Source organism: Anguilla anguilla, chromosome 5, assembly GCF_013347855.1.
Source record: "Anguilla anguilla isolate fAngAng1 chromosome 5, fAngAng1.pri, whole genome shotgun sequence".
In the NCBI taxonomy this organism is placed as follows: Eukaryota; Metazoa; Chordata; class Actinopteri; order Anguilliformes; family Anguillidae; genus Anguilla; species Anguilla anguilla.
In genome coordinates, this window is record NC_049205.1 from 54340730 (window position 1) to 54629087 (window position 288358).

Consider the following 288358-nt stretch of genomic DNA (forward strand, 5'->3'; position numbering starts at 1 on the left):
TGTGGCACAGTGGGTAAGGAACTGCGCTCGTAACCGAAAGGTCGCAGGTTCGAATCCCGGGTAAGGACACTGCCGTTGTACCCTTGAGCAAGGTACTTAACCTGCGTTGCTTCAGTATATATCCAGCTGTATAAATGGATACAATGTAAAGTGCTATGTAAAAAGTTGTGTAAGTCGCTCTGGATAAGAGCGTCTGCTAAATGCCTATAATGTAATGTAATGTAATGTATTGATGCAATACAGAGCTGAAATGACATAAACCTGACTTGAACCCTATCTTTCCATCCCCTTGGCTTTGAGGTGAGGTCCTAAGCATCAGTGACGCACGTGAGGAGCCCCCATTCTCCTGCCATCAGCTTGTGACCCCTCCAGTTAATTAGGCTGGACCTAAGGTTTCATGATCACACAATAGCTAACCATAGCATCTACTCAGGTCCAATGGGAGACAGAAATGAAAAAGATAGAGAATGTAGCCCAGAGATTCATATGGAGCTGACACAAATTCCTTTGGACTTAAGTCAGAGTAAAACATTGATCTATATTGACTGAGCGATTGAATATAGTGTTATTTAGAGTTACTGAATATGTTACTTATACATTTACTGAGTGACAAAATATGATATTTACCTATACTGAGTAATTTAATATATACTGAATCGATGTGGTTCTCAATATGGAGTTAGTGCTTAAATTTGATAATGATCTATATTAACCCTTTGAATAGTAGGTTTTTTGGTTGTTGCTTTTTCTAGAACATTGCTTTCAATTACTAGTAGTGATAGTTACATGGGCATAAGAATGTTCAGTTAAGAACATTCTAAACTCATATTTGTGATCTTACACCTGAACGAGTTAGTTGATGCAGGACATCAGAACTACTGAACCTATTCATAAAAATGACACAGTACAGACAATACACACACAGTGCAGATAAAATATTGTGAAAATGTATCTTCTATTGGATGATTTAACCCACCTGTTGTGTTCTGGTCAAATTTGACCCATTTCCAAAATATTTGTGGCAGAAATGTTTCTTTCATCTAATTACCACAAGGCTTCATAAATTTTTCCATCTGAACAAAGACCAGTAATTATCACCACTTTTATAAAATTCTAGAGATTTTATTAAAATTTTATACATCTGTTGTGTTTTTGCTCAAATATGGCCGGCTGTAGAAAATGAATAGGTGAGACTCACCCACACATACACACACAAACATCCACACACCCACCCAAAGACATGCATGTGCACACACATACATACACACTCTGACACAAGCACCCTCATACAAAAACACACACACAGAAACAAACACACAGAAACCATCACACACAACAACAGTTTTTAGACATTTAAGCTCCCATCAGGTAATCTCAGGTCAAACACAGGATTAACACCATGTAGAAAACAACAGTCGTGTCCATCGTCACTTCAGGCCATGAGTCCCAGCTCAGTTAAATCTGCACGCTTAAGGAGGAAGAGAGGGTCTGCGGGGCTCCGCCCCCTCTCCTAATCCAATTACTGCTCTGTGACTGTGCAGGAGGCTGAGGTGTCACTGAGATGATAACTAATCTCATTAGAAACTGAGGAATGCAAGGCTCACTCTCTGTGTTCAGTTTAAGAAGAAAACCGACTCAGAGAGTTCACAGGAAAAAGCGCAAAGCATGTGTCTGAGCTGAGGTAGATTTTGTGTTTGAAGGTATCAAGGTAAACAGGAGCATGAGTGGTAATTTAGCAATTTCAGCAATAAGACCTGAGGTCAGGAAAAACCGGTTGGGATACATGGTCATTGTGCCGGAGGAACAGACTTTATTCGGAGCTGGAGTAGGCAGACTGTAGGTACCTGATTACCCAAAGGAGCTGCTCTGATGCACTGAGACAATTAAAATTCCACCAGCTGAAGCCTTCCATCTCTGCGTGACATCATGACCAATTATGAACTGTCATGTGCAGCTTCTGGGCTGTCCACATTGGTGCCCATAATGTTTTTAAAAACATGAAATACATTTTTCTCCTATTGAAGCAATCTCAGTTTATGAAGAATTGCCTTATTTTTGCAGGATTTCTTTGTGATCTTACTCACTCTTTGTTACTGTATAATAATATTGTAATATTTATATATGTAAGTATTTATCGGCTTTCCAATAAAGCTGGTTAGAATGCATATTAAATATTTTCTCATCTGTGGCATAGAGTCTAATATTCAGTTGTACCTATTCCAGAGATTCTTGCACCTGCAGGTTTGTTTGAAGTTTGAAATTTGAAGCTGCAACACAGTGGAGTAAACCCATGCAGGAACTTAGAATTGCAGCAGTGTTCAATTTTATGAAGAATTTTAATGAAATATGTATATCAACAGTGCAGGTTCATCTTTATTTTTGAGAGAATGTATCCCATTGGAAGGGGTCTTACCTGGAAGAGCTTAGAATAGAGAGATAGCATCAGGCTGTGACTGAAGAGGTGATAAGGAAGGAACACTCTAAACAGGTCTCTGTGGCCTTACAAGGTTTCAGACATCTTACCGAAGCTGTGCTTTGGGCAAGATTAGCAGCAAACTCAGTAAATAAGGATGTCAGTTACTTTAAATTCTTTAAGTAAAAAGAGTTGTGAAGCCAGACTCTTTGGCCTCTACTCAGTCAGGAAGTGCAGTTCTACAGTGGCATGTCACATAGAGTCAGAGGCCTGCAAGTTCACAAGTGTTTTTTTCCTGCTTTGTTTGTCTGAGACACCTGAATAATACAGATGGATACTTTTTTGGTATGTCTAGTGTGAATGTGAATGATCGATTTTCTGTAGGAATGCTGAGATCAAGATGTTGAATCAAGAAAAATGAGAATACTGTCCTGTGCAGACACATACATGCAATTCAGAATAGATCTGCTAATTGTACCCTCGTCTGAATACATGGAAGGGATTGTATATAAAAGAATGTTAGCTATGCATGGATAAAAGCATCTGCTCAATCTATACATGTACTGAGGTATGACGTCTATTCAATATTCATATTTTTTCCCTCAGTGTTAATGTTAGCGCTGCTTCCGTGCAGACCCTGCTCCTGTGTTCTGGGGTCCTTTAGCGCAATGCTAACATCTTGCCCGTGGCCTGGCAGATGGCGAGAGACAGCAGGGAGACAGCCGCCCGTTGTGTGCCTGCATTCAGACGGGGCTCTGGAGTGCAGGCATGCACTCGGCTCTAAATGAACTTGTGTGAGCATGTGGGAAGGAGGGCAAAGGGCTGGGGGGCCCCACACAGCCCCAAATGAACTTGGGGGGGATAACAGGATAGTCTGGGGCCCAGGAAGAGGGGACAGATTCAAAGGTTCCCCAAGCGTGGGCCTGCACACGTTCAACGCCTTTAGCTCCCCCTCCCCCGCTTTGCATCTTCCTCTGCTCCATCGCTCCACCCCCCCCCCCCCCCCCGCCCCCCATAGCTCCCTTTCACAGTTGTTTTCAACGTGTACCCCATCCACCTGGGCCTCTGCTTCTCCTGAATTTACCCTGCACACAAGAATCATATCTTGCACACACCGCAGGACAATCATGCGGTGCACAGGGAAGTCAAATATGTTGAGAGCGGTAAGAACAGAGAGCCATCTGGCAGAAAGCACTGTGCTGTCCTCTCCTGCAGAGAGGGGAGGGTGGGGGGGAGGATAACTTTCAGTTCAATTAAAAGTTCAAGTTTAATATTGCCATTTCTATGCGCTACATTCATCGGTGTGGAGTTTTGAGAGCTTATTGAGGGGGGGAAAAAAATACATGCCCATATATTTTTTTAAAACCCAACAATTAAGAATATGATGGAGATATAAATGAATACACATACAGCTAAGTACACTGCAATTGACCCCCAGAGTTCTGGAGTAGGCATTGTTGTTATAAAGGGCCACCACTGTGGAGAAATGGACACCAATTATTTTTTGCCCAGCATGAAGAACTCTTTCCAGTGGCCTTACAAGCGCAGTCAGGTTGCCAAACCACACAGTCATAAAGCTCTCAGTGCTTTCAGTGATGCAATGGTAAAATGAATGAAAACATTGACACTAAACCTCTTTAAACTTTAATCTTAGAAAATACAAACATACACATACAAACTTCATGTTAAACGTTTTTGTATTTGCAGATCAGCCCAAGAGATGTTCAGGATCCTCACAAAGAATGTCTATTTTTATCAACTGCAGTCTGCCGGTTAAAAAATAATCTAAAATCCAGTTGTAGACAGAAGTTCAACAGCCACAGTTCAAGAGGAAGCAAGGTTTTGCCAATAGTGTAATCTCACCTAAATGTTGCATCTACCAGAATGCGCAGAAATACAAACAAAGCAGAATGATCTGACTTGTATGCAAAGGTTTGAGGCAATTGATAAAATGGTAATTGTGGCGGTGTTTGGGTGTGCGGTGTCACGGTAATAGTGGCGAGTTTGGTGTTTGGTATGATTGGTAGCTGTGATGTTGGGGTACTTGCTATAATGATGATGGCAGCGGTACGTTCTGAAAAACAGGGATGAGACACACTGTCCTTTAAATCAACCTGTTGCAGAACACCAGAGGACCTGTGTGTGTGTGTGTGTGTGTGTGTGTGTGTGTGTGTGCATGTGTGTGTATATGCATATGTGTGTGTGTGTGTGCGTGTGTGTGTGCGTGTGTGTTTACACAGGCTTCGGCTGTGTGATCAGGCAAGCACAGCCGCAGTGATGAAAATGGCTTCCCTAGAACACAGGCGCTGTCGCTCCCTGAAAGGGGGGCCGCTTTGCATTTCTGCGCCTCTCCCAGTGTGGCCCAGACACCATGCAGTCTGGAAGCTGTCCACCCCGCCTCAAATCTAAAGCCCCCCAAAGGCCCTCTGGGTAAAGGCCTTTGTGTTTCCTCACTGATCCCTGACGGGCCATATTGTGCCCCCACAGGACACAGAAGGGACAAAGACGGCAGGCGGCATTGTCTCACACTCCAAATGAAGAAGTCTGTCCTCCAGTGGAGAACAGATTCTGGAAGTGTCGGAGAGAGGAGGAGGAGGCTATTGGGGCTTTTGCAGGGGGTGCTGTTACTCATTAATACACTGGCACTCCACGCAGAGATGGTCCGAAAGCGCCCCCCTAGCCCACAAGAAGCTTTCAAAAACTTTCCGGAGCATTCCGGTTAGTTTTGCACTTGGTTGTGAGAAAACCACTCGTGTTGTGTGGATGAAGCATTGTCATTTTTTTTAACAGCCCACATTTCAGGACAGAAATGCATTGGAGTAAATATGATCACTCAGTAATATTACACAATAACTGCCATTCCTCACTGCCTGTATGTGTCAGTGGCCTTTGAAGAATGTTTAAATTTCAGATTATCAGACTTGAACAGTCATCCAAAATAAAATACTAAAAGAAATGGAGTAACAGAAGTAGTCCTTCTGAGCCCATTGCCTGCAGTGTTCCTTGTGGCATTAAAAATTATGTTTAAGGGGTACCCAGGAAACCAGACAATGTTGGAATGTTTACCTTAACTTACATTTAACCCTAAACCCCAACCCTATCACTCTACTACAGGGCTTCCAAGCATAGGTTTGAACAGTAAGACTAGCTCAACAGCATTAGTTCATAGCTTCAGAGAAGAAAAAAAAATGTATTTACATATTTCCTTTGCAGTCACCTTTATTCGATCAGTTTAGTAAATGTGTGTCTTACATTTATAAAGCTGGATGTATTCGGAAACAATTGAGGTTAAACTGGTTTGCTCAAGAGTTCAACTGAGCACTGCCACACCTGGGATTTTAATCTACAATCTCTGAGTGGCAGACCCAGGTCCCAGAACATGACCCTATATGCCATCCGCGTGCACCCAGTGAAATCACATCCCAACAGACTCCACACTTGTGTCAAGCAGCAGCTGTGAGGACAGCGTTGCTTTGCATATTTATCACGAATGCCGCATATCTCTTCCCGCTGAAACAAAGGGCTCCAGGCCTGATAAATTCAAACCTCTGTAATCCTCTAGTCATTTAGCAGCTGAGCTGGATAAATCCACGCTTCTCAATGAACACAGAAGAACTGACACAAACAGCGTTGTCCAAAATAGGGCTGCTTTTTTTTTGTTGCCATCCACAATAGAAGGGAGCCCCTTTTTTTCCTGTTGTGGAATGTCCTTATCTTGCCTTGCCAGCAACGTTTTGGCAAAAAGACACAGCTTCTTTTTTTGTTGTGTGGCCCATAGACTGCTGGTGCTATTTGACAGTGTTTGCTGTGGGTCACTTGATTTCCCCTGCATTGTTTGCCTGCCTATTATTCCCTAAACAGATTCAGCGTGTTTGTTTTGTCGGGGGGGGGGGGGGGGGGCACTTTGCAATGGTAATAGTAAAATGCCCATGATCTGGTAATGGTGGTGCTGGTGCTGGGTTGACCGGACAGGTCTGGTACCATATGGGGCTGACTCACAATTGAATTACCTTTTGCTGCCCTCCTTTCTTCCCTTAAAGAAATTAACACACCCGTTTGAATCTGTGTCTTTGGGGAGGTCAGGAAGGCCAGAAACGGGGCCAAATTCCATAGGTTCTAATTAGCAAATGAAATAATGGGATCATCGTTTGCTCATCTATCAAAGGGCTCCGGGGAGCTCTTTTCAATGCCTGAGACAGCGATGTGGCAAAGGACTCTCAGTCCATTTTCTAGCTAAATTCCCCCTTTTTAAGGAAAAAGAACGTTTAAAACGCACATTGGTTCAAGATTGCTTCCTGACCACGGTTGCTGAAATACTAATTTAAACTAAAACATTGATTTGTCTATTACACATATGTTTACAAAATCTAATGGTTGAAAATAATTGCTGCAATTAAAAATTTAAAAATCGTAATCATGTAAGGTATTTAAGGCAATAATATTAATGAATAATCAGTTATGGACTGCTGCAGTTCATATTGTGAAGTTACAAAGCACAATAGTGTCATAATGATTAATTATAATTTATATGGAATATGGCTAAAGGGATGCTCTGTCCGTAACTACAGAATAAACCCTGGGACACTACGTTTTAAAAATGCAGGCTGGCAAATCAGATTTTGAGAAGCTATACCAAGCCTTCAGATCAGAATAGGAAAGGTGGCTGGGCATTGTCATAGACACAGCGGCACAAAGAGAGGAGAGCATACTTGTGTGAGAAGGAGGAATCCACTGAACAATCAATACTTGGGTGGTCGATTAGCAAATGGAATTAAGGTTCTATGTCATCTACTAATTAAAGAAGAAAAAGTTTCTTTGTCTGTTTTCTTTTACCTCAGTCTCTGAACAGTAGAAATCCCATTGGCTTGCTTCATAATCCTAATCTTGTATTCTAATTGAGTTTTAAGTTCATCAGGTTGATGGATAGAAGGTTAAAAAGAAAAAGAGGGATAATTTCTTTGTTTGTGGCACAGACTCTTGTTTCTTCCTACATTGTCCAAGTACCCTTTTGGCTCATATCCACCTGCCTGTATGGATAAAAACATTATCTTCTAATACACAATATAAAAATTTCTTTTCATTTTTTGGCCCATTCTTTTGTGTTTGTGCTAGACATGGGCCAGTATAAGATTCCGATGGTATGACAACCTTAGCCAAAATATCATGGTTTCCCAGTATCACGATATTGGGTACCTCTAAAATGTGTCATTGTAAAATTATCAGTCAAAAAAAACTTTTTTTTGCCATTGAAGAAAATATATTTTATATTCAGATAACATATAGAACATTACATTCAAATAACAGATAGCACATTAAGAACATTAGTGAACATTATACTGTATATTAACATGTGGACCATAATTGAATTATTTTCTGCAAATAAAACGCTTCCAAATAAAATTCAAATGGAGACATGCCCCAAAAAGCTTACTTTCAGTCTAGGTTGTGATGTTGGAAATTTACAAATTCTTTATTTCACAAAAGGGATTATGTGTGCTACCCAAGAACACCTAATGATGCAAAAAATCCTTAAATATTCTATTTTCGCAAATGCTGTAGATAATATTAATATAATCAATCAAACCAAAATTCTGTTGACAAATTCATTAACTTGAAATGTTCAATATAGCCTTTGCGAAACCCATAGTACTGAGCCTTTCCTATGAAGAGCTAATGACATTCTGTTGTACATGGACTCCTGTTAAAGTTCTACCAGCCGCCTGGTCATTTGTCCTGATAAAACACTGGGCTTTAATGTAGAAATGCGCCCAATGGTGTGGCATTGGATTGCAATCCTGCCAGTACTGATTCTTGCAGGTAGCTTCAGAGATGGAGGGGCTTTTGTTTGTTTGGTTTGTTCCTGTTTCATTGGTCACTTTTTGGGTCAATCAGTCTCCTTTGGCATGATGACTACCCAGACTGTAAATAAACAGGGGGTGTCTGCCACTGCTCTGGAGGAGAACTTCAGGGTCATGCTACCGCTTATTATACTGGATATTACCATTTAGCTGGACATTTACTGAAACCATTCACCAGTAACCAATCACAGCAATGTGCCACTTTGGGACTGAACCTGCTTCCTCTGAGTGACAAGCCTAGTCCACTAAATATTACGCTTGTTGGGACCAGAACGGGAACATAACACAAAAAATGGCATGCTATGCCAACGACATAGCTGGAGCTTCCAAGAGGTTTCCATTTTTAAGGAGCGCTCATGACCTGAACATAAGATGGCGGTTTTTTGTCATTTGGAGTTGGACCACAGCGGCTGTTTGGCCAGGTTGCTGCTGAAATGGGACTTTAGTTTCAGAGAAATGAACCCAGTGACGGCCATTATCAGGGTGGAGATCGTTCTGTGTACTCCTGGCTTACAACAGTTGGTTCGGCCACGGCTTGCATGACGATGCGGGGTGGGCGGGCGCAGTCAGGTTTGATGAGAGCTGCGTGGTCTCTTGCTCTACACGGAGGCGTTAGGGAGTGACAAATTTGTATGGAGGGAGTGCTCCTAAATCCTGTACACCCCAAGTGGGTCAAGGGGCTTTTTTGTCTCATTTGCCACGGTGGGGCCTGACCTTGCGGGGCTCCGCTTTGGGGATAGAAACAAAAGCCGAGGCGGGATTATCTCACCAGGAACAAAGCGTCTGATTAGCATGAGAGAGCAGCCTGCTTGTGGAACCTCTGGTACGGAGCAGCGATGGCAGCAGTGGCCCGCCGGCCTATTAGGGACCTGAATCACACAGACACTCATGCAGCACACTACACGCATGCACATTTGCACATTTGCGCTGTACGACATGCCCACAATGTACAGGAACACTCCCGCAGCACATAAATAACTAAACGACACTTGAGACAAATATCACTCACCCAGTTTGAGGACCAGACGTGTCTTCTTTATAAATTTGTCTGCTACAGTCTTCTATTATCTGTATTCTGCTTTCCACATAATACCTGATTCAATCTAGACATGGCCGAAGCAGTGATGTGAAGATTGAATCAGGTATTACACCCTGAACCAAAGTAAACACTTTGGTTCGGGGTATAATACCTGATTAAATAATTATATACTTTGCATTCCGCGGATGATATGGCATCCAAGGAGGCTGGGAGACCACATGTTAGTCTTCTGCATCAGGCACTTTAATTCCAGAACCACTTTAGCCACAGCCTGGTCCTGGTTGCCTAGGTACAGAGAGCACATTGGATGTGATGCGTGTACACCATTTGGTAAGTTCGGCTGTGATGATGAAACTGAGGGCTTCTTCTGTATTCAGGGAATATTCTGTTAACGTCCCAGAAATAAGCATTTGGTTCTTCTTTAGCAAACCTGGACTACGTCTCAGGGATTAAGGAGATTGTCCTGCCTCTTCCTCCTTCTCTTGGCCAGAGTGTCTCGTTGTCTCCTGTTGGCCACAAAAAAAAGGATTTTGGAGAAGAGCCTGTAATCTGTATTAAGGCTGTGAGATGGAGCAAAGCATCTAAAAGAGATTCTGAGAATTTCAGTGAATAACCCCACAGATTGTTGAGCTTCTGCAGTGTCCCAGCATAGGTAATTGCACTGCGATTGAGACACAGGCTGCAACTCAAGTTGCCCCAGGGGTCAGAAGTTCACAGCTTGACCCTGGCATGCAGCCACACTGACCTCTGACAGTACAGGAGCTGTCCACTTTGCTGTTGTTTTATTGCTGTCGTATTTTTTATCCACAACTGTGGATTCCCAGAGAGGAATGGAAACCACTACTGGGGTTGGACAGAGACAGGCAGAGATCTATCATCCTGAACACTGCCCTGATCCCTGTGGAAACCCTTTTAGTGGAAATATGGACAAGAAAAAACATCCAAACTGCATGTATCACGTAACATTAAATAAACACTCAAACTTCTGTTGCAAAAAAACCATAAGCATTGGCTCATAGTATAGAGCTTCTATTGTTTGGATCTGTGCTTGATATGTGTTAATATCAAATTAACATTAATTAATTAATTAATTAATTAATTAATTAATTAATTTATTTATTTATTTATTTAAACGTTCATCTCATTCTCGGTCTTGGACCCTCCCTGTGCATGCTGGTTTACACTGCAACCAGTCACTTGATCAATTAAGACTGCCAAAAATGTGTTTAAATTCATCCATAATTCAGTCTTAGCACATATTTTATTGATGAATAAAATAAAGGCTGCAGGTTTGGCTCGTTGTCAATGACTTTTTCGACAAATGATTTAGTTTCAGTGACCGTGCTGCTTTCACCTGTCAGACTATCGATTAATCACTATATATGGTACCTCCTTCTGAACAAAGAGCTCACCATATAGAACATGGCAGGAAATTAAAGTGTTAGTTGGCTGAGAACTGATTTGAGTTTTTAAAAAATTTGAAAAATAATACAGGGTATTTTGTTCTCTGTAGCATGTACATCAACTCCTCAAACGACGTGGCGTTAAGAGGGTATATCATCCTTCAAGTGTCTCATTAATACGTTGGATGTCTACTACCAGCAAGCTTATTAACAGCTTAGCTTCACGAAAGGAACTGAAATTGCAGCTGGAGGGGAAAGCGGAATATGCGGGGAGGCCCCAGGACTGAGTCTGGGAACCGCTGGTCCAGGGCCATGCGGTGAGAGCGCTGTGGAAACCAGGGCCTGTGAGGATCACAGATGGCCGGGGCTTGCGGTGACAGTTCTGCTCATTTATTACTATCAGGAGCGATGGACCCTGCTGCATTGTCTCCCCCACCCCCAACTGTGTCCTCGCACTCTGCCTAGCAACATACGGCCTGCCGGGCATTCCAGTTCACTGAGCTCCCGCACCAATCTGTGACCCCTTCAAACGGGGACACCTCAACCTGAAACCTCACACCCACACACACACACACATACAAACTCCCAAAGTTTTGTATTATACCAGTCTTATGGAGACTTATAACATATACACCAACTCCAGACCTCTCTCTAATGCTTAAAATACACCTTGTGCTATTTCCCATACACACATACACATGCACACACATGCACACATATGTGCACAGACACATGCACGCATGCCTACACGCACACACACACAGACACACGCACACACACACAGTCTGGTGCTCTATTGAAGAACACACAGTCCATTCCTTAACCTCCTCCATTCTTACTGCAGTGTCCCCTGGGAAAAATTCTCCCAGAAGGACAGCAAGCGGCCTTTGTGCTAACGCTGGTTTTCGGCCAACAGATGCTCTTATGGACAGCAATTTATAGGACATAACTCGTGTTGTGCGGTGTAATTATGTGGGGGTGCACTTTTTGTTTGACGTTAATACAGAAAATAGTCAACGTTTTCATTCATCACCAGCTAGGCTGCAGACCTGTGGAGTATCGCTATTTTCCAACCCCTGTGACATGCAAACTTAACACAGGTTATAGTTTACCTCGCTCTGTTTGGACAGGATCTGTGCCCTAATCTGCGAATATTGTGACAGTACTTTTTTCAAGCGTTTCATGCCCAATTATAATAAAAACTGAAATACATAACAGGGCATTGGGAAAAAAAGTCATACAAAAATACTTATCAGATGTGACTTATTTTGACTTCTTGTTGAAGTCCTTGTAAGAACAGGATAAAAGACTATATGTTACCCCAGGGACATGTAGAAGGCAAGATGGAATGTGAAATACCAATTGGACTTTGATAGGAAAGTAAATGTATTGATTTCAGACATTTTACAGAGCTCTAAGGTGGCATCTGTTCAAACAATGCTAACAATCTCTATTTCTTTGCACATCTGTGAATTATGCACTTGTGTACATGCGTCGCTTGCTAACAAAAATCGAGTATACGTCTTCTAAAAAAGTGTATTTTTCATTTACTTTTTAAAATGTCCATCCCACATTCTCTCCAGTACCTGCACCTCTTGACCCCTTACCACTCACCCCAACTTGAACCCCTTCCACAAACCCATAGATGTCATGAGGATTTTTTCATCCTTGCGGTTGAGTCCACTGCAGCACTTCCGTTCATGCAGGATGGTTGTTTTTGACTTGACAGGCTAGTTATTTCCCTCATGCTACTATGGCTGATACTGCTCCCAGAAATTCTGAAACACTGCATAACATTTTCCCGTTCTGAGCTACTGCCCCCTAGTGCACTGAGTGGATATGTGTCCAATTATCCTGGAGCATTTAGAGAAATTATTGCAGCAGATCAAGAACGAGGAGGTTAAGTTAATAGTTTTTCGGGAGCTAAAAACATTCAATTTCAGCTTCTTGGATGTGCACTGACAGAGCACAACTGAGAAAGTATAGAATAGATCATACATAAAGTCACTTTGTTCCAGTTGCAGCTTGGACATTCTGAGGAAGGTGATGATTAAATACTTTAAATAGAACTATGAATATGAAGACATGGCAAAATATGGGTTAACCTCTAAGCTTCCAGTCTTCACTTATAACAGAATTGATCTATAATTATTTAAAATTGGCTTATACCTCATGGACTGAAGACATAGACTTCATGCAAGACTTATTAAGTTGTGGCATGTGAAATTTACAACCTGTAATCAGATAATTAGAATTGTACCCCCACCCCCCGCCCCCCACCCTTCCTTTTACGTGTCTCTGCAGCTGCTAATGCTCAACATAGTCACAGTTTCTACCAGGAGAGGCTCCACCCACTTCATTTACCATCTAATCTTAATGGAATGGCCTCGGGTCTGAGCTGGAGTTATAAGCGGCACACATCTGAATTGGAGGGGGGGGGGGTGTGGGGGGGCCGAGATAGGAAAATGGGAAATGGCATAGTGGGAAAGAACTAAAGAAAATAAATGAGGGGAGAAAAAGAAACACAGCAATAACCACCGCTGTCCTCCCTCTAATAATGTTAGTTAATGAGCAGCGTCATGCTCAGCCCTGGAGAATAATGCAAGCCTCTCATTACCTTCCCCCTCTCTTTCTGCCTTGCCCTGGGCTTTAATGTGGAACAGGCCTCTGGGCGATGCTCACAGGCCAGCTGCCGCAGAACGAGACGTCCATGGCGAATCCTGAAGAAAGCTCAATCAGTGAGGCCGTGAAAGGGACCAAATGGGATTTCCCCACCAGCCAATCAAAGCCCACCACTCCCTGACTCTGGTCAGCCACACAATGAAAGATCAGCCATTGTTACCCGCCACTGTGAGTGGGGATATTTTTTTTTCTCTCTTGTTTCGGTCTCTGCAGCTCAGAGCTCTTGTAATAGGGCAAGGAGGGCTCTTGTGGGGCGGGTGCTATGAAAAGCCTTCTCTCAAAAGGGCCTGAGTCACCCTGAGTGGAGAGGGCAGCGGAGGTCTGATCAAAGTATCAGGAGAATGACTACAACCTGTACACGGTAGACCCTAATGACCTGTGTGCAACGTCATAATGGCAATTATGGATAGCTCTTCTAAATGAATGCTCCTGTCAATAATTCAATACCTCTATTATTGGAACATAGAGAGCTGACATTAGAGAGAATTCTGTGAAAGATTCCAGAGACAAATACTTTGGGGGGTGACTCCATTTTCTGATATGACATCACACATTGAAGTGGTGAAAATTAAGAGTGCACAGTATTACCTGTAAATAGTAATTACATTTATTTGATTGGCTTGTGATAATGAAGGAATATTTCATGGGTCACCTGCCTCAAAAGATGTCATACGTTATTATAGTTTACATAGTTGGGCTAATATTCAGTTCAATTCAGTTTTATTTGTATACCATTTTTTTCCAGAGACACTGGCACAAAGATGCTTTACAGAAACAGAAAATAGGCCGCACCTAAATCCTCAAAAAATTCTACAAGTGACAAAAAATCAATAGATGTCAATAGTTAAAGATAAGCTAAATATTAATATACAATTATCATTTTATCAAATCAAATAGAGTGATTGGGGAGATTATAGCCTGTAGAATTAAAGTAGTTGGTAAAATAACAAGTCCAACAATAAACATAGTTGTAGACATTAAAGGAATTAAGTGTGGAATTCTAAAGGAATTCGTCAAATAGACAAGTAGACAAGAACATGCTCCCATACTCCACATACAAGCAATGCTGCCTTCTTGTCAGGTTGCTCTTTACAAGTAATAATCATCTTACGGAGACTCACCTGGTTAAATAAAAATAGTTATAAATACTGGAGGTTGATACCCCTGGTTTTGAGGGGCAGAGTAGAGTGGCCCCCTACAATAGGTGAACACAGACAGGTTGCCGGTGGCCAGTACACTGGGGAGGCTGAGGAGGGCTGACCCCGTGTTTTACTGCTCCACTCCCACATCTCAATACTCCCAGTGTCCCCCCATTGTTCACTGGGGGTGTGTGTGTGTGTGTGGGGGGGGGGGGGGGGGGGGGGGGTGCTTGTTTTGGGCTAGCAGGGCTCTGGTCTGAAGTTAGATCACTCCCTTCATCATCGTGCTGAGAGCGTGTGATGGGTAGAGGGGGGTAAAGGAGGGTGCTAGTATGATAAATAGCCTGTGGGGCTGCAACAGCATTGTGGGCTGCTGTGTGCTGGGTCTGCGGCTGGCGTGCGTTCCACCACAACGTACACCCCCCCCCCCCCCCCCCAACCCCGTCCCCGTCCCCCAGCAAACCCCAGCCTAGTGAGAAGAGAGGGGGACTCCACGCGCAGTTAAGACACAATGGCTCAGCCCACCCCCCAGTCAGGCCCTACTGCACTACATGGCTTCCTGGGCTGTTACACAAACACTCAGGCACCTGGAATTTATTCCCCCAACACTCCACCTGACCTCACTGGTCTACAGTAATCAACCGAAAGAGGACAGAGAGGCTGAATAACAGGAAGGCTTAGTACACTAACTAGGCTTAGTACACTGCTTGTCTGGCTTTTGGACATTTCAGCTATCAGGCTGAATCCAAAAAAATGCAACATGAAAACAAAAATGGTTTTTGCCAGACACTGAGGTCACATGCTGGTTTTGCATACTGTTTGTAAATACATATCTAACAGCATTTCTTCACAAACCCACTATAACAATAATAATAATAACAACAACAACAACAACAAAAGAGATGCAACATAAGCACTTTTTTTTGGCCACCCTGAAAAAATGGATTTAATAAATACATTTGACTAAAACAGGCAATGAGATATGTCATTGCCCATTCAAAAAACAGACATCAAAAGCATAGATTGCAAAAGTATAACTGAGTATCTTTAAATGTAACTTCAATTGTAATATGTATGTAATCCCCCAAAATATGCTTGAACACAGCTACTAACAATGTGGAATGACTGCCCTCCAGTGGAGAGAATGATGGTGGTAGTGGTAGTGCGGGGTGGGTGGTACTCAATCTCCGTTGTTTTACATATCAGTTTTAGCAGTTTATTGCTTTCCATTTTCCCTTCTACAGACTATCAGACAATATCCGTGGGATAGTTTTTTTTTTTTTTACAGCAAAGCCAATTCTTTCCTGCGTGCACACATTTTTTACGGAAAAGGCGTTACCAGATAAAAGTGAAAGTAAGATTATAATGTATAGGAACAACAGGTGCGGTCGCCTTTCATTGTATAGGCTACTTGTGTCAGAATGTAGAGGACTGTTCTGCAGTTTTATCCGATGCAAAGTGATTGTTCTCGTTATTTTACCCTGACTTCGGTTGAAGGTAAGCTTAATTTCCTCTGCTTTTAATCGGGTAAATGTAAAGTAATCAAAATCAAGTAAATCAGGTAAAGTATAATAAAGTAGGGTATAGCTGTTTTGCACACGAAACCGAAACGTGCCTGTTGCGTATTTTTGTCGTAGGCCTAGGTCGTATTGATCAAAAACGTCGTCTTACAGAAAAATATATAGTTACAGTGCAGTACGCCACTTGTCTTTTTTCACATTATAATCAGATTTACAGCAATTAAAATTATATAAGTTATGTAATTATTCAAATCAACCTTTTTTATTAATCAGAAGTCTCCGTGGACTTTATGTGAGTTACTCACTATGGCTGGTTTAAAGTGGCCACATTATAAAATCCGCATCGGAATTAAATTTACATATGGGTTAGCGTTGGACATTCAGATACTTTCATGTCAGTGACTCCCGTGACATTCGATTCACTATAAAGATTAGTTCACTGATTCGTTAAGGAGTGGGTTTACTTTCTTTTAGGCTGCGCTACTTCCTTTTAAATGCTACACAGTTTTATGACAAAAAATAATAAAATAAAATGACAAAGAAAAATACTAGCATACAAAACTCACAATATTTATTGATGTTTGTTATCCAGTTAAGACATTTCTTGATTGATAATCCAGAAATCTAAGTGGAAGCAGGTTGACAGTATAAGCAAATCATTTAAAGGTACGATTATAGCATTGCAGAAATAAGGTAATCTCCCATGGCACCTCCGACATACAAATGAGATTAGGCCTACTCGTTGGATGCATGCATACTCGATCTTTTTTCTGTTATCATAAAGGCTGTGTATGTACAACTAGGCCTATGTGTTGGAACTTGGCTCCATTTATTAATTTATCGTACAGTAGCCTATGTGAAAAAAGAAGAAACTTTAAATTTGAGGTTATTTAATCTAATTTGAACAGAATAAAGCAGGTATATATATTTTGAAACGCATGTTTTGATTGCAATTTTTGCTTTTTGTTGGCGAGCGAGCCATTGTATAACCGGGATAATATTCGAGTATAAATAATAAATTTATGCTTTGAGAGACATGTATACTCATAAACATGCAAACACACATACATTCTATATGACAGAAACACATAGGCATGGATTCAGTCATTTTCCATGAATGAAAAATAAATTAAACGGTTTGTCATATTTTTAAATGGAAATAAAATAAAGTTTTTAATGGGGCATTGTGTAGCCTACACGACAGACCTATTCATTCTCTGTAGGCTATGTATAGAGGTAGGCTACTGTAGGGAAGGCTAACATTCATTTAGAAATGTGCTGTTGCAGGGTAGAGTAGCCTAGTTAAAAAATAGTTAATGTAGAAATGGCACTGTGAGCATTCTCACTAAGAAAATTGATATACCTGCTGTGAAGAAGTCATTATCTTTTGCCAGTTTCCATACTACCGGTAATGTTATCTACTAGACCAAATCGCAACACAAGATTTTGGTGATTCATTTCCAAGCTTTCTGTACTAATGTTATACACTTGGTCTGTCGACTCTTTAGCAAGGTAGCTAACGTTAAACTCGGTTAAAATGGCAAAAGCAAAACTGTCTAAAGTGTGGGTGTATGTGATTTGGATTTAAGAAATATAAATGATTATGCAGTTGCAAATGCAATAGTTAAAATTTTTTAGGCAATTATTAGTAAGCAAGCAAGCAAGCAAGCCAGACTTACAAGTTAAATACGTGCCTGAGTCTAACAGGGATTTGAACCAGCACCTGCCACTCGTTCAGACATCCCATTGGCAAGTGAGCTACCCAGTGAGCTACTAGTGAAGTAGCTGCTGGAGCTGCAAACCTTTTTTTTTTGTTAAACATGTGTACTTCTATACAGTATATGTCAATTTTGCGTGTGTATCCAATGTTTTTATTGTCTGATGTAGCTAAATGTCCAATTAGGGAGACGTATTCTTTGTAGGCCTGACGCAATTGTGATGATGTAATTGGCAGGAATAAGAAGAAGGGAAAACACAAAATTCCCTTAAAGGAGTCACGTTCAACCACCATGTTACTCCTTTAAGTCTGGGGCTTTTTACCCCTCGTACACCTTTGGGTCAGGTCTCAGCTGCTTTATTGCCTTTTTCTGACCTATTTATCACGATGTGGAGGTAACTGTACATTGAGTGCAAAGTTCACTTTAGGGTGTGTTTTACAGTTTCTGCAAATGTGGTCTTTGAACTATGGCTATATCAATGGTAATATATTTGAAATGTACCACTATACGCTTTAGAGGTGCATTATAAAATAAACATTGAACGTTGAAAGCAGGCACAATGTTAGGCTTTAGCTGGGTTTGTTAACCTTGGACTTTCTATTTTTTCAGGTATTTTCCCCTTAGTGCAGTTTGACGGTTTATGATAGTTCTGTAACGGTTTCTGTGCAGGGTAGATCATTTTTCTGTGCCTGCACCGGCTCAGTGGTTAGCATTCCGATTAGCCACTCGGCTAATCGTTATTTTGGTGTGTGGGGACGATTAGTTCGAGCTTGCAGGTTAGCCACTCAGCTAATCGTTATTTTTGGTTCCTGTGGGAGGATTGTTCCTGCTTGAACATTCCGTGCATTCCTGCAGGGTTACCTCTGATCTGTTTCACCTGTGGGTTGCTCACATCTTCCGCTGATTACCAGCCACACCTGTGGCTGGGTATTTAAAGCGTCAGTAGGCAGTGGAACGGTGCTTGAGTGTAACGTGTTTTGCTCTAGCCAGTTCCCTATCATATTTCTGAGCAAGGTGTAAGGAATTTAAGAACAAAGAAATTTAAAAAGAATTCTGACTTCAGTTTGTTTATTTTTTGGGAAAAAGGTATTAGGACAGTATATGTCCAGATTCTGAGGCTGGCGGTTTTAAGGGGTTATTGTGTCACCGTTGGGGCACAAACCTTTCTGCCCCTTACTAACCAGTTTCCCCCCTGGTTTTAGTTGGCCTCAGAACGTCTTCTGTTTGTTTTTGAAAAGACATTTTCTTTTTCTCTGCTTCGGGTCGAAGTCGTTTTTTCTTCTTTTCTTTTCCCTGTTCCTTTATTTTCTTTATATGCTACTTCTTCCTCAGTTACCCGTTTAGGGGTTTATTCATTTTTTGGGATACGTCCCTTAGGAGTATAGCACCCCCTTCTCATTTCGTCTCTCACGAGACTCAGTGGTTACTGGAGTGCCCCTTTGGTAACTTATAGATCCCCTGTTTGGTCGCGTCTGGTCTTCACACTTCCCCTCCCTCACAAGTTCCCATCATTTTTCAGTTTCTTTCTGTGAAAATATCTGCAATTTATGCCTTTTTAAAAAATTTTTTTTACAAGTTTTACATTTTCCCATTTACAGGGCCTGTTTTATGTATAATACTTTAATTCATTCAGCATTGTCTAAGTTACGCATTGTCGTATATTTTCAATTGTTTCAGTAATATTTTAATTGTAGCAATATTTTTCCCCCACAGAGCACGGACATCTGGACATGATCCTTGGTAAGAATGTCATTTAAGTAACAAGTGTATGTTGCTGTATATTTTCAGTAGTTCTTAAATGTATGCAATATATGAAAAGCTTCTTTGTGACTAATGTAGTTCTTTTGTTATGTAACTGTCTATTTCACATGAATTCTTGCCCAGAAAAACTGAGAACTCCACAATGGATGCTGAAGAATGCAGTCCTTCACCAGAGTCTGAAAAAGTTGCCGCCTTGCTGAAAGACATCAGTGAACTTAGACGAAGGGGCAAGAAAAGGGAAGCCACTGAAGTGCAGGATAAAGAGAAAGAGATTCAAAGCCTCTTGAGAGTGCCTGAAAACAAGTGGCCCCCTTTAGAAAGAACAATTTGCGAACTGGAAGACTTTGTTCAGAAATTTGTGATGGAGAACGAAGCTTCTGCACCATTCAGAGTGGCAAATCAGAGTGGCTCCGATGTAATCCGGAATGCATCAGGGGGATTGGCCCTAAGAGGGATTTTCTTAAGCAAGGACACTCAGGTGCTGTCTAAAGAACGAAAAAAGGTTCTGGAAGTACCCGAGAATGTGGAACTCACCAGCGCAAGCAAGCCTCCGCAGGACTTGATAGTTAACTTTGAGAGTCTCGAGGAGGAGCAAAATTTCCAGCAGTGCGTACACAGAACGGGACTCAACATTTCTGGAGGAATCTCAGCCAATGTGTGGGGCCATGCGGTTAAAATCAAAGCAGGACATGACTCATCACAGCACTCAGATGAAAGTATGTCATCAAGAGGAGAAACAGAATATGCCTCCGTCACAAAGTACTCATCAGTCCCGATGGCGAGCTGTGATTTACACCCCAGGTGTCTCAGATTATCTCCGTTGGCACTGGACAGTCTCAAGCAGCTTCAGAATACCCTGAGGTATGAATGTTCCGATGAAAGCAAACACCGCCGATGTGCAGACTTTCTTTATTCCTATGGGTCACATGTAAACTGCGGTACTATTGTCTTTGGGGGTATTTTTGAAATGAAAGCAGAGACATCCAAGTACAAAAGGAGTGAGAAGAGCAACATCTTTCAAATGTTGAGCGATGTGTTGCGAATGTCTGCGAGTGTGACTGGAATAGTGACATTCAAAACGGACTTTACAGCAATGTCTTCATCTTGTACTCAAGGTAACAGCTATGCTTCAGAGCAACAGAAAAAGACCACAGTGTCAATTCAAAAATTGGGTGGTCTTTCGACAGCATCAGACCAAACTGAGTGGAAGAAAAGTTTGCTATCACAACCAGAAACATGGCATGTGATTGACAGGGGTTCCCTTGATGAATTACTACCAGTTTGGGAAATATTGCAAAATCATGTAAATGACCTTGAGGACAGTGAACTGCTTGCTCAGAACTTGAGGAAGTGCTGGGAAAAGGAGACAAATCTTTTAAACCAGTATCCAGATGACAACCTGGTATATCCCTTAAAGGAAATTGAGAAGAAAATAGCAAGTATCCAAATCTGGAACAGCCAATCACAGGACACATTTCTCAAAAACTGTGAGAAATATGTGAGTGAATGCCAACATCTGAAATTATCCCTCATGTGCCCAAAATTAATGTGGTATGAAAAATTTCTCTGTAACACAGAGGTACAGCGCTTTATCGTAAGTGCTACACAATGCATTGATCAGTGTGAAAATAAAACATATCTCACAGTGATGACATCCAGCTTACTTGAACCTGTTAACCTTATTCAAGTCAATAAATTCCCAACCATTGCTCAAATTCTTTGCAAACTCGATGCCTGTGAAGAAGAGGTGAAACTTGCGTGCATCACATTGGAAGGTGCAATGGAAAGTGTGAGGAAGACAAAGATTGACTTTCTGAAGCTTGGACCTGAGGACACTGAAAGAACTTGGCAACTATGCTTACATCTGTACAGGACAATTGGTGCACTACAGCGAAACCTCAAAGAAAAAGAGAAGTATGCTGATGCTTTGGTGACTGGGATTCTCATTCTACCATTTAATGGACCGCAAGAGAACTCAAAATATTCGCTGACTAAAAAAGACCTGGAGTCTCTCCTCTGTCAAATGGAAAAGATTGAGAATATCTTGGAAATCCTGTACAATTTGAATGACACACAACGTCAAGCCTTTCTGATTTATGAGACTTTGAAAGGTTTCAGGGAAACCGGTTGGGCAGAGAAAGACTGCACCACTGGAGTCAAAATCATATGCAATAAGTTAGGAAAAGAGATCTCTCCAAAAATTAAGAGGGTGGGTCTTACTGAACATGGCAATGTCAAACATGACCTTGAATCCCTTGAAGAAGAACTGTTTTTCTTGTACAAAAATGAGCTTCCTATTGGTACCAGAAAAGCAACTGAACAAAAACAAGAACTTGTACAGTTCTTAAATTCCTTGGATCAGGCAAAGTGTACAGGTGCTGAATGTCAGTCCAGTAAAGGGAACAGTGACCCTGCAAAACCAGAACTACTGCAACAGCTTGGAATGAATAAATACTACCCTGGAAAACTTTCACTTTGTGACGTATTGGATCTCAGAACAGATTCTCTTACGGATCAATTAGGAACTGAAACTAACAGTATCATCTGGAGCTTTGTTCAAAAACTGCTAATGGCTAATTCAATGGCACGAAAAGCAGAAATGCCCCCAGGAAAAGATGTTAATACAGAGACTGAGCTGAGACAGGCTGAAGAATCAGAGCTTCTGGATGTTGATCAATTATTTAAGAATGAAGAACAGTGCACAGACATCTCCTTTCACCCTCTTGACATCACTGTCATTACACTTCTCTGCTCAGACCAATTGTTGCAGCAAGAGATTATGTCTAAAATGGCAATGTGCCAGTTTGCGGTCCCACTTCTGTTGCCAAAAACCTTTAGACAAGAAGTTTCTTTCCTTCTGTGGGCACTGCGAAGCATTGTAAAAAAATGGACACCACAATCACTAATTCCAAGAAAAGGATTCATTGAGGATAATATGGTTGTCATCAAAATGCCAACAGTGTCATTTGTACGTCTTGGGAACTGTAAAGAATCAAAGTCAAAGATCCTCAATGAGGTTCTGAGCGATGGTCATCTTAGTTTCTTTGTTAATCGACATATGGAGCAAGGTGACATAAAAAGAAAAATGTCAGATGGAGTGGCAGAAATTTGCTGGTACCTTCCCAGTGGCAATACTACATTGGATGCATTCTCTGAGGCATTTTCTGTGATCAACCTTCGTGGCGATGCTTTCCAGTATAGTACCCAACTATGCGTTTTAGCAGAAGTATCTTCAGCCATATTCATATTTGTTGACAAAATTGGTGAAGAGGAAAAAGAATTCATCACATCACACTCAAGCTCTTCAAGATCCAAGCTTTTTCTTGTAATGAACATCTCAAAGAGTGATAGACCCGAAACATCAAAGAATCTGAAAAGTCTGATTGAACTGTTACAACTGAAGAAGGATCAATTTGTTCAGTTTGGAAAATCAAGCACAGACATCTTAAAGCAGCTCCGTGAAAGAATTACTAATGAAGTAATGCAGTCAATGAAAACACAGGAAATGCTTTTTAGCTTAGAAGAAATGGCTGATGTTGCTAGAAAGCATGGAATTTTTGTAGATGAAGATGAAGACCACTTAAAGAAGGTCAAAGCAACTGTGAAAGAAATGATGGAAATATTGGATGAGCAAAGTGTAACAGATTTCAAGAAAGATAATCTGCATTATCAGGGACAGCAGTGGAAAACATGGTCTAAGGTTGACAAGGAACAGTCTCGCTTGAAACATCGTGGAGCAGAACCTTTTGGCCAATACATTGATGACTTAGAAGTAAAAAAGAAAAGACTTAGAGAAAAACAACTTGGATCTAAAGTCTCACCATTTATGACTAAGTTCATTGAGCAGATACACAGCCAAGACGATTCCAAAATGTTCTTCATACAGTGGCTGAAACTTGAAATTGACTCCAGGTCAAGGAAAAATCTGAAAAAGTTGCACAGTGATTATATGAATCTCTGTGACAATGCTAAACTATCCAGCAAGGACGACACACTGAAAAACATTGACAAGAAGATCTCAGAAAGCTCATTAGGGCTAGAGCACTTGCTGCGTGAAGTCGGCCAAATTTATGAAGCAACAACAAGTTACAGCACACCGCAAGAGAGAAGCCACTATCAACAATTGCCACGGCACGCAGCTCAGCTGTTGTTGGGTGGAGTGCCTTTGGAATTGATTGATGGCGATGCCTCTAACATTCCTCTGCAGTGGATCGCAAATGTCCTTGAGGAAATTGTCAGCATTGTTGGCAGAGAAAGCCGAATGTTGGTTGTGACGGTTTTGGGTATACAAAGTACTGGAAAATCCACCCTTTTAAACACCATGTTTGGCCTGCAATTTGCAGTAAGCAGTGGCCGCTGCACACGTGGGGCATTCATGCAGCTCCTTGGGGTCAAAGGTGACTTAAAGAAAAAACTGAGGTGTGACTTTGTGATGGTGATTGACACAGAAGGCCTAAAAGCACAAGAACTGGCCCAGCTGGATTGCAGCTATGAGCATGATAACGAACTGGCAACTTTGGTAACTGGCCTGAGCGACCTGACCTTGGTGAACGTGCCCACAGAAAACTCCACAGATATGAAAGATGTGTTGCAAATTGTTGTTCATGCCTTCATTCGCATGAAAGAAGTTGGGAAACGACCGAATTGTCAGTTCATTCATCAGAATTCGGGAGATATTGCAGCTCATGAGAAGAATGTCAGGGACAGGATGTACTTCCTTGATCAACTCAATGAAATGACAAAAGTTGCAGCAAGGATGGAGGAAAGAGAAAGGGACTACTCTTCGTTTGGGGATGTGTTGGAATATGACTCGTCGAAAAGTAATTGGTACATTGGTAGCCTTTGGCATGGGAATCCACCCATGGCAGCAGTGAGCACTGGCTACTCCAAGAACATCCTTGACCTAAAAAAGCACATCTTTGACTGCCTTGAACAGCGCCAGCAAAAACCTGGCACCATCCACGACTTTGGTGAGTGGCTGAAAAACATCTGGACAGCAGTGAAAAAGGAGAACTTCATATTCAGTTTCAAGAATTCTTTGGTTGCTGAGGCCTACAATCAGCTTTCTCTCCAGTACTGTGACTGGGAATGGGAGCTAAGGGAATTCGCAATGTCATGGACTCAGGAGTCTGAGAACAAAATAAAAAACTCACAAACCGACCTCTGTAACTTGGTTTCAGATCTTGAATGTGACTTAAATGCAAAGGTCAATGAAAAGATTGCTTCCTGCATAGAGAAACTCAATGGTTATTTCAGTAGTGGAAAAGATAATGTTCACTTGGTTGAGGGATACAAGGCAGAGTTTCATCTTGGCTTACAGGCATTGAGCAAGGAGCTAAGGAATAGCCCAATAAGCAAATGTACTGATACTGTTTCAAGACAGAAAGGGTTGCAAAAATTGACCCAAATTCAAAGAGGTTATCAACAGCAGATTGAGACTGAAGTGAATAGCCTCTTAATGTCCTGTAAAAAACAGAAAAGGGCATTGGAAGAAAATGAGCTGGAACATGCATTTGAAGACATGTGGCGTAAGGTCATATCCACATTTCCAAATTCATTCTCTGAGAGGAGAAATATTGCTTGTGACATGCAGAATGCACTCTTCAAGACCTTGCAGGCACACTCACACTTAATTCCAGAAAACCTGAACCTGATCAAGGAGGACCATCTAAGTACATTCAGTCTGAAACACATCCACATGCACTTCAAATCATACTGGAAGGGAAAAGCACCAGAAAAAGTTAAAAACTATTTAAATGTCATGGACTTGCCAGAACAAACACAGAAAATATTTGTCTACAACATCCAAAAGATTATTGGAGACAAAGTAAAAGAAAACATAAATTATGACCAAAACTTCTGCCTGGAAATACTGAGAGAAATCGATTTACTTTTAAAAAATCATGAAAATGATTCTTTCAAATTCACAGACAATTTCAGGACAGATTTCAAACTGCATGTCAGTGGGCATGCAGTGAAACAATTTGAGGAAATGCAGGACAGGTTTTACAAAGAGAATGACCTTGTGGAAAAACTAGGAAGACAGAAAGGGACATATCTTGAAATTTTCATAGACACCTACTGCACACGGGACCAGACCCACAAAAAAGCAGAAATGTTTTGTGAAGGTTCTTTGAAGCCAGCAATCGTGGAGTGTGTTAAATCAAAGCTTGGGGCAGCATTGCTGGAAGACCTGAGGTGCAACAGGAAATCCCTTGCACTTTCCACAAGTAAGTTCTTCCATGCCTCTCTTTTAGTGAATCTAATGAAAGCTGATGATTTCACTGAGTACTACCGTTACATCAATCATTACGAAGACTACGCAACTGAATGGGTGAAAAAATGTGTTTTAAAACATTGTGTGGATCAGACAGATGAGGGGGAAACAAGAATAGTGGGACTTGCCTGTCACATTTTGAAACAATTATCATACACAGCTAAGGAAGTGATCAAAGATGCAGCGACTTGCACCAATTCAAATAAGATTTCTGACTTTATCAAAGCATTTGTGAATAAAATGGACAGGGACCTTGTGATCCCCGCTGACAATCTGGATCTAATTGCTTTCCAAAGTGGGAACCTGAAAGATTTTGCAGATGCAGTTCTCACCGGTGTTGATGATCTTGAGAAGGCCATTGAAGAGGAAATTGGCAAATGGGATGTGGAAAAATCCATCAGTGAACTTCCCACCAAACCCACAGAGGAGCTCATCAAGTCTTTGCTCAACTGCAAGAAGCAGTGCCCTTTTTGTGGAGTACCATGTGAACGAGCGGGCCTGAACCACTCAGATCATTTCTCTGAATATCACATCCCTGATGGCTTCTCTGGCTATAAGGACATTACATCAGGGAAGCTGTCCGCGGACATTTGCACTGTTTCTGTGTCATCCGGGGAGACCTTCAGGAATGAAGACACAGACTACAAGTATGTGGCATACAAAAACTACAAATCTGTGAACAGCTTCTACAAGTCCTGGCAGATTCAGCTTGATTCCAGCTACAAAGCAACATCCTATTGGAAGTCTGTGTTTTACAGATTTAACAAGGACTTCGCAAAGAAATATGGTGCAGAGCCAGCTGATATTCCTGAAGGATGGAATATCAGCAAGGGGCAAGTGAGGAAAGATTTGGAGGAAACTTACCAAGTCAGTCTGAATTCCATTTTATAACAGGAAGAATGGTTGCAAGTCAAGTGTTTTTTTCCTTCATGTTACATGTATGTATGTACACATGCATATGCACAGATGATCAAAGAGGTTTCATGATTGAGTAATTACATTTTAATAATGAGTATATTAACAAACTGTATTGTTTTCTGACACTTAGTATTTACCTACAGCCAATCAAGCTGTAATCACAATTTTTTTTAAATGTGTATTTGTGTCTTACATGCTCTATTTTATTTCTCTATTTTATGATTAATATTTCAGTATTTTGAATCTTGACATGAACGTAATGTAATATGATTATGTACTCAAAGCAATCAACACAACACCAGTGTATGGTAATGCACTTTGAAACTGTAATTGAAATACAGAAACTGTGCTAATATTATGCACTGTTTGCACTGCAGGGACCTTGAGAGAATCACATGGGGAAAACCAAATTTGATACAAATCTCTTTGACTTCACTGCCATTTTGCAGATGTTCTTCCCCATAACAATTTAAAATACAAACAAAAGTGCAAAGATTAGGAAATGCAGTGATACAAAGAGCAGTAATTCTCTATAGGGGAAAAAATTCAGTTCCAAAGAATACAGCAAATGCAACAAGTGCACTCTGTAGCATGCCATATTAAACATGAAACTGAAGTTACTGTGAAGTGGAAAACTACCCTAATGCGCATAAAGCTGTATTAAATATACAGTACTGGTGTTTAACTGTGTATCAGGATTAGGGGAACTTTATTGCAGTGCTAAATTGGAGTTGGGTATCAGCTGATTCATAGCAGATCTGCTAATCCAGAATGATGTTTTAGTGGTTGGTAACTGCAACTACAACTGCGCTCTCTTATTAAAATGTATTGTGGATATCAATGCGATATCAAAAACAACACAGGGAATGATGCTGTGAGCAGCTGTGGGCTCTATAGCACTCAAGATAAAATCCACAATAATGACATCACAAGTCACTCTCTGTGCTAAATGTTCCAGCTACCAAGGTACCAAACTTTCTCGATTTACCCAAGTACAATTGTGATTCAGAAACAACATGAAGCAGTTGTTTGTATGGCCATTTAATGATCATTTTCATTAGATGGGGGCAGGGGTTGGGAATTAGCTTTTGACAATGAACACTTAATACAACGTATCTGATACTTGGTTTTAACATTGCAACAATGTTTTTCATCAAGTCTTTGCTCAACTGCAAGAAGCAGTGCCCTTTTTGTGGAGTACCATGTGAATGAGCGGGCCTGAACCACTCAGATCATTTCTCTGAATATCACATCCCTGATGGCTTCTCTGGCTATAGGGAAGTTACATCAGGGAAGCTGTCCGCGAACATTTGCACTGTTTCTGTGTCATCCGGGGAGACCTTCAAGAATGAAGACACAGACTACAAGTATGTGGCATACAAAAACTACAAATCTGTGAACAGCTTCTACAAGTCCTGGCAGATTCAGCTTGATTCCAGCTACAAAGCAACATCCTATTGGAAGTCTGTGTTTTACAGATTTAACAAGGACTTCGCAAAGAAATATGGTGCAGAGCCAGCTGATATTCCTGAAGGATGGAATATCAGCAAGGGGCAAGTGAGGAAAGATTTGGAGGAAACTTACCAAGTCAGTCTGAATTCCATTGTATAACAGGGAGAATGGTTGCAAGTCAAGTGTTTTTTTCCTTCATGTTACATGTATGTATGTACACATGCATATGCACAGATGATCAAAGAGGTTTCATGATTGAGTAATTACATTTTAATAATGAGTATATTAACAAACTGTATTGTTTTCTGACACTTAGCATTTACCTACAGCCAATCAAGCTGTAATCACAATTTTTTTTAAATGTGTATTTGTGTCTTACATGCTCCATTTTATTTCTCTATTTTATGATTAATATTTCAGTATTTTGAATCTTGACATGAACGTAATGTAATATGATTATGTACTCAAAGCAATCAACACAACACCAGTGTATGGTAATGCACTTTGAAACTGTAATTGAAATACAGAAACTGTGCTAATATTATGCACTGTTTGCACTGCAGGGATCTTGAGAGAATCACATGGGGAAAACCAAATTTGATACAAATCTCTTTGACTTCACTGCCATTTTGCAGATGTTCTTCCTCGTAGCAATTTAAAACACAAACAAAAGTGCAAAGATTAGGAAATGCAGTGATACAAAGAGCAGTAATTCTCTATAGGGGAAAAAATTCAGTTCCAAAGAATACAGCAAATGCAACAAGTGCACTCTGTAGCATGCCATATTAAACATGAAACTGAAGTTACTGTTAAGTATAAAACTACCCTAATGTGCATAAAGCTGTATTAAATATACAGTACTGGTGTTTAACTGTGTATCAGGATTAGGGGAACTTTATTGCAGTGCAAAATTGGAGTTGGGTATCAGCTGATTCGTAGCAGGTCTGCTAATCTAGAATGATGTTTTAGTGGTTGGTAACTGCAACTACAACTGCACTCTCTTATTAAAATGATGCTGTGAGCAGCTGTGGGTTCTATAGCACTCAAGATAAAATCCACAATAATGACATCACAAGTCACTCTATGTGCTAAATGTTCCAGCTACCAAGGTACCAAACTTTCTCGATCTACCCAAGTACAATTGTGATTCAGAAACAACATGAAGAAGTTGTTTGTATGGCCATTTAATGATCATTTTCATTAGATGGGGGCAGGGGTTGGGAATTAGCTTTTGACAATGAACACTTAATACAGCGTATCTGATACTTGGTTTTAACATTGCAACAATGTTTTTCAATGTTCTTAACTAATAAACACTGGCTTACCAGTGTAACCACAATCAGCTTGGATTTTTTCTTTGAGAAACAAAAGTGTTACTCCCAAAACTTACACAACCTCATTCATTAAAATTTAGTGACAATGGAAACTGTAAAACTCCTGATTGTGACAACTGCTTTGGCAATCTTGCAGCTTTGAAAAAAGTGTAATTTAATTTACAGCATTTCGATAAAAAATAAAAATGTAAGCAACATTGGTGAAGAACAGCTGCCCATATATGGAGCCAATATGGTCACAGGTGGGAGAAATGACTTGAGAGATAGAGGGAGTTAAATGCCACAGGGTTAAGCCAAGCTGCACACAGAACAGAGGAGGGGAACTTATTTAATAAAATCACAACAAATTAAATATATGAAAGTATTGAAATTTCCAATGAAATGTACCAAATTCCACGGTGAGGAATTATATTCAATTTTGGATTTTACACTATTGTAGTGTGCTTATCAATGTGATTCAAGCCATTACAATGTATCACTTAACCCTCCTGTTATGTTGCGGGTCAAATTGACCCTTTTTAAAGTTTGAAAATCTAGGAAAAATAATTAAAAGTATTTTTTCAGTATGAAACGTCTTCTACTGGCCTTAATTAGTGTAATCAACATTTGAAATGAAAATGGTTCATTTCATGTATTTGCAAACCCCCCCGCATGTTTATATCACAGAGATACTGTTCGGGTCCATTTGACCCGACAGTGAAAGTGGAGGCTAAAAGGGGTCAGAAGTGTCAAATTTAGACCATTTCTTTCTTTGCAGATGTGAGACATAAGGTATTTCCTACTCCCTCCCACCATATTTCACCCCAATCACACACACACACACACCCGCATGAACACACGCACACACAGACACACACATACATGTTTGTATTGCTATACTTGTGAGGACTTCCCATTGACTTACATTCATTCCGTAACCTCTAACCCTAACCCTAACCCCAACCAATACATGCCTAACCCTAAGTCCTAACCCTAAAACAGCCTCTTGAACTTGTGGGGACCAGCAAAAGGTCCCCACCTTGCGTAATTTTCCTCATCCTTCTATCCTTTTGGGGACATTTGGTTCTCACAAAGATAGTAATACATGCCAATACACACACACACACACACACACACATTTCACCCCAATCTAACACACACAAATACACACATACATACAAACACTCTTTCTCCTTATTATCCATTATCCCTACCTCACCTGTAAAGTGCGAGAAAGTGCAGATATGCCGAACTGTTGGTGATCAAGTATAGGGCCCTTCAATTGTCCAAGTTCGTCTTCACAGACACCACAGCCCTAGTGTCTCATGAGCACTCTCCATAAAAATGCCGAAATCAGCACCAGAGAGGACCAGAAACCAAGCATGATCCTAGATTTACAATGCCACTGAAGGGGGGGTGGAACAACTTGGACGAAGTAATGGGGTCCTACAGCACCAAGCGAATGACTGCGCGCTGGCCTTTAGGCATTTTTTATAACATAATTGATGTATCGGCCTACAATGCGTTCATCATCTGGACAGAGATTTTTCCTGAGTGGAATGTGTCAAAGCTGTACAAGAGGCGCATCTTCCATGAGAAGCTGGGGAAGGCACTCGTGGTACCGCATATACAACAGAGGCAGCACAAGGACCCCAGCCACTGCAGCCACAGTGAGGGAGATCCAGGAGAGGGCTGCACCTAGTACACCAGTGCCTGAGGTAAGTAAGTGTGTGTGTGTGTGTGTGTCAGGGGATCGGGATCAGCAAAAAGACATAGTAATCATCTCCCTCATCTTTCTAGGTTGCTGCTGGGGGAAGAAGGAAGTTGAAAAGGTGCCAGGTCTGCATGACGTCAAGATGAGCACGACATGTGCGACGTGCAAAATTCATTTGCACTAAGCATACCGTGACGACTTGTCCCTCATGTGCTGTGTAGATACACAGATACACACGCACACACACACACACGCCTCGTTCATATTGCTCATCTCTTGTTCATTTTTGTTCATTTCTGGTTCTAAACATTCTAAACATTGCATAAATAAAGATTACTTTCAATAAAAATCCTTATGACTCATTTGGCTTGATTTTAAGTGAACGGGTCAATTTGACCCTGAACAGAAGAGGTGTCTGATCTCTATTTAGCAACATCACCCCATGAAAAAAAAATGTTTAAAAATGTAAAACAAATTTAAAATTAAATGTTATATAAAACTAGTGCATTTTATATCTAGGTTTTTCCAATATACAGAAAAAAGAGTTTGAACATGTATTTTTTATGAAAAACGAGTGAATTATCCTAATGAAACCATGATCTGTGAGAGGTGAATAACACCATTGCACTGTTTTCCTTTCATAAAGGGAATTAATGATGAGTAGAACCATGCATTAAGACAGCATGGTTCTACTCATCAAGGTCTAGATTGAAGCATGATAAATAAATCAGTTGAATCAAGTGTTGTAGGGTTGGGCTAAAACAGAAACCTACACCGAGACTGGCACTTTTCTGATAAGATTGGACATCCCTGATGTCCCATATATTCAAAACAGAGATGCCCATGTAAGTCCTGAATGATACTGTATCAGCCTGCTGTTGTTTTTCTATTTTGGCAGCAATTTTATATCAGATTAGCTGTGTTCCTTAGTAAAAGGCCATGAGGGTGAATGGAATCTGAAATCTGTGTGCCTTTATTGGCAGACGTGATCTCAGGAACTGGTACCAACCGGTTGCTGACAAACTGGCTTTTAATCTCATATCTGAAGATCTCTGTCTGTGTTGTCGATGTTGCTCTGTTTCATTGAGATCCCCACGCCCCAGAAACCACTGTCACATATTTTTATTTACATCTCTTGTAATGTCAAGACATACCACTGTAAACATTAGTTTATTTTAATAGGAGTGCTTTTTAGTTATTTTGTGCCCTGTCTCATGCAAGTTGGTTTGCTGACTTTATTTTAGCGTTACTTGACTTTGACTTTCTAGTTTTCCTGTGCAAAATGGCCAAATAGACATAAACCCCAAATCTCAATTCTCTGAAGTACTGCTTTGTACATGAAACAGCCATTCTTTCCACCGATGAAAACACGTTGATAATGATGTACAGCTCTGGTCAATAGCACTTTTTTGGTGAATTCCGGAGGAGAGAGGCATCGGTAAGTCTGCAGCCGTTCTTCATATGACCGTGTAAATTACAGACAAATCATATTCCCTTTTGTGTTTACAATGGCATGTCATGTACACAAACCGCAGTTGGAGCCGACTGATCCATCACCTGTTCTTTCTTCTCCTTTGCTGTCGCCCTTTCATAAAGTAATGGCCATGTGTCGCAGGTCAATGCAGAGGGTTTTCACACAAATGTTTAACAAGCGAAAATAAGATTAATGATATGCTTGTAATTTTAGATGCGTTTTTTCACATGAGACAAAAACTCTTACTCCAGGAGAAATCAAACAGATACATGGCATGAATTTGTTTTGGCATTGGTTATTTTGTATTTAATATTGGCAATATTATTGTACTTCGTATTACTAGAGATGTAAATAAAAGATATACCATTACAGTTTTCAGTATTTTAAAAGTAATTTTTTACTGTATGATACACAATACTCCTGTAATCCATTTGTAATTGTACTTGATTTGAACCCTTTTGGGTTCCTAGTATTTTTCTGTTTCAGCTTTGCTTTTATTTGTTGTAACTGCCTAGTCATGTCCAGGTATGTACCCTAGCAAATGTTTTGACAGATATAATCATCCCCTAGTGCCCCTTGTCCGCTAGGAGGATATAGGTGCTAGTTCTAAGTTGTAAGTTATAGTCCATGGCAGACCAGGTTTCTGTAATTCATGTGCAATTCTACTTGTATTGAATCCTATCATGTGAGTTAGATTTCCGGTTTTCTTCTGTTTCAGTCTTGCTTTACTATTTTGGGCTTTATTTAATGGGGGGGGGGGGGGGGGGGTAGGACTCGTGTAACTGTCATCATTTCTCTATTTGTTTCTGTGAAAAAATGCAGTAAACACCTTCCTCTAAAAGGTCAGTTGATGGGTGTGTTTCTTCTCACTTATGTCAGTTGGATTTTTCAATGGGGAGGTACCAAGTTAATAAGAGATCGCTATGTTAAATGTGTGATGACGCACTGTATCTGGTTTGTCAAAAGGCCAAATAGTTTTGTGGTTCCTGTGAACCACAAAACTGCACAAACCACAGTGACGCTTTCAGCTGCTGACTCCTCCCTTTCAGCTGATCCATCACCTGTTTTTCTTCTCCTTTGCTGTTTCCTTTCATTAAGTAATGGCCATGTGTTGCAGGTCAACAGAGAGGGTTTTAACACAAATGTTTAATATTGTTTAAGATAAAATAAGACTAATATACCTGTAATTATGAATACATTTGTTTTCACATGACAAAAACTTACTCCAGGAGAAATCAAACAGAAATATGGCACAAATTTGTTTTGGCATTGGTTATTTTGTGATTAATATTGGCAATATTATTGTACTTAGAGATGTAAATAAAAGATATACCATTACAGTTTTCTAAAAGTAATTGTTTACTGTATGATACACAATGTTTCTGTAATCCATTTGTAATTGTACTTGATTTGAACCCTTTTGGGTTCCTAGTATTTTTCTGTTTCAGCTTTGCTTTTATTTGTTGTAACAGTCCAGTCATGCCCAGTTATTTCCCCTAACAAATGTTTTGCCAGATACAATCATTCCCCTAGTGTTGCCTGTGCACTAGGAGGATACAGGTGCTGAAAATATATATTACGGGGGCATGGTGGGGAAAAGGAGAGGGACGGTTGGGGAGGTTAGGACTCCTTGTCTAACTCTCATCAGTTCACTACGTGCCTCTGTGAAATAATGTGGTTCTTGTCAGAATATTCTAAGTTATCCTTTATGGCAGACCAGGTTTCTGTAAATCATGTGTAATTCTACTTGTGTTGAATCTTGTCATGCGAGTTGGATTCCCAATTCACTTCTGTTTCAGTTTTGCTTTCGCTATTTTTGCCTTTTAAAAAAAAAGGGGTGAGGGTGGTTAGGACTCATCTATATCTCATCATTTCATTATTTGTTCCTGTGGAAAAAATGCAGTAAACACATTCCTGTCAAAGATCAGTTGGGTGTGTTTTATCTCACTTATGTCAGTTGGATTTTTCAATGGGGAGGTACCAAGTTAATAACAGATAGCAATGTTAAATGTGTGATGAAAAAAAAATGTTTAAAAATGTTTAACAAATTTAAAATTAAATGCTATATAAAACTAGTGTATTTTATATCTAGGTTTTTCCAATATACAGAAAAAAGAGTTTGAACATGTATTTTTTATGAAAAACGAGTGAATTATCCCATAATGAAACCATGATCTGTGAGAGGTGAATAACACCATTGCACTAAATTTTGATGGAATTGTTAGTAATTAGGTACCCAAACAATGTTTATTAGGATTTTTTGGTTTCTGACAACTTTTGGATGTTTAAACATGCACCGGGTCACATTGACCCGCGAACATTTTTGCTGTACCTGAAAAATGAACAGAACAGGAGGGTTAAAATAATGTATTGTCCAGGAAAATAAATAATATTTTCTGTGTGAACATAAAGAGAAAACGAATCTCTACTGCTTATGTCAGCTGCATTTGCACACCAGAAGTGCTCAGTGTGCACCGGTATTGACCACACTCATGTGTGCCAGTGCCTGTTTTATACCACAGATACTAAAAATGTGGTTGATTGTCCCAATGACAAAAAGGAAGTTTTCTACTGACGTCACATCTCTGTACCTTGTCCAATGTCTCCAGAGTTTCTGCGTCAATTTTTCGGATAGAGTTGGTTTCAGAGGTGGCATAGTAATCCTTCCCATATCTTATTATATTATTTCCACAGTTGTCTGTGAAGTCTGGGATGGTATATGAGAGAAAGGTGATCACTCTAGAATAGCAAGATAACAAACATACAATGTAATTCAGTGAGCATTTTGCATATGTATCTGTCAGAGTAGTTGATCCTAATCTATTCTCCACTTCCTTGTACGCTTGTTTACATTGACATTTCATGTGACTGTGAGATATATGTAAAATATGACCCCTCTTACATGTACGTAGCAGCAAATTAGACAAACACATAAAAAGGCCAAACAGACCACTTACTTGGTGAATATACTTTTGCTAGGATCTGGGTAGGCCATTGTCCCCATTTCAGACACCACAATTCTTTTGGCTTCTGTGTTTGATTTATAGGTGTCACCACAAAGGTATCTGCTTCTGTAGATCACATCACCTGGGAGAAATATTAACTCCAAATCAAACTGTACAATCCAGCTGATGAGGACAGAAAAAAACTGGCAACTGCATTCACTGGGCCAAGGATTTAAAAAAAAAAAGGAATGCATGACCATTCATTTAAAACATGAATTACCAGTGTGTTTATTCGCAACAGCAGAGTCAGTGATAGGGACCCCACTCAGAGGCCGGTCACTGGTCCCTATCTAGACTGAGGAGGAGACAAGTTTGCTGATCATTTCTCTGAATATCACATCCCTGATGGCTTGTCTGGCTATTGGGACATTACATCAGGGAAGCTGTCCGCGAACGCTTGCACTGTTTCTGTGTCATCCGGGGACACCTTCAAGAATGAAGACACAGACTACAAGTATGTGACATACAAAAACTACAAATCTGTGAACAGTTTCTACAAGTCCTGGCAGATTCAGCTTGATTCCAGCTACAAAGCAACATCCTATTGGAAGTCTGTGTTTTACAGATTTAACAAGGACTTCGCAAAGAAATATGGTGCAGAGCCAGCTGATATTCCTGAAGGATGGAATATCAGCAAGGGGCAAGTGAGGAAAGATTTGGAGGAAACTTACCAAGTCAGTCTGAATTCCATTGTATAACAGGAAGAATGGTTGCAAGTCAAGTGTTTTTTTCCTTCATGTTACATGTATGTATGTACACATGCATATGCACAGATGATCAAAGAGGTTTCATGATTGAGTAATTACATTTTAATAATGAGTATATTAACAAACTGTTTTGTTTTCTGACACTTAGTATTTACCTACAGCCAATCAAGCTGTAATCACAATTTTTTTTAAATGTGTATTTGTGTCTTACATGCTCTATTTTATTTCTCTATTTTATGATTAATATTTCAGTATTTTGAATCTTGACATGAACATAATGTAATATGATTATGTACTCGAAGCAATCAACACAACACCAGTGTATGGTAATGCACTTTGAAACTGTAATTGAAATACAGAAACTGTGCTAATATTATGCACTGTTTGCACTGCAGGGATCTTGAGAGAATCACATGGGGAAAACCAAATTTGATACAAATCTCTTTGACTTCACTGCCATTTTGCAGATGGTCTTCCCCATAGCAATTTAAAATACAAAAAAAAGTGCAAAGATTAGGAAATGCAGTGATACAAAGAGCAGTAATTCTCTATAGGGGAAAAAATTCAGTTCCAAAGAATACAGCAAATGCAACAAGTGCACTCTGTAGCCTGCCATATTAAACATGAAACTGAAGTTACTGTGAAGTGGAAAACTACCCTAATGCGCATAAAGCTGTATTAAATATACAGTACTGGTGTTTAACTGTGTATCAGGATTAGGGGAACTTTATTGCAGTGCAAAATTGGAGTTGGGTATCAGCTGATTCATAGCAGATCTGCTAATCCAGAATGATGTTTTAGTGGTTGGTAACTGCAACTACAACTGCGCTCTCTTATTAAAATGTATTGTGGATATCAATGCGATATCAAAAACAACACAGGGAATGATGCTGTGAGCAGCTGTGGGTTCTATAGCACTCAAGATAAAATCCACAATAATGACATCACAAGTCACTCTCTGTGCTAAATGTTCCAGCTACCAAGGTACCAAACTTTCTCGATCTACCCAAGTACAATTGTGATTCAGAAACAACATGAAGCAGTTGTTTGTATGCCATTTAATGATCATTTTCATTAGATGGGGGCAGGGGTTGGGAATTAGCTTTTGACAATGAACACTTAATACAGCGTATCTGATACTTGGTTTTAACATTGCAACAATGTTTTTCAATGTTCTTAACTAATAAACACTGGCTTACCAGTGTAACCACAATCAGCTTGGATTTTTTCTTTGAGAAACAAAAGTGTTACTCCCAAAACCTACACAACCTCATTCATTAAAACTTAGTGACAATGGAAACTGTAAAACTCATGATTGTGACAACTGCTTTGGCAATCTTGCAGCTTTGAAAAAATTGTAATTTAATTTACAGCATTTCAATAAAAAAATTAAAAAAGTAACATTGGTGAAGAACAGCTGCCCATATATGGGGCCAATATGGTCACAGGTGGGAGAAATGACTTGAGAGATAGAGGGAGTTAAATGCCACAGGGTATACCAAATTCCACGGCGAGGAATTATATTCAATTTTGGATTTTACACTATTGTAGTGTGCTTATCAATGTGGTGCAAGCCATTAGAAGGTATCACTTAAAATAATGTATTGTCCAGGAAATAAATAATATTTTCTGTGTGAAAATAAAGAGAAAACTATTTCCAGAGTTTTGAAAGTCTTTGAACCTCGATAAATATGCAGTGTCCATGCATGGCTTGTATCTCATCTGTGGAAAAAATGGAAGAATTTCCAGGATCTAATATGCAAGGGAAGGAACAATGAATTCTGATCCACTACCAAAATGTCTATAGTGATGATACTATAATGAGTTTGATTCTATGGGAACGGCTGAGTGCATTTATCATTAAAGCATCACTAAAAGTTCTAGTTTTGGGCAGTATGCAGCCAACAAATAAACAGCTCCCCTCTCTGCAATTAACTATTACCATAAGGCCGTCAAGATCAAACTCAATGTTTTTGCGATCAGACTAGTCTTAAAAATCAACATTTTTATGTGACACACAACTCTTATATCGCTAGACCAAAGCAGAATGTGTGTATAAAGGACTTTGTTTCATTCAAGTCATGTTTAATCCCTTAAAATTTCTGGAGCAGAGTTAAAGTGCAGAGGTGTTGAGACAGTGTCTACACCCTAATTATACTGAGGGATGAAGTGTCCATGCATGTCTATGTGGAGGTCCGCGTCCACGTATGCCCGGGCGATCTCCGTAAATGACCTGCCATCCAGAACCAGCAGGAAGTTGGATTTCTCTGGGTCTGTACAGATGACTGAAGCCAAAACCACACCTGGGAATTTAGAAGAATTGCATTCCATTGCAGTTAACAATGTCTTCTGCACCACGCCTGCTGAACCCATGTGATGGTTTCCATCCTGTACAACTGCCCAGCTGGGTGTGATTTCGGTCATGTTCAAGGGCAGATGAACAGATAAGCCCTAGGAATCCACCTAAAAATTGTGTGAGCTACTGCTATGAAGACAACATGAAATTCATCACTGTTAGAAATGAATTACTGTCGCCAGCCTCATAAGCAAGGAAATACTGAATACGAGTTATAATCGCCAAATGACATGCCAGCCAGCCCAACCCCCCCACCAATAACTACAAGGTCTGACCAGTATTTGCCCCACCTGCCCCCTCCATAACTGTACCAACCTGCATTTGTGGCAAGAACTTCCAATTACTCTTCTAATGTACGCAACTGTGTTGAAAACATTGGCGTCACCACATATGGCTTCAAACACCAAGCAGGTGGCTTTATGGTACAGATTATAGACTGGCTTACCATCATCCTCTTCAATAGCCATGGGATTGCCAATGAACACAGGTTCACAGACTAAACAGTTTTCTTCTGTCCATTCCACCGACTTCCTTGTTTCCACCTCAAACTTCATTATCTAGCAAAAAAAAGAAAAGAAAAAAAGAATTTAAGCACAATATCTTTCACAGATTAATAAAATTCAAATAAACGCATATGATGTGCATTCATTTAGGGATGGATTTGCTAATTATTACGGCAACTGGAATTCCCTTGCAGTAAATAACCACAAACCAATTTGTGCTTTAGTATTGGATATACCAACTACACTTCCTGTGGTTTGAAACACTGTCTCCATTTGACTTTGTCTTAAACCATGTTTAAACAGTCATTCAAATGAGCAGGGATAAGTTAAGCAACCTGGATCTAAAGTCAAAATTCTTGTCTGAAGTGTCTCCAACCTTTGAAGAAACTGGGGACATTTCTGCACTGGTCCAGTAGACATATCCATGCTTCTTGCCATTGAAGTTGTAGTTAATTCTGGGAAGCTCCACACCTGTTTTGTTACAATTATCAGAGTAAATGCAAAGAGTTTATTTGAATGTATTATCTTGTCTGGTAACATATTTACAACATATGATATTTCATGATTTTTATACCAATTGTAAACAGATGTCCAGTTGTACTCTTTGTCTCATCTTATTGCTGCAATCTCCACCATCATTTCGGGGGACATGCTACGCTATGCTTCACTGAAAAAGCCTCAAATCCTGTTGATTTGACTATGAATTCTGTGATTAATTGCCTAATTTCAGTATGTCCTTTCAATTAGCTTTCAGGTATTAGACCATGCTATTGTCAGCAGTTTAACCATTAACGATCAATTGTTATTAATGAAAACGATATCAGATTGGGTTGCGAAAAGCATGGATTGATATCTTTGGGTCATCGCGAAAAATCACTCAAAGTTCTCAACAATAAAGTATTTCCGGCAGACCAGGTCTGCTCGGAAAACCGCCATGCTTCGGAATTTCCTGGAAACTCAAACACATCACTTGCGCTAATGGAGGGGCAGTTCCGTCTAGGCTATTACTCCAATTATTCGTGGAATATAAAGCTCCATGTATATGCAGCTACTGTAAGGCTGGCCACAGTTGGCACTGGCATGGACTGGACTCAATACCAATATCACTGCACTCACAGGGATGACCCACCCAGCAAAGTAACGTCATTTAACGCTGACATAGAAATACTGAACCAAATGAAACAGGGCAAGAAAGTTGAGTTCATCAGGAATAATTTTCAGACACGGCAATACTTTCTCTGGTACCTGAAGAAAATACAGTATGTATTTAATTTCAAAATGAAAGATGGGATTCGTGCTTGCTTTTTCCTGAGATTGACACATGAGCCCATCCACGTCTTTGTAGGCACTCTTAACTGCAACCAAATTACCAGTGTGTCATTCACTGCAACCAAATTATCTTTGATGATTTCATTACTAAACCATTACTGTCATCTGAGTGAATGGAAGAACTGTCATCTCCACAGAGTTTTGCTGTGAGCAAAGCGTAGACTTTACCTTCACAAAGGATCTCAGGCTGGCAGTGTATTTTACCCTCCTTCTCTTTCACAGCACTGGCTGTTGTGAACTTGAGCTTCACTAGATCCTCTCCAATCGGAGCCTGCTATGGAAGCACACACAATCAGTTATGGGGTGATATGGGGTCAATGTTTAAATGCTGGCTGATACACTAATAATGACAGATAATACCTGTGTCTGTACAGGCAGGACGAATCTCTTGCACTTTGGTCTGGAGTAAGCTTTTCTGTTTTCTTCTGAATCCTCTTTTATTTTGCTCAGGTAGAACATATCATATAGGCTGTTGTCATTGTAGGCAATGACGTCGAACACCACGTGGCCATCCTCCTCAAATGCATTGACATGATGGTACACCACCATGGAATCTGTGAAGAATTTAGTCTCCACCTGCTTCCCAGTCTTTCTGTCGATGAGGTGAATCAGTGTCTGGATTTAACACACACACACACGCACAAAGAGTGTTCAAGTCAGTGATGAAAGGAAGTCATTATATAATTGGTTAACTGGTAACGTTTTTATCAATTCTGGGAAGTAACCTTCTAAATTACATCTCTAACGTGAAAGGATGCGTCTTTTTACATTGTCTTCAGGATGGAATTTGAGACAGCTGGCCCAGTTGACCCCTCTCATATATGCAGTGGCCATCTTCAGGATGTCGAGTTTGAACGGCTGCTCTATGAAGATGAAGTAGTTGTCTGTCATGCCAAAGCTGTGGTAATAGCTTGGAGTAAGCAGGGAGCGACACGGAATAGTGCTTATAACCTCCAGGTTCTTCAGAGCTGGGGTTTCCTGAGCGCTACCTGCAGAAACAGCACAAATGGTGGATAATATTTAATATATAGTAATAGTTTATTAGTATATACGGATATATTCACATAATACAATGCCAGGGCATCTCTCACAATATAAGGAAGTGTTTTTTTACACAAATATTTTCATATGTTTAAAACAGCTTGCCAGGACCCTTGGATTCTCAGTTCCACGACTGACACAGTCTCTCTAGACTCTAGACAAATAATGGGTCTAAATAGGCCTAATGACCTGTTCTTTTCCTGGTAAATTCTTAAGTACTCTCGATGTTCATGCACCCAACCATGTTTATGAATATATGGGGACGCTAAGAGTGTTAGTACCAGCTGGTGCAGGTAATCTGCATGTTTCCCACTGACCAGTGCACATGCTATTGTGAGAGGAGGTGGGGAATACCGTCCCGTCCTATTTGACATGATGGCCAACTTTGCTGGATGACACGGGATTCCCTGACACAGTTGGCACTTTCGCATGGTGAGGATGCAATGCTGGGCCATGGGACCCCTCAACAGACTGAGAACCAGTGCTTTTGATGGATTTACCACTTGAGTACAAAAACATATTCCAGTTCACTTTGTGCATTGCGTAATGATACCAAACAGAGTCAGGGTCAATAACAGTCAAAGCTATGCAAACTCTCTTACCCTCTGCAGCTGACGGGACCTTGAATATAGTATATTTTGTCTTGCCCTTCTCTGCTATTGTGGTGCCCATGTTAAACGTATTGCCCTCTTTATCATAATGTGGGTGTGATGTCACCAGGTTCACAGCCAAATACTTCAAGTAATCCACCTTAGAAGAGAATATGTATATCCTGTCAGCATTACTTTTTAAATAGAAGTAGATTAGCCTTTTTCAGACCAACTTAAAACAGTCAAAATAATTGCACTAACTACTAAAACACACATATGCACCCCCCCTCCCCCTACACACACACGCACTCACTCAATGTAAATCAAACAAATTGTTGTACTGCCTTTTTCAATTACACAATTTTACATTCTGCTTATAATATGTATGTACACAGTATAAAGTAATGATCTTTCAGAGCATTACATTTTTAAAAGTAATTTCTCTCTTACCTCAGCTTTAATTAAGGTACCATAAAATATCTGCGCACAACATTTTGAAAACATCAGTTGAAAAGAGGAACATGTTTCAAATACTTCAGCATACAGACTGAATCAGTAAAATTCTACTGGCATATTTTTTCTTACCTTAAACTCAAAACCGGCATTGCTCAAATGTTTTCATTTTTATCAGAGGAAACACCCCCTTTCAGTACTCTACTGCTTATGTCAGCTGCGTTTGCACACCAGAAGTGCTCAGTGTGCGCCGGGTTTGACACACTCATGTGTGCCAGTGCCTGTTTTATAGCACTGATGCTAAAAATGTGGTTGATTGACCCAATGACAAAAAGGAAGTTTTCTACTGATGTCACATCTCTGTACCTTGTCCAATGTCTCCAGAGTTTCTGGGTCAATTTTTCGGATATAGTTGGTTTCAGAGGTGGCATAGTAATCCTTCCCATATCTTATTATATTATTTCCACAGTTGTCTGTGAAGTCTGGGATGGTATGTGAAAGAAAGGTGATCACTCTAGAATAGCAAAATAACAAACATAAAATGTAATTCAGTAAGCATTTCACATATGTAACAATGTAACAGACAGAGTAGTTAATCCTAATCTATTCTCCACTTCCTTGTACACTGGTTTAAATTGACATTTCATGTGAATGTGAGACATACTATGTAAAATATGACAGCAAATTAGACAAACACACAAAAAGGCCAAACAGATCACTTACTTGGTGAATATACTTTTGCTAGGATCTGGGTAGGCCATTGTCCCCATTTCAGACACCACAATTCTTTTGGCTTCTGTGTTTGATTTATAGGTGTCACCACAAAGGTATCTGCTTCTGTAGATCACATCACCTGGGAGAAATATTAACTACAAATCACATTGTACAATCCAGCTGATGAGGACAGAAAAAAAACTGTCAACTGCATTCACAAGGCCAGGGATTTTTTTTAAAATGAATGCATGACCATTCATTTAAATCATGAATTACCAGTGTGTTTATTAGCAACCGCAGAGTCAGTGATAGGGACCCCATTCAGAAGCCGGTCACTGTAGTGGTCCCTATCTAGACTGAGGAGGAGACAAGTTCGCAACTTTCCCTCACCGTTTTTGATCGTGAAGCTGTGCATCAACGCCATACCATCAAACCAGTGTTTGTAGCTAGTGTCTCCCACGGAGAACATCCCGGGGCCATTACGCAACAGCGTTCCCTGCAGCCACGAAGGTAGAGTGCCTGCATCCGCACACGAAAACAAATGCAAAATACCTTACTGAAGTCTTCCATGTTATTATTATTTTTTAATTAATGTTTGGTGGAAGTAATTCGCGGGTTTTCAGGTTTCTTCCGAGAGAATAATCTAGGCCTGCCGTTTTACGACTATACTCCAAATATCTTAAGATACCGTCGAAAGCATTCACGCGCCGTGACCGCGCGTGCCTAAATGAAAACCACCCATTCCGTTGCTGTGGTTTGCAATTTGGTTGAACCGCAAGTAGAGATATGGCATTTCCATATGATTAAGAAATGCATGCATTCAAAATAAAGCACTCACGCGTCTACACTGTAGCCTACTTCGCTGGTCAACAAGTTTGCTACTCTACCTTTGACTTCTGCCTTTATAGGATCGGGGTGTTCCACTCTGTTTTTGCTGTGATCGTACTGCATCGTATTTTTTCCGTTGGACAAGTCCTTGGTTGCCGACTTTCAGTCTGTTGAACTGAGAGAAGCCGGCGTTTTATATTCAGCGACTCGCTCTCCTCCCCTTCAAGACATTGTAAGTGAGTTCGAATGATAAGAGGGGTCAAAGATTGATAATGTACCCAAATCACAACACAACGGTGAATGTATGGAATATTCGGAAGAATATTGGTTGAAGTTTTGTGGAAGCTACCCTTTGGCAGCTGCACATCTAATAGTGACTCCATCAGTAACAATATTGCTACCCTAACTGCAGTAACCGAGCAGAGAAAAGGGGTTTTTGTTTAATTATATTAATGCTAAACAGTAACATCGCTGATTTGTATCAAGTATTGGAAAGATGAAACAAAAGAGTATAGGCCTACTCTTCAAAAGTTTTTCTTTTCTTAATTTCCCAGAACTAAGAAACTCACCAAGGGTTGTCCAATACGAGGGACGAACATTTTTGAATTCATGTTTTATTGCTCTCTGTGTGTCAAAGTTTTCACACAGGTTTCATGTACACAATAGATATGTGTTAAGTGTGTTGTCTTCTTACCAGGAAAGCTCTAATTAGGCAAAGAGATAAACTGCTGCTTATCATTTTTTATGTATTACTTTGCCTGTCTAATCAAGTGACACCAACAATGTCATTATGTTGTAAATGGCAATCTTACTGTTGTATAAAATGGCAAGAAGGACATTTTTGTGGGTTTGGAAAATATATTTTATGTAGTGCTGATTTAATTACTGCTCTTCCTTTGTGCCTTAACTGAATCAGCTTGTGGAATATTTTCCCTCTCACATACAAAAAATAGCTGTTTGTGCCATTTACACTGCTTTTAGTCTAGTTCACAACATTATCAGGTGCGTAACACTTAATCTGTGTTTTACTAGTTAAAAACTAAAGCTAGGCTGTTTGGAGGTTAAGGGGGGATGTGGGTCCCTCATAACCCCCTTTTTACGGAGTTATCCATCGGTACTCGCAAGTCAGCCATTGGCCAGTTGACGGCTGCTTCTATCCCCTGCCAGGTCACAGTACTTCAGCAAGGGATAGATCAGCATATGGTAACATATGAAAGAAATTGTTATCTAATCTTAGATATGAAGCATAGTTGGATGGATTTGAAGCTGCATTTGGACCAAAATATTAAAATATGTACAGAAAACAAAACTCAATCGTTAGTTTTTTCACATATCGTAAGGGTTCCTTACATTAAATCCCAGGTATTTTGGAAGCCTCTTTATGTGTACATATCACTTTCAGTTTTATTGTTGCATTATAGTAATTGAGTAAACACAGATTATATTTAACTGGCCTGTTTACAATCCTGACGGTATCTTGAGCAATTTCTTATCTGCTGGACTCTAGAACCTCTGTCTCTATTCACAAAGATGAATTCCTTATGAAATGTGAAATAGGAGAATAAAGGTTCTTGTATGTCATGTTGACTAGTGCAAAGCAGACAGACGGGCAGTTCACTGAAGATGAATCAGCATTTAGCTATCATTCAGGAACAGACAAATAACATCCATCTCTACTGAATCATTTTAAGAACAAAATGGCTAAAGCTCCTGAACAGTATGATTTATTTATTTATTTTTATTTTTTGCCATTCTTTCCCATTTTCTCCCCAATTTAGTCGTTATACCAATTCTTGGTGTGTATCACAGTCCTGGTCGATGTGCTATCCTCTGTCAGTCTGGGGAGGGTGTAGACTACCACATGCCAGCCTTCGATACATGTCACCAGCCGCTACTTTTCACCTGGCAGCGAAGAGTTTCACTGGGAGAGCGTAACGTGTGTGAAGGTTCACGCTATCTCCCCAAGATCCCCTCCCTGCTGAACAGGTGCCCCGATCAACCAGTAGGAGTCGCTAATGCAACGATCAGGACTCATACCCTCACCGGCTTCCCACCCGCGAACACTGCTAATTGTGTTCGTAGGAACGTCTGACCAAGCCGGAAAAATACCGCTGCCGGGGATTGAACCTGGGTCTGATTAATTTTTTTAATTAGATAATTTCATCTGTTTTATAAGACAAATATCGCCTCAGCCTGGTTTGCCAACTTCCTTTTGCTCATTATCTGTCCTAAGGATATAAAATGTTTTTTTTTTTTTTCCACAAACCATCACAGCTAAGGTTAGTGTAGCCAACACATAACTTCAGCTCTTCGGTATTCTGTGTTCTGCCATTTTAATGTGTGCAGCTACTTGGAACTATACCAACCAAAAATATACAGGTCATGGGTGCTTCACAAGAATGATATACTGGTTTTTACATGTAAAACCATCATCTTTTGTTAGCCTCCATACAAACTATTGCATTGTACATTGAGTGGGTTAGGATTGGTCGATTTTATACGAAATTGTAATGCAGTACAAAAATGCAGAGTAGGAATCCTAATATGCACCAGCCTCAATTCCAAAACATTGATCATTGAAGACTTTCAGTTGTCTGCAATGTCCTTGTAGCTAGGGAAGTCAAATTACAATAAAAAAGTTCCAAGTTAAGTGCAGCTACAAATAATATAGGGATATTGCAGTGCACTTCTCCTATTGGTGATCAGGTCCTTATACAAACTGACTGAAGACTGCTCAGAATCTTGCATAACTGACTTTCACAAGACAAAAAATGGGTCGGTTAGAGTGACTGGGGGTTATCACTCTAATTAAGATAAAAGCACCCAAGGTCAGCCTGTCATACTTGGGCTTACTGTTGTAAAAGCATGTCAAGTTCATCTGCTTTGATCTGGTTAGCTGTACCAGCTGTTTTAATGCCACAAGAATAGAAATAAGACTCACAACTGTTGTTTATCAAGGGTGTGAATGAATTTTCTGGGCATTGTATATTGTATTGTACATATTTTTTATATAAGTTATATATCGGCAATATTGAATTTCATATAGTAGCTACAAACATGACACTGTGCACCTTTCTAGTGCAAACAGGATAAATTGCTATTTTTCCATAATTATGTAGGTTTGAGTTTGAGCAAAATATTATCATTCCCTATGCCTGCTAGAGGTGGAATGAGTTATCTGCAGTCAGTTGAACTGCAGAGTCACTCATTGAACCACTCACTCACCTTGGATTACAGGACATAGAAATGTCCATCATCACCAACAGTAATACCCAGAATTGGATCAGTCAGTAATCTGTCAAGTTACTGAAGAATAGACATGCATTATACATGTGTCAAAATATACCCTATGGATAATCTAACTCACTGTCATTGATCTCAAGTGTTATTGATCTGAAGCACCATGAGTGCTAATAGCTGCCCTTTGTAGAGAATCTTCAGCCTGAGTGTGTGAGTTACAAGCCAGGTCCACGAGGTGCTTCACATCTAAAACAATTAATTAATTAAATGTTAAAAACATTAGCTGGGTTCCATTTGTTTTGTGAAGTGGGGGATAAATGGATTACATTTTTTGTTGAATAAAAATGAGCCACAATAAAGTTAATTGAATTGCCAGCTTTTTTCCATCTAGTTGTTATGAATAATATCTTTATCTTAGAGGGTGGTACCTTATTGGCAAGCTCACTAGATAAGATATTGCATTTGTTTCTGAGAGTAACATATATATTTAGCCAAGTGCAATTTTATAAATGTGCAATTTTTAAAATATCAATTTGTTCGTTCCCAACAACATTGTTCTAAAAACTCCTTGTATGCTAAAATGACTGGGATGCCAGTAGATATGACAGGGCTAGTAATGTGGGTAAGGTTTTAAAGTTTATTATTATCTACAGCAGTCATGTGAATAATGGAGGTGGTCAGGACAGTATTTAAATGACACAGTGACAGACCTGAATATATTCAAAAGTATATTCAAAGCGCAAGCAAATGTATTTTAGTTTTAACCAATCTGCATAAATTATGGGTGTTGTGTTAGATACTGTATGTCTATCCCGTGTTTTGCAAGGCATACTGTTTTGTGAGATGTTTTTTCATGAGTTATGATGAAAGCTGAATAATGATATTCCTTATCTTCCTGATTAAACATTCATATATCTATTCAGTTATACATTACATTATATGCAGTTGGTTGTCCAAAAGTCACTTTATATGACTGCCTAAGATGTGGCTGTTCTAAGGGTGGTATCAAACTCCAATAACTGCTTTTTACTGCCTTCTGTGAAAGGCTACAAGAATCAAGTTCATGCAAGGTGAATTAATTTCAATTGCTTGCAATTTATGTGAACTGCTATCACTGGAATCTTGACCGCACATTCTAAGGACAAAGCATAATTATCCAATCTTGTGCCATGTGAAACAGTCTTCAGAAATGTCCTTATGTACTGGTGATGTGATATTTATTTATAGGTAGCCGTGGTGTTGCCTTTCCAGGTATAGGGTTCATTCCTGATTATAAAAGTATGAGAGTGAGCCTTGATGAATGGAGAGAATGAACCTTGGCCCAGGGGAACTTTTGGCTGCTGGGCTACGAAGATATCACCTGCAGTAATTAATCCGTGGGTCATTACTTCTTTTCAAGGACATTGTGTTGGTGCCAGTGTGTAATCGTTTTGGCTCAGTCAGCCATCATTACCTGTAAAGGGTCAGACTAAAATAGAGGATTTGCAGTCTTCTGAATGATCTCCGATGTTGTTTGTTTAGAGTGTCATAGCGGAATACTCAAGAATGCTGGGAATTGTCCCCAGCTCCTATCTGGTCGCCGGAATCAATGTTGACTCTAACTTGACTCTGACTCCATTAAGAAACATTATAAAACTGTTAGATGCCATTTGGAATGACTTTCTGAAAGGCAGGTAAGTCAATGCCCTATGGTACTGGACAGTTTACTTTTAATCAGTAACTAGATGTAAAGACTACTGAGGAACAGATGACTACATATAGCTATATTTATATACTAATTGTTCTGATTTCTTAAAATAACTTGGAGAGAAGTTTAAAAGTGTTGTGCTTCATGTGTCTGAAAGTTTTGCATGCAAATATATTTACATCAATATGCACTGATGCAAATGCATGACATTTCATTCATTAAAATTAAAAACGGCAAAAGCAGTGTAAGAAAAGCAATGTGGTGATAAAGGCATACTCAATATGAAGGCATGACATCTCAACTGGTTAAGGTTTTTTTATTTTCATTGTATTTATTATACTGTTTCAGTAGTACTATTATTTTAAACATAAGTGAATCTGTCTTTTATGACCTTACACAATAATATACAATTGGAAGCATGCCACTTCTAGGTGATTACCTAGTAGTGGTAAAACAACTTACAGAAAAAAAAACCCAATGGTAAATACGTAGAGTCAAAATCAAATGATATAACTTGAGAATATAATTTGAAGTAATATGCATTTTAAATGTTTACTGAAGAGAATTACGATTGTAGTGTATCAAGGTGTAATTACAAAATTTCTGTCAGTATTAGCAGCAACCTTATTGTGGGTTGAAAATGAAAAAAAAAAATATTCCTTGTGTTCACAAGCAGACCTGCAACAAAAAAGAGTTGTATTTGAAGTTTTATTTGTCAATAGTAATTCTGACAAACAGTTTAAAATATACTGTGACCACTTTATTAGGTAAACCTACCTAGTAATGGGTAGAACCCGCCATTTTTCTTCAGAACAGCCTGAATTCATTGTGGCATGGATTGAACAAGGAGCTAAAATCATTCCTTAGGGATTTTGGTCCATACTGACTCAATAGCACCACGCAGCTCCAGCAGAATTTTATAGCCTCACATCATGCTGTGAACCTTGCTTTCCATCTAATTCCAAGATAAGATGGTCTATTAGATTCAGCTTTGGGGACTGTGTAGGCCATTGGACTAAACTGAAGTCACTGTCATGTTTGTGGATCCAGCTCGAGATCATGTATGCTTTTTGACAGGGCACATTATCCTGTTGGAAGTATCCTTTTGAAAAATGGTAGACTGCGGCCATAAAGGGACGCCATGATCAGAAACAATGCTCAGGTATGCTGTGGCATTCAAATGATGCTCAGATGGTATTAAAGAGCCTAAAATACGTAAAGAAAACTTTCCCCCCACCATCACACCACCACCAGCCTGCACCGTTGACACAAGGCAGGATGGATCCATGGATTCATGTTGCTTTGCACTAAATTCTGACCCTGTATCTACATGTTGCAGCAGGAATCACGATTCGTCAGACCAGGCGACATTTTCCAGTCTTCAGTCGTCTGGCTTTGGAGATGAAGTGTCCACTGTAGCCCCAGCTTCCTGTTCTAAGCTGACAGGAGTGGAGCCCAGCTTGGTCTTCTGTCTCTGTAGCCCATCCGCTTCAAGGTTTGGCGCATTGTGTGTTCACAGATACCCTTCTGCACATCGGTGTTGTAAACAGTCATTTGAGCATTCCTGGCCTTTATGTTAGCTTGAACTAGACTGTTCTGATGAACTCCCTCTCGATAACAAGGTGTTTTTGTCCACATAACTGAAGCTCACTTTATATTTTTTGTTTATTGAACCATTGTCTGTAAAATTGTACATTGACTGTACTGTCAGGAGGACAGCTGTTTTCCAAGATGCTGGAACCACCACATCAGGTACCAACAATCATTCCACGGTCTAAGTCAGTTATATCACGCATCTTGCTCATTCTAATGTTTGTTTGAGGACATAGTCAGTTGCTGCCACGTTATTCGCAATTTGGAGTATCTGGCTATTCATGTTAATGATCAGGTGTATCTAATAAAGAGGCCACTAAGTGCAAATATGATCAACTAAAGCAAATATTTGTTATAACACTGTCAGCAAGGTGAGGATTAATAGAAATGTTTAATTTCCTGAACCCAACAGTTTTAACTGTTAACACCTTCGTTTGACGTCCAGCACTCTGAATACCGAACACAAGTGCATCAACAGTTAAAAAACCTCACTTATCCAACATGTAAAATATATTTATTTGATTTAATTTGGTTATTATTATCAAAGATATCAATTATCAATTAAATCACCAAATCCATTGATAGGCAGAGCAAACTGTTGATTCAAACATCAAAATGTACAACTCACAACCAGATGAAAATTAAGAAATTTATAAAGTTACGACAAATATTCACGTCTAATCTAAAGACGAGGTTCAACTACCTTAAAACAATTCATAAAGGTTACAGACATGGATAGTCACATAAGAAATGAATGAAAGAAGACCACAGCTTATTTGTCCCAAAGAAATCCAAAATTCAAAAACTAAAAGACAGCAGAATATTACAAAATAACCGGAGGTCAAATGCAGAAAGCCAGTCCTAGATGCAGGACTCAGATGCCCACTTCCGACTAACAGTTACAAACTTCTTTACAGGTTGCCCTGCTAACTAAAGGAAAGCCACATATTTTATCTAGTGAAAGAAAAGAGGGGGATAGACACCTCCTCTGACACACACACACACACACACACACTCTACACACAGACACACATACACAGACACAGACACAGACACAGACATACACACCTGAAATTGCAACTCCCCCCCCACCCCCCCAGTTCCTGCTTCTTCTCTTCTGGCTATGCTGGCTGAGCACTTTGAAGCTTCCTATAGCTGAGAATGGCCAAATGGTGAATCACATGTCTGACACTACTCAAATATTCATCCCACTAAACAAATATATTTTTAAAGTATTTTAAAGAAATCTCACAAAAAACGTATTATTGAAAGTATGAATATTGATAAGTTAAAATAAGTTTGAATGTTTTAAACTACATTTATATTCAATATAAACATAACTAGAAGATCCAAAACAGTTAAATTAATATATGATGACTGGGGAAGATCACAAATGAGGAGCAGAAACATAAAAAAGATGGTTAAACCTCCTTTGACTTCAGGTTAATTATTCACCTGCTGTATGCTAAAATTCCGTTTACAGTAGTCTAATGTATTGCAACTTGTTAAACACACAGCTGCTTTCTGGAATGTGTTTTCAAAATAGTTTCGCAACAATTGCGTCCTGGGATCCGAAGGTATTCAAGTACTTTTGAACAGTTACTTTGCACAAACAATGTTTAATACTTGTTTTAAACAAAATGGTCACAACATTTCAGCAGGTAACAACAACCACTGCTGAAATGTTGTGACCATGTTCTTTGAAGCAAAATGGTCACAACATCTCAGCAGGTGACATCGACCGCCACCTTATTGAGGGTCTTGTCGAGGAACAAAGAGCCCGTGTAGGTCCATGTGTACGGTGGAGCTGATCTTAGCTCGCGCCAACTCTGTGAAACTCTTCGCATCGAGCACCAGCATGAAGGGCGGTTTCTCGGGATTGAGTGAGACGACGGAGGACAGAATGACCCCTGAAACAAATAATGTACATAAGACTGCTCAAGGATGAAAACTGTATTGGCATATCCTGCAACTTTTGAATTGGTCGCTATGCTGGTCTGGTTGACAGCTGTAGTAGTCAGCAGAATTACCTAGTAGTGTTTCTGAAACCATTAAAGATCAGGTACTGAACTACTGAAATCATACACATGAATTTCCTCTCTATATTGTCAGAAAAGCAGATGGAAAAAAAAATCAGTCTACCAAAGATGGTGATAATGATAGAGTCAGGCAATGGGTTTGAACAGGCTAGAACAAAGTTCAAGGGTGGGGGTGTCCCTCACCATCATCTTCCTCCACAGCACCTGGTGAAGCCACAAAGACAGGCTCGGAGGGATAGCACTCCTCCTCAGTCCACTCCACACACTGTCTTGTCACAATGTCCAATTTTCCAATCTGTCGGATGAAGTAATGCTTGGTGAAAAGATCCGGTTTTGGACTCTCAATGTTTTTTATAATATGACCTGCCAATCTGCCAGTATGCTGTCTGTCCAGTGGTGAATGTATTGTCCTGTCATATCCATCTGTATTGCATTAACTGTATTGTATTGGATGTTTTTTTCATGTCTATGTTCAAAGGTTAGAGGAGCACAATGGAAATAAGCCTGTTGGTTTTCTTGTGTTTCTATCCTCGACAGTTTTTAAAGAATTGCTGTCTGCTATGCAGTCTTATGAAATCCTGTTTTTAAATTGTTAAATGAATGAATTAATTCATTCACTCATACACTATATGGGATTTCAGAAGTGGGGTGGGGATTATCTGACTGAATGTGCAGGAAGAGGACAGCATTTCCAAGAAAAGAAACTGTAGCCCCCGGGAATCTTTCTGATATTCATGAAATGCAACAGGAGAGTGAGCTAACAAATATGCATTTATTGAGTTTGCACATGCAATAGAGTACAGTCATTTTGCCAGTAGTTGACAGGCTGTCACAAGTGACATCACTCCCTGAGACACGGAAAGCAATTATCCTCTTTAGCTGGGTGCAAATGGGCTAACATGCTTTTCAGGTGTGTGGTTTAGTGTGCTGTGGTTTGATCCCCCTTGATCTTGCATAAACAGCATAGAATTCTACCTAATGACCCAAATCCCAATCCTGGACATCCAGCTGAAGAACAAAAAACAATTATTCATCTACTTCATAGCAGGTCCATCTGCCATTGAAGACGTAGATGTGAAATTGGAATTCTTCAAGGGTGTAGTGTGCAAAAGTCTGCCTAATGTTGAGTCACTTTGCAGGGCTGGTCTGATAAACCTGATAAAATATAAAATAAACATACTTACCAATGACTGAGTATAATAGCACAAAGGCTAATCTGCAATCAGATGAAATTCCCACTTCTCTCTAGGCCAGTGGCCACAATGACTGTTACCATAACAACCACAAACATCCTCTCATACACGTTTCAGTCACACCCCACCCACTGTAAACGTAGGTAATTCAGGCCTTTCAGCCATCCAAAGGAAACGATTACCTTATTTGGGTGTGGTGACCACTCCACCCTCGAGCCATAAAAGTAGCGGTACTTTCTGCTGTTGAATTTGTAATTAATCCCAGGTAACTCCAGTCCTAAAGGGAGACACAAGGGGGCGCACTTGCTTCACCTGGCTGTCATTTCACATGATCACATTATTGTCAAGCCATCCTGCATTCATTTAAAGAAAATGATCTAAACTGTGTTAGTATTCCAAATGTCCTGCAGGTAGCATGGAAATGAAAACAGTGCCTCCTCAGATCTGATTTGAACCCAGCAAACCACCGACATTTACATTTGACATTATAGCCATTCACAGCTGATGCTCTTATCCAGGGTGAATTAGAATTAGTGGCCAACATCACCTGTAGCTGTGGACTGAAAATAAATGGCAGCTGCCAGCTTACACTTTGATACAGCTGCAGCTGCAGTAGGATTGCAGGCACCAACCTGATCACAGGGGGCAGGCACTGTTGCTTGATGATAATGGGATAAACCTGCCCACTGTGACCTTCCATCCCTGGGTAACAGCACAGTCATTTGTACGTTCATTCCTTTCTTTACTTATGACCCAAATTCGACTATTACAATGCCTTACAACTGCATGCCGAATAGCATTCCTCACCGACTAATAACGTGTCAGGCTGGCAGTAGACAGATTTGTCCTTCTGCAACACTGCTGTGGCTGTTGTGTCATTGAGTTTCACCAAATTAGAGCCCACTGGTGCGTCCTGTGATCAACAAGAGCACATCAGGCTTTCCAGCAAAACTAAACAGGAAATTCCTCAGGGTTAGTTCAAATTCAAAAGGATTGAATGTGGTGAATCTGAGTAAAGTCCGCTCTGTCATAGCTGATTTGACACTTAGGATGTTCTCGTTACCTTTTCAATGTCGAGGGGAAGGACGAATCTCTGGCACACGGGCGGAGACCATTTCTCATTGGTTTCGGTGAAATCCTCAGCTTCACGCCCCATGTTTTGCAGGTAGAACATGTCATACAGGTTGCTGTCCTTGTACGTGATCATGTCGAAGACCACGTGGCCTTCGTCCTCGTAAGCATTGATGTGGTGGAACACTACCAGTGCGTCCGTATAGAACTTGGTGGAGAAGGCCTTACCGGTAGTTCTGTTGATCAGGTGGATCAGCGTCTGAGAAAAAGCCAAATAAGACAGCAGTGAGATTGTTGCAGTCTGCGTCACTCAAACTGAGGTTTACATTTTGCATTAAAGCTTTGACGGCATTTTAAGGATAAAGAAGTTCAGTTGTGTTTTTTGGCATACACTATAAACCAGCAAGCTAGCCACATTCATCTGTGATAATTCATTGGACATCATTGGGAATTACTTCAACCTAGTTATTAAAAAAGATTGAAGCAGTAATAGCAAATACCAAAAAATCAACTATTTTTACTGACGCTCAAATTATTTTTCTTTTCCTTTCCTGGAAGAATTTTAATGACCATGGATGAGAGGGAGACCTCAAATATGGAAAACAAAAACCGTTTTGGGGCGGTGCCTCTTACCTCATCGTCTTGGTCATACTTGAGGCAGGTGCCCCAGTTGATCCCTCGGAAGTAGGCGGTGGCCAGTTTGAGCATGTCTAGTTTAAAAGGCTGCTCGATGAAGATGATGTAGTTCTCTGTCATGCCGAAGCTGTGGAAGTAACTGGGGAACAGGCTGGACCGGCAGGGTACAGAGCACACTTGCTTAACGTTCTTCAAGGCCAAATTCCCCTTCTGACCTGAAAGGTAAGTGTGCATACGGTCAAGTGAATTGCTGAAAGAGTGTTTATAAGAACAAGTTCTTATACGGTTCTTTGACCGAGTCTCACTGAGGTGACACTCTTATCGTGTCAAGGTTCCCAGGCAACCACACAGAGGTTGACTCGTATTTTGGATCAGTACCCTGCAGAGGCACTCAAACCAAATGATTATTGATTTCAAAATGAATAGATATTTGGCGTTATTTTTTCAGCATTTGCCTGGCAGGCCACTAGGTCTGTACAGAGCCACTCATACCCAACCAATGGATCCTGACCCACAGTTTAGAAACTAATACATTTCAGTCCGCATTACAAAAACTTTGAAAGCCCACATACCTGAGGCATTAGCGGGGACCTTGAAGATAACATACTTGGGACCTCCGAAACTCATGATAGACGTGCCCATGTTGTAGGTGTTTCCATGCTCATCATAGTGAGGGTGGGCAGTTGCAAGGTTCAACGCAATGTAGTTTCTGTAATTAGCCTACAGCAAAAACTGGCCAGTAAGCCATGGCAAAAGGAAAAGGCATCAAACTGGCAACTATTCAGACTGTTAACTGGTCTGAACTCACCCTTCCCACAGTGTCCAGGGTCTCAGGGTCAATCTGATTGATGTAATTTACTTCAGCTGAGGCATAGTAGTCCTCACCATACCTTATGATGTTTATAAGGTTATTGTCTGTGAAGTCAGGAATTGCATTGCACAAATGTGTGAACATTCTGTAAAAAAGAAAACAGAAAAAAATAATCATATTTAAAGCAAAAACAAAAAAAGATAAAGAAACATATTTGTTTATCTAAGTCATTTAAGGGACAAAGTCTTGTTGATTTCATCCAAGGTGGATAATTTTGCAGTGCACAAGTAATCTGCTTCATTCTACTACTTGGTTTAAAGAGTATGATTTAAAGTTTTCTTTTTTTTTTTACTTTGAGAAGATGTTTTTGCAGGGGTCTGGGTAGATCATGGTCCCAAATTCAGACACAACAATCCTGTTGGCTGCAGTATTCTTTTTGTATGTCTTACTGCGGAGGAACTTACTCCGATAGAAGACTTCGCCTAGAAAACAGAAGCAGGTTGACACTGTAAGACTTGCATTAGTGTTCGGCGACGGCCCACAGTGACTCACTCCTTTCTCTTCTCATACCGTCTTTGAAGGTGTAACTGTGGATCAGCGCCATCCCATCAAACCAGTGGTTGTAGGTTTTGTCTCCGATAGAGAAAAGGCCAGGGCCATTGCGCAACAGGGTCCCTTGTAGCCAGTCAGGGACAGAGCCTGAGAAAACAATAACACACACATGAACACACACATGCACTAATACACCCGTGAACACACATACACACACATACGCTAACACACCCATGAATACACACATACACTTACATACCCATGAACACACACATGAACACATACATACACAAACACACCCATGAACACATACATACACTAACACACACATACAAAAACACACCCATGAACACACACATACACAAACGCACCCATGAACACACACATACACAAACACACCCATGAACACACACATACACTAAAACACATGAACACACACATACACAAGCACACCCAAAAAAAATTCAGACTAGAGCCTTTATTCACTTATCGGGTCATCAAGTCAGCTTTCTACGAAGACGTAGTTAATAAAAAAATGCACTGCATGGATCTGTCCTTTTCAGAAGCAAAGGGTATGACAATGGTACTCTAACTTGGCCCAGGGGACCCCTGTGTATGCTGGTTTTCACTCCAAACACAACTGCTCTCAGAATTTTAACAAGCTGTTACTTTTTTTGTAATTAGAAGCTGTTTATGTTTGGAAGACTGTTTTTGTACCCTCTTAAACCACATTCTGTGAGAAATAGCTATACATGCCATGATGAATAAAAGTATCATATTCACATTGTGTTCATTTTAAATGATTATATAAAGAGAGGTAAAACATTTAAACAATTCAAATTAAAGACTGGGGTGAATCAATAGGCTCGGAGTCCTGATTTGAGAAGGTGTGGAATGGATGTCTGGCCACTGAAAATATCCATTTGGTTGATAATGAAGAATTCAAAGACAAAGCCGTTGATAACATGCCAAAACTACTTTATGTTCATATGCATATATTTCATTTGAACTTTGGGGGAGACCCACTGCTAGACTTCCTATCAAAACTCAAAAGCATACCAGCTAGTCTAGCAATTATTATGGAAATATTGGGGGTGACACATTTGCATGTCTCTTCCCAAACCTACACATGAATGCGTAAAGGAAAAATTATGAAAACTTAAAGTACATATGTTCAACAACATTGAGCAAGAGACTGGCTGTGACAAAATCACCACACTAGGTGTCCCCATGACCAAGGTTTAGAACCACTGGGCGGTGAAACACTCACACTCGATTCATATTGTAACGGCAGCTGGCTAACTACCTAGCCTCCACCTATTGTATATAGTATAAATTACTTCCATGTGTTGATGTAGCTAGTCCAGGATTGGCTTGTAATAGCCAGTTAGACTCTGTGCTCTTTGTGTCAGATTCACATTATGGGCCACAATTTGGCTATAAAATGAGCGTATAGTATAGTGAGCTGCTTTTTGTGAGAGCAATGGCTCATAAAAGTGATCCGCCAGGCATGTCCTTCACTGAGACTCACTAAGTGAGGCTTCAGAAGTGAGTCTTCAAATTGAGGAAGAACCTTCACGCCTTCGAGAGAGACAGCCAGAGGGTATGAGTGAACGGAAGAAGACGACAGTGCAGATAGCCACCCCTCGGCGAGAAAGGGCTAGCGGCAAGGCGGGACTAATGGTTTTGCAGCTGGGCGAGACTAAGCAAGAATTCCACGAGCAAAAAGAGAGCAGAGTCGCTCTGTCACGCCCTGTAGCATGGTAATAGCATTATGCCGGCTGCAGACTGCGAGAACCCACCGCTTAGCCTACCGAACCCTACCAGCGAGTCGGTGGCACGTTGTTCATCATCTCTCAAAGAACGGCTGCCCCCGAAAGACAGGAGGCCCGGGGAGAAACTGGGCCGGAACGTTGTTGACATGCAGCGGCTAATCCAGCGGGCCTACCCACAACTCAGTGGCTCCGTAAGAGCCAGCTTGGCCCTCCACACGTTCCTAAGGGGACTCCGTCCGGTTCACACGAGGCAGCCGGTCTGCCTCGCCCATCCAGCAACCTCAGCGAGATGCCGGCTCAGGCTTAGGACTTAGAGGTGATCCTGCGCGACCAGCAAAGCAACAGCGCTCTTCTGACAGTTCGCCGGGCGGTCAGCTCAGAAGAAGTTCCGGCTTGGGCAGTGACGAGACCCCGGCGTGACCCCAGTGCTGGTGTTGCATCAAGGAAGGCCACCTGATGAGAACGTATGTCCGGAGACTGTGGGATGATGAAGAAGGGCAGCGGTAGCTGGGAAACGGGGGCAGACTGATGTAGGCGGGGCACATTCCGTCTGTGGGCAGGAGCGCCCCACAGAAGAAAAGGGTGGGCCACCTGGGCTGCAGCGAGAATAGCATTCATGTGTGTTGTGAGGTAGCTGCACTAATCAACACAGGTTCTACTGTTTAATTCAGCCGGGACTATTACTTTGACTAGTCATTGGCATACCAACATGTTTTAAAAGAACATTTATCATACCAGTGCCTAAAAAAACACCAGTGACATGTCTAAATGATTATAGACCAGTCGCCCGAACTTCTGTAGTAATGAAGTGTTTTGAGAAACTAGTTAAAACCTATGGAATATAATGTAATAATATACCAGCCACCCTAGATCCATTAGTTTGCCCTCCAGTCAAATAGGTCTGTTGAAGATGCTGTTGTTCATAGATTATAGCTTTGCGTTCAACACCATTATGCCAGCAAAGCTGGTGGCCTAACTCGGAGGGCTAGGTCTAGGTAAGTCCATCTGCTTGGGTGTATGATGGTAGACCACAAACGGTGAGGCAGGGAACAAACTACCCATCTACTCAGATACTTAACACAGGAGAACCACAAGGTTGCAGCCTCAGCCCTCTGTTATATAACTTGTTTACATATGACTATGTTGTCAATTGCGATAATAACCACATTGTGAAGTATGCAGATTATACCACAGTGATTGGACTGATCCATAGTGACAACAAAGACACTAATTGAACAGAGGTATGGGAGCTGCTCCAATGGTGTACAGATAATAACTTATTGATTAACGTGGGCAAAACCTAAGAAATGATCATAGCCTTCAGGAAGAATAAAGCCAGCCACATTCCATTAATTATGAATGAGAAGGCTGATGAGATTTAACTCCTTTAAGTTGTTAGGAATACAGGTCTGTGACTCTCTTACCTGGCCTGTTGACACCATGGGAATACTAAAGAAAGCTCAACAAAAGCTTTGCTTCTTTAGACTTATGTCTTCAGAAATTTGCCATGTCAACCAATACTGGTGAAATCCTATACAGTAGATGCACCATCGAAAGCATTCTTATTGGTGGCCTTCTAGTGTGGTACAAGCAGCTTCAAAGAGTTATTAAACAGGCCTCTATGATAACAGGTAGCAACCTTGCACAACTGACAGAGAGCTATACCTTCTACTGCAGGAAGAGAGCACAGGGCATCATTAAAGATAGCACTTATCCTGGGCATCATCTGTGTACCTTATTATCATCATCAGGGCTATGTTACTGCAGTACAAATACACACACCACTCGTTTTTATAACAACAGGCTGTAAGGATTATTAACGGACAGGAATAAGTCCTACATACTTCCTCGCTTAGTTGCGGTGGTCGTGAAATGTATGTATACTGCTGTGCATATAAGTGTGTGTATTTGGAGCGCACAGATGAATTACGTATAATGTGTATGCATGTGCACATATATGAAAACACACATGAATATGTATGTGTGTTTATATCTGTGGTATATACTGTATGTGTATGGTGACAGTGTAATGTGTTTATTTATCCAGAGAGCAGCCCAGATGGGGTCATTCCTATGTTTCCAGGGTCCTATGTTCCCCAGCTCTACATGAAATCTTATCTGTGTTTAGTAGATAGAGACAGAGACAGTAAATCAATGATTTTCTGTCTTACTCCAGAAAACAATGTCAGCTAGGTCTATCAGCAAACAAATGGCTTAGCTATGCTCAGAAGTCCTCAATAATAATAGTATTTTCCAAGAAATTATGAAAAATTGTTCACAACGTTTTGTCAGGTTCAGTGTCTTTTACCGCTACCACAGAGTGGTAAGTGAATGCAATGATGAGAAAACTTTTGGTTACGCTGAGATATAAAACAGTATTCCAAAAGCAAAATTAGACATGTTATATATCGTTATAAAGCCTATACTCTCACCTACTGAATAAATGAATTGTCAATAAAGACAGACTGTACTAAAAAGGGCGACAACATTGTTAACAATACGTGTGGTATTACACACGGGGTCATTAGAACTTACGACCCTGGGAACATAGATACGCTCCTGCGCAGAGCAGGGCACAAGTTGTTCTTTGTATTGGAATGCACTTGCTTTTAATGCACATGACAATAAATGACTTTACATAACTTGACAAGCTCACAGAACAGGACAGTCTAAAAGCTAAAATGGTAAAAGTGTGTAGTGCGTAAAAATCGTCTGTCCTCGGTTGCAAAACTCGCTACCGAGTTCCAGACAGCCTATGGAGGCAACGTCAGCACAAGAGCTGTTCATCGATAGCTTCATGAAAAGAGTTAACATGGCCAAGCAACTGTGCACAAGCCTAAGATCACCATACGCAATGCCAAGCGCCGGCTGGAGTAGTGTATAGCACACTGCCATTAGAGTCTGGGAGTCTCTCAGCAGTGGAAATGCATTCTCTGCAGTGTAATTAGAGGTATCTTCAATTAGCGTTTTGACTAGTCATAAATGAAATACAGATATCAGGCTAATAAATGATAAAAGGGGCTGCCATATGGCTTCAGAAAGCCAATTTACTGCTCTCATTATTTCTTCTTATCCTTATTCCATAGCTATCATATGTCTGTACGCTAACCCCACAGCTTTAAAGACAGACCTACCAATTTTATATCGGAAAAATTCCTATTGGTTAACACTGATGGAACAATCTGAATACACTTGCAGCTGACGTCACAGCCGGCCGCTGCAGCTGCCACAGCATGTCTCTTGCAAAGCTTCTAATCTGGCAAGATAACGTTATTGCAACATAAATGCGAGTTCATTTCACACAAATATTAATTAGTTTTTTGTTATAACTCATGTGTATGCGTATTTGAAAATTAAACAAAATGTTTAGTCTTGCAAAACATTTACAGTAGTCGGTTCATATTTAGGCTATAAAACAAGCTACTTTGCTCACATTTAAAAAACTTTATTCTATTATATATTTCTACTAGTACAACTACCATGCTTTTCCCAGCCAACTTAAAACTTGTCCTTAAACTTTCCTTTATAGTTTTACAATATGGACGTACCTTCAATGTCAGCTCTGACTGGCTCTGGAGTCTCAGTCCCATTCTTGCCGAATATCGTCTTCAACATATCCGTGCAACGTTCTGAACTATGATAGCTTCTCCCGAGAGGATCGATTACAGGGGTACCTCCGGTTTTTCACCGTCTGTTACTGTGCTCCGGGTAAGGTCATAAAAGCTACGGTTTTCTTGTTAATTGTATTTATTCTCCCAGTTATCTACCAATACGATGGTAGTGATTAACTTCGGCATCCAATGATAAGCCGAAATAGGCGGAACTAGCCATGAGCACAATATTTCTTAAACGAATGAGCCGTCTTCTGTCATTACAGTAAGAACATGTTCACATTTAATACTGTTGGGAAGTTCAATTCTTTAACATGAATCAGTACATTCGACTCCGTTGCCTACATCAGAAGGAATCGAACTTTAGATTCGTCCGAGTTATTTTCTCATACTTGGCCACTAATAAAACGCTAACTGTCGAATACACTAGTTACTTTTTAATCCTGCCTCTCCTGCTCTAGTTCTAAGTATTCACTCGCAGCCGCAAGCAAAACGTTGCTGGTCATGACAATGTGTCAAAATCATTAAAGAGAGACCATATTTTTTCTACCGCTTAAACACATCTAGGCTGAGCTCCATCTTTAAAAGACGTGTACGGCAGTCAGTGCAAAGACGTGTTTCGTACACACAGCCAACTCTCGCATGGCGTGAATTCACCCTTCGTCAATAACTATCTAAACAAAGGGTACTGCTAAGCACACTTTACGACTACAAAACTTGAACATTTTAGCAATAACAACATTTGTTCTGCAATAAGAATCTTCATCTTGCTGCGCCGCCTATGACTGGGGAAGTGGGCGGTGCTAACTAGTGGCTACAGGATGAAGCTTGAATGAAAAGCTATCGGTGGTGATGACGTCCCGGCTGTGCATAGGTGTATCAAAAAAATAAAATAAAATAAATAATAATAATGTTTTAAACGTGAAATGCCAAGTTAGTTACGCACGTAAAACACAGTCTATACGACGGCAATTAAAACACTAAATGTAAGCCTGCCATTAAAAGTACTGACATCGAAATGAGGCCAAGTTACAACAAACGATATCGGCTGTCTTAGCTCACAATGACTACACTATAGGTTTGAACGTCTGCATCCATTGCTTTGGGTGTATGAAAAGCACATCGCGAATAAAAGATTATTATTATTATTATTATTATTATTATTATTATTATTATTATTATAATAATAATAATAATAATACATTACAGGCATTTGGCAGACGCTCTTATCCAGAGCGACGTACAACAAAGTGTATAACCATAACCAGGAACAAGTATGACGAAAACCCTAGAGAGAAGTACCGGTCCAAGTGCAGGGAACAACCGCATAGTTCAACTTGGACCCTGAAGGTTAAACTGATTAACACTAACACAACGAGAACGGCAACAACGCAGTCTATGGAAAAAATACAAGCAGTAGTTAAGACAGACAATGCACCTAAGTTACATACGAAACAGCTGCCTAGTTACAACCCTAAGCTTACAGTCATTTACAGGGAGGTAGGGAGGGATGGGGAGAGGTGCAGGTGTTCTGAATGTGCAGGTGCGAAGAGGGGGAGTTGCCAGGCGTCCTGAGGTAGCAGAATGGAGGGATCTGACTGGCATGTAGGGTTTGAATAATAATATTATTATTTTGTTGAGAATTGTGTTCACAAACAAGATTGTTTTATTTTACCTTGTAAAAGAAACAATACTATTGCACTTATTTGTCTAAACTTTATATGACCCATCAGATGAAAAACACAGGGCCAAGTTACTTGAAATAATTTAGAAAGTATCAGGTAGCAGTGCTTTGGAATGTGACATTTTTGTGTTCAGTTGTGTGAGCTAAGATAGCCAATATTGTTTGTTGTAACTTGGCCTCATTTTGATATAAATACTTTTAACGACAGGCATAGATTTTGCAAGTTTTACACAAGGCACCAAAGGCAGACCTGGAATATCTGTTGGTGTTAAAGGTGCCATCTGATTACCTGTCATATCAAGATAGGACTACCTTGTCTTGTCAATAGCAGTGCGTTTGTTTGTGTTTTTATTGAGTAGATAATAATAGTTTAATTCATTATTACTGTTGCACACTGTAGTACACCCTTCCTGGACCAAGGCCTTGTTGTGGCGGAAGGGCTTGCAAGATTTTATGATCCCCAGAGCTATGTCGTTGGGGGCTTATTTGTCCCCCCGGTAGGGTCTCCAAAGGTGAACAGGTTTGGTGTGAGGACCCATATGAACATGATCCAAATTGACCCCTACTAAGGGTAAAAATAAATAAATAAAAAAACAAAAAAAACAAAAAAACAAAAAAAAAAAAAAAAACCCACAGAGCTCAGTTTACCCGAATAACAAATGTGCTACTATTTTTATGTCCAAATTCTGATTTTTCACTCTTGCTGCTCTGGTTTTCAACCCTGCAGTGTTGTCACCGATTATATAATTTCGAAGCGTAACTAACTTGGCTGTATCTCTTACGTCATTTTACGAATAGTTGAGTCCAGTGTCTTTCTAAGAATAACCAGGTGACCATCAGATTAGAAATGTTACACAACTTCAGACTGATTTGCTAGAAAATAGTGAACTGATTTGAAAACTGTTAACTAGCCCAATCAGCCTGAAACCTGCCCGATCTTAAAAATGTATATCTTAAATAATTTGAATAAAGTCCACAACCCATTGACATCACCCAATGTTTGGTATCATTTGAAATGCTTTTCCAGGCGTTCACTACAGCCGCTTTCAGTTGGTCCTATTTTTGAGGGTTTCTGTTTTCAGTCTCCTCTTCAGCAAGTAAAATTCATGCTTGATCGGATTTGAATCAGGTGATTCAAAACTTGTCCAGTCCAAAACTTTCCTCTTTTTCTCATTGATGAAGGCAGTGTGTTTGTGGTCATTGTCTTGCTGAAAGATGAAGCTGTCGAGGTTGATGGAATTTCTTTGTGCATAACCAGACCAAAGTTTGTCTAATGTCTTCGAAATGTATCACACTACTGCTGTCCATTTAATCATCAATGAAGATGAGTGAGCCTGTTCCAGAAGCAGCCATAAATGCCCAGGCCATGTGACTACCTCTGTCATATTTCACAAATTCGTTGATATGCTTTGGATTATGGGCTGTTCCTTTCTTTCTGCACACTTTTGGCTTTCCATTGCGTTCCTAAAGGTTCATTTTGGTCACACCTTGTTCATAAAACTTGGCTCCTTCTGGCTTATCTTTGTATTTTATTTTATTTTGATCTGATCTGGCCTTTTGATTCTTGCTGCTATCAAGAGGTTTGCATTGTGCAGCGTAGCCTCTATAATTCTGCTCTCAAATTCATCTGCGTACAGTTGAAGTGATATTTTCACTGTTGCCCTCCAGAGACTGCTAGTGATGTCACAGACTTTTGTTTTATGTTTTTCACAGTTCTTAGGATTTGTTTCCCATCAACTGCAGTTTTCTTGATTAATTGAAATATTTCTGACTTTCGTGTAAAATAGTGTCACAGCAGTATGCACTATCATGTTTTAACACCATACTTTGGACTTGCAGTTGAAAGTGGGACTCTACGACATAGAAAGTAATTTTATTCTTTGAACTATGAACTGTCCTTTGTTGTGTCAGACACTTTATCGTGGGGTGTTCTCTATGTGTTAGTGCTTGTGGGTTTACTTTAATACAACTTAAGCCAGTCCTTTGTAATAACAGATAAATTGGGCAAGTTTTTTGGTTTCAGTGATTCACTGTTAATGACCTGGGCTGGAGAATCCTGAATCCCGAATCCCAGCCTGGGCCTATCTGTGTGAGGTTTGCATGTTCTCCCTGTGTTTATGTGGGTACTTCGGTTTCCAAAGATGAGCAGCTAGGCTAGTCAGAGACCCATAGGTGTGAGTGCGTGAGTGAATGGTGAGTGTGCTCTGTGATAGATTGGCGACCCTATGCAAGCTGGGAAAGGCCCCAGCACCCCCGCGACCCTGACCAGGAAAAGCGGGTATAGACAATAGATGGATGGATTACTATTCCCCATTTTCTCTGTTGTTAGCCTCGTTTTGCAAAAGCTAAAAAGTACCTTTTATGCAAAAGTTAAAAGGTATCTCTTAGTCTTTTGTAAATGGGAGTTGAATTTGTCAAGCACTACATCCCGTAGACTCTGCCCACAGCTAGCCCAAACCACTAAGCCTCACAGATTCTGCCCATATCTGGCCCAAAGCACTAATCCCCACAGGCTCTGCCCACAGCTAGGCCAAAACACTAACCCCCACAAACTCTGCCAACATCTGGCCCAAAGCACTAATCCCCATAGGCTCTGCCCACAGCTTGCCCAAAGAAGTAAACCCCACAGATTCCACCTACACTCCGCTGTTGTCATAGACACTGCACCACTAGCAGTGCATTATACTACATTCATCTCACAATGTGCACTTGATGTGGGACTGCAGATCTCATGTGGCTAGAAGTGTGGTAGTTAATGAAGAAATTTAGGCAAATGTTTCTATATAAGACTCCGTTGAATCACTTGTTGGTTGAACAGAAGTCAAATCTTTTAAGGCATTGCATTGTTTATAGAAGTAGCATAAGATATTGGAAAGAGGTGAGAAATACAGGTTTTATTGTGAGTGGTAAGTCCTTTTCCTGCCATGAAAAGTCTCCGCTTTGGATTCCTTTGATGTGGCTTTTACTTTTTCGGCCGAAAAAAAAACCTGGCTGACTGCTTAGATGTCACTGGTGGTACTGAACTGGAGCCCCTTTTTTTGTGAGCATGACATGGGCTTATCTCTCCCCACAGTTGGTCAGGAGCACGTTAATGGCTGCTTGTTGTGGCAGGGGCAAAACATAGGGATATTTACACAGGGTCCATGAGCCCTTATTGCACATCTCATTATTGCTCTCACAATGGGCTGCCACTCTGTCTGTTTGCTGTCAGGGATAATGTGTCCCATTGGAACCTCACAAAGAAGGGCAATCAGGCGGCCAACCCATTGTTGGCAGACGAAGCGGGTCGTTCTGTGGAGGCCAAAAGTGGTGTCGAGTGGACTGGCTGTGACGTCATCCCCCTTTAAAAGGGCGGTTTGAAGCGAGGGCGCTACCAGTAGTCCTATGTGTGTTCAGACTGTGGTGCAGCGATGGGCGTCACTCTTCTTCTGAGTTTCCTCTCTGTCGTGGTGTTGTCCGCTAGCCTGTCCAATGCCACAGACGACCCCATGACCACTGCCAACCACGAGGCCCCCGTTGACCCTGTGGCCCCGTCTTGCCCAGAGCGCCAGGAGGCCTTTGACGGTTCCTGCTATGAGTTTGTGAGGCTGAAGCGCACCTTTTTGAGTGCCCAGAGCTGGTGTGAGAGGGGTGGCGGGCACCTGCCGTTCGTCCTCAATGACGAGACTCAGCAGTTTCTGCAGAAGCACCTGGATCCGGGGCTCGACTGGTGGCTGGGCCTGGCGCCCGCCTCCCAGAACCTCACCCTGGACCCCGCGGCTCCTGAAGGTAGGTTTCCGGCTACCAATTTTGGGGTTAACAGAACAGTTCCTGGGAGTTTGTGTAGGTGTTCCCTGCATGTATATGTGCCAGGGTCCCTGTATGTCTCATCTACACAACTTTTAAATTAGATATTAAATTTCAGGGCTTTTTAGAGCATTATGCAGTTGTATTTTTCTAGTTAAAAATAGTAATTACAGGTTATACTGGAAGGTTTGCAGTGTTCAGAAAATTTTCTATTTTAATACTTACTGTTCTGAATGTTCGTAAAATTTAATTAACACTTATACTCCATCATGTTTTTTATAACTAAATTATAACCCTCAGAGAATGCTATGCAGATTTATATACAACATGCCTGGAATGTTTTTTTGTTTTTTAGTAGAACTTGTTGGAAGCTGTACATTTGTGCTTAGAATGTTTGTGGAACATTCTGACCAGAACAGCATCTCAGTGAAATTGTAATCAATCAGGACTGTACCCCAGTGTTCTTGAATTTTAAAAAAGGTTTTGTGTTAACTGGGGATATGTTTTATGAAGAGACCCTGTTTTAACTGACTGCGTTGGGGCGTGGGTCACACCCCTGAAATTTCCAGATCCCGCTTAAAATGTGATTCAAGGCAATGTATGCACCCAAAGAAAATTTTAATCGTGTAACAACAATGGCCCTCTTTACAAAGTTGAACTTGCTGGATTAAGTTGTTTTCTGCTTTATGATCTGCCAATATGCAGCGGTAGGGTCATATTAGACCCGAACAAACAGTGTGACCACATTGGTGAGACCGTGACGTTCCGCAGTCTTGGAACAATATTGGTGCCTCTTTCATGGTCATTTATGCACTTATTATGAACTTAGCTGTTGTTGTACATTTTGGTAACACTTTCTGTAAGTGATACAGTACTTCATACAAGCCATGTGACCAAGTGCATCATAAGCAATACATAAAACCTTCACAAGCACAACTCATTCATAAATGCCTGTCAATAACCATTGATAGGCATTTACTGTGTGTCATTTGGTATTGTCATGCTAATATAATTTTCTGCATCATGCTGCATTTTTTTACATCATATGTCTATTTGCAGTATTATCAAAATGTCCAAAGTGTTTAAAATGTCCCTATGGAAAACTGCTCGAGCTACTTTAAAATCAAAACAAAAAAAAAAAAAATTAATGTTGAATGATTTTTCTAAAAAAAAAAATAATGTTTTGAGAACGGACATTTTTGGGTGTGACTAACAGGCTAGCAAACAAGATTAATAATCTTTTAAAACAACGTACAATTGGCCTCTGTGGACTTGAGACCATGAGATATGCTTTCAGAATAGAAGGGCTGGACTGGTTGTTGTTTGCGAGGGCATTTTGTGCATGGTGACTATCTCCAGTTGCAGCTGGCCATCCCATTATAGCTTTATCTACCTAACTCACCGGGTCATCAATAGACCCTCTTGTCTCATTCCTTATGGTTTATCTCCCTTTTTATCCATCAAACAAAGAATACGGACCCTTCCTTGTTTGTTACCATGACCACCAGTGCATCACAGCCATGACTCTGCCTTTGCGGAGTTATCTCGTAGCAGTACAGCTGTCATTTCCGGCGGAGGTTGATCTTTTTTTTGCCGTGTTTTGTGGAACCACTTTCACTGATATCTGCTTGCCCGGCCAAGGAACAAAAGCTTGTTTTTTTCCAATACCTATGGAACAGCCCTTAGAGCTGAGTGAAGGTTTTAAATCACGTAACTTAAAAGATGGTTTATGGACTGACTCCACCCAACGATGCCGCTGGCATGGAGTTAATACACATGGTTTTCTACACTGGTATTAAAGAGCCTCTTTAAAGAAAGAACCAGACATGGAGCAACACAGACAGACTACAGCCCTATGTGGCCATTTTGTATGTACTCTGTTGCTCCAGAGGATTCTGGGTATATTGACACACAGCTTGATGTTGGTATGTGTCGGCAGGTCCCCTCTCCTGGCTTGATGGCTCCGACGTGAGCTATGCCAACTGGGTTAGGGACCCCCTGGATGGGGCTGGGTGTGGCCTCATCCTGAGGGACTCTGGGTTCCAGTGGGAGGCAACTGACAACTGCAGCCAAGAACTCGACTTCATCTGCGAGTTTGGTGAGGGCTGCTGTTAGTGTGTGTGTGTGTGTGTGTGTGTGTGTGTGCACGTGTGTGTTTGTGTGTATGCGTGTGTGCATAGCCTGTATGTGACACTGAGAAGACTGTGTTTGCATGTTAAAGAGAGATTACTTGTGTATGTGTGTGCATGATTTGGTGTGAGAGGGACAGAGAGTGCATATGTGTGCTTAACTGTATGTGCTTGTGTGTGTGTGTGTGTGTGTGGTGTGTGAGGAAGGAGGGACTGTGTGTGTGTGTGTGTGTGTGTGTGTCTCATGCCTGCTCACTCTGTGTGGACTGACATGTTCATCTCTGCCGTGTCCCAGAGTCTGGCCACGCCCTGGCCTGTGCGGATTACAACGCGACGCTCCAGTGCGGGTCCGGGCAGGTGGTTCAGATTGACGACGGCTTCTACGGCCGGAAGACCGTGCATTACTGCCAGGCGAGCCGGGGGACCTCGCCGTCAGCCGCCCAGGAGGAGTGCAGCTGGGTGGACGTGGTGGACTTGGTGAAAGGTGCTGTGCGAATCCAGCCGCCTCAGCAGCATGGTCCTACGCTGTGAAAATAAAGCGCTTCAGCCACCAGCTCTCTGGCTCTAAAAGTCTCAGAAATGTTGCAGGTCATGGCGGTGTTCTCGAGCTTTAAATGCTTGTGAAACACCAGCGTATGTAGTTGTACATAACAGTGCGCAAGTCCCGGCAATTATCAATTGTACGCAAATGAACTGAAATGTCAGATATTTAAATGACAATTATTTACTCACAATTTATTATTTATTATTGACACGTATGCATTATTATATAACTTATCTAATTTTTTGGTTCATCAAATGTATATTTGGATTATTTAATATTTGATATTCTCATCAATCCCAACATTAGAAACTGTCACGTTGCTTCAGCCTATTGAGAAAAATAGGTTGTTGATAACGTGGTGCTGAAGCAGGCCACTTATGAGAAACTCACCCACACCTCTGAAAGTTTCAGCAGTTGGTCATTGGTCAGTGAAGCAGGATACCACCTTGTGTTTTTTTTTTTTTGAGGACCTTCTACACTGGGCAATCAGAGGGGAAAAAAACAAACATAATGGGTTGCAGAAGGTCATTATGATTGGCTGATACCTTGATGCATTGTTGCCTGCTCCATTTCTGAAACACACAACAGAGCTGTTACTGATGCATAGTAAACATCACTTAACATACCTAACAGAGAGCTAAATGCAGCAGTAAAGAGCAACGAAACCCCTCTTTCAAATATAATTCCACTCATACAGAAGCCTTACAGTGCTGATACAAAGATGACTTTGTATGTGACAAAGCCACAATGGCTGTACCATGCGCTTTGAAGGGACGGACTGCATCTGAAATCCAAATGCATTTCGATAAATATTGACTGAGGGATTTCTGACAAAGGCCTGCTTGTGTTTCCAGATCGTGTTGCTTGGGGTGGAGCAGATATTACTCATAACTATTACTCTGTGATTGATTGGGCTACATTTAGAATATTTGAATGATGATCCTCCACTTAATTCTGAATTTGTGTTCTTCACACGTGTACATTGTTGAAGTACCTTTGTGTTTTTGAAGCATGGACACCCATTTTGTTGTGCTGGTTAAAGGCAAGAGCACCCTCCTGACCCCTCCCTGACCGCTCTGTGTACCCAGGACACTGCCATGGGCTGCAGGCGTGTCAGGTGGCCCTGGATGTAGCATCGCTTGGGGAGCCCTGTCCAGGACTGGGAAGCTATCTGTCTGTGGAGTACCACTGCAAAGACGGTCAGACCCCGCCAACCCCCACCCCCCGCACCACGCACCCCACGCTGCATACAGTGTTCTACTCAAAACACTCGATACTCTCATTGAAACTTCTGGAACGTTCTGTGTACTGCATGTCTCATGACTCACAACCCAAAACACTATCACAGAATATTCTGGGACATTCTTAACAGCCAGGGACTTAAAGTGCTTGCTGATTGGAGGTAATCTGTTCAAAGAATTTGATCGGCTGATAAAAAGGTAACGTACATAAAGTAATCAAATTATCTTTTTTATTACTTATGGTAGAATTGCTTGATTTACCTGGTAGCCTGATTTGTTTATTATCCCACATAGGTATGGTAAATGAATAAAGGAATGTAGAAAGTGCACCAATACTGTATGCGGGCATATGCTGTACAGTTAGCTGACTTCCATCAAGAGTGTTAATTTAGGTGCTAGATGGCTACTGGGATAAAGTGTTGTTATAGTAATGTATGTCTTACAATTAATGGTGCTGTTGATTAACTATGAAATATGAGGCACTGGAAAAGTAATAATAATAAACTTTATATATGCAGTGATAATCGGTGATAACCTTTGCCACAGCAGGGAAAGCTAATATGAGTTATGTAATGACAAATAGCATGGTGGAAATAATATTACAGTAATCATATTCCATCACAGAAAGGCAAAATTAGCCTTTCGGTATTTACATTACATTAATTTAAGCAGATGGCCTTATCCAGTGTGACTTACGATATAGGAGAAACAGAAGTGCACCTGATGAATATGATCAATTGGGCCCGACCTGACTAACAAAATTCCCCCGACCAATAACCAATAAGATGTGACATTACTAGAGCACAAGTAGTGTGAACCAATAACTAAAATCCATCCATTACAAGCCTTCAGAAGAGAAACTTAAAGCCACAAAAATATAACCTTAAACCATAAAATACCTAAACTTGATGGGAGTCGAGCCAAGATGCTGTCTGAAAAGATATTCCATGCTATGTGTTCTTGTTGCTCTTATCACTCCTGTGTCACTTATTTAATGTATCCTGTTATGATAAGCTTGTTAAGGTGCTCTTTGGGGCAATAAAAGTATATTTGACACAAGGCTGTAAAAAAATTAACAGCGTACACCATAAACTTGCTAAACACTCTAGGTTTAGCATGCCTGTAGTTCCAGTTGGCCAGAGCTGAGGGTAGGGCCGTGGTCACTGTGCGTACTTTAGACCGACTATCTGTGCGTGCGCTACGTGTCTGTTCTGTGAGTCCGAGCACATACTCACCCCCCCCTTCCCCCCCCCCCCCTCACCCACACACCTCACTGTAGGCTTATCTGCTGCTGAACTGAACATAGCAAATTAGATTAAATTTTCTTGTGTCATTGTAAGCTGAAATGATTAAAAGTCCTCCAGAGGAGTTCAGTCAGTAAAGGTGCTCATCACAGGTGTGGGGTGGGCTGCATAGTTATTGCTTTGAGCTTTGCTCCCAGGTACTTCCTCTGTCCACTCTGACTGTGAGTGTTTCAGACAAACAAACAAAAAAGATCTGGGTTTATGGTTATTTTGGCCTAGGTTCAGCTCTTATGTGTTTTTTCCTTTACAAACACAGTTTGGTGAGTTTAGCAATCTCACTAAAATAAACTTGCCAATCTTTTTTTCAAGTACAAAAAAAGGATTTCATTATGATTTAAAAGGTAAGGTCAAATGCTGATTTTATCCTGGCCTTTCTGGTACATTGTTGTGAAAAACTACTTCCTACACAAATAAAGCTGGCACCATCTGGCAATTTGTGGATGATGCAGTTATGCTATATCGAGGCTCAGCTGCATTGCCATGTTTAAACTGTTGTAAAGATAACGCTGAAATTTAATTGAAATTGATTTTATAATTAAGTGAAATAAAAACCATCTAATGTCACTGTGACATCTGTTGCTGGCAGGTCTCCGACTGTTAATGAGCAAGCTGGCTGCCGTTTTTGACAATGTCACAATCACAGTCAAGTGGCTACTCCACCCATTCCAGGGAAATCTCACCTGCACCCTCAGCGCTGGCGATGGGCACACTGTCGACCCCTACAGTCCAGAGAAGTGAGTTGCACCATTTTGTCTTACGTCACTGGCAGCCTTGCTGAGAGCGCAACCATGGTGGCATGTTAAATGGGAGCTCTGCAATGTTGCCCATGGGGTGGGTTTCAGCATGTGGGTTTGTTCATGTCTCCTCACACACCAGTGGCCTCCTCTGGTCAGTCAGGTACCTGCAGTCTGCCTGTGGCAGCCACACATGAAGTGTTCTCCTCTGAAACGATGAATGTTCAGCTGAGACGGTAGACTGCAACCCAGAAAGAAAGGGCAGCACATGCTCTGAAGGAGTGTGCGTGCATTTCTGCACTCTCCTGTTCTGATTAAATGATTTGCAGCAATAAGAATGAAAAAGATATGAAAGTACACCTTCCAATTTGGGAGAAAAAAAACCTTTCAACAGTTTAAAATTCATGAGTATTAAGTAGAACTTTATTTAACGTGGGCATGTTGTGACAGCAGTCGCTGATACATAATGTTTTTTTGTCACACATGGTGAGTTCCTGGGTCTCATGTATGATGTCCATCTTGTCTTATGTTTAGGTCAGAAAGCAGCATGGTTCACAAGTATACCCGGCCTGGCATTTTCACGGTTGGGGTGGAGTGCACCACCAGCGAGTGGCATGTGACTGCACAGAAAACCATTACCATTCAAGAGCCAATCGGCGAGTTTGGTGTCATTCGGTGCTATGGTTTGAACCAATCAGGGGACAGCACAAACTGCAAGGCCCTTTATGGCAGCACTTTGAACATCCAGGTGGAGGTGAATGCAGGTAGATGGCTTGAATACTGTCAACATTTCTGACTTGTCCTAAAATGAATAAATGGATGTTTAATTGGCTTGTCGGTTGGTGAAGGTGAAAAAATAGGCATATTTTAACCATTCTAAAAATTAAGAGATTCTTGCTGTAACAGGTTATGAAGCTCTTGTAGTTCTGATAACTGGCAACAAAAAGTAATATATTGCCATAAACAGTACCTTTGTTCAAAGGCTTCAATCAGACTGTACAAGTACCTCTTACCTAGGAAACGGTATAGGAAATAGGAAGTTGCATAATCACACCAGTCATAGGAAAGCAAGGCTGGCAAAGGAAGCATAAACCTGTATACAACTTCCATATAAAGCAGATAATAAAGATACATAGATTCATGTACTAAAAGAGAACCCCTTTAATAATACACCTTAATTTAAAAAAGCTAAATGCGGTTCTAGGGACCAACATCACATACAAAGTCCAGAGCGGTCAGACCGTCCTGGCCACGGCGACCGCGGTGCGAGGGATCCACCCTGAGAACATCACAGTGGACCAGGACGCCCAGCTGCAGCTGGGACCGGGCTGCCACCAGCTCACCCTGCTGGCCTCCAATGAGGTGACCGCCGTGGATGTCTCTACGGAGATTCTGGCCTGCTTCCTGGAGCCGGTGGGGGGCCTGGAGGCCTGGCTGCTGTCGTCGGGGGACGAGCTGTGCACGGGGTCCGAGCTCCGGGTCAACGTCTCGCTGGCCCGTGGGTCTCCTGCGCGGCTGCTCTTCCGCATATCCAACGGCAACAGCAGCGTCTACGAGACGAGGGAGATGATGAACAGCAGCCTCCAGGAGTTTGGGGTCGCAGCTGATGCACAAGGTGTCTGTCTGTCTGTCTGTCTGGCATTTGCAATCATTTTAAATATATAAGCGTAGGTATCCACTAGCAGATTTTATGGCAGTGCCTATCCCAGTATATCACTCCGAGATTAAAAACAATGATTCATATTTTACGATTTGTCACCTTGGTGATGGCAGGATTAATTTTTGACAAGGAGTAAGCGTTCATGATCGATTAGAATGAAAAAATTATACGTTCTCTTTTTCAATTGCAGCAGACAGACTGGTGGATATTTACATGAAATATTTTCCAACTGCAACATTCCAAGTGAGTGTCAGAGCAGCAAATGACCTATCAGAGATGGACTTGGATGTGGGAAGCATAACTATGGTTTGCAACAGTTCTCAAACCAATGAGGTAAGATGAACATGCTATGGTTGATACAATTAAATTGTGCTGCGGGTCTGCTGGTTCACAAAGGATGATTTCATACTTCATATCATCTCCCTGCCAAACCCCTGCTTCCAAAACATGTTTCAAATCATGGTGTGCTATGGGCATTCACAAATGCAAGCCTCCCATAGCACACCATGCATGCCATGAAGTTCAGCAATGACATCATGCATGGACCATTGGTAGTGCGTTATTTAACTGAAAAGGGAATCACTGTCATCTACAGTACAGCTTTGCCGTCCATACCCCCTGATGTTCACAATCCCTTAAAATTGGTGATTTCCCATAATTATTATGGAATCATTTCTATCCTACAGTACAGTTCACAGAAGCTATTTAGTTTTTGCACTTTTCATTATGGACTACTTAAATTGAAAATAAGCATGCATCTCATATGGTAGTGTTTTGTTACACTTCCAATGTCTGTTGGAATTCCAAAAAAATGATTTTCATAATTTTTTGATAAACCTTGCAGAAACATGAAGCCTTTTTGATCTTATAGCACACAGTGGACTACAATTATTATAAAGAAATAGCTGAATGTGTAGGTGTGGTGGCCACACTAATGGTAATATTTGCCACAGTGAATTTTTATTTTTGCACACTCTGCTTGATCCATTTATCTTCAAACTACGCAAAGAGACTCAGTGTCACCATCTTTTGATATTTCCAGAGTCCCAACAAATACTTACGCCATGCTAATGCCATGCTAATGATAAACTAAGTGTAAACCTTTGATTCTGAGGCATTTTCTGTTGTCGACAGACCAACGAACATTCCAGAGTCCCCCGGGGCGATTCCAACGTTAATATCGAAATGTCACCAAAGAATCCAGTCATCGGTGACTCTGTTACACTCCAGGTGAAAGACCTGCCAAAAAGCAGTAGTGATTACAATTTTGCCTGGAACTGCAGTAAGTTAGGGTTTTTTTTAATTTTTTTAATTGAAATAAATTTGGGGAAATTGTGACCTCTAGAGGGTAATAACCTCACAAGCTAAACCTAAATAGACAGGTTTCATGGGAGAGTTATTATGATATTCACGCAGTATATCACGCAGTCTAACTATGATAGAAGTGTGTGTTTTTTATTTTCTCAACTGATCAGAAAGGACCTTATCCTGATCTACTGTAATTGGTTGGTTCATTCAAGACTGAACCAAAAAAGTATAGATAGTAGTGAGCATCACAGTTAGATGGTTGATGACATCATGATTCATATTAGACCTGTCATGCTTAGGTATTTGTGTTTAATTGAGTATTATGGTAATGTGATAAAAACAATTATGTCATGGGCATTGTTGGTTTGATTTTGATGAGTTCTAAAAACTTCTGAACAATGCTTATAATAATGCTGGTCTTACCACTGTTCCATCTCTTACCATAGGTGGCGGGTGTAAAGATGGCTGCCCAACAGGCAATTTAGAAAATCTGGAAATTCCCAGTAAATGCATGCCAGACACATTTGACGTTGCTAAGTACACTGTCAAAGCATCCCTAAAAAATGGTGATTCAGGCCCCGAGAGAGCATCCCAATGTATAATTGTAAAGCCAAAGGAGGATTTGAAAATAAGTATAAGGTAAGGACTGCATGGCAATTGTAGCCTTGTATAGCTGCTGGTTTGGCAGTATAATATAATGATTATAGCACAGGGCTTATATAGATAGAGTTCCATGGAACCACTCCTTACATTTCCATGCTCTAGTTCAGGGGTGGCCAACCCTGGTCCTGGAGAACTTCAGGTTGTCATTTTTTACCCAGCCCTTAATTGATTGATGAAAGCAATTAGTCACACAGTTGACTTACCTCACCTGGTATCTTAGGTCTGAAATGGAGTAAAAGCAAAAACCTTTCAGATCTTGTAGGTTTCCAGGACCAAGGTTGTTCCCCAAGGTATTGGCACTTTCTTTGAAAACATGGGTCAATGGGTCAAAATAGTTATTATAATGTATTTTGCAGAGATTACACCTCTCTGCAACTTTCCTTTTTTAACTACTGTTAGTTTTACTAGACCTAATTATTTTTTATATGTGATGTCAATTTTGTGTCCTACCCGTTGGTGTTGTAAGCTATTCCTATGCTGTAATATGACATTGTGAAGCCGTAGGCCGACTTCCTTGACCATTACCTGTATTTCCTGATCTGTAAATTTAAGTTTTCTTGTTTGTGGTTCCCTCGTTACCCGCTACTTGTGCCTCAGTGCTCCATATCCATTTCTTAGCGCCTAGTAATCTGAACATGTAAGCATGCCATATTGTTTCTGAACCTTTTAATGGGTGCCTCCTACCCCAAAATTGCAAATGAGGGTGTGTATTTATTTTATTAGTTTTGGTAAATCAGTCAATAATATGCCAGTATTTCAACCGCAACGGAGACACAATATTGCGAATATTTTTGAGCTGTGTCTATTTCCTTAGTAAATCTGGTCATTAGGGTCAGATGTACTAAGCTCTTTGTGACTAGTTTCAGACACGGATATGATGCATTCTGCTCCAGAGACATGCATGTTAAGTACCAAACAGGTGCATGGAGCTGGAAGTGCAGTTTGCATGTCTGAGTTATGGCAATGGCCGCTTCTATCATTAATGCAGTGCATTTAAGGGAGGGTTGTGCATAAAACAGGCAGAGATATTATAAGTCTGGCTGATTATGTATTCCATTGAGTTTACTAAATGTACGCAATTAACGAGGGTTGATGTTTTGCATGAAATTTCTCCACCTCTAAAGAGCAGGTGTAAATGAAGACGAAAGCAAGAAGGAGACAAAGGCATAGGCCTAGAAATCTTTGCAACAAGAATCACACTGTTTCAACTCCCTGAACAATAAATCATCAAACGGTACAGATTAAGTAGTCACACAACTAACTACTCTTCTGGAAGAAATAAAAGATAGCCTAGAACCTCCCACAAAATGTTCCCATTCCATCCCGGCAATAGCCAAGCAACATTACTTTGTCTCTCCTCTGGATCATTTCAATCGACAACTGCCACCACAGAGGGAGCGTTTTGTTGTGTGCTGTCCGTAGTGCTAGATACACTCTCACTTGCAAATACATCAATTTCCTCACATCCAATGAAAATATTCAACGGAATAAGCAGGAGTTTAACTGTGCCTTCTGATCTCCACTTCATATGCAAAACTGTTTGCATGTATGCACTGTGCATACATGCAAACATTCCCTTATCAGGCTACAATTTGTGCTGCGAGTTTTGTGTATGTGCATCTGGTCTATATGACTTGTTCAAGATGGTAAACATTATTCTCTGAATATGAATGTGTAGATGTGGGTAATTGTTACAGTAAATGGTCTTCTAATCATTTACAGGTTTGTTAATGTTTTTTACATTTATATACGCAGCTGTGATTTGACTCCTTGAGGTTCAAAGTGTGAATATCTGATGATAACACTTGTGGTAGGTGCTGTCTAGGTCTGTTTACCATTTTCAGGCACATGTCTTGGGAAGTTTATTTTATAATGTCTTTTTGGAAGCTGACCTCCACAATATATCATGTGTAATCACACACGGGTCCCCAGAAAAGCTACTCTCATTTGGATAAGATCAACTCTTCAACCCGAAATCAATCTCAAAGTGACGTTTGGTCATGCCGTATTCTTGATGTTATATATCCAGTATACAAGTGATGCACAGTGAGAGTGACTGTACACTGAACAGTCTCTGCCCCTTAAGTGAAAACAAACATCCTTCACTCTGCAGCTGTTCTGCCTGCAACCCAGTGAACGCCAATCAAAACATTAACCTGCAACTGACCTGCGAGGGCTGCCAGACTATTAAATGGTACACAGTGGACATCAATGATGTGGAAGTAAGTAACCCTGCCTGCTGTACCTATTTATCTCACCATCAGACGTAATGCTTCTTGAACTAATATTAATAATATTATGCATGCTATTGTTTGTGTTCTTCATATTATGTATAAGCTTAATTGAATAAGATCATTCCGGCAAAATGATTTTAAACACATGGTCATGTTATAGTGTAAACACACAAATAATAGCAGGGAATTCATTTTTAGGGGACTGTGTAATGTAATGTATTCAGTGTAAGTGCAAAATATGATTGAATAAACAGTAAAACATTTTTTATCTCAAATCTCTAAATACCTTAAATAATCTAAGTATATAGAAAAAATAACAAATGTCACTCTACTGTTTCTATACTTTTGGAGGGCACTGTAACCGTCTGTGGTTGAACATGTTTTAATTTTTCAGGACGGCCTGAAGCGGTGTTATGACTCCAAGATGCCAGGGAAACTAATACTCAAGGATACGGGCCCCAGCAGTCTGCAACTGTCAAGTTCCGAGCTAAAAGCTGCCAAGCTGAATATCAAAGTTGTGGTCCTAGGTGGGGTTATGCACACGTACATTTGTCTAGTCTAGTTGCAGGTCAATTTAAAACACTTTTTTTTAAAGAAGTTGAAATTTAATACTTATCTACATTTTCTTAATGTATTAATGACCAAAAATGACCATTGTTAGGTCAGGTCAGAACTGTTACAGGCTTGACACTTATGGTCCCAACTTTAGTTAACACCTTCCAGAATGATAACAAATAAAGGGACATACACTAAGTAGCTAAAGCCAATAATTATGAACAGGATTGTAGGAGAAACTGTCACCGTCTCTCCCTGACAACTGATGGTCCGTGGGTGCCTGCCATGTTGTTTCGGGGGGGATTAATGCTAATGGAAACCAAAATAGCCCCGCCTTTACCAACTGAGTTCCTCAAAATTCTCTTTAAAAAACAAGGAAAATGTATACAAGGCATATTGTTTCCCGCTATTTGAATAGAGATAATTCATGTGAAATAACAATAATAATAGGAACTTAAATTTTTGGGGGGTTTTCTTCATGTCAGTACTCTTTGCTCTCATCCAGGCATAGCTAACGGGAAGTCTGGATCTGACACCTATACCATTGACCTGAATCGACCCACCCCCAGTCCCCCCCGTCCTGGCTTCACGTGTAGCATCGACCCTTTGAAGGGGACAATTCTGACACCTTTTACTGTGACCTGCTCCATGCCCATGCCATCCTGTTCAAGCCCCTGTACTTTCTGCCTCAGTGCTGGGAAAGGTGAGGGCCTGTGTCCTTGGACCCTTCTTTTGTCTGCATTCGTTCAGCAAAGACTTTATCCATGTTTTACAGTGAGAAAATGATGTGTGCAATTGAAAATAGGCATTAAAATGAATGGATAATATAAGAGCAGCAAAACCTCAAGAAATTGAGCGGTAAAACTCTTAAGGTAAGAAATCCTAGCCGAAATAAGATGGATTCAACTTTATAAACAACTCGACTGATAACTTTATTTAAATCAACAGACAACACACTCAGCTATTTGAAACTGATGAACAAGTAGTATGTTGGTAGTAACCACATTCCAACTTGAAGTTTTACCGAAAAGTTATTTTAATGCAGGGGTCTGCAAACATAGTCCTGAGAGCAGCAGGGTCAGTTGGTTTCTGTTGTTACTCAGCACTTATTCGATCAATTAATGTAGTTAGTCATAGTTATTATTATTATTATTATTATTATTATTATTATTATTATTAATAATAATTACATTTATATAGCATTTTTCCAAATGCTCAAAGTGCTTTACAGTGAAGGGGAACTCACGTCACCCACCCCCAATGTGTAGCACCCACCTGGGTGATGCACGGCAGCCAATTTGCGCCAGAACGCTCACCACACATTAGCGAAGGTGGAAGTTAACTCACTTTTCCTGGTGCCTGTATCACAAAACAGGATGACTGAGTTAGCTAACTCTGTAACCTTGCCTTGCGATACAGGCCCATGATCTCCTGGGTCTAAACTAGTTACTGAATTTAAGGTAAAAACAAATATCAACATACTCTGTGCCCCTCCAGGACCAGAGTTGAGAATCCCTATACTAATGTGTTCTATTGTGCTCCTGTCTTTGCTTTCAGGTAAACATCTAGACTGTGGAAATGTTCCTGCCATGACGTCGCTCTTCCTCCCTCTCGGGGATAAGAAGAAGGACTACAGTCTGACTCTGTCTGCCACTGTGGAAAACAAGGCAGGGTTCAGTGAGAGCTACTCATTGACTACCCAGGTGCGTTATCAGGACATGGGTCTCAATTCAAGGTTCTACCACGATGATTTTAAGGAGAACCATCTCTGAATACTTGGACAGATTGTGTTTTGTGTGACCAATCTGAAAAAGATCTTGCGCGTGAGGCTTCTCTGAAGATGCATGCATGTGTGGTTCCCGTCGCCTTCAATGTATTTCTCAGTGCACACAAGCTGATAGCGGATGGGTGCTTTGTAGGCGACGCCCAATTGGCCACAGCGTCGCCCAGGATGGGAGGGTCTCGGTGGGCAAACCCTCATCTTATTGTTCACGAGCGACTTCTCTGGTCAGGCAGGCACCTACAGTCCGCCTGTGCCAACTCTGTGTGAAGTGGCCTTCTCCGACGCGTTGAGTGCTGGTGGTCTGCCGAGTGAAAGGGAGGGGTAACCGGTAGACTGCCCGGAGGCAAAGGCCCTACTGTACTGGCAACCAGGGCAGGGCCTAGTTTCATTTCAATTCAGCCAGTTCAGGAAATTCATTTAAATTCAGTCCATTAATTTGAAAAAACTTATTGGGATTTTTCTGAAATAATCTTATGGGGATTACTCAATTAAGTAACTGAACTGGAATAAATTTCCTGAATTTACTGCATTTAAATTCTATTTGCCCCAATGCTGCTGGCTGCTACTACTGACTGCAATTCTGATGTCATGAGATACCATGTTCTTTGCCTAAACCTTAATGGACACAATTTATCCTTGTTTCTGTGGATAAGGAATAAATGCCTGAGTGTATGTGTTGGTGCTTGGTGCAGGTGACGGACACCAGTTCAGGCTCCAATGTGCAGGACCTGCAGACCCAGGTTTCAGAGCAGGTGTCAAAGCTGCAGCAGCAGGGCAAGCTCTCTGGGACAGTCCTGGCAAATATGTACCAATCTGTGTCCGCCAAGCTGAACGAGGGCACTGGAGGGGAAAAGGAAAAGAGCACCAGGATGGAGGTATGACAAGCAGTGTGTGCATGCGTGTGTGTGTGTTTTGTAGGAATTTCTTCACAAAAATGATGGTGTTGAAGATAAAGATAACAAACGACAGAGTCAGGTCCTTTAAGTACAGTCTTCAAAAATATAAAGTCAAATACATGAGTTTATATAGTTTTCAGAGACAAAGAACTGTTGTTCCAACCTATGAGATTCATTTAATCACCATATGCAGAGATTCCAGACATATGTGGAGGAGAAGACTGTTATATCGATTACTAGATTATATAAATCCAACTAGTGTTGGACACAGCTGAGCTAAATAAACAGGGTGCAACTGGCGCAAACCAAAGAGAAAAGCAAAAAACTGAAGGCAGAGACTGGTATTCACTCTCCAGGTGGGAATGGACAACCTCACCCTCTCTCCTCACTGGGACTTGAAAGATGTCCCATTGGAGGAAGTTCACCTGGAAGCTGTGGGAGGAAAGGAACAGAGTCAAATTGAAGTTACCCTGAACTGCTGCCCATCCCTTTCTTTAAAAAAAAAAATTTTAACACAAAAATTTCTTCTCTCTCTCTCTTTCTCATGCTTTTGAAAACGCTTGACTCAATCTCCCGCTTGTTCACTTAAAAGTAAAGTTCCCTGGGCAAGGCCATTGACTAGCAGACCTCTGATGAGCTGACAGTGGTACGTGCACCAGGAGGTCTGCGATACCTGACATGCTTTCAAGACAGAGGCCGTTCGCAAACATATTTAAACATATTCAGACTTTTTTCTGTTCGCCACAAACGTTAGGTAACGTTACCTAACAGTCTGAAAAGGCAGTGTGCCGCAAACAAAAATGGCTGCTGACAGGAAAGACACCAAGAGAACAAATAAGTTGACAATCATTTGGCTGTTATAATTCACTTTGATAAATGTAATATTTGTTCATGTAAACAAAAAATCAGCTGGCTAGCATTATTAGACTTAATCTAGCTAGGTATTTTCCACTTTTATTAATGTTGGCCAAGCTGATTTTTTCCATTTAGTCACATCCAACTAAATGGAATGTTCATTTAAAATCGTTCAACTGTTAACTGCAAACTTGCCACGAACATTCGTCATCTTAAATGCACGTCTGTACAGTTGATGCAGACAGAACCCAAAATGTCTTTACTGAGTGCTATAAAATGATACCAATGAGTTGATAACCTGATGGAGATGACCTGTTTAAAATGCATACTGTCCCAGCTAATCACTGGACTACTATATAAACCCAGTAGTTAAATCCAGACCAGTGCTACTTCCTACATCCAACACTATACCTTAGTATTAACTGTTATTATTGTTATACATTTCAACATAGTATCCACTTATACAGCTAGATGATGCAATTTAGGTTAAGTACCTTAAGGGTATATATTGAACCTGCAACCTTTTGGTTACCAACCCAGTCCCCCAACCATCCCCCAACCATCACACCACAGTGCTGTCCCCTGTACTGCTGTGCGTATTCTCCATGATGGCTTGGGCTTTATAGACCCACTAGCCACTCTGGATAGGAGCGCCTGCTAAAGGCCTAAATGTTAATGTAAAGAAAGGGACCATACCATGTCAGTGAACTGATTAACCCCCATGGAGTAACTTTCTCTTCCTTCCAGATACTCCTTGTTGTGCTCTGTTATTAAGGCCCGTGTGTCGAGCCATGCTTTCTTACGACGCTCCTCTTCTTCAGGGGTCCCGTAGGACTTCTCTGGTTGTGCAAAGAGAGGCAGAAAACAAGGGCAGGAAATATGACCTTGATAAGGACTAGATGGGTAAATTGTACTGGAGTTTAACATGCATGCATTACAGCCCCCCAAATCTGGAGTTTCACCACCATATTCTGTAATAGGGAGCCAGGGTCTATTGAATATTGCACACCAGTGCTTAAAAGGCCAGCAAAGTCCTTTCAAAGTTCTCCCGGATTTTTTTTTGATGCAGTTTAGTACCAATGTAAAAGGTGAATTTCAGTGGCGCTAAAATGCTACCATCTTTCCTGAATATACCACCAAGTTCTTATGAAGAAAAAAAAATCTGAACTGAATAACACACAACATTCTATTTACATAATCATGAAAACTTATTACAAGTTTTATTCTATACATCTTTGATCAGATATTTGCCAAGTGAAGTTGTTGTTGGATTTCAGTTGCTTTGACAGAGTGAATAGTAAGTTAATTTTGTGTTTGAGTTAAATGAAACCCCAATGCTCCAGTCTTACCAAATGTCTGCTTCCACTCCTTCCAGGCTTTTTCTACTTCTTCTTCGTTGTCATTATCGTAAAGTTCTATGAAGACAGTGAGGTCACACACAAATTAGACCATCCAAAATATAAGTAGCTATAAGTGGGCACTAAGTGTAAATTCTCAAAGTTAACAAGCAATTAACATCAGCATGGTCCAATTGGAACACAATCCTTTAAATAAATAAATAAATAAATAAATATAACTTAACTATTCCATCAATCACTCCAGAATTTACAACCATAAATGATCACACCATAGTATTACATGAAAGTACATACAATATGCAGTGAAAACATTTTCTTTAAAAAATTATTATTATTTTTTTTAAGATAAATGGATGTTAACTTGACAGGGGGGTTTGAATCTTGCACACCCTCAAAGCCAGTTCAGATCTGAAATGCATCAGCCTATAAAATGTTTGGTAATGTTTATCAAATAAATTGTGAATTAATATTACCAGGTGATATTTTGTTCTGTGTGAGTTGCCCTAATTTAGGATGACTGTCCACGCCTGCTGTGGTCTGTGAGATTTAACACATGAAATTTGGAGTTCAGAGTTCAAACAAATCCACTAAACTAACTCAAAACTGGAAACAGTTATCTAATTTGTTGACTGTTATTTTGACTGAAGACTGTGTAGCTTTTCCTACATTTTTTTCTTATGAAATTTTGAGGTTGGCAGAGGGGTAAAGTCCAGAGGCCAGAAAGTTAAAGTACAAGCATATATTTCTTCCACCCATAAACTCAGCCAGTGGATTTCATTAACTAGTTCTACCCCATGGCTGAAGAATTGTGCTAATTAGCAAATCCAGGTGAACAGAATACTGCAGTGTGCTTTCACTTTCTGAACCTGGATTTTCCACTGTTGCTTGTTGGCTGTTGTAGTTTTGATCTGAATTGCTCTGTACACTCTCATCTTACCAGCTGTCCGTTCCAAATCATTGTCCATTGCTGTAAAAACAGAGAGGTCACACACTTTGCAACACAGACTACAATAAGAAGTTTGCAAAGAGACATTGTTCATTAAACAACATCAGTAATTTACTAATCCACTGTTGTTAATGTCCAGCCTTTGTTTTTTTCCAATCTGGCGCGAAATGTGGGGCTGACTATATACAATTCTGACCCAAATTTGTAATAGCCAATAGCTATTTTCAACTGCATTCTTGCGCAATCCTTCACCACCGATTCGGGAGAGACGTCTGCAGTTCTCCTCTAGAACACTCGGTGTCCCCAGCCTGCTTCTTTTGACACCCGAGACTACTGCTACGCTTACAAATGTTACAGTTATCACGTCTTTTTGTAAGCCAACTCGGGAGTTACTTCCCCCATGGGTTGCCTCGGCAAATTTCCAATTCATGTTCCCATAGGGATTTCGTTTTCAGTCGAAAATAAGGTCTGTGGTTAACGTATGTCGACGAGAGTTACACGTTGTTCTACAAGATAAATTACACAATTAATATCCCAACCGTAAATTTAGAAGACGTTATGTGCTTTAAAAAAGTACGTTGCTAACAAGTTGCTCTATTGAAACTACAACGGTTGTCAGGTGCAGGCGGGCTAGTAGGGAAACTTGAGTGGCGATTGCTAGAAAGCGGCCATTGTTGTAGTTTCAATATAGGAACTTGTTAGCAACTTTTTTAAAAGCACATAGCTTAGAAATCCACGGTGGTGATAATAGTGGGTGTAATTTATCTCGTAGAGCAAAACGTGGAGTTCTCTAAGGCTTACGTTCACGTTCAAGGTCTGTGACCTTATTTTCGCCAAAAAACGAAAACCCAATGGTAAAAATGTATTGGAAATCTGACGAGGGAACCCATGGCTCAAAAAAGCGAACTTAATTGCGGATTTTAGGACTGGGTGATTCTTCAGTTAACGGAGTTTTTCTGTATCCCGGGTAGATTTTCAAGAAAAAAAATATTTTATAGAAAAAACAATTATTGTATTTGTTAGGGTTAGGTTGTAGTAGCTATGAAAAAAAGAACTGTGTCTCAATGATAACATTTTAATACTTTTTCAGTATGTTGAAAATTCAAATGTGCCAGAATTTCACTGTTTGGGCTTGTCCCCAACCCATACTTTTTAACGTCGTTTCTATAATAAAGTAATAAAAATGGTTAAATTCATTAAAACTTTACTTTGCATTTTCTCATAATAACTTTAAAAGACATATTTCAAATTCATATGGTTTATGTATGTGCAATTTGCACATTTTTTAGTCCTTACAAACACTATGCATGCATGCTTACAAACAAAATGTACACTATGCATGCATTTTTCAGTGGCTGTTAAATCTCACCGAACAAAACGCCAATGCCGTCCGCAGTTTCATTGCATTATTCTTTTAATAGTTCCAGTGGTAATCACCCATGTTTCGTTCTCTTTCCTGGAACTTTGTCGGAGTCTTTTTTTTTAAACCACTGACTCATTACTTCCTTTAAAAGCGGATCAAATTTTGCTGACCGGACCTTTCAAATTAATAAATAATATACATTTCTATCTTGGGTCTCACAAGATAAGAGATTTTACTACAGATTAAGGCAAATCTAGAATGAATATAGTTCCGAGGGATTTATGCAGACTCTTGTTCCACTGCATTTGATAAGATGCTGTGCGACATATCTTTGGAAAAACGTTTCAGATATAGGCTATATTTCCGCACACAAAACAAAACAGCATAGGCTATCTTTGCTTAAACAACACGCAATATGTTAACATTCCGCTGTTTACAGTCTCTCTTCTATATACACAGAAAACAGGTAACGTTTTGTTGTGTAAATTTGTCGTTTATGTTGTAAACTATTTTAATGCCTGTAAGTGAAAAGTGAATCTTACCAGCGATGCCTTGTCACTCGAGCGGAGGCTAAGTCTGGAGGCGCGAGGATATGTATGGCGTCAATTCACTGCGAGAGCACAGAACTCACGCGTGTAAATTCCTACACCGCGAGTAAAACCAAGCGGCCAAACCCAGACTTCGTTTTTGAAGCTCATTTCCTGGTCTTGTTGTTCCTGGTTGCTCACTAGCGCCACTACGGTTGGCTCCAGTATAGGTGTTTTCATGTCCGGTTTCCATGTAAGTCTACGGTACAAATGCGGTCAAAATACAAAGTCAATGATTTTTTCTCATGAGAACAATGTCACAATATGTGTATTTTATTCGTCTTATGACTGTCCATGGGTCGATTTCATGATTTATTGTGTCATTTGGGCACTGTTATAATATTTGTTGTGGACCAATGAGGTACAGTTTGCGTCACTTCCTGACTACTGCAGAGGACTAAGCTACAGTAGGGGCTACAGTCTATGGTCACTGGGTGGGCGATGGCGCCTCTTGGCCTTGACATTGCGGCTCCGACCACGGTCCACCTGTGCGATGTCAGAAAATGCAGGCATCCCATTTCGTAGTGATTTCATTATGGCGTCTGCTACTTACAGCTGCACTAGACGACCATAAAATAATCCTCCTCTGAAGTTTTTCGGTAGCCGAGTCATTTTTGCTATTTCCTTTAGCCTATTTAACCAAATAATTAGTTGGCAGAAAGCATAGTCAGCTTGCTATATTTGGTAGTCCAGTAGCCTATGCTAAAACAGTTCGCAACTTCGGCTACCAAGCCATTTGACTAGCTAGCTAACCCTAAGCTGCAAATATTCAATCTGTCAAACGTGTTTGACGGCTTGTCAGTCGTGTACATTCCGTAAATGTCTACCTGAGCCATGCTTCACGCATGTGACAAAGCTACTATAATCGCGATTTTGGGATAAACACTGCAAAATTTTCAGTTTCACGAAGCGAATTAAGAGTCTAAGGTTTATTTGCTGGATAACATACAACACACGATGAAATCACACACACAGAATTTAACGAAATTGACCATCTTTGTAAGATTGGCATTTAGAAAGGAACATGTTTTAGCATTTAAGAGACCGACAAGAGCATTTAAAACAGTGGTTCTCAGAATCGGTCCTGGGGGCTCCTTGCGTATATTGGCTTTTCTCCTTTGGTTTTGGTGATCTACAAGAAAAATAAAATAAAAAAATAGCCTAATAATAATTAGAAATTCAATGTACATTATTTTTGTCTTCATGCACCAGGTGGAAAACTTGCTGTACAAAGTGCGTTGTCATATTTACACGCCTGTAGATCCGTTATTAAAATACTTGGTAGATTTGTTAATCACCGCTGACAGTGTTAATTTTTATTCGGTAAAAAGTGACTTGCGAACGATCGGTCAGCTAGCGTCACACAGCAAGTGAACACCACAAACAGCGATGGAGTAGTAGCAGTTACTGGCTCATTAACTGACTGTGGCGAAAACCTATGACGATAACTTGCTCGGTTAACACTGGTCTACCAGACAGTTATATGAAAATTAGCCTACTCAAATCACCAGTAGCCTGATTGACTGACCATCAGTGTAGTCGATGTTCTTCCCCTGTGGTTCATATTGCTAATGCGTGAGCTAACCACGGATAGCCTACCTAGCTCACTGGCAAGCTGATATGCTAGCTAAGCATATTCGTTTTGCTGAGAAACATAAATTGAAGATGACTGAACATAATTGTATTATTAATGTCATACATATAACGTGATTACATGACACAGTACAGTAACAAATGGAAATTAAACTCCGTAAACATTTGATAAATATATTTTAAAACATAACGGCAGACAGTCAGCTAGCCTCAAGTTAGTTCTGCAATCGTTCGTTCAGGTTGTGTCAATCACAATTGTAAAAATCACAGAACCGCTTAACTCTGGTTTTGGCTCCAAATCGACAACATGGCCGCGCCCGGACACAATGCAGTGTCTCTTGAAACCCAGCGTTTGGGTGGGTATTTAGTGGGTCGGCTGTAACGTCTTGACAGTTAGCTAACGTTATTAGCTAGCTAGCAAGTTAGCAACCGCTAACGTTTTAGCTAGCTTGCAATCGTTTGCAATAGACCTGGCTGGTAGTTGTAAGTAACGTTATCTGAGCTGGCTACGCTAGCTAACGTTGTTAACGTCGCTAACAACGTTAGCTAGCTAACTAGCGATTGCTAGGCAGTTACTACGGCTAGTTAGAAACAGGTCTAACAACGTTAAAAGAATAATAATCTGCGGTCTGTAACAGCCGTTGCCCTAGCAATGACGATAGAATCGTAAACAACCCAGCTCCAGTGTGTGAATGGTACCGACCCACTAAATACCCACCTAAATGCTGGGTTTCAAGAGGACAATGGGCATTCCATTAACCCAGGTATTACCCACTAAATCTGATCTGAATGGGGCTTTAATGACATATATTAATAAACACTGCATTGTGTCCGGTAGGCTACTCACAATTTGTGTCTCCATATCGTCCCTTAGCTAACAAGAACATTGCCGTTAGAAGACATACAAAATGTATGGGCTTCGTATTTAGAGTGACCAATCATACCAGTGAATACATTAGCATAAGTCCCCTCCCCATCCCCGCCCCCACACTGACAAAAATGAATTCTACTCCGCGCGAGGAGAAAGTGGCTCTTCGCGAGCGAGAAGTATTTTGCGAGCGAGTAGAACTAGCTCGCGTGCGGCTCATTGTTTTACTCGCGGTGTTGAAATTTGCGCGTGAAAGTGGTTTTGTGCTCGCGCAGTGAATATCTGCGCGCGCGGCTGCTTTTTTTACTCGCGCAGTGAATATCTGCTCGCGCTGATTTTTGGCATTAAATTGACGCCATATGAGGAGCGGTTATGGGTTGCTCAAATTTACAGGACTGAGGGAAGGGCCGGAGCTTCCCGTTATTCCCCGTATCCTCCCATTATTCCCGTATCTGCTTACTCAGTGGGTGTTTCTCATTAAGAACGCGAGCCCTTATCGACCCTGTCTTTTGTAGTTGTTTAATGGCCATCACTTTTGTACTTCGCTTTGGTTAAAAGCGTCTGCTAAATAAATGTAATGTAATGGAAAACTCCGGACTAGCATTCTTGTGAAGTCTGTTATTGTGGGAGACCGCTCTTGCAAGCTCACAAGGACAGAGGCGCTGTTATATGTAGCCTATTTGAAATACCATGCGTGCTCGTGACGGGTGGTTACGCTACCTGACAGCCTAGTATTTTAGTTTCTTTCAAAGGCTACTTTACATTGGTTTGGTGTAGTTTTATTTCAGTTGTAAACTAACATTAATTGTAGGCTACTTAAAATATGAAAATGAACAAAACGTCTATTTCATCCGCTGATATTATTGTTACCGCCTCGTCTCGCTAATTTCACTTTTTCCTTTCCTTTTCCTTTCCTTTCCTTCAACTTGGTACAAAAACACCAAGTTGCATACTAACCACTCTCTATATGTCATGAATTAAATGTCTATGTTTTTAAGACATGAGAGTCTATAGTCATTGTGGTTATTTTTGTGTGAAACCCTGTAAAGTGCTAAACTCTTGGTCCCCCGACTGGCCGTAACTTGGCGGATGGCAAACCAGTCATACAAAAAATGTGTGTGTGTGTTTGTGCGTGCGTGCGTACATGTGTGTGAGGGAGAGTGGAGGTTGGAGATCTGTCTATGTATGTGATGGTGCAGGTATGAAGGTTTTTATGGGTATAGGTGGAGGCTGGAGGCATGTGTGTGAAAAATAACTAAACCTAAAATATTAATAAAATAATCCTTCAATGATTAATCATGTGACCAGCAGCTGCTCACATAGGATGTTCTAAATGGAATTATGGCCGTTAAATGCTTAAGTATGTGAGTATGGGTGGATATGTGCAGTACTCCTGAGTGTCTTTATAAAGACTTCATTACAGTGATGTGTGATGATCGGAATTTCTTCCTCTGAAGATGCGGGAGGAGATGCTGGCCAACATGTCTGCAGTGCTGCAGAGTGACCCCAGCGGTGATGGCCTGGACGTGCTGGCTACTGCTGTGGCCTTGGAAGGACTCACTCACCTGAGTGATGAGCTGACAGCCTCTGCTCAGGTACAGTGTCCTGAGGAGTAAGCTCAGCACTGAAAGGGTAGACCAGGGGTCCTCAATCTTATCCAGAAAGGGCCGGTGTGGGTGCAGGCTTTTGTTCCAGCCAAGCAGTAACACACCTGATTCTACTAATCAACCCCTTGGAATCTTTGCTAAGCACCTTGATTAGTAGAATCAGGTGTGTAACTGCCCAGTTGGAACAAAAGCCTGCACCCACACTGGCCCTTTCTGGATCAGATTGAGGACCCCTGGGGTAGACCGTGGTGGGAGGGATGAGGGATGGTTTGGGATTGTGGGATATGTAGTCCCCTGTAGTAATTTGAAGTAATGTGGCAAGAAATTAATAGATAGCTAGGGAAAAATCCTAGTTGGGACATCAGGCAGTAATGCAAAGCATTTAACATTTAATTGCAAATGTCTACAGAGGTTATACATAATAATAATAATAATAATAATAATAATAATAATAATAATAATAATCATCATCATCATCATCATCATCAGAATCAGAATCAGAATCAGGTTTTATTGCCAAGTAGGTTTACACATACGAGGAATTTGTTTTGGTCAACACACCGAGGCAGCCATCATCATCATCATCATAAATAGAGCAGTTCTCCAGCCCAGTGACTGCACAGCTCAGCTGGCAGACTACAGAATGAAAAAAATCAGTGGTAGTGATGGGACTGGCCTTCCAAATTGGGACAAAGATTCTAAAACAGGGGGATGAAGTATGTTCAAAGAGATTATGATTATTGCTGCTGTGGCCTTGCGGTCAGTTTTGTGGTTCTCCTCCAGATTCAGGCGAGCACACTGCTGTGCAACCTCAGCCTCATCCTGATGTCCGTTAACAGTTCCAACACGGAGGAGGCCGATCTAGTGAAAGAGGCGGCGGGGCCCATCATCATGACTGCCAGCAACATCTTAACGTCATCCTCCAATTCAAGCAATAAGGTGCTTTACCGCTCTGGGGCCTGGGTCACAACAAGCAGCGCTCTTTGACACGGTGCTTCTCCGAGTTCCATTAGATTTTTTTTTGCATTTTAAGTAAAGCTTAAAAAACGAAAGGGAAAAGGTTCCTCTCTCTTTCTGTCACAGCGCGAGATCTCTGGTGTCCTGCTGAACACCATAGACCATGTGCAGTCCGCTCTACTGGATGGGACGAGCACCGGTGAAGAGCCTATCGTCTACAGCTCCCCAGAGATCACCGTTTACGTCAACAGGTCAGAAATCCACCTCTTCCCCAAATTATGGGCTACAACAAAAGGTGTAGCAGGGTTTATGATTATACTTTTTAAAACTACCTGATAAACAAATGCACTGTACAGGACAGCATAACGCCTGTGACAGTTTTACTATTTGACTAAGGGCTAGAGCTTACTGAAGGCAGGCTATGTATAGATTTGCACATCATGTCTCTGAAAATGAAACCGTTCTAATTTATTTGTCATTTCTGTGATTTCTTTAGTAGTAGTAAGAATAAGGCATTATCACTGGGAAAGTTATTTGGAGTATGATGCTCTTATATCGACCATACTGTATGTACAGTGAAAGCTAAGTTGACTGGCACCCAGAGCAGGGTTTCCCCCAGAAAAGGTGTTAGGCCCGGTGGCAAGTATCTTTTGACGGGGGCCGGCGGCCCGGCGGCCAAGTGTCTTTTTTGACGGGGGCCTGGCGCGGGCTAGTGACAGACTGATGGCAGGATTAAGGTAGGGCCCTATAGTTTCTGTGATAACAGAATTACGGGCGGAATCGTGGAATTGAGAATTTTAAAAAGCTATAACACAGAATCCATAAGGCCCTTCATTGAGTCAGTGCTAAAAGCTGACTGGAGATTTGAAAATATGACTACGTAATGTGAATGTTGTTATAAATAAGTCATTTATTCAACACGCATTTAAAAAAATCAACAACTATTTACAGCATAGCAGAATCTTACAAAGAATCTGACAACAATGTACAGTCTCGCTGTGTTTAACAACAACAAAATTAATTAAATTAAATTAAATTAAAATAAATAATATCAAAATTTTTGCACTCTACAAAAAACTTGAAAAAAGTCCTGATTGGCTACTGAGTCTTACAACAAGCCTTGGAATGCTGGACACATTTAAATAGGCATGGGAATCGAGAACCGGTTCCAAGTTGTCCTATTCATTGGAATCGTATGCCTCCGAGCTTATTGATTCCGCTTATCGAAGCCAGCATGTTTTTACGACAGCTGCGCATTGCAAAACAATGACGTAACGCGTTGGGGAAGGCACGCACGCAGGCAGCCTCTCTCAGGTGTTTGTTTTGGACGGCAGCTGTCACAACAAATTTGATTCGGGCTGCCAGCCTTGATACATTCTGTTGCGATAAAGATTCTAAACCAACTCAGCAATTTCTCTGGATTAACGGATTATTTTCTAGCCTGAAATACGTATATATTTGTATTACTAAATAGCTACACACGTCATGTAACATGCAAGTAGTTGGCTATCTCTCTGGATATGAAGTAAATGTTTTTACCAATAAATAATTATAATAAATGCGATTTTATCCATGGAAATAGCTAAAAGTTTGCTCTCTTTGCAGTGGTTTGGGCTGGAAACGAGCTGGCGGGATATGCACAACACTGCCTATTGACTGGATACTGAATCTTACAACAATGTACAGCCTTGGAATGCAGGGCATATTTCAACAACAACAAAATATCTATGTATCTGTGCTACTGACTGTTTGGTTAGCTAGCTAGCTAAATGACCACGTTGTTGTGCACATCAATGTCATCAAGTTAATAAACAAGTGAAGTCGTTATTTCGATGGCTATTAATAAGTCATGTAATGTTACAATGTATCGAACGTTACATTCATGCTATTCGTTTAAGGTTACCTACACACTGTTAATATAAAAAGAATGTACTTACTGACGAGATGAAGTGATAACGCAGTTTCTAACGAGGTTAGCCTACTAAATAAGAAATATTGGCTTGCTAGGTAACGTTAGCTTGTGATAGTTGGAAGCGTGCTGAACGTCACTCTACGCCTATTTTTATGCGGTCTATGCTCTATGCACAATGAGGGTAAAGAACACTGATCACAGACCTGCTGTTGTCCTATAGTGCGTTCACGTTTTAACCAACAGATGTCACTGGGGAGCTTTCCAACCGAGCCGCCCCACTGTATCTAGTTTTAAAAACATATTAAAAATACATTTAAAAAAATAATAAATTCCCCGATACTTAGGCCCGGTAGGGGGTCAACTTAGGCCCGGGCCGCTGAGATGCTACAGGACTGTATACAGCAGTGTGGCATAACGTGGACCGAGGTGCGGGAGGGCGCGTTGGTGCCACGGCCCGGCCTCCTCCTGCTCACCTTCCTCACCGCCACGTACATGCCCCACTTCTCCATGCTCACAGGTCTGACTGGCGGCATGACAGGGACAGCCAAACCTACCTTCTAGCCTCGCTTTTCCACCTGCAACTCAAGTGGAGATCAAGCTCAAGACCCTTGACTTCCTGATCTTAGTTCTGTGGTCCTTATGTATTTGCTGATGCTGCCTTTCAGGATGGAGCCAGATCAGCTCCAGAGTCAGGCCGTCAAAGTTCAGAACAGCACCACAGCCAGTTTCACCTTCCCTCCCATGCAGGAAGATCTGGTGTCTGGTGAACCTGTGGATGTGCGGGTGGGTTTGGCTTCACTGTGTGTGTGTGTGTGTGTGTGTGTGTGCATCTGAGTTTATGTGCTTGTTTGAAGGATCCTGAGAATAATGTCCATCCATTGATGACACTGAGTTTATTTCACGTGTCCTAATTCCCTGCTTGTTTCTGAGTCACCTGTCTCTCCTGTTACTGATCCTCAGATGATGAGCTTTGCGACAAACCCCTTCTCCTGGCATGAGGAGGAGCCAATCAGTGGGACAGTGGGATCCCTGTCCCTCACCAGAAATGACGGCTCTGTCATTCCTGTGGCGAATCTGACCAAAGAAATCGAGGTCAGAGCAATGTATCCCCTGGCAACAGTCCTACAGTCATATAAATGTGCATTGTGTAAGGTTTACTCATTTGAAAAAAGTAATAAGTAACAGAATAAATAAAAAAATATATGGGGCTTAGTACTTTCTTTTACAATGTAGTCAGTCTTGAATAATGATAAGAGGGGAAAATCCCTTTGGAGGAACATAAGTATTTGAACATACAAATACTTTGAGGGACAGCAAGGAGAGAGCTGAGCCTTGAGTGTCATGCTACAAATACAGTACACAAAGAAACATGCTTTACTTCACATTTCACATTGTACCTCACTCACTTGTTTGACTTGCGACTCGTGCTCCTTCCCCAGATCTTCTTGCCAAGGCCCGATGGACAGCAGGTGAACAGCACAGTCCTGGACCTGAGAAACTTCAGCACGGTGGCCATTAACATGACCACGCCCAACATCTCCCTCGTGGTCCGGCTGGACCCCTCAGAAGACATCACCCTGCGCCTGCTCTTAGGGTTCCAGTACTACCCAAAGGACGCCCACTACGAGGCACAGACACAGCTGCCCCACCCAGATGTCCCGCCAGGTGATGTCCCCCCTATGCAGAGCAAAGGAATGGGGGAGGAGGTTTAGCAAGCAAGGCCCTCTGTTGATGATTGAGCTTTATCCTATTATAAGTGTCCTTGGGCGTCAGCTTAGTTATATATCAACAACTTATTTCATGATGATGATGCTGATTCCTTATTTTGATGATGGTGATGATGCTGATTGCTTATGATGATGATGATGATAATGATATTGATTATTACTATTATTTGAATTATTATTAGTAGTAGTATTAGTAGTTAGTAGTAGTAGTAGTTATTATTATTATTTGTAGTAGTAGTAGTAGTAGTAGTTGTAGTAGTGGTGTTAGCCTAATATGAGGAAGAAGACAAGAATTATAATTATATCAATAGGTGATATCAGCAATACGGTAATATTTTTATTATTATGAATGCACATGTCATTGATTGTGGGATGTCTTGTCTGTGCAGAGGAGCAGTACACATGGGTACTGGGTCCACAGGAACTGGCAGCGGGTGTTGGAGAGTACTTTATTTTGGTGAGACCCGTAGTGAGTGCGGGGGTTAACTCCACCAATGCCAGAGTGTCCGTCACCTCCATTGCCGCTCAGTGCAAGTACTGGGACGAGGCTGAAGCCGGCTGGAACAACCACGGATGCAGAGTAAGCAGTACACATGAACACATATGTCTCTGTTCTTCCTTATCTTTACTCTAGGTTCCCTCAGGACATAGGTGTAAGTGTCTGTGTACCTGTGCCATTTGTCATAAAAATACGAAAAAGGAAATGCAGCTAAGCCCATCCCCATGTTTTGCAGCCCCTGTGCTTGTCAATGTGCTACTTCTTGTAAATGAAATCATGTAATTTATATATCTTAGAAATGCATGAAAAAGTCATCAATGTCTAACTGTATCTATTATGCTATTCATGCTAAGATTAGAACTTGAATACAAGCAGTCGGGTCCATGACTTCATTCACTTTGTGCCATTAAATGGCAAGGGCCACCTGCTGCGCAATGCTCGCGTTCCATTGGATGGCTTTCCCCCCTCAGGTCGGCCCCCTCACCAATGCATCGGCCACTCAGTGCCTGTGCAACCACCTGACCTTCTTTGGGAGCTCCTTCTTTGTCATGCCCAACAAGGTGGACGTCTCGCGCACGGCCGAGCTCTTCGCCACCTTCGCCAACAACCCTGTGGTGGTCTGCTTCGTGGGCTCCCTCTTCCTGGCCTACCTGATAGTGGTGGTGTGGGCTCGCAGGAAGGACATTGCCGACACTGCCAAGGTCTCTGTTCAGTCACCTCCCGACCAATCACAATGCCAGTTGTGTACACATATTTGTGGTGTGTGTGTAGGTGTATGTCTGTATGATTTACATCACTTTTAATGTTGCTGAAGGACAGTATTGTACCGATGTTTTGTTTCTCGTGATTAGATCATCCACTCATTATTGAAGATTATTTAGTTCTGGTTTGTCAGTGTGTTTGGTTTTTGGTGAACTCTGCCCTCTGTGCCCCTCTGCAGTTGAAGGTGACCATGCTTCAGGATAACGACCCCCTGGCTCAGTACCGCTACATGTTGCACGTCAGCACAGGGCACCGGCGGGGGGCATCCACTTCCGCACAGGTCAGCTGACATCGCACCTCATTCAGAGCGCCCAAAATTCACCTCTGAAGTATGAACCAAGGGGTTCGCTGGGTGGTTTGTCCTTGTAAAGCAGTGGTCCAGTAAGCTGATAACCCCCATAGGCTACTATTGAATCCCAACAGTCGTGATGGTTTATTGGTTTGTCTCCTTGGTTTATTGTACATCAGTGACTCCCTTGCTCTCCCTCTCTGCCGTTGCTCTCTGTGCCTCCCTCTCTATTACTCACTGGCGCCGCTCTGCAGGTCACTGTCACTCTGCTTGGATCGGAAGGGGAGAGCGAGCCGCACCACCTCACTGACACAGACAAGCCGGTGTTTGGGAGGGGAGACACGGACATGTTCCTGCTGACCACGCCCTTCTCCCTGGGGGAGCTGCAGAGCATCAGGCTGTGGCATGACAACTCGGGGAGCCACCCCGCCTGGTGAGGGGGGCTGGGAGGGAGGCGGTACCGCCCTTCTCATCAGTGACCGTATTTTTAAACGCTCTTCATGAAATGAGTATTTTTATCCAGTAAAAAAGTAAATGGATGTTATAAGAATGTCAAACTGAAGAGTTACTTGTGGGTCAGAACTTGAAAAGCATTTCTCCAACAGGTATGTGGACAAGGTGATGGTGCACGACCTTGAGACCGGACAGAAGTGGTTCTTCCTGTGTAGCTCCTGGCTGGCCATAGATATGGGTGATTTCCTCCTGGACAAAGTCTTCCCTGTCGCCACAGAGATGGATATGAAGAGGTTCAGGTGGGTTATCTTGGTTGCTGTTTTTTGTGCTCCTCGTTGTTGATATGATTGTGACACACGTCTGTCCTCTCGCAGCAATCTGTTCTTCATGAAGACAGCCAAGGACTTCCGCGACGGCCACATTTGGTTCTCTGTGGTCAGCCGGCCCCCGAACAGCAACTTCACCCGCGTGCAGCGAGTCTCCTGCTGCTTCTCCCTGCTGCTCTGTACCATGCTCACCAGCATCATGTTCTACGGCGTCCCCACCGACCCGTCTGAGCAGAAGATGGACCTGGGTATGTCTGTGACCATTTGACGGAAGCACTTGATTTTCTCTTTTATTGGCACTAATTATTATTATTATTATTATTATTATTATTATTATTATTATTATTGTTATTATTATATTATATTATTATAATAATAATAACAATAATAATAATAATAATAATAACAACAACAATAATAATAATAATAACAACAATAACAATAATGGTAATAATCATAGTAATGATACTATTTATTCATGGAGCACCTCTCTCTCCTTCCCCCAGGTCAGATTGAGTTCACCTGGCAGCAGGTGATGATTGGCATCCAGAGCTCCATAATAATGTTTCCCATAAACCTCTTCATCGTGAGCATCTTCCGGAACACCAGGCCGCGAGAGAGGAAGCCGAAGCAGCCCAAATCAGAGTCTGGCAAGCAGGGAAAGACGGGTCGGGTCTCCCCTTCCCAGCCTCCCTCTCCACAGACCGGCCACAGGGACATCACCCCCGATGCCATCATCAAGGTAAACCATGCCTCTGCTCAGGCTTTGGGTTCCAGTGTAATGATGCGCTCCATGGCTCCATATGAAATCCTGGCCGTACCAGTGCAGAACATGCCCAGTAGAACCGCCCGGGGCGGTGCATCATCAGTTGGCGGGATTGTGTTTGAGTTCTCTGTTGTTCTGCCTCCAACTCCCATAGTTGAGTAATAGCACAGTCCAGTCTCAAACCCACAATATGAAAACTGTAGGGCCTTGCCTGCACTCACCTTGATTGCTTTTATCAGCCATCTCCTGAAAAGATATACTTATGGAATTCTCTCAGGACATCAAGAGGATAGCGCAGTCACTCTCCAAGACCATGAAGAGCCCCATCCCAAAGCTGGAGACAGAATTCAGCAGGACGGCCGACATCAATGACCTGCTGTCGCTGGTGGAGGGTATCATCAGGCAGCATAACCGGGCGGGCGAAGAGTTCTACAGCGACAGCAGCAAGAAAGATGGAGCTCTGGTGCTCACCCTGGGAGCAGTCAACCTGCAAGGTACAACACCTCCACTCCGCTGTCACTCAAACCGGGGCAGGAATTTTATCGTTCTGCCCAGCAACACTGCAGGAAAATTTCAGCTGTGTAATATTTGAGTATGGGAAATTTGTGTGGCTGATTTGCAGTTGCCATGTTGCCATCAATTATCTAACAATAATAATGGTAATGGTATGCATAAAGCTTCTTGTAAGGGAGGATTTTGAAGCTGTTATGTATGTAATGTATAATGTATACATTACCTGGCTGGTATGCTAAAATCATATTGCTGATGTGAGGTTAAAAATCAGCTTGACTGTGACTCATGTTCTGGCAGAAAGCAGCCCCGGCGAGCGGCCGGACTCGGCGACGGGAAACGGCCAGCGGCGGAGCGACTACAGCCAGTACCTGCACCGGCAGCTGCTGCATGTGGAGAAGGAGCTTGAGCTGCTGGGCCCCGCCCGCTTCCCAGAGCCCCACAGCCACGCCCGGGCGGTGCAGCAGGTCCAGCACATGAAGGGCCTGCTGAAGTCTCACCTCTCCTCCTCCGGCTCCTCCTCCGAGGACCAGCCTGAAGGCGGAGGCACCAGCGGCGGCAAGTGCTGCAAAGGGGGCCTGCCCTGGTGGTTCGTGTTCGTGGGCTGGCTGCTGGTGGCGGCGACCAGCGTTGTTTCGGCCTACTTCACCATGATCTACGGGCTGACCTATGGGCTGCAGCGCTCGATCAGCTGGCTCATCTCCATGGTCGTGTCCTTCTTCGAGAGCATCTTCATCACCCAGCCGCTCAAGGTGCCACCCCAGTTCCACCCATAACCTACTCCCGATGTACCCGGAGCTGAGGCAGGGTCCAGTGCAAATTATTGAAGAGCGTAAATGATTATCATGATGCACATGAGTACAGTGGGTACAGCAAGGCAGGACATACCTTCATGCTTTGCAGGACCATACATGGTGATCATAGTTAAAAAAAGAGAAAACATTTTAATTGCTGTAGTCCCTCTCCTGACACAGAAATGGTGATCACCACTGTGCTGGTGCGTATACCCAGTGATAAGCCTTAACCCCATATGTACTTCAGGCATGTAATTTGACTTTTGAGGCTTTTGGCTTTATTGCCTGCAAACCAGGTCAACTTTCTGGGATACTACAGGAGTCTCTGCGAATCACATTGTCAGTATTCTTTACAGTAGGCAGGACCACCACATGTTGTTATGCGGAGTTTAGTTATGCATCGGTATCGTATCAGTGTGAGGTTGGTGCTGATGTATTTATTGGATTTTACTCTGCAGGTCTTGGGTTTTGCTGTTTTCTTTGCCCTGGTTCTGAAAAAAGTTGATCAGGAGGAATATGGAGATGCTCCCGTCGAAGGAGCGCTTGTAAACTCAGGTAACTCACTGTCCAGATATTTTTTTAAAGAAGCGCTTGAGGATCGTGTGATTCTTGAAAGGGGAACAGAAGCAGTCGGCAATGTGGTTTCTTTGCTTTTTACCTTGGATAAGATATGGCCCCGCATTCAAATCTGAAATTGGCCCATATTTGCTAGAAAACTAAAGTTAGCTTTTTTTATTGCATAAGGAAGGGTGCAGCCATCTTGGAACTAGCTAGGTTGTGATGTCACTGGCAGAATTTGTCTTGGCTGCTCAATGTATTCCTATTGCTAGATGGCCGACAGGTGGGCAGTGATGGAAGCGAATGATTTGTTCTTCAGGCCACAAACCGAATTAAGCCAGACGCTCTGATTTTGTGGCAGGGCAAAACTACTATCTTACGGTTGACTGGCTGGTTGCTGCCGTCTATCTGGCATAAGGAACCGACGACGCAGTAGTTGCGGTCTCGCCAGGGGCGACTACTTCAAATCACAAGTCTTAAAGAGGTCACTGTATTTTAGTATTGCTGCTGTAAAAATAGACAAATGTCTCTCACCCCTCCCCCAACCCCCAGATGACCCAGATGCAGTGCTGAGTGCTCGGCGGGACAGTACCTGCAGCTTCTACCAGCCCCCTCCCCCCACTGACATCGAGAAGATGAGGAGCAACATGATCAAGGAGCAGAAAGTGTTCGCACTCTTCAGGGAGATCATCAGTAAGACTGTCTTCTCTGCCACATTTAAAACTGCTCCCCATTTAAAGCTGCTTTTATTACAGCTGGGATAGCGGATAAAAGTCGAACTGTGCCAAAATGCTGACACAATGGCCTGAGCACAACTACAGTAGCACAAAGCGAATCGGTACAAGACTGTTTTCTTAGTATAGTGTCTCATTTTCTTTCCACTTTAATTTTGTACAATTACAATTACAATAGTTTAAAGCAGATTTATCCACAGCTCATTCTTTGTTGGATCCCTCCTTTATTGTGGCCTCTTTGTTCGTTATAGCCTACTTGGGGTTCCTGTGGATGCTGCTCCTCATAGCGTACGGTCAGCGGGACCCCAATGCCTACTTCCTCACCCAACACATACAGCAGAGCTTCAGCAACGGGATCCCTGACACAATGAGCCAAAAAGACGTCTTCACTTGGGCAAACACCACCCTGCTCAGCAACCTCTTTGGAGAGTACCCAGGTAACAGCCTTTCCATTTAAACTGGCCTGTCAGTGAAAATAAATCTGTGGACACAAATGCAGCATGCAGCCTGCGGACATTTTACAAAATGCTGGAAATCGACTGTACTCCTCATATACAGGCCTCACCCTTGCAAAGGAGATTTCACTCTCTGGGAGACTCTCTAGCCAAGCTAAGGTTGAACAAAAATACAGTAAAATAAAAGAGAATCCATCATTGATGAGTTTCAAGAAGAGGTGGAGCAACTCTGTCGTGTTTTTCCAAAGTATGTCAGATTGAGCTGATTACAATTCCAGGATCATTTAGATATTACATTGGATGTTACAGGACAGTGCTATGTTGTGACAAGCCTTTTTTCTGGTGTAAATGTGCACCAAGCAGAGGTCACAGGACTCATTTAACCTTTATTGCACTCTTTGACAGGATTCATCACGGACGGGAACAGCAAGCTGGTGGGCAGTGCACGTATTCGGCAAGTGAGGGTGCAGAGCAAGTCCTGCCCTATTGCCCGCTCCATGCGCCACTCCGTCCTGGACTGCCAGGCCCCGTACTCCTGGGATGTGGAGGACATGGGCTCGTATGGGCCAGGCTGGAACAGCTCGGCCCACACCAACGTCTCGCTCCCCCCCAGCCCCTGGCAGTACCAGAGCCAGGGCAAGCTCCGGGCACCCCCCACATGGGGCAGCGTGGTTCTGTACAGAGGTGGGGGCTTTGTGGCTGACCTGGGGCCGGACCTTGAGACCGCCATGAGGTGAGCCAGCCATGGGCCAACAGTGACTGAAAATATTGATGGTAAATCCAAAATAGGGATGGAAAAAATAACCTCTGTATCAATTGTGAGACGGTCACTGATGTTTGTAACAGAGGGCAGGAAAAGGTTTTTTGTGAAACGATGATGTCACAAAACAGGGGTGGAGTCCTTTTTTATATAGCTATGACACATCTATGAATTATTCCTGGGTTGTGAGACACTTTGTGCTGACTGATCCAGTGGACAGCTGCAATGCTATTGAGATGCCTCTGGATTCGGCCAGACACCGAAGAAAAAAGACACACCTTCTAAATACAAAATAATATGGCATTCATTATAAAATTTATAAAATAGGCCTTTAAGCTGCTACAGACCAAATGGGCTAGAGGGAAAAATAATACAACAATGCATATAGAAGTGGCAACTAAACATTGTATAATTCCCTCATGTATTAGTGCAAGGATTAGCATGCAACCCTCAAAACAGATGGGATACTGAGCAGACAGACAATAGCTACAATCTTGCACCCATGACAATGACTTCACTTGATTTACACAATTAAAATATTTTGCTTTATGCTCAGTAACAGACTTACAAGCCCCTGGTGCACTATGTGCTCGAATTCTCAGTATACTGAGCAGTCGTTTGTCTTTATCTGGAACATTAACTCCCCCCTGTTTGGCAGTGTCCTTCAGTACCTGTTTGACAACACTTGGTTGGATGTGTACACACGGGCGGTCTTTGTGGAGTTCACGGTCTACAACGCCAACATCAATCTCTTCTGCATCGTCACCATAATGATGGAAACCGCGGCTGTGGGTGAGGAGCACCTCTGGCTGCATACTTTATAGAAATTCATATTTTTCCTCCTGAGTGACAGGTGTAGTTGAGGTATCACAGAGTACAATTGGTCATAGTATTACCCAGGGAGGGAGGGTTTCAGACAGCAGGATATCTCCCTGCCTCATTGCTCATTAGCAACCAAATGTTAGTTCTACAGCCTTCCAGCATTGCAACTGGACAGCTGAGCTAGTGGGTTTTAGAGTGAAAATTGTCTGACTGCATGCATATCAGAACATATGGTTTACTTGCTTCTGTGTGCCCTACTGTATTGGCAGAGGACAATGCTGTGATGGGGCCTACAATTACAACTAGAGATTGTGCACATTGAGGAGAAAAATGAGGAATAATAACCATTGAATACAAAAAAAAACAGTATGAAGGGATCTTTACATATTAATTGCCAGACATGATGACTAAACTATTGTCTCATACCAGGGGCTTTCCAGTTCTACTCTAAGCTGCAGGCTGTACGTCTCTACCAGTCAACTGGTGGCCTAAGCGCCTTCGTCATGGCCTCGGAGGCCATATACTTCCTCTTCATCCTCTACTATATGTTTGTTCAGGTCAGTCTCTGTCTAGGCACTTCCTCTCTCACCTGGTTCCTGGTTCTCAACTTTCAGCTATTTCACATTACAATACTGAAAATGGTTTCCTCCTGGCTGATGTCACAGGGGAAGCTGATGAAGCAGCAAAAGTGGGAATACTTCCGGTGCAAGTGGAACCTTCTTGAGCTGGCCATTATAATCCTGAGCTGGAGTGCACTGTCAGTCTTCATCAAGAGGACACTGCTGGGGAACCGTGACATGGAGTTCTACCATGACCACAAGGACGAGTGAGTGGGCCATTACTGCTGTTCCTCACCAGCACTGATCTGTGCTTACGTTTGGAGAATCTCCTAGAAGTTATGTGGGATGATGAAATGCTCTGGGAGAATGAGGTTCAATCAGTACTATATTCCAATATTAATCACACAATTATTACCCCTCTGGTCAGTTGGATGCCCTTGGTTCCAAAAATTAATTTTGCTATTACTGTTGCACTATACCTGGTATACCAATCTCTCAGGATATTTGACTTCATAAATCACTCCCTCTTCATGCAAGAGGGCTGCAGGTCTTATCAGGTGTTTTCCCAACCCCTTCCCAAAGCACTTGAGATCTTGAGATGTCAACTTCTATACAAAATACCGCCCAACTTATTATGAATTAGTACTACATCTGCCATAGCAGTGGAGTTGCTGTGGCATGCCTTACCCTTTGCTCTGTGTGATCCGGCTCTGGCAGGTTTGCCAGTTTCTACGACACGGCGGCGGCAGACTCTGTCCTGGGTTACCTCATTGCCTTCCTGGTGCTTCTGGCCACCGTGAAGATGTGGCACCTGCTGAGACTCAACCCAAAGCTGCACATGATCACTGCCACGCTCCAGCGGGCGTGGACCGACATCTCCGGCTTCATCATCGTCATGATCATCATGTTCCTGGCTTACTCCGTCGCTGTGAGAACCCCACAGACCTGCCCATATCAGCAGATGTTTCCATTAGGCATGGCCTTCTGAACCACAGCTGTAGGAACCCTGGCTGTTTCTGTATCAGGAGCTGTTGTAGTTAGGCCTGGGCCACTCTATTGCTTGGTTTAAATTAGGCCTGGCCTGGTCCTTAGCTGTAAGGGCCCTGGTTGTTTGTACATAAGTAGCTTTTTCCATTAGATCTGTCGGCTCTATTGCTACACTGCCGTTGGGCCTGGTCTACTCCATCCTTTTGAGAGCTCTGGGTGAATACCTCTAGCTGTTACCCATTTTATGTGCACAAAATTGTGATTTGACCTTCTAAAGTAGCATGAATTCACACAAAATAATTCACACAATTCAGTTACTGCCAACAGTGCATAGGAAACAAATAGTGTTCAAAGGCTGTCAAACGTTTGAAGGAAGCAGGAGGTAGGCATGAGTCTGATATTATCTGTTTCCCACCTGTCCCTGTTGCAGTCAAATCTGATGTTTGGCTGGAAGCTGTATTCGTACAGGACCCTTATGGACGCAGTAGTGACAATGGTCAGCTTGCAGTTGGGCATCTTCAACTACGAAGAGGTGAGTGAGACTAGGATGTATTAAACTCTATTGAGAGTAATTGTTATCTGTAACTGTTTAGCCAGTGAAAAGAGCTTTATGATTGGTGATGCTTCATTTTTGTGATTGGTTGGTTGCTTCTCCCCCAAGGTTCTGGACTATAACCCTATGTTAGGTGCTTTCCTCATTGGCACCTGCATTGTCTTCATGACCTTTGTGGTGGTCAACCTCTTCATCTCTGTCATCCTGGTGGCATTCAGTGAAGAACAACAGTACCACAAGGTAGAAGTGGCAACCCCACTCTGATTTTAGAATTGCCGTGTGGCTTATCTGGCAATAACTAAATCTACTGTTCATGTTCTCTGTATCAAGAGTTTGTGAATATTCAGAATTTTTTTGCTGCGACTCTTTAGCAATACACAAGTTAAGCAAAAATATTTATGCACAGCTGAAATATTAGTTATGAAGGGAAAAAATGAAACGAGACAACTATGAAGAGATTATTCATAACTGACAAGTATAATTATATAATGCGTATTAATATCAATGCAGTTTTCACCATAATGTACCCAATCAACCTCTCAAAGTACTCCTAAGTCATAAGTCTACCCAGCTAAAACAAAAATTGCTGCCATGCAAAGGCAATGTTATAATATTCGCAAAACATTCCAGTAACATTATGAGAACATTTTGTGTTAGCTGGTAAGAGTTGTTGCTATGGCCATTATTAAAAGTGACACAACTTTGTTTTTCATGCAGTCAATTATAAATATTTTATTTGTAATATTTAGAAATACAGGCCCTGAAAAAACTGTGTATATTACCCAGCATTCCCTGTATTTCCCCCCCATAGCCCTCTGAAGAGGAGGAGATTGTGGACCTTATGCTCATGAAGATCTGCAGCCTCCTCGGAATCAAGTGTAAAAAACAAGAGAAAGATGAAGGGAAAGAAAACAACTGCACGGCCTCCGTGGGCAAAAAAGCCCCAGTGGATTAGCATTATAGATCTATCTTCACAAATAGTGTTGTACAACCTGAGAGATCATTTTCATGAGCTGTGAACTTTCTGCCTCTCAGATTCTCAAGTGTTTCTCTTTTAGGCTACGATATGATTAAAGATTTGAATGCATATTAGACACTCTGTTTGAAATGTTGGAAATTTGTTTTCTCTTGTAATTCAGAATATAGCTGTTTTACAGCTTTTATGTAACAGACGAAAAAACAACTCACCCATAAAATGGGCCAGAAAAGAATGCTTGAAAAACCATGTTTCATGCATTACAAATATATTGATGGAAACTGTACTGTTAAGACATGACAGAAATGTGACTAAACAGCAGAATGTAATAAAGTGATCCTGCATTGTGCAAGGGGAAAGTGCACATAATTTAGAGGCTCAGAATCCATGGCAGACTTTATGTTGAACTTTGCTGTATTGGTAACAAGCAGTTTTTGTTAATCTTATATCAGATCATTGCTTTGGGCATAATGGTATCATGTTGAAAATGTAAAGACTGTAATTCAAGTTTTAAGTAATCATGAACATGAAAAATATCTTGAGGTCCTACTTTTCACCAAGTTGACGTGGATTTATTTTCCTGTTCAAACCAACTCCCTTCTAACAAATCAAAATCCCTCATGCATATATGTCAGTGCTAAAATTCTGAAATGAGAATTTCAATCCTCAACTGCAACTGTGCACTGCCCTTTCACTTGCATTGTGACTAAAATACTCTGATTTACCCAGTTATGCACTTGTCCTTTTGCTCTTTGTCAAATGTGATTTGCAGTTCATAAATTTGCACTCTATTACTGTAGTAACTATTAAATAATGTGTACATGTAATTGGGTCACATATTATGTCTTTATTTTATGCCCTAAAAGATTAAATGCTATTTTCTGGAGAAGGGAAAAAACAAAACAAACAAAAACAAAAAAATCACAAAAGAAATCCATTTATTCCCTTCCGTCTTTTAATGAATACAGAAAACATGGAGTCCTTATCAAAAATGATAAATACAGTGCCCATCCAACTCTGCACAAGCTGGCGGGACCTTACAAATTCCAGCTACAAAAATGGAAAAAAAACAGACAAACAGAAAAGTTAATCCTCCAACACTGCCGAAGTTGTGTCAGGAATGGCTGGCTGCACGAGTTCATTTCTTGTCCTTCTTGTCATCTTTCTTGGCTGCGGCATCTCCCTTCTCCTTCTCTTTCTCCTTCTCCTTTTCGTCCTTCTTCTCCTTCTTGCTGTCGTCCTTCTCCTGGCCCTCTTTCTTCTCAGCGTCGCGGTTGGCGATCTTGTTGTTGATGAGGTTGTGCAGGGCCACCACCGAGCGGATGAGGGAGGCCAGGTACACCACCAGCATCTGGTCGTTGGTCTTGAGGTAGAAGGCCTTGATGAACTCCTGCAGATTGACGTCGGGCAGCAGGTTGAAGACGTCCTGCAGCTGGTAGATTATCTGGTGGTTGATGGGCAGCTTGCCGGTGGCCACCTTCTCCAGGTAGCTCTTGATGTCCAGCAGCTTGGAGTTGAGCCCCTTCAGGCCGTGCACCTGGTTGGTGATGCGCTGGGACAGGGTGCCCACCGTCGTGTCCTTGATGTCTCTGCAGAAGTGCAGATGGGTCACAGTGAGAAAAAATAAAACACAAAAATGAATTGATGTTTGTAAATATGCATGCTTATGTTATAGAATTTTGCCAGCTGAAACCCACTGGTGCTGTGCCAGCAATAGCTAGCATAGGTCCGTAACCACAACCACCAAGCTAAAGCTACCCTGTAAGTTAGCTGCATATGGAAGCAAAGTGGGCGCTTTTGCCATCGCATCGCATGTCGGTTGAGCATTTACATACTTGTGACTGCATGACTGTGAATGCAGCTATTGCTATATTTTTGAAAGAGACGTGATTCCAACATTGTGCAACATGATGCTATAAAGCTACCAATATAGCCAGCCAGAGCTACATCTAGTTGTTTCGTTGGTGTGTGAGCTTCGCCATCTTGGGTTGTAGGTGGGGCGGAGAACGAGGGAGACATTTTAAATTGTAAACACAGGAGCAAAGCAAGGAAAGAACTTCTGCATAGTATGTATTTACTCAGATGGGTCAATTAAGAAAAAAAATATTGTTTATTCTTTTGACATCCTGTAATTTGATTAAAACCCATTACATAAATTCTAACTGTTTTTAGAACGGTTATCATAATTGCGCATAGCAAACTCAATAAATGACCAGCAAACGAAGCACAGAACTGTTACCTGAGTAAGTGCTCCACACCAACTTCCTCTGCCTCCTCGGCCCCGATCTCGCTGGTCACATGTTCAAACGTCTTAGATGTGGGGGTGCCATCCTAGAGAAGAGCATCATTACTGTCAGGCGTTCTACTCATTGGCTACTTGATTAACTTGCTATAAATGAATATGTACATTGCATTGTATGTTGTGATATTTTCGATACTGAACAGCCTTTGGGGTAGCCTGTTCACAATGGTTCGACAATCATATTTCCTTGCAAAATTTTGTAGTATGCAATACTGGGAAACATTCATTTGAGGTCCACTGAATTAAAAGTTAATTACATATCATTTCCCTATATTCATACAATCTCTGATGTCAAGCAGAGGTTACTTACATCATGAACTTCCTCTACAGAGATATAGGCTTCAGTGGGTAGACCAAGGTCCTTTGGCTTTACATCAATAATAACTAAAACCTGAAAAACAGAAGTGCATAGAATATTTAATCTTCCCAATGTAGCAGAAATAACCTCAGGTTTGATTAAATCTATGCAAGCATGATTATTGCGTTAGCTAGAGAGCTGCACTGAGTAAAACCCTGAACCCTCCCAGATCTGGAACATGGTTTGAAGTAAAAGAGTAAAAGAGTTATCCAGCTAACTCACTAATTCTGTTTCATGAAACAGGAGCCTGGCCAAAAATCAGCAGTAAATGTATCATAACATTTGCACATAGAACACAACTGAGAAACCACATATATTTATGTCCAAGATATATAAACTCAGCATATTTTATTTTTGGCGTTAAGATATCATTTGTAGCATCTAATAAAATATGCAAGGGTCACAGTCGAAGGGATTTTGTAGTGTAAAAGAGCATGACAGATTTTGTATTTTTTGATTTTGAGGAAATAGCTGAGATGTTAGGAACTGACTTACTGAATTCGAGCAGTACTGCTTCATGAGTTCATTGATGGCAATGTCATTCTTGTGTAGTTTTGGTCCAGTATGGTACCAACCAACTATCCTTTCTCGGGCTAGTTTAAAAAAATAAATAAAATAAAATTTAAAAAAAAGTTCATTCACCAAAATATGTCACAACTGATGAAACTGACATTATAAGACAGGTGAGGAGAAACAAGGATTGAAAGGTGCTCATATGCACATATCCATCAATGCTCTTACCATTGACCTTTTTAAACATGCCATACATATTCTCCAAGTAGTCATGATCAAGGAACCAAACTGAATCATCCTTGTCGTCCTCATCAAAAGGCACTGCAAAGACAATCACAGTTAGCTACATTCATCAAACCCAATGCTACCAGTCAACACATATTTCAGCTCCCAGATTTCACTGGTTTTTTGGCAATATTGCATAATTATTAGAATACTTTATCTGCTTACTACGGAGACACCCTTATACAAAATTAAGTTCATTTATTTTTCTTTTTATACAAGGTTACTATAATTTACACAAGATGGTATTTGTTCTGAAGTCATTAAGTAAAGAAACGTGTTCATTGGGCACAAGGGCAGTTCCCACTGTGGGATCTGGACTAGTTTTTGGTCGTCATGCTGTTCAGATGCAAGTATCTTTCTGCTATGACCAGGCAGTGGGACACCTCGAAAAAGGTCAGCCCTCCAAGTGATTTTATGAGCATTATTCAGCGTGCCAAGACTGCATCTGCGCAGTATAACATAACGGATTAAAACAAAACCTGGTTGTCACAAGGACTCGTGCTGCTGCTGCAAGTCATGGTGAAACTCACCTGCAAAACTGTTGGACACATCGAGGATTTTCTTATGCCAGGAACCCAGTAGAACACCCACAACTCGCTTCTGGTTGCCAACTTTTCCTATTCTACACGAAATAATAAGACGATTACATTTTATTTCACACTAACAAACAAAACATATGATGATATGTGCTTGTTGGTAGTTCTGGGAGCGCGAGTATAAAATCGAGATTAAATCAGACAGCAGCTAGATAGTGACTGAACTGACATTCCTTGCTACTTGGTAACTTACTAACATCTTCACTGAAAACTGAGACCACTAGCTAGCTTAAATGGATAGCTAGCAATTTAACGAAGCTATCCACGTAACTTTGCTTCTTGGTTTTAGCTAGTTACTTCATAATGTTACCCAGCTACTAAATTATCCGCATTTAACGTTACATACTGTGAGCCCGCACGTCGGGTTTATGACGAGTGACTAACTCTGAAAAGCATAGACCATTCACACCAATTAACCAAAGTGATAACAGTGCAAGCTGGCTGGCTAAATATCTCCCTATACAATTATAGACAGATAAAAAAAACTACGCTAACACGCCAGCTAACGTTAACTATCAACATGAAACGAACACAATTTAGTGTCAAATTATATTTGTAGAATACGCTAAATGCACTGTTATCAGATACAAAGTCGTCATAAGCACCAAACTAGCTAGCTAGATTCCGTACGTTAGCTTTTTGATTCCACTTTCTGTCAGCTAGCTAGCATGGCACAAGCTTGAAGACTGACTGGGCCTGCAGTCCACAACAATGAGTTCACAGTTTCATACAAATTCACAACTATCGCATTGTATCGAATCAGGTCACCTGTTAAAATGATCCACCACACTCAGCAACACCAACGGATGAACAACAACCCTCTCCACGGCTAATTCCGGCATTTTTATTCTGTAAAATGAATTCTAAATGAATGAAACTAGCCGCTGAAATCCTCACTGCGGACTGTCACGATTCCGCAATCCCATAATTCCCAGAGACACCGACACAAAGGTCACGTGCACAAAATACTTCGATGCAACCAATGAACTAGGATGCAACTACGTAGGTTGTATGAACTTCTTTTTCAGCGACTGCTGGGTTCGTCATATTAATGCCATATTCGTTATTTGAGATAGGTGCTATTTAGTAAACATTGTCACACGTATTTATTAAAAAAGGTCAATTTATCGCTATAGCGTTTTACAGTTTGTAGTCCTAAAACCCGGAAGTAAGTTCGCTTTTTGAGGCATGGGTTCCCTCGGGAGATTTCCAACGCATTTTTTCCCGTAGGGACTTCGTTTTTTGCCGAAAATAAGGTCTGTGGTGAACGTAAGCCTAAGAGAGTTCCACGTTTTGTTTTACGGGATGAATTATACCCATTAATATCACCACTGTGGATTTCGAAGCTGTTTTGTGCTTTTAAGAAGTAAGTTGCTAACGAGTTCATTGGCTTGGCTGTGTATGTACTACCTTGGTGAAGTCAGCAAAACTAGTGTGGCTAGTTTTCAGCCAGTGCAGATCCACTGCAATTTTCCACTCCCAGTAAGAAGGAGAAAACTGCAACAGACCATGTCCACGGCCTGGTGAGGCACTAAGCACACAGATGTCGTCGCATTGCCCTGCCCGTGCGCTACATGCTTTTCAAAATACAGTAAATTGCATTTGTTGACGGAAAGCATATGTGAAATGTTCTGAATTGTATTTGTGTTCACTATGCATGTCTGAGCAAGCAAATAATGTATGAAAAATATACAATTGTAATGATGTTAAATGCACTTTTGTATTACACATGCACTTTTTAAGGTGTCCACTAGAGGACAATCTAAGCAGCTACTGTGACTGTTCAGTTATAGTCTTGACAATTGAGTGCATATTTATTTGACAATACGCACTGGAAAATACATTTTGAAAATGCATTTTATTTATCCAGTGCAATTCATTAAATTAATTTGTCATGCTTTTAGACTATGCAAAAAAGTTTTGAGGAGATTTTTATAAACCAAACTAAGTTCATGTTTAAAAATAAATAAATAAATAAAGAAATTCCAGCAAGATACAGACTCCCCAGAGTGCAGATCCAGCCTGCTGGAAGATGTAATGATAATTACAGAAAGGGAGCTGTCAAAGTCCATTTGGAAGCTTTAATCCATCTTCTTTAACCTTTTAAAAATGTATAAATCAAAGTATGTGTTCCATGCAATAGTAACAAAGATACAAAACAGGTCATTCACATCAAAACTGGGCTGCAATAGTCACAACAACTTGAATACATTGCTAAATATGCACTGCACAAACTGTCTCACATCATTTTCTGTTTTATCTTTGCTTCCATTCATGTGCAAAGGTGCTCATGACCTTGTGCTGTGCCACGAGCATAGTTGAACGGAAATTCCATACATCGTGTCATCTGGGCTATTCATGAACAGCAGCCGTCTTTTCATTCTCTCTTGCTTCATGACAGATACCTCTGGGAGGTAAGATGAGGCCTTGCATCGTTTATCTATGGTTCCATTCACTGGAGTGGAGCTCTCTGGCAGTTCAGGGGTTAGTACAGCGTTGCCCTTGCTTGCTTTTTCCATGCCCTTCAGGCCGTGGGCCCCCTGCTCTGGTGGCATTGCCACATGCAGCACATGACCAGCCTCACTTGTGGTTTTTAGTTCTTCAATTTCAAATGTGTTAATTTTATGTTGCCAAATGTGTTGTGCCCAGGTTTTGCCTTTGGAGGTAGTATGTAATGGTTTTGAGCTCAAGAGAACTTATAGAAGGGTGTGAGTCTTGAGGATGGATTTTCCATTAGGATAAAACTATTTCTCAATCAGTGCCAGTGTGTCTCAATCAGATTTTTACAGCAGAGATTAGAAATGTGTTACTGCTCTTTAAACTTTAGTGTATTAGTTCAGGGGTCCTCAATCTTATTCAGAAAGGGCCGGTGTGGGTGCAGGCTTTTGCTCCAACCAAGCAGTAACACACCTGATTCTACTAATCAACCCCTTGGAATCTTTGCGAAGCACCTTGATTAGTAGAATCAGGTGTGTAACTGCCCAGTTGGAACAAAAGCCTGCACCCACACCGGCCCTTTCTGGATCAGATTGAGGACCTCTGTATTAGTTAATAGTCTTTGAGAAATACAATGGTTTATGAAAGACTTCTCACCAAAAAACGTTTCAGCTGTATTCATAACAATATCATACATATCTTGAAAATAATTTAATTCTTGCAGGAATGAGTCAGTATGTAGCCTATCTGAAAAAGGAACTAGAAGCACCAAGCAATCAACGATACACTACAGGTAAGCAATGCTTTGGATGTCTGAAAAACTTTTACACTTTCAAGGAACAAGACCAGATGTTTCATATGATTTTCACAGTCTCATGGGCGTCCTACTGACTATCTTAATTACTTCAGTCTGGAAATGTCAAAGGAATTTATTTATCAGTGCTGGTGGTTGCAAGTACGTGATGAAGAATGGAGCCACAGCTGGAATGGAAAAAGCTTTCAATGCTTGTCTGTACATTTGTGTGTGTGCGCGTGTGTTTCTTTCACCTATTGTATGCCTCCGTCAATGCTGTTATTCCCTGCAGAGGAGGTCTGAGACAGACATATTTAATTATAGCACTTACTCTCTGGAATATGTAAATGTTTTAAAGCTCAGTTTAGAAAGCACTGTTTTCTAGTCTCTTGTGCATTCATCATTTCCTGCCACATTATACAACACGTAGATAGGAAATAAAACCACGCAGTGGCCTATCATATGCAGAATGGGTACATAACACACACTTCATTCAGTTGCATTTAAAAAAAGAACATAGTTATTATTACTTCATTACATTGTATTATTAACATTTTTGCAAGATTTCTTCATGTAGAAAATAGGAAAATAAAGGTGCCTTTGCACCCCTTTAGTACCATTCAATTTGAATTAGCATTCTTTCCATTGAGGTGAAGTGGAATGTCTGTATCTCATATTGTGAACTGCGATGCACATGAGGAAGCCTGCAGAATGAAATTTACTTGATGATGATCCTTAATTTGTCTTTTTCCAGATGTCAGCAATTAACAAGCATGTCATCGGCATGTCCACAATAGCATTAACTTTGTGCACTTTATATCACTTTAATAATAACACACTAAACATTAATTTAAGTTTAATATTATTTCAAATGACTTTTTCCCCCATTTGTATTTGTATACCAATTCTCAATAATTATTTACATGTTAATAATCTATTGTTATGACTGTTGTGAAGTTAAAAATCAATATACGATCGTTTGAGGACGTACTTTACATTATCCGTTCCCCTTATTTTAAGTCTATTGGTCACCACTGGCTCTCTTCTCAGTAACCCGCAAACTACAGAAGTTCTGGCCTGTTTTTCATCATCCTATGCTTCCCTTACACTCACCATGAAGGTCTATAGAGGTTAGCTATCGTTACAGTCCTACCACAAGGGGGTCCCTACTGCACAGGGAAGGCAACACTGTAGTGTGACTGGGCCTTTGCTCAGCCTTTTCCTCATGGAGGACTGACCTCAATGTCTTATCTCATAAGTGTACAATATTACTAAACTACAATGAAAGGTATTGAGAAAAAAAGCTGTGGCAGGGAGAGCCTTTATCAGGCCTAAATAAAAGCCAGCCCCATAAAGGCATTAAATCTCAAGGACAAAACCATTAAAGTGAGAACCCTGACTCTGTTTTCTTTTCTCTTTCTTTTTATAGAAAGACTAATGAAGCTATAAAACCTGAAATAGCTAACAGGCATTTGGTGTTCATTAACTTTTCATAATGAGTAAATACCAAGAGTTGTGATTAGGCTGGGAAGTTTAAATTGTAGTGGGGCCCTGTGATTGCCATGTCTGCTGCTTTTTCTCTGTGATGTATACGGAGAGGAGGATGGAGGGATGCTTGAAAGGGGTGAGAAGGTGATTGGGGATATGTTCAGGGTTAATAGGCGGGAGGACAGATAGGGGACAATTTGAGGAGACCGAGTTGCAGATGACATGAACCTTTTTTCTATAGTTAGAGAGGGCGATGACATGGAAAAAATGAAAAGGTAACATGCATGTTGAGATGTATACTGTATTTTGCAGAAACATCTGCGACCACAGATTATGTAAAAAGAACCAGAACGAAGATTTACGTGTTTTTATGGAAAGACGGGACTTGCCTCTTGTGCCTTTGTGCCCATAACCTCAGTTCCTGTCCCAGTGCACTAAAAGTTTGGATGTGTTTTATTTTTCAGACCTCATATCTATCATAAATATATGTCACAAGTTTAATTGAGTGCTAATTTGCTGAGGTCATCTCTCCTGTACCAGTGCTACCGGGTGAATGCTGACCCCCATTAGCCTCACCAGGGCTACAGTGGCATGACAGGTTGTTTTAAAATATTGGACACAAATGAAGTGTATAGCCCTGCTTCACACCTTGAAGGGAATATCACATTAGAGAAATCATTTCTGTCAATATTGGTTCACCTCTGCAAGTCTACTCTCCCTTCTTTTCTTCAGATAAAATGAAACTAAATGCAGCTTCACCTGAGGAGCATATCCCCTTTAGACATTTAATATATCTTGATTCTTGCAAATTTACAGAGTGATTTATGAATGTTGAGTTAATAAAAGCATATTTTTTCCAGCACTGTTTATTGCTGTTTAACTGAAACAGAGAGCTGTGTGAAGTGAATGCCCGAGACAAGCCTGAACAATGAAACGGCAATAAAAATCTCTCAGCCTTCTCAACAGAAATATGCAATAATTCATTCTGCTTTCAAAATCGAATCACCCATACGAGGGTCCAACTTCAGTCTTATTGTTCTTATGATTGCAATGTTGCAAAACCAATCCCCTATATCTGAGAAGGAAATGCAAGATGAATGGCATGCAATCATTTATTGGTCATGTAGCCCACTTGTGTGACAAATTGCATTGTACAGTAAATTATGTGAAACTGAGACCCTGATATCCAGTATGAACACAAGACACAGCACTGTTCACTTTATTGCCAGAATAACCATAACTGATTCTCATTTTGATATATTGTGAGAAGGACATAAAGTGTTTAGGTCTATTTCTATACACCAGCCGCCATAAATGCATCTCATAGGATCACATGATGTGAAGCCAAGATTATTTGGCATAGCTACAGGCAGAATAGATCAGCCATAACAATCAAACAGCCAGAGAGACAGGCTGGGATGGGGGACAGTGCCGGGTGCAGCAGCAGCTGCTGTTGGGGCCCATTGGTGGGGAATGGGGTGTCCACCGGGGGGCTATGGTTCACAGAGTGCTCATAAGGCATGGGGATATGGAACTGTGTTCAGCCTAGATAACAACTGTGTCATTAAACACACTTAGACTTGTGATAAGGGGCATGAGTGTGCATGTGCGCCTTTTCTTTTTCTTTTTCTTTTTTTTTTGGGGGGGGGGAGGGTTACATTCCAAAATGTCAGTCCTATTTTTTATTTTGTTATGCACTCCAGTTTGCTCTTGCCAGTTGATGACAGATGAGAGCAGAAATAAACCGTGATTGGCAGTATACAGAGAAAGAGATGAAGGAGCTATTTTTAAAAAACAGGCCACCAGAGAGAGAGAGAACAAAGCTGAGTTTAATAAAGAGCTATTTTGGTCCGTTGATTGCAACCGCAATGCTGGCAGGAGTTCAAGGTATTTAGTGTTTTGCAAGTTGGGTTTGACTTCTCAAAGATAAGGTGGCCTCAGTGTGTATGCAGACTAATGCACACGCTGGTTTATAATGCTGTTGCATACCCAAAGAATGTGTGTATGCTACTCATGCATTGATGGTGATAAATACCACACCAAAGTCTGTGCATGCTTATAACAAGGAAAAACAGCAACATGATGGTCAAACATAAAATGCAAGCAAAATATATGTTAGTTACTAAGGGTTAAGGAATTCTCAGATGTGTAAGGGAACATTTATATCCAACTATCTACTTACGAGGATGATTAAAAGTGCTGAAAACTAAGGTGACATTATGAGAATCGCAGCACAGAAATTGTGTAACATATTTGTAAAATTCAGAAGCACATCAAAGGACGGAACACCCCCTATGCAGCATGCTGAACCCCTTGTAATCAAAATGAGTCTTCGTAGTCTCAAAATTAAAATTTGGAATTAAGCTGTTATTTGATTTATCAAAGAAAATATTTTCAAAAAACATATGAAATCACAGCAACAGAGTTTACTAGTCAGAGGCCATCTGCAATGAATAGCTCAATTAGGGACAGTTGTCTTTTCTTTTCAGATGTAAAAATTTTACATTTTTCTCCCAACCTTGGAAACATTTTCTTATAATTGCAATTATACTACAAGGCAGTGATTCATGCTCACACGGTCATTTGTGGTCTTTCAAGGTCAGTACAGTCCCAGTGCCACTAATGCTAAAAAAACCGACATGGGAAATTCAAATAGGCTACAGACGGACTTGGAAGAACCACCATGCTGAATCATCCCGCTGTTCCTCAAGAACATACTCTGGGGTTCATTGCAGAGGGGCCACAGTTCCCAAGCATTCATTATGTGAAGGGAACATAACACAGGGACTTACAATTGATTAAATACTGAAACTGTACAGTTGGGAACATTTAAGACAAACCGCTTACATTCTGAGACAGAAAAAGAACATGAGAAAGCATTTCTTGTGTTTGTGTTTTCACAATGTTTTTCTTGGCTTTTGTTGTTGAACGAGAAAGTAAAATGGCCCCAGTGGGCTATTAAATCTTTGCATTTGAAAACTCATGCTTTGTTATTTGTTTCTGCATAATAGACAGCTATCTATGAAGGAATTTCAATTTCAGCTGTTTCTCAACATTGTGATATTGGCATGTTTTATCACCCCCTTTATCCTGCCCTGTAAAATAAAACCTGCAATAGTTATTTGCATGTATTTACACTCATATATTTCAGTATTTATTGGTACATTAGTTGTAGAGTAGTTTTTACATTGTCACTTGTGGAACATTCAAAGGAAGTTCAATGGTAAATACAGGCCATTCTGCCCTCTAAGGCTCAATAGTTTGCCGCTGTTGATTTCCTTGTGAATTTAGAGGGTGACACCATGTTTTCCAGTTTTGCCTTTCAGTTTTTGGTAACCTGATGGAGCCCATCATGTGAACATGCCAAAGTAGCTCAGTGGAAAGGAGATCGCAGGAACAGTAGCAAATGTAAAGAAATGTCAACAGCTTCAGCAACTTCTCTCATTTTTACTTTCCACAAACACAATCGGTTAAAGGGACCAATGAAAACTGATTAAATAATGCAAAAACAGGAGACATATGGGATAAAGTTATGGCCGAAAGATAAACAACTTCCATTGTTCAAGTTGCTATGTTGATTATCTACCTAGTTTTTTTTTTTTTTTTTCCTTTTATCTTGGTTAGTGTCAGTAACTGTTCAGTGGCTGGATTATCAAGGGACTCTCAGCAAACAGTCAGGAAAGCACCTGAACAAGACACAAGTATAACAACGAGTTATCAGCAATTTGACTATGAAATCAGAAAGGCCATTTTTACAGGGCTCTCTTAAGCCTGGAGGTTGCCAGAGAGGAATGGCAAAAATTCATATGTGGCAGCACTGCATATTACCTGAAATGGACATAGGCGGCCTGTGAGTCTGTGGGTCCCTAAGCAAAATCTTGAAAATGGACCACAAAATAATACATTTTTAAAAACACCTCACTAGGGCCCCTTAACAGCATGGCCCACGGCACTCTCCTTTATGGCCTAATGAACGAGCCAGCTCTGGAGCACCCAGCGTTTTAGAATATTCATACAGTAGGAACAGAGGGCAAGTGAGAATGTATGCAAATTAGCTCACCCACAGGGAGCTGGATTGCGTCATGTGACATCGCTTGAGGTGGTGAAGTTTATGACCGATGCACCCAGACTTGTCCAGACAACCAAACTAGTCTTTTACAATAACTATGGTATTTAATGAAGTCTTCAAGAATGACTTGCCATTCTATGCATTGAATGACTTATACATAGTTTCTGGAGCCTCTCTGGGTCATTATAAATTTGCCAGGTTGGAATCACGGTGTATAGTGATGGCTTGCATTTTTTTAAATTGATGATTTGTACACAAAGAAAGTGGGATTATTAGTATGCCAAGTCAGGATCTGCTACATTAGGATCTCTTGGCCATAGTCAAAGGACCCAGCTCTGGACAGTTAACATGAACAGTTAACAGTTCTCAAACATCTTATCAAAACATAACAGTGGGGATTACAGTAAATATACTGACACATGCTACAAAAATAATTCTGATTGGCAATCAAGACCTAGAGCCCAAATTGTATTTTTCTCATATGCCACGAATAAGCAATATAATGTTCATTTCATTGTATACATCTACACAAGTCATCTTAAAATACTCGAAGTGCACACTACAGGAGGCTGAGAAATGCTTCTATAATCTAATTATAGCATTATATATAGAGCTTATAAATTTCGTTGTTGTGAGTTGGCCAGTGGTATCCTCTGAACATAAATCACCTTAAAAAAAAGCTCTAGGACTTGCTTTCTTGCAATTGTGGGGGTCCTGAGAGAGAGAGAGAGAGAGATCTCCAACTTGACAAATACCCAGTGAAAATATATCTGAATGACACCACTTCCCTGTATTATTGGTTACATGGCTTTTTTATATTCAGTTAGGTAATTGTAGTTCACATCAGGTTGGAAACAGTCAGGAACTCACCATGATTTCATCACTCATGAGTCATTGCAGCAAAGCAGCACCTAATGTTTCAATACAATGGAAGGTACGAATTTACTCCTGTGGTTAGCGCTGGCTGACCTACTTTTAAGGCGCAGGATTTCTGTCAGTCTGAAATTGGCATTGAGAGAATGTTTGACTGTGAAATGTGTACAGTTCTGCCAGCATGTGCAAATTCCCTTTCAAGTTCCTGAATTTTTTTTCCTGTGTACTTTCATTCATTGCTTTTTAAAAGAAATACACATATGCATTCAAACAGTATAATTTCAGTGTTTACAGAGATTAATGCAGTATGTGTAGTGCCTGGTTATATCACCTTGTTCAGTGAGATGACCTCCACGGTCAAAAGCTAAGTGCTGAAAGCTTAAGCTTGCAGATCTTTTACTGCTCTGGTTTAATTTACCCATTGAGCTTCATTTTTACATGTACATTGAATTTATGTATATGTTAATTCCTTTCAACAGGTAGAAGTGGCATGACATTGGTTAATATAAATTTTAATATGCCATGGTCATCTGATTTAAATGAAAGAATCAAACTCAAATGAAAACAAAACGCAAATTTAAATGATCCTATTTGAACAAATGCCCTTTTTGTTTTTGTCAGTATATATAGATATATGGGTAATATGTTAAAAAGTGTGCATCTCAAAGCCTTCAGTGCTTGACACTGCAGTTGCTGCACTGTAGTGGATGTATCACATATTGATTTTTATCTTAAACAAGCAGGTTGTGTAAATTGTGAATGTAAAAGAGGTAAATTGGATAATTGACCTTGTTGCTGTCATACATGCTTCATTGGTAACAGTCTCCGGGCAACTACTCGTGTGTACACCAAACGCAACTGGAGGGTGGAGCTTGAGGTGTCTTTGTAGGGAACTTCAACCTTTGTAGTTTTTGTCAAATTATCACTGTGTTGGGACTTGATCTGAAGTATTCAAAACAAGTTCCATTAGGGATTAAGAACCGTGATCTGGTGTTAATACAATGACTGTATTCAGTTACAAAATTCCATGTGCAAATGTCTGTGGCTCCAGGGCTACAACATGAGTTCTTGCCGTATGTCAAGCCTGCTTGAATGCATACATGTACAGCATACAGCACAGGCCAAAAGTATTAGGCCACCTGTGTTCGTTTTTTTTTTTTTTAACCTTAGGTAGAAAATAATCCAGGTAGTATATGTGCATATATTGAATAAGAAACCAAAATATATTTTTTTCAATTTCTACCTACAATAACACAAAGATAGATTTTACTTAAAGGTAATCTGAGACATAACTTTCCTTGAAATAGCCTCCTTTGGCTTTAATTACATTTAAATTAATTATTGGAAGTCTATCCATATCTATCATTTTGCTAAGTGGGAGGAGGAGGGGTGTGGAAAAAGGTGGAGGGGTAATTAAATTGAGTGAAATCTTATCAACCTTAAGTTTTTTAAAACCCTAGGTAGCCTAATACCTTCAGCCTGTAGTGCAAGTAAAATGCAAGAAATATAGCAAAGAAGAAGGAGTTATTCTTAGATGTGCAGGGCCAAGTAAACATTGTGGAAAGAAGGTTATTCCCAGTGAGAAATTGCGGAGAAGCTTAAGATTTCCAGTTGCAGTGTTCAGTACACACTCAGAAGGGTCCAGCTGATGGGCAATCATGTTAACAGGAGAAGACCAGGAAGATCAAGAGGCAGTAAACGTATATGTTGTGGTGTCTAGCAAAAAAAAAAAGAAAACATTGTAAAATTGCATCACAACTACAGGAAGAACTCAGTGCAACTAGAAAGAAACCAGTTCCCCTGACTACAGTGAAACGGCAGCTAGGCTACGATCTGCTGGTCTAAAGGATGTTTCATTATACGATTAAGTCATTTTGTCTATTACAGCCAAGGTTTTTAAAAAATATCTATTATAGCTATAAGTGGGTGTTCCTAACAACATCCCAGTATTCTTCAACAACCCAGTATTCTTTGCTTGCATGACAAAACATATGCTGACTGCAAAAGTCAAGAAAGCACATATACAACGAACCTTCCTTTACTAATCTGTTACAATTATTAATTACAATTATATTACAGTACTTGTATTGAGATGGCAAGTTACGCCTTGGCGGGGCGGCAAGCCCCATACCTATATAGCACCGAGAGTATGGCACTTTTCATGGTTGTTAACATACAAACACTTCGCGGGTTACATTTTAATTCGTTCATTTAGCTATGTTTCACTTTTCGAGCGCTCCATGACCACGTGACATGCGACTACAGAATCTAAAATGTGACGCGCGTGCGTGGAGTGGGAGGAGTCACCAAGGAAATAGAAAACTAGACGCACAGAGTGTGGTTAACTAGTGTAATTAGCTCTGGATACGCTGTAAGTCATTGAGATACGTTTAACCCGTAGATAACGCGTGAAACGGTTAATTTCACTTGTTTTCATTGTTTCCTACTTTTTTTGGCTCCGTTTTTATTTCGCAAACGATCTGTCGACACAGTGATAGTAAAGCAAGCTACGTTTTTATCCAGAGGGTGTCCGATTTCCCCTCCACCAGAGGCATTGCGATGCCCTCTGATTTTATATCCCTGCTCAGCGCTGATTTTGACGTTAATTCACCAAAATCTCTCTATTCTAAAGGTAAAACATTTTCCTGCTGCTGGGTGTTTGTGTGTTCTTGTGTTTTAACTATCGCTGCAAATGACGCTGTATTGTCTTGTCTATGCAACTGCTGGGTTCTGCTCGGTGTGTCATTCTGTGTTGTGTGTGCGTGGAGGCGTGTTTTGTTTTCTTGCCGTGGTGTCACTGAGTATGAGCGGGGCGCACATCTCCCTCCAGGCACGGCCACGTTTAATTTTTCCCACCGTCCTCAAATAATTAACTTATCGGATGCGAGTTTATTGCTAGCTAACTGCTTTGTTTAGACTAAGAAATGTGGGGTTTTTTGTCACGGTAGCCAGCTTAACGGTCTGATGCTTGAATATATGCAGTAAATAGCTAGACTAACGTTAGTCTCATGTTAAAATGTTTAGATTGCTAGTAGCTAGGAAAGCTAACATTTACTAATTTACCCACATTTCAACTACAGTCCAGCCCTGAAATCACCGGTAAGTCATTGAGAAATTCATCTAGCAGTCTGTTGAACTCTTCAGTTTGTCGTTAGACTAACGTTACCTGGCTAGCTAAAGGGATTGCCAGCCAACGTTAATGGCAGCACAGGTCAGTAAAATTAAAAGTACCTGGCAAGGTCGCAACTGTCACAGTCGTGAAGAGTGTAGACAACAGCAAGCAAAATACAGTGAGGCTCTTTGTGATTAACAACTGGTAGACTATGGTAAACGGCCCGATCTACCTGTGTGTTGTTGTACGTCGTTAGGTAGCAGGTACCTAGGCAGCGAGGTAACTTCACCAACGTTGGCTAGTAATTCAGCTAACGGTTACTAGGCATTTAGATTGCTAACGTTAGCTAACTTAAGTTGCACTGTCAGAGATTAATTCTTAAATTAAAATGATTTGCTCAATCATCATAGACAACACCGCGACACTAATTATTGAGTCAAGATGTTGTACAGTTGGTGATGATATTGCATAATGGATTTAATGTGTCTAGTAGTTATGTGGTCCTCTCGCTTTCACCTAGCTAATATTGTTAACAATGACGTGCTAGCAATTTAGATGCATGCCTGGATCCAGTTTAATGTAATGGTTTGCTGCTGGTTGTAGTTTTGTAATTTGCTTGGGGTTGGATTTGAATCATCGGTACAAATACTGAAAACAAGCGCAAATCCGCAATAGCTGCGACCGCACACGCGCATGAATCCATGTGTGCATGCATCCTCGCACACACCCTCACACAAACACGTGGCCTCTTCTTTGGCTCATGACCAACCTTTCCACAAAATTTTGTGCAAATCTGTGAATCCATTCGGGAGTTATGTGCCTTTTTGTGATAGGCCACGCCCATCGCCATGCCCCCTCTTGGTCAATCGGCTTTGAAAGTTACTCAGCTCTACCTTCGGTCATGACCAACGTCCATGCCAAATTTCAGCCTCCGTTGCGTTGTAGCTAACTCTGGAGATTTGCCATGTCGTAGCTAGTTTGCCCTTCAACAGGACGCATTTAGAGTAAGTTATGTGCAGTCAACGCATTTTCAATTCAATAATGTAGAATATTGCGGAATAATAGAAGATGTTGCTTGTCCCCAAAAACCTAACACTATAGAGTTAACGATTTCCCCATAGCTTTTTTTAATGTACAGGAAATATATAAATCCATGTTGTCTCCTTAGTAAAAATGCTTAATAAACATCAACAAGGCTGGACATATCAGCACGGTGTACGGAAAGCACAATTTAACTTTCCAGTTATGAATGGCGATGCTTTCAGAATCTGAACAATCTTTCTAAACACAATAGGCCTCTGCATTTCTTTCTGATGAGCAAATGTTTTAGCTCCCCAATGTTTTGTCTAAAACAACGTCCTAAAAAGACTGGTGGTACCGGTCGGACGGTCTTCTCTGTAAACTGTGTTTTAAAAATAGTTGAGTTTCTAACTTTTGTATGAAGCAGAGCATATATATGCAGCACAAAGTAGAACTTGCAGTATTTGGTGAAATGACCCACCACTTTCAAAACATTGGCCTTCCACCAGAGGAGCAAAGTCCTGTAGCATTCAGGTACTGGGCTGGGTTCAGGCTAGGATGCAGGCACACAACACAAATAATGCTGGCAAAAGGAAAAGATGGGTTTTACTTGATAATCCATGCTAGGTTCTTCTATTAAAGGTTGATATCTGAAATTGTGGAAGGAGTATGGATGCTTTTTGGCTGCAGACTGGGGTTGCAGGTTTTAAGGTCTTTGAATTAAAACTGGTGCATGTACTTGCTTGTTCCTGCAGGCAGTGGTAAGGTGAGAGCACAATTTCCCATGTGTTTCAACAAAGAGCACACATAAGGGGGGGGGGGTATTTCACTAAAATGTGGTTGGTGAGCTTACAGTACTGTAAGCCTGACCAGGTGTACACGGATTTGATTGAAGTTGCCTAAAATCCAAGAACGTGCTTTGCTAATATTAAGTGGGGTGTTACTTCTGAATCATTTTCTTGAAGTCATGTTCTGGTTGGAGACAGCCAATCTGAACTGTATTTCAATTTCAATCAAGTAATTGAATTGAAGACTACCTGGTTAGTGACCCTCAGATCTGCAGTTCAGCCAAAAGAGGGCGTGGGACTGATGTGCAGTTAGAATTTGGTCCCATCTCCGCATAGTTCTGCAGTTCGGCTGTGGAACTCATGGAATGCTGTAGGCTGAAATAAGTCTTGTATTACATGAACCCACCAGTCCAGTGAGAGGAATCTATTGGATTTAAGAATACGCTACATTGATATTTTTTTGGAGAGGCAGTGGTATAGTAAAGTACGGAAGAGGATTAGGGTCACATGTGAAAATATTTTTTGAGTTCTGACTTTAGTCAGAATTCTGAGATTAAAGTCAGAATTCTGAGAATAAAGTCAGAATTCTGAGAATAAAGTCAGAATTCAGAGTTCTTTAATCTCAGAATTCTGACTTTAAAGTCAGAATTCTGACTTTATTCTCAGAATTCTGACTAAAGTCAGAACTCAAAAGAAAATTGCACGTGGCCCTAATCCTCTTCCGTAGTAAAGCACCATGCTTAAAAGGCACATAACAGTTTTGAAGTACACAGCTTAGAACTTTGGTGCTATAGCCTCATTGCTGTCCATGACAAATCTTTAGTTTTTAGGCACAGACAAAATGAATACACTTGGGCATTAACACTGGACTGTCATTTGAGAGGTCCCTGGCTCACTGTAGAGATGATAGTGGTACAGGTCACCCTAACAGCTGTGATGACAACAACATCAGCCCATCTCTGTCCTCAGTGAAAGCCCCTCAGAAGTTTTTGCTAGTGGACAACTTTCAAATATTGGGGCTGTAAGCTCTGCATGTCTAACGATACTTTAACACGTTGTTTGAGAGAAATGGCTCTTCTCCATTTTCCCAACTTCTGTCATCCGTGCCTAACTGGATTGCTTTATTGTAGTGCTGGTATCTGGCTTTATATTCAATTTCCTGTACCCCAGAGGAGTTTAATATAGTCCTCCTTCACCTCTGGAGGATCTACTGTCTTCAGACCTTTGTATCTCATGGCTTCAGGCATTCCAATAATCTCGCAGGAATCCATGGGAAGAGAACATGAGATGTAGACATGAGATTAGAATCTCAGTAGTGCTGCTGCTTGATTTAACTTTAGAAAAAAAGGTAGGCCTACATTTTAACCCTCCTAAGAAGTGACTGCTTTCAGTCATGCTCACTATAATTGAAAATATTTTACATTTACATTTACTGCCATTTATCACAGTAGAAGTTTACACTGCTATAGTGGAGTTTAGGCTACATTGCTGAACAGTGCTTTAATGATTCAGAGAGCAAGGCCCTATAACGTAGCAAGTATGAATCACTACAGAACTCTCGCTAGAGATGTCTGTCACCAGTTCAGGCAATTTACTAATCAAACCTGGTTCCTTCACAGTATTTGAAGTTTAAAACATCTGCAGTGGGTGTAGTGTAAATATTTAGCTCCTTTATCGGAAAAGTCTTGGTTGAATAACCAGTTTTCTTTCATCAGTACGCCCAATACTGCATGCACATTACATAAGGAATAATCTTGCATTTAATCCGCAGCCGACTGCTGCTGTGCTGTTGTTGTTGAGGTATTTTTAAGCACAGCTATTGAGCGAGTCAGTCAGTGGTCCCTGTTGCCCTCTGTTGCTAGTTACCGCTGGTGCTGCTTTCCAAGCCAGAAGCTTGAGTGCTGCCTCTGCTTCTTGAGTCGAATGAGAGGGTTTTCAGTCCGGCATGTTGGAACTTTGTGGGGGGAGAGCATGGCGATTTGCGTTCGACCTTTCCCGACTGCCGTTTGTCATGTCTCGGAGCCCCAACAGAAGTTTGTTTCACTGTGTTTTTTTGAAGTCCTCGAGAGAATTCGAGAGTAAATATTAGCTGTAAGCCTCGCGGCTTCATTCCGAGCACCGCAGGCCGAGCCCAATTCGGTTCCACTCCTTCAGGCTTTCTGACATTCGGCCTCTATAGGTAAAGGGACTTCAGTTACCTTTTACATTACATTACAGGCATTTAGCAGACGCTCTTATCCAGAGCGACGTACAACAGAGCGTCGTACAAGCCCTTTTACAAGGACAGGTGTGCAAACAGCTTAAGTGCTTCATCTGTTATGCCCCTTAATTTATTTTTTCTAATTAGGTTCATCTGTTTAAAGAGGGTGGAGAAAATGCTTGCCAGCAATATTTAACAAAACCCTTCGTATGAAGGAAAGAATTTAATTATGTTGTGTTTTTACCTGAAGAAATGGTTGATTTTTGCATCACTTTGGAAGCAGGGACGGCACATTCTGTATGTGGTCTTGATGTTTATTTTGGGACTTGAAAGGATTCTGGGATTGGTTGCATTGCCATGCTGCTCTTTTTTGTTGGGAGTTGTCTCATGTGTTCCTGTGGGAAAGGTAAAGGTGGGGCTGAATGGTTTGTTTATGGGTCTGATTGTTGCCCCGTTTGTGCTGCCGTCAGTCCCGCTCACAAAGAAGGAGATTTATGGGCTCACAACGTGCCATCAGGCAGAACGGTTTCTCACTGTTGGCATTTATTCACTGAGGAATGGCCTGCTCGGGTTTCTGGCTTTTCCTCCAAATCAGAATGCGCTGGTTTCTGCAGGGCCTGCCTGAACAATTGTTGTATGTCTGAGAACTGGACTTCTCTTGCTTTTTGTTTTGTTTTTTGTTTTTTTGACTGGAAACTTATATGGTGTTTTTATTTCACTAGAACAAGGACGGGCAACCTTAGTCCTGGAGAGCCGCAGGGTGCAGTTTGGTGGTTTGTGTTTGCACCATAAACTCAGCCACCAGTACAGACCCAAGAAACCAGGTGAGGTGACAAAAGAGAGAGGGCCGTTTCTATTGGCGACGGCAGCAGTCCGGCGCAGGGCCTGGCTTCTTACGGGCAGATGATGGGTTTTAAGAGGCTGCGTTCTTGTGCTTCTTCTTGATAGACTTTTTTGTCCTCTTAGTGATAGTGATAGCATTAAGGGAATATGTAGAATAAAAAATTTAAAAAAAGCATTTCAAATGGACTTCATGCTGTGTCATGTTGCCCGGGGTTATTTACAGTTTAGCTGCTCGTCTTTATATTTAACTTGATCACTTGTCACCATCACATGCCTAGTGAGAAGTGACAGTTTGTGGCTGGCTTCCAGTATGTTTTAGAATGTTCAGCCTGCCTCTGAGTGTAATTGCCTTCAGCTCTCTACCCCCAAGACTGCTAGGATCATCCCGTGGATTGTACGGCCACTTTCCCTGGATTTGTTCCTGATAAACCCAATCCCTTCCTGTTTGCATATTATGCTTGCATGTTCTGACCCGTTACTGGGTTTTTCAACCACTTTTCTTTTAAGGCCTCACTTTTGCTTTATTCCCTAGTTTCGGATGGCCACTGTAAATTTGAAGGCTGTCCCATGGCCGTCATGTCGTATGACAGTTAGCCTAGCGCCACTGTGTACTGCCTGAGCTGCACAGCCGTTGGGCTAGAGGACGGCATTTCTTTGTCACCTGCTGCAGGCAGACCGCTGATGCCTGATCGACCAGAGGACTCACTGTTGAGGCAGGGAATGCCCTGCTGACTTAGCCCCTCCCTCCCTGGGAGATTCTAAGCCAGTTAAGCTTCCCCTCCTGTCAGGAGGTAGCACCGGCATGGTCAGGACTGGATTCTGGACTCAGGGTTCAGTATCTCACTTTTTGTGTTGGGAGTTGGGGCTTGGTCATGCGGTCCTGGATTGACCTTTATTTTCAATTCGTTTGTTCGTTTGTTCATTCGTTCGTTCATTCATTCATTCATTCATTCATAAAATTTTGGGTAGGAAGCTCCAGGAGCTTCGCTGTCTACTTGACATGACATAACTGTGGTCATGTGACATTTCCTGAGTGGGGACTGTGTTTACGATGATTTTAATGATTTTTATGTAGAATGGTGCTCTGAGCTGGCTGTGTGTTCACGCTGTGTGTTTTCCCTTCTCTCACCGAGACTTTGAGCACCTTTCAATGTTCCCAGGCTGTCAAAAGGCAGCCTTATCAATGAGGGCTAGCAGTGATCCGTGGCAGCTATTGTCAGCGCCATACAAAACGGCTGGTAGTTTAGGATGTGTTTATCATTTTCTGTTTTATTGGCTTCTGACAGCAAAAATGCTCTCCCTCCCCCCAAGTCGTGCAAGTGGAAAAACCCTGGATGACAGCATGGCTTTGGCATTCAGCAGCAGGAATGATTTGTTCCTGCATCATCCTGAACAAAAGCTGAAATTGATCTCCTTTTTTTGCACCTTGATTGTGCAATTCTTGTGCAACTAGAGGTTTACGTAATCTTAATCTGAGATTCAGAGGGGGCCTTGATTGGACGAGAGTGGATTTGATTGGACTGTGTTTAAACCTATCCTTCCTGACCCCTAGCTGGCATCTACAGACTGGTAATAAAGCAAATCCACAATTTATTAAAAAATAGTCCACAAACATACCACAAATTCGAGGTCAGCACCTGCAACAGACTGCATCGTTGGCCAGAAGTATTTGAAGAGTTTGAAAAAGCGGATATCTATTAGAGGCTCCATTTTTATGTTTATAAAGTGTTGGTTTGCTCAAAGCTGGGGTCCTAAACAAAGTTATGCCCCCACTGGAGGTCATGTAAGTTCATTGAAAAAGCGAGTTTAGTGTTTTGCATATTCTTTCTTATTCCGCATCAACATTCTATTTTCCACTCGTCCAACAACTTTTCAGCAAGACCTAGCAAGTTTGGCTAGTAGTACAACCAGTTGCTTGCGCTTTTTGTCCAAAGCGTGCAGATGTTTATGATTTCACATCAGATAATTTTCCATTGATTAACCGGTTCGGAATGTGAACAACACCCTTGCAGATGCAAGCTTCAATTTCCGCTGCCGCTGCCGTTGGTACAGACTCTCTCTCTCTCTCTTTTGCAAAGCTTCTAATGGACGAATTCTCAGTCAGGGTGATGTTTGCAGCAGTAACGTTGGCAACAGCAAAGAACTAATATTTGCTTTCAGTTATAATTCCTACCATGCACGCCATGCAGCGTTGAAAACATTATCCAAAATTTGCAATTTGGAGAGTTTTTGGGAAAAATGCTTGCAAAATTTCTCTGCTTTTAGTTATCTATATATATATTTTTTTGCAGTGGTGGGAAAGAGGTTGGGAGTAAATTTCTTATGATAATTTTGATGCTAGCTCGTGAAATAAATAGTTGCATTTTTATCTACATATTGTGTATACCATGAATAAGGCTTCATTTAAGATAGTACACCCAGGTGAACATTACCTTCATAAATGCTTCGGGGGAAAGGGTTAACAAGGCAGGCCAGACCCAATTGGACTCTTTTATTTGTTAATCTATTCATTTCAGGGATAAGCATTTAGAAGCTCTTCTCATTTTGCAGTGCCTCTGGGTGTCGAGTCCAGCCAACATTTGTACCCTTTTTTTTCACACAGCATGTTTTGTTGTTACGGGGACTAAATTTGAAATTAAAACCACATCCTGCTTCATACAATGCATTCCACTTGTATAAAGTAGGTTGTTAAATGCTCGTCTTACAACTGAAAATGATTTATGAATATATTTCTTGAATGAACTCGGTCTAAGATTTATCTCATTTTTGGGTGAAGTTGCCTCTAATGCTTTACACACACAAATCCTGTCACAGGCAGATGTGCATTTCTTTATGAGCATTTAATTATCATGCATGTTGGTCTGGTTGGTTTATATACTTATTGAAACTAAGAACAAAGGTAGAATATCTGGGAAAGTACCACTTCTCTGAGCATTGTTCCTCATTCACGAAACATGTGTACGATCACAAGAACATTTCGGCATTCATCATTTCTTTCTTATCTGAATTTGTTCATGGCTGTTTTTTATGCTAATGACATGAACAGGGTTACGCATAAAATTAACAAACCGCCAGCATTCATCATCTCATACACATGGGATACGCGCAAAAACAAAGGTCTGCACACGTGTCATAAATCCCATACTGGTTTTTCATGGGAACATTTTTAAGAACAAAAGAAAGAATAATTCAAGAATAGTTTTGCGAATGAAGCCCATTGTGTCTGTTTTACATTTTCCTCGGAAACAGATTTAGTCATTAAAGATTTTTCAGAAGTATTTGAATTAAAAAATCTTTTTGAATGCTTCCATTTTTATTTGCCGGTTTGCCATGGACCATGAACTCAATGCCCAAATTCCAAGCTGTTAATAGGCTATATCTATAAATGATTTCTCCTTCTGATCATTCAGATCTCATGTTCATTGCAGATGTGAAAGTCTCTGAGTAGGGTCCATGAATTTTGTCAGGAGGCGTTACAGTATTCTTTGGAATTACATGAACCGGTTGGTTTTTGTCCATGATGAGCACACTGGAGCACACCAGCATGGGTGTACTGCTGCTTTGTTTTTCCACATGCAGATGTTCTCTCTTAATCCCTCCCCCTTTCCCACCCTGACCGCGCTGAGCCTAACAGGGGGGATCCTGTTCTTTCATGAACCAGAGATCACGTGACACCACTCTGTGATGCAAGCAGGTCTATGGGGGTGGAGCCTATCACGTGGGCAGCTGCCCTCTCTCTCATGAGACCCCGGGGATGCTGCATGTGTTTATTTTTAGGGTGTCATGTTGTTTTGAATAAACATTCTCCAGAGTAATTAATGATTGGATAATATAATAATAATAATAGTCATAATAATAATAACGTTAAACCATTGCTCAAAGGGTTTTTCAAAAGGATAGAGTGTGTGCATGCACATATGGAGGCGTGTCCTTGGCAGAGGCCACAGGATGATGTCATTATTATTCTTATGTCATAAGGCTCCCTCATTCAGGAAGCCTTACAGTATACACACTGTGAGCGTCTGAACACAAAGACAGATCTGTGCGGTAGATAAGCAGTGGTGCTTCATCGACAGCGGTGTTAAATGCCCAGTGGCTGTGCTGGCTGTTCCTTGCAGAGGTCTCTTATTCCAAATTCCCATTTTTTTTTTTTCGCCGAAGCATGTGTGCTTTATCATTAAGCGCTTCACGGAATCGATCTCCACACGTGAATTTGTAGCCGCGTTCTCAGGATCTTCACTTGACTTTGTAAAACTTTGGTTAAATGCATTATTTTAGCACCTGGTTTCTTGTAGACTCTACTATGATGCCCTAGAACTTCATGAGTTTTGAGTTGTTTTTCCACTCTGCATTTGGGGACAGGAGTGCGATTGGGAGAATCATCTGTCATATTCTATCGAGTCTGTAACGTATAGCCTACACTCAACTGCTGAATGCTCTTGAGACAGGGCCTCAATCAGTCTACTGTATGTGTGACTGTGGCTGACTACCCTGTGACTGATGAGGTTGGTCACTGCATACACACACACACATGAACGCATGCTCACACGCGCATGCACGCACACACACACAATCACACGCACGTACACACCCATCTCTAAGCATGCACACAGAAAAGCAGGGGTGGGTGGGTGGGGATTAGTGATAGGCCTACCCTTTTTCTTAACCTTTAGGATTAGGGTGGACTTAGGAAGAGGCTTAAATTTAAAAGAAATTAGCTCTTTCATTTACTGTTTTCTAAGCCCGCATTCCACTGTGGCTTCATCTCATGAGAGAGCTGCGTATCGACACCAGCTCTTCCCTTTGTTTCTTAACCTCCTGAGCTTTTCTGTCTTTTTTTTCCATTTCATAATTGGAGACCCCTGCATGCAGGCTGAAACGGGCAGGCCTGAGTTCTGTGTGCTTCGTTTCTCCCCCCCCAAGGGCAGATATAGATGGGCCTCTTTTCTCTTTATTTGTTCTGAAAATGTCTGAGTGTGTGGGGTGGGGTTGGGGGTGTGTTTGCCTCTCGAGAAGAGTGTGTGGCCAGGTAGCAGGGCGTGTCCGTCGGGCAGGACCGTGGAGGAGGAGGCGTGGTGTGAAAGAGGCATTGGGGTCAGTATTAAGGGCAATGTCCCGAAGGTGACTGATATATAACTGAAGTGAATGCGCGTGCCTTTGCCAAGCGGCTCCCTTGCTGAACCCTCTGGCTCTGTGTCTCCCAGCTGGGTCATGTGATCCGCTCATTTCATTCACGGCATGCACTGCAGCACATTATTCTTCCCTGACTGTCTACAGAGCAACGCTTTCTCCATTTAAAGAACCACACAAGGAATTTCTTGTGTGGCTGAATTGCAGAATGGCGTTCATTTAAAGCGAGGTAGGGATCTGAGCCATCAACAGTTATTGGCCTTGGTGAGTAGCAAGGGAAGGCATGCTAATTAGTTCTCTAATATTTTTTTGTTGTTGAACACAATGGAAAAATGTCAAAGCACAGCAGGCATTTGTTTGTGTGTGCGGGAGGTGTGGCCTCTGGGTTCACAGCCAGTAAGATGTCATGTTTCAGGATGTGGTTGGTGGTGTTCGTAGGGTGTAAGAGATCGAGGGCTTGTTTGCTCTTACACCACCTCTTCCAGTCGGCTTATCTCTGGCAGCAGGATCTGCAGTCTTATAAAGTCATAGACGCCAGTCAGCTCAGCCTTAAAGCAATGTGAAGACTGCAAGATGCGCTCGATATGAGAAGAGAACTGAACTGCTCATGATGCTGCATGCCTGGAATTTGATTCACTCCGCATTCCATTCCCCCTCTTCATTTAGTATTGAAATATTGTCTTATGCATATATTCTTAAGTTGCAGTGAGTTTTATTCTTCGCTTGAGATATTTCCAGGTACTGAAGTCCCTCCTCAGGCCTTCGCTGGGATTATTTGCTGGGATTGTTTGCAGGGACACTGTGGATTGGGGCGACGTAGCTCAGGAGGTAAGAGCGGTTGTCTGGCAGTCGGAGGGTTGCCGGTTCGATCCCCTGCCCTGGTCCTGTCGAAGTGTCCCTGAGCAAGACACCTAACCCCTAATTGCTCCCAACGAGCTGATTGGTACCTTGCATGTCAGCCTTTCACTGTTGGTGTGTGAGTGTGTGTGTGTATGGGTGAATGAGAGGCATCAATTGTAAAGCGCTTTGGATAAAAGCGCTATATAAATGCAGTCCATTTACCATTGACCATTGGGGGGGGGTTCTGTGTTCCTCGCTGTCTTTGTCCTTTGGGGAAATCGATCGCTGTTGCGTCTCCTTCCTGTTAGTGAATTTATGGGCGCTGCGCGGACGTGGGCAGGCAGTGACTTCGTCACACGTGTGCTGTGCGAGACGAGACGAGATGCGCCGCGACGCACCGTGACACGCCGTGACGTGTCCGACTGGCTGTGGGCTCCAGCTCCCCGCAGGCCAGCCGAAACCCTGCCCCTCTGAAGGGGAAGGAAGTGTGTAATCATGACCCCTGCGTCCACAGCCTTGAGCAGTGGGCCTGTCCTGTCTCCCGCAGCCTGAGGCCTCTGCAGTGCTTCTGCAGCCTGTGTCAGTCTGTGTGAGCCGCTGGGGTGGGGCGGGGCGGGGCTGGGCTGGGGGGGGCGGGGTCTCCTGCTGCTTCAGTGTGTGGTCGCCCAGGAAACACAGAACGTGGGTGTTAATGTGGGCGTGCTGTGTGCTCTGCCCAAGAGGAGTGGGAGGTAACTGGAAACGTGTAATGCTATGTGCAGTATGTCTGCCATGTGCTCTGAGGGCTTTAACATGTCAGTAGGGATTGCACAGTCATGACGTGGTGCAAACCTTCAGACATGTTCTGTATATTTGCATTTCATCATTGGGGACTGGGGGTGGGGCAGGGAAGGTAATGTAAAGGAGAAGAAGAGCCATTAAAATGGGGCAAGAATTCTGGGAAATGTAGACCAGAGGTGTCCATTCCTAAAGTTGGGTCGGTGAAGCATTGCGTTGATGAACACATCTAGCTCCAGGAGGTGATAAATGCTCTGTTGACTCAAGTGTAATAGCATGAAGGAAGGGGGAAGGGGAAGAAGCCACAGCCGACAAGTTCTTAAATATCCTTGTTTTGCTTATAGCACACTGTGACTGACACTGACATGAGTTATGATGGGGAATACTGACAGTACGGGTGAACTTACTCAAACCATGCAATCCGATCCCCCCCGTACGCCGTCCCGTAGACTATGTAGTCCACGAGCAATGTATTTTCCTGTAAATAATGGCAATAATTAATCCATTTTAAGTTTTATGAGCTTGTCCTGACCCAAAGAGAACCCATGTGTAATTTCTGATCTAAGGTCTGCTGCAGGCATCAAAATGGTTAATGGTTTACTAACCAAAAAAATAAAACAAGGGGGCGCCTCCCCCTGAATGAAATTATTATCTTTTCACATTGTTTGCATATAAGCGTTTGACTTTGTTTAAGCGTTAAAGATGTAGAATTACACAAGACGATGGCCCTACCTGTTTTTCCAGCTGTAATCTCAAGTACAGCCCGTCTGTGTAATTGACTTTCTGCTTTGGCCGTGTGAGGCCAGGGGTTGAGGTGTTTATGTGCTTCTGAAACCACTGCTAAGCAGTTGCTGCACAAAATTGTGCCTGTCTTTTTTTTTTCTGACTCTTGCTTTCGCACTCTTGCGTGTGTACGGTGCTCTGGCGTAGCTTAGCCTAGCATTTCCTGCTCTGCCACTTCTTTAAAATTGCACATTTATGGATTACGGTCCTGCAGCTGTCGTGACTTCTGCTCTGCATGTTTTCCTCGCTAACGCATTCCTTGGCGGAATTCCGCGGCTGCTTCTCTGTACGATAAGGCCCTTTTGCCGTTTGTGATTCTCGTTTGCGTTTTATTGCCGTTCCTCGTGTCCCCCTCGGCCTCGTTGGCGGACCGCCGCTGTGTTTTTCCCGCCGATCCCGTTTCATCTGGGCTCGTTGCGCGGCGGGCTGGGTGAACAGCCGGGCGCCTGTCCTCCAATGCCGCCCCTCCGGGCTCGGGCGCGAGGGGCGGCGGCGCTAAGCGGCTGGCTGGGTGCCCGGCACGGTTGTCTGCTTGGACGTCGTTCAGAAGGGACGGAGTCCCGCCAAACGGTCTCCATTCAGACCGGCTGCTCTGCCTGGGCTGCCGGCCGGGGCTTTGCTGGCGATGAATCCCTGGCGGACCCTGGCTCTTCCGGGGGTTAATTTTCAGGCCCAGGCCTCGCGTTGCAGGGGCTGACTGAGTGGCCTCAGTGAGCACTGGGCTGCCTGTGCCGTTGGTCCCTTTGGGAGCGGGTTTGGTAGGTGGCGGTTGGTGCAGGCCTGTTGTTGGTGTGTCTGTCTGTCTGTCTGTCTGTGTTTATCTGTCTTTCAGTCTTTCTTCTGTCTCTCTCTGCGCGAAATGCTCGGTGCTTTCTTTAAACGCACCGAAAACTCATCTGAGGAGCGCTTAGCCTCCCCTCACCTCACACCCCCACACTTTCCAGAACCTCCCGCTGAACAGACGGGTCAGGACGTGGACCTTCGGAGGGATCTACCTGGGCTCTTTCGACCTTAATGTGACCTGCTGAAAGCCCTCCGGCTCTGTCCCTGCGTCACCGTTCGGCCGAGGTGACGCACCGAGCATGTGCACACACACACACACACGCGCACACACACACGCAGTACCTACTGTCTGGCTCTCTGATCCAGATTTGCGAGCCCGGCGGTGCTGAGCGATCCCCGTTGAAGCTGTCCGTGCGCTGAGGACCTTGTGCCACAGCCCGTTGCGTAACTCACATTCCTGCCTTTTACATGCCTTCCCCCTGACTCACCTGTGATGTCACAGAAGGGGCTTGTAGGTATGGCCAATGGCAGTGATGATACGTAAGCTCTGTCTCTCTCATGTTCACAATCTCTGGTTATTTTTCCTCGTGAAAATGGACTTCAGACAATAATGCGTTTTGAAGTCCTTTTGCGAATTGACTTAATGCATTTCTGCCAATTACAGTCTTTTCACCAGATTTTAAAGTGGATTCGCCTTTTTAGGTTCTTAAAACGCCCAATGAAGTTCGTCAGAGGGATTACTGACCTTCCTTCGCGGTTGGAAGCACTGATACATTCCACTTTCATTTTAGTGGTCAAATAGGCAAATCTGAAAAAAAAGATGTTTGGCTTCTGTCAGCGTTTAGAGTTGCCCAAGTCCCCACTGGCGTGCACCGCCCCCAGGAAGCTGGGCAATGACTGTTTATATTTTGTGTACGGGCCCCTCGTCCTGCAGGCTGTTTGCTGTGATCATGCGGTGTTTATAAGTGCGTGTGTTCTGGAGTAGATGAGTCCTCTCAGTAGATGAGGTCTTTGCCTGCTTACTGTTTGCGCTGTTATAGCCGTGTGAGATTCTGCCATTCAGCTGGGGATAGTGCCGTTTCCATCAGATCGCCCTTAGGCCTGGTCTGTTTGTTTGATAGCGCTGTGCGCTCTTCTGGAAATTTCTAATGAATCAGCTGCAGACATGCTAAAGCCTTAATTAGATCTGGGGCTAAATCCTCTTTGCCTGATTAATACGCTAAAGGTGCAGACTGAAACGGGACTGAAGGACGTGCCTGACGCGCTCGCTGGACTGGCGGACAAGGAAGATAATGAGGTCGAGTGAGGGCACGGTTTCGCCGGTGGAGAAGTGCACTCCTGGGAAATGATGTTGAACTGCCCCCGCCACGTGCACACACATACACGCATGTACACACACACACGCACGCATTCAGCGTTAAGAAATAAAATTTGAAGAGATGGGCACAATTTGTCGCCCCTCCTCCTCAAGCTAAGAATGCCTCAGGGCAAAAATAGCTGTGCCTATTACGAGTTATTAAGGCCAATTATTTTATCGGCTTAACCCAACACACTTATCACCAATGTCAACAGACAACACTTAAATAAAAACCAAGGGAAAACACACAAAGATTTGGAACGCGTTCTTATGGCACCGATGTTTATTTTGAACCATCTGAACACAACCAGTCTCTCCACTGGGCCTTGGGAGTGATGCTTGCTGCTGTTACATATAATCAGTGATGGCTGGTATTTCAGTGCTCTTGTATATAATGTGCAGTGATGGCTGGTATTTCAGTGCTCTTACAGGCTATATAATGTAAAGTGGTATTTCAGTGCTGTTATGTAGCCTATAATGCACAGATGGGTGGTGGACTGTTTAAGTAAATAATAACAGTTCCACTTGGTGAGCTGTGACAGAAGGGCTGTGTTGTTGTTGTGTTGCTCTTGTTTTGGTGGAGGCGGGAGAAGGGGCGTCTGGCAGTGGGCGGGTCGGTGAAGCGCCGGCGGTTGAGCCGGTCGTCGGTCTGGTCCAATCAAATCGCTGTTTCCCACCAGCGGTCTAAATGCCTGCGGTGGGCGCGTGGGGTGAAGTGTTAAAATGACACTGCTCTGCTAATGGAGAGCCAGGGCTGAACTGGTGACCCCAGTACCCGGCCTCGTGGGCGACGAGTGTGCAGGGATCAGACATCTGGGCTGAGCGGGAGGATGTTTTCAGGGCCCCTGGCCTGTGTGCGTGAGAGATTGAGAGAGAGAGTGTGTGTGTGTGTGTGTGAGAGTGCGTGAGTGAGAGGGTGTACATATGTGGTTAAACACCCTTGGAGCTGGCTTGTGTAAACAGCAGGAATTCCATAGCGTTTGCTCCTGCCTCTGTTGCGGCTGGGGGGGGGTGTCCACTGACACTCTCATTTGTAGGTTGCACATGCAGGTCAGCAGAAGATGAACACACTACACACTCGTTTCTGTCGTACAGTACAGATGTTCAGTTCTGTGGATTAGCCCCACCCTTCACAGTTCCTTCATTAACACTGTTTGAAATGCAGTTCTTCCAGCAAAACGGCAAAAACATGGTGTTTCCTGGCATTTGGCCCATCAGTTGCAGAGCATGTCTGTTTATCTCTCTCTCTCTATCTCAGTTATCCTTGGCAGCTATCCGATTAGGCCCACTTTAAAAGACAGTGAAACCCCTCCAGGCTTTTTTCCCCCCTCTTTCTTATGACATTGCCCTCTCAATAGAGGGGGGCGAGGGGGATTGCGAATGTCAAGCTGTGAGGGGATTGGATTATTTTCCTTTTGGATGAATGTGGTTGGCTGGAGAAGGGAGGAGTTGTGGAAGAAGGTTAATGAGTACTCAGCTGCTGCTTATGGTAAATGCTGCAAGTTTCTCAATGAGCCAGGGAAGTGTGTGTGTTTGTGGAGGAGGAGGAGGAGGGAGGAGGAGGGAGGCTGGTAAGAGAAAGGGTTGCACAGTCATGACTGGAAAGAACTGTCCTCAGAATTAAAATTGGAAAACTGGAGTATTTTGTCATTGTTGCCAGTCTTTTTTTGTGGAATAAAAAAAGATTGAAAGAATAAAAACAGGACAACCTTGGGTTAAAGTCAATTAGCTCTATAATTTTTATTATCAGTTTGAGGATTTGCTTCCTTACCTGAGCCAATCAAACGTTAGCCTCTGAACGTTTCCTCACAACTATCATATATATGGATATCTATCTATCTAGGCTATATCAAGAATGTGTACATTTTGCCATATTTCAAACTCTAAAACCCCTCTCCACATTTCTCTTGGCTCTGCCTACCACCCCCAGTAACCAGCTTTGGGTGCAATTTATCCCACCTGTGACCATAACTGCAGTGACTTATGAGAATCCGTGAGACTATATACAAGGCATTCCCACAGTTTCAGGTTGCTCATCGTGGAGCACCATGCCCGGTTGGTTTGAGAGCAGGAGGAGCTTGCCGAGCTGCGTCATCACCGCAGATGTTCAGCTCCCCGTGAAAGGCGGATAATATAATCGCATTGTCCACTTCGCTGCATCTCTCCGCTCCATAAAATGATGCTTCGTTAGAACGCTGTTAATTAAAGGAGATTCACTTGATGACGCAACTATTTAAAAAATATCTTTGCAAACAAGAAACTCCTTGATTATTCGCTTTTGAGCAGGTTATGTAAAACCTCCATGGTTTTTGCTGCTGTCAGTAATTGGTGAGTAGAGATTTCGGGGATGTGGCCTATTGGTTGATGTAGGCCTATTTTATTTTATTTTATTTTAGTTCTTCTGATGACTTCTCTTTTGATTAAAATTTTACGAGGCATATGTGGTCCTCGGAAGTAGGGGGGTGAAAACAGTCCTCATGCAAATTGATTCAGTGTTTTGAATATGTTTTGAATATGTGGGGGAGTGGCCTCTGTTCATTACATTTCGGCTGTTTTTCACCTTCTCTGCATGGGGATTGCTTGTGTTTTCAGAGGCTTTGAGCTATGAATAAACTACAGATGTTGCACGGTTATGAATTTTAAATAGTCAAATTTTATTTCCCTTTTTGATCTTTTGTGGTATCCTGAACTTGGCGAGTCAGTTATAGATAGGATAATCATCAGACCTGCAAACTGCAGACTTCAGTCTCATGTGCGCTGTTGCACGATGTCATTTCCTCTTTCTGCCTTTCTTTTTTGAACTTTTTTTCTGGAAAGTGCTGAACAGAGCCAGGTATGAAAGGTACTTTATAAATAATCATTCTGTGTTTTTACTAAATGACCACTTTGTGGGACTCTGTGGACCTAAACAAACCTTTTCTGCTAGCCGGGAGTGTAAAAGCCTGCCCTGTTGAGAGGTTTGTCCTGCAAGACCACAGTACTGTTTCTCCATCCGTTTTCTTTGGGGAAAAAAATGAGTTCTAAAACGAAGTGCTAAAATTCAGCATCCTTCTGTGTTAAAGTAGCGAGGGAAATGGCCGTACTTCATATTCTGAGGAATCATAAAGAGGCTTGGCTGTGTTTATGTGTCTGCTGTTGATAGGAGGTTAAGTGCCCAAATATCTTAAAAGGTTGGGCTACAAACTCACTGTATTTTTGTTGTCACATGTTGCTGCTTGCGGTGGATGTGTCAGGGGTGTGTCCAGGTCGCGCTTTTTCTTAGTTATTTATTTTTTGCATGTGTTTTGAATTTAATATGTATTCGGAGAGTGCATTTACTTTGAAACAAATGGTTTAAGTCATGAAACGAGATGCCAAACCGATCTTTGTGGGCACTTGCCATTGCATGCCAACATTGATGCACCTGTTACGCCCAGCCTAACCACCGCTGATCCCCTGGTATGCGCTCTTTATGTAAACGTTATTAAGTCATGGTTGCAGGCTATGCTGTGTGCATAAATTCTCCTTTCAGGCACCAGGCCTGGCAGAGTCGAGGTTTGAGCTAGTCATTGGGTTAAAGGCTCCTTTCTGATCTCCACAGTCAGGTGTACAGAACATTTCTGTTCATGTTTATTTTTTTATTATAATTACCTGGCAAAATGACCCGTTACTGTGAAAACAGGTCCACTCTGGGGGGGAGAAGAGGGGGTGAGTGGTGGGTTGTTTGTGTTTCTGTGGAGCTGTTTGTTTAGCCTGAGTGAGTTCGCACTGATGGCTGGAACTCCGTGGACAGGGATTGAATTCCACAAAGAGGTGTATCATTAAACGTTCATTGGCCAGTGGCTCGCTGTGGACGGCAAGCTCTCAAATGATTCCCCCCACCCCCCCCCCCCCCACCCCACCCCCGGCCAAGTTTACGCGCCAGAAATCAGGTCATGGACCCGGCACCGGCATTGAAAGGTTGACTGCGTAATAGGATTTGGCTTTGCAGGTAAGAAAATGACGGCGGGGTAGCATGTTATTTTGTTTAGTCAAAGGTACGGCCTGTTGTCCGGCATTTTGAGCGGGTCGTCATGCCCACAGCTGCATTAGTGCCGTGCGCGGGGGGGGGGGGGGGGGGGGGGCTTACCTTCATGAGTACAAATGTGGGGCATAACTCCCGAACAACATGTTGCGTCTGTGATTGTTCCAGAGTTTTCCTCTACGCTAATCCAATCATGTCTTCAAAAATCACCTAGTCTGTAGGTCCTGCTTATATGGTCATGGCTGTGGATATGCTGAAATGCTAACTGTGCGCATAAACAGAGATCCTTCTATTGTGAAGGACTGCATGTGGATCTCCGAGTTTCAGTGACAGGTTGATGTGATTAGAGAAAGGTTTTACCATTTTTCTTCTTGGTAGCATTTTGTCATGACATCAAGTTGCAGCCCACTCTTTCTGCTTTAAATGTTAAAAGTGGGTTTTGATCATTTTTAGTGATTGTCGGCATCACAATTAGGCTAACGCTTTTGTTCGCAAGCAACTTTTTCCAGGTTCCTAGAATGGTTGGCAACTTAAGTGCTGCTAATGTGTTTAATAAATAAATAAATAGTATTGAGAATGGATGTATGTCTCTTTGACATTTTGTTGTGGCTACTGACTTGGTTGCTTGGCTTGATGAATGCAGGTTTTAAGGGAACATGTCTGTACATGTTATGAGGTCTTGTGCTGTTCACCTCTCCCTCCTCCCCTCAGCGTTCAATTACACGGGTGAAGGGGAAGCTTCTCTCCCGTCTGTTTGCACAGTGGGTATTATTTACATGATATTCAAGTTCAAAACAAACACTGCAGCGCGCGAGTCGACTTCCCAGAAGCCCCTTTGAAATGCAGAATCGTCTCTAACTGGAGAAGTGAAGCTGACGTAATGATGGGCGGTCGTTTACACCACGCCAAGGTCAGTGTCCCCCTGGCGTTCTGGAATAGTGCAATGCTATAACCGGGACAGAGGTTAGGGGAGAGCCATGGGTATCATTTTTATTTAATTTCATTTGTTTCTTTTACTAGGTCATTGCACGTTAATAACATTTTGGCCTTGGGATACATGTCAGTGAGGTATTGGCTATGGCTATGGGCACCCATTGGAAAGCCAATGAGCGGTTTGTGGGGAAAAAGCAATCACCTTGAATGAATGATCCCATTGTCATCATGAAACATTCTTGTTATTTGGTGTTATTTTATTTCAAACTGTCCCTGAAAGTAATGGAAAGTTCAGTGATTGAGGACAAGCAGCCCATCCAAAATGAGACATCGCCAGTGGACAAAGAACTGCCCCTGTGAAAAAGCAATCACGACTTTCTAGTGGCTTGTCTTGCTGGGTTACCATGGAAATTGTCAGCCTGTATCAAGCCTTTCAGCCAAAGGCTAGCATTGCCAACTCACTTTTTCTTCTTGCAAGAAAAGCACATGTACACATATATATAAGCAAAGGGTAATTGTTAGCTGGTATGATGGTGTACTTCTGCATTAGTTTTGAACTTTGTTACCCCCTACCCCCCCCCCAACTACTTTTGTGGTGGCAGTACCAACCTGCTTGACCAGTTGACAGAAAAATGGAGAGGGCCATGTTGACGTGGTAAACAAAGGGAGTGGAAAACCGTTCACAATGGTGGAATTTACTCTCAGTGTTGTATTTGCTGTGTGCATGGCAGGCGCTGGAGGTCACGCTTCTGTTTATGGCCACTGCCACCCCACCCCTGGGGCCTTCACCAGACTTTAAATGTTTAAAAGGACTAGGGCTATGCAGCCTACACGATTGCTTTTTGCTCCATTATTAATTTTTTTCGTCAAAAAGTTTTATTTTCATTATGTTTTTCTCAAAACCAACCGGTTGTGTTTACGTTCTGTTTCTAGCCTCTGTTTGTGGAAGGCAGCGGTGTGGCTGAGCAGGAGGGGGTAGGAGCACTGTGCTGTGTTTGGGTGGGTGGGGAGGGCGTTCGCTCTGTAAAGCCCCCCCGTTTGTGGAAGCGTTTTGAGACAGGCCAGTCTCTCATTCCACTGCGGCGCTCTCCAGAGTGGAACAGCACATTTTTCTGTGCGGTTGGCGGTGTGTTTACCGGAAAAGAGCCCGTACCGGCCGCACGTGTTCCCTGCACGTGCTCTCGGCCTACAGGAAGGCCTGGGGGATAGGAGTGGGATCTCTCTCTCTCACTCGCTCACACGCATGCACGCACCCACACACGCACGCACATGCACGCATGCTCACACACACGCACACACATGCACGCACCCACACACGCACCCACACACCCGCACACGCACGCACATGCACGCGTGCACACACACACGCACACACATGCACGCACCCACACACGCACGCATACACGCACGCACATGCACGCACATGCACGCACCCACACACGCACGCATACACACCCACACACACGCACGCACGCACATGCACGCATGCACGCGCACACACATGCACGCACATACACACACACACACACACACACACACCCACACCCAACACACGCACACACACACACACACACACACATACACACACACATACACACACACATGCAGTAGGATCTGGAGTTGGAAGCACTTTGTATGAATGGTAGAACACTCCTTTTGGGAGGATGCCACACAGCGGTTTGAGAAGTGGAATTTGGCAGATGTTACTCGCCCTGCACAGGCAGATCGGCGCGCTGGTTCTGAAGCGTCTGCGGGGGTGGCCCCCCAGGCAGCCAATCAGAACAGTAGGCGGGCCCTGTGCTGAGGGTTGGCGAGGTGTCGGGTAAGTGTAATGGCAGTAGTCAGTTTGTGCCGCAGTGTTTGGGTGAGGAAATTAGACAGAGGCGAAAACACTGGCTTGTTTCTCTCAGCCTTTTAACCTCTCACTGTGTCCCAAGGTGAGGAGCACCAAGGAGGGGAGGGGGTGGGTCTCTCTGTCGAACTTCCCTTCTCCTCCTTATGTAGCCTACAACCCAGAAAGGCAAATGGACCTCATACCAGGACATCTTATCATGGGCATAATTTTCTGTATTATTCAAAAGAATTCCTTTATAAAACGTTTTTTGTTACATTTTTAAGCCATTGTTTTTCAGCAGTGGTGTAAGGGGAATTTGAATTATTCCAGCTGCGAACTTGTTTTGTGGAATAGAGAGGCTTGGGTTGTCTCCAAGGCGGCAGGTCTGAACCGCAGCTGGCTGTCTTGCTTCAGGGGGTGGGTGAACTTCACTTGTATAGGCTAATTCACAGATTAGCAAGTAGGACCAGTTTTTATTTAGAGGCCTGTTACATAAGCCAGAAAAATGAATGAATGAATAGATACAAAAGAAAAGGTTGCACAAGTCTACATTACAGAATGGTTGAACTTGCTGTTGTTGTGCAGGAACTTCTAGAATGTTCTCCAGTCATGAGATAACAGATTTAGGTGGTGAGATCTGGCTTCTTTAATTGGATAATGCTGGCAGGGTTTGTCCGCTCGGGGAACACAGTTGCCGGATGGTGAGAGGAGGCGTGAGTTGGTGGCATGGTCTGAATGACGCAACTCGGAGCGATTTAAGGAGCCAGCTCCCCCCCCCCACCAGCGTTTTCTGAGAAGCGTTCATCTGCATGCCGAACTTGGACGGATACAGATAAACGCTATGCCCTCCCCATGCCGTTCCCCGAAATACCCCCCCCGCCCCCTGGCACGGCCGCGGTGAGTGGCAGCAGAGCGGATTTGGCGCGGGAGCTGGGGAGGTTAGCTCATGGAGACAGAGCTGGCACCTGGGCTGAGGTCTTGCGCTTCCAGCCTCTTGTTTTTCGAGCCCCGTTTTAAACCTGTCTGGAGCTTTTTCCATCCCGGTGTCCAGGACCAGGACAATGGGCATGCCCCAGTGACGTACGACAGGCCGCGGGTTAAGTCCGGAGCCAAGACAGGGCGCAGATTTATGAAGGGTGCTTTTGTGCTGGAGTTAAATACGGGCCATGTGCTCTTGGGTTAGAAAGTGGGAGTCAGGATGGATTTTGTCTGAAAACAGAAAAAGTAAAAGAACCCTAATGTTTGCTTTGTGGGGGTGGTCGGGGGTGTTGCTATAAAAACTGCTTGTTTTTTCCTATTTAAGTGTGCGGCTGATTCCATTTCCAATTTACACTGTAATATTGCCTTGTCTTACGCAAACTGGAGGACGTCTGCTGCTGCGTGGCATAGCCTTGTGTGTGAGCTGAAAGGCATGATGAAGACGAGGGAGGAAGTCTCTCCTCAGAGCGGCACCAGGGGCCCGCTTGCACCGGCACCCTTTTGTTTCTGAACTGCGCGAGGACTACGTGCGGTCGCTAGAAGGCTGTTGCAAAAACGATCCTGATTTTTCCCTCCCTCGTCTCTCCTCCTCTCTCTCCCTCTCTTCACAGAGTCCGTCTATGACCTTCTCCCCAAAGAGCTGCAGCTGCCGTCCTCCACAGAGAGCAACAACGCAGCCATGAGTCAGAAGAGTGGCGGAGAGGCCGGACCCCCCCCTCCGGCAGCGCTCGCTTCGGGTGAGCCCCCCCCCCCCCCCCTCCCTCCTCTCCTCAGTCTCCATCCTCCCCCCTCCCCTCTCTGTAGCTCCTAGGAGCAGTGAGCAGTGCTGGAAATGGTTCCATCCTGTTTCCTGAGGTTTTCTCCTTCAGGCTACCTGCAGGAACCCCCAACTGTAGGACAGGCCACAGATCTGGGAAGGAACCTTAGAAGGAAGAAAGCTTTGGAAGTTCCATCTAAATACCTTACCAAGAGGCACACGTGTGGTGTATGGGGAAATATGTATTTGTATATATTTCTAGCTGAATACATTTTGGGCAAGGAGCTGTGGATACCGGGGCGTTCCTGCCCCCCTCCTAGGGTCACCTGCAGCCCTGGGAGAGCACACATTCTGTACAGCTAGACTCCTGGGGTCGTATACCCCTTTTTGAGGAAGAGAACACTTTGCAGTCTGTTCTGTTGGTGAGCAGATTTACTGGCTGTATTTGTATCTTGTTTTTATTTTATGTCTTCTTTTTTTTCTCGCTTCTCCACAATAAGAGCTACATGCTAATGTTTGGTCCAGAGTGTGCATTATTAGTACCTGACTAAGACCTTCAGGATGTATTCAAGCTCCCAACCTTTGAAAGAGCAGCAACCACCTCCACAAAGCTCCTTTTTAAAGTTCTAATGAGAAGGCTAAACGGAGTATGGGCAAAATAAATTATTTTTCTTTGTATTTATTTATTTATTTCTCTTTCATTACAACAGAACTTAACACAAAACACGTCCATCTTTCTGTGTGCCTTTAGCAGCACACAGTGGAATTGGAAAATGGATCAGAGGTGTTGGTCAAGTGTCCAAATCTGAATAGGGCTGTTGTGCATAACAGTAGTGTTCTTATCAGGTTATTAGAGACAAAAGTTGTGTCCCAAAAGGAACTATAGTGTACAGTACAGACTGTTATACAACACTGCAATAGACTGTAATTTGTGTTTGTATGGGGCAGATGGGGTCCTGTGTGTCTCTTGTTCCCTGATGTGAACACTGCAGCTTGCAGTTGGAGTCTCTCTTTTCTTTTTCTTACGAGGCTGCTCAAAGTGTTGGCAAATTGATCTGCCTCAGTCTTCTGGGGGTAAACCAAATGCAGGAAAAAAAAGGAAAAAGTCAAGCAAATGATGTTGATTGAGCTGTGGGCAAACGGACCACCTTGGTGAATTTACAGTAGCGATTGGCTGATAATTTCTTTGAGACTTGCAAATCTCCCAATTTAACAACACAAAGATACACGTTTGATTTGAGCTGTGAAAAGTAGAAGCTGGATACAAAACCATTTGGGTACTGCTCACAAAAAGCATTGGTTGTGATCCAAATCTGTTAAAACATTGACTGTTGTATCTATAAAGGGAAACACCAAAAAGACTGATATTACTATTAAGCTACATTGGTTTTACAGCACTTTTTGTCACACTGTCATTTAAAATGATTTACATGCATTTTTTCCAGCTCAGATCTTTTAGCTCAACAGTGTATTCACACGGTAAAGGTGTGTGTGCTATCACTCAAATGTTTAAATTAATGCTTTTTAAAAAATAAAATATCTTTAATTTGCAGGTATTAATTGCTTTAAAGTGCAACATGTACTGTGCATTCTATTACATGATCCAAGTTGAACTAGTTAACCACCCCCTTTACCAGCTCTGGTCCTACATGCATTGGTAATGAAAAAGGGAAAAATTAACTAACATGAAAAGACACACGGGGGCGTACAATTATTATTATTTTTTTAGTTCAACTTGCAATATGTGCAACATGAAAATTCCAAATGCCGTTCACCTTGGCTTTTTTACTCTGCCCCTTATCGAAGTGCCCAGGTTTAGAGTGAGTATGTGTAGAACCAGAAGTCTGTTGCCTTCGGACATCAGTACCTAACTGCAGCCAATTGCATCCCTCTGGCCAGGCGGGACTCGCTGGCTGCAGCTCATGGAAGGTGAAGTATTTTTCACTTTAAATGAATTTCGATTCGGGACTGCAGAGTTTCACGGCAAATTGGCCTTACCTCCTCTGGCTGTCTCCTCTTCTTTTTTACACTTTGTTTCTTTTTGTTTTACCTCCCCTCTCCATAAAAAAGAAGAATAAATCAACAATCACGTATGGCTGTTGTTGAAAACGGCTTTTGGCCTGACAGTCGATTGGAGTGCATTCTGGGGCATGCAGTTTAATCAGGAGGAGCGGTGTGCTCCAGGAGCTGGCCTGGGCAGCATTACTGCAGGTGGTGGGCAGGAGGGGGAAGCACTGATCTTAGTCAAGGACCAGAAGTCCTATCAAACCCGCTCAGGCAGTCCCCCTGCAACCCTGTTTCCATTGGTCAGTGAGCAGACGGCGTCTGCGTTGAGTCTGCATTGCGTCTGCATTGCGTCTGCGTTGCGTCTGCGTCTGTTCTGCTCGGCTGCCTGCCGCACATTGCATGCGGTGCACGCATCTGTGGCTGCGTCTGTTTTTACCAGACTGGGGCTGTTTTTCCCGCTTCCTTGCCTGTCCTTACCCCTTCCTTGCCTGTTTGGCTTACGCTCCTCTGCAGATTTATGAGGCATGAGCCACCTCCCTGTCTCTATCTCAGTCTCTGTCTTTCTCACTCCCTGTCTCTATCTCAGTCTCTGTCTTTCTCACTCCCTGTCTCTATCTCAGTCTCTGTCTTTCTCACTCCCTGTCTCTGTCTCAGTCTCTGTCTTTCTCACTCCCTGTCTCTATCTCAGTCTCTGTCTTTCTCACTCCCTGTCTCTATCTCAGTCTCTGTCTTTCTCACTCCCTGTCTCTATCTCAGTCTCTGTCTTTCTCACTCCCTGTCTTTATCTCAGTCTCTGTCTTTCTCACTCCCTGTCTCTATCTCAGTCTCTGTCTTTCTCACTCCCTGTCTCTATCTCAGTCTCTGTCTTTCTCACTCTCTGTCTCTATCTCAGTTTTTGTCTCTATCTCAGTCTATATCTCTGTCTCTGTCTCAGTTTTTGTCTCAGTTTCTATCTATCTCTGTCTCTGTCTCTCTCTCAGTGTCTGTCTCCATCTCAGTCTCTATCTCAGGATCTGTCTCTATCTGAGTCTCTGTCTATATCTCAGTGTCTGTCTCCATCTCAGTCTCTATCTGAGTCTCTGTCTATATCTCAGTCTCTGTCTCTATTTCTGGTCTCTGTTTCTGAGGAAGATCAGACTCTTCTCCCCTGACCACTCCCACTCTGAGGAATGGCTCTGAGTAGTGCTGAACTTGTGGTTGCCTCCAGTGCCATTTAGAAAAACTAAGATCTTCTCCCTCCCTCGTGCTCTGCACTGCATCAGCTGTGCACCATGTATATTTTATTTGTTTATTTTTACATTCCCAGTTTGCTTTCTTGCTGCCCTCTTGTTTTTATTTTATTTTATTTTTTTATAAGCAAGATGTTATTGATTCTATTTATATAAGCCTGAAGTGAGCGTGAATTAATGATTGATGTTGTCTTAAGTCAACTCTCTCTTTTGCCCTGCAGTCAGTACTTCAGTGACTTACAGAAATAAATGTAAAAGAAAAACCGAAACAAATAGGAACAGTGGAGAGAGTGGTGAGGCTGGGCTCTAGGGGAGGGGAGAGAAAGGGGCGGGGCAAGCTGCAACCCCACACAGAGGGGCGGGGCAAGCCGCACAACTCCACGCTGAGGGGCGGGGCAAGCCGCATAACTCCGCGCAGAGGGGCGGGGCAAGCCGCATAACTCCACGCAGAGGGCTGGGGCAAGCCACATATCCCCACACAGATGGGCGGGGCAAGCCTCATATCCCCACACAGATGGGCGGGGCAAGCCACATATCCCCACACAGAGGGGCGGGGCAAGCCACATATCCCCACACAGAGGGGCGGGGCAAGCCTCATATCCCCACACAGATGGGCGGGGCAAGCCACATATCCCCACACAGATGGGCGGGGCAAGCCTCATATCCCCACACAGATGGGCGGGGCAAGCCTCATATCCCCACACAGATGGGTGGGGCAAGCCACATATCCCCACACAGAGGGCCGGGGCAAGCCGCATAACTCCACCCAGAGGGCCGGGGCAAGCCTCATATCCCCACACAGATGGGCGGGGCAAGCCTCATAACCCCACACAGAGGGACGGGGCAAGCCTCATAACCCCCACACAGAGGGGCGGGCTCTGTGTCCGTTTGAGGTGGCAGGCACTGTAAGTGAAAACTGCCATTTATTTTCAGTGCCAGGCAGGATTGGGTTCTGTTCAGCAGAGACCCTCTGGCGAAATGGGGAGGGGGGGGGAGGGGGGGAGAGACTTGTCACCGAGCACATTCTCATTGCCCCGCCCCGACACCCCGTTGGGCCTGTGCACATCACGCTCTGCCCCGCCCCCCCCCCCCTCCATGCAGCCATCTCTCCCCCCTGCTTTTACAGGACCGGGGCTGGCTGCTGTCAGGTAGAGGTGCCAGGAGGGATCAGACTTTTAGTTCTGCAGACCAGGTTTGTTGCATGAGTTGGCAAAAAAAAGATAATAATAAAAAAGCATTTCTATAAAAAATGTAATCCTCCAAATTTCGAAGTACACAAACATCAAAACGCAATCATGCCAAAAAAATAAGATGACAACTTAAACCTGGAATGGCTTTAGTTCTAGGAAAAAGTGTTTTATTTGCATTTTATTGAAACATTTTAATGTATGTGCTTAGTGTTTACTTAATCATATTCACTGCATTAGGCTAACCCTTTGTTGTTTTTAAAGAATGATGTGGAAATGCACAGTGAAAGTGAATTGATCTCTTGTGGCTGGGATGCTAGTTGTTTTTGCTATTAATACACTTGACTTGCATTCTAGCTCCGTCGCACAGAGACAGGCCTGGTGCTGGGTTGTGTGAGAGTGTCTGTCTAACAGTAGTGAAGACATTTAGTCCCAGAGACACTTAAACCATCAAATCTCACCCAGGGTACCGTGTAGGTCGGTCTAACTTTTTAGACTTCTTGTTTTTTAAAAATTGCATTTTGTTTGTTTTTCATTTCTTTTTTATTTTCAGTTTTTTGCTTCATTGTTCTGAAATAGTCATTTTTACTCCCAAAGTTGCAATGCTTTGATATGGCTTTGAGATGGAGATGTTTTGCGCAGTGTAGTGTCAGGGGCTGTGTGGCAGGCAGTCATTTTCTGCCAGTGGGGGGGACCAGGCAGAAGGGGATCCTCATTGGACTTGGGCATCCCTGTCCCCACAGGTGCAGGCAAAGGCTTCTGGGAAACGTTGTTCTGGAGGAGTCCCAAACTGCTGACTGCAGGCTGGGGCCTCACAGCCCCCGGGGAGTTGTCAGTCACCACAGTAGGAGGGTGTCTTAAAAAGGCACTGTTAGTTGAAAAGAACTCAGTACTCCGGTCCTTATCCCTGTGGAGTATTTGGTCCACTAGTCCTCCTGACTGTTAGTGAAGCTCGTGTGTGCCTGTGTTTCCACTCTCTGGGAGGCCAGTCTCCTCTGTCCTCCTGAAGCCTGGTGCTTGCATCTGTTGGGACGCTTGTAACGGCCCCCACAGAGTATGGAAATCTCTCATCTCCTCTCCTATGATTTGCCAACAGCCCATGGTAAAACTGAAAGCAAAAGGAAAAATAATGGGGTTTGCAGCCAGTTTGAGCGTTCTTATTATTTTTTTTACAAAACAATGAAGTAAAATGAAATGAATTTGAAATTGTAAGACGGTTTAAATGGATTGGAGTGCAGGGGACCCTTTCAGTGTTTTGTAGAGTTCCGTGGGAGCATCATTATGCAGTTAGTCTCCATTCATCCTGTTCCTTCGGTGCCTTAATGAAACAATTCTAAAAAAAAGCCCTTAAGATTCATGCTATTTCAGCACCTCTTTCTCTCTCACTCTCTTCCTGTCTCACTCTCTCTCTTGCTCTTTCTGTCTCACTCCCTCTCTCTTGCTCTTTCTCTCTTTCTCTCTCTCTCTCTCTGTCTGTCTCTCTCTTTCGCTCTCTCTCTCCCTCTCTCTCCCTCTCTCTCCCTCTCTCTCCCTCTCTCTCTCTCTGTCTTGCTCTGTCTCTCTCTCGCTCTCTCTACGCCCTTTCAGGCACTAATGTGTGCAGGGTGTCTCTGAAGCTCCAGCTGAAAGGACACACACAATGCAGCCCGCTCTTTCTCTAATGGCAGACCTGCCGTTCCAGCAGCACCAAGGTGCTTTTTGTTAGAGGCCCTGCCTCCTCAGAGCTAGCTGCAGTGTCCCCTCTCTTTCAAACCGGCGAAACGTTTCCTTCCATTATTCATCTGCCTCTCGAGAGGCCCTTACCCCGGGTGACCTGCGCGGCCTCCTTCCCACCTGCTGTCCGGTCCCCTTAGCCCTGGTGCAGTGCCACCGCTCTGAGAGGTCCAGCCGCCAGACTGCTGCCATTTGCAGTTATGTCTGTGGGGTTTGCAGCCTCTACGCAGACAGGTGCCTGATTTGTGTGGCCCATAGGTGGTCTAAACCACTGCTGTCACTTTTCAGACTGCGCTCTGACAAATGAAGCCACAGCAAGGGTTGAAGCCTGGCCCTGGTCTGTGTTTGTGTTTTGTGGGCTGTGTGCACCGGGCCTTTTGGGAGCCTGTTAAAGGAGACGTTCTGTCCAGAAAATCCGCCACGCAGCCTTTCAAAGTTGCCAAATGAATTGCACATGGATGCCGGTCCAGCGGCCCGCCTCAGTTGTTATTTCACCTTGAGGCGAGTTTAAAGCGGGGCTCAGCAAATTCTGCTTCTCTCATTACAGCTCTTTATGAGACCAAAGGGCAGCCTTTGTTTTATTTTAGTCTCTCTCATTAAGTGCCATTAGCGTGCGTTTATAGGTAAGTGCCATATTAGAAGGAGGAATGCATGTTGACCTTGAGCTGAGCGGCTAATTTTGGGGCTAATTTTGGGGTTTACATAAAGCTTGTACACATCCACTTCCGTCTACTTGAGTCTCTTAAGCGTCGCCCAAGAATGATTTTGATGGCCATTGAAGGCGGAGAACCCGACTTTGGCATGATTTTATGAGATATGAAGGCAATATTTGCACTCCTCTCTCCTCCAGCTCAAACACAGCAGTTGTTATAAGGCCAGTTCTTACTGAACCCCACAGAGCTATGGGTGAACAACACAAGCTGACTTCTCTGCTCTTTGTTGGTCAGGGATCAGCTCTTACACTGAGAATATAAGATGAGCAGAGCCTACCAGGACCATGGAGGCTAAACTGTTTTCACTGTGTTCACCTAAGCTTAAAATGTTGTTGTTGAGGGCTGTTTATTGTGGTCTAGATGCATGCTGCTTTTATTTTAAGCTTATTGACACTAGGCTGGCAGGCAGTGGTAGTGAGATAGGGGCGCTCAAAATGGCTGCAAATTATTCATTGTGGTTGCATTCATTTTTGAGTACAAGGTATGCTGCTATATAAATATTTTTATTTAATTTTATTTAATTTTTTAATTTATTTTTTGCATGACGAACATACAAATGTTTGAAACAGAGTGCAAAGAAATTTCTTTTTGTCTTTCCTTTTTTCGGTTTATCGGACTGATCCTCAGCACCACTGCATTGTTTTGTTTTCCCCCTTTTCCTTTGAATTGATGGTGGGATATGAAATGTGTGAAAATGGAACTCGCTCTGCCAGTATTGCACTTTGTTTTGAGCAGTTTTCCACGGTGGGATTGGGTGCTACGCTTCAGGGGCGGGGCGGGGCGGGGCGGGGCGGGGCGGGGGCTGCAGTATGGGTTCAGGAGAGCGCTGGCTACCCCAGTCAGGAGGGAAGGTGGCCCCCTCTGCATGCGGGAGGGGTGGAGCTGCACTTCCACAGCCCCCCCCCCCCTGCAGGCGGTACCTCTCTTTGTCGTCGGGACAGAGCGGTGGCCCAGCTCAGATCAGGAGAAAAGAGCAGAACTGAAGAGGAATGGCCAGCCTTCAGTTGGCTCCTTGTGCCTTTAAGAAACAACTGCCAGTCTGTCTGCCTGACTGACCCTGTTTGTAGCTTTGTCGTTGCGCGTGTAGCTGCGTTACAGGAAAAAACATCCTGCCGCAAACAGCAGCATTAGTTGTCCTTCAGGTACCAGGACAACGGCATGTTATTAACAGCGAGCGCTTCCTAAGCGTTATTTAAAACGAACCAATGAGAACGGTGGCTGTGCAATCTAGGGATCTTAATTAATCTAGCCCACCCACAGAGTCTGTTTGAAGTCTCTTTGCTGACTGTGTGTGTGTGTGTGTGTGTGTGTGTTTCCTAAAGGCACAGATACTCTAGCTGCTGGGTTTAGCCACATTGTCTCCAGAGCCCATACTGCGGTTGGAAGGGAAGGCAGAGCTTGGTGCGGTTTGAAAGCATTCTTGTACATCAGTGTGAACCCCAGACCCTCTTCCACTTTGGGTTCCGTTTCAGAACAGCCGTATCTTCACCTGTCATTCACATTGGGCCACTTCTGAGCACTCAGTATTCTGTCCTCAGTAAACACTGGCCAGTTCCCATCTTGAATGAGAAGATAAGGCATTGCATCCTTTTCTGCGCGGTGGTGTAGTAACAAGATTTTAAGTAAAGTTAAGTAAGAACTTAAGTAAAGAAACTTTGTTGTCAGATGTGTAGATGGTTAGGTCTTTGTGCCTTTGAGAGATCTCATGGCCTGTTTTGAGTTAATTTGTTTTTTAATCACAAGGAAATAGGACACCGGTGCTGCTGCAGTGTTTTGTTCAAATCTCCTCATTTTACCCATGAAAGGGGGACTCTTCTGGCATCATGGTCTGAAGAGATATTCCATTTTACCGTCTGACGAAACGCTGCCTATTTTCCATGAGGCATTGCAGCTTTTCACCATATCCTCTTCTCAGTTCTCTTTCTCATTCTGTCCATCTTGTGGTTTCCTCTCCTAATCTCATTATTCATTAAAATAAAACAAATACTCATTTGATATATGCACAGAGATCCATTTGCCTAGCTCACACCAGTATCTATGCTGATGCGTTAGGAATAGCTTATAGAGAAGTAATGCTGTCATCCTGGAAGATGGAAACTCAAGAAATTACAAAATGGTGTAAGAAGATTAATGTATATACTGTAGCTTTATGATATTCCACTTTTGGGGAAAATACGTTTTTAATGTCCGCAGAATATTGAGCAAACTTGTTTACACATTGTCTCAATATTGATATTAATCTTAATATTAACTTATGCTTTGCACAAATGTGATCTATGAATATGATGCATGGATTTATTTATTTACCAGTTTCTGTGAGCCAGCAACCTCCATTGGTGTTGCCTGGCAACCACCTGATTGCTGTTGTTTTCCCCTTTATTTACATTTATCCTGTGGAGGAAGTTTAAGCAAAAGGAAAAGGGCCTCCTTGTAACCTGTCCCATAGGAATTGAGCTTTGGTCAAACGTATATGTTTACAGTATAAAGTAGGTGGTGAACCAGAGAAGTGGGAAGTCCAATTATAAACACTAGGTCAAGGATGCCCTTTTGGTGCTGCCCGTGTTTAAACAAGTCATTTAAACAAGGTCATTGACGTAGGTAGCCGTCCAGTCTTTCCGGCAGATAAATATTCTGGTGTTGAGGTTCTTCCCAGAAGACCCCAGGCCTTTCACCTCAATGTCCATCTACTCTTAACAAGACTTCCACCCCCACGACCCCCTCAGCAGGCAAACAGAGGGCAGCCCTCTTCTCCGTGAGGCTCAAGCCTTTTTAAACATGAATAATTGATATCATTACCTGATGGATTCCTACTTTGGTGGCATTCAGAGAGTGCCTGGCTAGCTTAGTCATTGGTAACATTTGTTGCGATAGAGTGCTTCCTGATATTCATTTTAACACGTATAAATTAGCGGTGGTAATTAATCTTTCGCTTGCTGCTTTGAATAGGTTATTTCGAATAGTATTGGAATGGCTTGCTTTATGCATTCTGATGCACTGTCCTCATGAAACCTCAAACTTGAATAGGATTAACCTTTTGCAGAGTATGTTTTTTGGAAAAAAAATTACCAATAGTGATTGTTGCATCAGCAATAGAATGGTCAGTTAAGAACATTTTAATCACGTGATGAAATATGTGATTAGAATGTAAATAACTGATCATTCTAATGCTAATGTAACAGTAACTGCAGGTAATTGAAAGCAGCGTTCTAGAACACTGAATTTTGTGGGGGGGAGAAACATTTTTTAAAAATCCACTCTTTGAAGGGTTAAGAGGCTAGATCAAAAGACATTTTCTACCATTTGTTGTAGCTGTAACAAACGCCTAGCCACGCCTACGCCCATTTCCCACCCTCTCCATCCACCTTTCTTTCATCAACCACATCCACCACCTGCCAGAAGACTCCCTCTTGTACCCCTCCAGTTACCCCCCAATATCAAAACTTATACATCAGTACCTGATACCTATAGGAATGCTTTCAAAATGTAGACAGCCTTTGCAAATAAAGCCCCCCTCCTAGTGTCTGCAGTAGATCTGAGACAGACAGTTAACTGTGGGACAGGGTGAAAGATTCCCTTTTAAAAAAACGCATGGTTCCATTTTCACAGTTTTTTTTTTCTTTTCAGTTCTTTACAAAAAAGATAAATCTTGAATGATCAGCTTTTTGTTGCTCATTCGTTGTCTCGTTTTTATTCCAGGAAGTTCCCTCTGAAGCAGGGAGTGTCTGCATATAAAATGGTCTGCAGTTCTCTGCTTCATAGGTCAGAAGCTTGTTTATTCTGTTTCTGTGGCTACGCTCAGTCCCATCTAAATTGTCTGAACTTATGAAATATGAAAAAAGCTCCAATTGGCATGCATCATCTGACACATGATAATCTGCATTTGGTCTGAACTTTCATGAATTTCAAATTAAATATCTAGTTTTTTTAATATTTATACTATTGTTGTAAAATGCATTCAAATCTCAACCTGAAACAAAAAGTTGTGGTCTGAATGCTTTTATTTTTTCCGCAGTTATTTGTCGTAAAATTTCATAAAGCTGTCACTTTCTGTTGAGGCAAGCTCTCCATTTTTAAAGGCAAATTGAACTTAAATGCCCAAATTTTTCCATAAGTGCACACGTACAAGCAGAAAACACAAAACACACAGACACACACACATGCACACCCCCCCACACACACACACACACACAAACACCAATTATGATGCAAAATGAAGTGGAAAAAAAGACTAATTAAAAATTGGGAGACAAAAAAACGTACAAAACGAACAAAAAAAGAAAAAGAATCAATGCTGAAAGATTTCGCTGCTTGAATGGGACTGCTAGCCAATGCTGGGGGAGGAGCCTGTACTCACTGTGCGATTGTACACACCGCAGATGCCACCTCCGCGTCCTCTTCCATGTCCGTGGGGGGTCCCTGCAGTGCTTTTCCCGCCTCTTCCAGCCCCACCATGCACTCCTCTACCTCAGTTACTGACCGGGCCTCCGCTCACAACGGCTGCTCTTCTGGAGAGGGGGTAAGTAGCCAAGGGGCGGCGGAAATACTCGGCGTGGATGGAAGGCTATCGGGATCCGGCGGGTGCGTCGGCGTCGATGGTGGTGGCGGTGGTTGCCAGGCCGATGGCAGCGGAGGAGGGGCTGGCCTGATGGGAGGCGGAGTCGGAGGCGGAGCCGGATCCGGGGCCCAACAGCAGCAGCAGCAGCACCTGCAGACGACGCCCTCCAAGCGGCGGACGGTGCTGAACATCTCGCCCCCGCCGGAGGACCTGCTGGACGACAGCCGCATGTCCTGCCAGGACGAGCCCCTCCAGGACTCGGAGCAGAGCGGCGGCCTCTGGGTGGAAGACTCGGCCTCCAACTTCAGCCTGGTGAGCTCCAGCTCCTACAACGACAACAGCGAGGTGCCCCGCAAGTCTCGCAAGCGCACCCCGCGCCAGCGCCCGGGGCCCAAGCCCGCCGCCGCCCAGGACGCCAGCATGGACGTGTTCGACGCCGACAGCGCCAAGGCGCCCCACTTCGTCCTCTCCCAGCTGGGCCCGGACAGCAAGGCCTGCCCCAAAGGAAGGTGCGTACTCTCCCTGCGGCTGCGTGGAAAGGGGACAGGTAAGCTGGCCAGTTAGCGCTTCCCCCCTGGGCGGAGAACCATCTTCCCCTTTGGAGACCATCTCTGGCCTTGATCAGGTGGAGGCGGTAATGTACTGCATCCAGAAAGCTCGTCCAGAGGACACGTCAACTATGTTTCTTGTTTTAGATGAACAGTTTGCTTAAGATTGCTCTCTTGCTGCTTGCCTATTTTATATTGCTACGAAGATGGCTGAACAGCTTTTGGTAGTTTGGACAGGCCGATAGTGAAGACCAGAGTGTATGAAGCCCAGAGTGAATGAACATAAGGCTGTTTAGAAGAGAGGCCTTGTGTGGATGTTTACCAGCTGTAGAGGGTAAAGGAAGCCAGTCACGTAATCAGGACAGCTAGGCGGGGCTGGGACAAATTTCAGACAAACCAAATGTACTGATCTTACAAGGTCAGTGTAAGGAAAAATACACATCAAGTGTACGTGAAGAGATTAATCAAACTCCAGCCCCATCGTTTCTCCTGTGAAGACAATGGAGAGGTCAGAGATCGCGGTGGGTCCGTTTACTCAAGTAAATGAATACTCGCCGACAGATTCTTAGTCGCTTAGGTTGAAATGTAATCAGAAATTCAGACACAACCTATATACAAATACACATAAGTAAATAAAAGCTGCTAACGTGCAGTGCTTTCTGATTTATTACTCTTTTAGTGTTGTGTGTCAAGTGAAGCCAGAGCAGGTCTGCTGCTGTAGGAACTCAGAAAAAAAAATTAAATAAATAAAAAAAAGGTGTTTGGGTAAACATAAGGACAAATCAGCATGTCATCTCGTAGAGAAAATTGTTAAATGTTCCACCCCCCAATCAGTGGACAGGGAGGGGCCAGTGTGGGCCAGTGCGGTGGTGATTAGCCCCCAGGAATCCTGTGAAAATGCCTGTGGGGAGTGTTGAAAGGGAGAGAGCAGATTCAGTAAACAGATTCGTTTACAACAGGCTCTGATTAGTGCTTCAGCGCAGTGCTAAAGCACATCTGAATGTCACAATCATTAGTCGTAGGCGGAGATTTGGAAAGGCGTAAATCGCGTTTGAGTCAGAGCGGTCCTTTCAGGTAAACTGCGGTACTGTGTTGGGTCGTGCTCCAGGTCCCCTTAAACCCCCCTTCTGCTCTGACAAGGCCCAAGCCAGGCGCTTTCCTAACCCAGCCCTGGGGGACCCCTGTGGATGCTGTTGGCTCACACTGGCTTCTGTTTCACCTGAAATGGCCGTTGCCAGCATCTTAATGACCCATTAATTGCACTGTAGTCTCTAAAGCGGGCAGTGTTTTGTCCTCCCAATTGACTGACTGTTAGATTGACCGATTCATTGATAGAAGAAATCACACCGGAGAGTCCTAAATGCTGAGAGTGTGAATTCCTGGCCACTAAAACCTCTCTCCCATCTGAGAAACCCAAAGCTTCAAAAGCAGATGGCAGTGAGCTGAGCCTGGCTGTTAAACAGACCGAGCTCAGAAACCTTAGACGTGCATTACCACAGGTGCATGTTCTCAGTTACCTTCCCTCATTATAGGATTGGCTGGAGTTAAAGCCAGTGCGCAGTAGTGTGGTGAGCTTGGCCTCCCTGTCTGTAGCTAAGTGAACAGGATGGAGGCTGGCTGTTCCCGCCAGGCCCCGGCTCCCGCTGAAGGTGCTTTGAGGCCGTCTCCGCAGTGCAGGAGGCGGATTAGACGGGAGGGTCCGAATGTGCCTGTCCTAAGGACACAGCCAGACGCGGCGTGTGCGCTGATGAGATTATGACGTCCCTTCAGAGCCGGCAGCACAAATCCAGCCCACAACGGCTGGCGTGCGGCTCATTTTATACTGCGCAACACAGCTCAGGCAAAGGGAATGTCTGAGCTGTGTCCAATCAGAATCGGACTGATATTAAACTCATTAATTATACAGGTGCCTTACAGGAAGCCAGCCAGAAACTAGCTCCCCATTCAGAACCGACATATTACAGCCGGAGGCAGATTAGAACAGTGGTTACTGTTCCCTAGAAACGCAGGTCACACGCAGACTCATTGCTTTGTGCTAAACTTGCCTGTGGTGTTTTGGCTAGCAGAGGCCTAGCGGAGCTCGCTGTGTGCGGTGCGAGCGGCGGGCCGCGTGGAGTCTGAAACGGGCCGTCTCTCTCTCTTCTTCGCAGCCTGGCGGAGGCCCCGCAGACGGGCGGCCAGAAGGGCGGGGCGCTGTCGGTCCAGTACCCGGTGAAGGCCGAGGGGAAGGAGCTGAAGATCCTGGTGCAGCCGGAGAGCCAGCACCGCGCCCGCTACCTGACCGAGGGCAGCCGGGGCTCGGTCAAGGACCGCACGCAGCAGGGCTTCCCCACCATCAAGGCAGGTCCCAAAACCGACCCGGCCCAAACACTCTGTCATCCCCCCCCCCCGGCCCAAACACTCTGTCATCCCCCCCCCCCCCCCCCTTAGGAGTAGTCTTTATTTTATTGTGGCGTCATACTCACTGTATTTTTTTAAAGCTCTAAAGACTGGCTTCCTTTTATTCCTGTCACTCACCCCCAGGCTGTGACAGACATCACCCCACTGCTCTAGTCACGCCCTCCTTGTGCTCAGTTGATCCCGCTTCGGCGCTGTAACCTTCTCCGTTCTCCCCAGGGCTGTGCCACGCCCACCTTGTGCTCAGTTGATCCCCCTTCGGCGCTGTAACCTTCCCTGTTCCCCCTAGGGCTGTGCCACGCCACGCCCACCAATGCCCAGTGCTCAGTTTGTGTACAGTCGCACACACGAGACCCCTTGTGCTTATGTTTTCCCTCTCCTTATCTGTCCTCTTGCCAGTGGAGTGCTCCGTGCACTGTTGCTAAGCTGAGCTTTAATGAGTTAAGCGCACATGTCTGTAACTGTCCCAGGACTGCGTGAAGTGGTACTGCTCACCGCTCAAAGACATTTTCGTTTTCCCTTTTTAAGTGTTGCAGCTGCGCTTCTGTAGATGTTTATCATTGCTTGCACCCATGAAGATATGACTGGCATTGCACTGAAACGCTCATAGCTATTCTAAAGGTTTCGCAGCTCCAGGTTTAGCATAATATTCACAGGAACTTGTGCTGCTGAACGTGTGCTCGCTTCAGTGCGCTGAAAACATGCCCCACAGGAAGTGGCACTGTTGCGGGTTTATAAGGCCGTTATCAGCGCTGATTAGCTCTGTGTTCTTTTCAGAAGATTGTGGGCACCGTGTCACTGTCGAAACGTGGCCCAGCGACATGAAAGTTATCGCGTGCATTGAAGATTAGAGGCGGTATTGACTTTTTGTGAATTATTTAGCCCCCTTTGCACTTAATCTTATGAAGCGCTCCGCTCATAACCGCAAACTTTGCCCGTACGTCACGCCTCCCGTGTGCAAACCAGCCGATCCAGTCCGCAGGCATCCGCAGCCATCTTTTTGAAACGGGATTTATCTAAGTGACGTGCTTTGCTGCCAGCTTGTGCTTCGGCGTGCCGAAGGTTGATTTCCTCCGTCCGAATGACCGGTGCGCGGGCTGTTTTTCCCCAGCTGGAGGGCGTGAGCGAGCCCGTGGTGCTGCAGGTGTTTGTGGGTAACGACGCGGGGCGCGTCAAGCCCCACGGCTTCTACCAGGCCTGCCGAGTGACGGGCCGCAACACCACGGCCTGCAAGGAGGTGGACGTGGAGGGCACCACGGTCATCGAGGTGTGCCTGGACCCCAGCACCAGCATGACCCTCGCGTAAGGACCCCTACCCCCGCCCCCATTCACATGCCCCACGCTGAGACTGAACACCCTTCAGCAGGAGTCCTGCTCCATTAGGCTTTCACAGTGGTAAACTCTGAACGTCTTATTTTGTGGGGAAACATTTAGAAATGTCATCGTTTGCTCCTTACCATTTGTAAATGCAGTGGAATTGGCAGCTTTCGAAAGCTTGTAAGCTTCACTGTGGTCACCACAGCATGATATGACCTTTATGGGAACGTTCCGGTTCAGCTGAGAAAGCAGTTAATTGAGTGTTTCTGTTTGACTGTAGAAATGCTGAGATGCATTTGTGTGAACTTTGCCTGGTCACTGCAAGATCGCATTAGTAGATGCAGGAATGTGTCGTTAGGGCTGAGGGTCACACTATGTGTCATCCCACGTTGGTGGGAGGGGAAGGGGGTGGGGCTGTATGTGCACATCGTCATGGAGACGGTGCTGACTGTTGGTACCTCTGCAGGGTGGATTGTGTGGGGATCCTGAAGCTGAGGAACGCGGACGTGGAGGCCCGCATCGGGGTGGCGGGTTCCAAGAAGAAGAGCACGCGGGCCAGACTGGTGTTCCGGGTCAACATCCCTCGCCCAGACGGGTCCATTCTCACCCTACAGACCCCGTCGTCCCCCATCCTCTGCAGTGAGTGGCTTTGTTCGTTCCAGGGAATCTGCCTTCTGGGAACCCTTGGGTTCTTTTCCGTGTGGGTCCATCAGCTGTGATAATGGGGGATGTCTGCTGACCGTTTCACTCATGGTGGAGGCTGTTGTAGCCCAGATTGGGCTTTGGCTCTCCTCAGCTTGTGCTGTTACCATTGGGAGGGGGGCTGAATTGGCCCGGTAAAATGTGTGATCGCTTAAATCAAGTCTTAAAAGCTGAAGTGAAATCCGCTTACGAGTGTCTGGTGGCTGGGCCACGCCTTTTTGGACACAGTCCCTCAGTACATACAGGAGCCTCCACTGTGCTTCAGTGAAAATGAAATGAATTGCACAAAGCCTCCTGTAGGACTTATTTGTAATAAGCTTTGGCTCGCTAAAGCAGCCCTGTCCTCCCCTGTAACCACACTGATGCAGGACAGGGAGGCCGCATGTGCAGAATTTCACAGTTTGATCTCATTGGACGAGAGCCCCTGCAGAAAACCACGCGGAGATGTACCCTGTCTGCCGAGCCTGGCTACAACACACCAGACAAAACGCTCTCCTTCAGAGTGCCAGGGTGTCCCTGGATTACAGGGAGGGATATTAGCGCCATTAGCGAAAGTACAAGAGAGGGACAGGAGATTTGGCTTTATTGGGTCATAGTGCCAGCTGCTGTCTGTGTAGATTGTTTGTGAGGTTTTTTTTCCCCCTTGAGATGAATATTTTCCTTGCAAATGACCTAGGCTGTGAGCATTAGTCTTTGCCCTATACCTCCAGCTGTTATTCAAGCCAGGTGGGTCACAGTCACGTGACTGTGGAAGTTGCGAGCATACGTGAAACTGAATCCTGCTTCATGTTAACTGTGAAGTCGTAGTCCTTAGAAGTGCATTTACGTCTGAGAAACTTTAATGTGGCGCTTGCGCCCTGTTTGCTGTGGCACCTGTTCGAAAGTTCCATTTTCATATTGAAATGTGGCTCCGTAAAAGAAGCATTTCACTTGAGCTTTGTTTCTGAGTGGACTTTTCCAAGCCCCGGTGAAGGCTTTTCTTACCTGGGCGCTAGTTTAGGCAGGCTGGTGGTAGCGTTTGTGGTGTTGTGTCAGCGTCTCTCTGGCCTGGCCTCTCTGGTGACAGAACGGAGGCCAGCAAACAGACTCCTCTTTCCAGACATTTACAAAGCAAAGTACAGAGTGAAATGAAGCCCCGAGAAGCCGTGTCCTGGCTGCTTTTGCTGGGTTTGCTTAGGCTTATTATGTGGCATTCTAATTTAGTTTCTTCCTGTGAAATTATTTTAAAGTCTGCATGCCTGTGTTTGGATTGGAGTGTGTGTCTGTGTGTGTGCGCGAGTGTGCATTTCATACAGACACACCATGGCATGGGTGTGGATATGATTTGTGTGTTGTTTTAGGCCTAGAGAACCAGTGGATTATACTTCCTCATGTTACTTTAAAGCTTGTGAGGACACAGTTTTAGTAAATGTTACTACAGTATGGTGTGCCAAATACCTTAAACAATCCTCATAGTGTTGTCTGGTTTGGCAGGCTACTTTTCTTCTGTAATCAGTTGTCTTTTAGCAGGGAGCATTATTGGTCCGAGAGTGGGCATTAAAAAGAAAAACTGTGGACTAATGCATGACATTCCCACACAAACAGGAAAAACCGCTCAGGGGCACTTCAACCCCTTCAGGCATTGTTTACTTAGGATATGGGAAAAGTCCCCACGGAGAGAGAGCGAAGGAGATGCAGAGTGGTTAATAAAAAGAGGAGCGGCTTTCCATTGTTAAAACAAAGTAAAATCCCACTGTGGGGCATTGCTAGTCAGTTAATAAAAATAGAAATATACAGGGCATGTCTTTCTGTGTGTGGGGCTGAGATTTAGCCCTGAGGAGGGCTCAGAGAGAGGGTTAGAAAAACAATGATGTCCAGCACTCACAAAATACTGAATTTCAAAGGCTTTCTCAAAATGGCTGCCACAGTGTTGACAGAGATGTATATCTATACATCATTACGTATCACATAAAATGTGCAAACATCGTTCCACAAATGATTTCGGGTGATTGATGCCCTGTGTTGCTTCCACAGCCCAACCCGCGGGGGTGCCCGAGATCCTGAAGAAGAGTCTCCACAGCTGCACGGTGAAGGGCGGAGAGGAGGTCTTCCTCATCGGGAAGAACTTCCTCAAGGGAACCAAAGTCATATTTCAGGAAAATGCGTCCGGTAGGTTAATAAACCAGGAGAATGCATCAAATACGCTCATAGACCAAGAGAATGATCGGGTGTACACTCATAGACCAGGAGAATGTGCCAGATACACTCATAGGCCAAGAGATTGGTCAGGTGGACATTCGTCAGCCAGGAGAATGGACCTTGTATCAGGTACACTAATATACCAGGAGAATGGTGTGGTTCACTCGTCATACCAGGTTGCGTGCAATGTCCCCAGCCTGTCCTGAGCAGAGTGTCTGGGTCTTCTCCACTAGAAAGTAAAAAAGTTACCTTTTGTTGGTTTTCTTCTAATTATTTATTTTTCTTTCAAAAATAGCGTGCAAATAATGTTTGTATTTTCCTTGAAGATGAGAAGTCTTGGAAGGCCGAGGCTGAGATTGACATGGAGCTGTTTCATCAGGTGTGTACCCGGTTCTTTATTGTCGGCACGCAGTAGTGTGTCTCTCTGCGCTTTTCCTGAGAATCATTCACAGTCAGTCATGCTCAAAGAGGGTTGTTTCAGGGTCCTGATTAGTGCCATTGTGTCTGGGCCTGAGGACAGGCACGTGGTGACTGGACCGAGACTTTGAGCTCAGCAGGTCACTGGACCGTTTTAGACCTTTTCTGGCAGTGAATGGGATATCTGGGATATGCGCTCAAACACTCATTCACATTTTTAAACGCTGAGCTGTTACAGGTCTTGAATGTTTCCTGTACGCCCACAAACCACAGTCACGCCCTTTTGTACCAGTTAGCTTCCATACAGCTGTGTGCAGTGGTGTACTTTTGTCAACAAAAAGAATAAAAAGACAAGGTAAAAGGACTAAAGTGTCACAATGAAGTGTAGTTCTCAGTACTCTAGTTTGAACTGGCTTAAAAACCCTCTCACTGAATTTCCCAAAGGTATCCACGATTCTGTTTTACTTGTGGCATTTAAACGATGAGAATTTTAGTAGGACGCACGGACCTGTTCCTCTTTTTAATGAACGCACTTTTTTTTTGTATTTCATATTTCCAACAGAATCATTTGATCGTGAAAGTCCCTCCATATCAGAACTTGGGGATCTCCTCGCCCGTATCCGTGGGGATCTATGTGGTGACCAATGCTGGGAGATCCCACGATGTGCAGCCCTTCACCTACACTCCAGAGCCAGGTCAGTGGACCGTGGTGTTCAGCATGAAATGAAGGAATGGATGAATAATCCATCCAAATCAGGAAATAATGTGGCTCAGTTTATCATTAAGGGAACAACACGTGGTCAGAAATGAACATGGAACAAGCTCTGTCAGCGTTAGAACAAGGTCAGATGGTTTGCAGTTCCATTGTTTCCAAGTCTATTCCCCAGTGCATCTCCAGAACAATGTCATTATGTGCTCTTTCCTGTTACACTGTCCCAAGGCAGTCTGAAAGGGTTATTTTCTCTTAGAGGACTGAAGTTTAGATGACCTTTCTTGAGAGTCAGAGCACGCTGTACAAAGCTCTCTCCTGTGTCATCACTTTGATGCTCTGTAATCTGTGCTAATCAGCCATGATACGTAGAATGCATGGAGAACTGCCAGATGATGTAGGGGAAGCTACACTGGGATGTTCAATGCCAGGGTTGACATCATGGTGGGTTCGTCCATACTTATATAGACATGCTTATATTGGCAGAATGGTCTGTTTTTGTCATCATTCTTAGGTGCATACCCAGAAATGGAAAACTCAGATCGCCTCCTTTCCCCTCTCATCAGTCAACTGTCACAAAATGAATGCGTGTGATTGAAGTTGCGATGCACATAAAACAATGAAACAAAACTGGGAAGTGTAAGCCTTCCTCTTCAGAACATCAGCTTTCAAGTTTAAAATCTGATAAAGTCAGTCTCCTCATGTTCTTATTCCCGTTTGTCATCAAGTATACTTTACATTTCCTCTTGTGTTATACGAAGTTCATGAAGTATGAAATGCACACATGCACACACACACGCACACACACGTTCACGCTTCTCCAAAATAGTTTCTTTGCACATTTATTTTCAAAGGCCTACTGCTATCTTGTGAATAAACAATGAGGTTAAATTACCAGTTCTTTTAGGGGAGGCGTTTCTATGTCAGTGTTGTGCTGTTGTGCATCTCTAGTTTTTATACCTTTGCTACTGCCTGTGACATTTTTCTGCAATTTCCAAAGCATCACTTTGACTGGAACCGAAAAATGACCCCTCTTGGCATTTCATGGCCCAAGCCACCCTAGAGTAGCTGCAGTGAGATGCCTGGGGTGCATCTGACCGCATGATAGGCTAATGCTGTGCATGTGACCCTAAAATTGCAATTTTTCTTATGCAGTAAATACGGTGGACATTTACATCAAGAAAGAGGCTCCACCCCCAGCGAAGCCATGCACGTTTGAAGGGCAGATTAAAGGTACGCATGCATGAACCGCTGTGAGTAGAGCTAGTTTTAACCAATAAAAAACCTGGTATTGCACTGATGCTGCTCTAATCACCATTAAGTTTCCAAAGCAGGTTCTTATCAAAGTGGGTATTAATTAGACACATGAAACGGCAGTTTTCACAACCTAAATATTGAATGAAAAACAGAACTCAAGGACATTGTGCAGCAGCTTATGAAGAAGCAAAAAAAACCCATTGTCCAGTTCATCGTTTTCACAGGTTTCACATGATAGTAACATTGTTCTTGTGTTGTTGGTCCTGCTCTTGAAGTAATCCAGAGCAGTAGCTGCTTGGACAGTGCCTTGATGAGTCCCATGATGCCCCTGGTCAAGAGGGAAGAGGTCACTCCCATGGAGGTATCCAACACCCCCTCTGCATCCAATGTCTTCAAGGTAAGAGGGGCATCAAATGTCTTTGTAATCAGCAGTGGTCTGCCATCACCTATTGGTTGTTCGCTAACTGATCTACAGGTATTGATGGGCCAGTTTACACAGTGTTCTTAACCAAGTGTATCCTGGATGGATGGATGTATAGCTTTGGCTTTTTTTGAGGGGCACATCCCTGTTAAACCATGTGGTTTGCCCATATAAAATATGTTTTTCTTTTCATATTTTAGTGATATATGGCTTAAATTGTTTGAATATTGGAAATCTATCTTGGTTTGTTTTAGTAAAATTGTGCAAATGGATTAACCATGAAGGTAAACAATGGCTATAAAAATGTAATTTAGTTTAATTAAATTATTTGTTGAGCATTAATGAATCATTTGTTGTGCTTGCTGTTGTTAGCAAACTAAAATACTAGCACCGTATAGTAGTACAATTTAGCTACTTTGTGTACAGTCAGCAGCTATTTACATAGCTGTTTTATCTGTAGATTGTTACTGTGCTAGGTAATGTTAGCTTGTTAGGTGAAGTCCATATGGTTTTCAGTGTTTTTATATGAGCTTGAAAGATCTCAAATGCTGGCCGCTGTCTCAAGGGAATGACTGGTATGCACGTATCATTTAAAGGAAGTATAATTTTACCTGAAGACTCGTTTTCATCGCTGTTTTTCAGCCGACCTCGGACATCATTGGGTCACCCCAGCAGTCTCTGGAAATGAGCTCCAGCGCTCCCCCCAACCCCAGCCCCTATCCCAGCCCCATGACCCGCCCGCCCGGAGACCAGGAACCGCCGCAAGGCGTGGTCTACGCCAGCTCCGAGCCGTTGAGCACCATCCAGAAGCAGGACCTGGCGGGCGCCGGCTCGTTCCCGGGGCCCGGCGACGCCCTGCTCCAGCAGGTCCCGCAGCAGTTCCTCCAGGACGGAGTGGCCCAGCTGGAGAGGGCCGTGCGCCAGCTCCAGGCGGGCGGGTTCGGCTCCTCGGCCTCGGGGGCGGGGCCCAGCCTGGTGGAGCAGGTGCTGGAGGCCGCCGCCCAGCAGCAGCTGAGCTCTGTGCTGTTCAGCGCCGCCCCCGCGGCGGACGGCGCGGAGGTGCAGGAGATGCAGCAGGCGGAGAGCTCCATCGCCACGCAGCAGCAGCAGCAGCAGCAGCTCCAGTCGGAGCTCTTCCAGTGCGGGCTCTTCCAGGCCGGGTCCCGCAGCGGGACCCCCGAGCAGCAGGGCTCCCCGCAGGCCATGGTGCAGAGCCACGCCACCCTCTTCCAGGCGTCAGAAGGCCTGCTCCACAGTGCCCCCCAGCAGCAGCAGCAGCAGCAGCAGCAGCAGCAGCAGCAGCAGGCCGCGCTTTTCCAGCAAGCCGAGGAGCTGCTCTCCATCCAGACCTCCTCCTTCCTCCAGCAGCCCCCCTGCCACCCCTCCCCGCCCCAGCAGCTGTTCCACAGCCCCAGCCCTTTGGACGAGGCAGCGGACCCGCAGGGGGCGCTCTTCCAGGCCACCCTGACCATGCTGACGGGCTCCTCCCTCTCGTCCCCGGAGCAGCAGCCGCCTGGCCCCTCCCTGTTCCTGCCCGACGCCGGCCAGCAGACGGCGTTCCTCACCCCCATGCAGACGGCGCCCTCCGAGCGGCAGCCCGCGCCCCACCCGGCGAATCCTCAACCGGGGCCCCCGCCCGCATTCCAGAACCTCTCCCCCCACACCGCGGCCAGCGCCCTCCCGCCCCCCCAGCAGCAGCAGCAGGCCGGGCTCCTGTACTGCAGCGACGGCCGCGGGGGCCGCGAGCAGCCGTCCGGCCTGCTCTTCAGCGGCCAGGCCCCCGGCGCCCCCCCCGCAGGAGCCCCGCGGCGCCCCCCTCCTGTTCTCCCGGGCGGGCGCCGTGGAGGCCTCCGAGCCCATGTCCTTCCAAGACCAGAGCTCGGAGGCGGGGGCCCAGCCGGGGGGCGACGGTCCCCCGCAGGCCCTGTTCCAGGACCAGCAACCCATGCAGGTGGGGCCCAGCTCCGGCCCCGCCTCCGAGCAGCCCGTGAGCCTCTTCATGTCCCAGACGGCCATGTTCGCGGCGCAGAACGGCGTGGGGGGGCTGCAGACCAGCAGCTCCTCCCCCGTGCAGCAGCAGCCCGGCTCGCTGTTCCAGACGGCTGTGGGCGGGACCCTGAGCCAGCCCGGCCAGACCGAGCAGACCAGCCTCTTCCTCTTTGGGATCCAAAACGGTGAGGCCTCTCTGTGTTTCTACCATGTTTGTTTCTTTTTTGTTATTCCTTTGTTCGTAGTTTAACTTATAATTCCAGTTGAAACATTCGGTAAGAGTGGCGTTCTGTTCCTATGAACTGTCAAGTAGCAATGAGTCAGCTTGATATATTTTCAACATGCAGTGATGTATGGAAGTCTGGAAAGTTTTTAAGGTGCTGTTGTTGAGACAAAAGGAGGGAGACTTTGTTTGGTCGTCATGGTAACGGGCATCCTCGGCCAGCCGCCGCGGAGGCGGCGGCACCCAGCCGCGAGTGGCGCTTGACTTCCTCCCCCTGTCTTCCTGCCAGAGTGCGGCCAGCTGATAAACTCCACCGGCCCCATGCTGTCTGACCAGCTGATCGCCATCAGCCAGTCGGGCCAGAGCCAGCGCGAGAGCGACGCCCAGATCCAGTCTCTGCTGGGCCAGTCCCTGTCCGAGTCCTCCGGCGCCATGCAGGGCGGCCTGAGCGCCTCGCAGAACATGGAGAAGATCGACGACCTGCTGACCAGCCTGCAGGAGCAGAGCAACACCCTCTCCCGCTCCTACTAGGGGGCTAAGGGTGAGAGACGCTCTCCAGCAGCACAGGGGTGGGGCAAAAGAGAAGAAGGGTGGCTGCTGATACAAGAGGAGTTGACGTTTTAAAACTGGGCTTATAGTTTTATGCAGGCTTCTCCTTTGGTCAGCTGTCTTGTAGAATACCGTGAGGAGAACTGTCTCAGGTCTGTAGATGTGAAACTAGAAGAGAGTTGATGTACAAGTACAGCGGAGCGCAGTCAGTCTCTGCTTCCAAATGGGGAAAAGGATTGCGATACAGAAGACAAGCACTTCATGATGCTCCTTGCTCTCTCTTGCAGGACTTGACGGGACTCGGGCGGTGGTCCTGTCGGGTGCTGAGGAACCCAACGGTGTCCCCAGCCAACCAGAATCCCCAGCAGGACTTCAGAACTTTCTGTTCAGTTTTAATATTTTAATGTTGCAGCACTGCCCCCTATCAGCCAGCGCTGGGGCGCGGAGTAGAAGCCCCAGAGGTTTTCCGTTTAGCTTGCCTTGTGGCATGGCTTCGTGGCGCAGCCTTCTCTGGTTAGGCCTCAGCACAGATTGAAGTCCTGTGTTTGGTGAAATATCCGCGACGCTCTAAAAAGCATTTCTCAGCCTCGTAGGCTGTCAGTGAGCACACGCACATCCCGAGATCTTTTTGGCGGTACACCGCGTCGGCTTGACTGGGCTGTGAAGCTCAGTTTGTGTGTCTCTTTCGCTTTTTAAAACAACACTTTTGGTAAATGTAAACAAAACCTGTACAAATTGAGAAAAGTAGACCTTTGTAAGAATGTTTTTGACCTTCTACCTTCAGCACTTTATAAAGCTCTTCTTTGTGACAAGTTGCTCCTTATATGGGCATATAGCTCTCCATGGTCTCTGAAGTCCGTTGTGTATGTGAATTTGAAGAGACAGAAAAACGTATAAAGCTGTATTGTTATATGAATTTCTCTGCCCTATTTACTGTACATAGTTCTATTTTCTTGTATGTCTCTGAGTCAGGACTAAGATTTTATATGGAGTCCATTACACTCCTTGTGCCACCCAACTGTCCCTTTCCTCTCCTGTTCCGAGCTCAGATGTTTTTCACCTTGTGCAATTGGCATTTGTGATAAAAAAAGGTGATGAAGCTAAAGGGGAGTGTTCACAGGAGGAAAAAATAAGACCAAACAATTTGCCAGGGTTCCCACTTTTTGAAAATATGTTAATTCTGGGAAATGATGGAAAGTAATATTGTAATATTCCACTGGCCAAAGGAAGAAAACTGTTTATTGTGATCAACATGCATCCGTCTTTCTTGCTGACACACTAGCTTCAGGTCATGTCCTATCAAATACAGAATCTGTGTGCTCATAATGTTAACAAATTGCTAACTGGTTTGTAAGTTAATTACACTCACAAAAGTACCGTAGTAGTAATGTGAATTAGTGGACTTAAAGTCTGTGTCTGCCTCGCAAAAGTAGCCCAATATCGCAAAGTAGCCATGTCAATTGCACTACAAACAAATCTGGGGTAATTTGCCATTATAAATGGAAAATGTAAATGAAACTTCAGTGGGAAGCCAGAGTTTAGGCCACTCAAAAAAATATTCATCATTACGTTTGGTTTGAATGTAAGTCTGTCTTTGAACATGCTGTGGGCATAATGATGACAACTTGTGTGACAATGGGGTCATAAACCAGCATGTTCTATTGGGATAAATTAAGACATGTTATACTGTGTTAAGTACAACTGTACATACTTTTTTTTGTGCTAGTTCATGTGATGTTCTCAGAGCGCCTGGAGCTTGTGTGGTCAGTGGGCATTTGGGAATTGGAGAGCCCCAGTGTTACCAGTGGAAAAGGAAAGGAAGCCGCTCTTTTGCATAATTTGTTTTTAACGTTTATTTTCGGTCTGTATCTTACCGTGAAACACGGATCTCCACAGGGTAGGTGGAGGCTTATTGTACGTCATTGACGGCAACATTACTATTTGCATACGAAGGCCGTATTGTCCAACGGTGACCATACTGTGCGATATAGAGCATGTGCGAATGTCTGTATACCAATGTCTGTGGATCTCTGCGTTGGCTCCCCCTCTGGTTGATCCTTTAGGTGAAGCTGCGGGGGAGGTGGGAGTGGGAGAAGAGGGGCGGCTCATGTTAACAATTACACTGCAGATATGAACACGTCGGGGCGTGCTGGAAAGCTGCCAAACCGGACTTTTGTTTACTATGCTCTGGCAGTGCACATACAGGACCGTCTGTACCTGACTGGAACAAGGCCAGGTCTCATCTTGTGGGGGTTTTTTTTTTTTTTTTTGGGTTTCAGCACCCAAGTGTGTCTCAAGTGTGGCAGAATCTTATTGCTGCCATTTTAATCATTTTAAGTGGTCATCATCACCCTTTCTCCGTTTAATAAAGGAACAGTGGCGTGCAGCGTGGACTGTGGTGGTTTTGGTGTTTTAAAGGGACCCTCTGCTGCATGCGCTCTGGGGCCGCTGGGGTAAACACTATGCGGTCGTTTAGGGCCAAAACCATCTCTGGGCCGCAGGTTTTAGGGCTGGGTGTGACTGGTGTTGGAGCACCACAACAACATTCTTTTTTTCGGACCACCAAAACCCTAGGGCCTACTCTGGCGATTAGCAGTCTTTAACTTGTCAGTTAGTCAACACTGTTGTTGTGATCTGCCACAGATTTTTATGTGAAATTTTGAACTTTTGGAATGTGTTTTAATGTTTATTTTTTTAGTTTAACTGTTATTTTTGTGGGAGCTAAGCAGAGAAAAACATATCAGGTTAATTAGTATTTGTGGTACTGTCCCTGTTCTTACCACTTTAGCAATTGGCTTTTTTATATAAACTTCTCTTCCTCTACTATAAATGCCCTGTTGGCAGTGGGGTCTCATGATAATCTCAGTCTATTCAGCACATTCTTTTTAATCTTTTTAATTGTACCCTGTACTTTATACTATGATGTAAAGATACAGATGAACTTACGTAGCTTTCTTCATATAATTTATATTGTTACATTAGATCCATTATGATACAAGATATATTTGTTCCAAGCTAAGCTGTAACAGCAGTTGGATAATCAGTGTTTCGTTTGTGGAATCCTGACCCCTTTACTGTCAGTACTAGAGCTTCGAGAACTGCTTGTAGACCGATAAAAGCACAGGATGCTAGTTCAGGCAATGCCAAACATGAAGCCATACATACAGATAAAATATAATCCATGAAATACTGATTTAAACAAAATGTGTATACGTTACCTCAGTTGGTGTAGGTTGCGCGCACACAGCTGCTACATATGATGCCGGACCAATTTAAGTATATTTAAAACGGAATTTGGACAAGTTTTATTTGTACACAAAGTTTATTTTTTTCCAAACTCAAGCACTGAGTTACAATTCTGTTTTCCAGTTTTAATGTTTAGTAAACAACTTGTTTATGAGGGGGCCAATTAAATGCCTTTTGTTAATTCTTTGAATGGAGGGAGGGGTACATTTCTGTAAAGCAGTGTTTCCCAACCGGTGTGCCGTCATGCAAGGTCAGATGTGCCGTCTGAAAAATCCTTTAAAAAAATTTTCGAAGTTCAAATGAATTTCAAAACAAGTGAACAAGTCATAAACAAAGCCCAAATAAATGTCAATAAAATGCATATTGCTTAAATAAAACCCCAAAAGTACATTTGGGCCTACTGTTGACACGCCCCATCAAGGTCTGTATATTGCTCGCTTTTGAGAGTGGTGTGCCATGAGTTTCTGTTCATTTGTAAAGTGTCGTGGAAGGAGAAAGGTTGGGAAATGCTGGTCTAGAAGGCCATGTTTATTTTTTATGTATTTTTTTTTTTTTTTTTACTTCACAGAATTACACCTGGGAGGGAAATCGCATGTGTGCACGATTACAGCCTCACATGGACCATGTAACTTGTTTTACGAGCCAGATTAACCAATTATAATACAACTTGAAATTTACATGTTGGAAGAATGTTCAGCGGGTACCAGTCAATATCTTTTTTTTTTTTTAATGGAGGAAGAACATGTGCCTTGACAACTTGCATTTAGAACAGAAACCCTGTTTCTGTACATAGCTGCCTGTTAATGTTCACAAATGGTACAGCTGTCAGTAAAGGTTGTCTTTTGTTAATGACTGTCAAACCATCAGACTTTGGTGTTGCATTAGGTTCACTTCAAAATAACTCAAAAACAGTGACTAGATGAGTGTATAGTTTCCTGCATTTTTGTCGACTTTTAATCAAAACCATCCATTGCATTTATGTTGTGAAACTTAAGTGCAATTGAAGTCTTGTCTCAAACTGCTATGCAGCTTGACTCAGTATAACTGTAAATCTGTTACCTTTATCTTTTCTAAAAAAAGAAATTATATTTAGCCTCTTGTGATTTTATTCATTATGAGGGAAAGGGGAAAATGATAACTAATTATTATAATTATTTATGTAACTTAAAAAAGCTTTTTCTTTTATGTGGCACCAAGGAGATTTTCTGCAGAGTGTTTGTGTTAAAGGACTTTGTTGACATCAACAAGATGATATATTTTACTGAAATTTTAAAGATGGGTGTCACCAGCTTTTTTATTTTAAGTATTATGAGTTAGCCAGACAGTTTACAAAAACATTCCCTATGTGTTTTAGCTGTCTGACCATCTGTGTGAAAGCTTGCTTTGAACCCAGTAAATGTGTATTTTGTTTCTTGGTTTTGTGTTGACATATAGCACTGACATGGGTTGGGTGTAGTTTGTCTGTGTTTTTAGCTACAATGTGAACAAATTTTTAATATTTGAGTTTACAGTATAAATCTATTAAATATGTTTTTTTGCTTTTGTCAGGACATTTGTATACCTGTAATTATGTTTCTGTCAACTTGATGCTGTCAATATATCAATAAAATAGATTTTAAGTTGATCTTTTTTTCCGTCAAATTATTTTCACATTTTCTTCAAATTACTGTCATTTTTTTCAAGAAAAACATTTCGTTGTGATTTCTCATTTGGAAAACAATCTTTACATTGAATAAATAGGAATTATATGTACATTAATGCCTTTGAGAGTGATCAAACTTCCTTTTTCGGTAAATTAACAAAGCTAATACTCCCTGAAATAGCTGTAAATTGGCCACTTGTGACATCTCACTGACCTGACCCCGCTGTTAACAGCTGCTGGACGACAGCAACAATGTACCAGGTTAATGATAAGTATATCCATATATCTTTAATTTATTTATCTCTCATAATGTGTTTAAGCAGAGCAGCCAAGTTTGGTGAGGGCATGAGATTTATTCCGTTTTGGGGTGATTTCACAGCAGGGTTCATGCCTGGCTGTCATCCATTATTTACGTTTAGCAGTGGGCAACCTCATTGGTCCAACGTCTTGACATCTCAGCGGACATATGTATTTTTCATGTGATAAACGTAGCAGTTGCCGATGACCACCCAAACGCAACTAGTGACTAGTGAAATGACGAATACTATGCCACCACCTGGTTAGTTTTTGCTTCGCAGATACAGAGCAAATAACACCAGCCTGCCCTCTTGAGCATTCCACAGGAATAACTTCCCAGGGTCTCATGGAAATGTTCCTTCTAACAGAGTTGCTTTCTCGCAATCCCCAAAGAGAGAGGTGGGTGGTGGTTTATCTTAAACTATTATGTTGGTGGTGATGTGGACACACATTTTTGTTGTTTTTTTTTTTAATGTTCTACTTACTCTTTGGCTTTTTAATCCACAATTTGTATTGATGCATATTACATATTACAAATGTCCATGCATCACTGGGGCAAGACCTCAATTAGGTGTTTTTATTTGTTTTGCGTTCTTCTAAAATTTAGAATGTTTATTGTAAATATCTAATTGTGCTTCATGGCCTTTGTCTAAAATTGGACGTGACAGTGAATGCATCATATTCACCATCTTTGATGGGTTCTCTTTGGAAAGACATGTCTATTGATTTGACTTTGTATGCCAAAGTTTCACATTGGTAGTCAAACAGTTCACATGTGGTTAAAACGGTTTCCCAGAATTTATTAAAGGGTAGTTTGCAACCAAAATGTACGAAACTACCCTTTAATAAATGCTGGGAAACTGCACTTTAACCACATGTAAATTGTTTGAGTACAAATCTAAAATTGTTGAGTACAACAGAGCCAAACCCAGAATAAATGTCTTTTTCCCAAACCTTATGGAGCTCACTGTGTATACTGTGTGTACAATGGGAAAAAGTAATAGTTTTGATTCAATCTGGGAAAAATCTTGAAATCAGTAGTTCATCTGCATGCCAAGAGGGCCTTAAGTGTTACTCTGCTGTTCTGTGACCTTTGAAGCTGAGTGTGCCCATTGCAAAGGGTGGCCTGGCCTGGGACCTGAACTGCTCTACCTCAGATCACTACAAGAGGTAGGTAGGCTTTTCTTCTAGCAGACACTTATAATGCTTTCCACCTACCAGCCCACTGAGCTCAGCATTTTTGGCTGAGATAATTATAAACCTAACATAAAGCAAATGGAACACTTCTAGTTGTTGAAAAGGCGTTGAGCTGCTGCAATCTTCACCTGCCTTTGCATCCTCTGTATGGACAGTGTCCAGCAGGGGGAGTACTAGACCAGCAAACAGAGAACGTAAACTATGCGCCATGCCAGGCTCAGAGATAAAAAAAAAAAGTAACACAATGGGTTAAGCAGCAAAATCTCTGAATAGGATAGGAGTGGCAATGCATGAGCATCTGGAGTTTTGATAGGATGCGGTTGATTTTAATGGCAATACCCTGTTTATCTTTTCCTTAAAATCTCAAGTGCCCACTTTTTTTCATTGCCTCACCCGCCGAAGTGTGCACGGGTGGATCTTCTCTCCACTCTGTACAAGCTGAGCAGTTTGGCAAAGGTGCCGCACGCAGACTGGAGGCTGCTTATCAACCAGAAAGACGGGACGATCCCTGCAAATTAAAGTAATTACCTAAATGAATCCCGAGAATACTGTGCAGGCCAGATTTCGTGTTTGTTTATCTGCCCTATAGGTTTCCTGGGTGATGGGCGGCTTAGGCAACGGGGAATGGTTTTTGTATTTTTCAGGAGAGCAGAATGCTGTTTAATATGACTGCTAACTTGTGTGAACGAATTATAAAGGGATAATATTAATATTTGAATGAGGATCCATGATGGTTCTGAATGGCCTGTAACTGCCAGCAGATATGCTATTAAATTAACAATAACAATAACAATAATAAGGAATGAAATATGACAATAAAAATAATATTTTTTTCTTGCTGTGTTTATAATTTTGGCAAAAAATTCTTTTGTCAGGATGATTGCCAGTGAGCAAGCATAGTGCTATTGTAGGACTAATTTAAGACAGGTGAGACAAAACCATGCGATATGACAACACAATAAATATTTAAAGAAGTATACATATCTACAACAGATCTCTTATGTACACAAGATAAACACTATATATGTAAAATAACAAAAGTTATGAATAGTGGACTATAAGTAGATTGAGTGCATGTTTGCAAACTGCTTGTATGCATATGTAGAGTGTGTATGTTATTTAGTTTTTCAGAGACACAAAAATTCTTGTGCTGAAAAGATTTTTTCATTTGAGTTTGAAAGAAATGTAAAAGGAGGAGAGAGCTTTCACACCTTTTCTTGTTTAAGCTGCACAGCACCGAAGAGGAGAAATGAGTGGGGAGGTGGTGAAGCTTGCATCCCATTGGTTGATGGGGCGGACCAGAGCTTGCCGATAAAAATGTGACCTCAAAGAAAACATCGTGAAAAGACATTAGGAGCTTAGAGACATGTGTTTCCCCCTACCCCTAAAGAGTAACAGCTGTGAAAGAATAAATATAGATTTTTTATTTATTTAGCTGAGGGTGTGCAACTTGCATCCAATAATGTTGATGTAGGAGCAGTTGGTAACTAATGCATTAAATATGAGGGATTTCCCAATTCAAACATGCATGTACTTTTGTGCATTTCCTTTTTTCCAGTGAGATTCTACTGAGGATGGGTCAATGAAGTCTCCTGGCACACCCTTATTAAAACAGGAATCAACTTGCAACCAGGCTTTATCACGCCCTTTATAGAAGTGTTTGCAATATGTAAACAATTCTATAACTAACCAGGCAAGGTCCTATGAAATTTAAATATGAAAAGCTCTGCTATGAATGGAGATTAATGGGTCTACTCAGGAATTCACTCTGAAATTGAAGGCATACTCTTCAGATTTTCTTGCAAAGAACACTATGTCTTCTCTCTGGGAAACACCAAGAAGGTTGTGTGCTGTCTGTGCTACTGCAATCCCTACCACATTCCAGATGTAATCCGTAGTTGCAGTGTTCCCTGTTGTATTAATTCTTGTAGAGTGGGACTCCTCAATAAGAAGTCCACCCAGCTGAATATGTCCCCTCAGTTTATCGCTTTACTAATTGCCTCACCCTCACCCCCACACCAAGCTCAATACTACAGTACCAAAGTTCATTCATGTGAGGAAAAGCATTCATGTATACCAGGTTCATTTGTATCCCCTTATTCAAAAAAACCGCTGTTTTTACAGTTTTATTTATTCATCTATTGTCCACTCACCCATAGAGTAACTCAATTTTCTAGTGACCCAGCTGAGGGAAAATCCTTTCAAAATTAGATTTTTTTGTTCAGCCGTTTTATCATAACCCGACCTTGCACCACTGGCTTCACAACCATGAAAACAACAAAAAGTTATTTCAACACACCTAAAAATGTCCATTAAAGTTTTATGAGGAAATTACAATTAATTAATTGAATTTCAATTAGTCTAATAACATGACTGAATTGAAATTGAATTTCCTCCAGCCCTGGCTACAACCAAAGCAAAACATTATTTATTTATTTATTTTTTGTTTGGTTAGAGATGTGCCTTTTCTATGATTAGTACTAGCTGTGATATAGATTGTGTATATATAAATATTCACTGGCTTGACAGGAAGTTCTTCAAAGTAGTGCACATACTTCAGCCACAATGTTCCTTTTCAGTAATAAGACATTGAAATATATTGAAGTTACTAATGCATCTTGTGTTGACAACATATCTCACTTTAGGAGACACTGAGTAATTTGTTTAATAATTAGTGACCACAGGAGAGCCCGGTGACCTTCACTTCTGGAATAACATGTTCATACTTGATAAACAACTGCTAAAGGCTTAACTTTAGTTGTAAAAAATATTATGTCAAAATAGTAGGAAACTGAATACCAGTACACATATGCTACAGGATATAATACAATGCAAATCAGGACACGTTTAAAACACATTTTGAATTTTAGAAATCACTTCATTCAATTGTTGATAATTTCCAGCATGTGCAAACAGTATCTGTGTTTGTGTGCATTCTTGTATCTGTGTGTAAAAATATGTCTCGCCACTTAAGTTGGCAATAGGTCAGATACATTACATGGCCAAAAGTATGTGGACACCTGACATCCAACATCTCATTCAAAATTATGGGCATTAATATGGAGCTGGCCCACCCTTTGCTGCTATAACAACCTCCACTCATCTGGGAAGGCTTTATACTAGATGTTGGAGCATTGAATGGAAGCAAATCCATGGTTTTGTTGAGAACGGTGTGGAAAAACTGCGTTCGTGGCAAATTATATCCTGAGTGTGTTGTATATTATTCTGTTACTTTCGCCGTCAGTCAGTAGGCCTAGTCACAAGTGGGTACACAGGATCACCTAAATCTCCACGGTCACACATCACGGTCACAACCTCCCTTTAGAAGCGGGATTGCGCCTGTGATAATGGTGCACGCCCCTTTCACGCTCCAGGCTAGGGCAAGTCATTCATTACAGCCTGTACACAGTGAAGATGGCGATGTTTGTCTCGCTCCGGTGCGTGTCTGCAAACTTTCCTTCAGTACTGCCTCTATTTTCGCGAGCGGCCCAAGCGCCTTCGTCCAGACTGTTATGGAAGGCCTGCAGCCCGCGAACACTTAGCACGGCCTCCCGATTGTCTGCAGGTAAGACTTTGCTACACGTTAAGGTTAACAGAGTCTGGGTGGATGAACGAAAAACCTTGGTCTCTACTTGCCGACTGTCTTATGAGCGAGTGCATCTGTGAAGTTAGCTTGCTAATAGGTAGATAACGCGCTGATCTGGAAAGGAGTTGTAAAACAGTTAGCTTACTGCTATTTTGAACAATTCCGAGGTATGGCTACTTAGCCCGCTAACGTTATGTAGCTTGCTGATTGTGAACCTGAACTTGAACGTTCATAAGTTGGTTAGCCAGTTGGCTAACTAGCTATTCGAGACACCTGCTCTGCTGCGACAGAAAAAGTTCTCTGGCCAGAGTATCAAGCTATCGATGCCTTTGATATTTCTGGCTGATTTGCATAATTTGCGCCGAATTACAATTTACAAATGCTTGCCTAAATGTATTCTATTTAAACATGACTCGCTTTGCTGTCACAGATTCTCGCTACTGTAGCTAGATAGCTAGCTATATTCCATTGCTGTTTCCAAAGTGTTAACTTCTTAGCTAACAAACTCGGTTAATTTCGCTAAAAATAACGAAGCTCGTAGCTGTACGTGCTCAAAACTTGAATGAACATATGTACCGTTAAAGCATCCTATTTCGTGTATTTACTTTGTGTAAAGCCCATGTGCCGCTATCTTATGAATCCCACTTCGCAGTCTGTCAAGTCATACGATTTTACTTATAAAAAGTAGGCACAAAGTACGTCGTGGCTGGCTGACTAATCTCGACTCCATTCTTTGAAATAAATATCACGTGTATTTCATTGTTCTCTGATCTCTAATTTAACTTAGCTAGCTAAATATATAAAGGCCGTGTAGCTACCGCTTAAGACCACCATGCTGATGTTTGCCACTTTTGCTTCACTAGCACCGGGGAGCTAGTCATTAGACGAACTTTGACTCAAGTTATTGCTGTGTAGTATTAGCTAATGTACATAGCCAAAAACATTGTCTTTACCGTGTCATTTGAAAATATATATATTATTTCCCGGATCAGAATAGCACAATGCTGTGTCATTTTAATATGGCACGGGTTAGCTAGCTAGTTTTTTATATCTTTGAAGTAATAGCCCAGTTTTGTCATGGACGTTCCCTGACATGCATATTGTCCTCCGCTATTACTGGTTTCGCTTGTAGTTCATCGATGTTGGTGTAAAGCATTTATTTTTGGAACGGTAACATTGCATAGCGATCCATTCTAAGCACACACACACTTGCAGGAGCTCGGGTTTGTGCTCACTGTTGTGCGCTGTCTAAGCGCTGGGCACAGTTCACAATCTGGTTCAAACCTGTATTTTTCTGCATGGGCTGATGCTAGCATTGGAAACTGCTGAGGCATTTTAATTGTCCCTCAGGGTATCGGGATAGCATTGAGCTTAAAGACCGCATTTTAATTGGAGGATGTTGTGACCGCTCTCTCTCACGCCTTATTGCAAAAATAATATTTCGTACAAAATTTGGACAAATGTTAATATTAATGGTGCATGCACTCATTGCTGTGAATTGGATACACTAGTTTGGCTATTATGGCTATTTACTCTGTTCCTTATTGTAAATGCTGTTGCATACACACACAGACACAAAATCACTTGCACACTCTAAGGCTACAGTGGCCTGTGTTCTGGAGAGGCAAGCGTTTGGCACATGTTAGAGGTTGTCTGTTGGCTATGACTGGGTTTCACATGACCCCGCACGTTTCAAACTTGATGTCACAGATTACGGTTATAATAGACACATTCCTGGGTCAATTGCAAGCTCTTTGTATCCTAGAAGTCTGTCTGGACCAGTAGGTCCTTTCGGGTTCGGCAGTTTACTCCAATGCAATGTATTTTTTGTAGATTAGCAGCATTGCACAAGGTCTCTGGCCTTGGCTCACAGTGCATCAAAGTGTCCTTTGAACAGTCATCGACAAGAGCAGTGTGTGGTGTGAGCGAGGGATATTTGCAGTATTCCTCCCCCCTCTTTTGGCCTATCTCCCTCCAGGGAAGGCTGTAAATTCTGCCTGGGCCTCCCACGTGAGCTACCTCCCCCCTCAGCACCTTTCTGCATTGTGATTTGACACCCTTACTCGGAGCCCCCCCAGCACTGCAAAAACTGGCGTATTCAGCGTTTCTCTAGTGGTTGTGCCTCTAATTTAGCTCAAAAATATGTATGCCTGTTGTCTTGCCTTAATTCCACACTGGGAATGTTTTTAGGTTTGTGTGTTGTTTTAGTATGGGGGGAAATATATAGAGAGCCAGCCCCATCCAGTGTTGGTTGGTTAATTTGATACTCCCAGATAGACAGTACTTGCACTGATTAGACCATTAAAGACAACTGAAAACAGTGACTTCCATTTACTTGTATAAATGATCTAAAATTGTCATATGATAAAAAAATAAATAAAATAAAAAATCACATTGGCTACATTGTTTGAATACCTTTTGGGCTATAGGCTAATTCTTTGAACCATCTTGGACAAATTTCTTTGAATTTTTAAGTTGTAGTCAGGTTCCTGTAAGCCAGTCTGAAATATGCTCCATCTCCCTATCTTTAATTTTCCTTAAATTTTTTAGTTTTTGTATGTGGCTTATGGTATTTTTTTCATTTTCCTGCAGCACTCAAATTCACAGACAAGCATGAATGGGTACGGGTAGAAGGTGGAGTTGGCACAGTTGGCATCAGTAATTTTGCTCAGGTAGGTAACTACACCTGTGCTAGTGTTGGGTTATTGAATTTTCATGGCTACATTGTCTATCACAGATATTTATGACCCTACTTAATAGCTTTTATCCTCTCTCCCTTGAACCAGTTTACAATCTAAGCTTTGCCCCTTGTTCTGTTCTAGTGTATGGTTCAAATGTGCCAGAACAGATGATTTCACAACATTTTATGGTGTGATCATTGAGGGTAGTTTACTTTTTGTGATTTCTCTAAAATAAATAAAAAAATCTTTTTAATTTTCATTTTCTGCAAGAATAGGATTCTATGGACTGTTCTTTCTGTGAAAATGAGTTGCCGGCTTGAGGAATGCAATTTTTTAAATCTTTAAAAACTAATTGGTTAAACATTCTGTTCTTTTGGGTAGTAAATGGCAATATTCACCGACCATTTTGTCTTAATAAATCCATTTCTGATTGCATTATAGGAAGCATTAGGGGATGTGGTATACTGTGGACTACCTGAAGTTGGAGCAAAACTTGACCAAATGGGTGAGTACATGGAATGTTATTTATATCTATAGCGTTGCATTTGTTTTGTTGTGGCATTTGTAACGTTGCTAGTGCATAACTTACGTTTTCCTTTGTTGTAGAGGAGTTTGGGGCACTGGAAAGTGTGAAGGCCGCTAGTGAGTTATACTCGCCCCTGACTGGGGAGGTAACAGAAATCAACCAGGAGCTGGCGGACAACCCTGGCCTGGTCAACAAATCGTGCTATGAAAAGGGTGAGGATGTGGGCACAATTAGTCCGCGTGCTAAAATTTGGATAACAAATCATGTGAAGAAGAAAAAATATGCAGAACACAAAAAGTAAACTTTAATTCTCTGTTAATTCCTTGCCACTTCAGCATTTGCTTCAAAAAGATTGTTCTGAACTGAATGTTTCCTCAAGCATTATGCTGAAATGACAAAATGACAGGTCATGTGTTCCATCCAGCCATTCCGTGAACAAAAGAAACAGACATGCCAGAATTCCAGTTGGCAATCCATCCAAAAAATATGTCAAGGCAAATTAATATAAATTAAGCTAAAAGAGCCAGTATTTTATAAAATATTTTGTTATATTTTGAGTATCATAAAATAGGCACTGTGATTCAAGTCTTATCTAGGTCATATTGCAAAATTCACTTATTCCACCAAACAGAAGATGGCAGCAGATTCAAAGGATATTCTTTGTGCCTCAGCTTAGATTTAGTGTGGTCAACTTTGAATCTTCTGCCTCTAGTGAGGTGAAATATCAGTGTATGTGTTCACAGTACTCAAAGAGAGTATGAATGATATCTGAAGTAATGCCTGTATGCTAGTCATTCATGTGGTCTTGTAAGATCTGGTTTTATGTGTTATGTAGCCTACATACTTTATACATGTTAATCAGGTCTTCCCAAACTCAAACCTACAGCCTGGTCCCTTTTGTACTCTGGTTCCCATAACTACTGCTTTTATAAGCAGTTCCGTTTTGAAAAGAAATTCTACTTCAATATATTTTGTACATCTTGAGAATATATTTGTAAAAAATATTTGAACTCTTTATGTTCTTCTCTCAGATTCCTTTCTGTTTAAAAAAACGTGGTAAAATGTGTTTTTTTTGTTGTCTCAGGTTGGCTGATCAAGATGACCATTGACAAACCAGAGGAGGTGGATGCGCTGATGGACGAAGCGGCCTACGAGAAGTTTATCAAATCGATTGATAACTAGGAGCCCTGCTGGAAGTTACGATAACCACAGTTAGAACTCACGCAAACTAATCCCACCCGGTTCCGCCGCGAGCTCCTTCGGCTGTGCCACAACGGGAAACTCCCGACGGGACCGCACCGCCGGGACTTTTCCCTAATCAGATTTTCATGTATTTATTTGTGATTTTTCTTTTTTTTCTTTTTGGTTTAATCCACAGAGTAATTGAAATCGTAACATCTCGTCTTCTAACGGGTGTCATAGCGATGATTTCTAGAGATAAAAAAAATTCCAGCAGAGCTTCAGATTTCTTTAGGGCAGGTGCCCATGACAGACCTTGGCCTGGCCTGTGTGCTGTTTCAGACCAATTTCCTGGTGCTTCTTCAGAGCCGGAGAGTGTAGAGATGCAGCAGCGTTGAAAAGTGATTGTTGTAAATGAAATGCCTGTTTTAATAAAAACAACATTCAGATGAAGTGCGTGCACTCTTCTGATGTATTTGCCTATGAACCCGTAGTGACTTCTTTTTCCCACGCTACAAAGCCAGAGGGCATGGTGGAGAAGTTCCAGCTGTAAATGCATTGGCATGTCTGGTGGGACAATGCAATGCTGTACATGTACATACAGTACACTCACAACAGTAAGAGGTGAAAAGGATCCTTCTGAACCTGTTGCCTTCTGAGTGTTGCGTCATTTCTGAATATAGCTGCTGATATTTGTGACTGTCCACCAACGTACTGTATTTACATGTCATGTACATGACTAAAGTAAACTTAAACTTAACTCAGCATGCACTTCTATTAACATTCACTTGCCCTCATTCTCACTCACTGTCACTCCAAATAAGGCCAGCCAGCTAGCTTTGGATAGTGGGAGGCACTGTACTTTTGCACACAATTGTAATTTTATTCTTACATTTTTTTTTTTCAATCCCTGTTTATGACAAAATTTTGTCCCAGAAGGGTGCTGAGTTTAACTGGAAGAGCCTAATGTGCTGAACTGATGCATTATCTCACGTGGCCATAATGTAGTTTGGCTCACCTCCACCTTTGCCTTCTGATAGTGCAGGTGCTTATCAATAATTGATCACACGAGTCAGTGGGCTCACCAGCTGGAGGTGGGGCAGTGAAGTCAGCAACCTGCGCCACTACAAACGAATGCACCAGGGTCAAAGGTCAATGCTGCAGCAGTGGAAGCATGACCAGTCCAGTTGGTTCTATCACACGATAGCAACTACCAGTGTGCATTGGAAGGAAGTATTTATAAGAACCACATGAAAACATTTTATTAGCACTTTTTTTTTTTTTTTACCAAAAAGACCATGTACTACCCAAACTTGCCTTTGCTAGATTTGCTTCCTGATGTTCAGGTACATTTCAGTAAGTTCAGCTTGATATTAAATTCAAGTGATGATTTTATTGACACAAATAGCAACAGAATTTTATGTAATTGCATAAATGTTGTCAAACATCTTATGCTTTATAAAATAAGGATTAATCTAAGGCTTAATTTACTAACAACACTACAAGACATCTTTGCTGATCTGGGTGTATTAAAGCAGTCAAATAGTCTGTGAATATGCACTGTACCAGTACAAAAATATATTGATGTTTGATCCTTAAGAAGTAACATATAAATCAGGGCTACCCAACCCTGTTCCTGGAAGCTACCTGTAGATTTTCACTCCAGCCATAACAAAGTACACATCATTCAACAACTAGAAATCTTATTATTATTAATTACATTTATATAGCACTTTTCGAAATGCTCAAAGTGCTTTACAGTGAAGGGGATCTCACCTCACCCACCACCAATGTGTAGCACCCACCTGGGTGATGCACGGCAGCCATTTTGCACCAGAACGCTCACCACACATTAGCGAAGGTGGAGAGGGAGAGAACATTTATTTTAGCCAATTAAATCTGGGGATGATTTTTAGTGGCAAGTTTTTGCGAGAGTCAGATCTGGGATTTGGCCAGGACACCGGGGAACCCCCTACTCTTAGCGATAATGGGATCTTTAATGACCACAGAGTCAGGACCTCAGTTTAACGTCTCATCCGAAAGATGGCATCTCCTACAGCACAGTGTCCCTGTCACTGCACTGGGGCATTGGGGTTTATTTGTACCAGAGGGAAGATTGCCCCCTGCTGGCCCACCAACACCACTTCCAGCAGCAATTCAGTATTCCCTGGTGGTCTCCCATCCAAATACTAACCAAGCCCAAACCTGCTTAGCTCCAGCCATTTGGCAGGAGCAGAGTGCATGGAGGTATGGCTGCTGGCTATCTTGTTGAGTAGCCAATTAGTAGAGTCAGGTGTGTTAAATTAGGGTTGAAATGAAAAACTGCAGGACGGTAGATCTCCAGGAACAAGGTTGGGCAGTCCTGTTCTAAATTTTCAGTAACTCTTAAATGATCAAAAACAAATTTATGACAGCTGGTGAGAACAAAAATGCTATACCAGATTTTCTAAACTCAGCACTGATGGCTCTTATGGGAGTTGGGGTTAACCTGACACTCATGGAGAAACGCTTCATGCATGTGACTGGTTGAGGTGTACTGACATCTTGTGGTTAAAAAAGGAACACTTCATTTTAGCTGAGGATGACTAAGATTAGTTTGATTGACAGTGACTGATGATTTTAGGGATGCTCAAGAAAGGCCACTAAAATGACAAAAGGACGTAATCACCCATATGCATTGTGTGAAATGTTTGTGATGCGCACTGCAGAGAATTTCTGTCTCAACTGCTTTAGTTCAGCGTGTGTATAGCTGGGTAGCTGAAGATTTAGTTCTGCTTTTATCGTGCAGGTAACTAAGACACGAGGCTAGCTAACAAGCTACCTTTCCAAAACCGTTTTTTTTTCAGTGTAACGTCACACTTAGTATGGATATATGCTATAATTATTTATTGATGAATAAATTAAAGAAGTCTCCTGTAGATATCCACTTGCTGGAGTCAATACCAATACACGACAACAAAAAAACGTTGATATACAACCAATCTACTTACTGTGCATATTGTGCACAGAAACCATAGGAAACAGAGAGGGTCCCATGTAAAATCTAGTTAGTACTTATGTAATAGACCGTTGTCGAACCGGAAGTAATGTACTCCACGGACGTTCCTGATTGGTTGTTTCTGAAGGTATCCCACAATGCATTTGTACAGATTTCCCTTTTCTTCCGACCATTTCCCCCTAAACGGTACGTGAAGGTGGTTTCATAGACCATTGAAAATTCGAAATAAAACCCACGTTCATCCTTAATTTCAAATGAATATTTGCGTCGCGTTCAAATTCAGTGTTATACGTAACAATGTGGTCAATACCGAAGTGACATTATTGTGGTTTTATCGTTGAGGATGATTGAGTTGTAGTTATTTCAGTGTTGCATGACTCTAGTAGTGTTATGTAGCTCTCATAATGTCCATAGTGTGGTACCCACAGCTGGGTTGCATATAACATACATTTCTCTGGTAAAGGTACTATGACTCTGAATACGTACTACGGAATAAAGTATTGTATTGCTTTAGCATAGGGCATACCATTTAATATGATATATCCTGGTTTTGTTCTGTATATGGTGTAGCTAGTCATTTACTGCTAGCACAAATAATATTGGCAAATAAACAGGCAATTGATGATGGAGGAAAAATTTGTAACGTTATTGGCTGACAATCTAGGTAGCCTTGATAAAGCACCTAAGTGATTTAGGTAAGCGTAACTAACTCGATTTTGCTATTGAAAATGTAGTAAGAGTACTGGTGATGTTAATTGGTGCAATCCATGACACTTCGTTCAACACCTCAGTGATTTAATTGTTTCTGTTCCTACTCAAACAAATAAAGCGTGTCAATTTCAGGTTTAAGGTGTGAATTTCTTGGGGTGGGTGGGGAGTGAAGGGTAAACATGCTCTTTTAAATGCCTTAAAAATAGCCTAGCTGGGCTAGCATAAAACAATTTAAACAGAGCTATTTGGTTGGCCAATATTTTTGCCGAAGAACGTTGAGCGGAGAGCCCATGTCCAACTTCTGTCTGATCTCTTCACAGGGAAATAGGTAACCATGGCTCCCAGTAGGAATGGCATGCTTCTGAACCCTCATTTCCACAAAGACTGGCAGAAGAGGGTACGCACCTGGTTTAACCAGCCGGCCAGAAAGGTCCGCAGGTAGGCCCAGGACTGGACTGATGGGGATTTCAGCATCACCTTAAAATGTGGTGTATCAGGCTTGTTGCAGGAGTCCTGCAACACACTTTTACAAGCACTCCTGTCAGCCTGCCAGGTTGATAGGGCTGGGGAAACAGGTTCCCTTCATGTGTTGACCCTTTGCATAACTGCAGAATTGTGAGGTTTTGTAGTGAGGACTTCTTTGCGGGGTTCAAGTTGGCTGCACTAGGCATTAGGTCAACAGATGTGGAGGGGTGAGTTCGGGAAGCCGAATAATTGAAATATTGCGCTAAATTCATAAAGTGATGTAACATTGTCGGTGCCTTCGCTGCAGACGCAAGGCACGGCAGGCTAAGGCTCGCCGGATTGCCCCTCGCCCCGTGGCTGGTCCTCTTCGACCCGCGGTCAGGTGTCCCACCATCAGGTACCACACCAAGATGCGTGCAGGGCGGGGCTTCACCCTGGAGGAGCTGAAGGTATGGGCCGCCTTGCGGTTTTGCTCACTTTATTCATAGCATTCGCTCATCTGATCAAACGCAGAGAAATTACAGAGGGCTCTTGTAATTTTTCCGACTGCAGTGGTTGTCAAGCTCAGTTTTGGGGACCCATTGTATATGCTTTTTCTTTCTTTTTTTTCACAGCCAATATCTTTATAAATTAATGTTATTTAAAATGTGTATTAAAAAGTTCTGAAAACTAGTGGTTGTATCGACTAGCAGTCAATGCAAATTGTAAATATGTCTATAAAAAAGTTCTAAAACCTGCTAAATGTGCATAGTTCTGAATGCACAAAGCTCACCGAATGATGGTCTGTGTGTGTTTTAGGCAGCTGGCATCCACAAGAAAGTGGCTCGCACCATCGGCATCGCAGTGGACCCCCGTCGGCGAAACAGATCTACTGAGTCCCTGCAGGCCAATGTTCAGCGGCTGAAGGAGTACCGCTCCAAGCTCATCCTCTTCCCCAAGAAAGCCACCGCCCCCAGGAAGGGAGACAGCTCTGTGAGTGGCTCAGCTGTGGAGGAGGGGGCGGGAATATGACTCTGTAATGCATAGGCGTCAGATGGCAGTACTGGAGGGCTGCAATGTCTTTTGGTTTTTGACAGTCCAGCACCAGTAAGTAATTTTGAATCTAATTGGCTAAAGAATCCATACACTTTATTGCCAAGGCCTTAATTGGCCCCTGATTGAAAGGAAAAAATGAAACCTGAAGACACTGCGACCCTCCAGGCCTGGAGTTTGACACCCCTGCTTAACATGCGGGAGAGGGCTGGGTTGGAACCTTTTCTGGATTGTGTGCTTTTAACCTGAAATATTTTAGTAAATGCATTTTTACTCTGGTTTCAAGGATATTAGCTTGAGCTCAGACTACATGCCAGTTTGTATTACAAGGGGCAATTTTAAGACATTTTACTACTAGAAGGCGAAGGAGTGGGATGTGGGTCTGAACTGTGGGATTCCATTTGATTTAGGTGTTAGTATAAAAAGAACATTTTGATGAAATCTCTTTAAGTTTGGGAAGAGGAGGTGTTCATAGTTTTGCCAGACGAGGCATCTTATATGCTAATGGCTATGTTAGTTATGTGATGTGATTTACTTGAGACTTTGGTGCCATATTGTGTTTTAGAAAAAGTTGAGGTCTTTGGCAGTCACTTCTTTGAGGTTTTCCATTGAAACCTTTGGCTGACTGCATAAGCTCCCTGTTTTTAGTCAGCTGGGCTCCCACAGTTCTGAAAAAAGTGAAACTCCATGGAAAGACAGCCACAGTATTTAAAGGCAGTGAAAGTGGTATAGATTTTCCACATTGCTTGAAAAGTCGGAGAACATTGCTCAATTTTTTCTTTTAAAAGAAAATTACTTTCCCCCCACTCAGCAAAAGTGTTAAATCTTTTTTGATAACTTGCTGGCTTGATATCATTTACTTTCAGATCTAGCAATGTCAGTACAAAACGTTTGGCTCACTCATTGGCATGTACATTGATCCCTCTTCTAAAGGTTTTGACATCTGCTAATGTGTGCCTTCACGCAAATTTATTTTAAAGAATTGCATCTCAAGAAGGACTTTCCTTCCTGATTCCATCTGTAGAGTGCATTGATTTCACCTGACTTCACATTTATGTGCATACTCCTGTAAAATCTCACTTAATTGAAAAAAGAGGCCTTCACATCTATGAATTTTAGAGTGCACAATTATAAAACAATAAAACAGACAAAGGAAAAATAGAACCCAAAACACATTTGACATATACCTGTTCTCAGATGGGTGAAATGCTTTTAGACCTCAGGTCTCTTCAGTCAGCAGTGAGGGGTAGTGGAATCAGGGTCTATGTAAAATCCATATTGTGGGAAAATGATTGATTGACCTGGGACTCCTGGTCATCCACGGTACTGACCTCACTTTGTGTCAATAGGCCGAGGAGCTTAAGATGGCCACCCAGCTGTCTGGACCCATCATGCCTATCAGAAATGTAAGTATAATTTTCATTCCAAAGACGATATTATTATGTAAGATCGAGATATTATTACATAGAGCACTGCATATGGTGTGTCATATTTTTTTATTTAAAAAAATCTAAACTGGTTATTTTAAACGAGCGAATTAAGAAGTAGCAAGTGCGTTTTGTTGCACAGAGTAACAAATATTTGCTTAACTGTAACCAAAGAGACTGTACACAGGACTTTGTAGGGTTTGATTGGTGTGAACAAACATCCCTCTGCATGGAAATCAGTGGCCTGAGAGCTTCTCTGTTCTTGGCTAGTAGGTGGCACCTTAACAAGGAGACTAGCCTCTTCATAAACGTGATAGCCAATGGAGCTTGTTGCCTAGAGCACCAAATAAGGGAATTAAGGGTTGTTTCAGAAGATTAAAAACATTTTGTTTGGCCACTTAGTGCCAGATTTTCCACATGATGAACACCATGGCAAACAGTTAAGCAATGCACTTAGTTCTGTAATCTGAATTTCTTGAATGTTTGTGATGGCAGATCTCAAAATTAAATAAAAAAAAAAAAACTCTTTTGGAGTGGTGGTACCTAAAAGGGCCTCTGGCCCCTTCGTTCTTCTGTTTCCCTCACAGGTGCACAAGAAAGAGAAAGCACGGGTGATCTCAGAGGACGAGAAGAACTTCAAAGCCTTCGCTAGTCTGCGCATGGCCCGCGCCAACGCCCGCCTCTTTGGCATCCGCGCCAAGAGGGCTAAGGAGGCAGCTGAGCAGGAGATAGACAAGAAGAAGTGAAAAAATATAGTTTCTGTGGAACTGAAAAAATTAACTAATTTAAAAATCCAAAAATAAAAAAGAACAAAAACCTCATGCATAAAGTACATCATTTCTGTTTTAAAGTCAGTCAGTGGCACCTGCTAGCAATTTCACAATTGTTTTACTTTCTTGGCAGACAATGCTGATCGGTATTGGTTTTTACTAATAGCATTGTTTCTGGTGTATCCATTACGTAAATGAGGTTCGAGTCTTTAACATAAAGTGGATGAGCAGTTCCAGTTAGAACAGGTGTTACAGGGATGGTCACGTCGGTGGATATTACAGTGAAATTACAGTGAGAGATGAGACTAGAACTTGTGCAACCGAAGTGGCTCCCAACTTGTACACAAACACTAGAAGCAGAACACCAATGCCCACCTCCTGCAAGCCAGCCTACTGATGTACGTGTACATTTGGCAGACTACCATTTTCACACAAAAATCCAATTATCTCACAGAAGAAATAACAGCACATTTTTCCACAAATAAATCGTCACACGTATATTATCAGTTATAACTCAATATGTAGTAATAACATATCTAATTAAATACCAGAAAACATTACCAAAGACACACAGTCTCCCCCATCTACAATTGTAAATTGTGCTTGTACTGCGCTTCCAATAAAGTTGCACACGATCGTGACGATCTGTTTACGTCATTCCAGTTTGAACATGGGACAGGAACAAACACAACGGTTAGTAGCAACTCCTAACACTGCGTTGACTGAACATGCCATTATGAAAATAAATGTTACAAACCAGAATGATATATGCAAGTTATTTGCAGTACATTACTAATGGTTAACAGATGTAGCGAATATCTTGTAGTTGATGACAAATCCCAGCAAACAAATGGTGCGCACTACGCACCAAACAGCCACGACGAGCAGATTACTCGGTTAAAAGCGGTTTGGTAAAAAAGTGTCCTAGCAGGAACGGAGGGTTCGCTCCGTTACAACGGGATATGGCGAATAGACTCACTCACCCAACAGAAATGCATCTCCCTGTTCAACAATGCCTCCAAATCTAGAGGGCCTAAAACTAACCACAAAAATACATTGCGCCACTGCAACTTTCACAGAAGTGTTTCAGGAACAGCAAACTAATAATTTTGCTATAATTTCCCCTTCATTTCTGCTGAAGGTTGCCTTGAGCAGAAATATACGCACATTATTTTTTCACCAATAGATGGCAGCAGCGATACACATTAGAAAGGTTACAGTGGCTCTGGAACAAGTCCTTCCATTAGTTCCCTTTCCCCTACGCTTCGGTTCTACGTCTAGGAATATTATGTCCTTGAGCACCAAAACTTTGATTTTCTGCAACTTTGTTGTCTACAAATAAGGATATGAGTACCCCAAATCCCACTCTGCCTCTCACTATGGACAACTCTTAAGTAGGAGAGAGACCACCCCCTATCTCAGTTTGATTCCTGTACTAACGCTGCGTGTAGAGGTGAGCCCAGGTATATCTAGTTAATACCTGTCAAACTCTCACGCCAGCTCTGGCTCCTTTCCCATCAGTGAGGTAAAAATGTGCCAAGAGTTAGTTTCTGTCATCTGAGCAAATGATTCCTGGGCCTACTCTGCTCCTGCCCCTTGTCTGTCAGTCATTGCACCCAATCCTTACCCTGAACCTGGCGGGTGGTGACCTGAACATGGTCTCTTTGGCCTAAGCCTGTCCGAGGTACGTGGGCTGCTCGGCCACCAGGCTTTGCTCCAGGGGCGGGTCTCGGTAACCCTATTTCGGGAAGGGCAGACTTATTTGTATTTTTGCATTCATGCACACACACACACACACACACATTTACATTTCCTGCCCCTAGTTCCAATGTTCCAGTCCCAGTTCTAATGTCTAGACCATGCTGTCCTTGCCCTTTGAAGTTTCCTAGGGCTCGGAACAGGCCAAATGGTGGATAAGAGGTCAGACATTTCACTCCCACAGATCATCTCAACAATTCAGCAGTCACCACAGCTAAATGCTGTGTCAAACTGCAGCCGTGGTGTTCTGTGATCACCATGGTAACAGCAGAGCCCCGCAAGTTTATGAGAAGGCCATTTCCTGGACAGAGGCCGAGGTGGGGCAGGTTCAATTCCATGAGCTGAACAATGAGAAAATTGGAAAGTGCAGTTTTGAGGTAAACACAGTGTCAGTAAATGTTTTCTTTTTCTATAGCTGACTGAATCTAATATAAGTACAGGTACCTCTCAGAATTTACAGTGGTAATAGGTTTGCATGCCTTTAGTTTTTAATAGAAAAAGCCTACAGGTTATCATTACGCACACCTGAACACATTTAGGTGAAGGCTAAGAGTGATGTTCTAGTATTGATTGTAGCAAATTATGTGCTTATGTTTTACAATTTGCAGTAAAAAATAATGTGAGCTCGGCCGAACAAGTGTTCTGACTAAAGTTTTTTCATTCCGAACTATTCAATGCTGGTGGGTTTTTAGCACAGAGCCAAAGAGGATAGTGGGAGTATTATGCAAAGCCTCCACCACATACCCCATCATCAGTGTTGTCTATTTGCGGCACTGCCACATTAGATTGGAGAGGATTCTGTTACAAATGGAATAAGAACTCTCAAAAGAAGGCCTTTGGACCGTCTTTGCTGTGACTGTTCTCTAGACATGTCTACTTTGGAAGCCTCTGGAATGGTCAAACATTTGGATGAAACCCCATAGTATATCTGTTTCCCTAAGGGAACTTCCCTACGGGACCAATAAAGTTTCTATCTATCTATCTATCTATCTATCTGTTACCTTCTGGTTGTCTTAGGCGACATCATAAAATGTGGCAATCTGGGCTTGACAGGACATTAGAAGCTCTGTTGTTGAGGAGGTAGGAGCCGTTGAAGGAATTAAAAAATTTTTTTCCCCCAATGTGGTAGACTTTTACAATTTATTTATAATTTATTAAATTGACCTGGAAAAAAAGAAAATGATTCAAATGGTTTTATACCAGCGGTTCACAAATGCCATTGTGTACTGTATACTGGTTTTTGTTCCTACCAAAATTGCAGGTGAAATCAGTGGGGTGTTAATTGCTGAAAGTGCTGAAATGTTTTCAATGACCTTAATTGATTAACAGATTGGCGGTAACCCAGACCTGCATACACAAAAGCAAAGTTTGGGAATCATCTTGTCAAAAACCTAGCTGCTAATGGGTGATACATGGACACGGAGAGTTCATAAATGCCCCTTGTATTGCCAAAGCTTCACAAACTTATTGACCACAGACCTTTTGGTTCTTAAACATATTAGCATCCTGCAACCCAGAAGCCGAAACATGGGGGGTATTTCACGAAACAGGATTACTGAGTTACTGTAGCTGGAGAACTGCGCTGAGAAAAACCCTGAACGGCTCTTTTTACTTCAGTGTACGTTCCAGATTTGGGAGGGTTCTGTGTTTTACTCGGTGCAGTTGTCCAGCTAACTCAGTAATACTGCTTCCTGAAACATGACCCTGATCTTTACATTGACAAATTTGCTCCTAAAAATGCTCCAAAATCAATGAGGGATTGAGGTCAGAAACTAGAAGCCCACATATAAATCAATGTTGCCAAGAATATCCTATATCAAGGAATTCAGGCATGCGACTGGCTGCCCATTACATAATCTGCAGTACCAGCATTCTTTTTGCTTTAGTTATATATAAGTTCTCATTTTATTAATATAAAACCAGCAGCCTAAAGAATTATCACCCCTACTGGAAACTTACACACACAAATAGTTTGAAACACAATAATTGTTAAAATTGTGTTCTAACATATTAGACCCACAGATACTGTAAACCCAAAATTATAGTCTAGCACTGACACAGACACTGAAAACCTTTCATTATTGTCTAACCCTGATATGACTGTATAATCCTGACACTGATACTGTAAACCTGAATAACTCTCTAACACTGATACAGGTATTGTTAACCCAAACACACAGTTATGCAGTTATAATGTAAAACAACTGTGCTCTCTGCTTCTAATTATTCCATCTTCCATCATTCCTTCTTTCTATCACGTTTTTACCCTCTCTCTCTCCCTTTCCAGGTGTGGATGGATGCCGGCACTCAGATTTTCTTCTCCTCTGGTATCTGCATGGGATGTCTCATTGCTCTGGGCAGCTACAACAGATTTAACAATGACTGCTTGAAGTGGGTGGTGCAGACACACATACACATACTATGAGAGTGCAGTGACTAGAAGACACCATTGCTGTACAACCATGTGCAAGGCCTTTTCTTTCTCATATGGACGAATGAATTGTAAATATTTTGATCACACAATGAAGACCTTATAGTTCAGACATTCAAAACAACGCATGACTCAATGTATTCAAAGGAAAATGAATGAATTAGAAGAAGAGCAAAAGATCCTATACTGACATTGTGTTTGATACATTTGAATCATCAAAATGACCAGCATAGCCAAAAGATTCAATTATGTACGTGCGTAAGCAAAACACAAAGGCTGAATATGGATTACGAAAGAGGTCTGCACTCAGAAACAAGCATATCATTCCTTTTAGTGGTTTTAAAATCATAAATATGCGCAGAAACATACGTTACAGCTCATACGCCTTTATCAGGAGTACAAGGACTGAAATGGATAAAAATCTTTTGTGGTTCTTACGTAAGAATGCATGTATTCATAAGGACTTGGGGGTTGGGAAAGCTATAACATAAAGCAAGAGTTGGCAGAGTTCTTCAGGAAATGACTGTTCTACTGACATGACCCAACATTGTATAACCAGTTAAACAGGTTTAGAGGTATCATTGTGAGAGTTGTCATTGTTTATGGCCAGTAGATTGCATAAAAGTAAAATAAATATGCGCCTTTGAGTTTTCTTTTGTGGATTTGGGTTTTTTTCTCTACACGACAAGGGGTTAAATGTGAAAACTGGCTAAAGATACATTTTAGGCTGATAGGAGAAATAGCTTTTTTCAAACATAAATTTGAGGTGATCGACAACACATTTGCACACCCCAAGGTGACACAGTTGGAAACTCAATTATTCGTTCAAGGCTTGTCATTTTGCATGTTGTCTGGAATCTAGACAATGAGGAAAATGACAACCATACATGACCTGAATGGCCTGTTCTCATCATCATGTTGTTATTTTCTTATTGTGATAGACGTACCTGTTAATTTGAATAAAGCTTGGGGACATTCTGTGAAAAATGAGTCAATTTTAGCCTTCATACAGCAGACAACATACTTCTTTTTTTTCTTTCTAGTTAAAGCAATGTGATTCAGTCCTTCCTGGCTAGACCTGCACAAAGCCGGAACCATTGCATTTTGCAATAACAGTAGTGTTAGGAATACACATGCTGAATATTAGATGCAGGGACCAGTAGCAAATAGGCAGCTGGGTCTGTCCTTCTTCTGCAGTCCTTGTTATTATTATTTATTGACAGACCATGTCTGTGTGGCAGGGGAGATATATATACACACACTTGTGTTGTGAGCTTCCATATGGCCAATTCACTTGGCAAAACTTTTCATCAACAGAACTATGCTGGCGGGCTTAGGCTGAACCTGTCATATAATATTTTTTGGGCCACTTCAAGACTCAAGGTTTTTTTATTTTTTATTAGTACCCTTGGGTAAATTTATTTTTGAAAACAGGAGATTCAGCAGACCAGAGTTTAAAATACAGATGACATCACCACAATACACCCAGTCCCACAAAGTCCCTCAACCACAGCCGATACGGCACACCTTTGCAGCACTGTTTAGGAAGAAACAGGCCTCCTGGGGAACTCTTAGCAGAGGAAGGGCATTGTAATATTTTAAAAAACTGTCATGTAACCTGTCCTATGCATATGTGAATGTAGAGCTGTGTTTGTGTCCATCACACTGCATCTCTGTGGCTTGTATCTCAGGTCCTGGGCGTTCATTGTGTTTCCCTGGGCGATTGCCATGATGCCCTTCCCGCAGGTTTGGGGGGTCTGCTTCTTTCTCATGATCATCCTGCTTGGATTGGACTCTCAGGTCCGACTCACACGCACACATACACACACACACACGCATACATGGTGTAAGTGCTGTGTCGCATAATTACTGAGAGAGTTAATTAGGAGTGGTTGAAGGCCAAATGGAAACAAAGGGTTTTTTAATGTACTGTCTGCTGTACTTGGCATAACCGAACAGTATGTGAGGTTCTGGAAAATAATGTATGTAATGTCATTAAGACTCTTTCTGTTTTATGGTTGCTGGTTTTGTATTGCGGAGTGCTGTATTTTTCGCTCATGCTGAGCAGTACTGCCTCTTGGCCAGAGCTCCCTTGGAAAAAAAAACTTTTTATCTCATTGAGGCTCCCCTGGATAAATGAAGGATTAGTGAAATTAAAAACAGTCTGCATGCCATGATCCCTTGCAATCACTGATAAGCCGACAAAAATGTATTCAGAATGATTTTTTTAGCAGTCCAGGTCACTGGAACCCCGTTTTTTCTTTTATGAGTTTTTTCATACATCATCATCATCATACATCATTCAACATCAGGCTGTTGGAGTCAAGAATGAGCCTCCATTTTCTGGGTGGAAGCCTTTGTATCTCGTACCGATGAATCCTCAACCTGCTGCAGCTGCTGTCCTTTATTAACAACATCCGGCCCCCATTGATTTAATTATAGGTGCAATCAGTGGGGCGCTGTCCATGCCGATCAGCTCCGACACACGACTGCTGCCCATGGAGCTGCAGGCAATGGGAATCAGGAAGGGAGGGAGAGACAGAGAGAGAGGGTGCCTCCCAATACTCGACAAATGCATCCTCCTTCCCTCCACTAACGCCTCATCTCCTCCATGCTGTGGAAGCTGATCTTTGCATCCTCCCTCCCTTCAATGTCGCCATGTTGGAAGAGACGAGTGACAGACCACCCCACTAAATCTGACACAGTCCAAACCTTATAAAGTGGAGACAGCAAAGGACTTCAGTTATGAAAGGTATTTAGCCAACTTTGTGTGTGGTTCAGTAGGTTATCACATATAGCAGGACTGCTTACTGTGTTTACAATAAAAGGAGTCTTCTCCTCCATCTTCAACCAGGCCCACTCACCCCCGAGTACCCGATTGAGTCACAGACACCCGAATTCATTAGAAACTACCGGTAAATTTCCCCCATCAATTACTCGGGCTGGAAATTAGGCTGCATTGTCTGGTCAGGCCCGCGAACCAGACATGTACAAACATTGAAAACTGGACATTCCGTTCAAAAACTGGACATCTTGCTAGAGAACAGAAAACAAACAAGCTCCTTGTCACTTTTCATCCCCTTGGTGACCCCCTTCAGCTGACGCCTTCAAGAAAAAGCAATTGCAAGGTTACAGTAACTCTAATACTTAAACAAGCCCTGTTGGCTTGTTTTTTTGCTTCGCTGTATCAGGGACATCACTGTAACTAGCTAGATACAGCACCAAACACTCCATGGAAATCTGATCCCAAACCATAGGGTCTGTAGCCACACCCTCCCCTCCCCACACAGAAAACATCCTGAAAACATTTTTGAATAACAAATACAGGTAAAGGTGCACAATTTCAGCAAAATTACATAGATGGCAGTTCACCAAAAAATGAAATTAATGCATGTTTCCACTTACCCGGAGTAGTATCTGTCCATCCAGATAGTTCTGCTGAAATGTCACAAGTTTTTTAAGATATTGGCTGCATCTCAACCTGATAAAACTGACCTTGTTGGTCCTTGCTGGTCCATCTTCAAGTGGCATCAAAGTGCCGAAAATTTACATTTGAAAAAATTCAACAGCAAAGTCTCACTCCAAACAGAAGCCCGCGGTTACTCATGAAAATCCACAGAGCTTAATTTTTGCACGGTTTCATCTGGAACTGCTTCCTTTACCAAAATTTTAGAATGTCAGTTTTAGGTGGAAGTTATTAATATTTATTTTCTATAAAATGCCTCAGGCCTCTTCAGTCTGTAATAAGGGATAGTGGAATGTAAAATCCATATTGTTAAAAGGTTAACCTGATTGATCTGGGACTGCTGGCCATCCCCTGTACGGATTTCACTTTGTGTCAATAGGCTGAGGAGCTTAAGATGGCCACCCAGCTATCTGGACCCATCATGCCTATCAAGAATGAGGAATGTAAGTATAATTTTAATTCCAAAGATTATTTTATTATGCAAGAAAGAACTATTATTACATAGAACACAGAATATGGTGTATATCATATTTTTAATATTTAAAAATATCTAAATTGGTTATTTTAAATTAGTGAAGAAAAATAGTAATATTTTGTTGCACAGGGAAAAAATGTGCTTAACTGTAGCTAAAGAGAATGCACACTATCAGGCACAAACATCCCTCTGGGGATGGGTTGCCTGAGAGCTTCTCTATTCTTGGCCAGTAGGTGGCACTTTAACAAGGAGACTATAGCTTCTTCATAATATGAGAACCAATAGAGGTTGTTGCCTAGAGCACCAAATAAGAAGATTAGGTGCTGTTTCAGAAGATTAAAAAATGTTTTTTTTTGGCAACTTAGTGCCAGGTTTTTCACATGGTGATGAACTCCATGGCTGACAACTAAGCAATATACTTAGTTCTGTAATCTGAATTTCTTGAAAGCATGTGATGGAAGATCTCATAACTGTAGAAACTGAGTTTAAGTTTGACACCAAATCGAGAAAAAATCTGAGAATTCTTTTGGATGGGTGGTATTGTAAGGGCCCCTGGCCTGTGTAACCATACCAACATGATGTCAATAGCTCACATGAGCTACGGCGTAGATGGGTAAAACTGTCATCTCTTTTCTTTTGAAATTTTTGAAGTTCTTCAGGTTATGTCTGCTCTGTGTTATGGGGGAGGCCTTCAGGCTTGTTTGCTTGCTTGTTCACACATTGTTCAGGTTTATTTGTGTGCTTCCATTATGCCCTATTTCATTCATTCTGAGAAACAACTGTTTCGTTGGTAGTATGGCTTTGCAGAGTAAATCTATCCTGCGCAGCATAGCATGCCAATCCATTTCCATCATCTTGCCTGTCATTTCTACTGGAATCTCCTTCTGTGCCTCATTTGAGGTGTTTCATTTCTGTCAGATTTCTGTGGTGTTTCCATTACGGTGTCTGAAATGATGGTAACTGCTACTGCTAAACCTAGTGGGCCTGAAACCAACCAGTACTCTACTGCAAATTTCACAGAAGTGTTTCAGGAACAGCAAATTGTCATCATTTCGCTGTCATTTTTTCTTTATTTCTTCCGAAGATCGTCTTGAGCAGATACATACACACTTTATTCTCTCTCCAACAGGTGGCAGCAGCAATACATATTGCGATACTGAAATCAGTCCTTCCACTAGTTCCCTTTCCCCTACCCTTCAGGTCTTCAAGAGCATGTGTGAGTAGGTCACAGTAAGAGTGTCTGAAGATTCTCAGCAGGTTATTAGGTCTAGGAACATTATGCCCTTGTGCAACAAAAGTTTGATCCACTGCAACTTTGTTGTCAAGTCACTGTCGGGGATATCCAGCAGTGCTTGGTCATACAGAAGACTCTGGTGGTTGAATTTAGGCAGAGACTGTGCTGGAAGCAGGATCTCATAGGTGTGAGTGCAGCTCAAATCTGAAAGCTCAACTGTACTGCAGTGTCAGCAATACCCAATTTTGAGGCTCAACCAGGGGTGAGAAATAGAAAACTCCCAATTTGTGAAAAAATACTTAAGTCGTAATTTCTAACTGAGAATCAGTGGTTGGCAACATAACTGATCTCTGATGGCAGGATGATTGATGAAGAACTGTGTAATTTAGATATTGTTAGTCTCCCATGAAAGACTTCATATGCAGAAGTGAGGCTGAGAAGGCAGTTAATATTTTTGTTGCATTTACCTTGCAAAGAAGGAAGAGTATTATACCAAAACTCTTTTCATAATTAAATTTTTTAAAATTAATTTTGGCCTGTATTCACTCAAGCAATAGAGCAGTCACCCTTTCCCGTATATGGAGCCATGCATGTACAGTGAGCTCCATAATGTTTGGGACAAATACATGCTTTAAAAAAAAATTTTTTTTGGCTGTGTACTCCACAATTTTAGATTTTTAATCGAACAGTTCAGTGGTTAAAGTGCGGATTTTCAGCTTTTATTAAAGGGTATTTTATATACATCTTGGTTTCACCATGGAGAAATTACAGCAATTTCTATACATTCTCTCCCCATTTCAGGGCACCATAATGTACGGGACTAGTGGCATCACAGGTATTTCTGATTAGTCAGGTATGTTCAATTGCTTTCTTAGTGTAGGTTTAGGAGAGCTTTCAGCTTCTAGTTTTGATTCTAGATTCAAATGCCTCCAAACTCATTGCACAGCACTTCATCCTACCACAGCACAATGATCCCCAACATACTGCTAAAGCAACAAAGCTTTTTCAAAGCTAAAACTGGGACCTTCTTAACTGGCAAAGTAATTTACCCAATATGATTCCAATTGAATGTGCGTTCCATATGCTGAAGAGAAAACTTAAGGCAGCTAGCCTCCAAAACAAGCGAGAGCTGAAGATGGCTGCAGTACAGGCCTTGCAAAACATCACCCTAGAAGATACTCAGGTGATGTCTATGGGTCACAGATTTCAAACAGTCATTGCATGAAAAAGATATACAGGAAAGTACTAAACATGACTACTTGTATTTGCATAACATTGATATATCCCAAACATTATGGTGCCTTGAAATGCGGGGAGGGTGGCTATGTATAAAAAGTGCTGTAATTTCTACATGATAAAACCAAAGTATAAAAATACCCTTCAATAAAAGCTATGGATATGCACTTTAACCACATATGAATTATAAATCTTAAATTGTGGAATCAGAGCATAATCTGGAAAAAAATATGCCTTGTACCAAACATTATGGAGCTCGCTGTATATAGAACTAGACACTGGATTACCACTGAAGCCTATAAATTCCCAGACTCGTGGCTCATGCCTCTTGAGATTAGGATCTCTTATTTAAGGATAGGAGGCAGAAAGCAACGGAGATACGGGTGGAATAACAACACAATGCAGAGAGTGTGAATGTAGGGTCAAGGGGTCTGAGCTGTCGATACAATGTCCATCAAATTTGTGTATCTCGCAAGCTGTTAAGTACATGTGTATTTTTATTTTTTATTTTTTTCCTTTCTGACGAACAAGCAAGCATCTTAGAGAACCACTGTTTTTATTTCTGATGTCTGAGTGCAAGGTGTGTGCCTGATGCAGGCACTAAATGCTGTGTCAAATTGCAGCCTTGATGTTCTACGATCACCACGGTAACAGCAGGGCTCTACAAGCCTATGAGAAAATGTCACTGCAGTGGAAGGCTGTGTTAGGAGGCGGGCCATTGGCTGGACCGAGACGAGGTGGGGCAAGTTAAATTTCATGAGCTGAACAATGAAAGAATTACCGTAGAAAGTGCAGTTTTGAGGTAAACACAGTGTCAGTAAATGTTTTCATTTTTCTATAGCTGACTGAATCTATGTGCATCTCTTGGAATTTACAGTGGCAACAGGTTTGCGTGAATTTAGTTCTTAATAAATAAAGCTTACAGTGAGGAGCGAGGCTTTCGTTGCTCACTCCTAAACACATTCAGTCAAGGCTAAGGATGACGTTCTAGTTTTGACTGTAGCAAATCATATGCTCATGTTTTACAATTTACAGTAAAAAAGGTCTGACTGATGTTGTTCCATTCAGAAGTATTCAGTGCTGGAGGCATTTTAGCAAAGAGGCAAAGAGGATAGTGGGAGTATTATGCAAAGGCTCCACATACCCCATCATCAGTGTTGTCTATTTGTGGCCCTGCTACATTAGATTGGAGAGGATTCTGTTACAAATGGAATAAGAACTCTCAAAAGAAGGCCTTTGGACCCTCTTTACTGTGACTTTTCCCTAAACCTGTCCACTGTGGAACCCTCTGGAATGGTCAAATATTTGAATCTGTTGCCTTCCGGTTGTCTTGGGTGACATTATAAACGGAGGCAATCGGAATCCATAAACAGAAACCTGATCTTTACATTGGCAGAAACACAGAAAATTTGTGAGGTGTAGGTATTGGTTAGTGATGCTATGGCCAGCAAAAAATGCTCCTGAATCAATGAGGGATTGAGGGCAAAACCAAGAAGCCCACATATAAATCAATGTTGCCAAGAATATCCTATATCAAGGGATTCAGGCATGCGACTGGCTCCCTGTTACATAAACTGCAGTACCAGCGTTCTTTTTGCTTTAGTTATATTTGCTGCTTTCCGCAGATAATGAGATCATTACTTGTTACAGTGCACGGCATAACCTCTCATTTTATTACAGACCTGGCAGCCTAAAGATTAATTATCACTGTATGCTTGAGAGAGGTGCAGTGTAAATGAGGTAAATGAAATCTAGGTTAAAGATTTTTTTTATTTCCAGGGAGATATTTTTAATCTGCCTGATCCCACAATCCAAAGTGAACACACTCGCTGACTAATTTCAAAATAAAATGAATAACAATAAATAATATCCATGCCATTGCTTAACCAAACCTTCGCTTGCTTGAACAGAGCAATGTATGAAGAGCAACATATGAACAACATGTTGTGCACCTGTCAAGGCAGCACGTTTTGTGGGCATGCAAATGTCAAACGTTTTTGCTATTGCTGCTGGTGCCATTAATATTAGATAATCTTTGTAAGTGTCATTTATTTCTGATCTATCTTTCATATTATAATAAATATGCCTGCAAGCAGCAATTGTTGGGTCCAAGCAGAAACATGCTCCCAATGGGGAATCATGTCCATTCATCCATTCATTATCTATACCTGCTTATTCCTGTTCAGGGTCACAGGAGTTGCTGCAGCCTATCCCAGCATGCACTGGGCGAGAGGACATGTTTCTTCCACACCAAACCTTAGATGGGTAAACATATCCGTTTATCAATGGATCTCATATTCTGTCTCATATGTCTTCACATCACTTAAACACGGACATGCTCACTTTAGCCCTCACCTTATTAAAATGTAGTTCAACGTGTCTCAGTTGCCATGTTTTTTTTGTTTGCTTGTTTACAAACATGAACAATTCAAATGAATTTTTTCTGGTTGTACTGTCTGCATGCACCTTCACCCTCTTGGCTTGACAATTTCACTGTATTCCCAACTCAGACTGTTTTGTCTGGCAATCATTCACACTCTGATTCCTTGTGGATCTAAACTCTACTCCTCAGTTTTCATTGTGCATTAGCTTGGCTTGGCGTAGCTTAGTGGTCATCTGTCATTTCCTCTGGATATTCACGCAGGACTTGTCCCATGTGAGCCCCATCTGTGACTGTACCATTTATCATCTCTGGAAGACGCTCCTGGGAAAACAGTGTCTCATTCTTAAAAGACACCAAGGAGGGCCAATTTAGTGCACCTGAGCAATCTCCACGGTAAGCGTTGGGTCATTTCTCCCACCACACGCATGGTGTATTTCCACACAATTACATTCAGCAACATTCTTTTGCAACGAGCCAATCTTTTTAAGTTCATTTCCTTTTGTTGAATTTGGAATTTTAATTCTGTTTCATTTTCAACTTTCAGTTTTTCCCTGCTGGTATTGTAGATGACGTGACATGTTAAAGTTAGGGTATTGCCATCAATGTTGATCAGACTGTTTCCTCCAAACTCTGGATGCGGCATGATAAAATTATATCACATGTATAACTATATACTAATATAATCAATATGTAATCCAATAAACCTATATCAGTAGTTGCAGCTAAGCTTATGGAAACGCAAGAAACCACAGTGTACACTGTAGAAAAAAAGCAAACGCAGAAGGCTTAAAAAAACCATACTTACTCAGCAGAAAATTATTGCCAAATAGAAGTGCTAGAAGACTAATACTTTACAGTGACCCCTGTGTAACCTGAATACAGTAAAAAGTACAGGAGGCTATAACTCTGTAACTTGTATGCTTTAGATCACCTTAGAACAGAAAATCATTTTGGTTCTAAGAAGGTCAGGTTGACCCAAGAGCAGGAAATTAAAATCATTATGGTGCCAAAAAGACCAGATGGCTGGTATTTTTAGAAATGTGTTAATGGGAGTTGTGGGGTACAATTTGTGTATAAAATGTATGCAAAACTGACAATCGAGGTTCAATTCGGCTGAATTTATCCGACTTTGTGCACCTGTGCAATAAAGTCTAAGCTTTCTGAAGAGCTTGCTGCTGTTGTGTCTTTTCCCTCGTGAAATTGTTTTCTACAGATTGGCGATTGGCGTTGAAGTCTGTCGGTTCCTAGACACGACATTTGGGGGCTCGTCCGGGATACGAAAGAGGGATCGCTGAAGCTCCCGGCTCCTGGAGACAGAGGCAGAGGGTACTAGCCCCTTAAAAAGCCGTGCAGCTTATCAAAAGGTAAGAGTATTTAACTATTTGTTTCGGACTGGGGCCCTCTCCCCTCTGACCTCCTCTCCATGAACGCCGGGAGTGAAATCCTCTCGTAAAACTAACCCGGACACTAACACCGAAAATTGAGGGGAAGAAAGCAGCGAGCTCTTCAGAAACGTGCGCAGCGAACCGTGAGTGAATTGAGTGTGGTATGAGTAAAAGGACGATATATATTGTTGTGTTACAAGGTGTGCTGGAACTAGGAATAATGTTTGAATACATTGTTGCTGCTGAAGGTTTTCACTGTTGCTGTTGTTTTGTTACAAAGTGTGCTGGAACTAGGAATAATGTTTGAATACATTGTTGCTGCTGAAGGTTTTCACTGTTGCTATTGTTTTGTTGCAAAGTGTGCTGGAACTAGGAATAATATTTGAATATATTTTTGCTGCTGAAGGTTTACACTGTTGCTGTTGTTTTAAAAAGAGGTGCCAGAGACCTGGGAGGAGAGAAACCCAAGAAGGGCCACCTGCAAGAGCTCTGGTAAAAGCGTGTTTGGGAAAAACATTGTCCTCTGAGGTATAAAGTAAGAGAAAAAGTATTGTTGGTAAGGTAAAATATTGTTAAACTGTGTTTATGCTTAGATTAGATGCTAGTGCTTGCGCGGAACTAACGTTGTATTGAGGCAACCGAGGAAAAATTGTGATTTATGTGTATGTGCAACTATAAAGGAAAAAGGGGGAAAATAAGTAAAGAAACGTGAAGTGTGTAGAAGGTATAAATAAAGGTTATATAATAAAAGGTTATATAATAAAATATAAATAAGAAATAGAAAAAAAGTATTAAAGTAAACATAAAATAATGGAAAAAAGAGAGAAAACGCCGGTTGAAATAATCACGGGAAAATATCCTAAATGTAAAAAGGAGATAGAACATATATACCAGAAAAATGGAAAAAAAGAATGGCGACAAAATGGCCTAAGGGGGGTACGTTTGATAGAGAAATATGCGATCAGATGGGAGGGGTAATAGCAAATTATAGAACAGAAGACAAGTCAGAAAAAAGAAAGCTAAAAAGAGAACAGGAAAAAACAATTTTAGGATGGTTTAGGTCCGCTTCCCTAGAGAAATATTTAGGAATAAGTAGGGGTCGCAGTGAAGTAATGATTCCTCCTCCGTATGCCCCGCAGTCATCGGGACAAACGGTAATAAAAGAGAAAGGCTTGTATCCAATAGGCCCGGTAACATCTGCAGTAACAGTGTGTCCAGTAGTAAAAGGACAAGTTCAGATACAAGGGTGGGTAGAACATGAGGAAAGTGAGGAACAGCTCAGGATAGAGAGAGCGCGGCTCGAGGAAGAAAAGGGAAAAATAGAAAAAAGGGTAACAGAGCTAAGGAGAGAGTACAAGGAAGTGGAGGAATTAGAAGAGCTGTTAAAAGAAAAATATAACCAGTATGATGCATACCAAGCCAAAACTTTCTGGGGAAAAAAAAAAAAAAAAAAAAAAAAAGTTATACATGTGATATATTTTTATCATGCCGCATCGAGAGTTTGGAGGAAACAGTCTGATCAACACTGATGGCAATACCCTAACTTTAACATGTGACGTCATCACAATCATGGGGAGTCTCAAAATTTTCCTACAGTAGAAAGAATGTTAAAGATTTATCTGCATAACTGTAAAGAGAATGTTTAACTTTGTTTAACCGGGCACGTCAGAGGTGTCAAACTCAAGGCAATGGAATGAATAACCCATAAAGAATCATAAAGTCCTGCAACATCCAGTCCCACAGTGCCTGTAGACATTTGTGATTTCCTTTCAGTTACCAGCTGATTTTGGCCTTGGAAACAAGGTATGTGGATTGTCGGCCAGTCAATGACTTGAAGTTAACACTTATATACTGGAACATGCCGAAAAGCAGCTGAGCAGGTGTGAGCAGGTGTCTTTTGCACATGTAGCTGTTACAGTAATACATTACCACGCCCAGGCAATGTGAGGATACTTGGGAATGTAATAATACAACTTCTCGACATCATGGTGATTTTGTGTTCTGCATTTGGCTTTGACGTTATTATGATAAATTTGGTTTCCCGAGGGGGTGCTTCAGGGTTAGCATTAATCATGTTAAAAAACATTTACACCGCGGTTGTGATTCTGTCTGTGATTAGCAAAGCTGGAGGGGACTAACTTTTAGCTAAATGTAAGCAAGCTCCCTAAATCACACACTTCTACCATTTTCCAAGTTTCAAAAGTTTTATATCACGACCTAACATTAAGGACAGTGTTTTACTTGCCCAAGGTGCATTTCCACTGGCCCAGCAGCCAAAATAAATACTACCACTTTTTTTTTTACAATGACAGACTATTTGCATTAGAAATAGTCAAACACCAATTTACAGTGCTGGTTAAAGAATGTTGTTCTTTATTAAATATGAAAATCTGCCAATCACCACTGCCACTTTCTTAGCGGTTTCGACTAATCACAAATGCATGTTGGAAATTGTGGATGACTTTGCCTGGGGATTTAGAATTTCGTGCTGCGATGCTTGGAGTTTAATTTAGGATAAAACAATTATAGCAATAAGTCAGCTAACATCTACTTATTTTGTCAGCTTGCTTGCAATAAATAATAGTAGATGAGTCTGGTAGAGAGCCACCGTTATTATTTTAATGTCACTTCAGTAAATAGCTGTTTTATCAGGCAAGTTAATATGCCAAGGCGATTAGTTGTGTTACGACCTGGGCGTGGGTCAGACCACAGGATGTAGGATAAGGGAAATGAGTGGGGAGTGAGCACTACCTAAAATCTGCCTAGTCTTCGAAGGCTTTGAACGCTGAACTTCAGGTCAATTAGTCTGTAGTCTGAAAACCAATAGTCCGACTAGTGTACCCCAAATGGAGTTTCACAATTCCACCCTGAGTACCTTCAAAAACAAAAAGGAAAAATTACAAAGTAGTGTCATGATGGAAGGATTTGTGGTAACACACTAACTAGCCAGAGTCACTATACAGTGAGCAGAGGGCAAAACAGGTTGAGGTTGAAAATGGCAACCAGTGGCAACCAGTAAGTTACTGTAAATATAAGTGAGTTACTAAAGTACAACATACTTTGAACTGGATCAAAAACAAGGACTTGGGGACCTTCACAGCTTGATCCTAGTCACTCAACCGGACACAAAGCATTTATACTGTAAGCCTTTCCTTTATAGCCTTATCCTGTGTTTTGTGTCCCAGCCCCAGCCATGTCCACACAGATACAGAATGAACAGGGCGTCGGCCTGTTGACAGGATCCTCTGCTCCAAACAGTTCTGAGGGGCCCAAGAAGGACAGCCCCCAGAAGGCTCGGGGCCAGTGGGCCAACAAAGCTGAATACCTGCTGGCTGTGGTGGGACACATAGTCGGGCTGGGCAATATCTGGAGGTTCCCTTACCTGTGCTACAAGAATGGTGGAGGTAAGAGTTCTCTGCACACCTGGGGCTGCAATAGCAGGTGGAAGAGTGTGTTTGGTTTCTCAGTGACGAGTATTGATCAAGAAGGCTGCGCAAAATGGTGGTGGTTTGAGGGCGTGAGCCAAGGTGTACAGAGATTTATCATTTGGAGCAGAGAAAAAATAGAGTTTGATCTGTGTCTGTAAATGGTGTGGATCCATAAAGCTTTGAAGCTGTATCACAACTATAGGGAGATGGGAGAGTGGGTTAAGGACTAAAGCATGTGGACCTAAAGTTATTGAGCATATCATTTTAGGACTGAGCTGTGGGACAGTAAGTGGGTGATCAGAACAATTGGGTTGCTTCTCTATACCCACCAGATACTCCCTAACATTGAATGTTCAATCCCCTAGCATTGAAGCTGAAACATTCAGATGTATTCCATATTTTGCATATGCATGAATGGGCATGGCCAAGAACAATACTGGAGCAACGAATGTTCTATACTGTAATATAGCACCAGAACACCTGTAGTTAGGAAGCGGAGTGGACATAATGACGGAAGGGAAGAGTTAACATCTAGTTTGTGTACAGAATCTAGGGTTTTACTGGGTGGGTGGTGCTGTGGTGCTGGGGGAAGGGCTGGTCAGAAGGCTGTGAGGGGTGAATTGTCATGTTGGAATCTCTAGGCTAGGATAGGTATACTACGCTGGCGATGGCAGATGCTGGGCAGTGTCTCACACTCCCTCACACCTCTCCACAGGGGTGTTCCTTGTGCCTTATCTGCTGTTCCTGGTGCTCAGTGGCATCCCCCTCTTCCTGTTGGAGACCTCTATGGGCCAGTACACTAGCCTCGGGGGAGTCATGGCTTGGAGAAACTTTTGCCCACTTTTCGGAGGTAAGACTTTAACCCCCTGTTTGCTAGGCAGGTGCCCAACACAGGCAAATTGCCTCTGTCAGTTACCAAATTGCCTCTGTTGTGGTACTGTAGTTTGCATCACATCCTCTTTAAAAGTCAACAATATTATGATTGTTCACAGATATTTCATGGTAATGTAAGATGAAAGAAAGCTGAACTAATTCATATATAGAGGATGTGATGCAAAGAACCACAACAGTACTGCCAAAATGTTCATATAAAAATGAAAGTTGTGAGCTTTTAGCTGTGCACCAATTTTGATATAACAAATGAACATTTCTGTGCACAACATTACATAACAGTGGTATCCAAACATGAGTTGCATGGTCCAGCAGTTTGGAAGAAGTGAAGGATTAAAATAGGAATGCATGCAGATTCACTGGCCTCTCATTGGCCAAGAGCAGTATTCAAAGTGATTTCCTTATTGGTATGCATCTCCATTTACAACCTAATTTGCATGCTTTTCCACTTGCCACCCTGTGTCTCTGCTTACAACCTGATTGTTACGCTTTGCTGTTTCCTGTATGTTCTATATCCAGCTGTCAGAATTAAATTATTCTTTTTCTTTTTTTTGTGAATTATTTTTCATCCAGGAACCGTCCCTGAAACTTTCCTGTTGAGTTTCATATGTCCTCAGTAACACTGCATTTATCAGTGGTTTTGCCAGCAGTGGGATGTAAAATCTTTTTAAATGTATAACCGGACAAAATTTGAGCCAAAAATATGAGTAAAAGTCAAGAACAGTTACATAACAACAGAAGTTTTTATATGGCTTGTCAAAAACAATCCAGTCTTACATAAAATAAAATATGAAGTCAGAACTACAGAAGATAAAAAATTAAGATACCTTTCGAGTACTTGTAGGGATTAATCAAACATGTAATTCTGCTACACTGTGCAGCCCATGTAAAACATATTTTATCAGCTTTAAAATCTATGTTCAGTCTAGTAAAAGTAACTGTGGGACTTTGCAGGTGTGGGCTATGCAACTCAATTACTGGTCCTTCATGGAAACGTGTACTACATCACAGTCCTGGTCTGGGCTCTTTTCTACCTGGTGAACAGCTTCCAGTGGCCACTCCCCTGGTCCCACTGTAACAACACCTGGAACACAGGTATGCTAACATAGATTTAACACCTGGAACACAGGTATGCTAACATAGATATAACACCTGAAACACAGGTATGCTAACATACATATAACACCTGAAACATAGAAAAAGACTGCAGATATAATACCTGGAAACTGGTAGACCAGCATACAGGTAACACCTGGAATGCAAGTAGCCCAGCACAAAGGTAAGGCCTGGAATATACTGTAGGTATTCGAGCAAACATATAACAGTTGGAACACAGGTAGATGATCACACATGTAACACCTTGAACAGAAGTATACCAGCGTACAAGGAAAAACCTTGAACTCAGGCATTGGAACACACAGGTAATGCCAGAAACGCAGGTAAATTAGGCCAGGCTGAAATTCCAAAGTTGAAAGAGAATTTACATTGTGATTCTTATGGAGAGGCTTGAGTTGTGCCTGTGATACATTCGGATGCACTTGACCTAAGAACAACAGAGTAAGGTTGTGACCAAGTGATGTTAGTGATGCTCTGGCTGTCTTTGGTAGAAAACTGCTTTGTGTCTGAGGGACGCAACCTCACAGCCAATGGAACTGCCCTGCCAGAAAACGGCATGTCTTCCGTCATGGAATTCTGGGAGTAAGGCCAGCCATTTCTTTTCATCCTCCTTGTAAAAAATAAAATAAAATGAATGAATGAATAAAGAAATACATAAACAGCAGACAGCTGAACTGCATCATGCTGCAAAAAGCTCTATATAAAGACCATGTAAATATTATATATTCCATACAGTAAATACTCTATATATAATACATTGTCATAGATGTGGTACAGTGTCAGATTCATACCAAAGCAGTGTGTGTGTGAGTTCAGCAGAGAGGTGTACTGGGTGGTGTCACGCTGCAGAGTGTGGGTACGTGGGTTTGTCTGCAGGAGGGAGGTGTTGCAGCTCTCCAGCCGAATGGAGGACCTGAGTCCAGTGAGCTGGAGGCTCGCTCTGTGTCTGCTGGGAATTTGGATCCTCTGCTACTTCTCTGTGTGGAAGGGAGTGAAGTCCACAGGCAAGGTGAACTGATCTGGTACCCCTGTGTGCTGGGACAGAAGCCATTAAAATTCAAGAGCCATACATACCTGAAGCTAATGGTGTCAGGGAATCGTGCTGTGCTGAATGAAACCATAGACCTTTATTTAAGTGTGTTTCCATCAAAAAACAACAAGGCCTCTCTAACTGTCTGTCTTACTTGCTCTCTCTCTCTCTCTGTTTCTTTCCCTCCCCCATCTCTCTCTTTCTCTCTCCCAGGTGGTATATTTCACTGCCACATTTCCCTATGTTACACTCCTGGTTCTGTTGATCCGTGGGGTCACCCTCCCTGGTGCAGGTGACGGCATCATCTATTACCTGAAACCCAACTACGTCCGCTTGGCTGACCCACAGGTACTGTAAACTGAAAAAATTATAGTCTAGCCCCGACGCAGAGGATGAAAACCTTCAATATCTGTCTAACTCTGATATATCCAATCTTCACGCTGATACCGTAAACCTGAAATAACTGTATAACACTGACACAGGTACAGTTAACCCAAACACACCATGTATACTCCAACACAGGAGCTGTACCACCTAGCAGACAGCAGGAACAGATTGCAACTTTAATGTAAAAGTGGTTTTCTCTCTGTTTCTATTTATTTCATCCTCCATCATTCTTTTTTTCAACATCAATTTTTCTCCCACTCCACCTCCAGGTGTGGATGGACGCCGGCACTCAGATTTTCTTCTCCTCTGGTGTCTGCATGGGATGTCTTATTGCTCTGGGAAGCTACAACAGGTTTAACAATGACTGCTTGAAGTGAGTGATGCAGATACAAACATACACATACACACACACACACACACACATACTATAAGAGTGCAGTGCCTACAGAACACCATTGCTGTACTATCGTTTTCAGTGTGCAAGGCGTTGTTTACATTACATTACATTACAGGCAATTGGCAGACGCTCTTATCCAGAGCGACTTACAACAAAGTGTATAACCATAACCATGACGAAACCCCTAGAGAGAAGTACCGGTCCAAGTACAGGGAGAATAGATAAGTCCAAGTATGATGGAGAATAGATAAGTGACGCTGGTGGTTACAGTGCTGAACATTCTAGGTCTCACATTCAAAATGTTGCATAACTCAATGTTTTCAAAGGGATATCAGAGGGATATCTTTCGTGGTTTTCAAATGCTGAATATTTACAGAAAAATTAAAAATGTATTTCAACTTACAGCAGTTCATCAGGAGTTCAAGAACTGAAATGGATTAAAAACTTGTAGTTCTCAGCCATAAGGATTTGGACTTGCAGGTTGGGGATGCTATAATATAAAAAGTGGTGGATAGGGGAGTGACTCGGTCCTGGCTGTCATCTGGTGTATGGATAATTTTCACTACTTTAGTTTGAACACATTTCTTCTGAACTGACACTCATGTAACTTGGAAAAGAGGTTCAAACTCTCATCTTCTGCAAATTATTTGCATCAGGGTTTTTTGGTGTTTTAAGAGGTTCTTATTTGGATGGGTTTTTAATTTTGTCTTGTGATAGATGAACAGTGGGTGATTAAGTGCTTGATTGATTGACTGAAACACTTTCTCTGCGTGGCAGAGACTGCTTTACCTTGTGTATTCTGAACAGCGCCACCAGCATCGTGGCAGGCTTCGCTGTTTTTTCCATACTGGGTTTCATGGCCCAAGAACAGGGCATTGACATTTCGGAGGTGGCACAATCAGGTGAGCGACATTTTTCATTGGCTACTACAGGCCTCATTGGCTGTTTAATTTCCTACTTCCTGTTCAGAGCTGCAGGGCACTCACCTTTAGTTTTAGGCCCTGAATCAGTAAAAAAACTGTCATGTAACCTGTCCTGTGCATACGTGAATGTAGAGCTGTGTTTGTGTCCGTCACACTGCATCTCTTTGACTTGTATCTCAGGTCCTGGTCTGGCCTTCATTGTGTTTCCCCGGGCGATTGCCATGATGCCCTTCCCGCAGTTTTGGGGAGTCTGCTTCTTCCTCATGATCATCCTACTTGGATTGGACTCTCAGGTCCGACTCACACGCACACACAGTCACACACACACACACACACGCATATATGCATCCATGAGGTCAGGTGCACATAGGCACACCCCTGTATTCAGAAATATATACACACATTCAAACATATGCTCATACCTCTCTCTTCCTCTCCCTTCTCAGTTTGTGGGCATAGAGTCTTTGATGACATCTTTAACGGATCTGTACCCAACATTCGTCCGCAAGGGATATCGCCGGGAGCTGTTGTTGCTGCTAATGAGCATAGTGAGCTTTCTTCTGGGCCTGATCCTGACCACCCCGGTAAATCATAGCGCCCCCTCTGACAACCTCCAGCAGTACACCTTCCAGCAGTCTTCCAAACACAAAAGACTTATATTTGTATAGCCCTTATAACCCCATATTTGTATCATTATCCTTCATTTGGTGTATCCCAATGAGTAATGCCCACTATTATCAAATCCTTCAGTTCAGCTCCTGCATTTAGAAATTCACCATAATGGGACTTATTTACCTTAAAATTGTTGTGTGAGTTGGCACTGGCATGAACAAGATACCATTCATTTAGACTCATCTTTTCAGCAGGATGAGCTTTATGGTAGCCCCAACTTAACTCTAATCTATTATTATTGGTGCACGCTTTATCAATAAGTTCAAAATGCATCTGTGTGGTTCATTCTCGCTCTCCCAGGGTGGTCTATATGTGTTCCAGATCTACGATCACTATTCATACTCTGGGCCTGGTCTTCTACTTCTGTCAATATTAGAAACCTTAGCCGTTGGCTGGATATACGGTGAGAACAAAGGCTGTTACTCTCAAAATTCCAAGACTGCTAAAACAATTTCATCCCACACAATTCCGTCTTGGTATTGAAGTTGTGAGTTTTGACATGAGAATTGTTGACATGAATTCATTTCTAATGACTGGCATTTTGGAGAGATATTGTCTGTAACTTGTGCAAGTGCCGTGTCACCTAATTAGAGGGAGAGAGGTAATTAGGCCTGGTTGGAGGCCAAATAGAAACAAAGATGAGTTTTTATAGCTTTATTTGCTCCAGTTGGCATAAGCAAATGTTATGTATCTAGAACATCATCATCATGCTATGTAATATCATTAAGACTATTTCTTTATGGTTGCTGGTTTTGTATTGGATTGTGCTATATTTTTCTTTTATAATGAGTTCTACAGCCTCTTAAAAGCCTCCCTTGAAAAAGATATTTTATCTCAATAGGACTCCCCTTGTTAAATGAAGGATTAGTCAAATTAAAAACAGTCTACATTGTCCCTTGCAATCATTGCAAAGTAAACAAAATGGTTTGTCCAATATTATTTTTAGGGGTCCAAGCTGCTGGAACCCTGTTGTTTTTGTTTGGATTCTTTCTTCTTCCATTTCACCTCAAATAACTGTGAGCTGGATTTGCCTAGAATCATCAAACTTGGTAGGCTTGTTTGGATGGCTGAACACTGGGATCCTTTAAATTATGGCACAGATTGAACACCTGGTGGTGTTGTTTTTTTCCTAGAGTCACAAAACTTGGTGCGCAGGTCCCTCTCCTCATGATGAGGAAACTAGTCCTAAAAGCTTAGCCCAATCAAACCATGTGGTGGCACTATAGAGAAGAAATATTTTAAAAATCACTGCTGCATTTGGGGTCCACCCTCAGAGCCTCTGTGTTTGGCAACTGTTGCTAATGCTGCTTGGACCCCAGGAATTGCTGCTTGCAGCTAGTTTAGATATTGTAACAGGGAGAAGTTGTGAATGGTAAATTTGTGTTCATATGATTTATTCTTCTGGGGAGCAATGTTTAAGAATGTCCTCGCGCTTCCCTTTGGTTCCCAGGTTCAGACCGGTACTGCGATGTCCTCCAGAGCATGACTGGGTATCGGCCGTGGCCCATATTCAAAGTGTGTTGGAGCTACGTGACTCCAGCCTTTTGTGTTGTGAGTTCTCCTTGAACTTTACGATGTCTGTGACAATGTGCTGCCAAGACACACCTGCAAAAGATCACCATTATCAAATCAAATCACCGGTGTGCAGTATTCTTTCCTGTGTCTATAACATTTCCAACCAGCCCACTATCTAGTTAAATGGAGCATCACAAGAGAACATAATTGTCTGTACTGAATTTGTCCAAGCACAGGACCAAGACATACGTCTTTATTGAGACTTTAATTGCCAAAATAGAAGGTGGTAGTTGTATCTAACCCTTTTTCTCTTTCTAAATGGTTTCTGTCTTACACTATTCAATGCTAGAGTGTAATGAAGAAGAAGAAAAAAAACTAAATCATGTCCAATGAGGAAATATAATGTTAAATGCATTTTGAAGTGTGTTGAAGCAGTAGAGGGGCATTTTCTAAACTCCGTGTTTGCTAACTGTATAAAATTGTTTTCAGTTATGCAACATTCTGTGGACAATATTATCCATCTCTGAATTGAACATTGTGGGATGTGTGTCTTTTTGAGCACCATAACATTCTCTTTGTAATGTTCACTCAGGGGATCTTTGTGTTCTCACTGGTGTGGTGGCCTCCTGTAACCCTGGCCAAGGGGGTGGTGGCTCCAGGATGGGCGATAGCTCTGGGCTGGCTGCTCTGCCTGTCCAATATATCTCCACTGCCCCTGTGGACCACTTATGCCCTGCTCACCACTCCTGGCAGCTTGCGCCAGGTTAGTATCCTCCTGTGCCACGTATACCAAATAATAATGTGAATAGTGCATAATGCCTTGCTCCTTTTGTCCACTGCCCCCCCCCCCCCCCCCCCCACACACAAATTTCCCCAGCGCATCTGTCAGCTGAGGAATGGGGCATTCACCCCCAGTCCAGAAAACGAGTTCCAAGCCACTGAACTCCAGCCTCCTGCTCCTAAGACAGATGCCAAAGTAACCAGTGACCTAGATGTTAGTGGGCTGGAAACTCCATCTGAAGGACTTGCCTGAGCCAGATCCGGGATTGCACTGGTGCCAGCCGAAAGCACATGGTCCTGGGAAAAGTAATAGGTGATGGGTTAAAATTCAGGGTTGAAGAATGTTGGCAGGGAGGAGGGGTTACAGGAAGAGGATGAGTGCTTTGTATCCATTTGCTGTGATTGAGTGTCAGTTGGTGTTGAAATGAGACAGCCTTAGAGACTATACTACAGTGATACTACTGGATTCCAGCAGTACACCCAGGAGCCACCCTAATCAATCCTTCAGCTGCATATCTTCATATCTAGGGCTTTATTCTTTGCCACTGCTGTTTGTAATATGACAGTGACTCATCAGACTCTGAAGGACACTGCAGCCATTCATGACTTCCACCTCTACGGCCAAAAAGAGGTTACATTGTGTTAATGTTTAATGTGTCTTGTAATCGTTCACATTACCTATTTACTGCACTATGTCACTGTAATTTTAACCTGGTTAAATAAGTTTGAATATTTACATAATTGGCTGCAACTGAGAGCAGCCAGCAAGCTGTATAGCAGCATTTGGATGTATCTCAAGCATGTGTTTTGATTCCAGATTCTGACATTGGACTTACAGTATAAGAAAGGTGAATGATGTAATTTTTTTCCCTGATTGGAAAACTGATTGATTGATTGGCACACATGGAAAACAGTTTCTGGATAGAGGTATCTAGAAGGAATACTCATTTAATACAGTATAAAGTATATTTAACTTGCCTTTCACCATGAAGAATCTTTTTTTGAGATTCAAAACTACTTTGCATGAGAGACCAGGCACCAGTGAAATAATTGTGCTAGAACCAGGTTTATTCACATTCGCACATATCCTGTCTCAGTTTAATTGGGCTGTTGGCTAAACTCAAGCCCTAAAAAGAAACAATGAAGCCCTCCTAAGAAGCAAATGAAAATAGTGTGGCTTTTTTCAGAGTAATTTGGACAGTGAGTGCTTGTGTGTAGGCATGGGGAGGTGGGGGGGGGGGGGGGGGGGGGTGCACTGCAGGGTGCACTTCCCCACCTGGGCACAGAGGTTCATAGATCATTGGCGGTTACCATGGTAACCCTCATCAGAACGTCCTTCCCTTCCTTTGTTTTGCTTGGCAACAGACCTTTGGCAAAGTGGACTCTGCCCACTCTCATCACCTTGGATCAATGTTCTCCAGCCCCAGTCCTGGGGGCAGGCGGTGCATGGGTGGGGTTTGCAATGAGCTCTCATTGGGTCAGGCTCTGTGGAGCTATTAATGCGACACTGATCTGGATTTGACAGTGCTGAGGATAGTGGGAATTGTACTTTAATACCAACACTGTTTGGGGTACAGAGGGTCTCCAACAGTATAAATGGGCTAAATTTTAGATTAGGATACAAGGAGACACGGTGGGGTCTGTGTCTATGTGTGGGTCATCGGGGAACTCTATTGTAGGAACCTCTGAGTGAGACAGCGCATGTCTGGCTGACTAGGCATGAGGGGATTCATAATAATGAAATGAGTAACGAATGTATGTATTTACATGATTTTATATAAATACCCCCTACCATCATTCATAGTTCCAAGTGCTTCTTGACCACCCCAGCCCTGCAAAAAATAAAACATTTTTAGACACTTGATGAGATCAGATCCATTTTGTCTTCACCCAAAAGAGCTGCTCAGGGAAAGATACAAGAAAAAATATCAGCTTCTGTTTTACCTTATTTCTTCTCTTCTTTCCCACAACCTCTCATTCCATTTGCATCTCCTGCATCTCTTTGTGTTTGTGGGGCCTAGTAAATTACTGTGCATCAATACTGATCTGGCAGTTGTGCCAGGTCTTATGCATGATTTAGGATTTTTACTCAACTCAGTTTTGTGAGGGTATAAATCTATCAGTGTTTTCATCTCTGGAAATTCCTGTGTTCACCAAAAAAAGATGAGTTTGTAGGTGGGCTTAAAAATGGCCATGCAGGAATAAGTGCAGAGCTCTGTGTATTTGTGTGAGGGTGTTTTGGGGTTTTAAATTTATCAGGGAATGAAACACTTGAGACTTGAGTGGCTAAACCCAATAGTTTTTTTTTTTGGGAAATTTTGTATTTTTCCTTTTGACCTGTACTGAGATGAGGTCACTTGACATCTGTGGTTAACAGGTTATCTGTGTTAAGCAGTCATAGTTTGGGTATTTCAAAGAGAAGAGAGTGGTGGAGCTGGAATAAATAATTGAAAAAAAAAAAAAAACAAGCAAGGTTGTAGGGATCCAGAGAAAGTCCTTTGCATGCATTTGTGTGTTTGTGTGCTTGTAACTGGGGACCATGGCGGTGCTACACATCCAGAAAGAAGGGACCGTGTATAAAAGTGGGGACATTTTCTAGGTCCCCACTTGGAAAATGCTTAAATCTTAAAATGATAATGAGACCTCTCATTGAAGTTTTATTAAAAAATTAACAAGTAAGGACATGATGTGTCTTAAGTATATAACTTCAGTACTCAGTGTTGGCCCTGTAGGCTGAAGCCGCAATTTAAGTCACACATGTTCACGTCTTTTAACACTCATCCATTATCTTTATTGGCTAAGAACTTCAGGCAGGTTTTCAGACAACTGGGGAGCCACCCGTCTGACACACTGCTGAAAACTCCAAATGTCATGTAAGTTTTTAATAATTATTTTTGCCTCATAATTTATGTCACAAAACTTTTCAAAGTGCTATTTAGTAAATTTATGAACAATTATATTTGTGAAATATGCACATTGGGTTGAGGTAATTTCGTATCTCCTTAAATCATGATCAATGCTGCAAGACTAGTACTAGTAGCAATATTTAATAGATAATACGGCCAAAATTTAGTTAGAAATTTGATCAGTTTTTTTGAGCAGTACTGTTGTGAGGGTTTATGCATTTTTAGAAATAATACCCATTCTTAAAGCATAACAATAAATTTTTGAAGTGTGCAGTAGGAAATCTGTATAAAATGCACTACCCTTCATAATGTGGTCCACACTTGGACAGTACAGAATGATGAGTCCTCACTTAGGTCCACACATGGATGCCATAGAACAATGTGCACCTTCCAGCATGTGCTTAAAGACAAAATTAAGGTTTATTTTATTTTATGTGGAATTGTGAACTTGAAATCCAGCTTTATTCAAGTATAGCCAAGCAGCTTATGAGCAAAGGATTTCATATCCTTCTACACAAATAAAATCAACTCCATGTATAGAAATCATATCAGTCTGTTCTTCTTTCATTAACAGACTTCTGTGAGTTTGAAATTGAATCCTGGAAATCTATTATTTATGATAAATAACAACGAGGAGATGTGCCAGTTTTTTTTGTCCCATGTATGCAATGTGTATTTGTGCATGCTTTCTTTTTTTTATAGTGTTGCCATAACTTTTGAAAAAATAAATGCCCTAAGACTACTTTGGGAATATTCTCATCCCAACCAAAATCTCCCAAAAAAACAAAAAAAAAAAACAGAAACCAAGTGGAATGTTCTCCAACATCCTTGAAATATTAAAGAATGTCGGCAGGCAAAACCCTTGTCTTGGTGTATCCTGCCGCACAAGGGTTTCTCCCCCTCTTCATAAGAAACTGGCTGTCAAAATGGTGGACCGTCACCACACTTTCTGCCTCTTGTCGTTTGGACTTTATAAATAGAATCGACGCTGTTTTAAAAGGCAGCGTGTTGCAACATCACACATCATAGCAGGAACGTCTTTTTGGTTCACCACTGTCTAAATGATTTTGATAAATGTTCAGCAAAAACATAATATTTTGCTAATAGGGAATAGAAAGAGTGAATGCATTATTTATTTCTAAAAAAGGTGGGTTTTGACAGTGTGGGCAATTGCACACACAAAGAGCACAGACAAAGACCGCAGCAAAAAACAGCATTTTTTAGTTTAATTGAGGCCTTTGGGTACAAAACTAAACTAATTGACAGGAGGTCTGGAGGGTCATTTATTTTCAGAAATTGCGTGAAATTATTTCCACTGGCAAAGCCCTTCTGACGCTAATGAAAGACACTGTATAAATGGGAGTACAATTCCTTGTTTGGTATATAGGGTAATGAAATCCAGCAGTTTGAGGCCTACAGGCCTTCCCAATTTCACACAGTTGGCAATGAATCAAGTCATGTGGTGTGGCATGCAGTCCATTGGATGAGAATGACTTGGGTATGAGGATCTCATACTAACCCCAGGTATTTTTGTTTCCCAGAACATTTTCAATCATTTAGAATAAATGGTCTCAGTGCATTCATTTATTTGGTTTCCTGGGTGTTGCCTGAACATTTGAATATTCCGTGAATATTTTTCACCAAGAACATTGCAGATACGAATTAGAAAAAATTTCTCTACTAGCATGTGTACCGATGACCATACAAAATGTGTAATAAATGTTTTTTATGGAGAACATTTATGTTTTTTAAATGACCTCATACATATTATTTTGTATTTGTATTATTGTCTTCATGATATTTACCTTGTTTTCCAGTTGTTTTACGGTTGTGTTTAGCAGCTTGAAGAAAGGGTAGGACATGGGTTTGTTAATGATTTTGAATGAACCAAAAAAATTGCCTAGTAGGATTTGTACCTCTGACAATAAAAAGGTACCAATGGCTCCAATTAGGGTTTAGGGCTCAAACTAGGGTTCATCTAGGGTTAGGGTGAGGATAATGGTGAGTCTGAGGGTTGGGGCAAGTTTACGGTTGTGTTTAGCAGCTTGAAGAAAGGGTAGGACATGGGTTTGTTAATGATTTTGAATGAACCAAAAAAATTGTCTAGTAGGATTTGTACCTCTGACAATAAAAAATATCTAATAAATGCATATTTTTTAGGGAAATTTTTTTTTGTTTTTTAAATGACCTCAAATATATTATTTTTCATTTGAATTATTGTATTCATGATAATTACCTTGTTTTCCATCAATTTTAAATGGGTTTTCTGATGTTTTCAATGGTACCAATGGCTTCAATTAGGGTTTAGGGCTCAAACTAGGGTACAGCTAGGGTTAGGGTTAGGGTTAGGGTTAGGGTTAGGAAAACGGTAAGTCTGAGGGTTGAGGCAAGTTTACGGTTGTGTTTAGCAGCTTGAAGAAAGGTTAGGAGATGGGTTTGTTAATGATTTGGAATGAACCAAAACATTTCTCTAGTAGGTTGTGTACCTATGACCATACAAAAATGTGTAATAAATGCATGTTTTTTTAGGGAGAACATTTTTGTTTTTTAAATGACCTCATGCATATTATTTAGCATTTGAATTATAGTATTCATGATATTTACCTTGTTTTCCATCATTTTTAAATGGGTTTTCTGATGTTTTCAATGATACCAATGGCTTCAATTAGGGTTTAGGGCTCAAACTAGGGTACAGCTAGGGTTAGGGTAAGGGTTAGGGTTAGGAAAACGGTAAGTCTGAGGGTTGAGGCAAGTTCACGGTTGTGTTTAGCAGCTTGAAGAAAGGTTAGGACATGAGTTTGTTAATGATTTTGAATGAACCAAAAAGTTTCTCTAGTAGCATGTGTACCGATGACCATACAAAATGTGTAATAAATGCATGTTTTTTTAGGGAGAACATTTTTGTTTTTTATATGACCTCATACATATTATTTTGCATTTGAATTATTGTATTCATGATAATTACCTTTTTTCCATCAATTTTAAATGGGTTTTCTGATGTTTTCATAGGTTCCAACGGCTTCAATCAGGCCCGGCTCCAGCTGTCCGAGGGGCCGGGTGGGCCGAGTGGAATTTTGGGGGGGGGGGGCAAAACACCATTAAGAAATTCTATCAACCAATGTTTGTTTTTATGTGAAGAGGATATATCCAAATATGTAATAATCACGGCTATCACAACCTAACCTAATTTAAAGATGATCTTACGTACAGTCAATTTGTTTTTCATGATGTCAAGTTTCAATATAGCTGCAAGCAGTAATGCGGGGCCCTACGAACATGTCCAAGCTGGGTGAATACTAGGTGAAGGAGAAAAGAGTCCTAGCGGCATATATTTCAGGATTTTGGACAATCTACATACCTGTGCATGAGATGATCCAACTTCCGGTTCATGAGAAACATTACTTCGAAACATGAATGTGCATTAGAATAAAGTGCTAACTTTGTCACACCACAAATCACACTATTTTTAACGAAACAACTTTTCCTTATCACCCTTGATGGAGAGGATACCCAAGAGTACACATGTGCTATGGTGACGGAATCAGGTAAACCGTTCATGAGAAGCGTTATATTAGCATTAGCTTCCCGCCAAAATGTCAAATGCCTGTAATTTCCTTGTTTTTTGAGATATCTGCAACTGCGTCGACATGGTACAACATGGTAGTGCCCTCTTCATGCCCAGTCCGTTTCAAGTCCCTAGATTATTGTTGTAAAAAGTTGTAAGTGTTTGAAATTTGTGGCCAAATTTTGTTTTTTTTAAATACCAGTTTCTCTGCCATCTTGGAATGGATCTCTTAGCGGTTAATGCCCTATAGGGAGACATACACCATACACGTACATGGGCTACTTCGTAGGACCCCTAATTATGGATAGTAATGTAAAGTGAAGCAATAAACCTGGAACCTTTTTGTATGACTGACTGAGCTTGCTTGGAGCAATACCAATGATCTTGTTGTCAAATACATGGCAATGGAGAGATTAGCCCATTTAGCCAAATTAGCCTAATTAGCCTCTAAGGCATACTTACTAAGCAAACAATAGACAGTGTCTTTTGGGGGGGAAAAAAACTCCCGAATCTTTATTATGTGAACACATGGTCAGGACAGGTGAAGACTGTGAAGGGAGGTGTCTCTGGGGAAAACATCAGGCCGTTGGAGTCAAAAATAAGCCTCCATTTTCTGGGTGGAAGCCTTTGTATCTCGTGCCGATGAATCCTCAACCTGCTGCAGCTGCTGTCCTTTATTAAAGACAGCCAGCACTCATTGATTGAATTATAGGTGCAATCAGTGGGGCGCTGTCCATGCTGATCAGATCTGACACATGGCTGCTGCCCATGGGGCTGCAGGCAATGGGAATCAGGAAGGGAGGGAGGGAGGAAGGGGGAGAGATGTGCACACTCCTCACACTGCAATCTTTTAGGGCACATGTTTGGCAATATGAAGCCGAATGTTCCTCAACATTCTTGTACTTTTAAATTTTACATGCACATCCAAAAATTCAGCCCTAGTAAGAGGTGACTCATAAATAGAATAATATCCTGCACAGATTTTAATATTCCTAAATGGTAGCTATTCTTAAAACATTTCAACCAAATAAGTCTCCTGTTCTTTTTCTATTTGCCCATTTCTTAACCAATAAGATGGCTCATGTGATGAGTGTGAGGTTGGTACAATGGATTGGGAAGTTGATGATGGAAAGATCTATTATTAAGTGCAATGCGGCAGAAAAAGGAACGCTGCAACCCAGAAACGTGGACATGGTGCGTATGATTTCTCCCCAAACGTGATGGACTGGTGGGCAGAGCCTGGTGGCATGAATATGAGTGTCTGGGGTGTTGTGGGGTGGGCAGTGTGTGCAGGAATCTGTGTGAGTGAAGCTCATTCTGAACATTTTGTGCTGAGTGATATGAGATCTATGAAAGACTTTGTATTGCATTAACAGAATCTTAGTGGACGAGCTCATTGTGAATGTATTTGAACAGATCTGGGTTCAGAAGTTGGTATCAGTGGTAATTGATACATCATTTCCCCATTGATTGATCGGGGAATGCTTTGTGGAGGTCCTAAGTGGTAAACAGGTACATACATGCGATATATATATAATCCTATGTATTCCCCGGTGTTCTCTGCTCATCTGGTAGCCTTAGACTAAACTGACCGCCTGGTCTGGTGCCTGGCCTAGTCTTTGCTATCATTCTTTCCTCTCCTATGACCAATTGTGCAGACAGGCACAGTCACTTCAAGGTCTGATGAGGTAACAGATGGAGATTTGAAAGTAATTGGTGGATACATTTGATGAGTGTGAGCAATGTGTAGAGAATCTGAGTTTTGCCATTAAAAGATGGATGTATCAGGAGGTTATTCAGAGTTCTGTAGAACTTCCTAGTAGGCACTCTCCCTGTGTCCCCAGATTAGTTTATGAAAAGTCACTGATTGGACCTGCTGTTGCCATCTCATTTTTTGGAGTTCCTGAGTCTGATCCTGGGGTGTTGGTCACTACATCACCTATGTCTGCCCCCTTAAACTTAATAACTGGTTACATCACCTTTAGCAGCAACAACTGCAATCAAACGCTTCCTATAATTTGATATCTGTCTTTCACATCACTGAGGAAGAATTTTAGCCCACTCTTCTCTGCAGAACTGCTTTAATTCAGACAGATTAGGTTTTTGTGCATAAACTGCTCTTTTCAGGTACTGCCACAGCATCTCTATGGGGTTCAAGTCAAGACTTTGAATAGGGCACTACAAAAGTAATACTCTAACATAAATTGCAGTATATTTTAGTTATTTTATTCATATTATTCTTTTTTTCTTATTCATAGTTTATTATATAGCCCCTCTGCTTCATTATGCCTATCTGTCTTTGATGGGGGAGACCTAATTCAGTTTTGTAACATCTTCCACATATCTTGTCCAGTGTTAATTCAACTCTAACGGTGTTAATTCAACACTTAATCGATTACATTTTGTTCCACATCCCAGAGTCTGACCAAATGTTATCTGTTAAGAGTTGAATTAGCACTGTTAAAGCTGAATTAACAGAGATCATTTTACTGTGTAGTGCTACAGCCCTTTGCCTGTTCCATACCTGGTGATGCCTTTCACTTATGACTGCGATTGAATACTAATGTCCCCCTCTAGCGGTAAAAAATGGAATAGTACTTGAAATAGCTGGAAGAAGATATTCCCCTTTTTCATTCGCGCTAACACACACCCCTTCATCCCCCTCCCTCCCTTCTTTCCCGAGTTTCGGAAAACTGGAAGGTCGTAGAGGAAACGTTTAAACAACTGCAAGTTCTGGGGAATGCAGCAGGTAAGAACTATTCTTAAACAACAAACGACTGAACAGCGAGTGACTAATAGCCTAGGCTATACCAATAACCATGGATTTATTTGGATAATTGTTCGGATATATTGACAACTGTTTGATTGGACAACATTAGTTCACGGTATTGCGTGTAAGTCAGTATTATTTTTTACCAGAAGTAATCAGAATTATGAATTATGGTTATATATCTGTTTTTCATTCGTTATTAGCATAATGAGAGAAAGCGCAAGCTGGCTTCTGCACATGCGTATCAATATTACGCCGTTTTCCATCTGAGAGATTCTGGGATTTATGTTTAGTAGAGAGATCAAAGTTACTTGAAGCCAAAAGCATTAAGTTGCCTGAGCGGTAATAGCTAGTTGAACTTTATTTTTTCGGGGCCAAAATAAAGGTCTGATATACTGAAACAGCAGAATATTGACAATTTACCGTTTGTTTTCGTGTTAATTGGTGGCTTGTGAAACGTTCCTCTGTGGATCGTACGTTTCTGAAACGTGCGATCAGCTATGTTCATGGAGTATTAGCCTACCAGCCTAAATGAAGATGGTTAGTGTTGTTTCTAGGAAGTAATGAATGGTGATACACAATATATTTTCTGGTTTAGATGTGATGTATTTAATGGATGAATTTTACATTTATATCACCAGGATGTCCAATTGAATAATCTATTTTGCAAAGAAGACCTGGAGCTACAGCACATTAGAATGAGGGACTGCTACATTCCTAGCAGCGACAGATTTGCAAACCATAACCATTAGGGAACAGGAAATAAGAACTAATGAAGTAACTAGTCATATCTACTGTTTTTTTTCTTCTTCCAATTGGTTTTCACGGGGCTTTAGACATGTTTGTTGGTGTCACCATTTCTTGACATGACTTGTTTCCACACCTTCCCGAAATTGCCGTGTAGTTAACGGATGAACTGGTACCAGAGGCTCAATGGCGTTTTATGTCTGTGCCTTTAGGGATTATTCATAATATTTTTTTTTCATTGACCATAGCAAGTTGGATCGTAATGTGATTTATTCCCGTTCATAATCTCAGCACCAGTTTGGCCCGCCGAAAGTTCGTTAGTTTTTAAATGGAAGTTTGTTGGAGCCTGAATCCACAGTAGGTGGTGATGAATTTACAAACGGTAAATGGTATAGATTCAAAATCTGTGTAATCATCCAAGATTCTGCATTTTGCAGCAGCCTGGATATGCTGACTTTAGGCTTGTAGCACATCAATTTTCATTATATTTCATTTATGCATATTAAATTCTATAAATACAGTTTAATTTGATCATTTTTTACAGAACTCACTGAACAGTTTAACGACTGTAAAGTGTATCTAATTATTCAAGTCTGTAAAAAATCTAAAGGAAAAAAAACGTGAAATAGCCTACTCGTTTAGTCCAATTCGTCCACTTACACTTATTGAACCCCATTAAAACGATTTTTAGCAGTAAAAATGGTACTGTCGCTCCTTATAAATTTAAATGTATTTTAACAACTCTATGCGCTATGCGTATTAATGTGCGATCTCAACATATGTTAGTTGTGTCTGTATTCTCGCACAATTCCATGCTAGCTGTGCAACAGCAAAAATGACGGTTGCTGTCCACTGGCAATGGTGCTGATGTCGTACCGTTAACAACAATTGAGCCCATTGGACATTAGGGGGTTTGGTCGATCGGACTGCAAACATTACTATGAATTCAGTTTAATGGGAAATATACAGGCAATAATTTAAAAAACTGTCAAACATTGAATATTTAATCTTTGGTCAAATTGAAATGAATGAGGAATTTAAAAATATGTATAACTAGATACAATGCTACTAAATATGATTTATGATAATTTATAATAATCTGCCTTATTCGGAAGTCACCAGCCAGTAACTACATATAAGTATGTATGCAGAGATACAAGGATTTACAAATACCAGCTCCCTGCTGGCCTCATATATTCATTTATTAGTAATTCAGGCGACGCACCCTAAATGTACTAATCCTCATAGCCAGCATCCTCTGCTTGAACCACAATAGCTGTAATCTGAGGAAGAACCAGTCCATCCATGACAGTTTTCAGATTACATGCTGTGCAGCCGAGTCCAATTAAAGCGTTCTTCATCTTCTTATGAATACTGGAACATATCCACTTTAATCCAAAACGGGTGCTAATGACTAGTTTACCAGAGATATGGCAGATGTTTAAAAGTATTCACCATGTTCAATAAAATGGTTGGAGAAACAGCCCCCACCATACAACACCCTCACTCACCACTGTCTCTTCAGAGTGTTGAATGCTGATTTCTTAAAAGCATATATAGCTTTTTTGACTGGTTATGCCACAGAGATTGGCCCTGGATGGAATGCTAAGTGTCCATTCACCAAAGTGGAAAAATGGCCGTGTTTGTCAGTATTACATATTGGGTCCCAAAAATTTCTTACACTGGTAAATGCAAACGAAGGGAATTAGAGTAAAGAAGGAGTTTTTGGAGAGGATATAAAGTGGACGGAGATCATTTGAACTGCCATATAATCACTGGTGGTCATGATATGCTACAGGAACTTGAGCATTATTGGCAGAATGCTTCTCTGGTTCATCTAATGCTGTGGAAAATAAATATTTTCAATGATTGATAGAGCCATGCACGATAGCTTAGGAAACAGGATGGTCAAATAAACAGTATACTTGCAGACTGACTCATTTGATTCTATACACCTGTCATCAGCTGTAAGAGCAAATTGATTTTTTTTTTCAAATGTTCTTTTTTGTTTTCCTGTCAGGTTCCTTCATTATTGTGGACACTACGCAAGAAGCCATTGCCAGATGCTGCCCATATTTGGAAATGTTTCAGATGTCAGATTAATGGACTGCAGTTTCCTGAAGACTTGAACACTGACATATCTGAAAAAAAAGTTTCCCATCATCCCACGCTTTGGAACCCTAATTCTTAAGTCATTTTTTCTCCACTGCCCCCTGGTGGCCGAATCACTGTGTGTGCTCGCGCACTACAAACGGCCTGGCACTGCCCAACTGAATGGTCTTGAATTTAATGTGGAATGACACCTGCGTGCTGTTTGACTAAAGGGCGTATTACTCATAACAGGGAGACAGGACACATATTATCATTAGCGTATCATTGATTAAGAGCTTCAGAAGGTTGCAGTGTCTCTCTCCCAACCACTGGCCTTCCTTCTGCCCAATCCTTTGACTTCTTTCAAGGTTACCCTTCATGTCAGAGGAACTGCCAAATGTGGGCATTCCTGTAGTCTCCGTGCTCTCCAGGGCTGAGGTGTACTAACGGTCCTTAGGGCCACATAGCTCTGGGCCTCTGCTGAAGGCTCCTCCCCTGCTCAGCTCCTTCGACCCACCCCAATCTCCTCTCCCCGCCCTGCCCCGCCCCGCTCTACCTGGTAAAGATGAATGACACCCAGGACCTGGCGTCCCCGGCGGCTGCCCTCAGCACCGTCCCCGCTGCCTGCGTCTCCAAAGTGGAGCTGCGGGTGTCCTGCAAGGCCCTGCTGGACCGGGACACCCTCAACAAGTCCGACCCCTGCGTGATCCTCATGGTGCAGGCACAGGGACAGTGGACCGAGGTATGTGAGCCGCGCCCCCCCCGCGCCCCCCCCCCCCCCCACCCATTTGGTACTTACTCCCACAGTCACTCACTGACTACTTGACAAAAATGAGCTCCACTGCAGTTAGGTGTCTGAAATGCGTTTGATGGGGTCCCAACCTTCGTTGGCTCTTTAGTCATTTTTTGTAGTTAAAGAAGTAACGATCCAGAACAGGTTCGTTATATAATTTTTTTTTTTGTTGGCATTTTTTCCAATATTTCTACGTTTTCCCTTTTTTGCCATCTGTATTTGCTAATCGTGTTAGCACTGTGCCATCCATACCCACACACCAGGAGTGCCACAGCTTAAGGCTTGGCTCGCTCTCACTCCGATGCGCTCACCTGCGTGATTATCTTACCCACTGCAGCTTACACAATACTACATGAGAGAGCAAGCTGTGGCTGAAAAAGAGAGGCCAATCTCACCGGAGAAACTGCCAGGAAATGACAGAATTTTATGAGTTTATTATTTGATAAATACGTGGTACATTCTGTGGTGGTGAGAGAGCCATGTTTGGGCGGATGGGCGAGCCCATCGCTGCTGGGACATCATTAAAGCCATGCTGCTGCATGCACGAGGCCAAGCTGCGAGCCAGAGATGTATGGCAGTGCTTTGTTTTGCTCGATGGGACCTGGACTAGCGTTTTCCACTGAGGAGAGGGGCGCTGGAGCAGTGAATTGGACCTGGAGATAGGGCTGCAGTTTAGGGATTGAGCCGTCTGTTTACGCGGTGGCATCAGAATGAAGAGTGAAATCTTAATCCTGCCCCATTATCCCCACAGTACAGCATCAGAGAGAGAGAGAGAGAGAGAGAGAGAGAGAGAGAAAGAGAGGGAGAATGGGAGAGAGAATGAGGGAGAGATAAGTGTATGCTCTTTTCTTTCTTTATTTGAGAGACCTCTGACAGAGACACGTGCTGATTTAGACGTAGTGAACATACTGTCACCTCCAATTTGTTTTTGTGAGACGGATTCTGTTTTGTCTCTGTGTGAGTGTATCTGTCATGAAAACGTATGGCCTTTTCAGTGTAGCGTTGCATCTAGTCCCGCCTGAAGCTGAATTTAAATAGCCAAACAGATGGTTCATAAGCAGCAGATACCGGAACTTTCTGTTTCATACATCTGCTTGGATAGCCATTTTTCTGCCATCGTGTCTACGTAACTCGTGTCACTTACAAAAGATGGGGGGGATTCACACATACAGTAAAGGTCCATAAGCATTTTGACAGTGACACCATTTGTATTGTTTTAGGTATGTAGTACAGCATAGTGGATTTGAAATTAAACAGTGAAAATGAGATTAATGATGTCAGCTTTAATTTCTCGGTATTTACATCCAAATTGGGTGAACCACGTAGGAATTGCAGCCCTTTTTATCCATAGTTCCCCCATTTTATGGGGACCAATAGTAATTTGACAAATTAACATAATAAAATAAGTGGAGTGGTCATATTGTTGCAAATTCTTTGTTTTTGATGACAGCCTGAAATCTGTGACCCATGGACATCACCCAACATTGGCTGTTGTCCCTGGTGGTTCTTTGCCAGGCCTGTGCTGCAGCCATCTTAAGTTCCTGTGTGTTTTGGGGGCTTTTTGCCTTCTGTCTTGTCTTTAGCAAGTGAAATGCATGTTCAGTTGGATTCAGGTCAGGTGATTGACTCGGTCAGTGAAGAACGTTCCACTTTTTGACCCTGAAAAACCCCTTTGTTGCTTTAGCAGTATGTTTGGGGTCATTGTACTGCTTCAAGGTGACATGCTGTCCAATGGATTTTGAGGCATTTGGTAGGATCTGAGCATAGATGATGTTTCTGTACACTTCATAATTCATCCTGCTTCTTCTGTCAGCATATCAATCACTGTTATTCCCTCAATGAAGGCAAGTGAGCCAGTTCCAGTGGCAGCTAAACATGCCCAAGCCAAAACCCTACCTGTGTCACGTTACGCCGGTGAGGAGGGCTGCTTTGGATCATGAGCAGTTCCTTTCTTCATCACTTGGTGTAGATTTATATTTGTCTCATCTGTCCATAAGACCCCAGAACTCAAGAACACTTTTTAAAATATACTTAAAAAAATAATAATAATAATATTTTTTTTTTTTAGCAAACTCTAACCTGGTCTTTCTGTTTGCATCTTGTGGTGAATCTTTTGACGTTATTCTGGTATCGTCTTTACGGTAGTCTTTGACACATGTGCCTACATCCTGGCGAGTGTTCTTAATTTGTAATACAATGTGCCGGAGTACAGAGCCAAAACAATAAGAATTGTGTCACTGTCCAAATTCCTATGGCCTGCACTGAATTTTCATGGTGATCACAATTCTTTTTTTACCCTGAAGTAGCTATAGCTGCTATTATGAGTGTGGGCGACTGCTTGAAATACATTAAATTGGATTAATATAGCCACTGTATGCTTCAGTATTTATTTATTTATTCACAATGTGCTAAGTTTGTTTCTTTTGAATACACAGCATTAATTTGGCTCTATTTGTAACGATCCATTGAAAGTGATGAGATTATTCAGGGAACGTGAACTTGCATTGTTAAGTGGCTCAGAGAAAATAATCAGGATCTGGGTAAGCTTGTGATATCCTATTGGCCAGCAAATGTGGATAACTGCTAGTTAGCGATTTGCTTAAATACTTCTCCACAAACATCATTTGGCATCAACTTTGGTGTTTATTGTAAGATTTTGACTTTGATTGATCATAATGTTTATTCACTTTCTCTAATGCCATTCATTTACATTACTCATTATCATTTAGGGTCCACAGCCAGTTGACAAAAATACAGTGAAATCAATGTATGCTGAATTCTATGAAATACCCATTCCATTTTCCATGAAAGTGTGCCAAAACATATTTATTTTTGTAATTTATTATCTAAATTTGTCATTCTACTGTTGCATGCAGTTAAAGAAAGATTAACTACATTTTTCGCAGCATAACAAAAGCCAAAACCACAAAATATTTGCCTCAGGGAGATAAATTATGGGCGGGCCACTAAAAATATCAATTATTTCCAGCTTCAGACTAGTATTGCTCCATTAAATGTCAGCAAAATTATAACTGAATGAACACCTTCTCATTTGGAACTTTGTCATAGGGAATTTAAAATTACAAATTACAAACAGAATTTCTGTTGTGTGCTAAAAGACATGATGAATGAGCAGAATATGTGCTTACTGTCAGTGATAAAAAGCAGAGACAGATGCTCACCAAATACAGACTAAGTGATTACATCCTGGCCACTGAAAAAGGATAGACACCTACAAGCCTGGTGCCCAGAAGAACAATCTATCACATATTAATTTGTTGCACATTAACTCATGTGCAGCGCCCTTTCGACTTGCCTATTTCATGACATGCCTGTTATTAATTGTCAAGCTTTGACAAAATGAAAAGAGCAAAGTAAAGCAATTTGAATTTGAGTGAAATTGAATTAAAGAGATAAGAAAAGAGAGACAGAAAGAGAGAGCATGGGGAACCAAAGAGAGTGAGGGGAGGAGAGAGTAGAGAGAGGGAGAGAAAGAGAGAGAGGGAGGGGGAGAGAGCGAGAAGGAGGGAGGGAGAGAGGGTGAGAGAAAGTGAGAGCGATAGGGAGGAAGAGAGAGAGAGAAAGGGAGAGAGATGAAGAGACAGAGAGAGAGAGAGAGAGAGGGAGAGAAATGGAGAGAAAGAGAGAGAAGAAGAGCATGCATGTGAGAAAGCAGTGATTCTGACAGGCCCTGCAGGTCATCAGCTGCTTCCTGTGGTCTGTGTGAAGACCCTCACAGAGGTGTAGGATCAGGAGCGAGGGTCACGTGACCTCTCTCATTTCTGCGCTCCGGTCTGTGCCTGCCAGCCGCCTGCTCTGCGCCGCCTGTAAATCAGCTCCACGTTCCACGCTCGCGTCCTTTTACCGCTCCATGCTCGCGTCCGCTCGCCGCTCTTACCGAGCGCCCTACAGAGAGCGGCTGTGCTCGCAGAACTCAGCCATAGGACCCCACGCCGCTCTGCTTGGATGTGCTGGGTCACACAGGGAGAAATATAGGCTGCAGTAAATGAGGCATCTAGTGGAGGCTCAGGGCTGATAGCACAGAAATGTAGACAGCTGGCAGATTTAATTCTAGATGTCAAACACCAGCAGTGGTGCTCTCTATTGGAGAGGCACATCTATCACCGTGCTTCTTGTGCACAGACCTTGGGAATGGGGATAGGGCGGGGGTCTTGAGAAATGGGATGACTTTGCCACCGCCTTCTAAGATCCCTTTGCCTTGCAAGGGACTCATACTGTATTTGTGCTTCTGTATTGGATCTGCAAGACATATACCGGCATAACACCGTGATTCAGAATGGCTGTCACTCACATATGAGCAACAAACCAAACAATGCAAGTGCAGACTTGTTTTTAGAGTTATTATTTTTTTCAATTTCAAATATATTCTGGAGTTGCCACTATGCCTTTTACAGCCTGCATAAGGAGCACTGTTGTTAAAGTGTGCTTGTTTCTGAACCAGTGACCGTTTTGCATCGTACAGGCCATACGCGCTACAGGAGTGAGGTAGCACTGACTCCAGCATTGCCCCTCCCTGATGACTGTGAATAGCCAATGGGCACCTTGAATTGGTGCCAGTCATGTTCTGTACTGACAGCTGTGGCTCACACCTGCACAGTAAAATGTCCCCTGTTAAGTCAACTCCAACTGGGGCCATATGTTCTCTGAAAGAGTTGATTCAATCCTGAACATTTAAGTGTGTGTGACTGTAGGGCCCAGACTGTGCTGACGGTGAGCTTTCTTTCTAATCCAGTCACTCAGCAGGCTTGGCAGGAGACGTTTTAAGGAAGAAATGGCTTAAGAGGTCATCCATCAGTCAGACATCATGGTAGAATATTACTAATTTGTGTGATTCTTTTCTCGGAAAACAAACAAGCCCTTGGTGCAACTGGCTTCCCATAAGAATTAGGCTACATATAAGTACCTATCTTTTCAAAAGATTTTGAAAAAAAACATTTCATAAATATTTGCAATTTATGCAGGGACCAGTCAATTCAATTTCAATACAGTCATTTCATGAAATGAATAGAAGTTCAGTTCTTTGAAAGAAAACTCTCCATTGAATAGTAAGGACCCTTTTTTTCCCAGTAATCAATTGAATTTAAATTCATTTTGAATATCGACTGAATTGAAACGGCACTAACCTGAACCTCCCATGATGGGTGAGAGGGGGTGGGTAATAGTTTCATTTCACCCCGAGCCCAGTGAAGATGTCTCAGATTTCCCTCACTGGTGATATGATGGACACAGTGCACTTTGTTGCCAGTAATAGCAAATTGATAATGCTCCATAATCTCTCTTAGAAAGGGTGAAAAGCGCAGTCTGTTCCTCCTGGACAGTACCTTCAGTTTTTTTTTTTGACATGGTTTTACCGCAAGAGTACTCATATTGGTATTATCTCCTGCGCCGTGTAACTGTTGTACAGCAATACGCCAGTTTATTTTCTTATTTTGTCCACAAACACGGGTGCCTGTCACTGCCTGCCCGTCAGACTTAAGAGATTTTCGGGAAGGATGCTGTACATGGAGGAGACAAGCTGGAAATTAGCATAGCCCATTTACCTTTCTTTAATTGCCTGCGACATGCTGATCGTCAAATTTTCTGATGAAATGGCGACGCGCAGCCGGTGCCTGTCCCACGTCTACCCGCCCCGACAGGAAGCTCGACGGCGGGATTTGTCACAGGAGGGAACTCACAGGAAGTTCGCGGAGTGGCGGATTTGCGTACTCGCGCCCCGTTTGGCGGGGAGCGCTCTACGGACTGAGTCACACGTCCGCGGGCGCACCCGCGCTCGCCGTCAGCGTGTTCACACCGACGGTGCGAGCTGAGCTGCGCCGTGCGCTGGCTTGTCGTGGGGGCTGACGCTTTGTTTTAATTTCACCTTCGGGTTTGTGAGCGGATGCGAGACAGCGCCGCGGCAAATTGAACTGCTTGAGCGAAGCACATAACTTCAATTACCCCTACAGACTCCCAGCTGCGTACGAGAATATTGTGTAAAAAACAAATGCGAAACAATGGCAGTTTCCCTCGGTTACTGCGTCACCCGTTCAAGTCAATCAATGAGTCCCAGCAGAACTGCGCATAGGCAGAAAATGTAGACGCATCAATGTGTTGATTGAAAGCATTTGACCATTGAAGCGCTTCTGCATTATACTAAATAAAGCACGTGATCTCAAGCACCCAGAAGCAGCCGACATCTCAATAGGAAGAGAAAAATAGAGAATGGAATCAATGCTGAATTAAGAAGAAAGATGGGACAAAAGAAATTATTTTTTCCATAAAACTCTTTTTTATGTAAGACAGGAATAGAGAAGCGCTTTCTTTGTGAAGCTGTCTCCTTGGTGCTGAGAGCCGCATTCCGACACCTTGTCTCGTCCAATCAGATTCGATAGTTGGCCTTCCAGGGCTCATTAGGCGAGTGGTGACGTGTGCCGCGGCCTTTGAGATGGCGTCCTGGAATGCCTCAGGTTGCTCTAAAGAGCCTAAGCCTTGCAGGCTGACTCTCTTTCATTAGCCATTGTGACGCATGCTAGGGAACGTGCTCGCGTGTTATTAGCGCTTTTACTGCATGGCCCGGCCCTGTAACCTGATACGTCCGTATTGCCAATGATGGCCTTGAGGCGTAAACCGCGGAGTGTGAAAGCTCCAGGAGCCGGTCTGCGCATCGCACGCGTGTGTGCGTGTGCCGCTGAGCAGCTGCTTCGCTCGCGTCCAATGACCGCAGAGCTGCCCGTGGCCGTGGGTCGCAGAGGGAATCCGATTGGTTGAAATGGAGCATAAAATGAGCTACCGAAGTGACAGCCACCCTACGTGCACGCAGAAACGACAGTGTCCACCGTTCAGACATGACGAAAGATAAAATGTGTTTGAAATACTCAACAGAAAAATCCTCTTTTTGGATGGTCGGAATGCTGCCCGTGAGGTGCAAAGCCAGGGATCCACAGGCTGGATTCATTAATTCATCACTGCTGTAGATGGTCTTTGGTATCTAAGAATGATGGACAGTTTAGGGGACTTGTGGCAGTTTGTGTGCCAAATCAACGTGGCGGAGTCGGGAACTTCAGAGCAAAGCTGTATAGTAGTGTGACAATGAGATTTGAGTAGTATATTGAGCTGGTATGGGCTCATAACCACAGTAAAATGTTGTTTTTCAGTCCCCTAGGCCAGATATTATTATTGCACCTTTTAGTATTTGCTAGTTTTAATTTGCTAGATTTTTTGACAATGTCAAGCTGGAGAAACAAATGTTGTGAGAAAAGCTTATAAAACAGCACTGCTAATGAAATAAACAATGCCCTGATGTTTATTTTCCCTGGTGCTTCCTTGTGCCACCATCTTAAAAGCCTCCCGAAATAACCATGTGGAGCTGTGATTGAGATGTGAGGAGAGTGTAATCTTGCTTCAGCAGTAGTGTGACGTGTGTGCTGGGAATACACGTGGGATCTTGCTGTTTGAGTCAGGGAAGACTTGCTGCTATAAGGGGGTGGGGGGGGTGCGGATGGGGATGGGGGGGTGGGGAGGGAGAGGCGTGTCTCTGGTATGCAGCGGGAGGTGTGGTGCCGCTGATAAGGCTCTGTTCTGGCACTGTGGTCCCGTGCCAAGCAGACGTCTCCCAGTGTGAGCTGGCACTGCGGGTGGGCGGTGCGGTGCGGTGCGGCCTGACCCTCCGTTCTCACCTCCCTCTCGTCGACGGGAACACCGCGGAGTGTCGCCTGCTTGCTGGAGAGAGCAGCCAAAACCGGATCTGTCCCTCTCTGTGACAGCGGTGTCCAGCCTGGGTGGGCTCAGTGAGCTGGCGATCTCCTCCCTCCCGAAGCTGTTTGGTCTCAGCTCTTGCATGTACATGAGCGGCCATAGCACACGGTAATGGGGTTTGGCCCGTGTGTAAGTGTGTAAGTGTGAGGCGATTTTCCCACTCAGGCTAATCCAGTTTTGAACTCACATTGACATCGCTCACTGGAAACGGGGGATTTCTGTCTCCTGACCTTAGTAGTAGCACCTTGCCTTTGCAGGGGTATTTTTACGCAAAGATAACCTGGCTTTTCAGCCTGAAGCGCTGGCTATTAGGCATGACAACCCAGAGGAGATCTTCAAAGAGCTCTAACAACGCCTCTGAGGGAAATGGATTCTTTTTTTTTGGTTGACATTTTTCCTTTTGCTTCCTGGCTTGGATTCCTCAATTGTTTGCCTCATGCCGTATCGCTATGCAACCTTGAACCCAACAGCCAGGAGTGCAGTCGGGCACTCGGGCACTCCTGTCAGACTGTGACTGTTTAACACCATACGGGTAACACAATGGCGGTAGGTGGGAGGAGCTGATGTAACGGTAACAGCAGTAACACGCCCCACCCTTATTGACGGGACGCTCACGGTCATCTGACGACTGAGCAATGGCTCATTCCTGAACTTGCAGATGAAGGGCACAGCCTCCGCCTTCATGACTGAGACCCTCAAAGGTGCTTTCATGTCTTCACGCTTTGTGATTAACCGGCCCTAAAGTAACACACCTCAGCGTGCATTCAATTTCTTCTACTGAGATGGTGATGAGGGGTCCTTTCTGCAGTAGTAAATCATTAGCCTCGGGGCTTGCGCAGTCCGTGACTACAGATGTGTGGGGTGTGCTTGGCACACATCAGTTCTGTCCCAGAAGACGCCGGATCGGACCCCGCGCTGTGACCTTTAGCATGAAAGCACAGTTAATTAGGCTGTGGCCTGTATCTGTGCGGCTCTTTCCGACGGCTCCCAAAGATTACACGAGACCGGGCGCAGAGGCCTGTTCAAACAGCAGGATGAAATGGAAGCGAATGATTCATCGGGTACCTAGAGCTCTGTCTCTTTCTCTCCCTGAGTCCCATCCCGCAGGAAAATACGACAGTGTGACAACTTCTATGGTGTCTTATGTCATTGTTTAAAAACTATTGCCTGTTTCAGAGTGAATGTCTTATGCTCTAAGTCATACATTATACCAGGCTAACAATTTGGAATGTTAGAAAAATGATCTTTAACTCACAAGGATCAGCCTCATAATTTTACTCAGCTGTATTTGAATTTGAACTGTGGATGGTGGTTCCTTTTCATTCTAGCAGGAACATTAGCAATGCTAAACAAATCTGCCATTTTAAGGCTTTCATAGGGAAGATTTGCCACAAATCCTTCATGATCTTCATCATGTCTAAATGATAAGCATCAAGGGATGCTGCCAGAATGTTTGTTTGCAACATGCCAGAAACATTTATGAGACTGTGACAACACTTTTTTGGACCAAAATTTGTGGAATGCTCATATCATGTTATTATCTTCTAGGTCTATGGGGCTTTTTTGCCTTAACTACATAATGCAAGTATTGCCCTTTTAAAATATGCAGCATGATATAATTGTTTAATTACATTCAGCGACTACCAAAATTGCAGCTTTCATTTCATTTAATTTTTGATGGTACAGCTAGGAAGATTTTCGGTCCTTGCACCCTTAACATGGAAAGGCCAAGGCTGTATAATCAGGAAAGTCTTTTTTTTAGAATAAAAAATTGAATAAAGGAATACCTAAGCAGGAATGAGTGTGGTGGGAGTGTGCAGGTGGTGTCAGTGTCTGACCTGAGCTACTGAGGACCTTGCCTGGGCTTCCCAGGGTAAAATATTCCACTTTATATGCACTGGGTGATTGGCCCTAAAACGGTATAATTTACTTCTCTGATTTATTGGCCTGTCTGTCCTCTTAGCCATTTATTTTAGGTCAAACCATAGACAATTGGCAAATGACCTTTTCAGAATTGTTCAGTGGTTCAAGGCCTTTCCAGCTATCGCCTCAGGAAAAAAAAAAAAAAAAAAAACCTGCACTAAACTTTAGACTCAGGCATGAAGTGAAGATGAACTAAAACACCTATTTCTCTGTAGATTTTGACTGGCAGTTGCCTTTGGTAGAGTCAATTTAGATAAAGCATTTTTCTGCACCGTTATATTAAAACACCTTGACATATTAAGACAAAGCCAGCAAAGGCCAGCTCAGTCTGACTTTTATGTCAGTCAGCAGCTTCTCTGAAAATGTTGTCCAGAGGTCATTTAAATTTCAGGGAATATCCAAAAAAAAAAATCTGTGGTTTAGATAGTAGCTCAACACGTCTTTGAATGCTGAATGCACGGCAGGCTCTCACCTGACAGAGTCGTTTATGTGACTGGAAAACATTTCAAATTTGCAAAAATCTGACAGCCATAAATGTTGGCTTTCAAGTCCTTCTGTCACTGACAGATTTTATTTAAAAGCAGGGGGTGATAAAAATAGAGGTTTGGATGGATGGATGGGGCGGGGAACAATCACTGCGCGTGGTGAACTGGTGAACAAGCTGCAGGGTCGTCTCGGGTGTCTGTCCTGGGATGGTTTCCTCTCATTTTAGACATAAGCTCCGACATCAAACAGGCAGAAGTGCACTGAGCGTCGAAGCAGGCGGAGAGAGCACATGATTTGGGGCTCATTCCAAGGTGGGAGGTCCCGTGAGGTCCCGTAAGGCTCTGACACTTTCCCTGCCGCAACGGCGTGACATTCTTAAATCCTTTCTCAGAGCCTCTGGATCCTCGAATCCACAGCCTGGGCTGAATCATTGTGTGGGTGTGTATGTGTATCAGAAATGCCCCCCCCCCTCAAGAAATGCACCTTCTTACATCCTTCAGACTTTTGGGAGGATTTATCCGACGGAGGCTTAGTTGTGGGGTGCAGGCTTGCCCACTGAATTTTTCCCTGTTATTCTGAGTGGATCCTGACACCTGGGCACACTGTGCATGTAGCGTAGTGCATACGGAACGAGGCCATACTAGGTCAAGGTACTAGTTGGGGCACTGCCACTGTACCCTTGTGCTAGGTAACCTGAACTGAGTGAGTCCAAATAATAAAAGTCGCAAATAAATGACAAAACATTGTAAATAGGGTCCCTCTCTCTCGTCGGCAGCTGGACAGGACTGAGGTCATCAAGAGCAACCTGCACCCCGTGTTCGCCAAGGTCTTCACCCTGGACTACTACTTCGAGGAGGTGCAGAAGCTGCGCTTCGAGGTGTACGACATCCACGGGGCGCACAGCATCGGCGCGCGCGACGATGACTTCCTGGGGGGCGTGGAATGCACTCTCGGCCAGGTGAGTGACCGGCCAATCCCTGAGCTTTGAAAGTGCTGCTCACAAGCTGATTCGCTGGAATCTTGCTCTATGTCAAACAGCTGTCCTGAGCTCAGTAAATTGCTTTTAATACATTGCTAGCCAGTCTTTTCCTCTTCTGTATTTTTGCTTGTACATTTCTTCATCTATTCATTTCGCTTAGTAAGCTAGCAAAGTGAAAGAAGGTTTCTGACAGATTTGCACCATTAAACAAGGCCTTGAGGAATTTGTATCCTAACGACTTTAATTACAATGACTGGGAGAATAAATTAATGGTACAAATGGATTTAAAGTGATTGCTGTTGTTGTTGAGAATAAGAGAGATCCTTTACCACTTTTCCTGTTTATTGGAATTATTTGTTGACGATGGGAAAAAAAAAATTTCATTTCAGTGTTCTATTGGTGCAGCAGAATGGAGGAAATGTGAGTGTTCATGCTATAGGCATGTTTACAACAATCTCCAAGGCTCATTTCTCCAAAGCCGCAAGCAAATTAGTATGTATGGCTGTGCAAGGGTGTGTGTGTGTGTGTGTGTATGTCTGTCAGAGACAGAGAGAGTGAGAGAGCCATAGAGCAAGAGAGAGAGAAAAAGAGAGAGAGCCTTGTAGCTGATGGAAGCAAAGGATTACAACCAATTATGCTGTGTGTGTGTGTGCTATTTTTGGCAGCTGAGGTTCTGCTAATGTGTTTTCACTCCCGCTGAGACAGTAGGTTCACCTTTGCATCGTTGACCCACCAAACAAACAAAGGTGTTGTCCTCAGAATATCAATGCCTTTCAGTGTCTGCATGTGTCAGAATTAATTTCATTTGAGACCTAATTAAAATTCTAAATGCTTCACAAAAAATTGTCCTTCATGAACATCTTTTTTTTTTTTTTACCACTTGATTTCAAACAGCCTCTTTTGCCTGCAGACCGGAGTGGCACTCGTGGATCGACAGCTTTGTAAATATTGAACAGAATTAAAGCTTAAAATGCCACAGATAATGAAAATATTTATACTGCTGCAATATATTATCCAGGCTCTGTGTTCTCCTTGTGCAGTACCGCAGATGACCTCGCAAAGTTATTGTTGGAGCTCTTTATAATTTGTGAGATAAATTGTTCGGCCTCATTGATGTTGACTCTGGGTGAAATGATGTTTAATGACTGTTTGGTCCCTCAGGTAAGAGATGTATGCTCACCCTTGGCGGTTTTGAAGAATGTGTACTCATGGGTTGTTAATTATCTTGAATATGATCTGGGGCAGGCCTTCATGCCAGGGTAGATCTTCACAAATGTCATCTGTTCCTCAGATTGTAGCCCAGAAGAAGATGATGAAGCCGCTGTTCTTGAAGTATGGGAAATATGCGGGCAAATCCACCATAACGGTAGGCATACGACCCCTCAGCATGCTTATTACAATGTGAAACACATGAAACACTATGGAAATAGACAAGTAATTCAGATCAACATGGAACAAACATTCAGAATGAAATGAGCCAATTAATCTAGAGCACAGCAAAATGTTCAGCATAAAATCAACTGTGACAGAGAACTGCAATGCTGTTCCCACTGGGCTCATATAAACTCTCCTGGAGAAGTATTAAGCCCAAAATAGTTTAAGTAATACAGTTTGTTTCAATGTATCCGAGCTAAGCTGCCTCATAACCTTGAGGGTAGAAAGGAGAGTGAGAGAGGGATTGAAGCAGAAGGGGGGGGAGTACTGTTTGTGATCCTTTGGCGCTTCCAGTAAGAGCCACCTGCCAGGCGGAGATTTCCCCGGATTGTTCAAAAGGAGAAAAAAAAAAACCCAAACTGAAAGGGCAAACAAATGTTAATGAGAAACCTAGGCCCGGCACTACCCTGAGTGTTCCCATTCAATGCCAAGGTGACGGAGGCTTTCTGTTGTGCTCGGCTGGAACCAGGGCCTCTGCCCCCCCTCCAGAGCCTCTGCCCCCCTCCAGGGCCTCTGCCCCCCTCCCGGCCCTGCTCTGGGGGAGGCAACGGGGAGTGTGACGATGGAGCTCTGTGGAGGGCTGTGGGTAAAAAAGCGGGTGTGACTCTCACGCGCGTTGAGATGAGGCAGACAGCTTTCAGCACCACAGGGACTGCAGGCCGGCTGGACGAGGTGTTTGGGGGTGGGGGTGCGGTGGGGGTGTGTGTGGAGACATGGGGTTCAGAGGAGCACGCAGAGCAGGATCAGTGAGGAAGCACAGTGGCAAAGGGATTTACATCATCCCTTCCTCCCCCACCAGGCTGGCAAAGCCGAACATCGCACGTGCCCATCGCTGGGGGCCCATAGCTGGGGGCTTCATACTGAGTTAAAAGGAGGCCTGGGGAATGTTAGCTCTCTTAGCCTCAGCCTTCTGAGCGGCACTCCCTGCTTCAGATCTCCCTGACACAGAACCTTATCTTCAGGCAGTCTACAACCTTTGAGAACCTAACCTAAGTTTCCTTTTTTTTAAAACTGTCATTAAGAAATTAGAAGCAAGAAATGGCCCTGCATATATAGATATTAAGTAGTTTTTGATTGTCTTTTTCAGGTGTTGGCACAGGAAAATCTCAATGACCTCAGCTGTTGTGGATTTAATAGGAGAGTTGATGGAGCTGTGAGTCACAGCCCATTTTCCGGTGACTGACAGTTCATAACAGAAAGGCTTCAGTGGACAAGTTCCCTGGAAGAAGCTTCCTGGCTGTGGTTAATGTTAGGGCATTGATATAGAGGTGCTTGTGATGATATAAAGAGCTGTAATATCGTTAGCCTCCCCAATGACTGTGCACTAATAGGGATGATGATGTCACAATGGGCACCACTAATGCTCCACCCCTAATGTATGGATTCCAATGTGCCAACTCCGCCCCCCGCCATGCACTGTACAACTGTCCCTTCAAACGACTGGTGCACATGGTTCATGTTCTGTGTCACTTTCTCTGCAGCACTTTTGGAAATAGAACCCTTAATTATTATGGAGCTATTAGCCACCGCAGGCCCATCACTGCTTTGATGCTGTAACGCAGTTAGACCATAATTTCATTACTCAGCCCTGCTTGCTGCACCTGCAGGGGGGTACATTAAAACAACAGACACATTGTCTGGGTCAGGGTCTGGCCCCTGAAATGAGCCACAACACCTCAACTCAGTTTGAGAGTGTGTATTTATAACTAACTTGCTCGATCTTAATGGTAATGTTTTCTTCTGGGTGATCCTTGTCAGAGTGCACTCACAGGCATTTCTTGAAAGTTTTGGTTTGATTGCCTTGTACTTCATTCACACAAAGGTTAGGAGTAGCTCAAATGTAAGATTAATTCAGCTTCACATATTATTTAGTGACTGTCTTGTAGATGGTGATACACCAAGTTATGGCATAATGTGATAGTCGTGCTTCATGCTCTGAAATGCTTTTAAGTTAAATTACAACTCCGCCTTCACCTGTTATCTTTGTGATGGCTGTACGATAATCTGGTTTTTGAAAAGCATTCATCCTGAATTATTGCATTTATATAGGTGATCTTAAAACAAGATAACAAGGAGGAAACTGCTTGATAAGGTTCCTCATCACTGTTGCATTTGAAACTATGTATATATTTGTATATATTTAGTTTCAGATTTTTGGCTGAGATGTGTTTTCAAACAAGTTGGAAACCGGACAAGAAAAACTGAAAGCTGAACTACTCGAGATATTCAGCAATCCTATCTCTATCTTCCTCTCACCCCTGCTTTCACACTCTTTACCAATTTCTGTTCCTCGCTGTCACACACACACACACACACACACACACACGCATACACACACACATGCACATACACACGCACACACACACATACACACACACACATGCACATACACACGCACACACACACACATGCGCACGCACACACAGACATGCTCTCTCCATGTCCCTTATTTCCTTCTGTAACTCTCTCAAATCCAATAATAAAAAAATCATTAAAATTCTCACTCTAGCCACAACAGGCTGTGTGAGAAAGTAAATTGAAAATTAAAATGTTTACAGTTTACTGGCTCTGGGATGTGGTAATGGCAGCTGTCTGAGTGCATAAACCAAGGGAAGTTATTTTAATTATTGCCCTTTTAGGATCTTCTGTGATTTCGAGGGCTTTTATACCATGCTGGGGAAAATGGAGTAAAAAATAGCCTGCCTGTTTTGACTTGCAACAACAATGAGCTTGCATTCTATTGCTTGATTGCCTCTGGTAATTGCATTGAATCAGCACTCGCGTCTCAGCAAACACAGTTTTTAAAAATATACACAGGGAAGGGACATCACAGGGGTGTCTCATCGCCCTTGACCTGGTGCTGCACTGATGTCGTAGTTGGGTTCAGTTTTAATTGGTCAACTGTTACAGTAGAGGAATGTATGCCGGTCTGTCAGTGAATCAGACACACACGCAGACACAGTTAGTTAGTTGAGTCTTTACGAGTCTGTGTGTTTGATCTGTAGCTTTCTCGCTGATGCTTCGACATGAATAATCTCACACGTTTGAAGGCGGATTGTTTTGATTTCCAAAGTTGTGCTAAACGCTTCGTGAAGTAATTTGCGTGATTTTGCTAGCATCGTCAACAGGAGTGCAATGTGCAATGTTTCAAGAATATTTCGGTTGACTGAAAGAGCCAGCAGTTAAATGGGGAAGTTGCACACTGAACTTAGCCTTCCACGGCCTTTGTACACCCCCTTCCCTACTCCCTGCTTGCTGAATCCCTCAGGGGGAAGTTTTACATTTTTCTTTCACTTTTCTGACCTTGAGTTCTGTGCTCGCTTATGAACCATCACAATCATAAAATATTTTTAGCGGCGCTCTATCCCTGCAGAAGCCTGCTATTGATATTCGCATTATCCATATAGATAGAGCAGTACAATACAAAACAGACACTGTTGGAATACAGAATAGCCACCGTTTTTGTTAATGCAGCATATTCAGTTTGCTATATTTGCTCAAATTGAATGCGCAATTTCACCCTTAAAACCACTGTAAGCTAAATCAACCAAAATAAAAATAAGTACCGATTTACAGTACTGGCTTCATGATTTCTTCTCTCAGAATGATTTACTTCTCATATAAAACTGAAAGAGCAGTACACATGCCCTGTCAAAGAGAGCAGACAATTTTTAGGTTCAGACAATGACATGGTACAAGACAGGCTTTTAGGCCTTGTCCCAAAAGAGAAGTCGGAGACATTTCTCTCCATCACTCCACTGTCTAGTGAAAGGTCTTTGCTGTAAATGTGACTTCTGTTTGTGCTGTAATTTTTAGGTCCATGCTGAGGAAATATCGGGGAACAACGGTTACGTTGAGCTTTCCTTCTGTGCCAAGAAGCTGGATGATAAGGTAAGGCTTTGTGACTGCACATTAGCGATCAAAAAGATTCTTATGCGAGTGACTTTGAAGAATTGCAGCTAGTTCATATTTTCTCTGCAAAGGGCCTGCAGACAGAGCTGAAATTGTAGAAAAGTTAATTAATACTTGAGGCTGTAATAAGGACAATTACACTGCAAAGTGTTCTGCACCTGTGGCTGCTTCCAGAAACCCCCGTGTAACCTGAACAAAAGACAGATGTTTGCTGCTGATTTGTGTTCCCTGAGGATTTATTATTGTGTCTCAATTTTTTCTTCTTCTGTGATTAAGTCTTTTTTGACATCACTCTGTGGAGTGTTAAAGTCCCGCTCACCTCAAAAAAAGTGGCTGGACCTAGGAAGTGTTTTGAAGCGATAGAGGAAAACTTCAAAAGTCATATCTTCTCACAAGCAAAAAATTACACAACCTCTTTCTCCAAATGTGTTTCGCACACATCTTCTCCCATGTGTTTCGCCTATCAGTTGGTTGTAAAAAATTATATTCTTAAATTTTATCCTCAGATTCACCTTATTGTTAAAAAAAACTACAGATGATATTAGCGTTAGGTACAAACATACCGGAGCTGTTTGTACCTATTCAGTGTGGTTGAATTTGTTACTCTGTATACAGATCCCTGTCTGTCACAAAAAAATTAAGCCTGGGGGACATAAAGAGGGGATGCCTAAGATCTTGCTCCCGCTGTTTTCCTGAGAACGGTCAGGGCCATGTGAGATACAGTGTGTCCTTGGTGTGTCTGTGTGTGTGTGTGTGTGTTTGTGTGCATGCATGTTTCTGTGCATGTGTGTGTGTGTGTGTGTTTATGTGTGCATGCGTGTGTGTGTGTGTGTGCGTGTGCCTGTGTTCATGTGTGTCTGTGTGTGTGTGTGTGTGTGTGTGTGTGTGTGTGTGTTCGTGTGTGTGTGTGTGTGTGTGTGTGCGTTCAGTGGCGAGAGGCATCTGTATGTAAATGTCCCACCCACACAGTATGGTACACAGCTGGCCCTGGGTGGGTGTCTCTTCCTCTCACTTCTGTCTCTTCTGTCTCTCTCTCTCTCTCTCTCTCCTCCAGTCTGCCTGAAGCTAGCCATCCCCTCCCTGGTTTCCTCTAAAATCATTGCTTTTTGTTCTCTTGCTGTACTCTGAATTCATTCATTTCCAGCAACCTGTTTCAGTCAAAACAAAAACAAGGTGTCGGTTTACACGCAACGTCTGCTTTCCGTTGCGATGACAACTACGAGACTGACGAGAAACACTGTAGTGGAACATCTTTGATTCTGCTTGGGGATCTGTGCTAACAGATGTCCGGCTCAGCTGCTTGGAGATTCTGCACATACAGCACACACCACTCCTCAGGCCATGGCACATTACCTCCCCAGCCTGCATAAAGCATAAAGCCCTTACAACAGTGACGTGCCACCGTTTCCACTCTGGCCTCACAGAATGATGGACCGGTTGACGCAAAGTGGTCAAGACTCTTTGCCAGGTTTTATAGGAACTTTAAATGTGGGCACTTTATACTTGTGGCAAACTATAGTGATAATGTAAATCTCCCTGACTAACAAAGAGCGTACATCAGACATTAATGACTCCAACTGTGTGGCGACATGCGCACACTGCAATCCATTCGCTGTCCCTTTAAAAATGGAACATTTGTCACTGAAGGAATGAAATGTTTCTCACAGTAAGATTACCTTTTGCCTGCAGTATATTAGATGCACAGCTCCAATATTAAAGTTTTTGTGATATATCTCATCTCAGCAGTGCTTGTTGTAGTCTTCTGTGGAGGTACTGTACATCTGGCCGTCCTCGGCGACTAACATTTATAAGGATAGACTAACCATCAGAAATGTATTTTCCAATGTGTATAATGCGGTTATCAATCATTATTTCATTTTCGCTATAAGCTGATTCCCCCACGACAGCGTTATCGCCCTTCAATCTGCACTTGCGGCAGAAGCATTGGGTTTAGTAGATTATTCTATGCGCTTAATGCACACGCTAGTTTCACCGTCGTCATTTTAATCGCTATTGAGATGCTAATGTCAGTGCGGAAACCATTTTAATTCCTCCTTCCATTGCTGTGCAGGCTTTCAATGCCATTGGATTCCTTCCATTTACATTCCATTTTCAACAGATAAACAGTCACGTTCTTCGGAATGCCAAGGCTCTGGGTCATTTGTGCCAAACAGATATGTTTCTCAGAATATTGAACTTAAAATATGCTTACTGTATGTTTTTTACTGTATGTTCTTGAAGCATGGTAAGAACATTAAGGTAATGACCATGAAGCGCACAGCTGGAGAAGCCTTCTTAAGCGCTCTCTTTGTTGTTATAATCTTCAAGTCCCATAAGCGCGGTGGTGAAAAGACCGTCCTCAGTCTAGAGCACGGGGGCTAGCCAACAGAACGCTAACACCAGACTGACAGCAGAGGCGGAAGAACTAAATGTACAAAAGGGAAGCCAAATGCTTGGACAGATTAATCACTGCTCTGCAAACAGGACCTGTCAGTCAAAGGATGATGATGATCTCGTTAGTCTGGGGGGAGTGGTCTCGTAAGAGCCTACATGCACTTTGGACACAGCCACTCATTTCATGAATGGGCCTTGACACCGGTGATGATCTGTAATGTTGTATTTGGGTTTAATGAGGCTGCCAGCAAAGCAGGCGAAGAGCACAGCCAAGGACAACATATCATGTTTGCATGTATCACAATGAATGGGACACAGCGCATGATCTAGAACATTCTAGCAAGCCTGGGCTTCACCAGTCATTTGTTTCAGCTTCTTCCTATCATCAGATAGCTTCACAGTGACATTACTTTTTTCATGTTTCAAATAGCTTTTTTGAAAAAGTCCAAGACATTAATCTTGAAAGATGTTGGCTGTATCAGAAGATAATAATTGAAGTCTGAATCAAATCCCTCCTGCGCCAAATCCCTTTCACTGATGCATAAAACATTCCAGTGACGTCAACGGCATGCACAATCATCCGATGCCTTTATCATTCATCCTGTGGAAAAAACTAGACTGCATGAAAAGTCATCAAGACGAGTGACGAAGCAAAGCAAAGGGTTCATAATAATCTCTGGTATTTAAAGTTGCAAATTTAGAGATGTGATGTACGGTTGAAGTCTCCATCCCTGGGGGGTTCAGGGTGGGGGTAGATTAGGTGTTGACAATCACACATCTAAATCAGGCCTCTGTGATATCATTGGCGAGTGGTTACCATGACAACAAGATTGGGGGGGGGGGGGGTGCTCTCGGCATTATCCCCGTGGAGACGTAGTAGATTAAAGCTCAGGGAAATGGGGATGTTTTTCCTCACGTAGAGCAGAATCAACTGACCTCTGGTAGAAAATCAAATCGATTGCGGTCTTAGGATTCCTCCATCCAAGACTTGGTGTTAGGTTTTTTCAGGTCAGCTTATCTACTTATTCTTCACAGAAAAGTGCAACAGCACAACCGCCGCCATGTTGTGCACCATGAGGAGCACATAGTCACTGCCTGTAATGGCATGCTGGTCACATCTGGTCATGTCTGGTTATGTGCAGGGTGCACTTCCCCTGTGGGACCTGTGGTCACTGCAACCGTCCATTAGCTATGGCCTGTGTGTCTGCTTTTCAGGACCTCTTCAGCAAATCAGACCCTTTTTTGGAAATCTACAAGATCAACGATGATGGATCCGAGCAGTTAGTTCACAGGACCGAGGTGAGGGGGTCGGGGGGCAGCGTGTGGCTTTTGACTGTGTGCCTTACTGCTTTCTCTGCTGGTTTTTCCCCCCCACTGTTATGAGCCCTAAGCTGTCCCATGCCTCCCCCTTTCAGCTGTAGGATTACTCTGCTCGTTGCATACGCAGCAAGTTCCTCGCATGCACTGTAAAGCTTTGCGGTCAGAGCTGGGTGCGGGAGGGGCTGAGGTTTCTGTGCGCTCTCCCTCTTTGCAGGTGGTTAAGAATAACCTGAACCCTGTGTGGGAGCCCTTTAAAGTGTCCCTCAGTTCCCTGTGCAGCTGTGACGAGGACAGGCAGCTGAAGGTGAGCAATCTGCCCAGACACCCTGGGGCTGGAGCAGCTCAGCTCGCAAAACACTTTAAGTAACACATGCAACTGAAATGATTTTACACTGTAATATCTCTCGACCCCCCCCCTCTCTCTCTTTTCTCCTCCCCTCTCTCACCTCCCTGTCCCATGTGTTCACACCCTATATAAGAGTTCCCTGTTTCTAAATATGACAAGGATATATTGTACTTGTTAATGGCAACAGAGTTTGCTAAAAGGAGATTTTTTTGCTTTAAAGTATAATATATCAATCTCTTATTACTGGGGTATTTTATCACCTTTTTTTGATAAAGTTAACTTAATGGTATCTAGATAAATGTATGGTGTTAAGCTGCGATGTGTAGATTTTCTGGGAAGCCAGCTCAATAAGGAAACAGAAGCAGTAAGCCACACCATTATGAAATTATGAATGGACGAATAGGTCGATAGGTAAAGATTTATCTCTTCCTGCCTTGTAGTGCCTGGTCTGGGACTACGACTCCAGGGGTAAACACGACTTCATCGGGGAGTTTTATGCCACCTTCAGAGAAATGCAAAAGATTGGAGGAGGAAGCAAGGTCAGTGTACAGAGAGGCTCAGTGTCATGTGACATTTGTCACTCAGATACCTAACAGGCATCATTGGTTCTCCTCTTTGCCCCATTGAGGAAAGTTCCAGACTTCATGCCACTGTAATGTCTTGCTGAGTCAATGCTGTCTTGGCTCATCTTGAGGCTTGACTCGTTTCTCCCCGGGCTTTCCGACCCCCAAGGTCACATGGGATTGCGTGAATCCGAAGTACAAGCTGAAGAAGCGGAACTACAAAAATTCAGGCGTGGTGATTCTCAGTGATCTCAAGGTAAGGATGCTGCTCTTAACAGGGTGGAGGTCTCTTGGTGGTGCGTCCAGCTCAGGTTCTTGTGCAGGGTGAGGGTGGTGTCCTCACTATGCCAGTGCAGTGCATAGTGGTACAGGATTATTGTTCATCTCATCACAACAAGGGACTCCTCTGGTTAATCAGGTACCTGTAAGTCACCTGACCCAGCTGCATCGTATGCGCAGACCTGCGGTACAAAAATAATGCAGCTGTTGGATTGCAGCTCAAACACAACTGGCAGGGTATGGTTTAGAGTCATGGCTCATAGTTGAGCCCCCTCCCCTAGGGCAAAGAAATGGGGGTGGGCCCACAAACTTTGTTGGGAATTCCAAATTGACGAAGAACAGAAAAACAGAGGGATTGACTGTTTTTTTCAAATAAAGACGACTGAGATCTAAGCACCTTAAGGCTTTGACTGGCGGCCCTTGTCAGTGCTTTTTCACCTCATTTGCGACAAAGTGCAGCATGGTGTCCACTGCAGTGTGACCACTGTCACGGTGGAACTCACACTGCGGTGGGAGGAAACTTGTACAACATCTCACATGGGCTCAGCTCTTTTTTTGGGTTGGGCTTTCCATGAGATAAAAGAGCATAAAAATGGGACTTCAGCCACATACAAGGGTCTTTCACTTCCATGTCAAGCAGTGCTGTGGGTACCATTTTGTCCACGCTCACTAAAAGCAGCTATAGTGTGACCACTAATACGCTCTCATTAATCTGCTGATTGTACCTTTATAGCTTTTTTTAGCACATTGCCATGCAGTGGACTAATTAGCTTATTACTGCTGAGCTTTTCTCACACCTGGCAACATCGCACGGAGAACCTGTCTGCATTCCCAGCATACCCCGAGATCTCTGTCTGAGTGGCAGAGCTGCCTTGGGCAACAGCAGTTTTCCTTCTTATGTTTGGATGGCCTAAATTAGAGATTCGTTGATGCTTCTGCTTTTGGGCCCACACTGATGATAGTCTTTCCTGATCTTTCTCCCACAGCTCCATCGGGTCTATTCCTTCCTGGACTACATAATGGGAGGATGCCAGATTCACTTTACAGTAAGTGGAGGTTTGGCTTTACTGTAGCTGTGCCATGCCCACGTGTCAGCGCGGCACTTAAGCACGGAAAACTTCTCGCCAGTGAAGAATGAGTTTATCGCGCACAAATTGCTCATAGATTAGCAGGCTGTGCGCGCTAGCTGGCATGCAGTGGCAGATAAAGAGATTTACGTCCGGAAGAAATGCCACAATGGCTGCTTTTTCCTCTCTCTCTCTGTGTTGCCATTGGTGATTGTGGGTTATACCCCCATCAAACTTTTCTCTTCTCTCCACCACCACACCCCCCCCCCCCCCCCCCTGTGTTACGCAAGGCTGAAAATAATTGCCCGAAAGATCATGTGTTTGCCAGAGGCAGCTTTTACAAATCAATTCAAATTGCTTTTAAACTCTGCCCCTCCCCCCTGCCCCCAAGCTTCTACCCCCACAGGAGCGTATAATTCCCTGCCTGGATTACACTGGCAATGATGAACATTAATTATGGAGCTGCTGCATTTGGAAACTTGCTTTGCCTTTCTACTAGCTAGGAGACATGCAAATTTGCAAAGTCCTTTGGGCTTTGATGAAAACTCAAGAGGCAATAGAAGGTGCAGGTCTTTTGAGGGTGCACCAGAATGTGTGAGATCTCTGCAGTATCTGATCATTCATGTGTGGTCACTCACGGTCAAGTGGTCGCCAAAGCAATGACATCTGCCAACACAGCCACAGATTCTCTATTTTAAGTATAGAATTAGATGGGAACAAATGGATAAATGTCTCCTTATGTTAATGATGTAAATTAAAAGTGCACATATCTAGCTATCTGTAGCAAAGACAGTAACATGCATGTGCAGGCTTTCTGAATTCAAGTCAGGATTTTTTCTTGAAAGCAGGTAAATGAGCAAACGGTTCCACTGAGGCTGAACCTTTGGACAGTACCCTACAGGAGCAACATTACTTTTATGTGGTAAATATTGAAAGTAGCAATCTAAGTAACCATGGACAACTTCAGCCCACTCATTTGAATGAAGCCAATGAAGTCAGCTATGTCCTGTCACAGCCAACTCCAGGTTAATGGCTAGTTAATGAGACGTGACTGGAAGAAGCAATGTGTCAGTAATAGGGCTCAGCTTGCAGCTTTGGTGAACTCTTGGCAGCTGAGCCACAAAAGAACTCAGATTCTACTTTTTGCCACCTCATCCTGGTAGGTTTAAAAAATGAAATAACACACATCAAAAAATGTAGTCAAATCATTTTTGAGTTTTGCAATAGATTTATTCAAATAAACAAATGCAATCAATCAATCAATCAATCGATCAATAAATCAATAACTAAATTTTTTACTAACTATTTTTTTGGCACTGAGTTGTTGGTGATTCAACTCTTTTGCCTCTTCTTCATTTGGTCATCCTGTCGCAAAGGCTTTCAGTTTGAAGGAGGGGAATAGAATTCTGAAGTTGTAATCCATTTAATCTCTGGCTGGACCATCTTCCTACAACACAATGAACACATGGTCTTTGGTCGTCCACTGGACAAGCCATTGCTATCATTACTATTGTTATAATACAGAACATTTCAGCTTCTTACGTTCAGCTCCCCATTTGCCCAGTGTGAGGAAATGATCTCATTCTTCTGTGGTGGTCTGAAAGACAAATCCTTATGATTAAAGGCCACTGCCTGCACTCTCTGTATGGAACATATCCCATTGCAAGCTGAATTAGTATTGGATGGACTTGCTCACCTCCACCTCCAGCTCCTCCCACTTAAACTTCATTGACTCTTCCTGCAGTACACAATCCACCATCTTGACATCTTTCTCATGTCTTTCAGAATGCACCTGAGACAGCTTCCTATAACACAGAGATTATGGACAATTCAGTTTATAATTCCTGCAGCTGTATTAAACCTTGGGTTCTTCTCACAGCTGTGCAAAATGTAACACACCTCTTCTCCAGCTGAAGGATTAGGTGGCAAGGTTTATTATTATAACTTTAAAAAATATATATTTATTTATTTTTATTAAGCTTACATCTTTTTGTCAAAGACATTTGATCCTAAATGAAACAAAGATGCTTAACTCAAAACAACTCTTCTCATTTGTAAAGACTGGAATTGCGATAGGCCAGTTCTGACCGGACAGTATTTTGTTTGATGTCTTACCTCTGTAGAGTATCCATTTCATGCTGCTGCAGCTCTAGGATGGTGTCATATGTGCTGTAAATGGATGCAATATTTTCCTTTTGCCTGGTTATTTCATTCTCCAGTGTCGCTTTGAAATTGTTCATTTCCTCAGTCATCTGCTTTCTCACTTTTTGGAGCTCCCTCTTAGATTCCTTTTAGAAATATGGAGACGAAGCAATTGTCAATTCCTGCCTAGGATTCAATACAAATCCTAGTGCTTTCATGTTCTGAGGTGCATCTATCACAATTCTAAAGTTTTTTTGGTCATTGTTTATTTTGTGGTCCTAATACCAAACATTACTCGAAAGGGAGAATTCTGAAAATGTACTTTTTCATGTAGGTCCAATGCCGATGCAAATGTCTCACAGATGTCCTTCAAAACCATATTCTGTTCTTTCAGCGACTCATTTTCTTTTGCTAAGAAAATAAAAAAAAAATAGATCAAACCTTGTAACACATTACATTAGGGCATTAATAGCATCTTAAGATGTTGAAAACTACAAAGACAGTATGATAAGGAAAAAAAATCTTACCCAGACACTTCCATCTTTTGACCTAGAGAAAAAGACAATTGAAAAAATCCATCAAAATGAATAATTTCATACAGGGCAAAGTAGTGCAGAGCATCTGCAGTGGCTTTACTATAAACAATATAAGGACACTTTACAGAAAAGATAAAAGATGAATCAAGGCTTACAATGAGCGCTGATCTCCAGATAAGGGCCAGAACCACGAAGATGAAAACAGCAGCTTTCATGCCTACAGCCATCCACATTAATATGGTGTCTTCCTGCCACTCCTTTGGTGGAATGACCATCAACTGAAAGTGAAAATTAAACAAAAAACAATGTGTTACAAAATAGCCTGGTATAGCCTGTTATAGGTCAACTTAAAATACACAACAGCGTAATATCCGAACGTTTCATGTGCATGCTTTTATAATGCAACACAGAAAATATTAGGCCTTCGATTAATTAAGATTTCTTACGGTATAATTACACTTGGAAAGCCACGTTCAAATTGTACAGTAGTTGTTCTGAAGAGACAGCCGTCATACTCACTGCATTGGACACCTCAATCGTTTTCTCGGGTGTCCAAAGCGGATCATTCAAAAACTCAGGTTGCCTTCGATCCTAGACAAAATGGTGATCATGATATTACAGATTTTCTAGGTGTAACAGCCAAACCTAATTTTGTAATGATATGTTTAGCTACTTACATCCCCTTGCCACCGTCCCGACTCAAATGTCAGTTGGCCGCTAGGCCCACTGAAGTCCCGCTGATATCCGATTAAATACGGTATTACTGGGCAGATGAATGAATGAATGAATGAGTGAATTTTGCAAGCGTCTCCTGACGTAACACTTCACAACACCTAATTGACACCTGCAGACCATATCAAACAAAAACTGGACAAGTAGACTACAATCCTAAAATGAAAGATAAATAGCCTACGTTACTATTGCAATTAGGATTTTTAATTCAATTAAAACGATATCGTTTCATATACAACGAAACCTCAAATACCAAGTTTCTCATCGAAATAGTGCTACTTTACCATGTTTCTTGGCGTTAATAAATGTATCCGTAAACTGCAGTATCCACAAATTACAAAGAAAAAACAGCAGACTCCAAACAACAGCCGCCATGAACGAAGTGAATATGAATTAATATGCTGAACAGATCAAGCAAAGGCGTTATATAGCCAGACCGTTTCAATTCATAATTTTACTGTGACATCACAATTTCCGCCTATGATTCCGCCGGGCAACAACAACTTTTGCATTCAATTAAATTGTTCTGAAATTTGACATAACAAGACTTCTGTTTACCTGGAGCCATCGCCTCTTTTAAGCCAATGGCAGACATTTGTGATTTTTTAAACGCACCAATATTCATTCACAGTTTCTAACAATACACAAACATAAAAGTCAAGACAAGAGAGGTAGTTAACAACCAAATTAATTGTACACCAGTAGCATAAACTCATTTAAGAACTTAAAGTCTCACATCAGTGATCTAACAAAGTGATTCCGACTATGTGCGCCTGAATTGCTCAAAACCTAGATGTCTCATTGGGCTGATTTACAGTTTTACCAATGACTTGGCCAGCCATCAGAGCGACTTGTTGAAAATCTACCGAAACTCAGATGGTTGTGTCGACTTCTTTGATGTTGCACATATGTGACCAAAAACAACAAAACCTGTCGGTTTTCGACGTGATGGTTTTATTTGACGCAAAGAAAATAACTACCAATGTAGGCTAGGTGAATGGACGTTTGCCTATTGTTTTAAAGTAGGATTGCAACCTGATGTCTCATTTAGACTAGGTAGGCCTAGTACTGAGTAATACTAATACTAGTGTGGGTGACGTAAAGTGCTTTCCGACGGCTGGTTTCTAATCGGCAAAGCGACTTGTTCAATGTTCTGAGGTCGTGATAAAGCTGTGTTTTTAGATGCCCCACACACTTTTAATACATTCTCGGGGTTGTACGAATGTTTCCGCGCAATCTTAAAGTGAGACAACAAACAGATATAGAAATCGCGTGAAACAATCAAATATCATTGATTTTCCGAACACCTTCGGCTAAAGGTTTGCAAAAATCAAGACAGGACGTCCAAAATAGGCCTAGCTAACTAGTGTCTAACACTGTATCTAACAAGTTTGCCTTTTATCAAAAGTAGTGTAGACTGAGCTACGGATGGATTGCTTATTTGATATAGCTCACATCGCCTACAGAAAGCAGGGCCCTGTTTCACGAAGCAGGATTGCTGAGTTATTTGGATAACTGAGTAAAACCCAGAAACCTCCCAAATCTGAATGAAAAAGACCGGGTTTCTCACTCATCTCAGTTACCCAGCTAACTCAGTAATTCTGCTTCGTGAAACAGGGCTCTGCTTTCTGCAGGGGAGGTTCAATATCAGAGACCTGCACGCAAAGCATGATCGCAGGCGCTGTCCAGTTCTGAAACAGCAGCGTGGCGGTGCATCGCTGTTAATTTGAACTTGCTTCAAAAGGAGCGGGTAGCCCCGTTGCCGGAAGGAAATTTTGGATAATGTTATTACCCTATTATATATTTTTTTATATGTTATGGTCCTGTTAATATGACTTTCTGGCTGCATTTATTGACAAGCTTATGAATGAAAGCTGAAGTCCTTTTTTTGTTTAGCTACATGCGAGCTGCCATTGTTGAATGCAGCTGGTTAGCTAACAGAGGCAATATGAAGGTATTTGGTGGTGAAAAAAAGGAATAGCCTTCCATGATCAGGGTTTCCTACACCTGCACTTAAACTAGAGAAATTAACTAGAGAAAACAGAAAGGAATGCAGGAACAGACCATCTGGGTACTATAGGAATTCTGTGGTCATAGCCAAATGTCACATTGCCTCTTGAGTAATTGTTCATTTTTCATAAAATTAAAATGGCCCCTGCATTTCATATGGATGTTTACCTCCTCAGTCACTCGTGAAGCTTTGGCGAGCCACATTCACGGTAGCAGGCCACGCGTTTTATGACAAGTGGATGTCACAGATTACTCAGCTAACTCTACCTACAGTACCTCAGATGCGTCAGCAAGCTGGTGGCTGTTCCTGTGCATGAAACAGACCTCTCACTTATCGCCTCCTGTCATCCCTAGGTGGCCATTGATTTCACAGCATCCAACGGGGACCCTCGGAACAGCTGCTCCCTGCACTACATCAACCCCTACCAGCCCAATGAGTACCTGAAGGCCTTGATAGCAGTTGGCGAGATATGTCAAGATTACGACAGGTAGGCGTCACTCATCCGCTCTCACGCTGACTGTGAATGAACACAGGGAAGACAAATTTAGTCTTTTCTGTATCCACAGTCTGTTACATATAATGTTTTTTTCACCTGAGTGGAAAATGTCACCTTATATCACATTGCACATGTCAGCCATGCCAGCTGGGACTGTCAGCTTCATCTGATCTGATGGGAAAAGATATGGAAATTCTTTCCGTAAAGTAAGCATGACAAGGAAACATGATGGGGTTTTAGATGTAGATCTACCTGTTGCCTGAACTGTATACTGTGCTTGCCCCGTATACACTATGATAGTTCTTCTTAGCAATGTACTTTGGTGCAGTACATTGTTATTGGATGAGCTTCACTTTGTATTTTAATTGTTGACACATCTGTCCTATTTCTAATTTATTGTCCCCAAGGGCTCAAAGAGTGGCACAGCTGTGGTACCCTTTGCCATGTGTTGCCTGAGGAAGACCAGATCAAAACATGTTGCAGGAAATCACGCTGAGTGCGAGTATTTTTAGTTCACTGTATGGAGGGCTTATTGCAGTTTCATTGGGCACAGTGCTGCCTGACAGCAAACAGATGGCTTGTATCTTTGTGTCTTTTTGCAAAGCAGATTGCAACTCCATTTTGATTGTTATTTACCCCGTATACCATGTGACCCCAAAACACGGGAAGTGCTCTAAGGAATAGCCAACCACAGTGGCCCAATCTCACCGGCCTCTCATGCTCATGAGTGCATTTGTTACCTTCGCTGGGGATTTGGGCTTGGGCTTGCTGGTGCCGTGTCCTGACAGTTCCAGAGGCATAACAAGAGCTCCGAGCCCCCAGAGATTCACCACCCCCCTCGCCCCCCCCACTACCCACACACGCTGGCACTCAACCCATTCTCTGATCCCCAGACAAACATTCCTTCTCAGTCAGAGAGCAGAAAACGTGAATAAATAAAGATTTCGATGATTTTTCGCAGAGTTGCTCCCAAACGGCCTAATAATGTTCTGTGGCCTTTCCTCTGCTTTCCTCTGGTTCCTGGACCTCTTGTAACTGTGCGGTGCTCTCCCAAGCAGATGAGACACGCAAATGCTGAGCGAGGAGCCAGATTAACCGGCTCGTGGGAAATCTGCAGTTGGGACGGGGTGAGAGGTGGCTCAGCCTTTTCAAACGGTTCCCCTGGTGATTCGGCTGTGCCGCTCCGCCTCCGCAGCGGTAATTAGTTTGGAAGGCTGCCGCCGCCGGGCGAAGCGGGCCGTGGGTGTCTTGCCGTCACCTGCCATTTGCTGTGTGTTGTCTTGCCGGCGCGGTGCCGGGCGATGTTCTGTTTCCTCCAGAGGTCTGGCAGAGTGCCCCAGTCGGCCCCAGTGCCTCTGATAGCTGACAGGGTCTCATTAGCACAGTGCCAGCGAGCGCAAGGTGAGAGCACCCGGCCTGGCAGACAGTCTGCTCTGGAGAGGGACGGAGAGGGGAGGGAACGCAGCAGAGGAGACTGGGTAGGAGGGAGGAGGAGACCGTTGGGGAGCCGGAGAGGAGGAGTTGAAGGGGGAAGAGTGAAAGAGAAGATGTTGGAAGAGAAGAAGGGAGATCAGGCACCATATAAAAGCAAAGGGAAAAATGGAAACACAGCAGTGTTCCGGCAGTGAGGGTTTTCTGGTGATTCTATGATCATGTGGTGTGTATTTTCCTGGTATGATTCAGGTGTGCTCACACTCTTAGAAGTCGAGGTCAATGTCAATCACTAATTAGTGGTCATCTTCATCCCATTCTGCAGAGAGTGGTGTCTTTCAAAGTGACTAAGTGCACAGACAATTAATAACAATGACAGTGTTTCTTAGTGGTATAAGGAGCATGATACTGATGGTATTCATATGTCATTTATTTATTTTGCTGGTCTATTAGGAGACAAGCATGGAAATTTGTGCTTTTGATGAGGAGTTTGTAGAGGAGTTAGTTCTTCTCCTTTCTCTTTAGATTTCATCTTGTCTATCTTGTTTGTGTTGAATTAGATTTTTCATCTTCATAGGGTTTACCCCAGGCAGCTGTGCTGCAAAGGGTGAATTACTAATTATTTTGTAATTAGATCTTTAATAATGAAGGTCTTTATCTGGCACAGACCCAAACAAGGAAGTTCCACATTAGTGTGTGTCATATTAGGAGGCCCCTGCTACAAGCAAGGGGGGAAATTAGAGAAGCGTGAATTAGAGAGGCATGGCATCATTATCATTACACATGGTGTTTTGATGAGTAGCACCTGATATTTGATAATTATTTATGGAGATTTATGAAGACAGTTTATCTGGTTTCCTCATTAAGCATGTAGTTATGCTGGCTTGGCTGCATGTCTCCTTCTCTCTCTGAGAGTCTAATCATTCATTTCATACAAATCAGCTCGTTTTCTACTACTACTAATTGTACCACTACCACTGCTAGTAGTACTATTTTGACTGCTACTACTGCTACTACCTCTACTACTAACAACAATAATAATAATAATAATAATGACATAGCATATCAATGGACTTCATGTCCCATTAGAACTGTTGTGAAAACATACTTAATCTTTCCCATTTGACTCAATGCTGTGAACTATAGCATGTAACATAACAGAAGGAAGTAGTTTCTCAAAATATATTTTCAAAATATGTTGCTTGGGGTTTTGCTTTTGTTTGACTATAGGAAAATAGTTTGAAGTGCACTAGAGGCTTGGAGGCACCAATGAAGATCCTGCATTCTGCAATCTTCCATCATAGAATCTTATCACTAAAAATAAAAAGCATATTTCTAAAGTATATTTCTCATTAACCTGCTCCATGAAAGACCCTTCAGGCCCTCAGCTCCATCTTCAGCAAGTCTCAGTGGGCTTTGGATTTCACTTATGTAATGTAGTGGTCAAGGAAGTTAGCTTGTTCCTCAGAGGTTTCGATTTGAAGCTGCAATCTGTGATGAAATGCTTTTGCTGGGCACTTAATTTGAATATATTCACTCAAACTATCCAGGAATAGTTTTGGTTTTCTGGAGATTTTAAATGAATTTACTTAACTATCTTTATTTTGGGTGAATCACGACTTTGGTTTAAAGAGTTCATGCACGCTGCATCAGAGAAATTAACTGAAGCATTCAAACAAGCAAGTTTATGAGGCAGTTTTTTTTTTTTTTAACAGTTGATTGGCTCCTAAATTGTATCTTTTCTACTCTTCATTTTCATAAATCTTTGGATGAACACAGAGATTCAAAGCACATTAGACATGAGCACACAAACAACAATTACTCATTTTTTAAGTATAGTGCATTTTATTCACCACACAATAGCTATTCACTGTTGGAGATAGGGGTGTACGGAAACCACTGTTTCTCTTTGTTTCTGTTAACCAGCAAAGTGGTCTGTATCTGTATTTGGAATGGGGCAGTGTGGACATTGTTGACCATGGAGGGCAGAGCTTGTCTGCTCATCTTTCAGTGTTATTTAATACATGCTTCTGTTAATGTGTAAAAGAAATGCATGAAAACATGTTTTTGCTGGCAACAAATTACGGTTGTTTCCCCTTCCTTTTAATGCTCACTGCTTCTGGTTATGTCACCTTCCAAACTTCAGAATTTCATTGGTGAAAGAAAAAGTATCTGTATGCGCTGCATTATCTGCATTTCCAAATGTGATAGTCAGGCTCAGATACCCCCTTGGTTGGTGTGTGTGCGATTTTTTAAAGGAACAGATAATATCACAGTTTGTCATTTGAAGACAACTATCTGCAAGTCTTTGTAGGAAAATAGAAATGTAGTGCATTTATTCGTGAAACAGGAGAGAAGTACTTATCAAAATATTTTGATAAGTTCAAACTGAACCTGAGAGACCTTACATAGTTTGATATGTAGTGCAGAAATCACATGTAGCTACCCTGGAATGGAAAATATAGCTGAGACACTGATTTTTAGATTAGGGATTTTCTGTTCTGGATCTAATCCAGCAAAATGGGGGGTCGTACTATGTGACAGAAGGATGGAGGCTAAGGGAGATAAAGAGTGACAGGTAGAGAGAGGAGGAGGGGGTAAATGGTATGAACAGAGAGGGAGGGAAGTATGGACAGAGAGGGAGATAGACAGATAATTTGCTGGTGAGATGTAGGCAGAACAAGAGAGAAAGAGGGGGAAAGAGGTGGAGAGATGTTTAGCAAGAGAGGCAGTGAGAGAGAAATTGTGTGGCAGCGGTCAAGAGGTCACCAGTCCCCCAACCTCTCCTTCCTCCAGTGAACTTTATTTACTCATCTGTTCTAATAATTTGCCAGTAAGGGGAGTGTGCTTCGGCGGCAGGTGTTGTGTGGAGCCCAGCGTTGCCGGGGCTCTCCTCTGGCTCCCCGCGGGCTGTTCCGGGCACTCGAAGACGCCGGCATCCTGTGGGATCCATTAGAGGCCGGATTACCCACTTACTGCCGCCTGCCAAATCCCTCCCTTTGAGGCAGGGAAAGAGGAGGCTCTGCTTCTCCTTGCTGTAGAGCTGCGGTTGGCGTCTTCCTCCTGGGACGGCGAGTAAGAAGCTACACAGGAAAGACAAAGGCGGCATTTGCGCCTCTTAATGTTTAAGTGGAAACCCCCTGCATTTGTTTTCTTTCTGTCCCTCTCGCAGGACAGGGATTTTCACCGCTTTCCCCTCGGGTTTCACTCAACAGAGGGCTGGCTGGGCAGGCTCAGCTTTTTCACGATAATAGCCTGCTATTGTGGAGCGTGGAGTTTAAGCGCATTTGAAATGCTTTTGTGTCACGCCTTCAAGCTTTTGAGGAAGGAAGCAAAGGTTAAATGTGTCTCTCGGTGTCACATTATTGGTTCATGTGGGTGTTCTGCAGGCAGGTTTCTATTAAAAATTCAAAGCACGCTCAGTCACAGAAAACAAGAGAGAAAAAAAAAACAGTGTGACCAAACTTATTTCCCTTGCCGAAAGCAGTTAGTTAAATATTGTTTCAAAATTGCAGCTCTGATACTGTATTTTGTTTTTACATCGGAACATTTGAAGCAGTACCACCTCGCTGGGTTTTTTCAAAAGAAGTCAAACAGAGTAATACAAACGTTGAAATGGCAAGTCCTGTTCTTTAAGAAGGCAGGTGAAGGCAGGCGTCAGGTGAAGGCATAGGCTGCCTGCACAGGGTGAAGAAGACCACACCAATCTTCTTCCCATTACTTCATCTCAAGTCGATGAAGTTTTCATTTCATTAATTTCTTCCTAAAATTTGTTTATGCTGTGAACCCCACTGCTGATGCGAGAGAGTGTAAACATCCGTTGTTCTCCTCCAGCTGCTTCTTTTCACACCGCAGACTACACCTAAGCTTGCATGGAGTGGAAACGCAGGAAGACTTTTTCCTATGCGGCTGTCGCACGCAGTCCGTGGGCGCCCAGTTGATCAGCTGGGTTCGCAAGATAGCGATGAGCTCAGATCCATAGCCGACTGAACCGCCCGTACCCTAGGTGACTCGATTGTCAACTGCGCATTGCCCCTGTTTTCAAAGAGAGGTGGTATTTTAGTTCAGTGTCATTATGGAAATTGCAAGCTCAAACGGTTCCTGTGAGGCATAAAGAAGGATCCTTATCTGGATACCTTCACGGGGACTAACCTGAAATAAGGCGAGCTCAGAAACACGACACCAAAGTACTGAGTGCCCCAGCTCTGCTTATTTATTTTGTGATAGGTGCTGTGAAGTAGTCTGCGTACGGATTCTTCTTGATGCATCTTGGTCTGTCCTGGCAGTGCAGCACCTATTTTGTCCTCTGTTATTAGCTAGGCTGAAGCATGCTTGGTGTTATTTTTATGTGTAGCAGTGTGAGGCTTAATGGCACCTTTGCACTGTGTTTGCCCTCAATGGAGACAGTATTGCCACGGCAAATTACACATTTTTCCTTGTAAGCCTGCACTGCACAGCTTGCGCGAGACAGCTCCCCATAGCAAATATTTATCACCTTTGATAACCCCTCCCCGAAAGGTTACCATGACTCAGCCTGTGGGTCTTTAGTGAAAAACCGAAAAAAAAGAGTGTTGTGTCAGAGGGAAATAATCCGCTAGTTTGACGTATTTAGGCAGAGCCGCTGCCTCAGGAGGAAAGCACAGAGACTCACTGCATGTCGCACACCAGTGAGATCGGGAAGCAATGATTTCCTCTTTTTATCCATTACTCATTTTTAATGATGTTTTATTACTCTGGATGCCTTGTATTGTGGTAAGAGGCACAGCCATTGCGGGAGTTAATGCTGCTGCATGTATGCAGTGCTCTTATGTCTTACATTTATTGCAGTAACCCAGTTCTCATCACGGAGTGCTGAATAGTCAGAATTTAGTTTTGTCCGCATTTGCTTGCCAGCGACCGGCTGTCTCAGAGCCTGTGCAGATATCTGGGCCCCGCCCTGGCCGCCTGTCACTCCTTGTTCTGTTTTACCCACCTCTATAACTCACGCCTCTTAGCTCCTTTTTACAGTGGGTTAGACCCCTCCAGTAGTGTCTTTGAAGTTAATGCTGTCCAAACTACCAAAAAGAGCTGATTCCTTTGTTGCAGGAAGCACCGCCCCCCCACCCCCCCCCCACATGTGTTCTGCGAGCAGTCACGTGATCAGATCTGCACTGCATCTTCTTTCCATCTGCCGGTCTTGCGTTGTTGCTCGTTCACACAGCAAATTAAGAAATGAACAGATGAACCTCATCAAGGGGGTGAGAGAGTGAGCAAGACTGCTTATTTTAGTGCCTGGCATTTCATACGGTAACAGTAGGCAAAGAGCAGAGAAAAGGCATTTTAGAATAAATTACTTGAGTCCTTAAGGTCATAATTCAAATATAAACCATCTGAATAATGCATTATGGCTTGACCTTTCCATTAAGCAAAGCTACAAGCTAAAATGTAAATATAAGTGGCTTGGGAAATTGCAAAGCCATTGTTTCTACACAGTAACAGATCACTAATAATTTAATTCTGCCAACTTTCCCTGGCAGGTCTGCAATCCTCAAGTCCCCCTCAACAAAATGAAATAGTTCAGTGCGATTCAAAAATGCTATTTATCAATGATTAACTCAGAAACAGTAAATATTTAACTGCAAATATTTTGGTTCATTAAAATAATTGCGCTCAAGTAATTTTCACTTAGTCATTTGTTAAAATCCGTTTCTGCAAATGATTATATAACTATATTTTGAATTTAATATTACTGAAATAACAGGTTGTTTTGCATTTGATTTTTGCTTTTTTTTAGTGACAAAAGGTTCTCTGCTCTTGGTTTTGGTGCAAGAATTCCACCAAATTATGAGGTAAGTGAATTTACCTGCTGTGCGTCGTAAATGCTGTAGATTTTCAGCTTTGCGTTCTTTTGATCATGCCTGTCTCCTGTCTGGTGTACTAGCTATGGATGCTATAGAAATGACCACCGGTCAGACCACTTTCAGCATCAACAGTGGCAGAGACTTCTTTTTCAGCACTAACCTCACCCAGTTCCATTTTCAAGGAATGTGATCACTCATAAAAGACGGTTTTCCCATCTCCTCATATGAGATGGCTTACTCATTCAAGTGATATAGATCACATGGAAATCTCACGGTCATGCACAGAAATGGAAGCCTTTCATATGCTTTTACCTGTCTTAAATGATGTCATCTTTTTTTAAAAAAGATTTCACAATAGATTAGTTCTCAGTTCAGTGACTTGATATGAAGCTTTTGAAAGTGACATAATTTAAACTTCAAACTGAATTGAAATAAGTCTCTGACCTCAAGTGAAGGCCCATTCTAAAGAAGTGATTGGGCCTCATCTGGCACGTTACAAAGTGGGGAAGCAGATATTTTATTTTATTTTGTAGTGGTCCTGAACATATCCTTTGATCTTTTTGCAAAATGAACCTTTGAGCTAATTTAAACAGAAATAATCAATCGCAGAAGCTTTCTTTTTCACTCCACTTGCTGTCAGTAATATGGCACCCCTGCTATACCTCTGTGAATGTTACATTAATCTATTATATTATTGCTATTTTTTAAAAATCACATTTTATCTATTTGTTACATTCAAAACTACTCACACTAACTCCAGATTCTTTATTGTGATTATGTATTTATGTAATGGAAATGCAATTATATTGCATTGGATACAATTGCAAATAAGAGAACCACTGTTCAGTGACAATTACTAAAACTGGCAGGCTCTTGAATCATTAAAATAATAACTCAGGACTGTTTGTGTATGTTCCTTGACCACTATGTTTGTAGTTTTATAGCACCAGTGTTATACACATTACCTCCTGGACATTGTAAAAGCTAAACCAACTTTAGTTTGAGGTATAAACAGAGAATGGGCTGATTCTGTATTTTTTACTGTGTATACTGTTGCTTCAGTCCTCCTCCTCCTTGTTCTCTTCCTCCCCTGTGACACCTGCCTGTCATGTTCATCTTCCTTTTTTTTATTTTTTACTTATGGCTTCATTTTTATTTGAACGGCTATATTTAGTTATTGCAATCAACATGATGCATTTTACAACATAATTTGCCACTGTAAAAATCACACATTAATTAATTAATTAATTTTTTGTTCACATCTCTCTCCCTCTCCCTCTCTCTGTGAGTACGTACTTTGTGTAATCTAAATAATTAGAGGCACAAGCTGTGGATTTCTCAGCTTGTCACAAGTTTTCCATTTTGAGTGAGATGCGTGCGCTGAGCGAGGAAACTCACCCACAGTACCGTCTGGGTTCAGACGCCGTTTAAATGTCAACAGACTCATTGGAGCTTTCCTGAGCCGGCGGCAGGTTAGGGAAGAAAAGCTCGGTGATTCACTGGAAGCACGAACATCAGCTCCCGCCACAGCGACTCCAGCACCACGATTATCACTGAATGAATCATGCAAGCGGGTCAAAAGGGCTCACAATCATTTACAATGAAATACAGGGAAATTTTCTGCTTTTTGTAAGAAAAATGTGTCTTTATTTACTCTTTGAAAGGTAGTACAGAAGCAGTTGTTTGCTTTGTATACAAAAATATGGACTGCTGTTTAGTTCATCCTTCATCCCACACCCCCATTACAGTTATTGAATCATATTACATCCATATTTGGTGAACCATTTAGGAATTACAGCCCTTTTTTGTACATAGTCCCCCCATTTTAGGAAAGAAAAAATGTAATTGGACAAATTAACATAATCTGAAATAAAGTTGTCATATTTAGTACTTGGTTGCAAATCATTTGCATTCGATAGCTGTCTGAAGCCTGCGACTCATAATCACCAGACGCTGGGTATCTTCCCTGGTGATGCTCAGTCAGACGTGTGCCAGACTTGTCTTCAGCAAGTGAAACACATGTTCAGTTGGATTCAGGATGGGTGATTGACTTGGCTAGTCACTTTTTGGCCCTTGAAATCTCCTTGGTTGCTGTAGCAGTAGGTTTGGGGTCATTGTCCTGCCACAAGGTGAGAGATTGTGCAGATAAGATGTTTCTGAGTACTTTACAACTCATCCTACTGCTGCTGTCAGCAGTTAAATGATCAGGGAAGACAGGTGAGCCAGGTCCAGTGGCAGCCATACATGCCCAAGCATGTAACATTCCCACCACCATATTTCACAGATGAAGCGGGTGCTTTGGATCATGAGCAGTTCCTTTCTTTCTCCACACTTTCCTCTTTCTATCACTTTGGTACAGGTAATCCTTGTCTCATCTGTCCAGAAGACTTTGTTCCAGGACTGTACAGTTTATTAAACGTCCTTTTTTTTTTTTAGCAAAATCTAACCTGGCTGTTCTGTTTTTGAGACTTAACAGTGGGTTTCAGGGAACACTCTGAGGTTTTTCTGGCATAGTCGTCTCTTTATGGTAGTCTTTGAAATGTCTGTGCCCACATCCTGGAGTGTTCTTTATCTGTTCAACAGTTGAAAAGGGGTTTTTCTTTACAATTGAAAGTATTCTTCGATCATCCACTACAGTGGGTTTCTGTGGTCTACCGGGTCGTTTGCCTTTGCTGAGCTCACCAGTGCGTTCTCGCTGCTCAACAATGTATCAAACAGTTGATCTTGACTCACTCAATGTTATGCTATGTATCAATTCATTCATTGTTCAGCCTCATGATGGCCTGGCAATGTAACTCATTTGGTCCACATGCTGACAGACAACAGTAACTCCAAATGCAAATTCCACACTAGAATCATCTGTAGACTTTTCCCTAGCTTTCTTGTGCATGAACTAATGATGCAAAGACACACTGCTAGCCAATTGTCCAATTAAGTTTGCTCCACTAAAATAGGGCAACTATGTATAAATATATGTGGGTGTGTGTGTGTGTGTGTGTGTGTCTGTTTGTACTGGGTATGACACTGACCATCCTCTAAGGACCTCCCGCAGTCTTCAAGTGAGGGCTGTGACCACTTCGGTGCCATGTGAGAAGAGCTCTGTTTACAGTCTGTTAAAAAGAAATCTCCCAGCAAGCACTGGGAGGCCAGAGGCCTTTCTTCTGAACCATATTTTTACTCTTCACACCCAGGTCTCCCATGACTTTGCCATCAATTTCAACCCAGAAGATGATGAATGTGAAGGTAAGGGATCTCAGTCATTTTTCCCCCCTCCATGTTCTGCCCAGTGCCACTGCACCCCTCCCCACAGAGTCAGGAAACCCTGGCCCTGGTTTTATATTTGTCTGCTGGGGGAGAAGGATCAGAGAAAGAGCACTGAGCTGAGAATAGATATCCCTATTTCCCATAAAAATAAAACATACTCATTTCAGAGGCAGGAAAGAGCCGCCTGGAATATCACAGTCTCTCTCGCTGTCAGCTTAGCTTAATGCTTTTTGTACGCTAAAATCTCTTTCCCCCTGCAATTCCACCCCCCCCCCCCCCACGCCATTCCTGGACTAATCCCATTGGTGTGTGGTGTGAGGGCGGGAATGGGGGGGGGATGTAACCTACCTGCTGTGTTTGGCTCCAGAAATCCAGGGCGTGGTGGAAGCGTACCAGAACTGCCTCCCTAAGATCCAGCTCTACGGTCCCACCAACGTGGCCCCCATCATCAGCAGACTAGCCAAACTGGCTGCAGGGGACGGCACCATCAAAGACGCCTCGGTGAGTGTCCCAACCATAGAGATATCAGAGACACAGATTGCACTGACCATAGAAACCATGCGACAGGAAAAAAAAAGTAGATTCTTATCAAATCTGGCAGGGTGGTGAATGGTAAACCCACCTACATTATCCAACTACATGGCTGTACTTGCCCCATCTGAGCTACATCTAAAACTGTATATTCAAGCCAATTTGTTATTTATAGCACTAAATTCTCAGTCTCCCTCTTGCACCTACTATGGCATGTGTGCATGTGTGAATGTTGCACTGTGTGTGTTGATTTTCCTGTTAATATTTAGAGTATGATGTGTAGAAGCTTTGGACAACGTCTAGACTGTGGCTGGCCTGATTGTATTTAATTAATATGCAAGAGGCAAGTTTTCAAAGACAAGCCTATGTGGCAAAAGTATATTCATTTCCTGCACATCCATATTTGAAATCATGTTCTTAGTAAGAAAAAAAAGTTTAGATAGAGCAAGAAAATACACTCAGGAAATGTAGGGAAAATGGCAATTAAAAAAATTTCAGAATTAAAAGTAGCCTAACCATAAACTAACCTCCATCTCTTACATTCTTGGAGTGACCTTCATTTATTATTTACTTTTCGTCAGTACCCCTTCCCCACAACCTATCAAATTTCAGTAAAAGAACCGTAAGGATCAATGGGAGGGAACTCAGGACAGCAGGCAAAAATGCAAACTGGGTAAAAATCACTGCTTGGATCCTTGGCCTAATGGGGCCTTTGAAACTGGGATAAATAGGAAACCCCATTGATTTAGCATTTTTATCCCCCTGTGGTCACGCTGGATGCTTTCCAATATAAGCAGACCTTGAAATGTACCCTGTTCATTCTCAGAACATGTAAAAAAAAAAATGCTAATCTCCTGAGAATGCCTGCACATCATATGAAGGAAGGCAATATTTACCTTGTGGGCATTCCTCATATCTCCAGAATGCCTGTGTGCTATGGGGATAAACCATTTGCTGACATAAGTTTTCTTCCATTTTCTACTTAGCACACACTCCTTGTCACTCCACATCAAAAGCACTGAACGTCTCTGTAAATATCTCATAAAGTCAAAATGGCACGCTAGTTAAGGAGTTATTTATGTTCTTGAATGCCTTATGAAAGTAGACACAATGTGGACAAAAAAGGACTCAAGTTAACGGAGACAGGATGTTCTGCACGCAAACCTTGAATGGTGATGTTGTGTGCTTAATACTGAGAATGAGTAAGCAAGTACTGAAGGCCGTCTATTAATAAGTACTGCATTAAGGCTAAGAACTGAGAATGAGTACTGGAACAGAGTAATTTCATTATATGCATAGTGAAATTTACAAAGAATTTGTCACAGTATAGTCATAGTTGTCTGTGCCTTGGGCTACACACACAGAAAGGAAGCCAAAGGCTAAAATGGCAAGGAGAAACTGTCTGGATGGCATGGAAGTCACCCAAGCTTTAGTATCAGCAGCACATGCATCTAAATTTGAGAGCTGCAGTGCTTCATTGAGATACATGACTGTGCCATCCACAAAACAGTGAATCACCATACTGTTTCCTCATGATAATACAAACGGGGGGAGGCATGTACAATGAAAAGAGAAGTGGTCCTAGCATGAAAATTCCTCATTAATTTCAGCTAGCTGGTTCCTGCCACAGAAGTATGATTTAAAGCAGGAATGTGCAATGTCCAATACAACACTGTCCAATAGAATCTCATGAGCACTGAGTATTAATGCTGTGAATAAAAGCTGAGTCCTGAGGATATGTGCTGTGATTTAGTAGTGGGCATACATATTGAGTGTGGTATGCTTACTGAGAAGGGCCTTTTCCCTCCAAGCGGTACCACATCCTGCTGATCCTGACGGACGGGGTGGTGACGGACATGGCGGACACGCGCGAGGCCATCGTGCGCGCCTCCTACCAGCCGCTGTCCATAATCATAGTGGGCGTGGGCAACGCCGACTTCACAGACATGCAGATCCTGGACGGGGACGACGGGGTGCTGCGTTCGCCGAAGGGGGAGCCGGTGCTGAGGGACATAGTGCAGTTCGTGCCCTTCAGAGACTTCAAAACGGTCAGTCGGCCGTCCGTCTCTCCCCCAGAGCCCTCCTCCGATGTTGCGCTTTCAGGTCCTGCCGCTTTTCGCGTGAGCCCTGTGATTACCCTTCGCTAGAGACAACGTAAAAGTTTTTTTTCGCTCGGGCACATCAAAGTGAAGAGGGTTCAGAAGGTTCCCAGCATGCGCCGTAATTATGTTTTTCTGTCGGCAGTCATTTTGAAAATGTAACCTCCAAATCCTCTCAAAAAAAATAGCATTAGCATTCAAGTGGAGCTATGTGGAAGCAGCCAGGCATGTTGGTGATGGAAACAAAATTGAATGGGCTCATCTTTCCAGTAGAGGAGAGAGATGGAGCATGTTATAAAAAAACCGCCATGTTCTTTTCTTGCTGAAGGACCAGGCTGACAGTGGTCAGTCATCCTGTGGTTTGAAGGTCTGAAGATGAAACACAGCAACAGAATCACTCCCAAGCAACACGTTCTTTTCCCTCTCACATACAATTACCTCCTGCTGTGGCTGTGTTCAATTGGAAATTCAGAGATGTGAGCTAAAAACTTTCAATATACCGTGGCTTGCAAGCGTATTCTGGCCCTTACATTACATGATTTTCACGTTTTGTTGCTTCAGAGCTTGAATATCTTACTTTTAAAAAAGGAATTGATATTTACGACCTGAATGAATTATTAATTCAAATAAAAAATTGAGATTTCTTTACTGCATGAGTATTCAGAATCTTTCCTATGGCAAACCAAAATTAATTCAGGTGAATAAATATTATTAGACTTGCACAATTGATCGATCATTGATCATTTTATTTCAGAAAAATGAATGAAATTAAACACATTTGTCTTTGTAAGGTTCACAAAAACCAAGGAGCCTCCCAACAACTTGGGTATAAAACCAAGACGAGTTGCTCAAAGGCACAGGTTAAGAGAAGGCTACCAAATGGCTTGCAATGTCCAATCGTAATGTTCTAATGAACATGATAAAGTCAATTATTAGGAAGTGGCCAAGTGTACCATGCCACTTACGCCCTGAATAGAACAGGCTGATCCCCAAAACTGAGAATTCAGTTTTTAAGATATCTTTGTTAATTTTTAATGCATTATTTAGTCTCAGTTAACAATTAATAGTGAACTGAGACTAAATAATGCATAATTTTGCGGACCACTGTGGCCAGTGTGGCATTAGCCCTCTTTCAGTGTGGTGAGGCATGTGTCACGTGCCCCATTTGCAGCTGTGTCCTTTGTGTTCCAGGCCTCCCCTGCTGCCCTGGCCAAGTGCGTCCTCGCCGAAGTGCCCAAGCAGGTGGTCGAGTATTACAGCCACAAGGCCATCTCCCCCAAATGCCCCCACCTCCTGGATTCGCCCACCTCCCCTGCCAACACCCCCGAGTAGAGGAGATGCACGACCGCAAGCACCCCGGCCCGGCTTGGTCTCAGCTGTTCGGTGGGTGAAAGATTTGGGTTGCAAGGACGAGATCAAAAAGAGATTTAAAAAAAAAAAAAAAAAAACTGTTTACATTCCAAAGTGGAGCACCGGGGCTTGGATTATGATCACTTCGTACGCCTGGCTGCGGTCCGTCTGCTCGGGCGCGGGCACTGCAGTGTCTTCCTGAGGCTCTGTGAGGAATATTCACATCCTATTCAGGCAGAAAGCGCAGGCCCCACATTTCCTGGCGACCATCTTGAATTATTGCAGCAGCTTTTGCAGCTTCCTAGCTACTTCCCTCTAATTAAAGACTTCCGGACTGCACACCCCCTTTCTTTTTTTCCCAACGATCTCTCCTTTCTATTCAGTGGCTTGTCAACGGGCTTGTATAATGAGGAAAAGATGCCATGCACGATCTTGATGGTGATATCAACAAATTATTGTAAGAACTTAATGGTCATATAAAAAGATAGATGCACAAACTCATTTGTAAAATCTACGTATTATAACATTATCTTGGTGGTGAGATCTAAATATAAATAAACATGTGAGCTATATCAAGAGATTAATACACCATCCAAGTGGTGTTATTAATAGATTATTACAGGAACATGGTGGTGATATCAAAACATTATTACATAAAATAATCTTTTGATATTGCATGTGGAATTAGAGAAAACCTTTTGCTCGTCTTTGATTTTTGAAGAAACCTTCAAAATAGTATTTGGGAAATGAAGGTACATTTAAGAGCTAAGATTGCTTTGATCCATGTTTTATTCCAGAGATGTACTAATAATCCCTTTAATTAAGAGTCACCTGGTCCCCTCGATTTACCTCAGTTTTTGGGAAGCAAAAACGGTGTCCACGGTAGCCCAATATTTGTTCAGTTACGGTAAAAAAAATTCACACTTTATTTGAGAATCAAAACAAAGCTGTGTATTTAAGTTGTTTGATGTTGCATCTGGACCAGTGTTTGTTTGAAGGACCCGGCTCCTCCCTTTGTTTTCATTTTGTTTTAAGATCAACAGATATGGTATTATCTCTCTTGAACTGAGGTCCAATCAACCCTTGCAAGGGAAATCTACTAAGGCTGCACCAAGAATGGCCAACAAAAATGAATCAAGTAAATCACATATTCAGTATTACCGCAGAGAGCTTCATTAACTTCTCATCCCTAGCTAAGGAAACTGGAGCATTTTTTTTTTACAGTACCAGCTGAATGTGTGAGCGCTCAGCCACCTGGGAACAGTTTGGAACATCTTTAATAAACATCTAGTGCCTATTAGAGTAACATCAATGAAGTATAACAATGACTTGAAATGACAGGATTTTAGATTTTATGATCTGTTTAAAGACTCAGTGCTGGATAATGTGTTCTGGAAAAAGGCTAACTAAGAGCTTTAGTGTTAGAATGAGCACAGTCTGCCTTTGTGAAAGTTCTAGAAAATGTATGACTTTTTATGCACGGGCAAGTTTATGGAGTTTATGCTGTTCCCTGAACGCAGTTTCCCTCCGCATTATCCCCCTCCCCACCCACTCTTAAAAGTCAGATAGAATCAGTTACTCTTCAAAGCAGTGAGAACTGGGGAAGATTCTTCCAGGAAATATGCACTGGGCATTTATGTTTATTAAGCTCCTGTATCAGTTGGGCTAAACCATTTAATAGTTAACAGGTTGATCTTAATTATTCAATAGAGAGTCCTATTTTTCATCAATATAAATATCTTATGGCATGTATTTTCTTCATACAAATGTCATTATCCTTTATTTTGCCAAGCAAGTCCCATTGATATTAATACCTATTATGTACGGGTGTCCTGGTCAAGAGGCAATATACAGAACTCAAGTATACACACAGAAGAAAACAGATAAAATACAAAGGAAATCAAATCATGGAGCTCTGGATTCATTAGAAATGTGCACAAATATCTCTTATAGTGTTTTGAACCAAACCTCTGAATTCTGTACCATACCTCTGAAGCAACGGGACTATCAATCTTTGTTTTTGCAGCATGTTCCAAGACCAGGGAAGATTATAACTGAAAGGCATCTTTCTGAATTCTGAAAAAGGACAAGGCACTTTGAAGAGCATACTGGCAGTGTTACAAAGATTATAGGCAGCACTACTTCCTGTCAAATGAGCAGAAATATAATGTGACAGTTTGCCTAAAATGGCCTTGTGAATGAAGATGTACCAACGACACAATCTGTTTGTCATTGGTATACTTCACCACTGCAGTAATTGTGTCCATGCATATTTCATTACCTGCTGCTGCCTAAAAGGCATTATAAAGATTGAGAATCTATGCAGCTTGATGTGATGGGAATGCAGGTAGATAACTGTCCTACAATACCTGAATATATGATGTGCAGAGACACAGATTCAGTGCTGCCAAACAGCCTCTCATCAAAAGCTTTGAGTAAAACAATTATTTCACTGGACTGACAACAGTGATGTTGCTGTCAGTTGTATTTTTCTTGAACTCTAAAACCCTGCCTCATTTTCTTGCCTGGTGAATGAAATTATGTGTTGGTAGTCTGCTGAATTTTTTCAGCTTGATGTTAATCCTGTTGGGTCAGAGTGGTTGTCGTTGAATCAGATTCAGAATATGGAATGACTGGATGTGTTGTGTGTTGAGTGAGTGGTCTCAGACAGTTTCTTGGTGATTGTTGGTTAACAGTGATTGATTGATTGATTGATTGATTGATTGATTGATTGAATTTATTTGATTATCATCAGAAAAATACAAGAGGAAATTCAAGCAGGAACATTACCAAGTACCAATCTTACCAGATCCAGTTCACTGTTTCTCTCCAGATCATGGCTTACGAAATGCTTGTTATTTTTTCCATATATGGCAGTTGCGCTGTCTGTCTCTTTCTCTGATTGGTGGTTATCCATGCCAATTCCAGTCTTCCTCTGATTAGTGGCTATCTGTGTGTGTTCCACTCTGTTGGACTGGTGGATATCTGTACCTGTACTATCTCTCTGGTGGTTTATCATGTCCTTGTCCCTTTCACTGTCAGGTTGTTGGTTGTTTGTGTTCGTTGCTCATTACTGACACCGCCTCCACCCCTGTCTGCTCTCTGTGGTGTGATACGAAATCCACCATGCATTGGCGACTCTGATAACATCATTAGCGTCTCCACGTCAGCACTCTTCCTATGCCATTATGCCTACAGCTGGCATTATTGCTGATGCCGTGTCAATTATTTAGCACGCGCCACCGCCTAAAATGGAACGAAGGAACTATAGCGAGACGTGTCTCGCAGCATCCGATGCAGCGGGAATCAATCTATTTTACACGTGTAAAACAAGCCTAATTTCCCCCGTGTCTGACTGCTCGCATGCTGTGCTCAAAGCTCTTTGAAGTGTCAGGAGCAGTATCACATGCTTTAGGCCGCAGCAAACTAATCTGAACAGGTTTGCAAAGCAGGCACAGAGTTACTGGAGGACACCCAACATTCGGTGTGTGAGGCAAGCCAGAGGCAGCTTGCAGGTCTGTATCAAAGGATATATACAGGGAAGAGGCCAATAGTATTTTTAATATCTAGGTCAGAATATGCTCAAGTGAACATTTCCGGTGATAACATCGAAGGTGTTATTATTCAGTTGAAATATTTATCTTGATGTTTTCTCAGAGTACCCTTTGGCTTTAGAGAAAAGGGCAATGTTAGTCCATGTCCATTTTCTGTAATATCATACAAACAGTCCCATGAAGAGAGATTTCACCTCAGGAAAATTCAGTTCCTTGACATCCTTTCGAAAAGGCACCACAGCACAGAAATGAACAAAGCAGAAGGTATAAATCACGATAAAATATTCGAGGTGTGCTTTGAAATCAGCAGTTTTCCAACCCATCAAGCGAATCAACTGAGTGAGGCCCTGTGCCTGCTCTCGATAGGACTCACGCATACACACATGCACCCAGAAGCACGCATGAACGCATGTGCACATGCCCTGGTCTGCAGCATTGCCGACCCAAGGCCATGCACGGTTCTGATTGGGTCCCTAAAGGGATGAGCCATCAGTACCTCTCATATTTTCTCATTAGCAGTATAGCATCGTCCTCCCCAGTGGGCTCACCCTGGGACTTCTGACTCCCTTCCATTCAGGACAGTCCTTGGGGAAAGAGCATCGCATATGCAGGGAAAGGGGGTGGGCAATGGGGGATAACTTACTCTCTCTATACTGGAATCAGAGGGACACCTGATGGTAGAAGAGCCCTGCGGGTGGAAAAAGGCACCGTTTCAGATGTAGCTGGAGTGGGAGGGACTTTGGCAAAGCGGCTGACTGCCTCCTTTGAAATGCATAAGGCATGCAAATGAATGGTTCTCATATCAACACTGCAAAATATGCACACGCTTAATCCTTTGGGCTCAGACCGTGTGCAGTTTCCACCGGCAAACCCACGGTGCAGCGCTTTAAATGAGCTTTGGCAAAAAAAAAAAAAGAAAATAAAAATAAAAACTGCCAGATTCAGTGATCCTTTATGACGTTTCAGAAATGGGGACCAGATAACGGATCGCTGATGAATGACTGCATATGAATAAAAAAAGATTTTAAAAAAGGAATTTTATTGCATGCTTATTTCTGTGTTTTTTAAATAAAGTGTGGTCTACTCTGAGCCTGTAAGCCTGCATTTGCACAAACACTTGTTCTCGTAGCGTGAGATCCTTATTTGGCATTTTAGGTGAATAAACCTCTTACCTTAATGGAATGCATGACAGTGTTGCCAATGTTGTATTTGTCTGTGAAAAAGAGGAGAAAAAAATCAAGGTGCTCCTCTGTACATTTTCTGTGTTTTTAAAAGAGAAAAAAGATAAATAAAGATTTAATATGTATTGTCCTTTGATGTGTATTTATCACTCTCTTGTTTGGCTCTCCTGAAGCGAAGGTCTGTATTATAATCCCTTCTGACAGTTTTTGGAGTTCTGAATGCACCACATTTGTTATGAAAAGATGGTGACAGGTTTTGGGAATGTGCTTGTTATGTGCATTTGTTCCCTGTGCATATTCACCCCATGTTTAAGCTTTTATAATTTTTCCTGAGATGATACACCTGTATTACAACATAACATACACTCATTTCACACTGAAGCATCGACCTGGCTGAAACCTGGTCTTTGCTCACGACGTGGGATTTACGTGGGTTCGACACAGCTCAGCTTTGGGATGAATGGGGGGACATGGGTTAAACTACACAACATACACAACATAGTTAAACTACACAACATAGCCAACCCATAATCTTGTCATGTGTTTTACTGGCTCAAATTTCCTGAACTGCTGCTCGAGATCTTACATTTGCCCTTATGCAGAAGCGATATTCCAAAACAAATGCATATTAGAACTGAAGTAATTGTCCTCATTTGCCTTGACAGTTTTTTAGAAAGCCTTTGCACCATTTAGAGCACATCATTCAATAACTGATTCAGGAGTTAACATACTAGGCAAAAGCACATTGTGAAAGTCAGGAGCCCACTGAGGCTAAAACCCAACACCCAACTTTAACAGTTCTCCTTACAGGAATCCACCCACCACACAGAGATAATGACAAGGTAAGTACAGGTTCTTTAACTACTTTATTTTTAGATAAGGCTAATTCATAAAACCATAAGACAGCCAATCAGCCTAACCCCAGCTCTTTCTGCCTTCGCCCCCTGTACCATTCATGGAGCACCTCTCTAAGCCCTCCTTCCGTCTTCGGGGGCGTCGCACAGATAGAGAGACCCCAATGCCAAGTAAGGTAACCCACTATAGATCTCCTTCTCACCCGCGCACACATGCGCTCACCTCACACTGCGCCCTCCGCACACTTCTGCACTTATTCCCGCCCGTTCCCGCTCCCACGCAGGCCCACTCACACCCACTCGCACCACAAGACCGACAATGAGCAGAAAAAAAAAGAATAAGTGGGATGTAGTTAGGCCTGTGCCTCCATGCCAGGCCGCCCTACATCCCAAAATAAATTAAAAAACAAAACTGCTGCATCACACATCATAAAATCAACACAGCCTCAGGACCCAGTCCAGCAGCTCTCGCCACCCTGCTTCTTCTCCTGATGGCAGCCTGGACCGGATCCTGCTCCAACCGCCCTGGTCCAGAGTACCACTCTGATCGAGCCTCGGAAGGGAAGGGAGCACGGCAACTGGATCAATTCCCCCAGACCCCCACACTATATTTGACACACGCCCCCTCGAATTGCAAATTGAGTGTGCGCATTTTGTACGATATTGGGAAACAGACCGGGGTTCGACCAGCGTTGCTGCTCACAGTCTCCTTCTCTCTCTTCATAGGTCCTGGTCCCACGTTTCTTTTTCTCCGGACTGCCGCAGGTAAGCTCGTCGTCACACAAACACTCATACGCATACACAAAATTGGGCAAAACTCAGCTGACCTCCCAAAAAAAAAAAGATGGTTGGGGGGATGGTAGGGGCTAGGGTGGATCTTAGTGCAACCCTAAAGCTTGCAGAAGGGTGCACCCAAGGAGGACTCAAACCCTGCCTCCCAGTCCAAAAGAAGCTGCTCAGGGAAACCCCAGTGCTGCCCCACTGCACCCCACAGTGCCTTCACTGTCATCTCCGCCAACTGGTCCCCCACAGGCACCGCCTTCCCGTATCTGTACAGCAAGCCTGTCATAACGAGCAGGTACTGTAGTACCTTTAGTACCTCTGTGTCACCAGGGCGCCCCAGTGCTAGATGTTCCATGGCTACCATGCTTGCAGGTGCACCTCCTCCAACCTCCTGATAGAGTAAAGCTACCTGGCGCACCTCATCCAGACTATTGATAGAGTACAGCTAGCTGCTGCACATCCTCTAGCTGACCTCACCTATCGTTTCAGAATCTCCTTTATGGAAGAAGATTGTCTGCCAAAACCTAAAACTAAATTTTCAAAATGTTCAATTGAATGTTACATTTTTTTTTCATTTTCATTTTGACAGATAATAAATGCACTCCAGAAAAATGAAAAAAAAAAATGTCAGATGGATTACAGCACAAGTTTGGCATAGAGTGTACTGACACAATGGTTTGACGAGAAGTCAGCAGAAGATTATCCTGTGGAGACATTTCAACACTTACCAGTGCATACTGAATTCTTCTGCTTCACATTGTAAAAATGTAACTGCCGGATTTCATCAGGAAAAAAATAGCAGCTTTATATGTTGTCTGTTCTGAACATGCAACATTAGCTGATGTAATTTAAAGGAGACACAAGAGAATGAATAGGCCAGTAACTCAATATCAATCATCTCAAGGCTTCATTTTGTTGACATGTTCAGACTCAAATAGAAGCATCGAAGGGTGTGATATGAAGACTGCGGAGTGTGTACATGTTGATTGAACAAACTCTTATGGTAGTGATAGACACTATAGTTTCACTACTTGACCCACCCTTGTACTTGTATAACAATACCTCTCTGTCATATGTCTGATTTGTACAGCTTTTCACATTGCAAGGTGGTCAGCAGTCAGGGTGGGCAATGGTCTGATGATTTTTAATGACCACCTTGCCTGCTTGGCTAGTGACCGATCAATAAAACAATAATAGAATTTTTTTTTTTTAATTATAATGTATTGCACATAGAATTTAATTCAAGACCCTCTTTTCTGGCCAAGCATGGAAACATGACCTTATACATCACAGGTGCCTGAATCCAGTCCCGGACAACTGCAGCATTTGCTAGTTTTTAAAGGTGTTTCAGTGCCAGTGATTCATTTAATTAGTTAATTGACTATGCAGTTAATGTTATTAGTTAATGTGCATGCATGTTAATATCTATAGCGTTAAACCACAAACAGTGGCTTTTTGGGTCAGCTGCACCAGGGGGTTAAACCTGGTCCAATAGAACAAACTCATTTCACTACTTGGTGCTGTGATTTAATAACACTGCAACCCATTTTTTTGAGGTTGCCATAGATACCAACAGCACAGTGTGATTTTATATATCAGAGTGTTTGACTGGGTGGGAACTTTGATGTGCATTGTGATTTGATTAGTCAGGGTGTTAGATTGTAGGTTAGAGGGGAGGACTTTGATTTTGGATGAAATGTCTCAAAAGAATACAGAAGTAATTTCTCTGTCTAATAAGGGTCTGTTTTGTCAGCACTGAACAATTTCAGCTGCGAAAATGTGTGATAAAGGAGGAATCACAGTACCCATTTACTGTATACCATATTCAGCACTGTGGAACACTTCAGCACTATTATTTCAGATGTTATTATTACAATAACAAGTTGCATTGCTAATGTTGTACATTTATACATTTGGATGTATTTATTCAGTCGGTCAGGTTGCACTGGTTCACCTTGTCCCAGGGAACAACAGTAGAGTGATGTACCACCAGCTCCTTGAACTTGACCTTCTGCTTACAAGTCTATGTCCATAAATATAGCACCTTACCGTTCTGCTTCTCCGTCTCTGGCATTGTTTTGACGATAACAAGGCTTATAATATTATATACATAGATATCCAAAAGGCATTTGATAAGATACCATATGAGAGACTTGCTAGCAATATGAAGAATTAAAGCAGGTATTTCAGAGGGGATTCAGAACTGGCTACAGGGTAGTACACAAAGAGTAGTAGAAGGAGGGATATTATCTGAGCATGGAGCTATGGAAGTGGAGTCCAACAAGGATTGGTGTTGGGACCACTGCTTTTTCTCATTTATATGAATTACCTTGACAGGGACATATAAAGTACATTAGTCAACTTGCCGATGCCACAAAACTGTGAGGCCCAGATAATAGTTTGTAATTTACTTAAGTAATCAAAGAAGATTTAAAGAAAATACAGAAATGGGTGGAAACATGGCAAATGAAATTCAATATAGCCAAATATAAAGTTCTGCATGTGGGGAATAAAAACATCAGATAGGATAGGATTATTTTATCGGAGGAACATAATTTGAATGTGTTCAATTTGAAAAAGACTAGGGAGTAATGGTCAATCAAAGCCTTTCAGGTTCCATGTTAAGGAAAGACTTAACATACTTAATATCTTCAAGAATTCGGGGTGATTTGATTAAAGCTTTTGAATTCATAAAGGGGATCAACAAAATGATCTACAAGAGATTCTTCAGGTTGAGTTATGTTCAGTTGAACAAGGGCACATAAATGGAAATTAGCTAACTTAAAATTGTATATACATTAGGAAAAATGTATTCACACAGAGAGTAGTCAGTGTGTGAAATAGCCTGCCATGTCATGTAGTAGTAGAAGCAGAAACGGGGGATTTTCAAGACTAGGCTTGATACAGTGGTAGATTCTATCTTGTCTGTAGGTAATCAGAGCACTAGATATAATTTAGTCAGGAAAATGGTGAGCATTGTCAGGCTGAATGGCCTGTTCTCATCATTATGTTATGTAACGTTATGTTATTGTGCTCTTCTTTATTCTTTGGACAGGAGAGGGGTGGAGAGGAGGGAGGGGGAGGGTTTAAATTTGTAGAAGTATCCGTTTGTTCTGCAAATTATAGGAGTGGTGTTGCGCTTGGAGAAAATCCCTGATTTCTGCTGTAATTGCAGCCCACCGATTCAGTTGTTTGTGAGGGAGAAAGTTACTGAGCAACATTGATACAGAGGCAAGGCATCTCAGTTTCTTCATTACATCCAACTCTGCTTAAAGTGCTGGGGATGGCAATGTTGGGCTCTCCGGTGGTGTAATACAACTAATTTGGGAGGTGAGCGGCCATCTAATATTTATTGGACAGTCATGAGAATACCTCTTCCTCAGAGAGCACAACTCCTGTCTGTTTTTATTCAGATTTAATAAGACAGCAATAACTGTGATTCCCAAAGATTGGCCATGCTTTAAAACTAATTGAAGCCACAAAGTCTCCTGCAGGGGGTTTATAAAAATCAGTGCAATGCAGTGCAATGAAATGTATTGGGTAATAGTAACAGCAAAAGTGGCAGTATGGTGAACAGTGTGGCAGCTTTGTGAACTCCAAATTTGCCGGAGACACCATGTGCCCCACTTATCCGAGAGGATCAGTGACTGACAGCACGCACCAGCTCAAACCACTGCGGGGGTTCGTGGAGATGCATCCTATCATCTCTTGGAAGAAGTTTCATGTACATATTTTATATTGCTTATCGCTGTTAACATGGTTTCCTATTTGATTAAAGATCACCTGTAAGCATTTGATTAAAAAAACACCAACAAACCCATTCTTACACTAGTTCAGACCCACCCTACCCTAACCTAAACTTAACCTTAACCTAACCTAACCCTAATCCACAAAAAATGTTCAAAAATTGAAAATGAAATGAATGAATTAATTGAAACATTTCAAATTAAAACTAATAATTCAAAAAGACATAAAAATGTATCAAAAATTAATTAATAACAAATGTGATTTTCATCAAAAGTTCAATCATATGCAATATACTTGCTTATATTAAATAAAAAATATTTGCAGTAAAAATTGAGGTTTTCAGTTAAGTGATTCAGATTTTGCTCAATGAAACGATAATGATGTCATAAATACTGCACAAAGATAATGCGGTCTCATTTTAAGCAATACATGAAGTAGCCTTGAGGGTAGGATTTATCAAGTTTTCTAAAAATTTGTCAAATGCAAAACACCGAAGGAAAGGTTGAGGGAAATAAACATATGGCACGTCCTCTGCCTCCTCCATTCATAACTGAACAGCTGCAGCTGCTCGGAGAGATTTGCATTTGCACTATGATCTTTCCTTCCAGGAGAATAGAACCTGAAAAATCATTGGGGACCCTCCCACTGATCTCCGTATAACAGAGATGAAGTGGCTGTAAATTATTATACTGTATATATTTATTTTTTTACTGCTGATGACTTTGTATTGCTGATGTATTTTGGCCGATTTAAAAACGCAATGTCATCTGTTCAATACTTCCGCCATTCATCCTCAACCATGATGAAAATGATGAAATGTGTGTATTTGCATTTATTAATGAATTCATTTTACAATGGGTCAATATTTCATCAAGCAAAATTTCTGCTTCATTTCACACCTGTATTGATGATATTATGGATGGGCAGTCCTGAAAATTTAGACAAATATAGAAAAGCCCCTGGTTCAATTATTATGTTATTGAGTCTTTTACCAGCAAGTCTTCTTCCTGGCTTTCGTTAAATCCCTGGGGCAGTTCTGCAAATGCATGCATGTTCTATTTTACAGTGCACAGATTGCAATCCTTCGCCAAGCCATATTTACTTTTAATTTTCCGGAATGGTTTGACAGGGGGGTTTCGCTTTCCTCCGGGGATTCAGGACATCATTCATCCACAGTCACTCAGCATGCTTTGGCGATGCGGTTGCTGGAGAAGCAGGGAAAAGATACGGGCGCTAACTCCAGCTGGGTCCCGGTGATGATGGACCTCTGAGACTCTAAGCTTAAGATAATGTGGCGCGGCATGCGCTGAAACTCCTTTCATTTACCAGCCATTGTGCCACTCCGCACTGCGCGGGTGAACCGCGGCCGTCGCCATGACGACAGCCATGGCGCGATTAGTCGGGATTGCCCTCCCTTTCCGAACAGGGAAAAAGGGTCTTCTCCGGGCTGTTTGGAGAGGAAAAAGAGGCCCTGATTGTACTGCTCGCATGGCTGCTGCAATGGGGGGGGGCAGAAGAGGCAGCTGACAGCTCTAGCCTTGAGAGAGGGGAGAGGCGAGACTCTCACAAAGCAGGCATTAGCCTATCGATTGCAGGAACAATATAACATCACAGCTCCAAGCCAGAGGCTTCATGAAAGGTTGAATTACAGTTTCTGTCCATAAGGGTTCCAAGTCTCCGTGGGATGGAACAGTTCGAACAGTGGCAGTTTCAATAAGAAGGAATGTCAACTTTCATTTGAAAGCATGGAACACTGTACTGCTCCCACTGCTGGTTTTGGTTCACCGGAGCTGGTGTGATCTTTGGGGTCAGGTCGAAGAGGGGGTCTTCACCCAATCACATCTGTTGAATCACACACACACACACGCGCACGCACGCTCCACACCTCTCTGATTAAGAAGCAATAAGAGAGCACTCAGCACTGATTGCACAAGTGCTTCCTGGCCACAGACTCAGAAGTGTGTTTTGCAGTCAGTTCCATATTACAATTTCAAGTTGAGTCAGTTCAGGAAAGGAATTCAACTTGAAAAACAGAAAATCTGCATGTGTGCTTTGCATAAATTTTTCAACCAATTAAATTCATTTCAGCTCATTTCCTTAATTGAGTAAATTGAAACGGTACAGGTCCCTGCTCTGATATGATGACAGCCCATAGACCAACCTGTCTCCTGCAATGTTCTTTGACCATGGACAGAAAAATCCAAAGTCTTTGGCCCACTGTGGTTTACTTGTACTGCTGATGTATTTGAGCCATTCCCTGACCACCCCACTCCATGTCAATTGAGCCTCTTCAGCTAATCACATTTTACATACGGCACGTCCATTGAAAAAAAAAAAGAAAAGAATTAAAGCTGACTGCCATTCTAGCAACCTTCAGCAGCCAAAGATGCATTCAGACTGTGGAAGCAGAGAGGAAGTGGTTTTACAGAGGGGAGGGGGCTTAACAGCATGGAAGCGGGGAGAAGCGGGTCTCACATCAGTTCTGCTCTCTACTTCAAGGAGCTTCATGGCAAGTGGGCTTTTAGTGGAGATGAATTGGCTCACGATGAGTGTGAAGCCCTGGGAGACGGGGGCTGTTAAGGTCCATTTGCCTTGCTCTCCGTTGTCTATCCTGTTCAACAGAGTGATCGGCTGAGGACACCTATTACTTTCCCTTGCTCTCGAAAGGGGAAATGTTCCATCATTGACCGCCGGTACGCTGTCTGCAACACATTATGCACATCTTTATTTATTTATTTATTTATTTGTTATGTGAAAAATCAGCCGTGTCTGCTGCTGTGACTTGCGAGAAATATGATAGGAAATAGTGGAAACCGTGGACTCGTATAAATATCGATGATTTGCCATAGTCAGTCAGAGAACGTCATACAATAGATTGGGCCCAACATAAAAAATGTTCAATAAAATTCATTTCCAAGATCACAGATCATCTAGAATTAACAGATGTCATACCTGATCCTGGTCCAAAAGAGCTGATCAGATCCTTTTGAGGTTACTTCTCACCCACTCACCTTTTCACTTACTTGTTCATTCATTCACTCACTCACTCACTCACTCACTCACTCACTCACTCACTCACTCACTCACTCACTCACTCACTCACTCACTCACTCACTCACTCACTCACTCACTCACTCACTCACTCACTCATTCACTTACTCACTCACTCCTGAAAGTTGTTTTTGATGAATGCCTGCTCAGTTATGTTTGATGGCTGTGAACATCGCAGGCTCTGAAAAACCCCTTCTGATTGGTTCACTTCAGCAGGCTCTGCCTACAAGTTTCTGTCAGAAGGAATGAAACTTCAGGATGTCCCCAGAAGCCTTGTGCGTGCTACAGACAGCCACATTATGTCACAACAGAGCCAATGCTGCAGCAGATGACAACACTATTCCCCTCTCTTATTCACAGACCACACTCGTCTCATCTGTACAGAAAGCACGGAACATTATGTTTTGATTTAGACTCTAGTCTTAGGCTGGTCTGCCAATCTAGTTCTCTTTCTTGTACTTCAGTGGACTTTTTGAAGGAAAAGAAAAATGGAAAACACATTGCAAAGATAATAGTGGCGATGTACTTGAAAATCCAAAGCAACTCCTGTGCTTCAGAATGTGATAGCCTTCTGTTACAGCGAATCATCTCTCCCTTCTTGCGAGGAGTGTGGAACATTGTGCAGTTTTCTGCTTCAGAGTGCGATAGCTTTCTGCTCCAGTGTTCTGTTTCTTGTCTCAGAGGGTT

At 42.4% G+C, this 288358-nt stretch overlaps 12 protein-coding genes and 1 long non-coding RNA gene across 20 annotated transcripts; 8 read left to right on the top strand and 5 right to left on the bottom strand.

The window, feature by feature from the left end:
- The first annotated feature begins 15809 nt into the window (after positions 1-15809).
- LOC118227561 (interferon-induced very large GTPase 1-like) lies at positions 15810-29519 on the top strand. The gene is made up of 3 exons (XM_035418143.1): positions 15810-16031; positions 19486-19512; positions 19657-29519. The coding sequence occupies exon 3, from the start codon at positions 19676-19678 to the stop codon at positions 26699-26701; it is 7026 nt and encodes a 2341-aa protein (XP_035274034.1). The 5' UTR covers positions 15810-16031; positions 19486-19512; positions 19657-19675; the 3' UTR covers positions 26702-29519.
- A 9022-nt stretch (positions 29520-38541) lies between these two features.
- Positions 38542-44384, bottom strand: bco1 (beta-carotene oxygenase 1). The gene is made up of 11 exons (XM_035418144.1): positions 44267-44384; positions 43770-43898; positions 43389-43518; positions 43032-43179; positions 42225-42372; positions 41350-41570; positions 40933-41196; positions 40750-40855; positions 39629-39723; positions 39195-39306; positions 38542-38696 (listed from the first exon to the last, which is right to left on the bottom strand). The coding sequence occupies exons 1-11, from the start codon at positions 44328-44330 to the stop codon at positions 38542-38544; spliced, it is 1572 nt and encodes a 523-aa protein (XP_035274035.1). The 5' UTR covers positions 44331-44384.
- Positions 44385-51362: 6978 nt separating this feature from the next.
- bco1l (beta-carotene oxygenase 1, like) lies at positions 51363-63218 on the bottom strand. Of its 2 annotated transcripts, XM_035420107.1 has the most exons (11): positions 62353-63218; positions 57048-57176; positions 56830-56959; positions 56475-56622; positions 56239-56386; positions 55664-55881; positions 55023-55289; positions 54767-54872; positions 54142-54236; positions 52950-53061; positions 51363-52637 (listed from the first exon to the last, which is right to left on the bottom strand). In XM_035420107.1, the coding sequence occupies exons 1-11, from the start codon at positions 62417-62419 to the stop codon at positions 52477-52479; spliced, it is 1581 nt and encodes a 526-aa protein (XP_035275998.1). In that variant the 5' UTR covers positions 62420-63218; the 3' UTR covers positions 51363-52476. The 2 variants fall into 2 exon arrangements, with proteins under 2 accessions (XP_035275998.1, XP_035275999.1); XM_035420108.1 differs by lacking the exons at positions 51363-52637; positions 52950-53061 and adding an exon at positions 53080-53921.
- Positions 63219-67535: 4317 nt separating this feature from the next.
- pkd1l2a (polycystic kidney disease 1 like 2a) lies at positions 67536-108330 on the top strand. Its single transcript, XM_035419520.1, has 41 exons — positions 67536-67867; positions 69825-69983; positions 70310-70498; positions 71647-71757; positions 73690-73837; positions 74372-74601; positions 75042-75452; positions 75688-75830; positions 76632-76779; positions 77252-77444; positions 79582-79690; positions 80097-80229; positions 80763-80960; positions 81815-81960; positions 82733-82915; positions 91964-92101; positions 92897-93052; positions 93197-93321; positions 95648-95765; positions 95943-96074; positions 96422-96647; positions 97099-97289; positions 97679-97909; positions 98149-98250; positions 98514-98692; positions 98865-99011; positions 99087-99286; positions 99545-99780; positions 100082-100298; positions 100615-101066; positions 101567-101663; positions 102219-102359; positions 102652-102837; positions 103261-103588; positions 104274-104407; positions 104867-104994; positions 105103-105263; positions 105715-105925; positions 106415-106516; positions 106646-106777; positions 107349-108330. Exons 1-41 carry the CDS (start codon positions 67588-67590, stop codon positions 107490-107492), a joined length of 7395 nt encoding a protein of 2464 aa, XP_035275411.1. The 5' UTR covers positions 67536-67587; the 3' UTR covers positions 107493-108330.
- LOC118227761 (protein CTLA-2-beta-like) lies at positions 83007-88156 on the bottom strand. The gene is made up of 5 exons (XM_035418611.1): positions 88001-88156; positions 86087-86116; positions 85141-85206; positions 84488-84630; positions 83007-83368 (listed from the first exon to the last, which is right to left on the bottom strand). The coding sequence occupies exons 2-5, from the start codon at positions 86112-86114 to the stop codon at positions 83309-83311; spliced, it is 297 nt and encodes a 98-aa protein (XP_035274502.1). The 5' UTR covers positions 86115-86116; positions 88001-88156; the 3' UTR covers positions 83007-83308.
- Positions 108331-108434: 104 nt separating the features above from the next.
- On the bottom strand, positions 108435-112514 carry LOC118227760 (26S proteasome non-ATPase regulatory subunit 7). Its single transcript, XM_035418610.1, has 7 exons — positions 112336-112514; positions 111502-111593; positions 110915-111007; positions 110669-110766; positions 110126-110206; positions 109753-109844; positions 108435-109102 (listed from the first exon to the last, which is right to left on the bottom strand). The coding sequence occupies exons 1-7, from the start codon at positions 112407-112409 to the stop codon at positions 108652-108654; spliced, it is 981 nt and encodes a 326-aa protein (XP_035274501.1). The 5' UTR covers positions 112410-112514; the 3' UTR covers positions 108435-108651.
- A 54-nt stretch (positions 112515-112568) lies between these two features.
- Positions 112569-176345, top strand: LOC118227759 (nuclear factor of activated T-cells 5-like). The gene is given in 18 exon segments (XM_035418609.1): positions 112569-113090; positions 113852-114402; positions 114616-114796; positions 129069-129170; positions 147219-147344; positions 158590-159277; positions 161467-161656; positions 162825-163015; positions 163497-163669; positions 165746-165880; positions 166237-166289; positions 166890-167022; positions 168192-168269; positions 168569-168690; positions 169357-170504; positions 170506-170888; positions 171216-171467; positions 171763-176345. Coding segments are annotated over 15 exon segments (3831 nt in total). The 5' UTR covers positions 112569-113090; positions 113852-114402; positions 114616-114729; the 3' UTR covers positions 171458-171467; positions 171763-176345.
- Positions 176346-181115: 4770 nt separating this feature from the next.
- Positions 181116-186316, top strand: gcshb (glycine cleavage system protein H (aminomethyl carrier), b). Its single transcript, XM_035416899.1, has 5 exons — positions 181116-181422; positions 184036-184115; positions 184566-184629; positions 184731-184862; positions 185735-186316. Exons 1-5 carry the CDS (start codon positions 181272-181274, stop codon positions 185830-185832), a joined length of 525 nt encoding a protein of 174 aa, XP_035272790.1. The 5' UTR covers positions 181116-181271; the 3' UTR covers positions 185833-186316.
- Positions 186317-188943: 2627 nt separating this feature from the next.
- LOC118226772 (60S ribosomal protein L13-like) lies at positions 188944-193285 on the top strand. Its single transcript, XM_035416643.1, has 6 exons — positions 188944-189013; positions 189859-189976; positions 190311-190452; positions 190802-190975; positions 192385-192441; positions 193050-193285. Exons 2-6 carry the CDS (start codon positions 189873-189875, stop codon positions 193206-193208), a joined length of 636 nt encoding a protein of 211 aa, XP_035272534.1. The 5' UTR covers positions 188944-189013; positions 189859-189872; the 3' UTR covers positions 193209-193285.
- Positions 193286-195179: 1894 nt separating this feature from the next.
- On the top strand, positions 195180-198074 carry LOC118226773. The gene is made up of 2 exons (XR_004765098.1): positions 195180-195367; positions 197278-198074. It is a non-coding gene; the product is annotated as an uncharacterized LOC118226773 (long non-coding RNA).
- An 8352-nt stretch (positions 198075-206426) lies between these two features.
- LOC118226890 (sodium- and chloride-dependent GABA transporter 2-like) lies at positions 206427-219985 on the top strand. Of its 6 annotated transcripts, none has more exons than XM_035416862.1 (17): positions 206427-206608; positions 207429-207743; positions 208036-208092; positions 210786-211004; positions 211744-211878; positions 212874-213014; positions 213527-213617; positions 213912-214044; positions 214279-214413; positions 214722-214825; positions 215627-215751; positions 215953-216065; positions 216219-216356; positions 216745-216847; positions 217895-217995; positions 218552-218722; positions 218837-219984. In XM_035416862.1, exons 4-17 carry the CDS (start codon positions 210794-210796, stop codon positions 218990-218992), a joined length of 1857 nt encoding a protein of 618 aa, XP_035272753.1. In that variant the 5' UTR covers positions 206427-206608; positions 207429-207743; positions 208036-208092; positions 210786-210793; the 3' UTR covers positions 218993-219984. The 6 variants fall into 6 exon arrangements, with proteins under 6 accessions (XP_035272753.1, XP_035272754.1, XP_035272755.1 ...); XM_035416863.1 differs by having other exon boundaries at positions 207429-207579; XM_035416864.1 differs by lacking the exon at positions 208036-208092 and having other exon boundaries at positions 207429-207579.
- A 7819-nt stretch (positions 219986-227804) lies between these two features.
- Positions 227805-279366, top strand: LOC118228335 (copine-7-like). Of its 2 annotated transcripts, none has more exons than XM_035419791.1 (16): positions 227805-227959; positions 230748-231560; positions 242551-242733; positions 244046-244120; positions 248005-248079; positions 251710-251793; positions 252029-252118; positions 252601-252699; positions 252893-252979; positions 253989-254048; positions 259844-259977; positions 267191-267245; positions 270449-270500; positions 270889-271022; positions 272864-273100; positions 274343-279366. In XM_035419791.1, exons 2-16 carry the CDS (start codon positions 231384-231386, stop codon positions 274481-274483), a joined length of 1683 nt encoding a protein of 560 aa, XP_035275682.1. In that variant the 5' UTR covers positions 227805-227959; positions 230748-231383; the 3' UTR covers positions 274484-279366. The 2 variants fall into 2 exon arrangements, with proteins under 2 accessions (XP_035275682.1, XP_035275683.1); XM_035419792.1 differs by lacking the exon at positions 227805-227959 and adding an exon at positions 227975-228104.
- Positions 255606-257825, bottom strand: LOC118228337. The gene is made up of 8 exons (XM_035419793.1): positions 257764-257825; positions 257267-257338; positions 256903-257025; positions 256739-256760; positions 256534-256622; positions 256185-256357; positions 255766-255874; positions 255606-255666 (listed from the first exon to the last, which is right to left on the bottom strand). The coding sequence occupies exons 1-8, from the start codon at positions 257764-257766 to the stop codon at positions 255649-255651; spliced, it is 609 nt and encodes a 202-aa protein (XP_035275684.1). The 5' UTR covers positions 257767-257825; the 3' UTR covers positions 255606-255648.
- Positions 279367-288358: the final 8992 nt, after the last annotated feature.

Bases quoted from the DNA above. Each gene is read 5' to 3' on its own strand.
- LOC118227561 (XM_035418143.1), top strand. From the start codon at position 19,676: ATGGATGCTGAAGAATGCAGTCCTTCACCAGAGTCTGAAAAAGTTGCC.
- LOC118227760 (XM_035418610.1), bottom strand. From the start codon at position 112,409: ATGCCGGAATTAGCCGTGGAGAGGGTTGTTGTTCATCCGTTGGTGTTG. The intron at 110,767-110,914 runs GTAAGAGCATTG...TTTTTAAACTAG, and splicing joins CATGTTTAAAAAGGTCAATG to CCCGAGAAAGGATAGTTGGT. The intron at 109,103-109,752 runs GTAACAGTTCTG...GCACTTCTGCAG, and splicing joins GGTGTGGAGCACTTACTCAG to AGACATCAAGGACACGACGG.
- bco1 (XM_035418144.1), bottom strand. From the start codon at position 44,330: ATGCAGTACGATCACAGCAAAAACAGAGTGGAACACCCCGATCCTATA. The intron at 43,519-43,769 runs GTGAGGGAAAGT...TATTTCTCCCAG, and splicing joins CAGCTTCACGATCAAAAACG to GTGATGTGATCTACAGAAGC. The intron at 43,180-43,388 runs GTAAGTGATCTG...TTGCTATTCTAG, and splicing joins AGCAAAAGTATATTCACCAA to AGTGATCACCTTTCTTTCAC.
- gcshb (XM_035416899.1), top strand. From the start codon at position 181,272: ATGGCGATGTTTGTCTCGCTCCGGTGCGTGTCTGCAAACTTTCCTTCA. The intron at 181,423-184,035 runs GTAAGACTTTGC...ATTTTCCTGCAG, and splicing joins GGCCTCCCGATTGTCTGCAG to CACTCAAATTCACAGACAAG. The intron at 184,630-184,730 runs GTGAGTACATGG...CCTTTGTTGTAG, and splicing joins AGCAAAACTTGACCAAATGG to AGGAGTTTGGGGCACTGGAA.
- LOC118228337 (XM_035419793.1), bottom strand. The intron at 256,623-256,738 runs GTAAGATTTTTT...TTATTTTCTTAG, and splicing joins CAAAAGATGGAAGTGTCTGG to CAAAAGAAAATGAGTCGCTG. The intron at 255,875-256,184 runs GTAAGACATCAA...TCTGTGTTATAG, and splicing joins GAAATGGATACTCTACAGAG to GAAGCTGTCTCAGGTGCATT.
- LOC118226772 (XM_035416643.1), top strand. From the start codon at position 189,873: ATGGCTCCCAGTAGGAATGGCATGCTTCTGAACCCTCATTTCCACAAA. The intron at 190,976-192,384 runs GTGAGTGGCTCA...TTGTGTCAATAG, and splicing joins CCAGGAAGGGAGACAGCTCT to GCCGAGGAGCTTAAGATGGC. The intron at 192,442-193,049 runs GTAAGTATAATT...TTTCCCTCACAG, and splicing joins CCATCATGCCTATCAGAAAT to GTGCACAAGAAAGAGAAAGC.
- LOC118226890 (XM_035416862.1), top strand. From the start codon at position 210,794: ATGTCCACACAGATACAGAATGAACAGGGCGTCGGCCTGTTGACAGGA. The intron at 213,618-213,911 runs GTAAGGCCAGCC...GTTTGTCTGCAG, and splicing joins TCCGTCATGGAATTCTGGGA to GAGGGAGGTGTTGCAGCTCT. The intron at 214,826-215,626 runs GTGAGTGATGCA...TCTGCGTGGCAG, and splicing joins TTTAACAATGACTGCTTGAA to AGACTGCTTTACCTTGTGTA.
- LOC118227761 (XM_035418611.1), bottom strand. From the start codon at position 86,114: ATGGACAATGATTTGGAACGGACAGCTG. The intron at 85,207-86,086 runs GTAAGATGAGAG...CTGTCTTCATAG, and splicing joins TGATTTGGAACGGACAGCTG to AACTTTACGATAATGACAAC. The intron at 84,631-85,140 runs GTAAGACTGGAG...TTGCACAACCAG, and splicing joins GGAGTGGAAGCAGACATTTG to AGAAGTCCTACGGGACCCCT.
- bco1l (XM_035420107.1), bottom strand. From the start codon at position 62,419: ATGTTGAAGACGATATTCGGCAAGAATGGGACTGAGACTCCAGAGCCA. The intron at 54,237-54,766 runs GTGAGGAATGCT...GTCTCCCTTTAG, and splicing joins GCCTGACACGTTATTAGTCG to GACTGGAGTTACCTGGGATT. The intron at 53,062-54,141 runs GTAATCGTTTCC...TTCATCCGACAG, and splicing joins GGTCACCACACCCAAATAAG to ATTGGAAAATTGGACATTGT.
- pkd1l2a (XM_035419520.1), top strand. From the start codon at position 67,588: ATGACCACTGCCAACCACGAGGCCCCCGTTGACCCTGTGGCCCCGTCT. The intron at 99,012-99,086 runs GTGGGTTATCTT...GTCCTCTCGCAG, and splicing joins ATGGATATGAAGAGGTTCAG to CAATCTGTTCTTCATGAAGA. The intron at 106,517-106,645 runs GTGAGTGAGACT...TTCTCCCCCAAG, and splicing joins GCATCTTCAACTACGAAGAG to GTTCTGGACTATAACCCTAT.
- LOC118228335 (XM_035419791.1), top strand. From the start codon at position 231,384: ATGAATGACACCCAGGACCTGGCGTCCCCGGCGGCTGCCCTCAGCACC. The intron at 231,561-242,550 runs GTATGTGAGCCG...TCTCGTCGGCAG, and splicing joins CACAGGGACAGTGGACCGAG to CTGGACAGGACTGAGGTCAT. The intron at 248,080-251,709 runs GTAAGGCTTTGT...TCTGCTTTTCAG, and splicing joins CCAAGAAGCTGGATGATAAG to GACCTCTTCAGCAAATCAGA.